The sequence below is a fragment of the Sturnira hondurensis genome, unplaced genomic scaffold, assembly GCF_014824575.4.
Source record: "Sturnira hondurensis isolate 20B ecotype Veracruz unplaced genomic scaffold, ASM1482457v3 Scaffold0018399, whole genome shotgun sequence".
NCBI lineage: Eukaryota > Metazoa > Chordata > Mammalia > Chiroptera > Phyllostomidae > Sturnira > Sturnira hondurensis.
Genome location: NW_028091030.1, coordinates 530,889 through 819,246, shown reverse-complemented (window position 1 = coordinate 819,246; position 288,358 = coordinate 530,889). Strand labels below are relative to the sequence as shown.

Below are 288,358 nucleotides of genomic sequence, written 5' to 3'. Positions count from 1 at the left end.
TTAATGTAAAATCTGATGCAGATTCATTGCTCTACTTGCTCAGTCATTTGAATGTGACAGCTACACAGAACACATGCTCACTCAACAGTGTCTACCGCCCCCACTGACTAGTACAGTGAAGTCATCACTGTTCACACATGCACAGTCCAGTTCTCTCTCCTTGGCTGCCAGGTTACATTGATGTTGTGCAAACTGTTCTCGTTATATTAACAATGGCCGGACTTTTTCCAGACAGACCTTGTATCCCTTTCTGCCAGAAAAGTGGTTAGCAAACTACTGCCCAAGGGTCCAATCCAGCCCGTCACCTCTTTTTGTAAAGTTTGTTTTATCAGAACACAGTCAGTCACGTTTGTTCAAGTGTCTGTGTATCACCTGAGGCCGCTTTGGTACAACAACACAGGATGAATGGCTATGACACTGACCACGGGGCCTCAAGGCCTGGAGTGGTTACTGACTGGCTCTGGACCGACAAGGTTTGCCAAGTCCTGCTGAGAACATCGGCTTTCCTTATGCCTGTTTTCTCACTTGCTACAGCAGACATTCAACACTAAGTCTTCCCACCCTCCACCCTTGCATCACTTCTTGTAAACGCCTTCAACCGGCTCATGGTGACAGGTGCCTCAGACTTTCGCCATGGTAGCCATGGCTAGATCCTTGGTGCTCAAGCTTTGAAGCCCACTGGAATCACGTGGAGGGCTTTTCAGAGCGGAGATGGCGAGGCCTCGTGGCCAGGCTCCAACTCAGGGTGTCTGGGTGGGGCCTGAGACCTGCCAGTTCTGTCTGAAAAGAAGTAAAAATTCTGGATAAGACCTAACAAATTCCTTTTTAAAGTGCCCCCCCAAAAAGTCAAGATCGCTAGATGGTTTGGATACCTTACCAACTCTTGACAACTGCTGGACCAAGTGAGCATCAGTTCAGCCACAAGTGAGCTACGGACCTTCCCCGGGGCTGGGGATGCCCTGACAGACAGCAGGTTGAAGTGGGTCAGCCCAGAGCAGAGGGACGACTTGGCAAGAAAGCGTGGCGTGATCGCCACGTAGTGGGTCCCAGTGCCCCAGCCCTACCGGACTGTCCTTGACAGACCCACCCGGCCTTTCTGCTCTTCAGTTTCTCCTTGTTGCAGCGGGGAGGACGTGACAGGGGGTGACGTGAGGCTATATGGGAGGACATGCCAAAGTGATAGGGCAGGTGGGACTGCCCCATAGCACTGTCTGTCTCACCTGGTCAGCACCCATCCTGCCTTCCCTGGGGGTTGACACACAGAAGCGAGACCCAAGCAGCCTGTGGTCAAAGGTTCCCTGCCTTGTGATGTTCTCCAGCTTCAGTGGGTGCTGGTGCAAAGGGCAGATGCCTGGGCTGCACTAAAGGTTCTGACTCAGGGGGCCTGTGACTGGGCCCAGGAGCCTGCCCTGTAGAACTGCCCACAGCACACAGCGCACTGGGCGGGCTGTGCTCAGGGCCTTGCCTTGGGCTGGCTCCATCGCTGCATTGCTCTGCCCCAGATACCTGCTCAGCTCTCACCCTCACCTCCTTCAAGTCTTTGCTCAAATCACCCCCTGCGGAAGGCCTACCATTACCTCCCACGTAATTCCCCAGGCTGCTTCACCCTCTGCTCTGAGTCTCCCTCTCCTCTCTTCTACCTTCCATTTTTTATAGCACCTTCCCCTTTGAAAGCACTGCAACTTGACTTGTTTATTATGTGCACAGTTTATTTTCAGTTCCCCTTCTATACGGCATGAGAGAAAGGGTCTTAGAGCATTTTGATTACTACCGTTTCTCACATGCAAAGAACCATGTTGGCTATTGGGGAGCTCAGTGTTTATGAACGACCGAGTGAATGCATGAATGAAAAGGCAAATGAACAAAAAAAAACCAAGCAAATTATTTCATAATGCAATTATCTAAGGTTTGGCTGCCCTTCTGGATCACAGGCTTCTCAGGTTCTGCCATCGTTCCAAGGCCCAGAGGGGCTTCTTGGTCAGCGTTCGTTGATCACTGTTAGTAACTAACCAATGAGCGACTGAAAACGGGGCTGAAGGAATCGATCCGTTGTAGGCCCAGGCTGTAGCAGTGAAGGTTTGCCCAGAGGGACACCTCATTCCCCCCACCTCCTGCAGTTCCCGAAGCTTCCCTCAGCTGGAAGCTCTCTTAACTAGGGCACCTTTCCCAGCGCAGCGGCTGTCACATGGATTGGCCGAGAGGGGTCGCTAAATCCTAATTTTCCTTCAGAAAACTCAGGGCGGCTACTCCTGAGGACTCAGGGAAGCGGGGGAGGGAACAGTAAGGGAAGGCCTGGGAAAGCCTGGGGAGGCCTGGGAAGGCCCGGCCCCTCTTCTAGAGTTGCTAGTGCCTCTTTTGCAAGCACCCGCCTCCAATGAAGGACTGGGCACCTGGCCGGGCTCAGGAGATACATCTTGTAACAACTCACCTCAACCACTGGACTCTTGGGGCCTCCTAGCATCTGGGTCTTACGCACAGGACCTTGGGCACTGCCGCACAACTAGAAAACACCAGTGGAAGGATTAGATTCCAGATGCGGCCAACGCTATCGTTCCCTCCTGCACTCCCCTTCCAACCCAGCTCCTTTTGGCTTCCCTGTTCCAAGGGCAAAGCTAGACTCCAAGTCCAGCGTCTGCCTTGCCTAATTTTCATGGCCTTGGGTTCTCTTTGCAGTGGGGAAAGCCCAAAGGGAGGCGGAGTTCCTCCCCAGGGCGCTGGCCCAGCAGCCCTCTGCTCTCACCGTCCCCAGTTTGCATCACCCTCATTCCCTTGATTTCTGCTCCCTGGGTTTCTAAGTAGCCACTTGCCAACAGGCAAATTCACTTAGGTGGGAGGAGCCTGGCAGGCACAGATGTGAGGGCAGGGGGTGGGGAAGATGCAGCAAATGGTGCCCTGACCCCTCTCAGTAGAGAGAGTGGTGAAACTGGGGTTCGGAGGGGCCTACTTGAGACGACCCCCGCTGGTGCATGTCATGTGACCAGGGCCCAGAATCTGTAATGGTGGGGCTTTCTCTGGTGATATGGGTCCTGAGTCCCACACACTGGGTCTCCCAACAATCCAGTGAGAGAAGGGTCCTTGGCCCCATTTTTCAGATGAGAAACCTGGGCCCAGCAAGATGTCCTCAACTTTGTCTGTATTCATGGTGCTTTCATTGGCCTAACTGCAGGCATGACTGAATCAGGGCCTTGTGGGTTCATTCCCCAGATTCCCGGGGCCCAGAAAGAATAGCTTTACAATCCTGGTAAGTCTGGCCTGGTCTGCTGCTTGTATGGGGGGACCTGCAGTGCCAGGATGCTGGGGTTCAGTGACTCTGGCCCACTGGACTCATCTTCCTCTAGCTGACGACCTCATCGGTTGGTGGCCCCCTGGTTACCCTCCAAGGAACAGTCTTCTGCTAACCAGTTCCCCTGCAGGTCGTGTTGTTCAAAGGGACTGCAGGTGGTCCCTCCTCCACGAAGCCTGTGTCATACTCCAGCCCCTCAGAGCTCGACACTCCTTCCAGGTCCTCAGCAGCTGGCTGCCAGTCTACGTGCTCTCTGACCTCAGCCCGCACACCCACCTGGATCGTGGAGCACTTGCAGGGAGAGCACCCCTCTTTGCTTGGACCTGCCTTTAGCCCTGAGGGGATGAGCATACAGTAGGTGTCAAGTAAGTGCTTTTTGTTTATTTGCTAACTTCTGACATGGGAGGACAGGTGACAGAAAAGGGACAGCGTATTAAATGAATGGAGCCGTATACGTGGAGCTGCCACACTGGTTAAGGGACTGAGACCGAGAGAGAAGCCTCTATGGACAGGGTAAGGAGGCAGAGACACACCGGAAGGGGAGGGGCAGCCCCCGTGCACCTCGGGCACAGAGTTCCGGGCGCAGCACCCGCGGGCCAAGGCCTCAGGTGGGAGCATGTGTTTGCGTGTCTGAGGAAACGCTCTCCTACGGTTTGAGGAACCTTGAGAAGGGCTTTGGCTTTCCCTCTGAGCATGATGGGAGGGCAGTACGGATCTTCCAGAGCCGGTATGTGAGTGACTGGCTGCCTTGTGGGGCTGCCCGGGGTTCCCAACCAGTCCCGACACCTCGGGCTATGGAAGGGATGTTCCTGGCTTGGATTCACTTGTTCTCATTGCTACAAAAGATCCCTGTTGCCCCCAGAAAGCCCAAAAGTCTTCATCTGAGGTTTGTGGCTCCCCAGGACGACATTCTCAACCAGGGAAACTTCCCTCCGAACCAACACCAAGCTCCACCCGTGCCCCATGACCCAGGGGATGAACGTCACTCCTTACCAGCCACTCAGTGTCTTTGAGTGCCCATGGGTGGACCTTTCATCCCACCCCAAATCCTACCTGCCTCCAGGTTTCATGCAAAAGGGACCAGAAGGTCCACAGCTTTCATCAGACTTCCCCAGAGACCCAGGACCATATTCTAAGGCAAAGTGGGTCTGCCGGGGAAAGCTCGATTAAAGCCCATGACCCAGTGAGCTTGCTGCCGCCTTCGCCCTCCTATTCTGCCCCGCCCCACTCCAGCCAGTGCCTTGGCTCTGGCTCCTCCGTCTCTGTCCTCTGCTTAGATTCATTCTGGTGGCAGCATCTCTCTTCCTTCCAGCACTCAGTACGCTGCCAGCATTCAATACACCTCCAAATACGAACAGGCAGTTCTCCCTGCCAGAACTGTGGCTCAGTTAAGCCAGTCTCTTCCGGGCTCTGTTTGCTTTTCCCAAGGTCTTCCTGATTCTTTTATCACCGAGGAGTTTGTTCCAACCACCCTGCCCGCCGCATACTCAGGACTCAGCATCCTGCTTAGAAGACAAAGAAAGTATTTTGTTTCATTTCCACGGGCACAACCTCTGCTTGTCACCCATACTTCAAAGCCTAGGGAACCCCTTCGAGAGCCCTGGTCCTGGGATAAGGACCAAGTGACCTTGGCCTGGGTGTGCTGGGGGAGAACAGGCAGGAGTCGGTGACAGTGGGGTCACCGGGTGGCCTGGCTCCCCGCAGGACGGCGATATCTGGCGTTGGCAGGCCCTAAGCCCCTCAGCCCCCATCTGGACCTGATTGCTGTGATCCCCTGAGATGTCCCTTTTTGGGCATGGGGTATGGGGGGGTGGGCTGTGCTCTGTGTGAAATTGTCATCACGAATCTGGGGTTCAAGTTCTAGGCCCATCTCAGCACTTACAACTGTGTGGCTGTAGTGATAGTGTCTGGGATCAATTTCTCATCCGTGAAGAGACATGAGAGAGCAGGGGGTTGAGAGGATTATACGAAATAACGAATATAAATTTGAGTCTCTCATTCCAAATTCTGTCCAGCCACCCACCACACCATTCCTTCACATCATCAGGACACTCATTCTCTCAGTCCATTTTATGGAGCCCCACTGTGCGCTCACTAGTCTCCCCAGCTGGCAGCCATTTCAGGGAGTATTCTGCAGGGTGCTGACCCTTCTCGCCCGCACCCAGGGGACCTAGATGATGGAACTGAGAGTTTCTACTGTGCTTTTTTCTTCCAGTCACACCACATTGCAACTTCCTCTCCACCGGGAAATCTCCCCACAGGAAGTCTCCTTGTCCCCAAAGAGTCCTGCTCTGACTCACAGACTCCTGTTGACCTGGGTCTTCCCTGCAATCCAGACTCTGCCAAGTTGGCCTCCCACCTCCCTTCTTCCAGGAGCTCTTGGGCAGGGACAGGGCCCGCGTGTCCTCCGACCTCAGAGTCCGAGGGGCTCCTTTCACCCCCGAGCCATCCCGAGAAGGGTGAAAGTCCACCAGGGCCCAGCCTCCGTTCGTCAGGCACATGTACTCAGTCCTCTAGACACTGCGCTGACTACTTAGCAACAGTATCACTTTGCCCCCACGGCCCCGCGGCAGCCCGTGACCCTGTGGCCAGGATGAATGCCCTGTGTGGCCTCCTTCCGTGCTGGCTCTGGGCTTGGCCAGGTGAGCTGAGGTGCTTGGGCTCCAGCCTTGCCCCGTTAGAAGGCCTGCCCGTAGAAGCCGACCCCTGTGCTGTAATGCGGCTCAGGCTAGACTGTGAAGTGCTGGAGGGACAGTGTGGGGAAGGAGAGGCGTCTAGCACATTCCAGCCCCTCTGGAGTAGGCAACTGATTTCGGCCACATGAGAGACCTCGGCAATAACACGCAAACCCAAGCAACTGCCCGCCTGAGCCCCATGGACCCACGGACTGGTGAGAAACAAGCAAATCATCCATTCTACAGATGCTGGACCTGGCCCAGTGAGTGAGCAAGAGTGGAGGCTGTGAATCTCACCAGCGTGGGGAGCTCAGTGGACTGCCAGGCCCTGTGCCCTGGCCCCACCCCTGCATTCTCCCTGAGCTACGTCCTGCTTCCCCGGGCTGCTCCTAGGAGACCCCCAACCCCTCCGCCCGCCTCCTTGGGCTCCGGGGCCCCCACGGGCCTCGCGGAGCCTTTCCGGAACACGCGGCAGTGCAAGACCCTTCCTGCCTCCTTCCCCTCTCCTCCCTTCTCTGCCGGCGCCTCCTCCTGCCCGTCCCGCTGCCCTTCACAGGTCTTCCCTCAAAGATCAGGTTGCCTTTGGAATCCCACTTTGGAGTGTGCTTGTCACAGGCCTGAACTGACCCAGCGAGAAAGCTGAGGTCCAAACCCAGGGGGCCTCTGCCTGACAGGGGCCCCCTTTGTTTCTCTCTGACCCCTTTACCCTCAAGAAAGACAGGCACTTTCAAGGTGGCTGCCATCTAGTCCTCAAGGCTTGAAGGCCACAGTGAAGGGCAACACACGACAAGTCAACGATGGGCAGGAACGTCCACAGCCCCGCATGCCGCAGCTTCCTCCACATGCCTGTGGGAGGAAGGCACCTGGCCCTTGAGGGACCGACAGGACCCAGGAGCCGCCAGAGACAGACTGGGCCGGGGAAGGGATGACGTGCTGACATTTACTTGCTTCTCTTCCCCAAGTCCTTTCCACACAGTCTCGTGCTGAATCCTCCCAGAGGCCCACTCGGCTGGTGTTACGATCCCCACTTTATAACTGAGGACACAAGGGTTGGAGAAGGGAAGGCACTTGCCTCGAGTCACATAGCTGCCCTGCGGCCTGGCGGATACGGAAAGCCAGGTGGAGGCTGAGCCGTCAGGCGCTTCTCGAACCCTGGGTGCAATTCCCTGCTCTTCCGCCTGTTCAAGAAGACTGTGGGCAGGTTTCTTAACCTCTCTGATTCTCACTGTCCCCATGCATAAAACCAGGGCACTAAGTGCACTTCTTCCCAGGAACGTGTTAGCTCTGCCGCCCACCCCACCCTGCCCCCAGCCCAGCCCGTTTTCCATTACACCACACTGTTTCCATCCTGCTGTGGACACAGACAAGGTAAGGAGTTCTTAAAAACCCAAACCCCACGCTGATCACAACTGCACACGAGCCAAAGTCCAGGCCTGATTCATAATCTGGAGTTGCTTTTATTCCCATAAAAACCCAGCCCGTCAACAACTGAAACCCTTATAAATTAGCTAGGGACACAGTAAAATTGAAGGCTCTAAGCCAGGATCCAAAAAAAAAAAAAATCCCCTGGATTCTTTCCCCATGAGGAGAGGTTTTCCACAGGGACACAGTCCCGTGCTCTGGCTCGGGCACCGTGCTGCTTTCTCCTTGAGAAAGCTCCTGGGATAAAAATAGCTGAGCAGAAGGCAGCCCCTTCTGGGGCTTGGGGAAGAGAAGGGGCGTGACGGAGGGGAGGGGACCTGGGCTCCCAGATGCCTGTGTCCTTAAGAAACAGGAGGGGGAGTGGGGCTCTGTCATTTGGGGCCTGAGCAGGAGGTAGATGGTGTGATGTCCTGGCAAAGAGGAGGAAGACATGGTCAGGTCAGAACTTCTGACCCCAGATTCACTGAGCCAGAGAATCCTGAGAAAAATACTGCCTGGGAAACAAGAAAAGGAAGCAGTGGGGACTAGACTTGGGTGATCACTTTGCCACCAAATAAGAAAGACTAGAAGGAGTCCCTTCATGTATTAAAAACAAAGCAGAGCATCCCTAGCCGGCTTGGCTCAGATGGTCGGGCATCCCAGTGCAAAGCAATAGGTCGCCAGTCAGGGTATACGCCTGGGTTGTGGAGATGCTTTCTGGTTGGGGCGCATGCAAGAGGCAACTGGTCGATGTTTCTCTTTCACGTCAACTTTTCTCTCCCTCTCTTTCTCCCTCCCGCCCCCCTCTCTCTAAATAAATAAATAAAATCTATTTTAAAAGCAAAACAAAACACAAAAACAAAATCCAAGCCCAGGGGACCATGGTTTGAGTGTCCGAAATAAACCCAGGCCAATGAAGGCACTTCCCAGAGGCCCATGTTCTACAGAAGTTGTCCCCTTGCCCTTTCAGCCCCTGCCTCAGGGACCCCAGTTCAGAGTCTGTCCTTCCCCTTCCTAAGTGACCCCAGGCCAGCCCAAGACCCAGTGCTCCTTCAGAGGGTCACCTCACTGAGCACAGTCAGGCAAGCACACCGGCAGAACCAGGGGACTCTAAGCGGCTTTGTGTCATGGACTCTTGGACACTACAGTGGACCTTCACAATTGTCCAGTTCCTGGCGTAGGCCACATTGTGTGTAAGAAGCATCTGAACTCCAGAGAAGGCCAGCGGCTTGTCCAAGTCTCACAGCAAGTCTCCTGAGTCCCGATCCAGCACCGCCACCCCTCTCAGCTGCCAGTGGTCCCACCTGCCAGAATGCCGCTCCTCCAACAACAGTGGTTCGGTTCCTCCTGACTATTCCTGCTGAATGATTCTTGTTCCTGTTTTACGGATGAGAACACCGAGGCTGAGTCACTCAGGCCAGGCTGCACAGCTCTGGGAGTTGGGGGACAAAACAAGGCAAATCAAAACAAAACAGAATTCACTAAAATTTTTTTTATATATATATTTTATTTAACTCTTGTTCAAGTACAGTTTTCTTTCTTGTATTCCCAGCCCTGCCCCCCTAGTGCTCCCCACCTCCCTCCCATCTCTGCCCCCGACCTTAGTTATTGTCCATGTGTCCTTTATACTTGTTCATGTGAGTCCTTCCCCTTTTTCCCTGTGATTCTCTCCCCTCTCCCCTCTGGACCCAGAATTCACTAAAATTGACTTGAGAAGAGGTAGATAATCTGAGCAGACCTAGATAAGTAAAGAGATACCAACTCCCACTCACAAAGATGGCTGGAATATAAAAAGCAGAGAAAAACAGGTGTCGACAAGGATGTGGAGAAATCTAATCCTCCCATGTTGCTGGTTAGATTATAAAAGTGTGGAGTGACTTTGGAAAACAATTTGGCAGTTTCTTAAAAAGTTAAATTTAGGGCTAACATATGACCCAACAATTTCACTACTAGATATGTACCCAAGAGAACCTAAAACAGATGTGAAGACAAAAATTTATACACAAATGTTCATAGCCATATTCCTCATAATAAGCAAAAAGTGGAAATAACCCAGTTCATCAACTGATGAACGGAGAAATAAAATGTGGTGTGCCCACAAAACGGAATATTATCCGACAATAAAAAGGAATGAAGTACTGATACATGCTACAATATGCATAAATCTCGAAAACACTTCACTAAGTGAACAACACCAGTGACAAAAGACTGCATATTACGTGATTTCATTTCTGTGAAATGCTCAAAATCACCAAACTCATAGAGACAGAAAGTAGACCCGTGGTTGCCGAGGCTGGGGGGGCTGGGAATGGACAGTGACCCGTTAGTGGGTGAGAGTTTCTCGTTGGAGTGACGAAATGTTCTGAAGTTAGAGGAGGGACACACTGATGGTTGCACAAGCTGGTGAATATACTTAAAGCCATTGAACTGGATACTTTTTAAGAGTGAATTTAAAGATCTGTGATTATATCTTAATTAAGCGGTCTTATTTAACTCGAGCAGTTCTTCTTCTTCTTTTTATTTTTATTCTGGCCCCAAGCCTAGAAACCCTTCTAGAATGGGTCGCAAGGGCCCGAGGTTGCTGATGCCCCACTGAGCCTTTGCCCCTCTCCTCTGGCTGCATGTGCTGAGGGAAGAGTGAGCAGAGCCTGGGTTGAGTCCAAGGCTGTGGGAGGAGCTTCTGTCCTGCCAGTCCATAGGTTCCTGAGTCAAGAGGGCAGCCCTGGTGGGGCCGGGGCAAAAGTCAGGACCTGCGGCTCAGCCCTGCGGCTGCAGAGCTGGACTGAGCAGGATGAAGCTAGGACTTGCTGTTGCAGACCCCGCTGCTGTGGGTTCACACCCCAGTCTGGCTGAGCTGAAGTGCTGACACTCCCTGGAGAGCTTAACCTCTCCCAGGCACCTGCATCTTCGGTCTCCTTAGCCAGGCTCGGGGTGGGCAGTGCCCAGGATGGCCCAGGGCCCAGCCACCGGGAGGTCGCTGCCCCCAGTGGTTCGGAGGCAGACGCAGGGAGTGGCCCAGCCTCCCTGCTCTCCGGCTCCCTTGCTCCAGCATTCTTCACAAAACATTTTTCAAAAACAGTTCTCCCAGAAGATCCACCTAAAAGTTTATGGCAAAATCCTGGCTATTTGGCAGTAGCTCACCCTGCCCCTCCTGTCCCCTCCCCAGCACCCTGAGGCTTCCGGGAACCACTCCACCCATCCTCTCTCTCTCTCTCTGTCCCCCAAGTCCGTCATGATAACACATATCATCTGTCAGCCCAGGGACAGGCATGTTACATGATCTGCATTCCTCTCCTCCGTCCCCGCCGAGCAGAACGGACAGCAGGCCTGCTGTCAAGGAGGAAACCGAGGCCTGGAGAGGTCGTCACTTGCTTCGGATCCCACAAAGTAACAAGCCCCCACTGCACTCCTTATGCCAACACCTGGAGCCTTATTCTGGGAATGAGCAGAGCCGATGCCCCAAGGCTGGGAGAACAGTACCCCCTTAAGGCCAGGGGGCAAATGGGCAGCCCAGGGGCTATGGTTCCCTGCTCTGCGGCCCTGACAGACACCCCTCCCAGAGTCTTCTCCAGGGCTTTCTCAGAAGGCCGTGGAGGTTGTACACAGGGAGTGCTGGTCACACAGACCACAGTGTGAGTGCTCAGTGCACACCACGCACAGCTGTGTGTGTGAGCTTTGACTTTCCACCAAGTTGCACGGGACACGCTGCTCCCTTTCCCTAAAGCAGTGAATTCTGCCCATCTTGCAAGGCCTGGCTCAAATTCTGTCCCATCCAAGAAGCCTTCCTGGACCAGCCTAGATCATCTTGCTCTCTTTCCCCCTGGTCCCCTAGAGAGAGGCACATTGGGTATTGGGTAGTTGCCTCTCTGTGTGTGCAAATCACTGCATCCTGGACGAGCTCCAGGAGGCAGAAGCTGCCTTTGAAGTTGCTTGTTTCTCCCACCTCACCTGATGAGACGCCAAGGCTCTATAAATACGTGTGCACTGGCAGGTGTCCAGATTCTCAGGGATGAGGCAGAAACTCCAGAAGCAAATCAGAGATCTTCAGCTCTGCAGATCTCCGGGAACCCTGAGGCTCAGAGAGGGGCTGGTCTGCCTGCAGCCACGGCTCAGGCAGAGCCCTGACTCCCTTCCCAGTGCTCTTTCCACTAAGCGCCCTGGGGCGTGGCTCTCGGCCCTACCTGTTCCCTAGGAATGCTGCAGCGGGTTTATCTGTGAGCCCCCATTCTTGTCTCCTTGATCTCTATGAAAGTCCCAAATCATGGAGCCCTGCATTTTTTAGGATTGGAAATGACCTTCAAGGCCTGGTCTAACCACCCTTCAGTTCTTCAGGGCCACCCAACTTTTGCCCACAGCTGGCCTCCTCACCTGGATAGCTACTATCCTTTTCTGGTTCTAGTAAATCAATCATTTGTGTGTGAACAAGGTATAGGCGCCTGATTTTCCCCAGAAAACTTCAGGCCACAGGAGCTAAGAGAGGATTTAGGATCCTTTCCAACCCTGTTCTGCACTAAGCGTCTCCAGAACGTCCTGTTCGTCCATGCCTCCTCTCCTAGCTCAGCTAGGACAGAAGCAGCTACTCCCCAAGGGACCTCGGTTGCTGGAATCCAACCACCTTCCAAGCCTGCCCCCGGTGACTAAGCTGTCCAGAAGTGCTGCAGCAGCCACGACTCGGCTACCCAGGGTTTTTCCACTCCACAAACACCGCAGAAACTTCCCTACCCTGGCCTGCCTGAGGCACAGTGGGCCAAAATCAAGCCAGCTATATCAAGGCCCCCTTTTCCTGGGAGCTTCCGGTCTGGCTTTATCAAGGCACAGAAGAGAAAGGCCCCATCAGCGCCCTGGAGGTCTTCGTTGGTTGGAAGGAGTATTTGGGGATGTTCAGGCCATACAGGGAAAACAACCCAGTAGGCTAGACCGAGGCCCCCTTTGGGAAGCCCGAACACATTTTTTATTGGAGGGAGAGTTGGAGCTCCTACAATGTGATCAAAAGGCAGTAAAGGAAAAAAAGACACAAATATGATTAGGTACTTACTACATGCTAGTATTTTTACTTCTTAGGTTTCATTTAATCCTCACATGTAATTTAAAATTAGTGTAACTGATATAATTAGTGTGACCCATTTTACAGATATAAAAACTGAGGCTCAGAAAGGTTAAGCACTTGCCTAAATACTTAACACAGATCTGCCTCTTGCCATACCCCAGCCTCTTTCTAGCATGCCACCCTGATGGGAATTTCAAGCTTCAGCCTTGAAAATGAACCCAGTCTCATGCCTGTTGCATGAACTGGTATGAATGAGGACTGGGCTTCCAAACAGAAGTGAAAGACCATTGGTCTGGCTCTAAGGAGGCCGTGGATCTGGGCTCTGCCCCAGACTCAAGGAGGGGAGTTGCTTCTTGTCTCAGAACTGCACCTTCTCCACCTCTTCAGTGAGAAATGGAGGATCTGGAGGCCTTTCGGGTGGCTTTCAGGTCCCCAGGCTCATGACCCCCGTCAGAGGGACCCAATTCCCACTGCAGGAGTGTGGTGGGAGGCAGTGCAGCAGCAAGGCGAGAGCAGAGGCCCTGGAGTCGCACTGATCTGCATAAGTCCTGTGTGGCTTTGGCAATGTACTTAATTAACCTTCCAAGCCTCAGTTTCCCATCTGTAAAATGGGGCTAATGTTGTTACCAACATTAGAGTGTGTGTTGGAGGCACTGATATAATGTACGCACTGTAGACGGTGTGAGCTGCAGGCCTAGCAAAGGACCTGGGGTGCAGTAAGCACTCACTAAGTGCGTTTGGGAAAGGAGCCATTAGTGAGCCACCAGGCAGTTACCGAGCACCTATCAATCACATAGCCAGCTTGGCGAGAGCATCTATCCAGAGCAGTCCCTGCCTGCCTGTAACTATGGCACCAACAGTGCCACTGGCTCCTGGGTGGAGGGCGCTGAGACCCAAGAGGTGCCATGGCTTGCCTGTGATTCCTCGGGGTTGGAGCAGGAGCCCAAGTTGAGGTAGTGCGCTGGAGGCTCAGGCCCCCACCCTTTCCTCCCTCCCAGGTGTCTCTCCATGGGGCCCCCCACTGTACCACAGGGGGGTCCTTCTACCCCCTCCCACCCCAGAGGCCACCCAAAGGTGGAATCCAGGCTTTCAGAGTGAGACTCTGCCAGGAGCTGCTCTGTGGCCACCAGCCTCCAATATGACCCCAGTGATTCCACCTCCTGGTACTCACACCCTTGTACAGTCCCCTCCCACACTGCACTGTGTGACCAAGAGAACACTGCGGAAGTGAGAGCATGCCACTCCTGAGATTAGGGTACAAAACACCGTGGCTTCTGTCTTGAGTTCTCTCTCTCTCTCTCCCTCCCTCTCTGCTCATCTCCCTGGGAAAAGCTGCCTGACACATCATAAGGACATTCAGGCAGATTGCAGTCCGCATGGTGGGAAATGGAGTCTCTGGCCATGTGTCACTGAGGAATAGAGGCCTGCCAGGGACCACAGCGTGAGCCCACAAACAGACCCTCACCCAGTCTGCCCTCCTGTAATGGCAGCCCCTGCCCCCAGCCTGACGGAAACCTCCTGACAAACCCTGAACCAGACCACCAACTAAGCCGCTCCTGAAACCTTGACCTTCAGACACTGTGAGATAATAAATGTTTGTTGTCTTAAGATGCTGTTTGGGGATATTTTCTCTCACAGCAGTAGATACTTGATACTGTCCCCTCCCCAACCAGCACCCCTGGGGTCAGAGAAAAAAGGGTGCTTCTCCGCTGTCTACCCCGGCAAGGCAGTGTGCTTTCCTGGGCCTCGGCTTCCTCCACAGTAAACGCGGTGGTAGAGGGGCCTTCCTCTGGGGTTAATACGGAGACCGATGGAGGTGAGCTCAGATTGGGGGGGGTCAATTTACAGGGAATTCACAGGACAGGAATTTGCCACCATCAAGGGTACGTCTTTAAATATTTTTGACAGGTATTACTACATTGCCCTGCAAAGAGTTGACCAAATTTATATTCCCAAGAAAAGTATGTAACAGCCCGTTTCTCCACACCTGGCCAGCGCCAGGTCTGGTTGGAAGGCTGAGCATGGCGAGGGTATAAAGGGGGCACTATGTGAGGGGCCAAACAGCAGCCCCAGCGACCACAGCACTCCCCTTCCTGGGCAAATTCACCCACGGGCGAGAGTGCCAGGCATCGCCCAGGAGGAGAGAGAGCGCAGGCTGACCCCTCAGGGCATCAGCACCCACAGGGACCATGCCACACTGGCGCTCAGTGCACAGATGGTTAGCAGGTTTCTGCTTAGTAAGAGATTCCAGAGCTCTTGGTTGACTATATTTGTATTTTAATAGATAATCAGAACCCTCACTGTCTTCCCCACAGAATACACTTTTAACCTCCCAACCACACACACACACACACACACGGAGGCCCAGGGTTTATACTCCACCACCCTCACGTGAGCTCCAAACCGGCCAGTGTGTCCTTCCAAATGGACAGTCTTGAAATATTTCTTTAGCATTTGCTTGGTGGACAAAGAGAAAAACTGATTTCACGAGTATAAAAATGATCTCTTTTTGATGTTTAAAACTTCTTTATTCATTTATTCAGTCTCTCAACAATATTTACTGAGCATTAACCACAGCTGAGGATGTGGAGAGAGAGAGGGCAAGTGTCAGGATAGAGCTCGCGTACATGGATGTGCTTACACATATTGGTCAAAATAGGTTTCAAACTCCTGCCCAGCTTCGTGCTGAGTGCAGGGGACAGGATAATGAGCAAAGGCAGATGTAGTCCCTGTGCTCACTGACGTTCCCTCAAAGCGGGGAAGGCAGCCATTACTTAAATAAGCTCACTAATAAATCCCCAGTTAGGGCCGTGGTAAATGCTAGAAAGAAGTGGCAGTGTCCTAGCCAGTGCCGGGCAGCTGAGACCTGATGGAGGGGGGTTGGGGGGGGGGTCAGGCGGGGAAGGTCAGGGTAGATGTACCAGTGGAGTAGGTGTCAAGGTGACAGCAGATGGACTGAGGAGGTAGCAGGGAGACAGGCAGACATGAACAGATCTAAGAGATACTTTGGAAGTAAAATCAGTGGGCAAGGAGAGGGAGGTATGGGGGCTCTTGGGTTACAGGTCCTGAATGCAGCACATTTTAACTTCTTTGGACTTTTATTTCCCAGCTTTCCCATCACGCAATTTGCCTAACTCGAGTCACCCTCGCCACCTAAGGATAGAGGTAACGGACATGGATAGGTTTACAAGTTCCTGTTAAAAGCACAGTGCAAACTCTCCAATCCCGGCTTCTGAGTGCTTCCTCACTCAGTCATCTGTGCTCTCGTTCCTTTTGCGACCTTCCAGGGTTCTCCTGCTGTGTGCCAGACCAGCAACTTCTCAGGAGGCACAGGGAAAGCTTTGAGTTTGGATAACAAAGTCAATCAGTTGCTCCAGGAGTGTGCAACCCAAGGCCCACGGGCTGCATGCAGCTCAGGATGGCTATGAATGCAAAATCGTCACTTTACTTAAAACACTATGAGATATTTTTGTGATTATGTGTCGCAATGTATTTAATGTGTGGCCCAAGACAGCTCTCCTTCCAGTGTGGCCCAGAAACGCCAAAAGGTCGGACGCCCCTGCAGCTACCAGCACCTACCTTGGGGGACTCGGTTTCAGAGCCCTGCCAGCCTGGGATTCAGGCCACGATCGGCCACAGCTCTGGGACCTGCTGGCCAGTTGTACGTGGACATATCAGAACCACTCAGCAGAGGGAGCTCGAGAGAGAAGGGGGCTTTTCTCTCCCTTCCCCACATTATTGCTTAGACATGAGAGGGGATGGTTTCAATTTTGCAGTCATACAATAAGCCCCCTCTGGCAAGCTGAATTAAACCTGATGTTTGAACCTGATGACTTACCTCTGCTAAGGAACTGTGTGACCCTGGGCTGGGCACAACTTGAACCTGACGTTTCCTTATTTCAGGGACATTCGTCTCTGCAGCCCCAGTACCTGCATGTATGAAGTGTTCGGTAAATACTTGTTGAATGAACAAACTATAGATGTCTTGCTGTCGTTCATTTCTCTATCATCCCCTTACTCTAGTTCTTCCATCACCAGACTGGTTGGGAGCAGACAGCTCCACTCTCCCATCAAGCATCGCTTAATAAAGAAAGAAGACCTCTGGGACCAGGAAGGTGGAGGAAGGAGACAATGGAGGCTGGCGAGAGTGACTTGCCCCTCTGGAGTGACAAGGGTGCCTCTGTGAGCGGTCAGAGCCCCTTGATTCCCCAGGGCCCAGTTTGTCCACATTCTCACGGCCTGGGCGTCTGAATGGGCCTTCCACTTGACATGTGCATTTCAAAGGCTGCATTTTTTCAATCCCCCAAAGACTTACGATCAAGTCAATGGTTCATCTTACAATTGATGGAGATGTACAGCAGATTCATTTTAAAAACACTATCCCATCGCTCTGTGTCGGGACCCCAGGACACAGTTGAGACCCCTTCGCGTGCAAGCATGGCTCCTGCAGTGCTGACCGGTCCCCCTGATGCTGCTCTCTGCCCCGACAGTCACTGAGAGGGCAGCTGCACCGTGGCCAGAGCGTGAACTGAGCCCTGCACTCCAGCCATCCAGCCCTGGACCACGCTGCCTATGGCTGTGGGTCGCCCCTTAGCTTTCTACAATCTGGTCACAGGCCAGGAAGGAAGTGTCCCATTCCTGTGGTGGTCAGGGTCCCCACCACCACCCGAAAGCAGTCGTTGATCATCTGCTTGTGGCCTGGGGCGAGTGGCAGCCCTCGGAGGAGGGGGAGGATGGAGACCCGGCATCCTGGGCTGTGACAAGTACTTGGGAGATGCCCTTTGGGCACTGAAGTATCAGCACATCCAGGCTGACAGAGACAATGAGATAGAAGCCCGGAAACTGGGCTGGAGGATCAGCAGCCACGTCTGCCTCCGGGCCTGACCAGCGTGTACAGATGGGTGAATGCCAACTCACACCAGAACCTTCCTCCTCCGTGCAAGTGCCTGACCCACTTGAGGGAGAGTTGACCCCTGTGCACCATTTCTGGGGGTCAAGGTGGATCTCACCAGGTGGATCTCACCACACCACCCAAGAGATAATGAGCATGCACACAACACCTTCTGCCTGCCAGCTCTGGGCTCAGCCATTCCATCCTTCTATAGCCTCATTTAATCCCCACCACACACCAGCAAGACATGCTCATCCCCATTTCACACAGGATGAGCCTAAAGCTCAGAGAGGGTGAGTGCCCAGCCCAGGGTCACACAGCTCTGTAGCAGAGGTAAGTCTCAAGAGCTACCTTTCCCCTTATACAAAAGTGCCTTCTCAGGCTGAATCCAAGACCTTGGCCCTATGAGACACAGGGACTTGGTTTGTGAAACCAGCTTCATTCTGAGACAGAAAAGAGGACCTAGGTGGCCCGCGTCCGCGCAGCTGCCTGGAATCTATCTCTGGGGGGGGATCTTGAGGCCCCCACTTTAGCCCAGACATTCCCCAGAAGCAGCGGCTCCAAATTCCACATCCACAAGGGACATCTGGGAAATCGCGGGTCGGGGCCTCTTTCCCTGTCCAGGCTCTGGCGCGTCTGGCCAGAAGGGGGGCCTGGAGCCGGGGCTGCTTCTCTTGAATGGATTTCAAATAAAACTCAGCCCCCAGAGAGTCAACCATCTGAGGAAGAAGGAGCCTGTGACATTCCTGGGGTGGCCCCAGGCAGATCTGGCAGAACCCAGAGCAGGCCTGGGGCAGTCAGCCCCGCAGCTCCCTGCCTCAGGGGGCTGCCAGGTGGCACCAGCACCGATTCTGGCCTTGTATGGGCAAAACCATCGCGCCAAGCCTGGCTTTGCAGGCAGCTTTCTCTCTATTTTAGGCCCCGGGAGGCCGTCTTGGTCTCTGCCCTCAGCTCTCACTGGCTCACACATTAGCCAAGCCTGCCAGGACCCTTCATACAACCTGGGGGGGCGTGGGTGGGTTAGCTTGAGTGCCCAGCCTCAGGGAGGAGGGGATCACTAAAAATAATAACAACAATAATGGCAACAGCTATTATTTCTGCCAGGCACCATGCTAAGAGTTTTCCATGCATTGTCTCTTTAAGACCTTACAGAGGTCCGTGACATCATTATTCCCTCTCTTCCAAGCACCTTCCAGCAGTTAGGTAACTCACCCAAGGTCACGGAGTAAGCTGGGGACTGCACAGCCAGGCACATTGGCCCTCAGATGAGCAGCGTTCAGCAGGCACTCAGAGCTGGCAGGGGCCTCTGCCTGCCTCCGGTGTAGGCCCAACATCCAAGCCAGTCCCTCCACTCGACAAGGGAGCCCAAGTTTCCTGTGTTGCTCTCTGCTGGCAGGCCCAGGCCCAGATCACTCAGACTCCAAGGCTGCAGTTCTGCCCCTTGCCCTGAGCACACTGCCTCTAAGGGTCTAGCAAGGTTCTGGCTTTGCACAGTCCACCCCTCATGAGCCTGGTTCAGTTCTAGAATCCGAGAAAGACAGTCTGTACAGAGAAAGGCCTGGAAGCCCTGTGAGCAGCTGGGGTAGTGGGGTAGGGGGCCTACAGACCAGACTTTCCCTGCACTTTGCCATTTGGGCAGATTTCTTGTACTGTGTGTGGATCTTCCCAGATAGATCTGGGTCCAAATCCAGCTTCCGTCACTCAGCAGCTGCTTGACCCCAGGCAAAATCCGCAACCCTCTGAGCTTTGGTTTCTCCACGTGCCAAATGGGGTCATTGGATCTACCATCCCTTCCTGTTGTTGAGAAATTAGACAGACAGTGACCCAGAGATCTGCCTGGAAGTGGTGGGGGTGGAGGGGTTCTGGGTACGTGCTAAAACTGGAAATGTTCTGGGAAACCAGGGTCATTGTCACCCTGTGAGATCCAGTATGCAAAGCACGGAGCCCAGAGCCTGGCTGGAGCACGCTCACTGCACAAAAACTGTCTGTGTGAACGGCCCCTCCTCAGCTGCAGCTCCCACCACCAGCCCTGCCCTGGTGCTGGGGNGGTCATTGGATCTACCATCCCTTCCTGTTGTTGAGAAATTAGACAGACAGTGACCCAGAGATCTGCCTGGAAGTGGTGGGGGTGGAGGGGTTCTGGGTACGTGCTAAAACTGGAAATGTTCTGGGAAACCAGGGTCATTGTCACCCTGTGAGATCCAGTATGCAAAGCACGGAGCCCAGAGCCTGGCTGGAGCACGCTCACTGCACAAAAACTGTCTGCGTGAATGGCCCCTCCTCAGCTGCAGCTCCCACCACCAGCCCTGCCCTGGTGCTGGGGCTTTGCCATGGAGCCCCCAAGCCCAGGAGCAGAACAAAGCCTGGTGCTGCCCCCAAGGGCCCCCTCCTCAAAGTAAAGCCCCTTTGTCCTCAGCACCCACCCCTCCCCCACCAGAGTCAGGCTAGGTGCCAGCAGTAATTACAGAACCACTTATTCTCAGAAGCCTGCACGTGCAGCCCCCATCAGCAGTAATTAGGCAGCTAAAGGGGGTTTGAAAGCCCATCAGCCAATGCGAGGAGGGGGTGCTGAATGGGACAATCAGCCTCACCCAGCAGGGGGCTGGGGAGTGGGACAGGGAAAGACTGAAACAGCTCCCCACCCCCCTACAGCTGCCTCTACAATAAGGGGTGGGGGCACTTGCTAGGAACAGAGAGGCACAGACTGGCCCAGGGAGAGCTGGTGGAAGCAGGAAAGGGTCTCTGAAGATAGGTTCACCCTCCTCGCCACAGTGTGCCCCATAAATCAGACCTCCTGCAAGTGTCCCCACGTCCTTCATCAGGGGCCCGCCCTTTCCCGGTTGGGAAGCTGGATCACTACAGGCAAAAGAACTCCCCTAAAGTAATGCACCTCCAATTGTAAAGTGATTGCAGATCACCAGGGTTCTTACTGAAATGGCTCGGGGTGGGGGTGGGGGTGGGGGGCCAGGGAGGAGCCTGAAATTCTGTATTTCCAACCACCTCCCAGGTGCTGCCAATGTCCTCATCTTGGACCACACTTTGAGGACAGAGGTTCCAATGCATCTCTGGGGACAGACGTGGGCAGAAAGAAGGGGAGGAACCGGCTTCGTGACATTGGGCAAGCCCCTTCAGTTCTCAGAGCCTGATCATTCTCATGCAGAGAAGAGGGGACATCGTGCCTTCATCACAGGCTGTGCTGAGAGTGGCATGGGACATTTGTGAACACACCCTAGAAAGCTGCAGAGTGGCTTTTATGGAGAAGAACTGGACCTCAGTTTGGCTCGGCCTGGCCCAGGAAGCCCCAGATGGGGAGAGGGATCAGACTGAGCTCAAATAGTTGAACTGGTGAAACTGTGCCTCTCGCTTTCTGAGCTTCAGGTCTGTGGGTGGTTTGGAGTCCCTAAAGGGAGCACAGGGTGGGCAGACACTAAGAAGAAGAGCTTGGTCCAGGACAACCTGATGTGTGCCCCTTCCTCAGGGCTCCAGATGCCCGAAGCACCTTCCTCCCTTTCAAATGACTCACTCCAGAAAAAACTTGGCCTCAGTTTTCCCCTCCCACCTGTGGGATCGGTCCCACCCCTGGTCCTCAGGACCAATCAGAACTAGAGGGAGCAAGCCTCTAGTCGGTCTTTGTTCAAGTTCCTTATGCCTGGTTCCTGGGACATTACCCTGGCTGCTCCAAGGACAGGGGCCTGATGTTGCTCAGCCTGCTGCAACCCCTCCAAAGAATCCTCAACTTGCTTTCTCTAGCAGGCAGCCCCTGACAGCGGCCTGCTGCCCAGAGAGTGAAGGCCTTGGGTAGGGCTCTTCCCGGGCGAGGAGCCCACCCTCTCCTGGTAATGAGTGCTCCACAGCAGAACCCAGGCCCACAGTCAAAGGGCAGCAGTCAGCTTCAGAGTTCCCAGGCACCTCCTGGGGGCCTCTACAGGACAAGAACCTGAAGGAGAGGCGAAAATTCAGAAGGGAGACTCTACAAAGACAAATCTATCAACAATTAAATCTTTTTTTTTTTGGAGGGCAGTAATCTTTTAATCTATTTGGATATACACCTTTTTGAGTAAACATAAGATCACTGTGTGCACTGATCTAAAAAGAAAAAAAATAGTTGCCAGGCTCAGAAAAATCAAATATAACCAATAATGTAAATTAAATCAAAACAGCTCAATGATTCTTCACTGGCATCATGGTAAAATCATTCACTTGCACTGAGATTTATGAGTGAAGTGGATTTAAACATTATCTCTCCCAACAATATCTGCCTTTTTAAAAAAATATATTTTATTGATTATACCATTACAGTTGTTCTATTCCCCCCCTTCTTTCCCCTCCACCCGCACACTCCCTCCCCCACCCTTCTCCCCCCTTAGTTTATAACCACGTGTCTCAAGTTCTTTAGGTTCTATATTTCCCCCACTATTCTCACTCTCCCCCCTATCTATTTTCTACCTACCATCTATGCTATTTTCTGTGCCTTCTCCCCCCTTCTCCTCCTCCCACCCCCCTGTTTCTAACCCTCCATGTGTTCTTCATTTCTATGGTTCCACTCCTGATCTAGCTGTCCTCTTGGTTTGCTTTTGTTTTAGGTGTGGTTGTTAATAACTGTGAGTTTGCTGTCCTTTCACTGTTCATATTTTTCATCTTCTTTTTCTTATATAAGTCCCTTTAGCATTTCATATAATAAGGGCTTGGTGATGATGAACTCCTTGAACTTGACCTTATCTGAGAAGCACTTTATCTGTCCTTCCATTCTAAATGAAAGTTTTGCTGGATAAAGCAATCTTGGCTGTAGGTCTTTGGATTTCATGACTTGGAATACTTCTTTCCAGCCCCTTCTTGCCTGTAAGGTCTCTTTTGAGAAATCCGCTGACAGTCTGATGGGTACTCCTTTGTAGGTGACTGTCCCCTTATCCCTTGCTGCTTCTAGGATTCTCTCCTTCATTTTAGTCTTGGCTAATGTAATTATGATGTGCCTTGGTGTGTTCCTCCTTGGGTCCAACTTCTTTGGCACTCTCTGAGCTTCCTGGATTTCCTGGAAGTCTATTTCCTTTGCCAGACTGGGGAAGTTCTCCTTTATTATTTGTTCAAATACATTTTCCACTCGTGGCTGTTTCCTTCCCACTTCTGGTACCCCTATAATCCAGATGTTGGAACGTTTAAAGATGTCCTGGAGGTTCCTAAGCCTCTCCTCATTTTTTTGAATTCTCATTTCTTCATTCCTTTCTGGTCGTTTGTTTCGTTCTTCCTTGTGGTCCATTCCATTGATTTGAGTCCCAGTTTCCTTTCCATCACTATTGGTTTCCTGGACATCTCCCTTCATTTCAATTAGTTCAGCCTTCATATGTTTCTCTAATTTGTGACTGTACTCTACCACTTCTGTGAGCATCCTAATAAATAGTGTTTTAAATTGGGCTTCTGAGAGCCTGGCAATCTCTTGGTCGCTTAGAGTTATTGGCTCTGGGACTTTGAGTTCCTCTTGCGCCATCTTTTGGGCTGTTCATGCCTGTTAAGTAGCAGGAACGCAGCCCTAGGTTTTCACCAGAGCAGGGCAACTCAGTCGCTGGGTTGTGACGTCGTATGTGGGGGCGGGGTCAAAGAGGGACAATGGCTTCTCTCCAGCGCCAGCCGCCACCGCCGCCGCGACCCCCACCAGCACCGCAGCCACCACCGTCACTAGGGCCACGCGCCCCGCTCCTCGGCACGCGGGTGTGCCACCGCTGTCAGCCCTCCACCACTGGGTTTGCCCCCTGGGGCCTGTGTGGTCCGTCTCACTGCGCGCGAATGTGCGACCTTGGTCAGTCTGTTCCGCACCCCGACTAGGCCCGGGCTGCCTGCGCTCCTAGATCTGCCCTGGCTGACCCAGCTCCGCTGCTGGCTCCACCTCTTACCATCCTCGTTGAACGGTTCGTAGCTGTCGGACTTCCATATAATTCGGTTTTCTGGCCTCTGGATGTGTGGTAGTTCACCAAAACTTTTGTTGTATCCAAACTTGGTTGTGGGAGAAGGCACAGTGTTTCCACCTATGCCTCCATCTTGGCGGAAGTCTCAACAATTAAATCTTAAAAACAAACTATCACACACCAACAGCTGGCCTCAGTGAGCCCCAGGCTCGCTCTAGCAGCCGCCAGCCTAGATTCACAGCTGGGCTTTACCTGGGAATCTCCAAGCCCAGAGCAAGTAGCAGCCACCCCACATTGCTCTGTAACTCAGGCAGGGTGGCCTCAGGCAAAACAAAGGTGGGGAATGATCCTGGCCTGCACCACATGGGAAACCCCAGGCCAGTGCACTCAGTGGACAGATACAGACCACATTGGAGCACAGCCATTCTGCCCCTGCACAGCTGATCCTCCGCAGAAGGTGAAGGTTGGTGGTAGATGGTCACAGCCAGTCCTTGCAGCTGACTGGCCTGGGCAAATCCCTCCCATTGACCTGCCAACAGCAACCAAGGCTCAACTACAAGAGGAGGGAGTACGCAGCCCGCACAAAAAGTGCACCTTGAGTACCCGGCTTGGGTGGTAGTGGAGACTGTGCCTCAGGACCCTACAGGACACCAACTACATTAGCCCACATCACCAACACATGGAGTCAAAGCAGCTCTACCTAATACATAGAAACAAACAGAGGGAAGCTGCCAAAACGAGGAGACAAAGAAACATGGCCCAAATGAGAGAACAGATCAAAACTCCAGAAAAAGAGCAAAATGAAATGGAGATAAGCAATCCATCAGATGCAGAGTTCAAAATACCGGTTATAAGGATGCTCAAGGAACTTAGTCACAACTTCAGCAGCATAAAAATGGTCCAGTCAGAAACAAAGGGTTCACTAATTGAAATAATGAACAATTAACAGGGAAACCACAGTAGAGTGGATGAAGCCGAGAATCAGATCAAGGATTTGGAACATAGGGAAACAAAAACCAACCAATCAGAACTGCAAGAAGAAAAAAGAACTAAAAAAATAAAAAAGGAGGATAGTGTAAGCAGCCTGTGGGACAACTTCAAGGGGCCAACATTCACATCATAGGGGTGCCAGAAGGAGAAGAGAAAGAGTTAGAAATTGGAAATTTATCTAAAAAAAAAACAAGGAAAGAAAACTTCCCTAATTGGGGGAAGGAAATAGATATGCAAGTCCAGGAAGCACAGAGCATCCCAAACAAGACGGATGCACAGAGGCCCACCCCAAGACTCATCATAACTAAAGCGCCAAAGGTTAAAGATAATCTTAAAAGCAGCAAGAGAAAAGAAGTTAGTTACCTACAGGGGAGTTCTCATAACTGTCAGCTAATTTCTCAAAAGAAATTTAGTAGGCTAGAAGGGATTGACAACACATACTCAAGGTCGTAAAAAGCCAGGACCTACAGCCAAGATTGCTCTACCCAGCAAAGATATCATCATTTACCATCGAAGGGCAGATAAGGAGCTTCCTGGACAGGAAAAGGCTAACAGACTTCATCGTCACCAAACCACTATTATATGAAAAGTTAAAGGGCCTTATTTAAGAAAAAGAAGAAGATCAAAACTTTGAATAATAAAATGGCAAGAAAGGCAAACCTATCAACAGTTGAATCTAAAAAACAAACTGAGCCAACAAGAAGAACAGAGACAGAATCGTGCATATGGAGAGGGTTTTGATGGTTGCCAGAGGGACTGGGATGGGGGGAGTGGGTGAAGAGGTGAGGGGGTTCAGAAGTAAGTGTAAAGAGGCAGTTATAGAATAGCCATGGGGATGCAAAGTACAGCACAGGAAATGGAGTAGCCAAAGAACTTACACACATGACCTGTGGACACGAACAACAGTGGAGCGATTGCCTGAAGTGGCGGGGGGTGGGGGGGGGGGACAAGGGTGGTGGTGGCAGTGCCTGGTGGAGGTGGGGCAAAGGGGAAGAAATGAGGACAACTGTAATGGCATCATCAATACAATGTACTTCAAAAGAATAAAAATCATATAAATCTCAAAAAAAAAGAAAACGGGTTTCTACTAATGACTTACTTTTCTGCAAAATGTAGTAACCTGTTACATTTAGAAATGTGTATTAGGAAGGAATTCGGATGAGCCTGAAGGTCCTTCCCGTGTATACTCACCAACGGTAAACAAGCAAACACAGCAGCCTGCGTGCCTTGCTGGGGACTCGGATCCCCACCCCCACTCCCAGTGGGGTCACCGTCACAGAGCCCCACGGGACCCCCGCAGCCCTGAGCAAGGCTGCACAGCCACTCCACCAGCTGCCTCGCCAGGGGCTTCTGCGTGTAATCTCGTAACCCCCAGAACAAGAGTCCCTACTGGGTAAGGTGACCATCCCCATTTACCAGTGAGGACTCCAAAACTCAGAGAGGTTTAACATCTTGTGTGGCATCACACAGCATTCAGACCCATAGAAGGCAGATTCCAGAACCGCCCTTCTCTGGACGTCCATTACAGCCCGGACTGCCCCTCCCATCCAGGCCGAGGGAAGGGGTAGTAGCCCTTGGAGAGTGACTGCCTGACCATAGCCTCCAGGGTCACTGGGGTTCCCAAGGCCCAGTCTCCTGGGGAGGCGATTGGCTCCAGGGACACCTTCTGCCCTCCTGCACTGGGACTAGTTAGAAACAGCAGCCAGAGGAAATATGTTTGCTCAACTGCCAGAGAGACCCTCACGTCATAAGCTTTTCCTGCATACCATCTGAGGGTGCAACTTCTTCCTAAGAGTGGGTCATTTTGGGGGTCCTGTGCATTCTGCTGGGGTGCAGCCAGACCGGCTGGGGGCAGGTGGAGGGAGGCTGGGGAGGAGTCTCAGGGGATGAGTCCTCCAAGGGCAGGCTCAAACAGAGCCCAGAGCAGTGCGTGGGGGCTCAGTCCTACTGCCTCTCCTGCCCCCACCAAAAACACGCCCCACGGGGCCTGGGCCCACAGAACACAGGGGGAGGAGGGCCTGCGTCACCTGGCCTGGGAACGTGGACAAAGAATCGGACAAGGCTTTCCTCCTTGCCTGCAGATAAAGAAAACCCATAAAACAAAGGCTATAATTGCAAACCCATTTCCTCCACCTTGATTGCCTGCCAGGCAGGACCCTCCCTGAGTGAGCTATTAATCCTGGGAACAAGCCATTCTGGCTCTGAGAGGACCTGTCCCCAGGGTGCAGTGGGGTGACATGCTGGGGGAAGAGGGAGTCCGGGGCCCTTCAGCCTTGTGGGGGCAGGAGAAGGAGCCTGTGGGGAAGCAGGGCCTGGCTCCTTCTTACACGCTCATGCACCTGCACACACAAAAGCTCACCCCTTTTCCTGCCCCTGCACCCCCATTTCAGCCAGCATTCTCAGGCAGAGCCTCCTTGTCTATAACAACCCCCTGCCCACTCGTTCATGTTTATAATTCAGCTCTGAAGGTAGGCGGGCAGGGTCCCTCTGACATCTCCTTGAGTGAACGCGAGAAAGCATGAAGGAATCTCCATTTAACAGATGGACAGACTGAGGCTAGACTGTCACCCACAGTCACTGGCATGGGAGGTACAGACTCCTGTTCCTTTTTCACACTTTCTTAGCCCCAAGTCTCATAATGTTTCCAAATTTTAATACCTGGAATATTTCTCCACTTTTTTTAGAACCTTGGATGCCTATTGTTGTTGTCTGTTAGCAAAAGACTGAACAGAAACAGCCAGAAAGAACCCATGGGGACACTTGGGAACAGCCGCCACCCAGAGCTGGGCAGTTTGCTCTACTCCGGAAGGCAAGCACAATTCTTGGTGGTGATTTCATCTCGCTTACAGATAACGAGCGTTATTCACCAATTTTTCTGCTGGCAAATGGTTTCAGGTTCTCACATAGCTTAGTATTATGTGTCTGTTTATGTGCCTGCACTGCCCTCCCCCCCAGGGCTGGGAGCTCCTTGACAGCAGGGACTGTACCTTCTGCCACCACTGTGAATTCCCCACTCCCCACACCCGCCTGGGGCAGGGCCTGGCACAGAACAGGCGCTCAGTGTTCGAATAAGAATAACAAAGGCCACCTTATCTCACGGAGGCAGCTTGGTATAAAGTTGTAAGGATGTGCTCAGAACCGCACTGCCCGGGTTTACATCCAGGCCCAATGTCCTTAGCTTCGCTGCCCCTCAGACCCCTCGTCTGTGAAATGGGCTGACAGTATGCACTCCACAGGGTGGCTGTGGCACGCCGACTCTGCCTTGGCGAACATCTGTCTGTGGCAGTAGAGGCAATGTGGAGCACCTGCATTTATTTAGCTCCTACTATGCGCCAGTCCCTGGCTGGATGGTTACACGCCTTGTCTCATTCAGCCACCACAACTCCCTGCTCATTGGGGTCTACAGTCATCCCTTTTCCATAGATGGGGAATTTGAGACTCAAAACCATTTAAAAAAATGCAGAGCCAGGATTTGAACCAAGATGTGCTTACTTCCAAATGCCATGCTTTGACCACCATGCAATGTGGATGGCAATTCAGTGACTGAGAGAGACCATTGAGTGGCGAAGCCGGCACGCATTCCCCACCCTTTCTCCCTTGCCTGTTCCCCCTTAGAAGCTGTAGAAGGGAGACATTCTCCTCCCATGAGGCAAAGCCAGAGGACTGCAGAGAGGCAGCCACCAGCACCACTGAGCCCCCGAACCGAAGCCTTTAGCTGCTGACTTTGGTGTCGTGTGGGACAAACAGAGCCACATTTATTTTAGCGACTGTTCTTTCCATCACGCACAGGTAATCTGTATCTGCAGGTGTTCACACACAGTTCTTGGCTGGATAAAACTTAAACATACCCATCGGTACTTTTTTTAACCTGTAAGTAATACATGTATTCATTTTCATAAGTACAAATCTCCCTGGAGTTGCCAAGTATTGATACAATCATGCTGTATAACAACCACACAATCTTGGTAGTATATAGGAATAATTACTATTCTCACAGATTGACTGAGTTACAGGTGATGGAAGCTAGGCTCAGCCCAGCAACTTTTGATTGTTCCCCAAATGGCACTGAAACAATAGCTAGGGGACGTTTCTTTATGGCACAGAACTACAAGGACAGGGAGGGCAGGATGGGAACAGCAGCATGAGAAAGTTCATGGCCAAACAGGGTGCTGTTGACTTATCAGACCCCAGAGGCTGAATCCTAAGCCAGCACTTGGGGAAAAACAGAGAATTCATCTGATGTGCACAGTAAAATCCCCAGAGGGTCAGAAACTGATCCCTCCCAGGACACCTGCGAGTGGCGGTGGTTGGATGGGGGGTGGCAGGAGGTAGAGGTGAAAAGTTTAGAGAAAAGCATTAGGAGGCCCAGACCCTCTTTTCCATCCCCTGCCATTGGACACACACCCCTTCAACCCTGCCCCTCCTCCCACCCAACCCCACCCTCACAGAAGATGAGAGGGAAGTGGGAGAATCGTTTCTGGGGCAGAGAAGCCCCAACGAAGCTGGTTTTCACAAACCAGTCAGACCACAACAGAGTGAAGCAACAAATGAAAAAGCGAAATGAACACAAATACCCTGGTGCCTGGGTCCCACCGGCAGAGATTCCTGTTTCACTGGTCTGGGGCACTGGGTTTTTTTAAAACTCCCTGTGTGTATAGTGTGATGCTAAGGTTGAGAACCCCTGTCAGGAGCATGGGTCTCCCCCTCTGAGGCCCAAGAGATGGATCCCCATGGCAGAGGCTCCGGACGCACCTCGAACAAAAGCCCATGCTTGACATCTAGTCCAGAACTTTCTGAGGGATGGGACCTGTGCAGCTCCCCTGGATGCCTTAACCTCAGATTCAGACAAAAGCTCATGCCCTTTACTCTCAACCTGGCCCATCACCCCCAACTCAGGGCCGGCACCACTGTCCACTCCTCAGCTGAAACTCCCACCCAGGGATTCCTCCTGGACATGCCTTGCAGACCCTGTCTTCTACACAGCTCCCAGGTCTTTCCACATCCATCCATCTCTGTCTGCCCTAGCCGTGCCTAGCAACCACCCACTATCACCAGGACACAACAGTCTCCTGACGGGCCTCCCCACACCACTTACGGCCTTCCCTCTGGTCCACTGTTCACACCATGGAAGACCATCTCAAAACACCAGATCTAGTCATGGTATTTCTCTGCTAAAACCATCCATGATGCAGACATCTTGGGGCTGTGTAGTGGAGCTTCATCCAGCAAAGCTCCCCACAGCTGTTGAGGATGAGAATAAGTCTACCAAGACATGCTCTGCTTGGGGAGAAAAGGCTGACCAGTCTCAGAGGAGAGAGGCCTTGAGCCTGTTTCTCAATGGGCTTTTATTGGGTTTAGTTTGCATAGGAATACAGGGCATATATGTAAAGCTCATCAATTATTGTCAGGCAATAATGATCAAGGAATAAATACCATTCAAAGAACTATAAGGGCTTATTCTGAGTCAGGGTCAGATAGATAGAATGACACCAAAGAGCCATAAAACTTTGGGAAAGAAACTCATTTTATGCTGGGACCCTTATTATTTAAATTGAGGGCATCTTAGCAAAGCAGGTTTCATAGGATTTTATGCATTCTTTCTTAGGCCTGATGGCCCTCGGGGAACCACCCTTTCCAGCACGGGGTTGCACTCGCCTCCGGCATTGTTTCAGGCATGAATCAGGTAGGGGGTGGGGCATCCAAGAGATTAGAAGACTCGTTGTGAATGAGGACTCAGGCTATGACAAAGCTGAGGGATAAGGGTCCATCACCCCTTTTCCATTGTCCCCCAAATCCTTCCCTGATGGCCCCTTCGTGACTGTGCCTCTCTTAGGTTGCTCTTTCCTTGAGGAACCTTATCCAGCCATCCTCCATCCTCCAGGGGCCAACAGGGTGAAGAAGAAGGGGCAGAGGCTGCACCCCTGCTGGGAGGAGAAGTTTTGTCTCCTTAGTGGCTTATGATCCCAAGATCTTTTTACTCAGCCTTAGCCAAGGGGGCTTACAGCTTCTGAAACCAGGCAGGGCAGTTCCCAGCGGGGCTGCCATGAAAAAGTTCCACAAAAAAGAAGGCTTGAACGGTGGATGTGGGCTGTCTCGCCACTCCAGATGCTGTGTGCCTGAGACTAAGGTTTCAGCAGGACTGGCTCCTTCTAAGGGCTGTGAGTCTGTCTATTCCAAGCCTCTCTGCCAGCTTCTGGGAGCCTCATATGTTCCCTTGTGTGTAGGTGGCTCTCCCTCTGTGTCTATGTCCAAATTGCCACTTTGTATAAGGATACTGAGCCCTATACATGGTGACAGATTAGGGCCCATCCTAACAACATCATCTTAACTTCACCATCTGCAAAGACCCCGTTTCCAAATCAGGTCATGCTCACAAGGACTGTGACTTAACATTTTTAGGGGGAAAGGGACACAGTTCAACCCAACACATGGTTTCCCATCATTTTTAGGGAAAAGACCAAACTCTTCCCAGGGCCATCCTGTTCCCGCAGGATCTGTCCCAGCCGCCTCTCCTGCTTTGTTCTCTGCTTTGCTCTCTGGGCTCCAAACACACTGGCCACCTTCTTCTGAAATACACCGTGTCTCCTTGGGCACAGAACTCTCTGCTTCCTGCCTCCTCATATACCAACTCCTCCTGACCCTCCCTAGCCCAGCCCGGCCCCCCTGCCCTCAGTCCCAGGCCAGGTCACATTCTGTGGGACACACTGCCCTGCCCTTGTCCTCTCTACCTTATTATGACATCCATGTTGCAATGAACTATTTATGCTCTGTCTTCTCTACCAGAATGTAAACTACCTCAAAACAGACACTAAATCAACTCTGCCGACAGCTGTCATCCTAGGGCCTCCTGCGTGTTCTCTGTATGTGTTGACAGTCGACTGCTTGGCAAGAAGAACAGTCACTGGAATGTCCTCCTTCCAGTGACACGGAGGCAGAGCAGGCTTCTTGGTGGCTGTGGACTTGGTCTTGGGTTGGAATCTCAATACCACAACTTAACAGTTGGGTGTCCACTGGGCAGGTCACCCCAGCTTCCTAAGCTCAGGCTCTTCATTGAAAATGGGCCTCATGACCCCATTGCCTCCCCCTAATAGCCAGCACAGTGGCCAGCATGCAGCAGGCTCCGGGGGGGGGGGGGGTCAGTTCCCCTCTGCCCAGAAAGACTAGGGAACTAGGAGGCCAGGGGAGGGGTCCCTGGGCCACTGTGCCCAAGTCACCCCTGTTGGATATGGGAGTTGGACTCAGTGGTCTTGACCGTGACAGACAGTGGCCCCTTTGTTGTACTAAATATTTAGTAACACCCCTTTACCTTCCAAAATGAAATTCTTAGGAACAAGAGACTATCGGCCACTAAAATAAAACACACACACCTGCTCTAACTCTAATGTAAAGGGGACCTGAAGGAAAACAATTTAGACTAGAATCCTGGGCCTTCCAACACTATCTGAGTGATGTTGTTGACAGAGAGACCTGGATCTTCTTGCTGATGCAGGTAAAGAATTACAGATCAGACATGATCGCGGTTCGATTCCCAGCCAGGGCACATGCCTGGGTTGCAGGCCAGTTCCCAGCAGGGGACGCACAAGAGGCAACCATACATTGATATTTCTCTCCCTCTCTCCTTCCCTTCCCCTCTAAAGATAAATAAATAAAATCTTAAAAAAAAAAGAATTACAGATCAGCTAATCTATTGGCCTGTAATCAGTTTGTTAGTGACTCGCTCCCATGGAAGAGAACACCACTAAGTCGAACTGAGGGGTGAAAGGCAAAGTTTCAGGGCAAAGTAGGGCGGCAAAAGTAAGAGTGGCTGAAGACCGGGGTGGCGAGCCCCCTGGGCCTGGGGCTAAGTGGCCAGAGGCCCAGTGGCACAGGAGCCAAGAGCACCCTAAGCCCCCAAGGGAGAGAGCAAGTCCTTTGTTCTCAGGACTTACATAGTTGGTGGGATGGGAGGGGAAAAGTTACATATTGATTGGCAGGTACGTGTGGTGCCAGCTTTCCTGGGGGAACGTGACTACCCAAACTTAGGTATGTGTGGGGATCGGTTAATCTGAATCCTTATCTTGCTCCACACTCCATTTGTTCATCTTGTTGTAAAATAAATACATGACCGGAGGCAGTTAAAGTTGGGGCAGTTACCTAAAGTTATTTATGGGCTCTTTCAGTGAACATTAGGGACTCCTCCATAAAACAGACAGTGACCAGAAGTAGACAATTAACCAAAGTGGTTTTACGGGCTTCTTCTTTGGGCGCCATGGACCCTCTTTCACAGTCCAGGCCCTGGGATAAAAGCACAGTTTCAAAGCTTTCTTTCCCAGACAGTGAAAATGCTACATAGAATTTCAAGGACTTCCCTTGTTTCTTGCTAACACGGTGTTTCTTGTGATGTTGGAACACCCGGCGATATTATCAGACCAGACTCAGGACTGCTGAGTTAGCGTGTGAGACCTGTCTCCTTCCTCCTCTCTGTGTAGGTTTCCTGTTTAATCTACCTAAGTGGGAAAAGGCATTGGCTGGCAACCAGGATGCTAGACGCTGGCCAGTAACAGCAGTGCAGTCTCAGAGTTCTTCCTGCACTGTCTCCTGCCTCAATGTCATGACTACACTGAAGGCCAACGAAGTAGTCAGGGACTGGCAAGCACTGGACAGGTCACCACGAACATCACGGCTGCACACGCAGACCGCCGCACGCGGTTAAATCTGCGGCCCAGACACCCACAGGGCACTGCTGGGAAGAAATGTTTTCTGAAATGAAAACTCCTGGTAACGTTCTGAACAGACCAATGGAGATTGATCTGAACAGTAGTTGCAATCCACAAAAATTAAGTGAATATAAAAATGCACAAAATAGCCCCGGCCAGGTGGCTTAGTTGGTAGGAGCATTGTCCTGTACACCAAAAGGTTGCTGGTTTGATCCCCAGTCAGGGCACATTATCAAGGCTGCAGGTTTGACTCCCAGTCAGGGTACATATGGGAAGCAACCAGTCAATGTTTCTTTCTCGCATCGATGTTGCTCTCTTTCTTTCTCTCTCTCTCCTTTCCTCTCTTTCCAAAATCGGTAAATACATCCTCAGGTGAAGATTTTTAAAAGTGCACAAAATACTTGGTATCTAGATGTCAAACAGAATTATAGTCTAGGTTCAGATTTTTCAAAACTGCTCTTCCCCTACAGTGGTGGTTCTCCAAGCCTGGTCCTCGGACCAGCAGTATCAAGGTCACCCAGGAACTCTTAGAAGCGTGCCTCCTTCTGATGCTGCAGACCCGATAACTCTGAAACTGGGGGGGAACCCAGTGATCTGGGTTTTCAGACCCTGCATTTTCAGGTTTGAGAAGTGCTGCCCTACAAGAGTCTGCAGCTGGGCCTGTCAAGGTCGTATGGGAAGCAGGACAATTTTCCACGTCCCTGAATCTGTAGCTGCCTTGGCCAGTGCACCACTCCCCACCCTCTCCCCTGGCACTGCAGCGCACTCCCAAATGCCCCTACCATGACGCTCCAAACGCCTCCACTGAGGACCACTGGGCCAGGTGGTCAGTGAGGAGCCACCCTGCTCCAGTTTCCTGAGATTCTCGGCCTTGGCATTGGACTGGCTGAGAAGAGGGCAGGCATTGGAGTGGGCAGGAAGCCCAGGAGCCAAGGTGCCAGGTACGTGATGCTGCTCACCCCAGGAGGGCAGGTTTCTGCTCTGGGTGCTGGAAGTATTGGGGGAAAGAGAGGCTGGACCTTTAAAGAGCCTTTCAAACTGCAGCTGAGAGCACTTGGCCATGGAGCTAGGCCCAGTCTCAGTTCACTGGATGGTGCTGGGCCACAGATATTTTTCCTTTAAGCAGCTGTGACCATCAGAGGGGCTGAGCTGCGTCCTGAGTAAGTCCCAGCCCCTGGCTTCCTCAGGACGCAGCCCAGCCCCTCCTGCAGCCTGTCGGGGGTCTGAACTCCTCCAACCGCCAAACCTTGTCCCAGAACCTGAGAGAGCCTCAGGCCCCAAGATGAGTGCTTGACCTAGAGCCACCCTCCAGCCGGCAAGGGGCCTTCTTGAGCTCCCCACCCTCAACCCAACCAATGGTCCATCTCTTAGCTCTGTGTGCCCAACAGACCAGGCGGGGCTGAGCCCATGAATTTTTCAGTCCCTTCAGTCCGACATGGTCTGGCAAGTAGGGGCAGCCAGGCCAGCAGCCTGGTCCTTTTCACTGTGGCCTGGGGGCCTGCCCTATGGTCTCCGTACACACAGGAGCTGGAAAAATGAAGTCAGGATGGTGCCTATATTGGCAGCAATAGCCAGTGTTCACTCAAGTCCCTGCTCTCCCCTTCTTCCAGGCATGTGGCTAGCTCCCCCTCCCACCCCCTTGCTCTCAGATGAGGCCATGTGATGAGGCACGTGAGTAGAAGCAACGCGCACTGAGTCTGAGCCAAGGCTTTTAAGAGCAGCTGTGCCTCCTCCACACTCTCACTTTCTCTTTCTGCCAGTTGGATGCAGATGACAAGGACCTGAACAGTGGACCTGAACAGGGACCTCAAGATGAAAAACGCCAGGACCCCCCAATCCCTGCATGGAGGAAAGCTACATCAGACCAGGAATGATCGTCTCGGGCATACGAGAGTGAGAAGCTAACCTCTACTGCGCTCACTCCATTGTATTACATTTTGTGGCCTACTTGTTACTGCAGCCTAGGCCCGCTAATGCGTTCCATTACACGAGCATGTAGAGTGACACTCAGGTCCTATCTGCTGCAGCTGGCGGTGGGGATGGCACTGGTCAAGGCTCTTCCCTGCCTGCAAAACATGAATCTCTAATATTGATCCCACCAGAGCTATCTCAGCATCCATGCATAACGTTCACCAAATGTTAATACGCCCAGCCAGCACTAGATTCTGGGTCCCCAAAGATAAATGTGCCACATTCCTGCCCAGGGGCTGAGGGGACAGACCTGTGGCCGCAGAGTAATGATGCATCATGGGAATAAAAGGGACGTACCAGGGGGAGGAGCACCTGGCAGAAAGAATCCAGATTTCCGAGGGATTTGTCCTTTCTAGGAGGCCACAAAGACTTTACCTACTAATTGCAAGTTGCTGAGGCTGCCTTGAAAAGAGAAAGCGTTCACTGTCAAGAAAAAAATGTGTGTGTGTTGTGGGGGCGGTGACAAACTCTAAGAAAAACAAGGGCATGAAAGGTTTGAGTTGTTTGGAGAGTGGTGAGCTACCTGGGGAGGCCCGAGTACCTTGGAGACAGTATCACATTAGAAGCAGGGCTGGTAGGGGGTGGGGGAGGTGCCTGCTGGAGCCAGATCGTGGAGAGCCTTGAATGTCTCAAGCCGAGTCCAACATGAACTTCAAAAAGTCACGATAAATGGGCCGACACCACCCTCACCATCCTCACCTGAGAGCTGCTGCTTGGAAAGTGCTGTGCACTCTACAAACAACATCTCACTTAATCTTCATAGCACACCCACAAGGGAAAGCCTCTGTGATCCCATTTTGCAGATGACAAAGATGAGGCTCCCGGGGGTTAGAAACTTGCACAGCACCACACAGTAGCAGGGCCAGGGCTTGAACAAATTACAGTGAAAGTGTCATCCTTTGTTTAGGTCATTTCTGTAGCACATAGTAGGCCCTCCAAGGTTTCTTGAATAACTGAATGAATCTATCTAACTCCAGAAGCCTGTGTCACCAATCAGACTTTTTATTCAGAAACAGGCCCCTGGATTTAGAGGGGTGGAGAACGGAGGTGGCGAGGCTAGCGAGAAGGGCTAGAACACTCCGGGAGAGGCCGGACGAGGACGCGTTGGAGGAGGCGGAGGCGGAGTAGAATTGGAGTGGGCAGACCGTTGACCAATTACACAGTGCGAGCTAACACTGACTGGGCAATCACTGTGTGCCAGACACTGTCTAAAGCACTTCACCAGTATCAGTACAATATCCCTTCCACTCAGGCCCGTGAAACAGGGACTCTCCTTGTCTCTGTTTCACAGACAAGTAAACTAAGGCACAGAGGTAAAAGGTCTCAGATCTAGTAAGTAAGGGGGATGGGATTCAAAGGCAGGCACGGGGGGCAGAGCTCTGTGCAGAGAGGAATAAGGGAGAGAGGAATGTGGGGCCTCTGCTTCCCTACTGACCTAGAGTTCAGATGAGCCAGGCCCCACGCCAGGGGACCGCCTGACCTCCTGGCCAGGCCAGCATTCTGGGTGGCCCGGACTCTGCAGGCCCCCGAGGTGGCTGGGAAGGAAGCTGTGTGTGGGATACAGAGGACTCCACCCAGCGCCGGGCCTCAGCACTGTGCGTGGAGTGAAGATGCTGACAGCCTCCGCGGGCACGGCTGCAGCAGCGGGGCCTGCGCTGGAAGGGCCCCCACACCCTCCATTTCACAGACACATGACCAGCTCGGACTCCAGAGCCCCTCTGGGTGCCTGACCTCCTTCCCTGCCTGCTAGAGCTGTGGTACCTGGGCTAGGAGCCAGAGTGTGGGGGCTCGCAGGTCCAGGCCACATGGAAGGGGGGGCTGGGAGTGAGCGGCAGAGGAAGGACCAGGTCCCGCTCTGAGCCCACCCTTTGAGTAGAGACCCATAGCCACCACATGGCCCCAGACAGGAAAGGAAACAGGAGGCTGCTCAAAATAGATCAGGAGCGTGCAGCTCCCACCATCTGGCCAAGCCGGAGGAAAAGAGGCAGGGGAGGGGAGGGCCGGAGTGGGATGCGCCCGGCTGCCTGCCAGCCCCGAGCCACGCAGATGCCCCTGCCCCCCCAGCACCTCTCCCTGCCGGGCTTTCTGTCTGCCCTCTGTGACTCTAACAGCACCGTGGCATGGCCTGGATTGTTGTCATTTGGAAAAGGAGGGGACTGAGGCTCAGGGAAGTAAAGTGACTCGTCCAGGGCCACACAGCTGGCATGTGGTAGAACTGAGTGGGCCCGAGTCCAGTGCTGAGCCGTCCCACAGCCATGAGGCTGGCCAGCAAGTCCTTCAGGGAACACGGCGGGAGTAGGGGAAGAAACAGAGAGGAAGGAGAAAGAGGAAGGAAAGAGGCAAGAAGGCAAAAAGAAGGAAGAAAAAGAGAGGAACAAGTAAAGGGAGTGTTTCTGTGGGAGAAAAAGGGGGAAGGGGGAGGGAGAAAGGAATTGTTCTGGAACTGGCAGCCCAGTTCTGAACCCTAAAGAAGCCGAGTCTTTTTCCTCATTCTTCCCAGAGCAGCAGGGCACAGGGCATGGCAACCCAGAGCCCCCAGTACATGAGTGGGCTCACCATGGAGGGCTTCCTGGAGGAGGAGAAGCAGGACCCAGGCAATGGAGATGGGGTTGGGGGCTTATGGCTTACACACTCACACACACTATGGCTGAGTCTCTTTCAAGGAAAGATGTAAGTGAAGAGTATCTCAGGCCTGAGTTTCTTCCCAGCTTCGGGGACCCAGAGAGGCTGGAGTTAGGAGAAGTATCTGGCTCCAGGGCCGGCTTCCCAAATAGCTGCCATTTTCTGAAAGAAAAGTCTTCCATGAAGATTTACTGTGTGTCCAGCCCTGTGCCTGTGCCTGTGCCTGGGGACCCTATGATGAACCAGACAGATCCTGGTCTCATGGGACACACCGTCTGGTGTGGGAGACAGACCAGACATGATTGAACACCTGTTGCTGAATGACCCCAAGGAAACCACCAAGCCATGAGAAGGGAGAATGGGGGACCTTCTGAAAGTGGGGGTCAAATGGGGTGCCAAACCCACGGTGAGGCACCCCATCCTCCAGCAAAGGCTTGGCTTCCCTGAGCCTTTTCTGGGGCCCATCATGCAGTAGGGCATCCTAGGGGCCCCTGTATTTCTCAGCAGCCGGGTGGGAGCAGGAGAAGGGCGGGAAGGAGGGTGCGTTGATTCTCCTGAACCACGGCAGTTGCGATTTGGGGACTTCTGGGACAAAACTGCCCCCTGACTTGGGGAAGCCTACGACCATGCCTGGAATTCAACCGCTAGAGTCACATTTTGGGGGTAGTAAGTATTATCTTATCAAAGAAGAACTTTAGAGAGAGCTGAATTAATCTTGCTTGGTTTGAGCTGATCTAGCTTGTTTTGTAAGAGGTGGAGGCAGTTTGCCTTGATTTGACCCTCGCTGCACCACTGTCAGGTTCTGGGTAAGTTATTTAACCTCCATGAACCTCAGTTTTCTTCTCTGTAAAATGGGAATGTGGATATTAATCCCCCCAGGAATGAAGATGAGATAAGGCAATATAAATAAAGCCCTTAGAGTGTATATCATCCAGAAAACACCGAGGAATTGTTAGCTGTTGTTATTATAGCTACGTTATTATTGTCATCATTATTATTAGCCATACAACACTGATTTTGTACTTGGTCCTGAGCTTGCCACTGGAACTATGAAAAGGAATGAAACAGGGACCTTGTGCACCAGAAGTTCACAGTCAAATGCCTAAAGTAGGGGAAAGCCAGTAGGGCGTTGTTCACACCTTAGTATTAGTTTCATAAACTCCTGGGTCCTTAAAGTAGGGGAAAGGACTTTCTAGCAAGAAGACCAAGTCCATAGGAGAAAGGGTGGAACATTCTTGCTTGAGGCAAGAGCCTCAGGGGAATTCATCCATCCTGTTTTGATTCGTTGAGATGGGGTGGGGACACAGATCTGACCCATGGGAAAAAAAAACGGGGAAACCAGTTTCCACGCAGATTCTTCCAGGGTCCTCTGGTCCTTGGCCCAAGGAACTTCCCTTCCAGAGGTGGGGGAAGAAGCATCCTGCCTGAAGTGCATGAAAGGAAAAATCTCCTCTGGCTGCCAAATGCACATCATTGTTCTCGCCACATCCCAGCCTCAGAATCTCCTCCGCTGGGACCTCCGCCCTGCCTTGGCCTTGAACTTCAGAATGCTGGATTATTTTCATTCTGTTCACTTGGGAAGAGCTCTGGGCCTATGTTGGGAAGTCGGGGAGGCTGCCTGCTCCGGGCTCCCCCTCCTCGCCTAGACGGGGCAGTTACAGGTGAGCTCCCTGGCCTGTGAGAAACCTCGGCTCAGAGGGAGACAGAGTGAGCCTGGGAACGTGGGTGGTGGAGTGAGGACGTCTGGGTGGGCCGGTGACCCAGATTTTTGCTCCCTGTCCTGCTTCTCTCCATTCCCAGACACTAGTCAGGGCTGGACACTGACCCCAGGCCAGCAGGAAACCAGCTGTCGTCTCCTGGCCATGTGTGAGTGAGGCCAACACTCAGGCTGAGCTGCGGCTCTGAGTGGAGCATCCTGCAGTGCACAGGGTCCCCCTGGGCCACGCACCCAAGCACTTTCTAATGGAGCGAGGGAGCCGATCCTTCGGCCCCTGCCCACAGCTCTCATCTGACAGAGTGACAACAGCCCCAGAACTTGGCAGAGACCTGACCACAGCTGCACAATCAGTTGGTGACAGAGGTGACACCTGGGCCCAGGTTTTCCGATGCCCGGTTCTCAGGAATACACGTATGCATGAATGGCTGCAATGAGCAAGCAAATGAATGAATGAAAACCCTGATGTGTGTGGCCCTACATCAGTGTTGGGGATCGAGAACCCATGACACAGCTCTGAAAAAGAATCTAGGTGACCAGGACACCAGGGAGAGGGAGCTGCCCTGCCCCCACTGTGCCGGTACGTGGAATGAAGGCATTGCTAGTACTTACTCTCCTGAATCCTGGAACCACACATTCTCTGGCCCCTTCTAAGGAGCTGTTGCCTTCACCTATTCTGCAATGGCGTGGTGAGGGGACACATGTAGTTAACAGAAGCTTACTGGGGCATATCACATGCTGACTGCAGATTTGCACTGCGAATCACCCAGACAAGGTGGGGGAGACCACCAGCCAACAAGCTAATGGAGAAATGCATGATGACCAACTGTGACTCCGGCGTGACAAATGCAAATAGTGTTGGGATGCACTGAGTGGAGAAAAGGGCTGGGTGCGGGTTTATGTTGCCTCTCTGAAGAGGTGGCACTCAGGCTGAGCCCATGGAATGACAAGGAACCAGCCTGATGGCTCCACAGTGGGTGCAGGGGGCGGCCCCAGGTCAGGCCTGTGTGGCTGGCCAGGGCCAGGCCACACAGAGCTTCTCGACCAGGGTGTGTGCGGTGCTTGGATCTTCTTCTGGAAGCACCAGGGAGCCAGGGAAGGCAAGAGGGGTGATGCAATCAGCTGATGCTTTGAGACCAGATATTTTCTTCCGATTAGAGGGTGGAGGAGGGACACTGGTTAGGGAGCTGTGGCAATGGTCAGGATGAGAGACGGTGTCACCTGAATGGTGGAAGAAGCGCACTGTTTGAAGAGAGCATTAGGCGGTGGGTAGCAAAGACAGGGCTTGCTGAAGGAGTCAGGCAGTGGGGGAGAGGGAAAAGTAAGTTTGGCTTCCATGGTTCCGGCTCTAGTAGCCCGATGGAGGCCCTGTGGGGCTGGGGAAGGGGGCTAACATGAAATGCTTGGCTTCCTGAAAGTTAAGTCAGAGATGCCTTTAGACGTCCAAGGGGAGACGTTAAGGAGGCAGCTGGACAAAAAAAACAATGACAATGATCATGAGAACCGCATACGATCTGTGCTTCTCTTCTCCTACTTGCCTGCGCCTCCCCCCAAGGCTGAGCCCTTTAAAAGCAGAGGTTGAGCTTGGTCTTGCTTCCAGTTCTGTTCGCAGTTTTGAGTCCAGTGCTGCGCTGGGGCCTGGTGGGTGGGAAGGTTGGGGAAGGTTTGACAAATATTTGTCAAATAAACCACTGGACAGACAGAGGCTGCCTGGTACGTAGGGGGAGCCCCAGTGACAGACCCTACCTAAGAGAATGGCCCAGGCTGCCTGGCTGGGAAACTCAGCCCTGGGCCTCAGCTCTCCTATCTCTCCCTCGGGTCTCCTTCCCTCCCGTCAGCTTCCTGCCCGGAAACACAGCCCCCGGTGCGTAAATCATTAACAAGAACCACCTCCTACAAGGCAGCTGTACTTGGGTTCTCAAAAACACGTCTTCTGTGATCTGGAATGATCCCTGAGACGACCTTGGGAGGTGGGCAGGAGCAGTGTCTGCCCACTCGCCAGGAAGCAGGGAGGGGACTGGCGTCATCGGGACCTGAATACAGGTCTCCCGTCACCCTGCTCTGACTAGGATTCTCGCAGAGTCTGGGAGCATTCCATTCCCCAAGGACATTGCACTCAGAACAGCAGAGAAGCCCCTACAAAGATGGAGTGTTAACGGTGGTACTGCAGGCCGGTGGCATCTGGCCAATGCAGAATGCGGAGCTGGAAAAGCCCTGTGCACACTGGGCCAAGCAGGAGAGCTCTCCACAGGGCCCCCCGCCCTGCTCTAAGGAGGATTCTGTGCAAAGCCAGGCTTCTCCGCCCTGCTCCGTGTTCCAGGCCCACTGTCTACCCGATGATAGCTCACTAGCTCTGGCGGAGGGGTCTATGCCGGAAGCTGGAAAAAGCTCACTGTGCTGCTCCGGCCAACTCCCTTTCTTTCCCTGGGCCTCAGTTTTCCCAACCAACTAGTGGGTTGTTGGTTGAAATTTGTCAGACCCCTCCGGCCCTGCAGATCTCTGAGTCTTTCTCTGATCCAAAGGTCCCAGAACCCCCAGCTCTGAGCTTCCCTCTGGAGGATCTGAAGGCTGATCTGAAGACCCTTTCCCCACCCCCCACCGGCAAGCCCTCTGGCGGCCACAGGGGGCCCAGCTATTTCCCAGCAACCTCTGCTCAGTCCAGCAGACACCTGCCACCTGCTCTCTGCGTTCCAGTCCTGCGGCCCCAGGCTTGGAGCAGTTTGCCTCTGTTGGGCAAGGCTGTGACAGGAAAGGGACAGGACCTGGCCTCTGCGTGGAAAACCGATTGTGCAACACAGTCTGCGAGGGGAGGCATGTGGCCGACGGGAAAGGCGCCTGAAGGAGCCAGGGCCTTCTTTGAAATGAATGATCTTGGCAAGACCTACGGAGAAATGTCCCTTTGGACACCACTAACTCTGGGTCGCTGCTAATTTATTCAGAGCCTGACTGCAGTGCCGTGTCCGGGCAACAGCCCTGGATACAGTCTTGCTAAGGTCACTGCCAAGTTCGCACGAGTTGCAGGGTCAGTGGATATCCTGGCCTTCGGACTTCTGCACACACAGACCTCTGGTGTGTACTTAAATGTGGTCTAGGCCTGCAGTATATTCATTTGGGAATCGTCTCCCAAGGCAAGCAAATAACGTTGTTTCTAGTAACCAGGCAAAGTCATTTTTGTATCAAGTCTAATAACAAAGTTTGGGACTTGTACTGACAGAGGTAGGCGAAGGAGAAGTTTTAACAGCAAGGCTATACGGAGCATTATATGTGTTAATATATAAAGGATGTATCACTATACAACATACACACATAGTAGGGTTGCTCTGAAGATCACGAGACATCTGCATGGTTGTCTGGAATGAGTGCACCATAACGGCGTGTGTACTGCACACCCGCCATGCACCAAGAACAGCTGGGGAATCAACACGCGTTTTCTCTCGGTCTCACAGCCTCTTTGCAAGGCATATTTTAAAAATTGTTCTTTGATTGCTTTAAGGAAATTCAAGTTTTCGATCTCTTCTTGAATCCATTTTTTGCAATTTATGTCTTCCAAAGAATTCATTTATATCTAAAATTTCAGAGGTCCTGGCACCACGCTGTTCATTGCATTCCCTCCCTCACTTAACGTCTGTAGGGTCTCTAGTTGTGTCCCCCCTTCCATCCCTGAGATGGGGAGTTTGTGTCCTTACCACAGATGAGGAAACTGAGGCTACCGCCCACCTTCAAAGTCACAGACAGAACAAGATGCTGCAGCTCTGCCGGGAAAGGGCTTTGAATGGAGGTGGAGAGAGAAGACCGTGGAGGTGCCCCCGGCAGGGAGAGCGGCTGGGGCAGGGGAGAGCCAGCCTCGCCTCCCTCAGTCTCTTGCCCCACACGATGCAGGCACACCCCTCCCTGTCTGGGCATGCTGCCAGAACACCCCGGGAGCGGCTCGTGAGCAGAGGGTCCCCAGAGCTCAGCTTCTGGGCTGGCCTGCTGGACCTCGGCAGGCACGCTTGGCAGAATAGGAACAAGAAAGATGAATTCCTTCCTGTTTGTAACACCCATGATGGTAGGAAGAAGGAGTTGGCTAGAATGAGGAGGGGGGTATATAATGTGGCGTTGGAAGAAAAGAGGTTTTCTTCCTCGGATGAGCACTGATCAAAAACACCCCTATTTAAAATTAAAAAAAAAACCTGGCTATGGTAACGCAGTCCACCCTTGCCTGCCTGTGCCCCCTGCACCCTGACCTCCGACTTGCAGGAGGCCGTCTGGGGCTTCCCTCTAGCCCCAGGGAAAGCACTTGTCTGGCTGGGGGCAGGTCTGAAGTACCAGGGGGTCAATGCCCTCATAGTAACATCCTCAGCCAGTGATTCAGGGAATGGGTGACAAATGTCCTGCTCGCAGTCCCTCGGGTGGCGGACATGAAGGCATGTGCTACCCAGTCTCCCAGAGGGCTGAGGCCAGCTGCCAGGGGCGACCTGCTCCTTAATCCAAGCTGCTCTGGCTTCCCTCCTGCCCTGCCTCACTCCCCACCCCTTTACTCCTTCCTGGGATCGCACCCCAAATAAACTGCACTCGCTTCCTGTGTCAGGGTTCACTTGGGGGAACCTGAAATAACCACACAGACGACATTCTGGAAAGGAGGCCAGGTACCGGGGCCGGGCTCCAGTCCCGGCCTCACCCCGTCCTAGCCGGGTGACTTAACCTTCCCACCTGTCGAACGGGGATACCAATAACAGCTCCCGTCACAATAATTCGTTGTAAGGTCTGAAGGACACAATTCATGACAGGCAATTTTCACAGTACCTGGTACTTGGTAAGTTCTTAAAACCTACCAGCTATAATCCATAGATGGCCCAAAGCAGAGCCAAATGACACATAGCATCTTGGCTCCGCTGTGTGTCAAACACATAGGAAAGTGGTGTTATCCCTAATATGCAAAGGATGCTGACAAATTATTAAGAAAAAGACTAAACTTCCCAGCAGAACATGCATAATGATTAACTGAATACCGTATTTTTCAGACCATAAGACGCACCTAGGTTTTAGAGGAGGACAATAAGAAAAAAATTTTGAAGCAAAAAAGGTGGTAAAGTATCTAATAACATAAATAACATAATATTTCACTGATGTAAATGTAAACAGAACTCAACAGCAGCATTAGCAACCATTATTCCTCCCAAATTGCGGGGGGTGCATGTTATAGTCTGAAAAATATGGTAAATAAAAGTGCCCAATAAACATATTGATAGATGTTCAACCTGACTTTACTAATAACTAAAGAAATGCTGAGAAAACCATGATAATTCATTCACTCATGCAAACAAGTGTCCAACTGGCAACATTTTTAAGAGATTGATAATGTTCTATGAGGCGAAGGACGTAGCAAACGTGAGCTGCCCCACGACAGCGAGAGCTGCCCCCGTCGCTAGGCAGGGCAGCCCAGCAGTTCTTACCCGGATCTCCTGTTTACAGAGCTCACAGCACCCCCACCCTGTGCAGAGCACTCAGGGAGGAGAACTCAGTGCAGCGTTAGGTAAACAAAAGCTGCCAACACCCCAATGATGGTCGGTCGGGAATTAGCGGATGGATATGTGCTGGGAGGTCTGAGCGGGAGGGCTCCAGGCAGCCATGAAAGAGGAGGAGAGACAGCACGGGTTGAGGAGGTGAGTTATCAGGAGGTGGGAAAAGCAACTGCAACAAGCTCTGTAGACACGGCGACTGTGTTTCTGATTAAATGCTACTGTTCTAATCCTTGCACATTTTTCTAATTGCCCGGATAAATCTGGATATAACAAGGACCAAGAAGTAGCAGTTCTTCTGAGGCTCAGGCCACAGGGGTTAAACTTCGAAACAGGCACACGAGTGTGATCAGAAAAATCTGTGCCAGCCCCGCCTCCCGTTTCTCTCGAGCCTGCAGGACACAGAGCAAGCATCACCGCCTGGCCTCCCAGACGGCGCGGGACAGGCCGTGTAATTCTAGACACCATCCGGTGGGCCGGTCCCTACGACTGTATCATTTTCAGGTGGGAAACCTCACAATACAATACGTGCACCACAAGGTGAGCATATAAAACTATTGATGTCAAGAAAAAACTTGAAGAAGAACAATGTATTAATAGGAGTGGTACAACGGTGACTTGTTTTTTTGTTCTTTCTTATTTAAAATGTTTTCATTTCTCCTATTTTCTGTATGGTAAACATTCCTTTTATAATGGCAAACAAAGCGAGTGAATTTAAACAGAGGCGTGACCAAGTTGGAGTGGCCTCGACTCGTCATGGGGGGTAAAGTGAGACTGTTTTGAGAAATGACCTCTTCACACTAATCTGTAGATCTGAGGACACAGTGGGTGGGTCTGAAGTTTCCTCCAGTGCCTGCAGCTCTTTTCCTGGTGCCCCAAGGCCAGGACTGCCTCAAACCACTAGAACTGTATCCCCCGAAGCTTCTGTGTGTGTCGGGGGGGAGGTTCTGATGAAATGGAAACTATGAGCAAGCAAGCTGACTTTGGCCGGGTATAAACAAACCACCAGCACCTGTCCACGAGAGCGCCTGCCTGCCTGGCCCCTCGCCCAGATTTATGGGAAAATAATTGGGAACATCCCTTCCCAAAATAATAACAACAATAATTACTCCCCAAAGGCTTTCCCCATTAAACCTCAAGTCTCGGTCTCTTCCTTAGGGTTGAAGCTGGGCTGGGAAGATAAAGGAATAAAAGCTCTTACCGGACCAGATCGCGCTGGAGAACAGGAGGTGCACTGAGCCAGCAGCAGAGTAGTCCCCCCTTTCATTGGGAGTAACCCCACCCATCTCCTCCATCAGGAAGTTTCATCGACGGCACATGAGTTTCTGAGGCATCGGATCAATGAGACGTTTCCTCAACCCCTGTGAACTTTGTCTCAAGCAGGGAGAGAAAAACAAGCCGTCCCCCCACCCTGCCCTCAGAAAGATGAGGTGACGGGATGTAAGATGCTTCTCTGCCCAGGTGGAAACCAAACCCACCTGGAGACAGAAGCAGAAGGGACCTTGGCCATGGGGAGGCTAAGAAGGGAGCTCTGAGCCCCTTGTTCTCTCCACCCTGCCAGGATCTCAAAAGAGCCTCTGTTACCCAGGCAACGGTCTGTATGAACTTGGAGTACATTGAGATTTACATCTTCTAGCCATATTTCATGAACACCTCCCAAAACACTAGACAAAATGGTTTAGCTACAGCTTCCTAGAGGCAAGGGAAGGAAGGTGTCTTCTCACCTGGTATCACATGTGTTCGTTATTTATGGAGCATGTCCTACGTGTTAAACCAGACCCGTGTCATTTGTTACTCACACAACCTGAAGAGCAGCATCGTCTCCATCTCACAGATGAGGAAAACGAGGCGTGGAAAGATGCAGTGACTTGCCCAAAGGGAGGTCCAGATTCCAACCCCAGTCAGTCTGCCACCACCACCAGACAGCTGCCCGACTCAGAGGGAGGTGTTTCTGAACACCCCTGCTGGGTTCCTTAGGCACGGTGCTCTGTACACCCATTTCCCATTGCCGCCAGTGGTTCGAAGCAACACCAGCATATTATTTTAGAGTTCAGAGAGAAGTCAGAAATCTGAAACAGGTCTCACGGGACTGAAGCTCACATGTTGGCAGGGCTGCATTTCCTTCTGGGGGCTCGTAGGGGACATCCGTTTTCTTGTGCGCAGCAGACACTAGAGGCCGCCCACACTGCTTGGCTTGTGACCCCTTCCACCACCTTCAACACCAGTAATGGCCACTGTGTTCTTCTCACAAGCCATCTTTTTGGTCTCTTCTGCCTTCCTCTTGCCCATGTCAATACCCTGGGAGTATGATGGGCACAACTAGATAATCCAGGACAATCTCTTTATTTTAAAGCCACTTGATTGGCAACCTTAATTCCTTCTGCAAGATTAATTTCCCCTTGCCTTGTACTGTAATATATTATTTACAGGTTCTGGGGATTAGGATGTGGACACCCATGGCGAGGGATTATTCGGCTGACCACACTCACAGAGACAGCAACTTCATGGAGTCACCAACCCAGGGTCCGGTTTTCACCTTCACGTGGGGTTTGGGAAACTGATTCACCCTGACCAAGATGTCCAAGAGGCTGATGTCTAGGTGGGGACATCCCTGATTTGTCACAGTGGAAACACCCACTCCCGCCCCCGGTCCCGATGGGGTCAGAAAGGCGCAGTATGAGGATTGTCTATCCAATCTTATTTACGGTCACTATTATGAGAGGAATAGAGACTCATGCAAAGTACTCCAACATTACAGGCCGTGTGACTGTAGCGCACTGTTATAAATAAATGACGATCACTATACTGTACAGTGGCCATAGTGCGCTGTCCTGCGTTCCTCAGAACCTGTCTCCTGCTCTCCCCAGGCACACAGCCGCCTGTTTGCCCAGCCTGACCCATAGGCCGGTGTGGCCACGTGGCATGCCCTGGACAATGGGGATGAGCAGAGTGAAGCGTGCCACATCCAGGCCTGGCCCAGGGAACCTCCATCAGGTCCTCCTCCTGAGACAGCCCAGTGGAAAGCCTCACGATGGAGCTGAACTCTGGACCACGGCTCGGAGGAGAGAGGGGCACTGGCTAGGACACCCACCTCTGCTGTGCAAGCCAGGCAGCTCTGGAGTTCATTGCACCGGCCATCGTTACCTTAGACACTAAAGTTTGGTTGAATCTTTCCAAAGGAGTTATACTGGGCAAATATAAACCAAACACCTATAATACAAACACCTCAGCTGCATATTGGTGTAAATGCTGTTTTGTGATGTGTTCTTTTCACTCAGCAGTAGACTGAGGGCATCTTTCAGCACGTGTAGAATTACCTACTCGATTTTTCATCTTTATTGAGGCATAATTGATTGATGTGCAGAGAACTGCATGTATCTAATGTGCACAGCCACTGAGCTGGGACAAACACGAACACCTGGGGAAGGGTGACACCTTGGCGACGCACATCCAACCCTTTCCGGAGTTCCCTGGGCTTATTGTATCGACCCAGTTTTAATAACAGCATCGAATTTCTTTGGTGAGGTTGCCCTGGAATCTACCTGGCCAGTTTCCCACTCATGGGTGTTTCCAATGATTTTAGCTTTTTAGTATTACAACTAACTCTCCGTGGATATTCCTGCACATATATCTTTGTGCAGCCTCACATGGGTTTCTGGAGGCCCTGTTCCCACACAGAGAACCACTGGGGCCAAAGACTCACGTATACACTCATTCTGAATAATTACCATCAAATTACCTTCCCCTAAGTTTGTATTGGTGTCAATTCTAATGAATAGCGAACAGAGGTGCCTGTTTTCCTAAAACCTTGCCAATATTTCATCTCTGCCAACTTGTTAGGTAACATACAGCAACTCGTTTCCCCCCGGAATGCCTGAAGACGCCTTATTTTCAACCGGCAGCTTGTATTTCTGCCTCCAGCACAAAATGTCTTGGTGAGCACAGAATCACAGCTCAGGAAGGGGGTGGTCCCAAAGGACGTCCAGGCCACAGAAACATCCAGACGTCTGTCCCTGGCCCGTCACGGAGCCCACATCCGTGGGCAATGCTACACAGCTGCTTAGAGCATGGCAAAGAATGCCACACCCTCGATTTGGGCTTGTGACCTCAGTTAAGAAATAAACACCTACTGTGTCCCAAGCACTGGGGACACAGAGGAGACCAAGGAGAAGCCGTCCCTTCACTCCCTCCTTGCTGAACAACTGTGACTTCGTTCACACTTCGTGCAGCACTGTGCCGGGTCCTTCCCCGTCCCACCCTGGGGGCACGTCCTCGAGTGGTAGCACAGTCAGGTGACACAGTCCTGGCCAAGAAAACATTCGGCAATATCTAAGAGGAGGCTTCTGAGAAGGTTTTCTTTGGGCCCAAAAGGAAGCACAAGGCTGGAGCCTCCCTGGCTGCTGCAGCCACTTTGGCAGCATGAGGGGAGCCAGGCCAAAGGGCAGGGCGGACAGCCAAGGGAAGGCGGAGAGGGAAGGCGGAGAGGGAAGACGGAGGCTCTCTGGAGCCTGGCTGCCAGCCCCGAGCCAGCGGATTAACCAGCTCCAGACTTCTCTCGATGTGGGACAGTAAATGATCCTTCCTGATCAACCCCCGCATATCGAGTCTGCTGTGTGCCTTGCAGCCGAGAACACACTCTCTTCAGGGGCGTCCAACCCACAGCCCACAGGCTGCATGTGTCCCAGGGTGGCCATGAATGCGGCTCAACACAAAATTGTGAATTTACTTAAAACATTAAGATTGTGTGTGTGTGTGTGTGTGTGTGTGTGTGTGATTCCATGTCACAATGTATTTAATGTGTGGCCCAAGACAACTCTTCTTCCAGTGTGGCCCGAAGACACCAAAAGGTCGGACACCCCTGCTGGCCCTCGGCTGGTGGGGCAAAGATTCAAAAGGCAAATGTAGGCTCTGAAGGATGAACGGGTAAGTGTCAGCCCCGAGGGAGCTGCAGGTAGACAGAGCTGTCGGCATCTGTGCGTGACGCGCTTTCTGACTCAGAAGAAGCTGAACACAGCTGGTGTGAGGAACACTCGGAGAAGAGCGTGGGGATGGGGTGGGGCTGGCGTGAAGGATTTTGTGAACCGTAATAAAGACGGCATTTTATCCTGCGGCTCTTAGGGAGCCACTGAGGTATCTGAAAATGGACGGACGTGGTCATCTTGGCATTAGCTGCCGCTGGGAAGAGGGGTGGAAGGCAGTGGGGCCATTTGCAAAGCTGCTCCCACCCACTTCCTTTTGGGGGAGTCCTTCTCTCACCTTCTGTGCTCAAGTCCCAAGAGCAGGTCTCTGCAACTCTGAAGGGCTGACATTCCCTACTGTGTGCCAGGCTCTGCCAGGGACCTGACCTGCTCTTCCAGACACTCAAAGGTCAACAGAAGCAAACCAAGCGTCCACTGACATGCAGGGGCAAGCATTAAATACACATGCAATGCAACGGTAGTCAGCCTTAAAACGAAAGGAAATTCTGACACGAGCTACAACACGGATGAACCTTGATGACATCATGCGAAGGGAAATCAGCCGGTCACAAAAGGACAAACACTGCATGATCTCACTTACAGGAGCTTCCCAGAGTGGGCACTTCGCAGAGACAGAAAGGAGGCTGGCGGTTTCCAGGGGCTGTGGGGGGAGTGCAAAGTTGTGAGGGGGTCTGGAATGTCAGTCTGGGAAGACGAACAAATGCCGGAGGTAGACGGTGCTAATAAATACACAGCAGTGTGAACATATGTACGTAACGCCACTGAACTGCACCCTTGAAAGGTTAAAATGGTAACTTTCCCGTAATGTATACTTTACCACAGTAAAAAAATTTAAAGCTAATAGGACTAAATCTAGTACTGATGGCTATAGCTAAAAAGACAGCAGAGGAAAAAGGTTTCTAAAGAGAACAATGCCGGCAAGAAAAGGAAGAATGGGCAGCACGTGCAGACTTCGAGAGAGGGCAGAGAGCGAGCTCAAAGCCTGCTGAGACAAGCTGGCTTTGAACGAGAGATGGCGGGCGACCATCAGTCACCTGCAGGTTCGTCAGGGCTGACACACAGGCACCTCAGTGCTGTCCCCGCAACCTCCCACCCAGACACACACCTGCTCCGCCTGACAGTCGCCCGTGGCTTGGGACCGAGTCCCGGGGAGACAACGCCCTTCCCTTTGGGGGTGGCCCAAAGAGAGCGACACAAGGCTCATCAGTGGGGCCAGAGATCACATGTTAAAATAGAAAACAAACAGAGACCAGCCTTGAGAAACGGCCGAGGAGACCAACCGCAGGAGTCACACCAGCAAAGCTTCGTTTTATTTTGTAAGCCTGACTTGATCTGGGTCGTTTCTCACTTAGGCCTCTGGAAACCACAGCCAAACTGGAACTGCTTCTCAAGGTTGGTGCGAGGGACCCGCTGACCCACTCGCCAGCCACTGGGAGGACCCAGGGGCCCTGCTTCCTCACTGTGGAAACTGCTTTCTCAACACACAGCCCGGGGCCAGCGCATGGTTTGGTTTGAGTGCTCCCAGTTTGCAAACTGTTCTTCTGGTGTGTGCACAACAAAGGGTTTTTTTCATTGATCTGTTCTTTTTTTTCCCACTGTGTATGCTATTATAGCCGTTGCCATGCACAGTAAAGTTTCAGTGATTATACCAACGACTCACCGGCCCTACTTTCAGGGCCTCTGGCCGGCGCCAAACGCTGTTTCTGAGATAGAAGGAGTCTGGGATGTGGGGCCTGCCCTGCCTTTCGCTCCCTTTTACAAAATCACTTCTTCCTCTCAATTTTGAGTCATTTCAAACATGTAGAAAATGTTAAAAACAGCTACCTCTATCGCCCACCGCCTGGATTGGGTAGACTCACCACTGTATCAGATTTGCTTCCCCAGGTCTCTTCTTCTCTAGAAGACGGCAGGATAAACACAGCTGAAACCCACCTGAACGCGCCCCTCCTACCTCACCTGAGGCAACCACTCACACACGTGCTCTGCCACGTGCTAGTCTCTCCCTTCCGGTGCACGTGCACATATGCCTGTCAATACACAGCACATTCCGTGATTCCGCGTGTCTAGGTTTCACTCTGAGCACCCATTCCTGGTGGGCCTTAAACACTCGATACAATGCATTCACAATTTATCCATGTTGACACGGAGCTCCAGGTCATCGCCTTTTCACTACTGTTTAGCTTTTTGTTGTACCATCATGATGCTAGAATTGTATTATATAATGAGATCAAACCATGCACTGGCCCTGAGGAACAGTAGGTTTCTCTTATTTTTGTTTGTTTGTTTGCTTGGGTCCATAGTGTGCAATTAATACCCTTGTACACATTTCTTTACGCACCAATGAGAAAGTTCCTCACCTAGAAGGGTAATCATTGGGCCCCAGTGGGATGCACACAGTCACCTTTACTAGGTGTTGCACAACTCTCTCCAGTGTGGCTGTGCCCATTTACACACCCACAGGCAAATGTTATTAGATTTCATCAGCTTTTGCTCAGTTGATGTGGGTGACATTTTACTGTTGTAATTTGGTTTATTTTATCACTCTAATTTGTATGTCCTGATTTCTAGTGAGGCCAAGGCTCTCTTCAGTGCAGTGGCCAGGTAACTGCAGGGCGCCCAGCACACACATACTAGGAACGCAGGACACAGGACTACTTACACAAAAAACGTATTTGTTGTTCACACTTTGTATTTTTATTTGTTAAATTCTGTGTGGTGCCAACTCAAACCCTTGCCTTATTTTTCTCTTGACATTTTTTTCTTATTAATTCTGGACATAAGAGGCCAGTTTATGAGTTGTACTTCCTTCCTATCTGTGGCATTTCTTTTTACTCGATACAGGTTGTCTTTCGTGTGTGTCTGTACAGTTACAAACACATTTTTCCTATGTTTTCTTCTTTTAAAAAGTCTAAAAATCTGTCTGTAATTTATAATCATATGTGGTGTTAGGCAGCAACTTAGTTTTATGTTTGTCCACATAGGTAGCCATTTTTCCCAACAGAACATATTCGATTGTCTGTATTTTCCCCACCGAGCGTAATATTCTCTGTGTATCCTATATTCCCTTACTTACGTGGCTCTACTTCCAGGTTCCCAAGTCCATCCCACAGGTCTGTCTGCCCCTGTACCCCAAACACAATGCTTAATTATAATCGCTTCAGAAAATGCTAGTATCTTAGAGGATTTCTCCATTTTTCACCCAACGTGTCTCCTCTTCTAGGCTACTTGTTCTTCAATATTAATTCTTCCTCAATCTGACAGGAGATACCTTTTTCTAGGGAAACACAAAGTAAAGCAGAGATCTATTGAGAGAGAGGAAGAAATACTGCCTGGGCAGCACAGAAGCCCCTTCCGTGTCAGAGTGTGGGGATGACCCTGAAGGGGTCTGACTGCAGAGTGGTCAGACACCAGGCTCGGGAACTAGACCACAGGTTTTGATTCCCGGCTCTGTCCCTTTCTGACCTTGAACTTAACTCATTTATGGCCCATCTTCCATCTCTTAAAGTGGGGATGTAAAACAGAATCTACCTCATAGGGTCATCATGGTGGCCAAACAAGTGGAAATGTATAAACAGCTTTACCTAGTATCAGGTAACAGGTAAGCACAGCATTAATGGGGTTAAGAGCTTAGGTTGTAGTGTCGCAATAGTTCTGCCCACACCATTCAGTCATTAAGAAAACAAAACAAATTCTTTTGTGAAATATGACAGAGAAGAGGACGGAAAGCAAAGGTGTAGGTACACCCTATACTCAGTAACTGTAAACCAGCCCCTGCACGAGGAGGATCCCACCAGGAAAGCTGACCGAGGTGGCAAGCCAGCGCCCTGCTCACCCCTGCCGATCGCTGGGCCCGCCCCAGCCCCCACCCGGAGCAAGCACCGAGTGACTCCGACTCTGACAGAAATGTTGCCCCTCCTTCATGACTCTCTTTATCTCTGTTCATGTTCTGTGCTTTAAATCCTCCTGTGTCCAACAGTAACTTAAGTACACTTACTACTTACTTTATATTTACGTGGGATAATTTTTTCATTCTTTTACTTTCAATGTGTCTTTATATTTTAGATTCCTCTCCTGTAAACAGCATATAGTTTGATTTTAAAAATCTAGTTTGACATCTTTATTTTTTAACCAATTGGTCTATTCATTGTTAATAAATTCACCAAGGTATTTGGGTTTAAATCCAACACCGTATTTTGTGCTTTCTATTTAGCAGGTGGCTGCTAAGTATTTTTTAATTTTTCCTTCCTGTTTGCCTTCGGATGAACTGGACAATGGTCTTTATCATTCCATTTTCGGTCCCCACTCAGGCATTACGCGCTCCGCATGCTGTGAGCAGTTGCCCCAGGAGACGCGGTGCGCACCCAACGCTCACCAGAGCCCAGCGCAACCACACCGGATCCTCTTTTGGGACCACTCGAGAACCGCAGAGCACTTTGCCTCCATTTCTTCAACCTCCCGCCTCATTGTGGGGTTCCCGGAGTGCACAAGGCGTTGTGACGACTGTCCTAAGTGGCCACCGGGCACCTGACTCACTTCTTTACCGTGTCTCCTTCCATTCCTTGTTGCATCTCTAACCTTCCAGCCAAGGTCAGCTGCCTTCTGCCTGAAATTCCTTTAGAAATTCTTTTACTACAAAGTCTTTTTTTCCTGAAAAAAAAATCTTTTTTTAAGCTTTGTTCTTTTAACACTTTTTATTATGAAAGACTTAGGCATAAGCAAAGAAAAGAAACCAGATACTGAGCTCCACTCACCTGTCACAAGTTTTTGGGTTACCAACCCGGGACAACCCTGTTTTCCTGGCCTCCCCAGCCACACCCCTCACCCTAAGTTACTTAGCAGCAAAATCATACCTGCAAGTATTTTTATATGCATATCTTAAAAGAAGGGGACTCTCTTTTAAACACTACCATATCATCCACCAAAAAATATCACTGATGAATGTTAACTAAACTTACTGTGGTAAGCATCTTGCAATATGTACGTGTATCAAGTTATGTTCTACGCCTTAAACTAACAATTATATCTCAATAAAATCAGAGAAGAAAACAGTTGGGAAAAAATATCAGCAATACTTTTATTATAATATATCTTATTAGTGTTCACATTCCCTCAATTGTCCTACTAATTTTTGTTCTTACAGTTTATCTGAACTGGGATGTAAATGAATTCTTTACATTGTTATTGTTTTTTTTATCATTTAAGTTTCTGCTGTCCCACAGATTTTCTCTCCACGTTTTTTCTTTCTTGCATTTTGTTGTTATTGTTAACAAAGAAACGTCTGGATTTTGCTAATTATATCTCTTTACTGTCAATTAACATATTCTCCTGTTCTCTGTATTTCCTTTAAATTCATAATTGGATTTGGAGATTTAATCAGATTCAAGTTCAGTTATTTGGCAAGACTACTTCGTAGGTCTGGTAGCACTCCTCCATCAGGGTCATCCGATGTCTGGTTGTTTCTCTCTGGGGTTGTAAACAGGCTGATAATTAATGTCTAGATCCACAAATTCATTAGAGGTTGGAAAACAACGACATTCTAATGCTAATAGTCTTCTGAGAAGAGAAACTTCCCCCATCGGTCGTTTGGTAATCCTGAAGTACTGTTTATACAGGAGAAGCAGAATAATGAATTCTTTCCCCATGTTTAGCATTTCCAAAATGAGTTATTCCCTTGGTATCTCCCAAAGGTGATTAATGAGGTTTTTATATCATCACAGATTTATACAATTAAATACACTGAACGTGTTTCAGTCTATCATACTTATTATCTTTGCTGATGCTTCCATTGTTCCACCTGTGGCCAACGACAGCTTATTCAAGCTGGCTGCTGAGTCCTTCCCACGGACCATGGCAGTGTTGAACAGCTCCTTGCCTCTCTAGTGAGAAAGGATAACCCGAGGTCACCCTCTACATTTCTCCGAAGATCCCTGGAAACTTTCAGTGGCAAGTGCTGTGTAAAGGCCACGGTGTGGACACCAGAAGAGCTTGCTTCTGGACCTTTCGGTGGACAGAACCAGGAGCTTTGTTCTTATTTTTAAGATGAAATATATGACAAGAGGAAAACGTTTGGAACTGGAGCTAATCCTGACAATTCAAATACAGGAGTATAGGGTTCTCATTTGATTTCAGTAAACTCTCTCACACCAAAAATCGTGGTTCTTAATGATGTTAAGGTATTTATGCCCCTACACGGGGCCAAGACTGGGGGGGGGGGTGCCAGTGTGCATGTGCACATTTAAGGAGGTGTACTCTCAGGGCGCAGCAGGTGCACGGCCCCTCCTTAAATTCTCTGCCCAAGGGTGTCACTCACCTCCCCCACAGTTCTGACCTGGATCCCACCCTACACACTCAACAGTCTTAGAATAACAATACCAGCACCAGCACCGACAATACAACTATCAGAAACAGTCCAAGGTCACGGTGGTGGTGGTCTGGCAGCTCTGTATTTCTTGTCTGTGTTCTAGTAAGGGTGTGCAAGAAGTTAATACGCTTTAAATACTTGGAATAACTCTTTTTATATTGCTATGACACCAATTTGATACACAGTTGGGCGCATTTGGCTTATTTTACTTTTAATTTTAGAAATTATTTCTTAAATGTAATTGTTTTATAGTTATATAAGAAATTTACATGATTCCAAAGTCAAATCTACAAAATAAGGTTATTCAAAGGTGACTAACTTCCTTTTGTATCTCTATTCTCTCCCACTGTGTCCCTATATGTAATTTTTACAAATATACCCACGACTTTGCTTTTTTGTGATACAAACAAACACAGGTGTGTGCCCCATGATTGCTGGTAAAAGGTAGATATTGTGTGTACTTTTCATACATAATTTGCCTTAGACACTGTTCCGGAGCATGCTTGTGTATTCCTGTTTCACCGTCCTTTGTGTTCATTCAACCAGCCTCCTGTCAAAGCATTTGGGTTGTTTCCGGGTTTTTTTTTTAATTTTTTTTATTACAAATAGTACTGCAATGACTAAGCTAGCACTTTTGTCCTTTTTTTCATATTTTTGTTTTGCTCAAAGGATATTGCTTCAATGATCTTGAAGGATATTTTCACTGGGGGTATAATCTAGGTTGGTGTTTATTTCCTCTCATCAGATTGAAGAGGTTGTCAAAACATCCTCTGGTATTATTACTGCCAACAAGTCAACCCTCCATGTAACTGCGGCTCACTTGGAGAGAATCTATCTTTCCTCCTCGGCCACTTTTAATGAGCTTTTCTCTTTTACAATGGTTTCTTGTAGTTTCACCATGGTATGTCCAGCAGAGACTTCTTTTTATCTTGCTTGAGATTACTTAGACTTTTTTGGATCTGTAGATTGGTACCTTCCATCATTTCTGAAAAAATCCCCAGCTGTTCTCTCTCCAAATATTGTCTCCTACTCTTTCTCATTTTCCTGTCCTCGTGGGACCCAAATGCATATGATAGATCTTCTAACTGTACCTTTACATCCCTTGCGACTACGTCTACATCTTCATCTTTTCTTGTTGAATTATGAATTTCTTCTTCTGGTTTATCTTGAGTTCACAAATGCCCTATGCATCTAATCTACAAGTAAACTATTCATTGAGTTATTGAATTTTAGTTATTCTATTTTTTCCTTTCTCAAAATTCTATTTGGTTCTTTTTCAAATAGCCTTGAATACTGTTTATAGTTTCTTATTTACTGTAGATAGTCTCAACCTGACATTTCATTTCTTTAAACGCAGTAAGCATCAGTATTTTATTCTCTGGGTCCAATGATTTTAACATCTCAAGTCTTGGAGGGGTCTGATTATGTTGGTTCTCACTCATGGTTTCCTATTTCCCTATGCACTTGGTTACCTTGACATGCCAAACGTTGTCTGTGAAAGATTAGTTGTGGGAATAATTTAAAACCAGTATGATAGTTCTTTTCCTCAAAAAAGATTTCCTTTACTTCTACTGTGCACCTTGATGTACCAATGGTGTGAAACTACCTTAAGTGAGTTCAAGGCTTGAAATTCCTTGGGCTACCACGTGACGCCAACTTAAGCTGCACGTCTGCCCAAGGGCTGGTTCACTTCCTGTGCACACTTACCCTAGAGTTATAGATATTCGAGATTCCAACATAGAGGGGAAGAGTTATCAGTTTTGTAATTGGTTCTGCAAGATTTTGGTTCTGCAAGATTACCAAATAACCTCCTGGCAAGGGTGATTTTGGTGCTGGGCTTTCTTCTTCAAGTTTTCCCCTGGATTTTGGCCCAACATTGCTAACTATCTTGCCTATCTTGTTGACTCTTTGATACTTCTAACAAAATATTTCACCCAACCTTTTAAGTTGACACCAGCAGGAGGATGTGTCCAAATAATCTAGCTTGCCATTGAGAGAAACAGAGGCTAGCTGAGTTCTCGTGAATTTTAGCAGTAGGTGTCTAGAAGTCAAGGAACACCAAGGATTGCTGGAGATCCCCAGAAGGTAGGAGAGAGGCATGGGACAGGTTCTCTGTCGGAGCCCCCAGGAGGAACCAGCCCTGCCAGGGCCTGGATTTACGGAAGCTGGGGGATACTAAGACAGTGGCTACCACAAGAAGTCAGACCATCAATGTGATCCTGGCTCTGATTCCAAAAGTGTGTATTCTGAGACTGAAGCTTCCTCCAATCTTTGCCTTTGGAATCTCGCAATGGCCACTCCTCAGCGCAGGATGGAACACCTACCGTTTGCCAGGACAAGACTTTCTGAGACAAAGGGACAAAAATTTCTGCCTTTACAGATCATTCACTTTAGAGAATATCAGTTCAATAATTTGGTACTTGGACTCCTTTCAAATTGCCCATGTTATAATGGTCTTATCTATCCATAGAGGAAAAATAATATAAACAGTTCTGGGGTGGTGAGTTGCATTTACTCAATGAAGAAATACAATGAGAGAGAGTGTATTATCCTTCAGACCTCATTCTTTAAATGAGGGTTCCAAAACAGCTCCCTCAACACTCACTGAAGCCACCTAAATGCTCCTCCACCGTGTCCCTTTCAACTGATGTTTTTCTTTTCTGTCCTGAGAGCTCCCTTTTTACCAGCTGCAATCAAACTGCCCTATCTTAGCCCACCATAGACAGAGCTTGAGGGCAGACCAACGTAATTTTTTAGACTATTAACAACATGGAGATAGTATTTAATGAAGCACTATTACCTTGCGAACTTTTACTACATATTACTGGGGTTTCTTCCAGCATATATATCAAAACTGACCAAAGAACAAGGCTTCTGAATCTTTTCAAAAACCTTCCATGATATATATGCATACGGAATCTGTAAAACAGAACACTGACACTGTAAAACTACCACTTGAAATCATTTTGTGTGCAGAGCATACACCACACTGCTTGGCTGCCTGGGATGAACGGTGTCAGACTATCTCACAGATATGTCTCCTCGACTGTATTTTCACTACTGAGTGTGTCTTACACTGTGTGGTCTTTTCTCTAAGACCTCGGATCTCTTAAGTCCAGTGTACACCAATGTCACTTTGGTTGGACACGTGCTTATAAAAGATAAAAACTCTTCTTAGAGGTTGTGATTTAGCATTATTGAGGTAGGGTCCCAGTGTCCGCATCTAACCAGCTTCCAAGGGGATTCTGATGCAGAGAAGCCTGCCCCCGGGTGTCACCCCGCGGTCCTGGCTCACTGCTTGGGTTACGTGCCACCTTTCCCCTTTAACTGATACTCCTTCCTTCCTCGGCCCTGCTGGTAAACCGGAGACAGAAACTCCCATCTCACGCCTGTCAGTGACAGCCGGTCACCTGTGCCCCAGCGTGTATCTCCTAATCTGCTGGGCTTTGCCCTGTCACCTGGTCCGGTGGGTCCAGACTCCCTGGGAGGCATGAGACTGCTGTGGTCACAGACAGGACTGCACAGTCAAGCTCAACTGTCAGTTTGAACTGGATTAGGAGGCCTCTCCTGGTGTTGGCGGGAATCACCAGACACACTTCCACCATGTTAAATCCAGGATCAAGTATTAAGACTATCAATAACTTGATTCTACTGAGCATTAGTTACTACCCAGAGTCCCTCTGTATGGGTCTCCAGAAGCCCAGAGCTATCTCCATGAGGCTGGGAATCTGAACAGTGATGTGAAGAGCAGGGGGCACACGGGTCACAAAAATAGAATGAGCCCAGGGTCTAGCTCTGCTCTTTGCCTGGAACAGGATTTTGGAAATAGGCCCTTTCCTTCTCTGAACCATCAAAACTACCCTCATTCTTTACAACTCAGGACACTCTTACAGGACTCTGAGGACAAGCCAATGAAAGAGCGGATGAGAGAGTAAAGGGCTATAGTCATTCAAATAGTCAACAAGTGTTTATTAAATACCTACTATGTGTAGGTTGGCCCAGGAGATACAATGGCAACAAAAGCAAACATGATATCATAGTCCATCGGGGCACACAGCCTTGAACTGAATAATCAAATGAGTAACCGTGAAACCACACCAGTGATCATTGCTAAGAAGTGGACCTAGGTCAATGATCAAAGTCACAGACAAGTGGGCAGGGAGCTGTGAAGGGGCGCCGGTGAGGGCCGTGACGCAGAGCTACTGGCAGAGCGAGGGGCTGCCTGGAGGAGATGGTGGCAGGACTGGCAGCCCGGAGGCTGGGGGGTGAGTCCAGAAGAGGGCAGTTCAGGTCAATAGCTGCCCCCTGGGAGGCTGGTGCGGAGGACAGTTCCAATGTCTGGATGTGCACATGTTGCGCTTTGCCATCTGCATGACGTCCCTCGTGCTGGTCCCCCCCGGACGGCTTTCCACCCTCGATCCACCAAAGTCCTTTTTGTCGTACACTCATCAGTGTGTGTGCCTCACTCTGATGACTTGTGTAAGGTGACTACCCGGCACTGCAGTCAGAATGCAGGCTCTGGGGACCGCCTGGGTGGCCTGGGCGAGATCTCTCAGCACCAGACTCCTCTCCTGTGAAATGAGGAAAGAACACGACCTACCTCCCAGGACCCGCCTAATGGATTAGTACATGCCGAAGTGGTAGAACAGTACCTGGTGTGTAGTGAGTGGGGAACAAATATTAGCTATTAATATTACCCGTGTTCTGAACACTTTAAACATAATTGCTCATTTACTGCTTGCAAAATGCTATTACAGTTACTATTATTACTGATGCTTTATAGATAAGTGTTCTATAATTCATTTAAAAATGTATTAAGTACTGTGCTAGAATCTAGGGTGAACAATGAGCAAAAGAAACACAGGCCCTGCTGTCAGATGCAGGGAGAATAGTTAGAAGGCCACCAGGCTCCCACTGACCAAGTTGGGGACAATTTGAGCCTCATATAAATAATGATAGTAACAATCATAAGGTGTTGAATGAAACAGGAATTCATGACTCCATACTGATATAAAAAATGAATGCACAAATAAGTAAATGGGAAGATTTTTTATTATGTTAGAATGCCAACTAATGAATGTCGAGAAATGATGGAGTTTTTAGAAAATCACCAATTGGCCCTGGCTGATGTAGCTCAGTGGATTGAGCACGGACCTGCAAACCAGAGGATCGTGGTTCAATTCTCAGTCAGGGTACATGCCTGGGTTGCAGGCCAGTTCCCAGCAGAGGACTCACAAGAGGCAATCATACATTGATATTCTCTCCCTCTCTCCTTCCCTTCCCCTCTAAAGATAGATAAATAAATAAAATCTTTTTAAAAAATCACCAACTGGCAAATATCAATCACAGTAGTAACTAATTCAGACAAAAATTGTCAAAGGGTACAACAACAGGGGAGCAGATGACAGCTGGTGGGGGATGGGAGGGGGTGTTTAAGTTGTAGAGGAATTGAGTGAAAAGGAAAAAGGACTCATGGACATGGACAACAGTGTGGTGATTGCTGGGGGTAGGAATAGAAGGGGATTAAATGGTAATGGAAAAAAGTACAATAAAAATTAAATTTAGCCCTGGCTGGTGTGGCTCAGTGGACTGAGCGCTGGCCTGTGAATGGGAAGGTCACCAGTTCAATCCCTGGTCAGGGCACATGCCAAGACGGCCCGGTCCCTGGCTGGGGGCATGTGAGGGGCAGCCAATCAATGTACCTCTCACACACTGATGTTTCTCTTCCTCTCTTTCTCCCTCCCTTCCCCTCTCTCTAAAAAATAAATTGAAAAGATTAAAGTTAAAATTTGGTGAGAAATGAGATACTTACATACTCTGAAAATACTTATTAATTCCAAGGAGGAAAATCATATCTTTATAGTAGAAAAACCTGGCAGACACCACCTCAACCAAGGGACTAAAATTGCCGCCGTCAGTGATGGGACAAACGGAGGCAGGTGCTCCTGATCTGATGCCCCGAGAAGGACACCGCAGCGCCGCTGCAGTATTCCTGCCCAAAATGCAAAACGTGAATTTAACTGCGAAGAAACAGCAGGCAAACTCAAATTCAGGAACATTCTACAAAGTAACTGGTTTGTGCTCTTCAAAGACACTGAGACCGTGCAGGACCAAGGCAGACTGAGGGACTGTTCTGGATTCGAAAGCTGCCGACTAAGTGCAGTATGGGATGCTGGGTAGGAGACTGGACCAGAAAAAATATATATATCTATAAAGGACATCACTTATATATGTCCTTGATGGAAAAACATGAATGTCTATAGGTTACACCATAGTATTCTGTTTCTTTTAATTTCCTGGATTTGATAACTGCACTGTGGATATGAAAGACAGTGTTCTTGTTTTTTGGAAATGTGCTCTGAAGTGTGCTGAGGAGTAAAGGAGCTTCGTGTTTGCGAGTATCTCTCAGATGGCCCAGGCAACAACAGTAATGAGTAAGCGGTGTGTGTGTGTGTGTGTGTGTATGGACAGAGAGATAAATCAACAGAGAAAAATGATAAAGCAAATGATGTAAAATGTCAACTCTTACAGGATCTGGGTTAAGCACATACAGAAGCTCTTTGTACTATTTTGCACTTTTTTTCCTAAAGCTGAAATTGAAAATTACAAGCTAGCCAAAAAAATCGAGAGAAACTCAGACCCTCCCCACCTTGCCTGTTTGGAGGGGGGGAAGGGAGGGGAGAGAGAGCCCTGCTATCCAATCTGTATTGATCTGTAAACACACCCCGCCCCGCTGTCTGCGTTCCTCTGTACAGGGAGCTGCTTCCGGCTGCTGGAAAAGGTGCTGACAGTGAGAAACGTTACTTCTGGCCCTTTTCCAGTGCAGGAGGAAACAGTGAAAGCTCTGGAAGGCTGAGGAGCTGGTCCCCGAGGACCGGCGCCGGGAAGCAGAGGAGTGGGCAGGAGATGGCATTCTAGGGGCGTCTGTGGGCTCCGCTGAGCTCCTTAGGGACCAGGGATTCACTGCCTCAGGGCCCTCTCCCACTGCAAAGACAGGGGAAGGAGGGGCTGAAAGGCACTGGGAAGGAGGGAAAGGGAAAACCAACACCTGCTGCAGCCAAACACTGTGCCTGGTGGTTTACACATATTACCTCACTGATCTTCAAAGGGTTTTGAGATAACCTCTATAATCATTCCCATTATAGAGATGAGGACATAGAGGCTTGGAGGGGTAAGGACAGAGATTCTGTTTGGGGCAGCACAGTGAGGCAGATATGCTAACTGACTTTTATGCTTAAAGCAACTTTAAAAGTTGGTTAAAATTAGAATGTGTTAGAAATTAGTCAATGATGTGGCAAGAAAGTATGGGACACCCAGAAGCGCCAAAATAAGAGAAATCAGGAATCCAGGGAGGTGGGCTGGGCAGCAGGCTGACTTTCACCTGGAGGGGATTGCAAAATTGTGCGAACCTTAACTTTGGTTCTCATGGGCGGTGAGAGATGAGAACACAGGAGGAGTCGACCCCCAGAGCCTGTCCCACGGGGAAAGTTAATGGGAAACACAGCCCTGCACAAAGCTGCATCCCCAGTGCCCCTCCCCCTCCAATCAGGTTACCTGGAAACCAGGAGCAAAACCCATCACTCACCACCCCCCCTAAAACATACAAACAAATCGTAGCGCTGAGTTGGGGGGAAAGTGTTCTCCCTGAGGACCCATAACCCCAAATGGTTGTCAGTGGGTTTTGAATTCGCATTCCTGGTCGAGTTAAAACATCTCAGGCTGAAGTTTTAAAGTATTCCCTTGGCGATTTCGTTAGGCACGTAGAAGCAGGAAGCCGCAAATTCCCTCTTTTTCTCCTGGATGGTCAAACAAGGCAGACTCCATCCTACAAGCCACAGACTCAAAAACACAGAGAGGCTGGCAAAAGCAAAGATCTCACAGAAAAGCCATGAAGTTAGTGAAGTGCAGGAAGGATGGCTTGGTGGGGGCTGGGGAAGATGGGAAGGGCAAGCCAGCCCCGGAACCAACCAACGCTCTCCAGCAAAAACGCTGCCTTTAGCTGAGGGCTCACACTGAAAGCAGAGTTTCTCCGTGCTGGCATTACTGACATTTTGGACGCATGACTCTTTGTTGTAGGGGCTGATGCACTGTAGGACGTTCAGGAGCAGCCCTGGGTTCTACCCACTGGCAACCAGTAGCATGAAGCCCCATTCCAAACCGTAGCAACCGAAAATGTCACTGGGCATCGCTACATAGCCTCCAAGGATAGAACTGCCCCAGTTGTGAACCCCCAGCAATAAACGGTAAATTTAGGGGGGCTGCAGTTCTGAGAAGCACAGAGGGAAGGTGGAGAGGCCTCAGGTGGGTGGTGGGCGGTGGGGTGAGGCGATGGATGTGCAGAGGAAACAGTGCAATAATCCAGGGGTAGCACACCTCGGAAGGAGCCAGCTAAATTACATGATAGCGTAATAATAGGTACTGCCTAATCAAGTAGGGAGCGAAGGGTTCCATATAATGTGATGAAGGTAGACCCTGGAGAAAAGAAAAAGCAGCCCTCATACACAAGAGTTTTAATTGCCCTGGTGAGAACTTCCAGTGCAATGTTGAAGGACAGCGACAAAGCAGGCCTCCCACCTTGCTTCCGCTCCGTGGCAAAGCCCTTTCCCCAAGGGGATGATGTTGGCCCTGGGTTTTCCATCAATGTCCTTTATCATGTTGAAGGAGTTCCCTTTTACTCCCAGCGGCCGAGTCCTATGGTGAAAAAAGTGTAGGTTTTGTGGAACTTGCATTTCTGGGAGGGGTCTCAGTGGGTCCCAGTACAGAATCCTCTTACTGTGCTGCTGGGTTCAGCTCGCTCACATTTTGAGGATTTTTGCATCTATGATCCTCGGGGATATCCGTTCTCTTTTCTCGTGGTGTCGCTGGCTGGCTTTGGTGTTGGGGTACTACTGGCCTTTACTGAATGAGTTAAGAAGTATTCCCTCCTCTTTTAATTTTTTGGAAGATTTTGAGAAGTATCGGCATACGTTCTTTAAATATTTAGTAAAAGTCATCAGAGAAGCCATCTGGTCCCAGGCTCTTCTTCACTGGGAGGTTTTTGATCACCGATTCAATCTTCTTTACTTGCTATCGGCCCGTATTTAATTAATTTTTAAAAACAATTTTCAGAGTTAGCCTCAAAATAAAATCCAACTCTTCACTGTGTGCAAGAGACATACCTAATAAAAACTTGAGATAAAAAAACAAGCAAAGACTTACCAAGCAAATTCGTTTTTAAAGACTGACACTGACTAGCTGTAACGATCAATCCTGGGCATGTGTGCAGCCACATTCACCAGGAAAGTCAGAGGACCAACAGGAGAGTCTCTCTCCAGGCAGGTCTCAGGGACGGAAAAGCGAGCCCAGTGCATAAGGTACGGTTCCCCTACTGAGCCCAGTGCATAAGGTACGGTTCCCCTACTGCGGAGCAACCAGATCTACACTGTGGTACCCAAGGAGGAGACAACTCTCTCCTTCCTGTAACAGCTCTGCTCACTGCACAGTTCAGAGTCCCAAGTTCCCTCCAAGTTGCAGCTTCACCCCCCACAAAGACCACCTCATCATTATCTGCTGGGAAGAAGCCCATGTACCGCCATGTCCAGGTTGCCCCTGGGGGGGGGGGGAGGGGGACTGTGGAGCTGGCCCACCCCTCCTCTCAGGTCTGGCTCCAGGAGAAGCAATATTACTTGCACTCACCCTGTGGGGGAGAAAACCCGGCACTGGATAAACCTGATGCAAGGAGTGGGGTGGGCTGGAGCTAGTCTGGCTTCCTGCCTAGGAAAATGGATAGAACAGATCTTAGGGACTCACTACCAATCTATGCCACAGCCCACCTCTCTGGCCACTAAATATGTGGGTGCACTCACAAGGAGGACACACTCACCTCCTCTCTGTGGGGGTGGATGGACGCACCGAAGTCCATCCAGTTACCACACCACGATCTCTGAGTGATGCCCAGACCTCTCCACCTGGTTCAGGGGCAGGTCCTGTGGCCACATGACTTGTAAGCTAAAAGACAATTTGTCTCACCCACTGACCAGTAGACAACGGTGAGACAGAGAGATGGAGACCACAATAAACATGCCCGGTCCAAAGGGAGACTACGGCCACACACAGCAGTCCGAGCAGGAAGTGAGGACCCCACCTGGCTGTGCAGGTCCTGGCTGCTTCCTCAGGAAGACCCTCCCTTGTCTACTGTCCTCAGCTGAAGTGGGCGTCGCCAAGCATCTTCCTTGGGGGCTATTTGGGGACTGTTATGATTTCTTTGGAAAAACAGGTCCTTGAAATATTCATCAGGGATCAAAATCTATTTGCTTACAGTCATCTCATGAACCAGTGCTACGTCCTCGCAGAATTCTCACACCTGCATCTTGTCTACCTTTGCACTCTGGCCACACCTCTCCCTGACCTGAATGGCAGTGATCTGAGACTGAGTGAAATAACAGGTTTTAAGAGAGAAGCCACGCCCTGAGTCTGATCCTTGCCTGGGGGCTGGCTTCCTGGTCTGCTTGTTTTGCCTGATGGACAGTCTTTGAGAAAGGCTCTGAGTCACCTCCCTCTGACGTCCTGTGTTTGGGTGACAGAAGCAGCCAGTTGTTTCAGACTTGTGAAGCCCCTACCTTCCTCAACTCCCTTACATCTCTGCTCAAAACCTAGCTAACACTTGCAGAGGACACCTCTTGTCTTCAAATATCACTGAAACTAACAAGGAACAGCCACTGCTCACTAAACCTTTAGCTCCTCCCAACTTCTCTTTGAGAAGTGCCTTAGGAGGCACAAGATGGGCCTTTCAGGCTGTAGAAGGAGACGATGTCACCTGTTACCTGGCCCAGAGTCCCCACATGTCCAGCCTACAGTAAGAGAGTTCCTGCCGCCGGCCCACTGGGTTTCAGCCATGGCCGTGCCCCAGTCCCGTTGGGGTAAAGAAGGCCAACTGTGTGGTGTGTGTATATCCCACCAGGCTTCTTTAAGGCCTTCAGCGCTGTCCCTCTCAGTGCAGGGGGTGGGGGGGGGGGGCTCAGCAGGGGCAGGCTCAGCAGGCCTGGGCCTCTCGCACAGAATACCCATTGGTGGTCCAAAGGAGACTCTGTGTGCCCAGCAGCTTCTTGGGGGTTGCACTCCACAGCAGACCAGAGCACAGCTAATCACAAAACCTCAGGACACACGTAATGGCCAATCAGATGGGTCTTATGGGGCGTGGATCTGAGGGTAGCAATTTACAGGGTCTGGCCCCTCCTCACACAGTCTGGAAAATGGGGGCAGAAGGAAGCTCTGTCAGAACCCTCCCAAGGAGATCAGAGGGAAGGTCAGAGGCTACCTAAAGGCCAGCAGGCCAGTCCAGAAGGGGCGCGAGCTGGGCCATGGGCGCTGCCACATTGGCTGGGCTCCCAAGTCTGCGGGAGGGTGGCACTCAGGCGGTTATTTTGGGTTTGGAAGGAATTGTTCAGTACAGAACAGCCCAGCCCATAGTTTCTGGGACTGTCCCCAAGGCTGGGAACGAGGGGTGGGGTGAAGGCGCTGCTGTCTTGGAGAAGGCTCTGCCTTCCTCTGTGCCGCCATCTCCCCATCTGCACGGGAGGAGCTGGACGCCTGGTCTCTGTGGACGCGGCCTCTCTGCACAGCCCTCGAGGCCAGGATCCTAAGGCTCTAAGGTGTCTAAGGTCTCCCAGGCCTTATATAAACTTCAGAACATAGAGACAAGGAAAGCCATGGGGCGGGGTGGGGGGAGGGGGGAGGGGGAATGATTTGTTCAAGTCCATACACAATGGGGGAGCAGAGCCAGGCTAGAATCTGGCATGTCCCGGTTCCTGCTAAGATTTCTTACAATACCACTCTGCGCCCCTTCCCCACTGCTGGGGCACATCTGGGTGGGAGCCTCAGGTCCCCACCCCAGTTGTGAGAAAACCTGCTCTGGGTCAGGTGGGCAGACAAGGTGTCCCCACTCTGCTGCAGGCAGGGAGAAAGGACTCTGGTAGGTAGGCTGCTACGAAGAAACCCAGCAGGAATGCAGTATGTTAAAGGAGACGGGAGTCCACACCCCACAGCCATCCACGGGCAGCACAATGTCATCAGATCCCCAGGCACTGCCACCATGCTTGGTCAATGGCGGTCCACAGGTACGTGCCTGGCCAGTCTTTGGGAAGAGCAAGAGCCACCTGCCACGGTGTCAAGGCCTCGGCCCAGCATGCACACTTGCCTGCTCATTCCTTTGCGGAGGGCCATGGTACATCGCTGTGCTCACACAGAGGAGACAGAAATCAGCCTGACCCTGTGCCCGGGAAGATGCGGAAGACGGGTATCAGTGGACCACTCGCAGACTCCACTGTGGGCTCCTCGGCTGGCTACCAGATAGATACCTGAGTCACCGTCCCTCCTGTAACAGAACACACTCTGCCCCTCTGCAGGAACTCGGTCCCATACTCCATTTAGTTACACTTCCAGATCAAAGTGCAGTGTATCTGGGGGAAAGGAAGCACGTCCCAGTGACATATAAACTGCAGGAGAAGTCATCTGTCCGCCCCCCCCCAGCACCACCACCCCGGCTGCACCCCCACGCGATGCTGGACAGGGTGGGAAAAGCACAGTAACCCTGCCACGCACCAGGGGAAGAAGGGACACACTCGGAAGTCCCTGGGGCACCGCAACAGGCCAGTCGCGCCGGCCGCAGGGGCACAGGCTTGCTCTGGCAGAGGAACACGAGTGTTCCGTGGTGCGCTGACCCAACCCACCTGGGTCTGGAAGGTTCTCCTCCCCCCTCCCCCGCCACCTCTGTGACCACATCTGAGGCAGGTGTTCAAGGCCCGGCCTCGCCGGGGGCTGCCTCGGGGCTCAGACAACCTGGTCACCAGCCAATGCCTACTTTCCTCCGCAGTTTCTGGTCTAGGTGCTTCTAGCTAGTTCCAGGTGCCAGTAACCACACCTCAGATGTTTTCCCCGCAGAGTTCTGAAGCCTTTCTATTCTGTTTCCTCTTCTGGTCCAGCCCTCTCTCTTTAATTTTGGCTACCCCGGGGCAGGGGGAACCTAAAGCAGTGGACCTGAGGGGAGGCCAACCCCCTCATAACCTGGCTCCGGGCTGCACTGGGTTCTGTGCTGGGCTTCCCTGGGGGACCGTGAGGGAGGCCCTGACCCTCCACAGCTACTCTCCTTCTGTGCAGCTCACAAAGCGGGTGGCTTTCACCTCTGGGAGGCCCCACATTTCTGATACTCTCTACTCCTTTCCACCTCTCCCGTCTTTCTTGTACTAATTCGCTAAAAGCCAATGGGTGTACATCGCAGCTACCAAGAGCAGCTGCATGTACACTAATATTCAGCTCTTTCCAGCCACTTCTTCCAGAGCTATGGCCTGGGTCAACATGTGACCAGCCTTTCCGAAGTGTCCTGAGATGGTTTTATTAAATTCTGTTCCAAGGAGTAACGAAGACCTCCAACTTCCCAGCCTGCAGTCCCTGTACCCTCCGGATCGGGAGCGAAGCCGTTAAGTCAATGGCTCATGCCGCAGGGGTTTTTTAGGATGCACCCCACAGCCAGCACTAATTTTTGTTTATTTACAGCAACGAAAGACTGCTATAGTAAAGATAACCAGTAACAGTTTTGTGGCTCGAAGAAGATGGAAGTGTGCTTCTCTCACATGTCAAAACTATCCCTGGGGCTTGTTTCAGACTGGCAGGCTGTTCAGTTCCACAAGGTCATTCAGGAAGGAGCCTGGGGTCCTTCCATCTGGTTTCTCCGCCATCGCCTAAGCCGGTGGCCTTGTCAGCTTGATCACTGCCGGATGGCCGCACATCTATGTCCCCACCTGTGGGAAGGGGAAATAGAGCGGCTGCACCTAAGGCCAAGGCCTGGGAGAAACGTGCTCTTCTTCCCAATGGACGCCATGGGCAGAAACTTAATCATGTCGATAGAGCTAGGTACGACAGCATCTGGGGAAAGTCAGTGTCAGTGAGCAATTAGCAGTCCCTGCCTCGGGCCTTGCAGCTGAATGGGCAGGCGGTTGCTACCGTCATACGGCCTCGACCATAGTCCTAGAGGATAGCTGTTCACTCAGGGGACCCATGATCTCACCCCCCACACAGGCTGTGACGTGCTAGTTCCCCACCCAGAGCAGGGACAGTAGACCAGCAGGACACGTATTTGTTGGGTACCTTTGCTATGCCCCCATGGTCCTATCTAAGACGATACCCACTGTCCGTCCCCTGTGTCAGTGGGGGCCCAAGGGAGCCTGCTGGGAGACAGAAGAGTGTGCCAGCCAGCGTTCTCCAAGAAGCAAATGCCACATGGATTAAGCGTGCTGGGATTACAGTAGGGGACACACCTGTGTGAAACGAAACAGAGAGGGAGCCAGCAGGCTGCAGTGCCAGAGACTCTATCCAGAGACAGGGAGAAGTGTCTGCAGTCTGCCCTGTAGTCCAAGGAAGCTTCAGCAAAGCCACTGGGAGATCCTTGAGCCAAAGTCCCCGAACAAGAAATCTTGTATCTCCCAGGACAGCTTGACCTTAGTTTCCCAGCTGTGCAGAGTCAGGGCAGGAAACAGCCCGTGGGGGCCAGGCATGGGATGGAGTTCTAAACCAGAGGTGCTCTGCTCTGGTCAGTTACCCCGCCCCCTACCCCCCCACACACAACAGGAGGTCTTTCAGGATCCCTGTCACAGGGGTTACAGTGAGAGGTTGGAGTTCACATCCAAGAAAGAACACAGGCTTTGAAATGAAAAAAAAAATACTGGTTGCAACCCAGCTCACCACTGACCAGCTGTGTGGCATTGGGCAAGAAATTTAACCCCTCTGATCCTCAGTTTTCTCACCTGTACGACACCTGGGAAAGGTTATCAGGATGAAAGTAAAATACTCACAGGAGGCACTCACTCAGCGGTGGTCTTTCCCCGCTTCCGATGTTGCCAAAGCCCAGTGGACCTAGAGGGTCCCCGAATGTGCTCCCTGAGGGAGGAGCGCCAGCCCACAGCTGACCCCATTTCCTTGAATCACAGACCACCCTCCCCTCTCCACCCCACACCAAGCGGGCCCAGAACTGGCACACAGTAGGCCTCGGAGGTCGCGCTGGCTTTCAAAATAGTCCAAGAAACACCCTGAAAAATATCTCCCCATGGGCCAAAGAGAAATGTCCAGAAGAGGCTGCCAGCCAAAGCTGGGATAGCCACTTGTTACCTCCTATGGGATCGAGCTTATTTGGAAACTGGTCACCCGGGCCAGGACCATGGGCTGAAGCCCAGGCAGGGAAGGGCAGGAAGGAGGCCATCTCCTTGGACGAGCCCGTAAATCCCAGTGTCTGTAAATCCAGGCAGCCGGGCAGGCTCCTGCCCACCCCAGGCACGTGCTGGCTCTGCAGCTCCTGGAGAGGGCCACTCTGAGAGTCTCTCTCCTTCAAAGCCCATTCTCCAGAGCACTTTACATCTCGCCTCCCCTCCCTCCCACTCTCCAGGGGCCCCCTTCTCTCTCTCTCCAAAGGTAGCCCTTATTTCTGCCCATCTCTTGACATTTTCTGGCTCCTGACTCTCTCTTTGTTTCCCCATCTCTCCATGTCTCCATGTTTCTTTGTGTCCCCGAGGGTCTCAGTTCTCCCCCATCTTTCTGGTTCTCACGCTCTCTTGCTCCCTCAGCCCATGCCTCTTTCTTTCCTCCTCTTCCACCATTTGGCCTCCCAGCACAGCTCAGCCCAGCCACCTCCTTGGATCTGTGTGCTGCCTTGGAATGCCTTCCAGCCACGGGGAGGGGCTGAGCCCCAGCAGTTCCATAAGGACCTCAGAGAAGCCCCCTCCTGCCTCCCCTTCTTCCTCTTCTGTGCAGAGCAGAGATGCTCAGAGCAGAGGGCACCCCAGACCAGCCTGCTGCCTCTAATGCTGGCGCATCTCAACTTTCACCTCCCTCACCCAGGCCCTGTCGGCCCATGCCAAATTTCTCTTCCAAACTTCTTTCTATACCCAACCCTGAGAGCTAACTGCCAGCTAGAGGCAAAACTAAGAAACTGGGACAAATCAGACACCACTTTTATATCAAAGAGTGGGGAATTAGCTTGATTAAATGTGGAACATCTATTCAGCGAAATAATGTAAAGACAAACCAAGAAGTAAGCAAGATGGGCATCCGCCTTCCTCACTGGCCCCTTGCTCGTTGGAACCCAACACACACTTCAGAAGCACTGGCTCATGGCAAGCAGGGCCTGCCTGATGGGGTGTGGTCCCACACCCACCCCCAGATATTGGCCAGGGTGACCCCAGGAGGCCTGCAGCGAGGGGAGGGGCCGAAGGTGGATGGGAGAAGGCGGCTCTCCCGCAGGAAGAAGGGGGCCGTGGTGCCCAGAGAGGAGACACCCAAGCCAGGGTCTCAGGCCCACAGCGTGTGACCTCCACCAGGAAGGTTGGGGGCATCCGCTCTCGAAGAGTAGAAACAGGAGCTACTTACTGCTAAAGATGAAAGCTAAGATGGGCGGGGAGCAGGTTGAGTTGAGGGAAGAGAATGGGGTGAGGGAATTCAGAGTCCGGTGAACCTTCCTCCCACCTCCCAGCCTTGGCAGCTGCAGACACTGGAATCAAAGCAGCGCCACAGCTGCCTCACCAGGCGAAGGCATTTGCAAGTAAGGGCCCTTGGTCAGCCGCAGCACAATGGGGCTGACTGTCACTAGGGGGCCCGCAATGACCAGCGTGCTCCCTGGAGCTCGGACTGCGCCCAACACCCAGTCCCAGAGACCCTGCGCCTGTCCTCCTCGCTCTGGGCCAGGGAGGACATTCTCTCAGGCCCTGTGTGTTTTTGTATTTCTTTAAGACCTGACAGCTTTATTCAGCAATTCATGGATCTGGCAGCATCCTATCTAGGAAATAGAAAGGTGCTTCTATTTTTGTTTCTTCGTTTCTTTCCTCTGCTCTCTAGAATCCTGAAAGGGGGGAGGAGTGGGGCCACAAGAGGTGCGATGTTAAGATGAAAGTCCGTTCAGATCCCCTCCTGGACTGAGCTGAGCACCAGCCCCCACCACCAGAGGGCGCGCGAGCACGGAAACAGGGCGACCTGAGGGGAGGAGACGGAAAAGCACTCAAGCTCTCCACGTCTCTTCGAACTACTCGGCCCGGCAGGGTGGGACAGCGCCGAAGTAAGCCTGGAGGGGTGCGATGATAGGGCCACCAAGTCGGGGTCACTACCCGCTGCCAAGTGACGCGTTACACTCCAACGCTGAGGGTCTAGCGCGGAGACAGGCAGCGCTGGAAAGACAGGCTCCTTGCGATGCCGGGGGCACAGGAGGCAGAGCCGGGAGAGCTTCCCCGCGATCCCTACACGACTCTCCCTGCGACCTTTCCTTCCGTGACGGCTAGATTGCCTTCTCATCGTACACAAAAGGGCTGGGGAGACTTGGTGGTACCCAAGCCTCTTCAGGCCCCGACCTAAGACATGCCCCACCCTCCTCGCGAACCCCCGAGGACGGCGAAGTGAAGGGCTGCACAGAGGGACCAAAAAACTGAAAACAACCGCCATTTGCGCCTAGGGCGCAGGGTCTCCAGCACTCCCCGGGATCAGCGCACGACACGGAGGGCACAAACTCTTGCCTAGCTCCGGCGGCTAGATATCCCCACCCGAGTCTCCCCGCTGCTGGCTCGGGCATCTCCCCACCTAGGAAAGGGTGCGGAGTGGGTAGAGGGCTGTGACTCTGACCCCAGCCTCCCTGAGAGGTCAACTGCACCGAGTCGGACTCTCCATCCTCACAGTGCCGGCCTGCGGCTTCAACTCCATCCCGGACACTGGCGATGGGAACAGACCAGGGAGGCAGGGGCGCTCTGGGCTGGGTGTGGATCCACTTGGGGAGGCTGGCAATGGACTCGGGCACTGGGGACACGACCTCGTTCCAGGGTCTGAATTACCTCCACTTGGGGATCCCCTTACTCCCATTCCAGCCCCATCCTTCCCCACCTCCCCCAGTCTGAGGCAGGGCCCCGAAGGTTCAAGAACTCAAGAGCCTGGAAAAATGCACTGTGCAAATATACTGACTTTATTCGTCTCCATTCAGGAGCCTCACAGACATATTCAGGTAAAAAGATCGTTAAATAAACGCCGTCAGCCACCGCAATGCAAAAATAAATATCAATCCTCCGGCCACAGCAGCAGCAACCGCTGCGCCCCAAATCCCGTCCGCCGCGCCTAACAATTATAAAAGTGTTCAGCGAGAGTATGTTGGCGTGAGTGTGAACCAGTGTGTGCTGTGGGGCACGGTGGTGGAGCGGTGTGCAGTATCGGAGCTGCAAACCCTGGGACGAGGGCGCGGAGCGGCTCTCCAGGAAGCCCCGGCAACGTGGGCTACTCCACGCGGGCACATCACCCCGCACACACTCACAGCAGAGTTCGTACTGGGCAGAGTTAAAAAATAAACATTTACAAGGGCAAAGAAAGTGGCCCCCTTCCTGGCGTCCCTGGCCTCAGGGCGAGCGCAGCGCGGGGAGCGCCGACCAGTTCGTAGCCTGGCGGGAGTCCAGGGGTGGAAGGGACCGCCGTGCGGGTCCTGGAGGTCCCCGCGCGCTGGCCCCGCCGAGGTGCGCACGCGGAGACGTGCGAGCCCCCGCTGCCGGCGGCGCTCACAGGGCCGAGTCGGAGTCGCTGGAGTCCAGGCTGTTCCTCAGTTTGCTGCTGCTGAGCTGCTCCCTCTGCAGCGACAGGCTCTGCGTGCTGCGGCGCAGGCACTCGAGGCTCTGCAGGAACGACTTCCTGGCCTTCTCCTCCTCCAAGGGAGACACCCCCTCCTCCTCCACCTCCTGGATCTCGTCGAAGGTCACCGGCTGCGTCTTGAAGCGGGACTGGCGCGGCCGCCGGAGCCGGCCCTTGCCCTTGGTCAGCTTGGCGGGCCGCACGGGCTGCGGGAACTCATCGGCCAGGCACACGAAGTGCGGCATCACCGCTTGGTAGCTGGAGCAGATGCCCATCAGCTCGCCGGGCTTGGCGGCCGCCATGGCGCTGCCGGCGTCTTCGGGGCCCGGCGGCGGGGCGGCGGGGCTGTCCGGGGACGGCCGCTGCGCCGGGCCCCCCCGGGGGGCAGCAGCCTGGGGCTCGCCGGGTGGGGGATCCAAATCTGCTGTGGGGCGGCGGCGGCCCTCGCGGGCCCGGGTCGGGGCTCCTCGGGGTCGTGGACGGAAGGCCGGTCTGGGAGGCGCGGGGCTCCCGGGTCGCTACTTCGCTGTGATCCCAGGCGCTCGCCTCTGCCGCCGCCGCCGTCTGCCCCGCGGCGACCGGCCCGCCGCTTATATAGCCGGCTGCTACCCACACACGGCTGAGAGCTCGGATGACAGCGAATGCCTTTTAAAGCGTGCGCGCCCCGCGCCCTTCCGCCTGACGTCGCCCTGCCACTCTGGGGAAGTAACGGCCCTTTCCCTGCGCCGCCGCCACCACCCCCGCTCCGGAAGGCAGGCCCCGCCCACGGGGGTTGGAGAGCGCTCGAAGCCCCGGGAGCTGGCGGCTCAGTCTGGGCGGCCGGGGAGCAGGGGTCTTAAGATGTGACTGTCCGTTGCGGGCTCCCCAAGTCTGTAGGGGCCGTGGTGGCCCGGGACGGGACGCAGGTCCCCCTGCCAGTCCCTGGTCTCCGATGCGCACGCTCAGGGCGCTGGTTATTGTGCCTCGGGCTCTGCACCGGGCTCCGGTGGCGGTGGCAGCTCCTAGCCGTCCTTGCATCCTTGCAGCGGGGAGAGCCAGGGTACCCGGCTCCCCAGAACCGAGTGGGGGCGGGGGGTGGTTGGGTTTCTTCCCCGCATCCTTGTCAAACCCCACCCCCATACACACACAGAGGCAAGCTCGAATACAAACACAGCAGATGATTCCATTTTGGTTCTCCTCTTCCCTGTGCATCTTCTTTACGTTCGTCTCCTCACTACCCCACCCTAATGTCCCTCGGACACCCCGTTTATGCTCGGAGTGACACTTGGATGTGCCACTAACAACAGCAACAGTAACAACTACCACCATTTGGAGAGTTGTACTCCGACCCGGCCAGTGAGCTTTCTGTTACATCTATTATCCTATTTAATCCTTCCATCAGCCCTGAGAGGTAACCGGTATTCTCCAAACTCCACGTGCAACAGAATGGAGGCATGGGGTAGGGCGCAGAGCTGCTGGGCACCATGGGGCCAGCTCCAGAGGCCGTACTCCATAGTCCCCTGCTCAGGATCGACGCCCACCAGTGTCCCTGGGCTCCTCGGGGGCAGGCCTTCTGCCTGGCGTCCCAACTCCCAAGTGGAAACTGTGAGCACCGCCCTGCAGTGTCAAGGGCCTGGGGCACCACACAGAGCAATGCCCCCTGCAGGCTCCCCACAGGGGCCACAGGGGAAGGAGGGAATCAAGGAGAGTTGACTTCTATTCCTTCCATAGCCATTCAGGGAAGATTCATTGAGAATTTCCTGTGTTCCAGCCCAGAAATGTCCCTGCCCTCGTGGAAGTTACATTCTGGGGCCGGGGTTGGGGGGAGCACAGACGACAAACAAGAAAGGAGGAGGTTGGTTCGCTGGGGGTGAAGTGATGGGTGTGCAGACGGAGCAATGCATGTGTGATTCCCTGGCGAGCAGGCGGGCGGGGGGGGGGGGGGGGCCGGGGGCGGGGACGGGCAGGAAAGGAAAGGTTTCTTACTGTGTGTGACACTTCAGGTGACCCCTGAAGGAAGATCCTACAGAGCATGTGCCATACATGCTCTGAATTACTTTTCATGCATTAACTCATAACCGCTCTCTGTAATCCTCCCAGCAACCCTGGGTAACGGCCACTTTTAGCATCGCCATTTACGGAGAGAACAGGGCACAGAGAAGCTCTTGGGAGCAACTTGCCCCAAGGTCACACAGCTAGTAACCCGGAGCGCTGAGGTTCAAACCCCTGCACCGTGGCTCCTCACCCTCTTCTTACCCACTACACGGAAGTCCTTTTGCCCTGTGAGGGACGAAGAAGGACCCGGCGTGTGCCCAAGTGAGAGCAGGGTGGCAGAGGGAGGTTCTGAGCCAGGAAGGAGCTTGGCTTCTCCAGGGAAGTCGAGAAGGCTCGTGTGGCTAAAGCGGAGGGAGAGAGGCCTTGCCGCCCCGTTGAGGAGACAGCATTTGATTCTAAGGGCAATGGTGGTGAGTGAGGCCTTGGAGTTTAGAGCAGGGGAGCCGCACGCCCAGTTTAGGTTTCACAAGCTCACTCTGGCTGCCCTGTGGAGAGCAGACTGGAGACGGCCCAGGAGGAGGGCGGAGTCCACCGAGAAGGTCGTTCGGTGACCCCCATTACAAGACACTGGAAGCCTGGATCAGGGTAAAGACAACGGAGGTGTAGGGAAAGGGTCAAATTCGAGGTTCACCCGAAGATGGAATTGGAAGGGTGTGTGACGGATGAGATTGGGGGTGTGGAGACGGATGAGATTGGGGGTGTGGAGAATCAAGGCTGACTTCCACGTATTCTGCTTTGGAGGTGTTAGCTGGCAGTGCACTGATTGAAGGGGAAGGCGTGGGGAGGGGAGGGCCATTGTGGAGTCTGCAGGCGGTCCATCAAAACCCACTGCCCCCCGGGGCGAGGCTTGACATGCTCCTATCAGAACCAGAATACGTGAGGGAGAAATGAATCTCTATGATGTTAAGGCCACTGAATTTTGGGGTTCCTTTTAACGGCAGTGCAGAAATACAGTCACGCACCATGTTTCTTCCTGTGCAAACGTCACGGAGTGCGCTTACGCAAACCCAGCTGGCTCTGCCCACTGCGTACTCGGGCTGCTGCCGCTCGGCTGCACGTCTGCACGTCTGCGCAGCTCGTCACCCGTCACCGTCCAAAACAACAGGAGGTCAAATCAAGCACGAGAGAAAATGGTGCAATCAAGAGATGCGGTAACCACAAGATGTATGAGGCTCCTGGTGGCATAACACGGCACACTGCTTTACAGTGAACTGTTTTTGTAAGTGAAAGAGTATACCAAAATAATGATAAAAAGTATACTGGGCCCTGGCTGGTGTGGCTCAGTGGATTGAGCGCGGGCCTACAAACCAGATGGTCGCGGTTGGATTCCCAGTCAGGGCACATGCCTGGGCTGCAGGCGGGTCTCAGCAGGGGACTCATGAGAGGCAACCACACATTGATATTTCTCTCCCTCTCTCCTTCCCTTCCCCTCTAAAGATAAATAAAATCTTTTTAAAAAGTATAGTGGACGAAGTAAATAAATAAACCAGTAACACGTCACTTGTTATCATTATCAAGTATTATGGCCTGTCCATGGGTGTCTGTGCTGTGCTTTTATGCCACTGGCAGTGAGTGGATTTGTCCACACCAGCAGCACCACACACACGAGGACTGGGTTGTGCTATGTCATTACGGTGGCCACAACGTCACTAGGCCATTGGAATTTTCCAGCTCCATTATCATTTTACGGGACCGCTGTTGTATCGCGGTAGTTTGTTGACCGGAGCATTGTTGTGTGGTGCGGGACAGCCCTCGGGTACAGAACTCAGTACTGGGAAGGGGAAGCTGCCTTGTACGACAACCCCAGTTTATGTGGCATTGGTTTAGGTGGCGAGTTGTACGGAAACGCACACTGCGGGTGGAAGGCTGGCGACACTTGTCACACTGCGAGCAAGCATTTGTAAACACGTTACCTGTGAAAATCTGGAACCCAGACCACGCGCTCGCTGAGCCCACAATTCCACAAACACAGCTGGAAGAGCCAAAGCATTTGCATGTGTTGGCCGCTCAATGAGGCTTTTAGTAAGATATTACGAGAAAGAGATTGGCTCGTTTGCAAGAGGAGATGGGCAGAAAAAGAGTCCAGGAAACTGATGTCCTCCAGGTTGGAAAACCAGCTGTTTTTGTCCAAAGAGCAGGAGACCAGGCTGTCATGGCTCAGAGCCTTTCTCACAGCCCGTCCATTAGGCCAAACGCAAAGCCAAACAAATGGACCGAATTAAGTGGGTTGTCTTGTCATTCACCTGAATATTTTTAAACTGCTCTAATTTCAGGTCTCTCTATGTGGACTTAGCATCGTCCTAACCAAGAGAAGTGTGTATATCCAAGTAGAGAGGTGGAGCGGGACACTAGAACTCAGGGGAGAGGTGATGGATGGGGGTGGCAGCTCGGGGGTCACTGGGGTGCAGCCCACCCACCGGACAGAGAAGAGCTGGAACCAGCCGACACTGGACGGAGGACCAGGATTCAGCCAAGGACTCAGCCTGCCAAAAACTCAGAGAACCAACATCCAACAGGGGAGCAAGTCATAATCCAGGAGAAGGATGTTCCTAGGAGGAGGGAGATGATCAGAAGGGGAGTCCGGAGATGGGTCCTGGTGTGGCTGCACCTGCGTGCACCGTGTGGCCTGGGACAAGCCACCCCCCTCTGCATCACTGAGGTTTCAGCTCCAATGCCACTTCCTCCGGGCAGCCTTCCCTGGCCGTGCTATTTCAGGTTGCCCTCAGTCACCCTGTCCCCCTTTCCTTCCCAGCACACGTACCACAATCTAAAAGGCCTTCTTACTTTGTTCCCATCGATGTGGTCTGGCTTCCCCACTGGATTGCCAGTATCAGGCTCTGTCTTTCCCTGGCAGCCAGGCCCGGGGTGGCAGCCAGCAGGAGCTCACGGCTCCTGCGGAGTGTTCACCTCCGCCCTGCTCCCTGACCCTGCTCCCACAGTTCCAGGGGCCACCAGAGCTTCCTTTCCAACACATCCAGCTCCTCTGGACCCCAAACTCCCAGGCTGGGGGCTGGAGTACCCTAGGCCACTCCTGTCACCTTCCCTGCCTGGATACCCGGTCCCACTGCTGACCCCTCCCCCACAGGATGTCTCATAGGCAGCCCCAGCAGGCAGCCTTTCACACCGTTTGTGCCCTCTGGAAGGAGTCAGCCGCGTTGGGTTAGGAGAACGCGGACCCAGATTCTAGCCCTGCTCTGCTGCAGGCTGCGACTCTGGGCAGGCCACGCCGTGGGAGATTCAGTCTCTGTGACTCGGGGCGAAGGCGTGCCCCTGGGAGTCCGTGATGGCTGTGAGGAGAGCGCCTCGCACGGTGCCTGGCACATCTTTAGCATGAAGTGTGTGTTCCTTTTGTTGTCGTTGTCTCCTACCCAGACCTATCCAGTGCCCTATGTGGTGGAGAGGATGTCAGGGAAAGGTGCCAAGAAGCTCCTGCTGCAATGGGTGTTTGGGGGGTTGGGCGGCTCACCCTCCCTCCTCACTCACAATGTATGAGAGGAAGCCAGGTGGAGCGCGGTCTCCAGGCATGGAGCTTCAGGGGCTCCACTGGGGTGGATACTGCCAGTGCCTGCAGGTGCTGCTGGGGCTTTAGAGGACAGCAGCCGCTTTCAATAGACCCCGCCCCCCACAACACACAGCTACCCTGCCCCGAAGGCTGGAGGATCAAGTCCTTCCCCTCTGTAGGGTTCATGGGGCAAGGGAGTCCGTGAGAACCACACACGTGAGCAGGGATGGGCAGGTCTTGGGGGGTGGGCATCGCGGCCTACCCAGGCATTGGGCCTGGTTCCTGTTTACCTCTGGCCCTGACGAGTCCGCAGGGGAATGTGGGCTTTTCCAGGACAGGCTCACTGGCCTCTCTCGGCCATCCTGGGGTGGGGGTGGGGCTGTTAAAGGGGATGCAGGACAGCCTTTCTTCTCAGCGGGCCTGTATCCCTGGGACTAGAGAGGAGGGACACAGAAACATCACCTGTTGAACACCTACCACGTGTCTGCACTGTGCCAATGATGCGTGGCACGTGCCTCACCTATAGTCGCCCTCACGGCATCCTCTGAGGCGGAGCCTAGTTCCATCCCTACCTTAGACATGTGGACTCAGCGGGCTCTGTGGCTGACCAGGGTCCCCTCAGGGCCAGGTGCTGACGCTGGCGCTCGCAGGCAGGTCTGCCTGAGTCGGAAACCAGAGCTCAGCACTTGCACCACCCATGTCGCTGTCCTCGGAAGTGACGGGAACAGCACTGGACTGGACCGAAGTCAGACACGCAGGCCCCATCACCCCCATACTCTGTGGCCTTGGCCCACTTGCTGCCCATCCCTTAGCCTCAGTTTCCCCATCTGTGAGGTAAGGAGGCTAGGCTCTGATTTACCGGGAGCCTCTCCAGCTCCAGTGTTCTAGAATCCTCAGGAGGATGCGGGGATGAGAGGACCCATTCATAGGAAGCAGACACTTCCTCTTGGGCCTGAGAACGGCAAGCAGCCTGGGCTGAGCTGCAGGGGAGGCTCGCCTCCACGGAGGGGCCGCCGGGGGAGCGGATGGGGCAGGGGGACGGCAGCAGACCAGGAGGGGCTTGCGCCTCTGCCTCCCCCGCCGTTCCCACCCACACTTTGGCTTTCGGGCAGAGCCACGTTTTAAAAAAAGCAACTCCACTTCTTCAGCTATTAGCAGGGCTTCGTTTCCAAGGGAGCCCGCAGTGCCCGGGCTGGGTCAGGCGGCAGCAAGGATGCCCCATCCATCACAGCGTGCAGAGGGGCAGGGAGCCGCAGAGGCCACAGAGCCAGGTGGGAAGCAGCAGCCAGGCGGCTCCGCTCACCAGTGCTCTCCTGCTTCCTGGGGGGGGGGGGGGGGGGGGGGCGAGGGTTAGGAAACCAGAGGGCGAGGCCCCTTCCTGTGGCTGCTCTGCCACCCTGGCACAGACCTACTGCTGGCTGGACGCCTTGGTCAGCTGGCTGTCCCTGCGCACTTGCTCGGAAGTCTCTCCAGAGGGCAGCCCAGGCCTCCAGGTGCCGACGAGGTGGAGATGTTCTGATGTTGGGGTCCGAGTCAACCTGCACTTTGGGTGGGTGTGGCCCAGCCGCCCACCTCCAGGTGTGTGGGGTGGCGTGAGCATGTGAATGGGACAGGAGGGCTGGGGGACGTTCAGCAACCAACAGTGCCCACAGCGGGCAAGCGACAGGGCCTTTCCGGGTGTCCTGCCTCCTGGCCCAGGCTCACCTGCTGGAGCCGGCTCCCCCACTCGGTGGGCCCTCCACACAAAGCCAGTGACTTCAGCATCCTACCAACTGCTTCTGCCTCACTCAGAATTAGCACTTTGTCTGGTACGGCTGTGAGCAAAAGTGTTTTGATAATTTTGCTGGAGGGTTGCCATGACAATCTCCAGCAAGCTCCGAGAGGGGGTGTCAGTGTGTGCACAGGAGGGAGAGAGACAGAGGGGAAGAGTCTGAGGGCCTCAGAGAGGGGGAGACAGAGGAAGAGAGAGGACCAGGGAGAACCCCAGTGAGAGCCCCAAATGGGACCCGCAGCCTCCATGGGCCCCGCCCTGATGGCCCCGTTCCTGCTGTGATGAGCTCACGGTCTAATCAGGGCCTCACTGTGGGCCGTGTAATGGGACACCAGCTGCTGGTCACAGGGCTGCCCCCCCCCCCCCGACTCCCAGGATGCGGGGCACCAGGCTGGAGCGGCAGTGGGGAGATTCAAGGCCCCAAGGGAGCCAGAGCCCAGGGAAACCTCCTAAGAACCATGCCCCTCCTGTGGGCCCGGCTACACTGACGGGGATGATGGCACCTCCCAGCCAAGGCCTGCGTCCCGGTGCAGCTCTGGCAGGTCTGTGGCTCGGTCCATCCTGCACGCTTTCTCACAGGCCCGAGGGCCCCTCCCCTGGGATGCCGGTCTGAGAATCATGCAGGGTTAAGGACACGATCCTGCACAGCCCGTGGCCCTACAGCTCAGCAACGTGCTTTTCCCTCGGTGACTTCAGCAAAGCTGGAGTATCTCTGCTGTCTGTTGAGATGTGGACAGAAAGGCCCAGAGAGGGGAGGGAACTAGATCAAGGTCACACAGCCAGCAGCCCGGCAGGGGGCAGAGTAAGGATGGATCCCAGTCCTGGACGCTACCCCAGTCACTGTCCTCAGGGAGGCCCTATGGGAGTCCATCTGGCACTACCCGGTGTGGACAGACAGGGACACTGAGGCCCAGAGACATGCCCTGGCCAGTACACGTAAAGCCAGAACCTGCAGCCTCGGACCCTGAGATGTTTCACTGCCACTACAGACCATGAGCCAGCTCCATGTGTCCCATAAACAAGCCCCAGGGACTTACTTATGTCCCAATGTAAAGCGTCAGCCTCTGCCTTGGAAGAAGAGGCTCCTGGTTATTGGCAGGACAGAGCGGAGGGCGGCTGGAGCTGGCCAGGAACACAAGGGCAAGGTCAGAGGCTTGTCCAGTTCCAGGTCCAGAGGCAGCCTGGCAGAAGGCTGCCCGGCCTGTGCTACTGGAGCTGTGTGGCCTTGGGCAAGTCACTGTGGCTGTCAAAGCCCCAGTTTCCATAGCGATGGGAAACCAGTGTGAAGAGGAGCCTCGGAGAAACTTCGTTCCAAGTTCTGGGAAGCAGCTGCCCCTGAACAGCAGTCCCCGACAACCGAAGAGCCCTCAAGCCTGTCTCCAGCTTGGTTCAGATCTACGTTTCACCTGTACGCCCCCGCGGTGGGGGAGGGAGAACCAGAAAGTGCTGTGGGCTCTGAAGACAGATGCAAAGACGACTTTCACGCAGCCTTGGCAATGGGCAACAACGTGAACATGAACAAACGGCATCCCTGCTCGAATCCCCTGGTTCTGGTGTTTGCTACAAAGTTCTCCTCACTGCCCTGTGATTGTGGAAGCATTGTGCCTGCCCTGTCCTGCTCTCGGGTGGTAGTTATAAGGACCAAACCAGATGGTTTATAAGAATATTCTGAAGCAAAACCCTGTAAGAGGGTGAATTTTTAACTGGATTCCGAGAACTTAGAGTTGAACGATGCCATGTCCTATAACACGTTCTGAGCCTCGCCACAAGACAGGGCGTCCCATCAGCTTTGGAAATAGCCATGGGCCCATTTGGGGGGCCCAGAGAGTCCCTTCTCCCCGAGATCTGTCTCTCTTCCTTCTCAGACGTGGCCTCAGGCTGCCCAGCAGACACCAGGGACCTGCTGTGGCTGAGTCTCTTTGCCCATTTTGGACACGTTGGGGGTGGGGGTATTCCCAGGGCCCCCAACTTAAGGCACCTCTCTGATGTTGCCTTGCCCATCAATACCCGGCATTTCCCCAGCTATTCCCTTACAGGGACCACAGTGGGATGGGATTTAACGGAGAATGAGTTTATTTGGAGCACCTAAGTCACGCCGGTCACTGACACTCGGCACTTTGTACCTATCATCAGTCACACCCATAAGTTTACCCTGAGTCAGGCATTGTTATCGTCGAGCTGTAGTTGAGGCACTAGGCTCAGAGATGTTAGGGAACTTTCCCAACACCACACAGCCAGGCAGAGATGGAGCTGGGATTTGATCCAAAGCTCATCGGTCGCCAAAGCTCTTCTCCTCCACCAGCAGCTCCTTTGGTGGTGAGCCCTGGAGCTGCCCGGCGACAGGGGCCAGGGTTCAGTGGGAGGATGGACAGGGCACAGAGTCTGGACTTCTGACTGGGAGCCAGGCTCCACTTCCCGACAACTTTTCTAGACAGAACCTGGGTGTCCCGGCCCACACAACGGTCAGGGCGTGGTGGGACGGGGGAGTGTGGATGACATCCAAACCCCTGCCTCTTCCCGAGGCGGTGGCAGGAGACGCCCCAGCCCTCCAACGGCGGCAGGCAGTCACACCTGAGCTGGACTGGGGCAGGAGCGGCCTGAGCAGCAGCCGGCCACACCGCCAGCCAGGAGTCCCCAGCGTCTGAGACTGAAGATCACCGCTTGCAGATACAAAGCACAGAACCACGGAGGCTCAGCTGATGGGGGTCGTGAGGCCGGAGGAAACGGAGCAGAACTGCCGGCTGCCAGAGCAGGAAGGAAGCTTCCAGATGAGCTGGGGCAGTGTTTCCAGACCAAGGGGTGTGGCTTATTAGTGGGCAGCTCAACTGGTGGGCAGACCGGGACTGGCATTTTTAAATGATGTACAACACAACCGAAAATATCAGAGTAAACACAGGGGATAAAGTGTTGTTTCACGAAGCTTTAGTTTTAGTTAAATTATGTATGCAAACTTTTTCCTTTATTTATTTATTTATTTATTTTTTTACTTTGGGTTGTGGTCAATAAAGCTACAAAACACATTAAGTTGGTTTGATCCCTGAATTTGGAAGATGGAGAAACTGGGGCCAAGGTCAGGGAAAGGCTCTGCTCAGGGGCCACGGGCAGGGTGAGAACCCAGACGGTTCTCTGATGCTGGGACCCGACTTGCGTTGGCACCCCAGGCCGCCTTCCGGCCCGATTTCTTACTCGTCTTTCCACCTGAGCCACCGTCAGCCTTGCCATCTCTTTTGCTGTGCCCAGGCTAGAACAGGAAGAGCCCAGTGCTTCATGGTGGGCGCAGCAAGATGGGGGTGTGGTGAGAACACTCTCAGGTCCTCCTTCCTCTTGGCCCTTCCTCCTCTGGCTCTTTCCCTGCCTCCTTTCCGCGCCCCCGCCCCTCTGTGGGAACCCCCCTCATTGGTCCCTTCCACACTCCCTCCCGTCTGCCTCCTCAACGGCCCTGTGCAGTCGCTGCCTCCCACTCTCTCTCGCCCAGGCTGGGCCCTCTGCCCCCAAGGCCTTGTCCTGGACCCATTGACACACAAGTCACTCCATCTCCACGGCAGTGAGACCTGCCCAAAGTCCCTGGTGAGCACCCCCGCCCCCCGGTGGGAGGACTTCTTCACAACTACGCACTGTTTGATAACAGCAGCTCCAGTACTCAGACAGACGGACATGGTCACAGTTCTTACAACAACTCTGGTTTTTTTCAGGCTGAGAGATTTACCAAAGGCCTCCGGGCGTGAGTGGAGGAGCCGGCGCTAGACCCTGGCCTGTACGGCACCAACATTCACACCTCAGCCCCACCGGCCGGCCTGACCCCCGGCAGCCTTTCCACCGAGTGTCTGGGTTGGGGGGTNGTGGGAGGACTTCTTCACAACTACGCACTGTTTGATAACAGCAGCTCCAGTACTCAGACAGACGGACATGGTCACAGTTCTTACAACAACTCTGGTTTTTTTCAGGCTGAGAGATTTACCAAAGGCCTCCGGGCGTGAGTGGAGGAGTCGGCGCTAGACCCTGGCCTGTACGGCACCAACATTCACACCTCAGCCCCACCGGCCGGCCTGACCCCCGGCAGCCTTTCCGCCGAGTGTCTGGGTTGGGGGGTGGGGACGACAGTACAGGACTGGCAAGCATCTCCTACGTTAGGTTGCAGTAAGGAGAGGGACACTCCTACCGTAGGAGGGAAGAATGTAACAAAGACAGCACCCACCCTGCTCCCAACCCTCCCCACTCTTCCCAGAGAGGGGGCTGACTTCTCCGATGACGACTGGGAGAAGGAACTGGGTGGTGCGGTCCCCCTCCTGCCCACTTCCAGATCTGCCCGCCTGTGGACAGTGTGGTCGCTGCCCAGCTCCCAAGTCCCCCACCTGGGGGGGCACTGGGGAAGGGCCGTTGTCCACCTGCTGGAGCGGCCCTGCTCCCCACTGGCAGGCTCGGTGGGTTGTGGCGATGCTCCTGGCAGCCGGCAGGGCCGGCCGTGCCATTTCCCTGAACAGGGGGCCCACAGCCTGCATGTGGTGAGCAAGGATCAAAAAGCCTGACTGTGGTCATGGATAGGAGCCAAGGTCCCTCGTCCACCTTTGCCAGTAATAACACTGATATTTTGACCTCGCAGCTGAGTCCGGTGTTTGTTTTTCTTTTGCTTCAGCACTTGTGGGAAGGAGGGGTGTCACCAGCCCCAGGAAACCCAGGCCACGTGCACAGGTATCTCTGCTTGGGCTCCTGGCGTGGTCCCCACAGGTCTTCTCGCCTCCGCTCCCATCCACTCCCTCCCTCCTAATAAGTGTATTTCCCTAAAAGTCACCCTCTGGGTTCTCAGTGGCCCCCCACCACCAGAGCCCTCTGCCTGAGATGTCTCTAGGGCCTGACCTGGACCCAACTTCCTCTCTTACCATCTCTCCTCCAGCTCAACACCCCTACACAAGCCCTGGACACAAGCCACCTAGGGCCCCTACTGTTCATAAGCCTTCGTGATGTCACTATGCAAGGTCCTCCTCCCTATTCTCCAAGGGCCTCCTCCCCCATGCAGCCTTCCATGACTACCCTCCCTAAATTCCATCATACGTTCCTCCAACTCCTGTAGCATTCATTGTCTGGACCCCTCATTTCACACTCACTTTGTCACTGAGGTTTTTCAAGTGTGTGTCTTGTTTTCTTAACAACCGACACAACCTATAACAACAGTGCTAATGCTGGCGAAGATGTACTGGATGCTTGCTTACTCTGTGCGGGGCACGGGAGGGACAGCTTCTCCTTCTAGGAGGGGAGCTCTGCAGAATACTGAGGGCGGGGCCTGCCACCTCACCGGTGCTCAAAGCACAGCATGAGATTTTCAGATGCGCTCGAACACTTGGTAGGAGAAAAAGTTGGCACAACCTTGCTGGAGAGCCATTTACATTACAAATTCAAGGCCTTAAATAATACGCGTCGCCTTCTGAATCTGGGCCAGGACCCCACTTTTAGAAACATGCTTTAAGGAACAGTAACAGAGGCTCAGAGGCTCAGGTACAGGACGGCACAGAGGTGCAGGGCTGTGCTTCGGTTTGTTCAGCTGCAAGACAGGGATAACGGCGGTACCTAGTCCACGGGCCGCTGTGAGGATTAACAAACCGTGAGTTAATACATATAAAGCACTTAACACAATACCTGGCACCATATACAGACTCTATAAAAAGGTTACTTCTTTTTTAAAAAAGATACTTATTTATCTATTTATTTTTAGAGAGAGGAGAAGGGAGGGAGAAAGAGAGGAGAGAAACATCAGTGCTGAGAAACATCGGTCAGTTGCGCCCTGCATTCGACTGGACCTGGGACCAATCCTGAAACCCAGGCCTGTGCCCTGAATGGAACCAACTGAACTGGTGACCCCTTGCTTTGCGGAATGACACCCAACCGACTGCGCCATGATGGCAGGACTGTTACTTCTTTTCACTATTTAAACTGAGGTCTGCATGAGGCCAAATCCTGGGCTCTGAGCTGTAACACCGTCCTGCCTCCCACCATCCACTCTTGCAATTTCCAAAACCAACAGAACGGTCACTAATAACAAAAACAACACCAACATCAACATGGTGGAAAAATCCAGCACAGGGGCCCCAGCTGGTTACACATGCAGCGGTACACGGCCACTCCAAACCGTGTTACGGCACAATAATTAACGGCACCAGTGTACAAAGCACGCAGAAAAGGGCCACAAGAGGATGAGCACAGGGTCAAGGTCCTTCCTTTCAAGTAGGCAGATGTTTAGAAAGAAATTCCCTTTAAAAGGTAGAGACTTGTCATCTCTGGGTGGTAAAGTTACAAATGACTTTGTTTTCTTTTCATCTTCCTTTTTAGCTTCTTGTGAAGGACACACAACTAACTCCTTTTGTGGCTGGGAATAAAAACACATCTTGAGAAAGAAAAATAGAAGCCACACCAGTTTACTTCCGCCTGTAAACACGGGGATCGTGTCTTCCCTTCCAACATCCCCTGCGGCATCTGACACACCATCCGTGGACACAAAAGCCCTGGTCTCGAACCGAACTCTAGCCTGGCAGTCTTGTTTCACCTTCCAAGTCAAGGCGTTCTGTACAGAATTTCAAAACGGCCTGCAAGGACAAGAAAACAATGTGACCGGCAGGACGCATGTCAGCCTGGTTGGTGACCCGCTTGCCCGGAGACATCAGGAACTGACCCCAGGGGAGAGGAGGCGGCGTCAGGCCAGGATGGTGCATTAGGAGACCAATTACCTGGGGAGCATGTGGCAGGGCTGCCGAGAGAGAGCTGAGCCTTGCCGTGAGACCACTTCGGCATCTGGGGGCCTCCTCAGCTTGTTTCAGAGACCTTCCCAGGAGACGCTTAAGTGCAGCTGGATCTTAACATGATCAGCCTCACTCAGGACAATTCTCATTTTGCCCANAGGTCCTTCCTTTCAAGTAGGCAGATGTTTGGAAAGAAATTCCCTTTAAAAGGTAGAGACTTGTCATCTCTGGGTGGTAAAGTTACAAATGACTTTGTTTTCTTTTCATCTTGCTTTTTAGCTTCTTGTGAAGGACACACAACTAACTCCTTTTGTGGCTGGGAATAAAAACACATCTTGAGAAAGAAAAATAGAAGCCACACCAGTTTACTTCCGCCTGTAAACACGGGGATCGTGTCTTCCCTTCCAACATCCCCTGCGGCATCTGACACACCATTCGTGGACACAAAAGCCCTGGTCTCGAACCGAACTCTGGCCTGGCAGTCTTGTTTCACCTTCCAGGTCGAGGCGTTCTGTACAGAATTTCAAAATGGCCTGCAAGGACAAGAAAACAATGTGACCGGCAGGATGCATGTCAGCCTGGTTGGTGACCCGCTTGCCCGGAGACATCAGGAACTGACCCCAGGGGAGAGGAGGCGGCGTCAGGCCAGGATGGTGCATTAGGAGACCAATTACCTGGGGAGCATGTGGCAGGGCTGCCGAGAGAGAGCTGAGCCTTGCCGTGAGACCACTTCGGCATCTGGGGGCCTCCTCAGCTTGTTTCAGAGACCTTCCCAGGAGACGCTTAAGTGCAGCTGGATCTTAACATGATCAGCCTCACTCAGGACAATTCTCATTTTGCCCAAAGCCTCTGGGCCTACGCTTGCTCAGCGCCACAGAGACACGGGCACCAGGGGAGCCTGCCAAGGGCAGGGTCACAGGTCCATCGGTCAGCCGTAGAGGGATCACCGCCCAGCACGAGCATTAGAGTTGGGGGTAGCAGGGCACATGGAATGGGGCATATTACTAAGCACATTACCGCCAGGCACATTACAGTCACGCTCTTGACCCTCATAAGACCTCAGAGAGGTGGCTGCTTCTGTGTCCACTTCACAGCTGAGAAGACTGAGGCTTGGGGGATGACTGACCGGTCTGGGTGGCTCAGCGAGGAAGGGCAGAGTTGGAGTGGAGCCCAGGTCTGCCTGACTCCAGCTGAGGATCTCTCTCCACATGGCCTCTGGCATTAATTCTGACAGACTCGGAAGCTGGGCAAGGGCGGGGGTGTCATAGCTGCTCCCTAATTTCACCCCTGCAGGCAGCACTGTGACTCTAAGAGAGGCCTGTCCCTCCACGCCCGCCCCCGTGGCAAAGGTAAACCTGGGCCAGGCCTGCGTGAAGCTGCCCGAGTTGTCCAGCTAACTCCCCTCATTGGCCAGTGCAGAGCCCAGCCTGCACTGTTTGGGCAGGAGGCTGCCGAGCTGGTGGAAAGACGGTCAACACCACTCCACTGTGACCTTCCCAGGCCGTCTATGCCCATGTTTCCCCTGGTCGCCAGGTTCTGCTTTTAGCTGGGGACCCCGGAGGAGGTCACAGACCCTCGGCGGGGTGGGAAGCACACGGGCTAGCACCTCATCTGGGTCTTCACACCCTGGGTGGTCCCCAGGTGAGGCCTTGACTCCCCGGCCTCAGCTTTCTCATCTGTCAAATATTGCAGGTAGTCCCTAACCTACGCCCTGACAGGACTTTGGGGCAACAAAGGGCAAGGCACGTCCTCTCTGGCCCACCCCTCCCAGCACAGGGAAGCCTGGGGGAGCAGGAGGCCCTGGGAGGTGAGGAGCCCATTCAGACCCCACCTGATTTTCGCCTCCAGGCTGGCTGTCTTCCTTTCTCCCTCACTCTGGGTGAATAGAAGCTGAAGCCTAAAGTGTATGTGTGGTGGGGGAGGGGGTGGAGATGTTGGGAAGAAATGGGTGGCTAATCCCTCGATACGTTTTTGGAGGAAACATTCCAGAAAAGTTTAACCAATGAGTTTGAAAGTTTAAACCTGGGGCTCCCCTCCTCTCCCTGACTTTCCTGCCTGGGTGGTCCCTGCAGCCTCAATACCCCTGGGTCAGAGTTTGGGAACCCCCCCGTGACCTCCTTCATCCACCCATCCCACCAAGATTCTTTAGAAAGGGAAGATACAGCCCCACCCCTCAGAGTCACTTTTGGGGGTGTGCAGGTTCCCATCTTAGGTGGTCTCGCCCATGCCAACCCTATAAGCACCAATAGGGAGGGCAGCGGCTCCGACTCAGCCATCGGAGGGCCACAGAGAGGCCTGGGGAGTGCCTTCCCGCTTCAGCCTCTTGGGAGGACAGGACAGGCAGCGCTGCTGTCTCCACCATGAACTGCGGCAGGAACGGCTTTGGCCAGATCCAGCAGTGAGGCACCTGGATCGTCACAGGCTCTGCGTGGCAGGTGCCTGTCTCCACGTGCTCACCCACTCTTCCCGCAGGGGGTGGATAATGGCAACCAACTCACGTGGCCCTGGGCCCTCTAGATCTGGTGCCAGCCCACCTACTCCTCCAGCCTTTCTCTCCATGGAGAGAAGCTTCCAGGCTCCCAGGCAAGGACCGGAAGTCTCTACCATTGCTTCCCACCAAAGGAAACACAGTCCTTCCAGCCCCACAGGACTCCAGCTCCTGCTGCCCCCGCTGCCTGGGGCCAGGGCTAGAGGAGGCCCAGAGACCACAGACTGCCCGCTGACAGGTCACCGCGCAGGGCTCTTCCAGCTCTCCTGGGACACCTGATCTCAGGATCCAACCAATCCTCTAGGACTCTCGGCATCATCGTCTGTTAAAGGTTTTAACACAACACAACCCTAACCCTCACAGGGCCACTAAAGGTTTTCAGCTTTCCTTCCCTCTCAGAAACTTAGAACTTGCATCCAGAGTTAAAAGCTAGCTGGGCCAGAGGCCGGGATCCTGCCTGAGTGGGCCCACGTTCCTGGAGGCCACATGAGAACAGGGACTTTCCCCGGAGAGGTGGCTGCTTCATCCAGGGAGTGTGATGTCACATTGCCATGGGGGATGACAGCACAGAAATAAGTATAATGACAATGCTGTCACACATACTTTGCTCAGCTCCCAGTTTGCTCATTTGACAAAATAATCTTTTAGGTAATGCTGGCTGCAAAGGTACTGCCTAATTTACCCTGATTTCCTACACTGCTCTTGGGTGCAGGCTCTGTGCCCAGCTTCAATGCTTAAAAGCAGCCCAGCCCAGTGCCTGTAATTCAGCACGGCAGTGGAAGGCACCAGCTGGAAAAGCACCATTAGTCCGTGTGCCACCCTGATAAATAAACACCATGCTGCCTCCCTGTTGAGCCCCAGACACAGAAGCATCTGATCTGGGACTGGATTCCAGCAGCACAAAACTGACAGGGGCCTCATGTGGGGGCTCCTTCCAGGGAGAAAAGGGGGAGGAGGGAAGAGGACCACTGCAGACTGGGTCCCTCTGAGCAGAGCGGGTGGGTGGAAACATGTATAAGGAAAGACTTAAACAAACAGAATGCATCACTATGGAAACATTCGGCTCTTTCAAAGGCATTGTGAAGAAAAATGATCAGGAATTCAGATTCAATACAAGTGTTTATGACCAGAAAAGGCAAAGTGGGTCTCTGATACTCTGCCTCCAGGTAGAAGCTGCCAGAACTCAAGGGAGAAACACGCCCACTGGGCAGGGCCCTTGGTTAATCAGGGCTGGCTCTGAGCCCTCCCACTGGGGCATTCTGCCCGTCACAGCACCCACTTAACTCTTGGGGTTGCCATGACACAGTTCAACAGAAGGCGCCACTCACGGGCCAGATCCGGGCAGACCTGCCACGCACCAGGACGGGGTCAGCCACGGAGGCAGCAGGGGGAGAGCGCCGACAGGAAATGGCGGGTCTGTGAGCTGCGGCCCAAACTTGCCAGGAGCCGCCAATGCCACCTGGGTGAGTAGTCCAGCAGACAGTGTGGGCCCTGATCCCCGTACGGGGATGCACTCTGGCAGCAGGTGCAACTGTTCTGACCCACGCCCCAGGCACGTGCCTGTGTACGGCCTGAGCCACTGTCTTGGGCTGTTTGCCGACTGGTGCTGTGCAGTGTTGTGAAGAAGCCCGATGTGGAGTGTGCACACCATTCAGTCCCCAAATGTACTCACAGGTAAGAACAAAGGGAGGAAGGGACCACTTATCGAGCTCGGAAAGTTTCTTAGATGTGGGCAAGAAGCACTCGAGTCACTTCCCAGGAAGGTTGAGATAAGAACTTGTCTACATTGCCAGAAACTAGATTCTGTCCCTGCCTACCCTGCCCACCCCCCGCCCAGCCAATGTGAGCTTCCCAGGCAATACGACCAATCTGGCAGCACGGTTTCCGACTGGGAGATGCTAAATCGGACAGGAGAGATGAGGTGAGATGCCTGCACCGATGCACTGGGAAGCCGGGGAGCAGACGGGGCGGCTGGGCCGTCAGCTCCGCCGGCAGGCACTGGGAGTGTGGCAGGCTCCCCGGCTTGGCAAGAGCAAGCCCTGAGGCTCAGGGTCCCAGGGAGGCTGAGTGGACCACTCTGCCTACATTCAGGCAAAAAGCAGCTTAGGGTTCAGCCTGCCATTTGAGTTCTGGCATCTTTAAGTCCTGTCAAGTTTCTGAAGCTTTTGGAAACTCAGCTGCCTGGCCCCTACAAGGGCAATGGCACCTTTCTGCAAGGCTGTGGAGATCAGGGACTAGGTACAGAAAGCTCCGAGGACACCGTGTGGCAGGTTATTAAGGCTAAAAGAAAGAACAGCTAAAAAATGAAACTTTTTTTTCTCAAGCTACAGCCATCATATTTGCTTCCTCTGCTTCATGGGTCAGAGCGTGAAAACAGCTCCCTCTCACTCCCAGCTGAGGCCCACCACGGAAGAGACCGGCGGCAGGTTGGTCTGGCGGTCAGTCCCGAGCGCGGCCGCCCCTCGCCGGGGCCTGCAGTTCCCGTCTAGCCCTAGCCCCTGGGCTCTCACTCTGGCCACTACCTACTCCTCTTTTCAGAAGGGACGTTATTTAGTGGTGGGGAAATGGCAGTCCTGGCACTTGACAGCAAGGAACAAAACTCCAGACTGCGCTCTCGGGTGAAGGAGCCCAGGTGGCGGCCCCAGCTGTCTGCTGTCGAGCAGGAATGTGCTTCCCTGACAGACAGGCCAGATGAGCGAGGGGATGGGTCTGCAGCTGACGCGGGGGAGGTCAGGACCCTGCATTAGGGGGGCTGCTGGGAGGCCTGGCGCCACCTGCCAGTTCTCTCCTGTCTGGGAATGGAAGAGGAATTTCCCGGCACCGTGGATCCAACTCATAACCAAAACTGGCTGTGCCACGCTGGCCAGGTTTTGTGGGTTTTAATAGAAAAGCTGGGAAGGACATAGAGGTTTTATTTTTCCGGTGATTTGTACCTCCCTCACAGGAAGTCCTGGTATGATGCTCATACTTTATAAACCTTTTAGGGTTTCTCAGAGAAAGGCAATGTACACACGCAACATTTAAAAAAAGGACAAAGGAAAGGTGGAGGGACTCCAACGTGAGAAGCCAGCTTGTTGGAGAGCCTGTCAGAGAACAGAGCCTGGCCAGGCACGGCGTTACGTCTGAGTCCTGGGGAAGGGCCTGCCTAGTCTTTGGCACTTGGCCATGATCATGGGATCATCAATCTTGTGGCACAGAATGGAAACAAGATCAAAAGCAAGAGGGCTCTGTAAGTTTCCCCCATGGGCAGCGAGGGAAACTCTAACTTCTTGCCCTATTTTCATCCACTTTCTTTCCCTCCAGTTTTCCGTATCTCGGGCTGGAATTCATCTGGCCCAGTGCCCCGAAGTCAAGAGGTCAAGACAACACGTGCTCTGCTGATGCAACAAGGGGCAGCCACTCTGTTCTGTTTTGGGAACCTCAGTGACACCACAGACTCTACCCCGAGTCTCGGGAACTTGTGTCTGGGAGAACACTGAGTCAGAAGCAAGCCTCAGTCACAGGGCTGCTGCCATCGAAGGGAGGAGAACTATTAGGTAACTGGGGCTGTCCCCTGAGGAGTTGCTCTGGCTTCGATCTGGCTTCGATGTGGCTTCGGCTGAGATGACTCTAGCAATTCTCCAGGGGAAACGAATTTACGTGGAACAGCTGTCACTAGCAGGGCATTTGCTGCTCTGAGTCTAAATTTCTCATGAGATCAGTCAAGTATTCCTCTCTTTGAGGGGACCGTTTTCTCCTGTATTACAAGTAGGTCCAGGTGGTGGCTTGGAGATACCCAGCCTGGAGAACACGACCCTCTGTCTTTATTCCCAGGCCTGCAACCTGACTGAGCGTCCTGCGAAGGCTGACCGGCAAGGACAGAGTTAAACATGGTGTTCCCAGAATCTGCAGCCTTCCGTTACAATAGCACGTGAGCCAGAACGTTACAGAGCCCAGGCCGCCCGCAGCAGAGCTCTGTGAAACTGCCTCTGTTTGGGTTTCAGCAGCTGTCTGCCTACGAAGGCTCCGGAGTCCCTGACGCATATTTACATCTCCTCTTCACTGAAGTCACGAGGAACAAACACGTGTGGATTTATACCAGGGGCAAAGGCAATTCATTTTTCTTCAAACAAAGCAGGGGACAGCAGGGGAAAAACTGCTTATGGACAGAGTCATCTGTGAGCACAGCCACAGCAATTTTCCTAAACAAAATATGTGATTCCAAGATGTGATTAGGGATTTCTGTTTCCCCAGTAAACATATTATGACCATGACCTGCTGGCTGGCACTGAACAGGGCGGTAATGTGGGTAGTCACTTCCGCCCTCATCTTCCAAACAGCAGGCCAGGGAGCAGCTGGACCGGCCTCTCGAAGTTTCCCCACGGTGCACAGCCTGCGCGGTCTCCGCACGGCTTCTCTCTCAAAGGCTTCACATCACCAGTGCGCCCCTCCCGGGTCTGCGTAGACTGTCCGGAAGGTCAAGTTTATCCTCGGCTCTCTGGAGTGGTACTCTTTGGGCACCCGATGCTAGGTGGAAATAGAAATAACTCTGACATAAATACACACACATTTTTATTTCAAAACTATTTGAAGCTTATTTATCGGTACACAAACATATTTCCATCTCACCCTCACTCAGATGAGCAGCAGTAAGATCTCTGGGGTCATGGAGAAAGGTCTTCTCCTCCGAAACAAACCCCACCCCACTCCCACCACGAGATGCCAACAAAGGACATTTGGGTTCTGCTCTTGTGCTAAGTGTCCTCACGTTAATTTGTACACCTTAAAAATGACCTGCCTTGCCCTGGCCGGCATGGCTCAGTTGGTTGGAGCTTTGTCCCGTAACCAAAGGTTGTGGGTTTGACTCTAGGTCAGGGCACCTCCCTAGGTTGCGGGTTTGATTCCCGACCCCTGGTCTGGGTGCAAACAGGAGGCAACCAATTGGTGCTTCCCTCTCACACTCACATTTCTCACTCTCCCTTCCTCTCTCTCTAAAAGCAATAAAAATGTCCTTTTTCACCAGCGAGGATTAAAATAAAACCGAATGGCCTTTAACACGGCCTGATCTAAGCCACAGAGCCATGCAGCTCAATACTCCAGCCACTAGTGCTCAGAGGCTACTGGGTTTGGACTCAGTCCAAACTACTGGCCACTGGGTATTGAATCCAGGGTATTGAGCCTCAGTCCAGGCTACTGGGTTTGGACTCAGTCCCTCAGCAAATGGGCCACATTCAAGAAGACCCACAGCCACGTGTGTCCAGTGGCCGCTGCGTTGGGCTGCACAGACATCGGACACCTCCGTCACTGCGGAGTGTCCCCTGGGACACTGCTGCTGTGGAGGCTCAGTCTGACTGCCAGTGGTATCGAGTCCTTGGCAACAATGTCGCTTCGCTGCCTCTTGCTCCTTATACAAGCAACTTGCTTTGCACCATGTTTACTACAGAAATGAATTATCGACAGTCAGTGGGGAAGCTGCCTCCACATGAGTGCGAATCCACATTACCTGCACGTTCTCACCTGCCAGTCAGCTTGTGTAGCTCCTTCCATGATTAACAGGGTCCCGTGATCCAAGGGTATCTTCACTCGCTCCACATACGTGTAGTCCCCATTCTCTTCCTAGAAAACAGCATTTGCTGCATTGAAGTGTGCAGTCGCCACGCAACAGAACGTGACTCTGGCCAGAAAAACAGACACCTCTCCTCGGCCGGACCGCAGGGTCACTGCCTGCCTCTGTCACTTGGCAGCCCTTTGGCCTCAGGCCAATTATTTCACCTCTCTGTACCTCAGTTCCTTCCTCTGTAAGACAGGGGTGATGGCCGCGCCGGCCACACAGGGCTGTTGTGGGCCAAACTGATACAGGATGTGGCGATCGCTTGGACACTGGCACCAAGTACGTCGCTGTAAGTGCTGTTATTATGTCGCATCCAAAATGCAAAAAAGCCCATTCTCGCCCATGAAGAATAAAATTCACTTATACAAGAACTCTTTACATCTGCTTTATGCTGTACTCCGTGCCTGACATAGCACGGGAAAACGGGCTTTCAGACCGGACCTGGAACGATGATTTCTGACGGCCAGTCACAATGTATGCTGATTCACTCATCGGTGCCTAGGTTCACACTAGTCACAGCTCTTCCTAAAGTCCTTCGGTGCTTTGGAGACACATTCCTGTTCTAAACTCCTAACAGTCAACAGTAGATTCACCCAGAGAAGGGAGCTCTGACTCAACCAGAACAGGGCTGCAAACGAGACTTGCTGTTTGAGTCTTGGAAAAGGGATCGCAGTGCCTGAACACTTCGGACACGAACGCCGGGTACTGGGCACCGCCCCCTTCTCCCAGGGAGCTCCAGGTCATGTCATGTCCAGCACCGCAACGAAGCTCCACCGCACAGCCTGCAAAGCAGCCAACAGGTGGGGTTGCTCCCCCTGCACGGCTGACAGGGGCCTCAAGCAACTTCCTCGCTCACAGCAACAAAGAGCATGTCGAGAGCGAGACTGGGACAGCACCGAGCTTCCTGATTTCCTCACCTCTATTCTGGGCAGATCTGTCCATTCACATGCTTTACTTAGTTACATCTGGGTGAGCGCAGAATTTATTTCATTGCAATACTGTGTTTATGTTTATTATTGTAGGGGTGCTTATGAGAACATAACTGTTTACAATGACTTCCCCCAGGAAAATGAAAATCAAAACAATAATGAACTTGCATAAACAGTCTAAGGTCCAGGCCCCAACCCTTGGCAGTGGCTTTGTAAGCAAACTCCTAATTTTTACAGGCAGGAGATAAGAAACAATATTTGAAATAACTTTGTTTCAGTGACTGGTTTTAATCGGGTCTTCCACCTTTCTCTTCCAGTAGTAGGAAAAAATCAAAAGCATTCCCCTCTGACCCTTCCCCCAACCAAAGAGCAGTGGGAGGGGACCCTGTCCTCCTCAGGAAAGCTCCCTCTAAGGAAAGCGGATGACTGTCCTTTGGGACAAGTGCTCCAGGCAGAGCAGATGTGCGTGAGACTGCAGGGAAGACATCAGAAGGGGGTGCACTCCCCACGCGAGTGGGGCCCGAGGCTCCGTGACTGAGGCTGCGTGAAGCCGGTCAGCAGATCGAGGCGCACACAGTGGATGCAGAGCTGCTGCTGCCCACATCCCCAGGGAGTGGGACGGGGTCTTAATCTCTCAAGCACAGACACCAGGCCAGGAAAGGGAAATGGAGCAGAGCAGGAAGGCACTTAACCACACGAAGATAATCCGGAGACGAAGATCTCACAGAACAGCAAAACCAGTGTTGGGGAGAAGGGGGTGCTAAGGCTGGTGGCAGAGAAAAAGTGAGCACTATAATTCAACCTGGAAACATGAAGCAGGAACAGACCTGGCGAGTGAGAGAGACGTCCAAACACAAGAGGGAAATATCGGCACTGATGGAAAGAGGTCAGCACAAGAGCTCTCCCATTTCACTGAATGCTCCCAAGATGTGCGTTTTTCAAATGAGAGAAAGCCCCAGGTTGGGTTACATAAATTATGTCCCGTGTAACCATCAGTTGGACCGGACAGTAGAAGAGTGTGAGCCTTCACTGGGGAGGGAGCGACTCTAATCCAGTCCCCAAAGCAGACAGCAAAGCACAGCAGCCCTACTGCAAAAGCTGACCCCATTGCTTTGGGCTTGTTACGTGCTCCTCCGACACACTGGGCTTGGAAACTGCACTCCTGATCTGCAGGAGATGGAAGAGAGGGTAGGATTCTACCAAGGGGGCACAGAGCTCACACACGCCTTCTTCTCCTGAGGCCACAGAGGCAACAGACTGCAGCGCCGCCGCTGAACCTCACCATGACCCATGGAGACTTTTCCAGCTCAGGAGCAGATACAGTGCCGGGGGGTGGGGGGTGGGGGGCTCCCGTGGCTGTGCGTGCAGGCTCCAGCCGGTACACGGACAGCAGCGGTGGAAGCTCTGGTCAGAGTGTTAGAGAGGTGCGTCCACGGTCAGTAGCAAGACTGAGTCACCAGGACACGTCCTGTAACCCTTGGGATTCACTCGGGTCTTTCTTTGAAACAAAACATGTCCCTGTAAAACCCAAGGCTTACAATAAAATGTTCCATCCCTGATCCCTTTATCGTTGCTGTACTTGGTTTTCCACGCACTTGAAACCTCACAAGTAAGTGAAAAAAGGAAAAATGTGCCGATCCTCGCTCTCCCTCCCTCCCAACCACAGCCAGCTCCCTTGAGAGCTTAACCCCGCTTCCCACCGCCTGGCGGGGCTTCCCGAGGTCCCCAACTCGCACACCCACCTCACCGAGGCAGAAGCCTTTTCGCTTCCTTTAGAAAAATGCTGTTTAGGGAAAACTGTCTGGGTGTACATATTTTATTTTAAAATTTGTATTTATTGAGTTTAGATGGAGAGAAGGGGAGGGGGGAGAGAGAGAAATATTGATTTGTTGTTCCATTTATCTGTGCACTCACTGGTTGACTCTTACACGTGCCCTGAAACAAGGATGGAGCCTACGACCTTGGCGTATCGGGGTGATGCTCTAACCAGCTGAGGAAGTGGCCAGGGCCTCTGGGTGGATTTACTGTCTCATTACTGACCACCCACAGACAGGAAATCTAAACATTCTTCTTCTCATTGGAAAGATAACTCCACATTTGATGAGATCTGTGTAGATTTTTCACATAACTACTCCTTCCTTGTCCTTAAAAGTGTCTTAGAAATTACTCATCCATGCCTGAAAATCATCACTGGCATAGTTTTTCTTTCTCCTATAACATTAACATAATTTTATTAAAATATAGAATGCACTTGTAATTACTCGGTCAGTGCCTGCCTTCCTACTTACTGATGAAATGCATGACGGGAGGACTATGCTGTCTTGCCCTTTCAAAACATGCTCAGTGCCAGTTTTCACACACATCAAGAAATATGTGCCAAACGGCTGAGGGAAAGCACCAAGAAAATACAAAAATCACCTTTAATCCTATCACTCAGAGTTCATACAGCACATACAGGGATAGTCTATATACACAACTGTGCACTCGACATTCTAACACTGTATCGGGAGCACTTCTCTATGTCTTAAACACACAGTATTTTGAAAATATGGCTGCATGGACTCCTTTCTCTGACCACACCCTTCTTCACCCTCACAGCCATCTTCTGACCACCTGTCCACGGCAGGCGCAGCGCTGGTAGTAAGGGTACAGCAGGGATGCCCGTGTCCGGAGACTAAATGCTCACGGGCAGGCACTATTTAAAAAAAAGAAACTGCTACTGCATGTAGAGCTTGGACGAAATATTCCCGAGTCTCTTTCTAGGATAAGGCACTTTGAGTGACACCACCAGACTGCCTTTTTAAGAAGGTTGCAGCAACCGACAAAAAATCGCATCACGAAAAATCACAGCAGCTATCACCCGGCCACTTCGCCCACACCAAACACAATCAACGGCGCTGGAGAAGAGAGTCGGGGAGAAGCGCAACTCGTTCCCCAACAGCAAACTCGTTCCACTCTTCGGCAAACTCCCACAGGCCTGTTCACTGTTCGCGTTTCTCCTGTTGTGATCTCTCTGCTCACGTTTTTGCTTTGTCCATTGTTCTACGAAACGTTAACGTTTTTCTTATTGATCTGTAGCCGCAAAGAGTGAGATATTTGCCTCTGTCTGCCATTCTTTCTCATTTTCTATTTGCCTCTGTGTTCATGACAACAACTATTTTCTCATTTGCTATGCGCCCTCCGTGTTTTTGACATGTAACCTAGAGTGGCCCCAATTTTTTAGAGTCAACTCTGCTGACCTTTCTTTGGCTTTCCTCTGCAGTTTTTTTAATCCTCACCTGAGGACATGCTTACTGATTTGGGAGGAAAGGGAGAGGAAGGGGCAGAGAGAGGGGAAGGAGGGAGGGAGAGGGTGGGGGAGAGAGAGGGAGGGGGAGAGGGAAACACAGACTGCCTGCCTGTCCTGACTGGGATCGGAAGCAACATGCTGGTGTACAGGACAATGCCCAGCCAACGCCCCTGAGCCACCCAGCCAAGGCTCTCCTCCACAATTTTTATGCCGAGAAAGTCTATTCCCACCCTGAGGAAAGTTAAATATACAACTGCGTTTCCTTTCAGTTAAAAAGAAAGGAATTTACATGTTTTAGATTTAATTCTCCAATCCACCTTGAGTTGTTTCTCTCCCCTGCCCGCCCCCCCCACCTCGGCCAGACTTCCGGGTACTTACACCAAGGAACTGGCTGGACTTTTTGAACAGGATCAACCATGGTGCGTGTTGCTCAGGTGCCAGGCTTGTTAGGTACTATTATTAACGTTCCTGCTAATCCTGTAAGGGACGTGATATTACATTGTCCATCCTTCTTAAGCCAAGGGAGCTGGAAGGAAAGCACGTTTCTAAGGCAAAAGGCTGACACGAAGCAGGCAGGGCTAGAACTTGAACTTGTATTTGCCTAGCTCTAAAGTCTATACAATTTCCACTCTCCTGTGCTCTCCAAAGTGATCTCTATTCCTTCTGAAATCCTGTAATGTTTCCTGTCCTAATTATAAGGTATCCTGACTGTCCCATGAGAGTCAGAAATACCAACAAGGAGCATAAGTGAGGAGTGTGGGCGAGTGACCCCAGCGGGCAGCGGGGACCACAGAGGGTCAGAGTGCCAGGGCTGTGTACGGGGGCAGCGGGCTGCTCTGCACTCTGGCTCCCAGCGCCCCCAGAGTAGCTCCATCTGGGTTTTCCAGGGAAGCTGATAAGTGGAATTTTTATGTTAAATGTCCTGAGGTTTTGGCAAATAATTCAGTTTCTTTAAAACTACTGGATAGTATACACACAAGTCTGAAGACCAGATTCAGCCCCAGAGCTCCCAGCTGCGCTGCTGATGGACCCAACACACAACTCCCCTTTCACACCCATGTTTCGTCATCCTTTGTATTGACGCCCTGCCGGGTCTCTAAGCTCCGAAGCCAGGCCCGTCACCTGCTGGGCTTCTGTGAGTCTCCCTTGGCCATTCCACATGGCAGTGCCCGATAGGGAGCTTGGGACACACAGGCTTCTTCATCTTCAACAATCACATTCTTAACCTCAGTGACCCCAAGTCAACCAGAAAAGGCCGTTGAAAGAAAAATATGCTTCTGAATGAGTGACCTCCATCACCAAGGAGACATCTGGTTTTCCACGTCACCTCTGATCCCACAGGTAAGTTCCTTATCTAAAAATGTTCCATCTTTTTACTAGAAGGATGCTTATAAAAACAAAAAACAAATGAGCAAAGTAGGAGCCTGCTACTCATTTCCCGAGCTCACAGGAAGCTCCTGACATGTGGTTGCTATTATTAATTTCTGCACTGGAGGCCCCAAGGAAGCTACCATGGGCCCTTGAAACCTGGAAGGACTTAAGTTAACGAGCAGGTGGAGAGCATATCTAAGGAGCAAAGAGGTAATTCAGCAGAATGGTGCAATCACACAGGGAACAACGAGAGACCCAAGTACGCTGAGCAAAGATCATGGGACAATTCGACAGTCTGGCTGAAGGAGTTTACTTTTACCTGTTGGTTCAGGAGGAGCAGATAACGATGTCTGAGTTGGAAAACAAATCGATGGCAGCAGAGAGCTCAATCCTGGCTCTCTGCTTCTCTTTCCCTACTCCCTTGCCCCGAATGACAGCACTTTACACATTGTCTACACTACTGGTTTCAGTTCATTCGACAAACGCTTTCTGAGCCGTGTCGGGCAGGCACAGGATTTAACACTGCCTCGGCCTCCTCTTCTGTACAACGGGGGCAAGTAACAGCAGTATGAACTTCATGAGACTATGGGAGGATCACATGCAAAGAACTTCAAACAGAGCCAGGCACAGAGTCAACACGACACACCTGTCATCGGTCATTATCACTCCTTTACTGTTGTTATTCTGACAACGCCCAAATGACTTCTCCGGCACAGGCCGGTCACCTGACCTCTAGACTTAGCCAATGGCCCACTTTACATCTGAAAGTCTCAAGCATCTCAAACTTACCATGGAGAAGGAACTCTTGATTCTCCCTAGGAATTCTCCTTAAGGCCAAAACCAAATGCAAAAATACCCACTCCTCCTCCATCTGACAGAGTAGCACCTCCATCCACCCACTGATCAGCCAGAAACCTGGAAGTCAGTCCCGACCCTACCCTCACAATCACCATCTCAATCACTGTCGGCAAGTTCTGCCGGTTCTTCCCCAAAACCAGACATCAGATTCCCGCACTCGCTCAACTCCACTGCCCCCTTCCTAGTGCGAACCGGCCATCTCCCACTGAGAACTGGCACCACGTTTTACCCAGTCTCCTGCTCTTGCCTCTCCCCAAACTGGTCTTCACACTGCAGCCAGACTGACCTTTTACAACGGAAACCAGGCCGTGTCTCCACCTCGCTTATTTGCACTGCACTCAGAGTGAAACCCCAACTCAGAGCTCAGGATCATTACTGCTCTCTGTTCATGTGACAATTGTCCAGCTCCTGTGACCCCCGTGAGGGCAGGGCCCACATTTGTCGTGCTCACTGCTCCAGCTCCAGAGTCAGGCAAGGGTACCCCATACATGGTAGATGCTCAATTAGTACTTGGGGGGGAAGGAGAAGAGAGAGAGAGAAGATGAACCACTCTGAAAACACCTGGCATAAAGATGGTCACTCTGAGAGGGGTGAGTTCTTCAGACAGTCCGAGAATTAAGAAAATTTTGGAAATGAAACACTTAACATTGGAGAGGAATAAAGAACTGAAAATAAGTCCTGTTTTTAACCTGACCAAGAGAACAGTGAGATCATGAACAAAAATGGACTTTTCAGCAGGTGGAACTACACTTTTTCTCAGAGAACAATAATGTGATTTTAGGATTTCAAGTTAGAAGTTACAAGGGCTGTTATAACTGAACATGTCTCATGAACACGCAGAAAGTGATGACTGGGACTTGAGATAAAAGTCAAAGCTGGAGGTCAGAGATTCAGAACTCACCCCATCAAAGAAGGAATGGTCAGAGCCAGAAGAACAAATGAGACCGTACTCACTTACTCACCCTCAAACACACACTCACACACAAACACACACACTGCTAAATGCTGGGGACATAATCATAAAGCACAAATGGACTGTGGCCAATGGCCGTTACAATCCATTGCCAGTTTATAATCTCCTAAAAGACAGTATAGTCAAAGATAACAAAATCAAAGATCATCTTGAACATATTCAAGGGACTGAAGACAAAAGAAAAAAACTTCAAAGGTGGCAAGAAGTATGGTAAGAAAAATAGGAGAATAACAAAGTTAACGTAGTCTTTCGGAAGCCAAAGGGAGACAGAAAAGGCAGCCAATAGAAGGCTGAGTTTCCAGCAGAGAGTGACGGGTACTGCTGGCTAACGCTACAAGGGGGAAGAGCATGACGGCGGAGGAAAGGCCCGGGTGCTCGCTCTCTGGGCCCACACCACCGGCATGCGAGCAGAGCGGGCCGACGCAGCTAGAGAGCAGGTGTCTCAAGAGCGAGCTGAGTTGTGAGGAAAGGGAAATTTCAGATCCAGAACACTTATCCCAGAATCTGTGTTTCAGGAACAAGAAATAAAGGCAGATGTTACTTGTCTGCATGGTCAAGAAATGGGTTTCCTTGAGGTGGTAACAGATACAATAAGGAATTCCCTTGCTCTGTGGTCCAAGAATCAGATACACATGCAGCTGCTTGAGAATTACGGTCAAAGCTTTTTTTTGTAGCCTGGATACTTCGAAACCTAAATGTTAGCCTGTGCCCCACCTAATGAACCTAGTGACGGCCACCTGTCCCTTTACCTGCCCTAGCTGCCGACTTAGGACTCTGCCAACAACGTCCTCCCTTTTGAGGGTCCTCCTTCAGTCTTTCCCCGCCACATTGTGGGCTTGCCTTGCCTCTGAGCACCTGGCTGGCTTCTAGACTGCTTGGAGGTTCGTCTGAGCTTGCAGTGATATTTGGACCACAAGGTGGTTTCTATAGTGCAAACACAAGAGCACAGCTGGACTTCCTGTCCACAGTAATAACACATTTTAAAAATCTGATATAAACAAACATATTAGTTATGGAAATTACGGACAGACGGCAGAGCTAGGACCCTACAAAGTCATCTCCACGGTTGTTCTGCTGACTCGACCACACTCTAACTGATATCATCAACATCGATCTGAAATACATGACTTTAAAAACAGAAGCAGCTGTTTCTGAAACAAGATCTGCTACAGCACAAGGCTGGCTGAAAAAGCGGAGATTTGAAATCATTGAGGTTATCTGTTTAAAATGGTTTTAAACTCACTTACCAAAAAAACTCTTTGGGTTTTTATTAAACCCGTTCCTGATGTTGGGCACTGATCTGGCACAGAAGGTTCTGGTAGGTGAGTGAGAACCCTAGGCACAGGGGCCTAGGCGAGTGCAGTCAGTCAACCTACACGGGCACACCCGGGGCCGGCTGTTGCATTCACCAACCGCGAGAACAAATGTCGGAGACTTTCAGGGTTCCAAAGATGTTACTGTATTGGCCAAGTTTAACCTGCGCAGGGGCGAACTCTCCAAAGTGTCCGGAGACACGGTACCCGCAAGGGCTGCAAATGAGAGTCGCGCCAAACGCTTACAGGCTTAGGGTTTTAAGGAGGCGCGCAAGCAAGCTGGATACAGAAGCAGATGTGGCAGTTAGCGGTTGGCTCAGGGGCACAATAGGGTTACTGATTATTGGTGAGTTAACTCGTGCACCGGCTCGTGCTCCTTTATTTGGTCAGTCGAGCTCGTGCACAGGGGCAAAATTTCCCTCCCTAGTGACTGTCCAGGTGGCTATCTGCCTGACTAACCTTTGCTCTTAAACCACATCCTGGAACACACCCTGCTCTTCGGGCGTGTCCCGGAGCCTCTTTGCGTTAGTTAGTAAAACACCTTTTGCTTCCTTACAGCTATGTTCTGGCTAGTTCCCCTTGTCCTCAACACCGGCCTCGCTCACAGAGGAGGCCTGGAGGCCGGCGCCCGGCTTCCGAGGCAGCAGCTCTCTCCGCAGGCATCTGAAATCAGCACTCACTCAGACAAGGCTAGAGCGAGGACTCCCATCTCTCCTTCCGGACTGGCCACCCTAAAGCCAAAGGCAGTTCAGTGCGACACACCTGCTGACATGTTTGCTGGGGGCAGGACAGGAGCGAGAAATTCCTAAATTCAAGCAGAAGCTTTACACTCACTGTCAGAGTCATTTCAGCTCCACTAAACGAGCATTTGAAATCAGAAGAGTTTGCGTGAGGAAGATTCCATTACAACTTTTCCAAGGAACACGACTTAAACTATTCTCTCAAAAGAGTCTTGACCTAAGATGGTAGCACTGAAAACAAATGCTCTCCCCCGTCTCAGGGTTGATAAGAACACACCCCACCACTCAGACATCTGGCTGACCCCAGTCACCGGCACAGGGCACACCCCTCCAGTCACCTCCTGGCAGCAGAGTCACCACCTCAGCCCAAACCGAGGACAGAGCCTGATCGCACACAGCCCCTCCCCCCCTCCCTTTCCTGTACTTTCACTGTGTCTTCTGAAATTCTCACTCAGGGACAAGCAAATGCACCCAAATCCTCTCAGCCTCACGTGCTCTGAAGGGTCCCTCTACACATCCTCGTCCTAATTAAAACCTAGTTATTCCCAGAAGATTCCAAATTCCCTGAGACTTTTCCAAGGGACACACTCCATAACCCTTTCAGACTCTGCTCCTCTGAGCTCCACCTCTGCTCTCCATCTCTGCCTTGCTCCCAGGTGTACACAAGGTGTAACAACCTCCTAACCATCTATTGGCTTCTCCTCTTGCTCCTTTCTAGTCCAGGCTCCACACAGCAGCAAGGAACCTGGTAAAAAGGTCAATGAGAGCATGTCACTCTTCTGTTTACTAGACACCAATGGCTTTCTGATGTGCTTAAAACCCACTCCTTCCTGAGGTTCCCGAACGTCTGCACATCCTGGCTCTGACCCACGCCCCCCACCGCATCACCCGGGACTCTCCTCGCTTGCCGGCTTTGCCCCAGGGTGGGGCACCCTTCTTCTCCAAACGCACCGAGCTCCTGCCTACATCAGCTAAGCAGTCAACCACCATGAAAATGTGACTTATGAAAGATATGACAATCACCAGAAGGTCTAGGATTAGTTCTTATGAGTTCAGCAAAGGGTAGGAAAAACCCTACCCTTAAGACAAGGTCTAAAAAACTCAAGCTTGTAAGCAGACCCGTACCCAATCACGACAAACGTGACAACGGACGTGGGAAAAGGCTGCTCTCCGAAGATTGAAAGTACTATTACAGACAGCACAAAGCCGGAGGGCTCTCTGCCAAAATTCATTTCACCCAGCAGTAGTCAGAGCATGGGTCCCAGCCTGAGTAAGGCCCCAAGAAAGCAAATGATGATTCCAACCGCCAACAGACGTCAAGTCGGAAGAGAACTCAAGTCCCACCAGGACTATCCACTTAAACACGCACACACTCACTTGCTCACTCCCTCACGCACACTTTCCAAACCATTTACAAATGACCCTAAAGACAGGAGCTCAAAACCCATCACCATTCCTGAGCCACAGGCCACTTCTCTCCCCCCAGGTCTCCCGCCCCTCCCCCAGTGAATGCCACTGCACAGGCCGAGGGGATCCTGGGATCGAGCTGTACCGCCATTCATTTCCTTTTTCAATTTCCACATCTAAAGTCACCAGGGCACCTACCACTTACAACAGCTTAGAAACTCACTGATTACTGCAACCACTTTCACTGTGCCTTTCCTGGGAAACTTCCCTGTTACTCTCATCCAGTAGCTACCAATTATCATCCCCAATTACAAAAGGGGAATAAGGATAAATGAGGCAGAGGAGTGCTTTTTACCAGTGACAGAAACAGGAGACAAAACTTGATTTCCTCAATTTCATTCTGGTATGTTTTAAAACAACGATGGTTATCCATGATTTCCTTCAAGCATTTCTTGTCACTTCCCAGGACTGATGCTGCGGCGGCCTAGGCGGAGGCTGTCCCTACTCCACGAAGTGCTGCCCACGGTTTACTCAGTTTTCACACTCCAGCTAGCCAGTATTACGTTACTTTGGATTCCAATATCCTCATCTCTTCTCAAGTGCTGGAAAAACGATCAAACGGACCTTTTTATACTCTGCCCTTCCCGGGAGTGTACATAGAAGCAATCAGCCAGGGAGGCACCGGGAAATCCGATTCTCTGGGCGCTCTGGAGCCTCTACCACCACAAGTGGTCCACCACCACCTCTCCTGGCGACAAGAACAGGGCTCACATCCTCCAGAAGGTGCTAGAGGGAGGGGCGCTTAGAGAAATGCCTAACTCACCTCAACTCAATCACCTGAGGTAGGCAGAAGCCCCTGGTCTTTTCGGAATCCCAATATTAAGGACAGATCTACCCATGAGCCACATGCTGGAAAAACAAGGCCTCTGGCATCTGAATCTCGTGCATCCCAAACTTCCTGCTGTTACCTAATACCCCCCCAACTCAGCCATCACGGTTTCCAGGGTAACCGACAGAGAAATAGCAGCCTGCCAAATGGCTTTTGTAGTTCCCCTTCCAGCTTGTTTTTCAGGATGGAATTAAAGCTAGCTGGAAAAAGAACGGGACTAATCTTTACAACAGGGACACAATGCAGCCTGAAATGTACAACCGCATTTGGGACGTAGAAGGAGCGTAGAAAAGCTCTAACAAACTCGGCTTGGCAGAATTTCCAAAACATGTCAGCTGAGGTAGATATAGTTGGTAAGCTTTACTTCTGTCTTAAGACGGTATAGCCTGACATTGGCCAGGGGATGGATACAGTGCTATTTACTGGGACTTTAGCCAAATTAACAAAAGAGGGGGTGGCCCTAGTGGAAGAGCAAGATCAGGCCGGTTTATTATGCCCCTGCCACCCCCCCACCCTGTGCACTTTATTATCATTAAAGGAAACAGTAACTCACTCTAAAATCAAAACGAATGAGCAGGAGTTGACAGGCTTGGGCTCCAGGACAATGAGGAGGGGCTGCATCTCCGAGGACTGAGATGTTTAACCCTAGGGATGATGCATGCACGAAGCTGGCTCAGCCGTCTGCATGAGTCAGAGGGGCCCTGAGGCCCAGGGAACAAAGATCTCCTTACCATCTCAGCACAGGGAGAAACTGTTAGGGATGCAACGTCTGTGGAACTGGGGCGGCTTTCAGCTCAGCAGCTACAGAGAGCTGCTTAAGGTGCCAGACCAAAACAAACAGCTGCTGCAGGGTGGAGGAGTCTGAATACGGAAAAGAAAGAGAGACTCTTTCTCTTTGAGTGTCCCCAAACAGGTGCTTTTCTGTCTCACAGTGCATATACGAATGGAGTGCAGGAAATCTCATGATTCCCCAACGTCCGTTTCAGATAGGAAACTGACTCAAGTCGAACAGATATTAGCTCCTCCTCCGGCAGGTTAAAACTATCTGGATGTTCAGAGAGACTCCCCGTGACGACCTCCAGCACACTCCAAGTGTCTTGAAGAGAGACAGAAAAATCACAATCCACAGTGGCACACTGAGACAGGTGCCTAGGAGTCACAGAAGGGCAGACTCCTACAAATCTCACACAGAGACTAGCCAAATTTATGCCTGTTGACTTATGTTTTACTTTGGGTTGTACGGATTGTGAGTCATGCTCTCAAGGCTATCACCGGGGCTCAGAATTAGGAGTCGACAAAGACTTGCAGTGACCACTTCCTTCCACCCCTGGAGAGAAAGATCATCACAGTAAGATGGTGCTGATGCACTCCAGACGCATTTCCCAGGCTGTCAACCCAAGGAAAGACTCCTGCGTTTCCTGTTTAGCTGGACTTGCCGAGCCCCAGACTTCCATCTGTTAAAGAAACTGGAAGGACTCTTTCCAAAGGTTTAAACTTGGGTCGGCTTTACCCAAGAATGGGACTTATCGGTTCTGGGGGAAAAACCATTTTTAAACTGTGTTCACTTACGCATGATTATAATTCAAATATATTAGCATTCAATTTCCCCATCTTAAACAAAGCCAGAATTGAAGGAATACATAATTGCAACAAATTCGATCACAGCTAAGACTACGTGGGAAGCCCAAACTTACTAGAGCCAATACCCTGAGGTACTGACATGTTTGTATTTCTTCCCCAATCCGTTTCCTCAGCCAACATTGTTTCAAGATGTCAGACAAATTTTCTTCCTCATCAGATCTGTATTTACCGAGTCAGCTACTGTAGTTCCAGGGAAGGCTCCCTCGCTGCTGGCAGACAGTCATGGGGCCTTCACCACCGTCTGTGCTTCACCGCCTGCGCTCTCACGGAGTTCATCACAATGGACTCCAAGAAGCCCCGAGAAGGCAAAGCTGCAGTGTGAGCAGTCGCCCTCCTAGACAAAGATTCTGTTCCAGTGGTTGCCCTGAGAAACGATGCTATGTGATAGTTACACCCTCCACATACTCTCCGTCCTCGTGTTAACCTACAACATGACTGAGTACATTACCAACAGACAGCTCTCGATCACCATGAACGGTTCATATCAGTAAAGGAAGACCTTCAGCTTCCTGGAGGTGAAAGGAATGGAGGTGTTCTGGGCACCAGAACACCGCTCATGCTTAACACCAGTTAGAAACTGCCTGTAAGTACAATTAATTGTCCAGAAAGTATTCTTTGAAAATTCTTAAATTTCAATCTATAAATAGGCCAAAAAAGTTTTTAAAAAGGGGATGGCAGTAAATGTACATGGGTAAAGAAACGGTAAATGAGTACTTAAACACTTGGCAACAAAGAAAATAACTGCGAAGAGCCAGAGACGACGGTTACAGTACAGACTACACTGGACATACTACAGCTTTCCCGCCAGTGCGGAGGACAGGAGGATGCCCCCAGGACGAAGGCACAGCACGAGCGGGCGCTACGTCAAGAGGAGGCGGCAGACTCCATCCCACTCGCTGCTGCAGCCCCAGCTCCCAGGACCACACCTGGAGCACAGCGGCTGTTCGACACGCCTGGCTTGAGAAGAGGGTCTGGATTTAAGAACGAGATGAGGTGTACCTCTGATGTTCATATAACAGGGGTCTTACTAAGGGCAGGAGGAAGTCTTCCCACGTGGGAACGGGGGGTTTAACTGACAGGAAGCCTATGCATAAGCAGACCTAAAAGGGATACGGCAAAGGCTGGGCAGTCCACTTCCCGAGGAGTGGTGTTCCCTGGCGCGTGGGCAGGCCGTCTGCCAAGGACACTTGAGGGCCACTCCAAGGGCACAGGGGCAGGTTCGCGCAATAGCTCACTGACCACTGACAATCCCCTGCTCACACCGATCAACGTTTCAGTGTAAACAAAGCAAAGAAAACCTAAATTATGGGAAATTATACCAACAAAAGGTACTTAATGGCATAAATGCTGTAGAACATATTATGCTTCAAAATACTCTGCTTGGAAACCTAAATACACGTCAGAAAAACAGCTCAGTCCACTAAATTCAGTCTCAGAGAAGTATATTTGATGAAGGACAGACATGAGCATGGCCTAATAATAATTATGAGGTCAGATTCGAGTCCTGTACAAGAAATAGCCTTGCAGGCCTTCCGCACTGGCTGGGTCTGGCATAATTTTATAAAATGAATGATCGGGAACCTTGGTTAGAAAAAGACACACACTCTGGAAACAAGATAATTTGCAGGAAATTTGCTCTTTTCTTAGAGTTCCTACTATCTTTCTATCCACCTTAGTCATAAGGCTCTGTACTTTTTGATTTAAAAAATTACCAGCCCTGGATCGCTCAAATGTCATGCACAAAGGAGCTGGGTTGGAAGAGTGAAGGTATTAGAGTCACTTTAGTCACGGCTTCTCTGCCTGAACTGGGACAGACCACCACCTTTGAATATCTGGCTTGGAGTTCCTCCGGACGAAGTACGGAGTCACTGGAATTTCAGGAGAAGGCTAAGAAGAACATCAGGACGCACGTGACACTCCCGCACAGCACCGCGGCGGCAGAACACGGAACTTACGATCGGGCCTCTCCAGGAGCATCTCCCCTGAGCTTCCTTCCTTTCCCTTCTTGCCCCCGCCAGCCTGGGCCATCCCTTCGTAAGTCCTCCTTTAGAGCACTTTTCATAATTATAATTGTTTGAGTAATTAGTAATATCTGTCTCCCCCCATCTCCATGTGGACAGGGATGGTGTCTGTCCTTTCCACCGATGACAATGAGCCCCAGCACCTGGCACCTGGCGGGCAACATCTGTTAGGTAAATGAATGAATGGCCACTTTGGGGTAAGCAATCGGTTCAAAACGTTTCATCAACAAATCACATACTCCTATCCTCTAAATCTGAAAATAAGAGCTCTACTTTTTACACAGAATAACAGGAAGGAGGAAGAACATAAAAAAATTTTAAAAGGATACTCACTGGTGGGGGCTTCTTTCTCATCTCGAAAGTGCGTGTGGCACCAAGACTGAGCGAAGCAATGACGGGGCACCTCCCCAGCGAGGGCTCGTCGTCGCTGTGCCAGTCCACACTGTCCTTCTCGTTCCGGTAGAGATTGCAGAGCAAGGAGTTGAAGGTGTGGCCGGTGTTGTCTTCAATTCGGCTCTTCAGGGTGCGCAGCACAGGGAGCCACTGCAATCGACGGGCCGAGAGAAGGAGCAGAAGGTGGCGTCCACATGGAAAAACAGCAAGAAAGGGCAGAATCAGTCCCACCGTAAACAGGGGTGGGGAGTAAGCAAACCCCCTGGAATGCGGTAAACGGCAGGCGAGAAGGGCAGCTCACCCACCCGTTGTTTCCACTGGGAAGCAAGGTGATCTCTGCGATTTTATTGAAGTGATAAATTCAGTATAACAACGCCATGAAGACCAGGTCTATCTACCCATCTCATCCTTTCCATGTTAAATGCACGACCCTCAGAAAGGAGCAGCTGCCAATACACTCAGGGCGGTCACTTCGCTGCGTCAGCAAGGTGGCGAGTGGAGCAGTGAGGCGGTCTGCCGCCACCGCTGAGGGGCTGCCAGGGAGCTGGCCGACACAGGCTCAGGCTGAGGAGTGAGACAACCTTCTTGCTGGGTGGCCTCCTGTTCGTTCTATTCCTATTTTATTGGGAATGGCAAAACTGCTTTTGTAAAAAAGATACTTAATGTTTCCAGAGCGGCGAGCTTCCTAAAAGCAGAACCTGACGGGGGAGCAGTCGCCCTTCCCACAGAACGGAGTCACGGCACGGCCTCGAGGAGCGGGTGGCCTGTGCAGCACGGGAGCTGTAGGCAGATCACGGCCCTGCCCCCTGCGTTCCGAGTTCCCTATGGAGTTTACACTTCAGACACCACCGTCTGCACTACAACCCCTGACCCTGGAGCCACACGCAGCACAGCCGTGTTGGTTCTGGTTAGAATTCTACGTCGGCCCCCCAGAAAGCTCAAGTGCCCCCCAAGTGCTTTCCAGAGCCTCCTTTAGGGCGGTGGTTCTCAAATCTGCACTGTCCAAACCCATGAGGGCCAGCCGAACTTCTCCTTGTACGGGTTACAGCTGTGGCATTCACCATATTAAAACTAAAGCCTAAAAAAAAGTAAGCTATTGGTTCATTCATTTTAAAAAGAACAAACCCATTACACGTTAGTGAAATATTATTTTATAAAAACAACTATATTTTCTAATACAAAAACCTGGTGAGAACAGCGCTGCTTTGCAAATCTCGTTGGTGCCTGGCTTAATTAAGTACAGTTGGCTGTCATATCTTCTTCTGCACGCAATCTGTTACAGCATTTGTTTTGTGGAAGTAAATGAAGAAAAGTGCCTTCACACAGATATGTAACCAGAAAAGAGAGGAGGCACTTTTATAGCCTTTTCAAATTACAGATATTAATTATAGATATTCTTTGATATTACACCAAAACTCAACAAGTACTGATTTCTTTTTTCAGATTTTATTTCTTCATTTTTAGAGAGCAGGGAAGAGAGGGAAAAAAAGAGAGGGAGAGAAACATTGATGTGTGAGAGATACATCCATTGGCTGCCTCTCACGTGCCCCCAAATGGGGACCCGGCCTGCAACTAGCTTCCTAGTCAGGTGTGTGCCCTGACCAGGAATCGAACCAGCAACCTTTCAGTTCGTACGCCCGCACTTAGTCCACTGAGCCACACCAGCCAGGGCTGCAAGTAGTAATTTCTTAAAGATCAGTTGCAAAGTGGAACCTGAAACTGTATGAACAAACTGCTCATTCTCTGTTATGTTTACATCCACTGGTCCACCTTGCACTTGGAATAGCTCTTTAGCCCTGTTCGATTCTGTAACATCATGCACTGGTCATCTGGGAAATACTGGTTCCCTGTGTGTGCAGGTCTTCTAACTGTGGACACATTTCACACACAGTATCAAAACAACCATATCCATTAATATTACCATGGACCTCACCACAAAGGGCAAAGCACTGGGAAGAGGTCAGGCTCAAGGTGGCAGTTACGAGTTTTCCGACAATTCTAATTTTTACCTGAAAACTCAACCTCTATCGTTAGCTATAAATCCTGTTTATTGTTTTTCTTGAAGTGACACTCACTTCATTCATTTGTGAGAATGTTTGCTGAGTGCTCAAGTATAAACACATCTGCCAGTTGTTCCTCCCCCAAAACAAAAAGGCCCCCGAGGAGGCAGCCCAGCCAGCTTGCAGCATACACAGCCACACAGCGTTTCTCTCGACAACCTTCACATGTGGCTTGTAGCAGGAATGCTTCCCACGTGCTTTCCACTTCCTCACACTGTTACATACTCAAAGGGTCGAGATTTAATAAGGCTAATGTTTACTGCTTCGTTGAGGGATGTTCTTAAAGGGAGCCAGCATGTTTTAAAAAAAACTGGAAGTGCACAAATGTGAAGAATACAATGGTTTCCAGTAGAGCTTGACGACGATGCCTGATTCAAACTAAGTTTTACGGACCACACTTTTTTATCCACCATCAGTGCAAATTCAACACAGAAAAAATGTCATCCAGTCTTACTACAGCAAGTTTGACCGTGTGGCCTTCCAAAAAGAATTCTGTGGCCCACTCCAGGGTCCACAGATTGTGCTTTAAGAACTGATACATCAGAGAACCCCTTCCAAGTCCATGTTCTAGGGCTGCAGTCAAGCAGTGAACGCTCCGCAGAGGAACGCACGACACCATCAGTAAGCACATCCCACGGCTGCGGCCGGGAAACGCTGCCCGGGAAGCACACGCAGCAGTCACTCAGCTTTGCTGGGTGAGGGGAACCGTGGTGCAAGCTGGGGTCCCTTGTTATGGGTATTAATCAGCATTACATTCTAACCGAGGATTTAAAACAATGAATGGCAATGAGAACAAACAATAACTTAGGTTAGTAAAACAGAAATACTATTAAACTAACCCAATGTTCAAGAGAATACATTTCAAAGTGAAATTCCGTAATGATGTTAGCGAGCTGTATTTCCTATCTATGGTTTTAAGCTCAACTTCGTGGGGATAAAGATATGATGCCGGAGCTACACTCAGCAAGAAAAACAGAAGGCAGAGGAGGAGGGAGGCTTTACTGCAGTGTGACAGACACTGAGTGGCACCCCGGACTCCAGCGTAAGGACTGAGCGCTGTGATAGCATCCCGTCCACGTCAGGTTCTAAGTGGCTGTATATTTTTTCTCAGTTATTTCTGGTGATGAAGTAAGGAGAAAGGGGGGAAGAGGATAACGAACTAGAGGATTAATTTAGACTCTCCAACCAATCTCTATATACAGATCCCTCAGAACTGAACGTCTAAATTAAAATTCAGCACCACCCCACTGTTCAGTGAAGACATTCTATCCTTAAAAGACATTTGAGGAGAAGAGTCTGAGAAAATATGAATCACAGAAGTAAAAGGGCCCATTCAGTGGCTTTCAAACAGTGTTCTGTGGAGCCCAGGGCAGCCCAGGGGGCCACTGGGGTTACCGCAGGAGGAGAGGCCAAGCTGGTGGGCCTCCCAGCCAGGCACGGCACTCTCACTTCTCATGTACTGGGTTCATCTTATATTTAATTTGAACGAAGACTAAAGGAAGTTTAATAACCTGTGAATGAATCTGTTCCTGTGCTATGGGATGTTGAGCTTGAGACAATAATTTTAAAATTAAACAAGCATCCTCAACACACACATATATACATGAGTTCCCCTTAAAAAATTCTGGGACATGTCTTTTGATTTTGTTCAAGGTGGTACATAAAGAAACTAAACTGATTAGCAATGAAGACAAAGTTATGAGCTAGTCAAATTCAAATTAAAAATTCTAATGTGACAACCTTAATATCCAACAAAAGAGGCTTCCTTGAATAAGTCACAGTACACACCGATTATGGAATACCATGTAGCCATTAAGTATGATGCTGTAAAGGAATACTCAATGGCACTGAAACATGTTAGTGATATAGTTACCTGAAATGTAGTGCACAATGAGGTAAAGACAGTATATTCAACAAACGATGTCCCAGATACATGCAAAAAATTAAACTAGACCAACTTCTTACATCATAAACAAGAACAAACTCAAAGTGGATTAAAGACTTAAATGTGAAACTTGAAACCATAAAACTCCTGGAAGAAAACATAGGCAGTAAAATCTCGACATTTCTGTTAGCAATATTTTTTCTGATATATCTCCAAGGGCAAGGAAAACAAGAGAAAAAGTAAAGAATGGGACTACATCAAGCTAAAAAGCTCTTGCAGAACAAAGGAAACCACTAACAAAATGAAAAGACAACCTATTGAACAGAGGAAGGTACTAACCAATGATGCATCTGATGAGGGGTTAACACCCAAAATTTATAAAGAACTCACATAACTCAACACCAAAACATACAGATTATATATATGTTACAGATTTTATTATATATATATTTATCTATATTTATTATATATACATTATATATATATTTATTTTATATATATTATGTTTTTTATATATTTTACTTTATATATATATATATATATATTAAACTTTATAAAGACTGGAACAAAAACATCAGGTGAAAGAATTATCCAACATTTTAGTATTCTTCATGCTTATGTATAGTTTCTAAATTTTCAGTAATAAACACATATTACTTACATTATAATAAAAGGGTTGTCATTAAAAGGAATTCCCTTTAAGAGTTGTCAAAATGACCTTGGCTGGTGTGGCTCAGTGGATTGAGCGCTGGCCTGCAAACCAAAGGGTCGCCAGTTCGATTCCTGGTCAGAGCACATGCCTTGGTTGTGGCCAGGTCCCCTGTAGGGGGCATGTGAGAGGCAACCACACATTGATGTTTCTCTCCCTCTCTTTCTCCCTCCCTACTCTCTCTAAAAATAAATAAATAAAATCTCTAAAAAAAAAAAAAGAATATGGGAGGGGCTGTGCAGGATGGAGTGGAATAAAGGGGGGAAATGGGAGAACTGTAATAGCATAATCCATAAAGTATATTAAAAATGAATTGAAAAAAAGAGTTGTCAAACTGTTCTCCAAGCATAAAAGACCACTCCACTTAGCAGATCTTACGTGCTTTATGTTTATTACAAAGCCATGGTTCTCAACCAGGGGCAGCTGTGCTCACTTCAGCAGATGTCTGGCAATGTCCAGAGTGGTTTTTGCTGTCACAGCTCGGTGACAGGTGTTTGGGGCAGGTAGTGGGTAAAAGTCAGATTAACCGCCAAGCTTCCTGCAACGCACAGGACAACCCCAACAACAAAGAACTATCCAGCCCCAGATCACAGATACTAAGGCTGAAAAATCCTACTCTAAGATCAACTAGAATGAATGAGAAAGAACTTCTCCACAGCCTGTCTAATCCTCAACTTGTCTATGACCGTCAACAAAACAGTATACTACTTCTGACAGAAACATGGCCAGCAGTCCACGCTGGACTGACCTAATTCAATTCTCTTCACGTCTCCAAACCAACCTCAGACCTGAAGGTCTCAGCACTTCCCCGGATCACGTTCTAAATGCAGGCCCAGAGACCAAAGCACCGGAATACCTTCTTCTATGAGAAAGCCACGCACCCCTGGTCAACGTTTCGTCTGTGACCATTTCAGGAAAGTGGCAGTTCGTGATTATAAGTTACCAGAAGGTCCGAAATATGTCACGTCACACTTCTGTGTATCCCGATGCAGCAGGCAAAACTCCATTTTCTTCAAAGTCTTTTTCCATAATGCATAATATTATTTGCCAAAGGCAAGGTTCCAGGGACTAAACAGGGAGCTATTTCTTGGATCTTAACTCCATCCTCTGGACAAGTTTAATATATATACTAGAATCTCTTTGTTTACTGTCATGGAAATTTTTAAAAATAAAAGCAGCAGCAGAAACAAGCCAAAGCAACGATAAGCTGGAAGTCTAAGAAGTACAGCCACAGAAGAAACACGAAATCGACAAGAAAAACACCAACTATGTCCCACAAATCGCAAAAGAGCCTGAAAAATGAAAAGAGACATTCTGACCTCACTGGGCAGTCTTAGGACGTCGGCCCACAGTAAATGTGAACCAGGGGAGACGCAGAAGGGTTACTGCCAGGAATGCTGGGAGGCGGGAGAAGAAATGGTTCGTTTCCCTGCAGTCCTGGAGTCTGGTTCCAGGTCACTTTAGCTCCAGTTTCTCTCATCTTTGGATCAAAAGCACAGCAATGGCAGTGAGCACAAGGACTCCGTGTGTGAGCCCCAAGGGTTTTCTGAAGCGGGAAAGACCATGCAGCCCAGCACAGCATTTTATTATTATTTACGGGACTCAACACTTACGGTTTATAGTCTCTAACACCTTATGATACAACAACAATGTTCCAACATACGTGCGGATTGGGCTCCATAGTGACTCTGGAGTAAGTGTAGGGAAGCTCGCCATACCACGCTGTAAGTCTTGGCTGCTGGTAAGTTACATCTAAGAGAGAAAATACAGGGCCTTTGAAATGGTTTAGTGCTATTTGCCATGTACCTAGCGAGTGCCAACCACTCTGCCTCACGTTGTGCGGAAGGCTGTGAGAAACACAAAGGACGGGCAAGGACAGGCCTGACCCAAGGCTCCACCTTCCTTAGAGGACAAGGGATTCAAGGTGAGATTAAAGAAGAACACCACAAGGAGGTACACTGGCATGAACAGAATGAGCAAAGGCTCTGAGGTGAGGAGGTGTGACTTCCTTGGGCCAGTTACAACATCGACAAGGGTGAAGGAGCCAACCAGAGACAAGGAGGGTCTAAAAAGCAGGACACAGAGCCCAGAGCCTCGCAGGCAGGAGTCTGGAGCCCCACATCCATACAAGAAGCAACACACGCCGTCTGCCGGGAGTCACTGCTGTGTGTGGCTTCGATTCTGCGGCCCAGACAGAGTGCTGCCGACCACAGCGGGAAGCTGCCTGCAGTCGGAAGCTTCGCGTGTCCAGTTCACTGAGGGAGGGAGCTACCCGTAGACCTGCTAGTGCCCCCACAACTGGCATCAACTGCCAACAACAATAAGAACAATAAAAACAGCTAACATTCACTGATGGCTTACTGTGTACAGGGCATTCTGCCAAGTACTGCTTATCACACATTACTTCACTTAATTATCACAACAACCATATAAGGTGGGTATTCTTATGAGCTCCATTTTACAGATCAGAAAACCAAGGACCAGCAAAGTAATGTAATTTGCTTAAAATTAACAATTAATTTGAATAAAAGTTAGCAATCGAAGCTAAGTCTGTCCCCAAAAGCCCCGCTACATAAACTGCTGGGAGTTAGGAGAGAAAACTGACTCTTATTCTGATGTCTGAGTCACATATGAAGCCAGTATACTTGCCTCTTTCTTTACAGAAAATTTAAATTCACTCAACGTGCCAGAAAGGAATTGTGTGCTAGAGCACAGACTCCCCCTAGTGTCCACCTCCGGTACAACAGGTACTGTTCTTTGGGGGACGGACGACCACAGGGGAGCAGGTTGAAGATGAGGTTGTCTTTACACGCTCACCAAAGTAGACGATAAAGCCACAGGAGGCTGGACTCTTCCAGTGAAACTAATAGAGACTAAAAAGCCAGTAGGAAGGATTGCGAAAAAATATGTGCCAAATGAGAAACAAAGCCCTGGAAGTTTCGATGAAGGAAGAGGAAAGCCGGCACCACCTGAAGCAGCAAAGGCAGAGCGCAGGCACAAGGGCAGGTGAGTGTGGCGCCCGGGTTGGGCCAACCCAAACGCCCTCTGCTTCTCTGGGCTCCTGCCCCATCCTCCTGCCCCGTTCTCTCTGAGCACCGTCTGCCATCTCTTCTGTCCCCTCTGGCTAATCGCTACCCATCCTGGGGGTCTCGGGCAGGCTGTGGTGAAAAGCAGCAACGGTGCAAGGCACACCCCAAGCAGGGAGCCCAGGCAGCAGCGACCACTGTGATCTCCGGGACCGACTTACTCTCTCGGATGCCGGTCCTCTGTTTCCAGGGAACATCTTGACAAAGCTGTTCCAGTACCCAGTCGGCTTCTTTTAAGTCAACAAAGCCAGGATACAAACGTACCCTTGAAGCAGAAAGAACTCTTATTAACTAAAGAACACAGAAAAGATGGGCGTCAGGCGCTATCAGAAGAGCCAATCAACCTGGCACGGCCGCCTCCTGTGGGCACACGGAACCACCTTGCCACCCTCCACAGCAGGCAGAGCCCAGTCGCACCCAGGTCATGATGTTCCAGACGGAAAACAAACTCCTTCCGTGTTAATGCCAATAAAACAGGCATGAAGGATAAAGGGATTCCTGAGCGCTCTTACAGACATGGGTGAAGTGTTGCGCCAGCTCTGCTGAGCGGGGAACCTTGGGCTGGTTACTTAACCGCTGAGTGTCATCTGCAACAAAGTCGATACCCACCTCACACGGTCACTGGGCAAAGTAAAATAACTAATAAAATGCCTGGCCCTGTTATTTTAACAACTGATAGTCTCCCGAGACTTTGCCAATTGTAGGGGAAGCAATCATTTATAATCGTATTATAATTAAAATATACAAACAAAGTTCTTTCTCTCACTGAATGTGCACTTAGTTCAGCAATGCCAGGTCAGTTCCAAATCATTTTAGAGAGCCTTCCCTGGGTACATGCTCCTCAACTTTACTCTCTGATGATGCACTGGCTGTTTTGAAAGAGCCAAAGCTCACCTAAGCCATACCTGGTTCACCACAAGATGTGACCAAAACAATGCAGCTGTCTCCTTGTGTCACAGTGAAACTTGCTTTAAGGGGCGGGGTTCCCAAGGGGTTATGACAACAGCAGTGCCCCTGGGCTAACTGCAGAGATACCTTCTAAGCAATTCACTAGAATATGTCAGTGCTGAAATACTTGTTTTAAATGCCTCATTATTTTATAGTGACAATTAGTATACTCATGCATTAAGGTGATGTTTTCAAAAATTTTTAAAACAATTAATGTCACTTACCTAGATACGCCTGTGGGTGACAGGCTGATTTCATATACACCCTCTTTGCTAAAGGAACAAAGAACACAGACTCGTTAGTATCAAACAGGGCAACTCAACCCGCCGAGGGGAAGGGCTATCCTCTGGGACTCCCAAAGCCCTGGCTCGCCAGAGTCACTAAACAATGAGGGTGCCCTACGTGGCAGGCTTCTTCCACCGTTGAGAGCAGGGGCGAGGGGCAGCACATCATTAATGGTGTCGGGAACAGAACCCTGACAGGATCAGACCACAGAGAAGACTGTAATGAAATAAATTCTGATCCCACCCCTCTCTATATCATCCACAGTTTGGGCTGAAGCCCAGCAATCTAGCACACAAAAGGGTGCCAAATAGAGCCCCCACTTTGGAGACTCGGGAATAGGGAGGCATGTAACAGGCAGCAGGGGCTCTGAGTGTCTGTTGCTTTCGGATCCACGTCTAATGAGCTGCACCTCTGGTTAAAGTCTGTCCAAGGCTCCCGCCCACTTTCCAGCATTGCACTGCAGGTCCCTGTGATCTGGCCCCGCCTCCTGACGGCTCCCGCCAACTCACCATCCTCCGGCAACAATCACTGCCTGGGGTCTCAAGGACACCACCAGGTTCAAATCCCGAGCTTTTCTCCATGCCAGGATACCTGCCCACCATCCAGCACTCCAAACCAGCCCACCCCAGCTCTGGTTCAGTGGAAAATTCTAATTCATCCTTCAAAATCTCAGCTCAGCATCAACTTCCTGACCTTTAATCCACCCCAGTGGTAACAACTCATCCTCGGTGCTACCGTAAGACCTTACATATGAATCTGCTGGTCCATGATACACAGGCTGGCAATTTACCTGATTACATATGTATTTCACTTACAAGACTGTGGGCTACTGAGCGGCAAGAAACGGGCTATTATTCTGTTTCCTAGTACCTAGCACGTAGTAGTTGAGCAATAAAGCTAGGTGAATTTAATCAAATGTGTAAAAGTACAAAACTCTTGCAGCTGCGCAGTGTGCTGAGGTCCATGCAAGAGAGCGACCCCGACTGGATTAGTGTCTCTATCAAGACACCCGTGTCAGATCCTCCTCAGAAAGGTGAGTTGTGCAGGATAATATACAGGAACGGTGTTCACACTCACTCTGCCATGTGAGTCAGTAGGTCGTGATCTCTGTGCTAGCTCCTAGGTAGATGTGTGAGCCCCTCTGAGCCAAAAGGTAGGCAGAACTTCCTAAGTGTGTTGCCTATGAAGTTTCCCAGAACGTGAATACAATGTTTCACTGTGCTTTTGGGCTACACTTAGAAGCTGGCTCACTTCAAATGGGAGCCATACTTCTGGCTAGTAAAAAAAATCTAGCATAGCTAACTTTAGATAACCAAAATTAACAAATCCTAGGGTCAAGTAGGAATGAGTTCTGTCATTTTGCTCCTGACTGGCAAACTCACAATTGCCCATTTTTTCCCAGAATGTCCTGCCAGTACCTTATAACGGGTCTCATGGTTTTGTTTATTCTCTTTATCACCAACGGAAACAACGTCACATTGGTATTTGTAAAACCACCAAGGCCGTCAGCGCTCCTAGAGTGGGCCTGCGGTGACCGGGCGCTCCAGACCCTCAGTATTACGGACCAGGAGCCTGAAGGGCAGAGGGGTGGCAACAAACTACCCAGAACGGGGTACACAGCTAACTGGTGGCAGGGCCACAACGACACATCCTTTCTGAAAGTATGATGACATCTGTGTTAGTTTCCAATATCTCTAAGATGCACAATTCGATCGTTAACAGCCAAACAGCTTCACAGTCTGCTCATGGGTGATAACATGAGCCTGGCGCTACACTGCCAACACAAAGAGATGCTTTCCACTGACAACTCATGTACATCAGATAGAAACTGAAACGCAGGGTCGTCAAAGCATCTTTCAACAAGTTTGAAAAACCAAACATTTTAGACACAGATTAATGTAAGAGGAATGTTTGCTATCGTTTACTTGCTCTGGAACAGTTGTGTGGTTTTAAGAAACAGACTGTAAGGTCATCTAGATTTCCAGCAGCTGTCATCCACATTGCTGGTGACACAGCCTAAAGCCTTCTCTGAGAGCCATGTTTCAGTGACGCAGGAGAAAGCCCCTCAGTCCTAACCTAGGAGGTGGTTCAGCCAATTGTCTGCAGATACGTCAGTGAGACGGGGTCCGGGAATCCACACCCGTGTCCGCAGTTTCACATCAGATGTCTTGCTGCATTTTCCACCCCACTGGTACATTCAGAAAGGGTTCTCAAAAGACTAAGTTTAAAGACATCTGAGATAAGAATATCCCAGCCCCAAATTAAGAAATGAGTGGAGCTGTTATCTCTTCTAGATGGAAGAACCAGGGTGGGGGAAAGACCCTGGCCCTCCATTTCAGTGTGGGCACCGGTCACGGGAAGGCAGAAAGGTACCTACTCGATCACACGCGGCTCCGGGGCTCTGCGCACCACCTGCGGGGAAACAGGCAGCTCTGACTCCGGCTCCTCAGCCTCAGGGAGGCCGCCTCGCAGGATGGCCAAAACCTCTCATTTCCGGGCAAAATACATAAGGTCTCAAACTATCCTTTTTTTAATTCCAAACTCTTACTATCCCACCAGAAACCCTTGTTTCTGCTCTTCTTAGAACTACTTTATAGTTTCTCATGAGCCTTAAAAGATGATGTGATTGAAATTAATCCATTTTCCTTACAACTGGCAGCTCTGGAAAAACTTTTCCAGGAGCATTTTAAAAATAGAAGATATTCTACGAAGGGATTTGGATCATTATTTATAAAATCATGACTATAGCACAGCAATGTTCAACTGATGTGCCACAGAAATTTTTTAAACATGCAATACCTATTTAGTCAACGCTGACTTCCTTTCCCTTAGATTGTCAAATAAAAAAATGACAACAGCCAACATAATAATAGCCTGTCTTGAACCATAAACATATAGGTCATATAAAAGAATTGCATCTTATTGGCCACATCGCATAATAAGGTTGCATCTGATTGGTTAATTTTTGGTTCCAGAAATCCTTGGATACATATAGGTACTGGATTCTTTAAAAAGAATATAGGTACTGGATTCTTTAAAAAGTATATAGGTACTGGATTCTTTAAAAAGTCACTTTGAAGCAAAAAGGGTAGTAGGTAAGTACTATTATCCTTTTTTGTAAATCAATGAAAATTATACCTTTTTTGTCAGATTGACAAAAAGTATATTTTTTGGTGTGTTGCAGAATTTTAGTAGTTTATGTGTGCCATGAGATGAAAAAAATAACTATTATAGAATGATGGCTGATTTTTAACTCTTTTTTACACTTTGTTAAAAAGAGCGAATCTTTACTGTTTCTGACATTTACCCCCCATGAAAAAAAGCCTCCTAATCATGTTCTATCTTCTGTGCCAAAACTAAAAATAAAATGTATTTATATACGCCTACCTACAATTTGGGGACAGACTACAGAGAATCCTCAGACGTACTTAGAAATTGAACCTCTACATTTCATTATTATTCTAGTCCTTTAACTTTCTTTTCATTAGTGAATTTATTCAGTCACTACGCGTATCCTATGTGAATATAACTTTTATAAATAAATCCTTGTTACTGTTGAAGGATAAACAAGAATTTACCTGCTGGGGTTCTCTGAACACAAACTGCTTGTCTGACAGATGACGCTCCTTGTTTATCCAGGTCTGACCAGGCCTCTGGTGGAGACGGCTCTCGGCAGTGGTCACTGAAGCAAGAGAGAGGCTCAAACCGGGGGAAACTGCTCTCACCACCCTCTGCCGAGCAAGGACCAATGAAATCCACTCAGGTACAACCTCCAGGACATCTACAAATTAACTGGCAAGGTCTTCCGAAGACCTCAGCCCACACCTGGGGGTGGGGGTGTCTGAGTGTAGTGACTGTACATCAGGCATACTCAAGCTCAACTCTTAGCTCCCCGGCAACAAATCCACAAAATACACCAGCCACATTTTAAGTAATTCCTGACCATCGAAATGGAAGTCCATTATAAATCAAAGGGATGTAAGGAAAAGAGGGTGATGATTGTCCACATGCACAGGACTCCCACAGGTTCTTGCCTGGCTGAGCAATGGCCTGGCTCTTAGCAGAGCCGGCCCAGGCTCCCTGCACCCGGGCTCGCCGTCTTTTGTCCTCCATGTTGACCAGGAGGGCTTCTGCTCTCAGCTTTCAGAAGATTTCATGCCTCACATGAACCACACAAATGGTTATCTGTTTTTAAAAAAAAGATGCTTTTAGTTGGGGTTGTGAGAACTTGCACTACCAAGGGGTAATTATAATCCTTTCAGGCATAGAGACTGCTCAATAGCAACCAGAACTTCTATATAAAATCACCATCTGTCATCACATCTCAATTAAGAGGCCTACTAAGCACTTAGGGTTGCTGGCTTTAAGGTTTGCCTTTTGCAATCTTATTATAGTGCTTTCACTACATTCACAAAATAGTGCATGTTAAGAAATTCTAAAACCAGGATTATGAACCACATGACTCTTATTAGTCCCCAAGAGCAGAACATAAGGAAACTAACACTGCACCTACACAGAAAGTGAGAAATAGACTAAGGCTCAGTTTCTAAGATTTCCATATCCCATTACCACGGGCTGCATCAGACTTCCCTGGCATCTTAACAACATCCATGGCCTGTCTCAGAAGATCTGACACAGGATGGACACAGCATCACAGGAGATGGTAATTGACAGATGTGTGTGAGGACCACAAGGTTAAGTGCCTCACCCCAAGTCACGTGTAAAATCGACAGCAGATATATTAACATTCAAATTTTAAGTTATAGTCTTCCGCTAATTGAAAAATCCACTCCATAACGGTAATGTAACACTAATTTGACTTTTTATTGATAAAATTTTAGTTCACAGCAAATACAGGAGCACACAGAGCTACAAAAACAAACAAGCCAGGGAGGTTTAGGCCATGTATTTTGAAAGTATAATCTACTTCTTTTTATTTTTTTAAGATTTTATTTCTAGAGAGGTAAGGAGAACAAGAGGGAGAGAACCATCAACGTGTGGTGGCCTCTTGCGTGTCCCCACTGGGAACCTGGCCTGAAACCCAGGCATGTGCCCTAGACCAGAAATTAAACCAGAGACCCTTCCTTTCCTAGGCCAGCACTCAATTCACTGAGCCACATCAGCCAGGGCTTTAAGAGTCTACCTGAGAAAGTTTCTCAAAGGTAACAAGCTTATTTTATGGCTTGTTAAGCCTCCCACCCCTGGTAATTGATTTCTGATCTGTGGGTTTAACAAATTCCCCAGGTAGTAAGTATGAAATTCTTCTTATTTAATAAGTGGGGAGATTAAAGAGAGGCCACCACCTGCCCCCAAAGAGTTAATGGCTACCCTGATGGGTGTAGCTCAGTTGGTTAAGCATGTAGGCAAAGCCAAGGGTTGCTGGTTGGATTCCCAGTCCAGGCACATGCTTGGGTTGGAGATTCCACCCCTTGTCGGGGGGCATATGAGAGGCAACCGACTGATGTCTCTCTCCCTCTAAAAATAAATAAATAAATAGATAATCTTCAAGAGTTAATGGCAGAATCAAAGGCCAACTCTGCAGTACCACAACACGTATAGAGAAAGTCCTCCTTCGACATTTTCTCTAAATTGAGGCCTTAGAAGCTTAACACGACAATCAGCTATAGTTCTTGCTCTGTTCACAGGTCAGCGATATATGTCCTGGGCGGTTGTTGAAAATACAGATTCCAGAGCCCCATCCCAGACCTACCGAATTCCTGGAGCTCCAAAAGTCTGTGAACTAACCCCACCCTCCACCCCGGAATTTTTTAGCCAGATAAAGCTTGAGAACCCCGCAGCAGGACAAAGAGCAAGGGCTCTGTCGTTAGCCAAAACTGGCTTTGAATCCAGATCTGTCACTTCCCAGCGGCATGATCTGCGGCAAATGACTTCACCTGTTTGGGCCTCAGTTTTCGCCTCTGTAAACAGGAAACCAATCTCTCTCTCTCACGGTTGAACTGGATTAAACGAGCGTGACAGGTGAAAGAGGCTGGTCCTCAACAAGGAAGGGCTAACCACTTTCCCTATTTCAGACCCTTCCAAGAGGCTCAGGATGAGGTTCCGGAGGTCACGTGAGGAGGGACCGCAGAGGCAGTTCCCACGCCACTGGCCCCAAGCACCCACCGGTAAACCGGAAGGCCGCACCTGCCCGCGGATCTGGGCGCGCAGGTTCACAAGCGTATGCCCCGGTAAGTAAACTCCAGGCCCGCACCCGCTCCGCTACCAGCGGTCCGGGGAGCCTTAAGAGTGCAGCACAGACTCCAGCAACTCCCAATCTTAGACCCCGGGGGAAGGCACTTCCTCTTACGTCATGCGCCGCCACGGCAGCCGCTTCCGGCTCCGTCTCCTGGCGTCCGGGCAGCTCCGCGTTCCCGCTCTCGGAGGACCGCGTCGCTGAAGGTGACGAAGGGAGGGCCGGTTGGAGAGGAGCACAGGGTGTGGGTCCCCGCGAGCAGCCGGGATATGTTGAAGATGGGAATGAAGATGTCCTTCTTAGGCGAAGGTCCTTTGGACTCCACCCTCCTACCCCTACCAACTGGCGACTTCCCAGCATCCTTTCCCGCCCTATTGGAAGAGGGAGGGATTTGGGGAACCAGGTGCTAAGCAAAAGGATTTGAATTTTACCCTGAAAGTTATGGAGAGTCTAAGGTGTACCTCATCTGCGGTCCCATTGCAGGCCGTGCATACCTCCATCGGTAGTACTTACAACAGGACTTGGGTCCACGCCTTATTCTTCATGGTTCTCCAGTGAGTGCTAAGCAAATTTCCCTTGAGCGAACCGACCTAAATTTCAGTCCAGACACTAGCATTCACTGTGTGTATAATCTAGGGCAAGCATTCCGCTTCTATATTAAATGGGCATAGCTCCTGTTGGGAGGATGAAAGGAAATAGTGTATTTAAATAATTTAGCATGATGTCTAGTACACAGATAGAAACTCAGATGTTAAGAGTGCCTTGGCCTCATCTGAGTTCTTGAGAAACATCTTTAAAGTGGCCATGTATCTTCCAGGGTGAAAATAGCAGAAAGAGCACCGAATTAACTATTTTGTGCAAATTACTCTTTATGATTACCAAGGCATAGTCACTGTAAAGTCTTTAAAAGAAGCCTCATATAATTAATATACACAGCTTACTTGCAGGAAGCTCATTGAACTCCATCAATGTGCCTTTTTTTGCTAATAGCAAATCTAATTTTCACATCACCAATTATTCTTTGCTATATACCTTGTGACCTTGAAGGAAAAATGACTTATCCTGCAACTGAAAGGAGAGAACAGTTGTAAGTCCGGACTACAACTTTTATACCCCCACCTCCATCAACTCCTATATAATTTGTCAGTGTCTGCTTCTGGCTCAGGAATCTTGGCTGTATCTTCCAAAGGATGTAATTTATTTCTTTTTCAGTGGTTATGGTTTTGGAACAAGAACAAATTAAGTCCAGATTGAGGAGCCCCTAGAAGTGTTTGCCAAATAAAAACTTTTCAAAACTCAGTTCATAGCTTGCTTGCATCCAAAATCAGTACATCTTTGACGGAATCACCTGCATTGTTAGCAAGTGCCCCAGGTGATTCTGATACATAGAACATTTGAGAACCTTTTGGACACATGCAGGGTGACAAATTGTTCTAGTGTGTCTGGGATGGAGGGGTTTCCCGGGACACAGGACTTTATAAGTGCTAAAGCCGGGGCAATCCTGGGCAAACTGTTGATCATCTTAGATACACGTGAGTATGTATTATTAGAAAGATAATTTGATGCAGCTTGGCATCCTGGGTTTCCTCATTTCTATTTGGAGGCCTTGCTTTGATCGTGGGGGTGGGGGTGTGGAGACCATGAAGAGAGAATGAGGGTGAAGTGCACTGCCAATTATTACTCACGGATTCTCAGTTCCAAACCCATCCTTCACTACCCTGCTCACAGTACTGGAACTTTCTTTTTCCATTTAGCCTGGTGTTAAGTTTCATCAGTAGAGGGTGCCAGAGGGACATTAGAAAAAGAAAGGGCTCTACTGATACCCTGGTGCACCTCTCAGCTTGGTCTTCAGCCGTGGTGGGCAGCATTGCTATGGGCTGGATTGCTGTTAGTAGAATTTACAACCTCGTTAAGTTTCTCTTGTGAAGTTAAGGCATTCATTGCAAAGGAACGAGATACCAAAACTTGAAACAGGGATATCTGCTTGGGCCCAGATGAAAGGGACAACCTTGAACCTAAGCCACCCTGAAACTCCCTTGGCAGTGGAAGTAGCTTGTCCTCCTACGTCTGAGGAGACTAGTTGAACTTTGCTTGAAAATCCTGTGAAACCCTCACCTGGAGCAGACAACTTGACGAACACAGCATAGGGCTGCGCTTCCTAACAGGTGAGAATGCGTCCCGATTCGTGCCTTCCTTTGTGTTCCACCTTGACCTAGAGGTAGATCAACGTAGAGGTTCTTCGAAATGGCTGCTCCCTCTACTATTTATATATTTTTAGAGGTTTCCCTTTCCCCTGTAGGCAATTGTTATGGTTAATAATTCTTTGTTTTATTCCTGTTCAAATTACTTTATGGTTTGTCTACTCGAGTCCTGTTATAGCATGATCATGATACCGGGGATTGAGAGCAATGGACAGTAAGTGACTGGCCCCACGGTTGGCCTTAGACTGTGAGTAATTGGTTTGCCTCTGCTTTGGACCCTTTGCGTTAGTACTCCTCTCCTTTCTCCACCTGAGAGCGCCCTCCTAAAGTCCCTGCAGGTTTTGCTGGTTCAGTTGCCTAGTCCCTCCTCTGAAATCAGTGTTTCTCAGCATGTAGTTGGAAAACCATTGCATCAGAGTCACTAGGGGAATGCTTATAAGAACTTGCCCTGGCTCCTGGCTGGTGTAGCTCAGTGGATTGAGTGCGGGCCTGTGAACCAGACGATCGTGGTTCAATTCCCAGTCAGGGCACATGCCTGGGTTGCAGGCCAGTTCCCGGCAGGGGACTCACGAGAGGCAATCACACACTGATACTACTCTCCTTCCCTTCCCCTCTAAAGATAAATAAATAAAATATTTTTTAAAAAAAGAACTTGCCCTGGCTGATGTGGCTCAGTGGATTGAGTGCTGGCTTGTGGACTGAATGGTCACCGGTTCAATTCCCAGTCAAGCACACTGCCTGGGTTGCAGGCCGGGTCCCCAGTTGGGGGCCTATGAGAGGCGACTGATCGATGTACCTCTTGCACATCAATGTTTCTCTCCCTCCCTTTCTCCCTCCCTTGACCTCTCTGTAAAAATAAATAAATAAAATCTTTTTTTAAATCCTGAGGATTCCAGGCCTCCTATCAAGACTCAGAGTTAGCAAGTCTGCGGCAGGGCCCTGCATTTTGCATTTTAACAGTGCCTGGTTTGATTTTCACAGGAATCTTCAAGGGTTCTCTCTGCCTTTTCCAGCTGCCTGCTTTCTCCAGGTGATCACTTTTCCAATCAACAGTTATTTCATCCCCTGGATGGCAAAACAGGTCAGTGTTTGAACGTGGATAGCTCTTAGAACTCATTTCGGGTGAGTCACACACTGCGGCCTATTTTCAGTTGTCTATTTTCACTCCAGACTCTTGCCCGACGTTCCCTGTTTCGATCACGTGCCACTTGGGGGGCGCCTGCTGCTGAATTCCTGAGACGAGCCAATCCAAGGAAAATAATGGCACATCATGCTAATAGCTCTCAGCGAAGGTGTTGCAGAGAGAAATTCCCAGCGTATGTCTCACTGCCCAAGGCTTAGCGGTTCCCAGCTTGAGGAAGGAGGGTGGGACGGGAACCTGCCAACTCTACAGTGTGTTCCTGGGGAGGCTTTCAAGTCCTGCCAACTTTAAACAACCCTGATGGAGAGAGGATGCTTCCCCAGACTCCAGACAGGAACGCCTCCTGTTCGATGCCCAGCACGACTGCCGATGCTGCCAGAGACAAACCCTTCCAGGAACCACAGTGTAAACTATGCAAAGTACAGTTAAGACAGGGCTATGCCTGAAACGACATAGGGAGCCACCTTCTGGGACCTCAGAGCTGGATTTTTTTTCAGTGACTTCAAAAGGGAAGGGTTGCTAGCAAACTAGTACAGTATGGAATAAGGAAATTCTCTGTACTATCCAGTTTTCCTGTAAACCTAAAATGAGCATTAAATGTACAGTCTTTTAATTAAAGAAAGACAATTAGCCCTGGCCCGTATGGCTTGCTTGATTGGAGCATCATCCCATCACCAAAAAGGTATGGGTTTGATCCCCGGTCCCAGTGCCTACAGTCCCCTGGCTGGGTGTGTATGGGAGGCAACCAATCATTTCTCACATTGTTTCTCTCTCTCCCTTTCCCTCTTTCTAAAAGCAATGAAAAAACATGTCCTCAAGTGAGGATTTAAAAAAAGACAATAAAAAATATCCAAACTAAAGCATAGAGAGAAAAAAAGGTGTAACACTCAGTGGAGGCTTCTGGCAGTACAGCTGAATAACACAATCAAATTCTGGCTATAAATTAGTACAACCACACAGAGTGGCCACAGAGACCCTATGGATGCTGGTTTGAAGCGGTGTGTATGGCTCCTCTGTTCTCTTCAGTAATTTAAAATTTTCCCTTTGTTCTATCATGTATCTGTTAGCTTACACCATACTGAACCCCTCCCTAGGAGAAATGTAAAACAAGTAACTACCCAAAATCCTGCAAAATGTGTCAGTTACTACTCTATACAATTTACTGCAAGACTGGAGTCACAAAAAATAAGTGATATTTCCAAGGGCAAGAAAACAAACCAAAAGGGGAAAAAAATGTAAGAAACAAATCAGAGCTATAAGCAGTTGGCAGTAAGAAAACAAGAAATTAGCGGTTGCTCCTTGGGGACAGAGCAGACCTGTGCTAGGAGCAGGAGAGTAACTCTTGAGATGATTTGAAGATGAGAGAACTAAGCAGTGAGTGTGCACGGCTGGGGGAGCTCCCAGGCTGCCGCCCACGGCAGCAAAGCATTTGTGTCTGAGGAAGGACGCCCCTACGTAGCCCTCAGGGCTCTTCTCCAGGTTACAGCCCACCCAATAGGATTTCAAGATAAAGCAGAGAAGACAACAAAGCACTTTGAGTGAGAGTCAGGAGACATACAAACAGTAGATTTAGACTCCTAAGAATTTCAAGTATAAGAACCTACCAGATACAGACTATAAAATGCCAATGTGTGAAGTATTTCCATAAAATTTTAAAACTGTATGAAAAGTGAGCAAAGCATTATGAAACTACTGAGAAACAAGACCAACTAGAACTTTTAAAAAGAAAAAATAGAAATAGCAGTAATTAGCATTAATAGCAGATAAAATATGAAGAATTATAGAACTGGAATATATATGCAAACAAATTACGCAGTATGCAGCTCAGGGAGATGAGAGATGGGAAATGGGAGAAAGTTTATGAGACACAATGAAGATACGGCATTTATAACTAGAGACTGGAAGACAATGGGAATTTTTCAGAAAAGACTACAGATATTAATTCTTAGATACAGGAAGCACAATATAAAACCAAATGTGATACATTTTTAAGCTTCCATAGATAAATGCACTGTCATGATACTGAGGAACGCCAAGCCAAAGAAAAGATAAATGTGGCCAGAGATCCATCACCTATGAAAGAATGTCATATTGACACTAACTTCTGAACAACAATGGAAGCCAGAAGTCAGTGGAATGGTGAGGTATTTCATTAACCCTAAGGGGCCATCTATTCTAAAGCACACCTTTACTCATTCAATAGAGCCCCAACAAAGAAAAAAGTGGTCCTAGTTAAATTATGACATCAACCAGAAGGAAGATCTGAGATGCAAAACAGATGTGCAAACAAATTGATAAATGTGTAATTTATCTAATACCAACATGTTTGTATAAAATGATGATGAAAGCATCTAATTTATAGGGTTTGAAAACAAATTAAAATCCTAGTCCACAAAACCATAAATCAGGAAAGGGTTGGCCAGAATTACAATGTTCTAAAGCTTAAAGAAGGGTCTGTGGTCCCAGATAACTTTGTATCGAGTATGAAGTGAAAAGGTTCAGGAGTAAAACAGGAAGAACACAGTGGAAACTTTGAAACTAATACGGGGCAGCAATGGGATAAAAAAAGTCAAGAAGGGAGGAAAAAAGCATAAAAGACAGTAACAAATACCGCTAAATACAGAGATCTTCATGTTTTGGAACTGTAATAAATGTAATTGCAATAAACCTGCCTATAAAAGACAGAGGTTGCCAAATAAAAACAAACTCAAGTTTATTTGGCTTACTAGAAACAAAGCTAGAATATAAACACACAGAAAAGTAGAAGACAAAAGGATTTAAAAATACTAAGATACTAACAAAATAAAGCCCAGGTAGCTATAGCCCTGCTTTATTAACCCCAAAAGATCATTAGCAATAAGAATGTCAGATTTCAACCCAGAAAAGCATTAGCAAATAAGGATGTCATTACATGACAGGAGTTCAGCTCAGCAAGCTGTAAGAATTCTTAACTTAATTTACCTAACAAGATAGCATGAAAATGTATAAAGCAAAAATTGTACAAAAACAAGGAAAATGGACGAATCCATCATTACAAGTGAGAGAATTCAAAACATCTCACACTGATAGATCAGGCAGACAAAAAGAAGTTAGTAAATATATGGAATTATATGGAATATAATTCACAAGCTTGACTAAATGGATATATATCAAATATAACAAATATTCTCCTAGTGAGTAGTAATGAAAAGTTTACATGTGTGCTATTTTCCTAAGGCCACTGTAACATTACTACAAACTAAGAGGCATCAATCAAGACTATTCTCTCACAGGTCGGAGGTCAGGAGTCCAAAATCAGTTTCTACATCCCAATCAAGTTGCTGGCAGGGCCCCACATCCTCCGGCACCTCTAGGGGGAGGGGTCCCTTCCTTGCCTTTCCCTGGTGGCTGGTGGCATCCCTTAGCTTGTGGCTGCACCGTTCCCATCTCTGACTCCCTGGTCGCATGGCCTTAGACTCCTGGGTGCAGTATTTCTCTGCTTCTCCTATTAAGGATGCCCGTGATCACACTTAGGGCCCGTCTGGATAATCTAGGAAAACCCCAAGATCCCTAAATTAATCACGTCTGCAAACACCCTTTTTAAAATATAAGGTAACCTTTACAAGGTACAGGGATAAGGACCCGATGTCTTTGGGGGCCATTATTCAGCCTTCGGCAATTATCTATGGAAATATAGACCTGGCTGGCGTGGCTCAGTGCACTGAGCACCAGCCTACAAACCAAAGGGTCACCAGTTCCATTCCCAGTCAGGGCACATGTCTAGGATGTGGGCCAGGTCCCCAGTTGGGGGTACTCGAGAGGCAACCACACATTGATGTTTCTCTCCCTCTCTACCCATTGCCTTAAAAATAAATAAAATCTTTTTTTAAAAGGAAATATGTATTTGCTTATATATAAAAAAATGTATATCAGGAAATATATATATATTTACTTTACACCAAGCTGGATCCGGAGCACTTTAACAATATTGACTCCAGCCCACAACACTCTCTGAGGTGGGTGCCGTTAGTATTTCTGTTTTTCAGGTGGCAAAAGCAGAGGCAAAAACTAACTTGCCCGAGCTGTATCATACTCATGTTTTCTGACCAGAATGCAGTTACTTAGAAATGGTAACAAAATATTTTTTTAAACTTTTTATTTAGAAATAATTTAAGATGTACAGGACATTTGCAAAAACAGGATAAAGAATTTTCGTATACCCTTCACTTAGATTCTTCAAATATTAATATTTTGCTATATTTGCTTGATCATTTTCTGTTCACATAATTTTTTCCAACCCTTTGAGATCAGGTTGCATAGACAATGCCTCATTACCCCTAAATACTGTACTATGCATTTCCTAAAAATCGAGGTCTTTTCTTAAGTAACCACAGTACAATAATCAAACTCTGGAAATTAACATTGATATGATGCTATTATCGAATATATAGTTCTTACTCAATTTCACCAATTGTCTCGAGTGTCCTTTATAGCAAAAAAAAAAAAAAAAAGTTTCCCCTCCACTAGAATATAATCCAAATCATGTGCTACATTTTTCAGATTTCTTTAATCTGAAATGTTTGACAAGTACAGGCTGGTTATTTGGTACTGCCCCTCAATTTAGGTTTTTCTGATATTTCTTCTCGATTAGATTCAGGTTATGCATTTGTGGCCGAATCCACATACATGATGTATCTTCAGTCCATCATATCACAATGTACATAAGGTAAAATTCATACTAATGGTTACATGAGTGCAAGTTTTTTTAAAGAAAATACATTTATAAAAACTTAAATTTGTGCCTTTAAAAACTTAAGACTGTGCTTTTAAAAAACATTTCTAAATAACCCATAGATCAAGGAAATCATAATGTAAATTTTTAAATATTAGCCCTGAGAAATAGTGAGTACATGTACATTTTTGCACAGACACATATAAATTGTGGAATGTAGCAAAAGATAATTTAAAAAAACTTAAAACCTTAGATGTTACTCTAATTAAACATGAGTTTAATGAGTTTAAACATGAGTTACATGTCCCATTTATGAAGAAGAAAAATAGCAGGCCCTGGCCGGGTAGCCTAGTTGGTTGGAGCATCATCTCATACACCAAAAGGTTGTAGGTTTGACTCCCAGTCAGGTGTGTTCAGGAGGCGACAGATCTCTCTCTCTCAAAATCAATAAACATATTCTTGGGTGAGGCTTAAAAAAAGAAGAAAAATAATAGGAGGCTTCTGGTCAAGATGGAGGGGTAGAGAGACATGCCTTGCCCCCATGCACAACCAAAGCAAAAATACACTAGACTACAAAACAAATATCACCCAGAATCAGCAGAAATCCAGCTGTATGGAAATCTGACAACCACAGATTTAAAGAAGGCGTATTCATCCAGACAGTTAGGAGTGGAGACTCAGATACTAGCAAAGAGACACAGAGAGATGGAAAGGTAGGGAGAAATGCAGAGTGGCTCAGAGAGGAGCAGAGATAAAGAATGGGTGGTCCCACACCCAAATGTGGTAGGTAAAAATTGGATACCTTGGGATACCTTGGGAGTGAGGGGTCCAGCCCCAGACCAGACCACCCAGCCCAGGGCTCCCACACCATGAAGGTAAGTCCCCATAACTTCTGGCTGTAAAAACCACTGTGGGTTGAGCCAGCAAAAGTGGCAGGAGTCTCAGGACACTCCTCTTAAAGGACCCGCAAAGGACTTTGGACTTATGCAGACTCATTCCCTCTAGGCTTTAGCACAGGGCAACAGCTGGAAGGGCACCAGTGGCATGCAGGGAGTAAGTGAAGTGAGTGGCATCGGGGCAAATGCCAGGAGACAGCTTCCTCCTGGGAAAAACTCCAGAGGCCAGACAGTGGCAAGGTCCCCTCTCTGAGCACCCCTCCCCACAGAAGCACAAAACGGTGACATGAGTTATCCCACCCTGGCTTTACCCCATCCAACTTACAGGTACTCTTTTTCTACAATAGGTCACACTACTAAGACAGGGAGTCAAAGCAGCTCTACCTAATACAGAGAAACAAACACAGGGAGGCTGCCAAACAAGAAACAAAGAAATGTGGCCCAAATGAAAGAACAGAGGAAAACTCCAGAAAAAGAACTAAATGAAATGTAGATAAGCAACCTATCAGATGCTGGATTCAAAACACTGGTTATAAGGATGCTGAAGAACTCATTGGGTACTTCAACAGCATAAAAAAAGACCTAGGCAGAAATAAAGGGTACATTAAGTGAAATAAAGAAAAATCTACAGGGAACTAACAGTAGAGGGGATGAAGCTGAGAATCAAATCAATGATTTGGAACATAAGGAAGAAAAATAAACAGTCAATCAGAACAGCAAGAAGAATTAAAAAAAAACAAGGATAGGCTAAGGTGCCTCTGGGACAACTTCAGATGTACCAACATCCAAATCATAGGGGTGTTGGAAGGAAAACAGAGAGAAAGAGATTGAAACCTTATTTGAAAAAATAAAAGAAAAATTCCCTAATTTGATGAAAGAAATACACATACAAGTCCAGGAAGTACAGAGAGTCCCAAACAATATGGAAGCAAAAAAGCCCACACCAAGACACATCGTAATTAAAAAGCCAAAGGTTAAAGATAAAAAGAGAAGCTTAACAGCAGCAAGAGAAAAGCAGAGGGTTACCTACAAAGGAGTTCCCATAAGACTGTTGGCTGATTTATCAAAAGAAACCTTGCAGGCAAGAAGGGACTGGCGAGAAATATTCAAAGGGATGAAAAGCAAGGGCCTGCAACCAAGATTACTCTATCCAGCAAAGCTTTCATTTAGAATGGAAGGGCAGATAAAGTGCTTCCCAGACAAGGTAAAGCTAAAGGAGGCCATCATCACATAGCCATTATTATATGAAATGTTAAAGAGAATTATATAAGAAAAAGATCAAAACTATGAACATTAAAATGGCAATAAACTCACAACTATCAACAATTGAATCTAAAAAACAAACTAAGCAAAACAAGCAGAACAGAAACGGAATCAGATACGAAGATCATTTGAAGGGTTATCAGTTGGGAGGGGGAAGAGAGAGAATGATTAAGTACAAATCAGTAGGCACAGAATAGACAGGGATGTGAGGAACACCATGGACATGAACTTGGGGGGAGATTGCTGGAGGGAGTGGAGATACTGGGTGGAGGAGGGCAAAGGGGAAAAATTAGGACAATTCTAATAGCATAATCAATAAAATATATTTTTAAAAAGAAAAATAATAGAACCCCCCAGAAAGCAGAACATAAAAAGAAAAGAGCAGAAAGGACCAATAAAGCCAAAAATTGGTTCTTTAAGAAAACTTCTGACAAATTCTGACAAAATGGTAAGGAAAAGAAAGCAAGAAGACATGAACAATATCAGAGAAAGAAGTCAAGTACACATCTAGCAGTGGTTTAAAAACTAAGAAAATTCCTTTAATTATTTTATGCTAATAAATCTGGAAAGAAATGGGTAAATACTTAGAAAACATTTTCCCCCCAAAATTGACTCAAGAAGAAATAGAAACCTTGAGTGGCCTCATTACCACTAAAACAATCAATAGTTAAAAATCACCCTGGCTGGTGTAGCTCAGTGGATTGAGCACGGGTCTGCGAACCACACGATCGCAGTTCGATTCCCAGTCAGGGCACATGCCTGGGTTGCAGGCCAGTTCCCAGGAGGGAACTCACGAGAGGCAACCATACATTGATATTTCTCTCCTTCTCTCCTTCCCTTCCCCTCTAAAAGATAAATAAAATCTTTAAAAAAAGAAAAAGTTAAAAATCTTTGCATGAATACTTTCAAGGTTTTTATAAACTTTCAAGGAAAAAATTGTTCCAATCTTTTATAGATTCTTCCAGAGAATAGTAAAATAGGCAATACTTCCTGGCTCATTTAATGAAATTATAATCTTGCTATGAAAACCCAACTTCCTAAATATAGATGTAAAATTTCCAAAATAAATACGAGCAAACTGAATTCAGCAGTGCATAAAAATTATAAAATATGACCAAGACTGTGAAGGTGATTTAATACTAGAAAGTCATGACTAAACTAAGGTCATGAAGTCTTCAGGAAATCCATCACCTAACATACTACTTCACAGTGTATATACTCGTAGCTGTTCTTAGAACACGCTGGTTATGCCTCCTCCTTGGGCTCTTCACACAGGCTGGTCTGCCTGAAATGCCCTTTCTCCAGGTAGCTTGAAAGGCCCACCAAGACTGTTCAGAGGCCACCCCTCACTAAAGCCTGCTCTGAAGTCCTTATGGGCAATCACAAGCCTCCTACCTACCCTGACACACCGATTCCCCATCCTCCTAACCCTGTTTCACACGGCACTTCATACTACATGACGGTTGTTCCTTTTGCTTATTATCTATTTCCCTCCCTTGCTCCCTCCCCATCCTCCCAACTCAATTGTAAGCAGTATCTGGGTGAGAATTTCTGTCTGCTGTGTCCACTGCAGTTTCTGCAGCACCCAGAAGAGTCAGTGGCACGTGGTGGGCACTCCATTGGCACACCCAACAGTTTGTCCAGAACCTTTGTAATGAGGAAGACCAGCTTGCTTATATCCCTTAAGGATTACCTTGTGTAGGACCGAGTTTGCTTATTTTTCAATGACACATACACCAAGAGAGTGGAGAAAGCTGTAATATGCCATTCACCACATTACAAGTTTTCATCTGATACGTTTGTGTTCATGCTAGACACGTGTTCCGTTTTTAGATGTCTTCATACAAATCTCAATAGAAAGATCTACATTTTCACAAGGGAATTCAAAGCCTGACCATGCATATAGGTTTTGCATCATGAGATGAATGGCACAAACATACCAATCTAAAAACATGAGGATGTCACAAAGTAGTGTGTCCTTAACATTTTTAAAAATTAACTGTTTCCAACGGATTCAATAAAAAAGCTTTGATAATTTGACACTGGTAAACTACAGAGATAAATAGCAGAATCCAGGAGCACCTAAATCTCAGGTAGTAGGTCTTTTATGTTAGTAGATCGAGGATCTTAGAGTACTACTTTAGCCCGTTTTATTCTCATAAGGTATTATCACAGTAAAACTTTTCACATTGAATCGGCACCATTTGTACTGGTATTGGCACTGATGTTCCCTCCATATCAGGTTCAGTTCTATTGTATTTCGGTGCCATAAATATCAACTGAGAAATCAGAATCATCTCTTTAGGGCAGGACCACAGTGGAGGAAATGGAGACCAATAACACCACCTTTAGCATCTATTTCTTTATTCCCAGTGTAAGTGGGACTGACACAGTGACAAATGGGAGCGGCACACGTCATTGTATGTGCAGGCTGATTCCCCCCATGTCCCCCACGCTATTTCCCTGAAACAGGAATGAACGACCAGTAAGTTAAAATCTGCTTTCTGTGTTGTGAGATGAGCTGATTCTACACGAATAATCGGTACTACCTTCTACTCTATGCTTTTTGGGCTCCAACCTGATCTAGCACATTTCAGGCAATCAAGTCGATACAGAATTAGGTCTAAAAAATGACGTTTTACTATGTGGAAGGTTTGGAGAACATGCATTGCTCTAGTACAGTTTTTCTGTCATGTGCCTGGAAACACGGACTTGCATTTCATCATCTTCAACACTGAGTGCCAGACAGAGGGGGGTATTTGCTGAGTTGAAGCAGTCAGAGCCATAACTCAGAAGTTCTGAGACTGTGAAGGGGTTTCCTAGCCAGCATATAACTTTTCTAACAGGGATATGAGGAAAATTCTTTTGTAAACTTGTAAGCCAATCCCTGCCCCTCTCTGCCAACTTCCCACCAGTACCCACAATCATCAACCAACCACCCACCCAACCACCCACCCAGTGTGTGAAAGAGGAAATGTTGCCCAGGCGACTGTGGTTTCAACAAAACGAGAGCGAAAAGGCCATGTTTTTCATAAAGCTAAATTTATTCCGTTTAAAAGACTAGGCCTTATTCTGAGATTACGTTCTTCCTACTGTCTGTATGCCAAATTGTCTTTTATATAACGTTGGTAAATTTGGTTTCCTGTTTTTGTTTTATGTCCTTAGCTGACAAAATTTAAAGCTAGAAACACTTAAATACCCCAATTAAGATTTTTTTTTTCTAATTTACTGGTGCTTAAAACTCAGCGCCTTAGGGCCAGAGCTTAGGGAAAGACCCACCTTCTGGGTGGCACATTTCACAACACAGATTACTGCCTGGCAGTTTCCCCAAATGGGGATGCGGCAGAGCAAAAGTAGGACTTAATGTGTATTAAACCAGTGTGAAAACGGCCTGAAGTTCAAGCACCAAAGATTTTCAGTCAACACCATGATTATATCATCTCTCATTAAAACGAACTAATCAATTCTCTACAGGCTACCAACTTAAAAGTGTGATGCCATTTCTCTTATGTCATTGTTCTGGGAATAGCCTCTTGTCACATAGGCGAGCAGTGTGACCGCAGCGTGGAAACTAAAGCGGCAGGTCCACGCAGGCCCCTCTCCTGGCTCAGGGTTTCAGGGGCACTCCAGGCGGCCGCCAGGTTCAGTGTACATTTTGGCCCGTTTACCTTTATAAATCACACCATATAGTGTTCAGTAACTGCATACATTCAAACTGAGAACAAATATGTATTAGACAGAAGCATATTTTCATCAGCTTCCTGTGTAAGAAAACCTCCAAATTTCATGAATTATTTTTATGTCATTAACTACTTTGGGAAAAAGAAAAGTTCCGTACACACGTACAAACTGGGACTGGCCTTTAGAAAAGCTTACAAAGAACTATGCAAATTGCTGTATGTCCTCCCAGAAGTGAATCTGTTCATCTCTAGTCTCCCAGTCTCTCGTTAAAAACAAGAATGAGTAGCTGGCCATGACTTTTAAAAGAACGTTTCAGAGAAGACAGCAGAATCACCACTGGCATTCTGGGCCGGATGGAACTGTGGGGACGCGCACCACGCTATCACCCTCCGATTTACTGTAATCGTGGTTTTTCCTAGTAAGTTGTTCTTGTTAATATTACTGCTGTATCCCATTGATATGAGCACTGACATTACACTACAGAATAACTGATCGCAGCAAGCAGAATACATGTATCAGGAACTTGTGCTTTCTTCCCAAATTGGACCGCACTCAGCCTTATCGGGAACTATTATAATGACAACGAGGATTTGGAGCTGGGGGCGGGCACCTGCGGGGCTGGGCATGGGCTGGAGTGCACGGCCAGGGCACCTGACGCAGTGGCCGGTGCCTACTTCTTCTTGTCTTTCTTCAGACGTTGAGCCCGCAGGGACTTGTTAAAATTCATGGTCATTTTAAAATGTAACCAAGAAGGCAGGAGTGAGATGATTGAGATCTAGGAAAAGAAACGGAGAGATATGTAATTACAGCCTACAATTGGAGCTAAATTAAAATACACAATCTTTTTATGTAATAGAAAATAAATAAAAAACAATAATATTTTTATTTATAGGCAGAATTTTAGAGTTCTTGGGTATTTGAAATAAAACACAGTAAGTCTAGACTATATATATGTTAATATATCATGTACTATTTTGTGACACGATGGGGGAAAGAACCCACAAAACCCAAGTGCCGGTTTGGGACATAGAACGCCACCTACTATGAGAGAATGGATCGGGTATCCGTTGGTTCGGGACTTCAAACCCACAGTTTTCAGCGCCAACTTCACGTACGTCTCTGGAGAGGGTGTTTGCAAAGTTGTCTTTCGGATTTTAGCCAATTTTGTAGCCACAAAGAACGGCAGGACACTCTAGAAAGGTAACACCCCCCGAGAAAAAACATGCCATTGGTTAGGAAGGCCACACACTCGGGACTCGCTGTCATGCTCGCCTGCTCTGCGTGGCAGAGACATTATGAGGGACAATAAAGTCCGAGTCTTGAGAGAGAGAGAGGAGCAGCCATCACGGCCGGCTGCTCAGAACATGTGTTGGTGAAAAACAAATGACAATAAATCAATTTATCAACCAAACAGAATTGGAGACTGAAGAAAGTTTTAAAAAGAAGCAGGCCGCCTTTTTGAACATTTAAAAGAAGGGATTACAGAAGTCTAGGGAGCAGAGCTTGCTCTTTCTAATCTGACCGAACATTTGCAGATTCACAAGGAAGAGATTTTTGACGTGTTCACCCCCCTACAGAAGTCATACGACATTTTCCTGTAATACATAGTCAGTTACGCTTCTTTCAGCTTGGTTCCTTCTCCCAGAAACATTTCACTCTCAGCGTCTGGCCTACCTCCCCTTTTCTTCCTTAGCTTCTGAGTTCATTTGTGTTTTATTTATTTGGGTAACACTAATCAATTTAACTTTTACTGGGGTACCACTGATTAATAACATCATACAAATTTCAGGTGTACGACTGATTCTGAGTTATAGAAACTTTTCTATTAATAAGATAGGACCACCTCCCTTTTCTGCTTTTTTTTCTTGGTGGGGGAGACCGCAGGACAATAGAGAAGCAGCTTGAACAACTGAAAGACACTCGCCACGACCAGAGAGGGTGACAGATCTGAACGCTGCCTTTTAGAGGGACTTAACTGGTGCTAGTTGTTTATTGCTTATGCTAACAACACTCTGGATGTGCGTCAACGGAGAATACAAGGGAAGGCTATGATGACGAGCCCTGGGCCACGATACAAGAGATTCCTTTAGTTTGAAACACCTTGAGCAGGGCTGTTTCCCAAAGAGTGAACACACTCTGTTCATCTCACGTGGGTAGAAGGAAAGGGCGTCGATGACAATGATGTCCCCAGGAAAGAAGGTCTGCTCTGACACTTGGCGGTCAAAATGAAACACGCCCTCGCTAGAAGTAGAAGTAAAATCGAGGTGTGGTCCACACCATGGCTTTCCTTCCTGTTGAGACGGGGAAGGAATGTTCACGTGATTCCTTTCATGTTTTGTTTCTTCGGTTTGTGTTCTCCCACCCCCAGTGACGAGTGGAATTTATCTCTGGATGACAAGGATGATTTAACGTACAAAAATTAACATGATGCATCAACAGAATAAAAAGTAACACATCCTGCTCCTCATCTGATGCAAAATAAAAAGAAAAAAGAGAGAAAAGAAAAACACCTCTGACAAAATTTGACATCCAACTTTTGGTTTTGGAGAATTTGTTTATTGCAATTATCACTGTTCACTTATCCCTCACTGGGCAAAAATCATTTGTCAAATAGGTCTTTAGTTTTAAAATCATGTTGCTGCAAGGATATAATACATGAGAGCACGAAGCAAGAAGGGATCTGCGAGTACCACACACTATGAAGTGCACAGTTGAGTGAGGCGCTCACTACGAGAGAGACGTTTATTCATCAAGCTGAGGAGCAAACAAAGCAAAATAGAGTATATCCATGTACTCCGTCTCAAATAAGGAAGAACATAGGCAAACCACGTCACATTGTTATGCTTCAGGTTTCCTGGTTACAAAAAGAGTGAAGATTTAAAAACTGTTGGCACGTATAGACTACAAGCCTGTAAAGTTTTGAGCTTCCCTTGCCCTGGCCAGTGTGGCTCAGCTGGTTGGGCATCACCCCACAAACTGAAAGGTTGCAGGTTCAATTCCTGGTCAGGGCACATGCCCAGGTTGTGGATTTGGGCCTGGGTTGAGGCATGTACAGGAGGTAACCAACTGAAGTTTCTTTCTCACATCAGTGTTTCTCTCCCTCTCTTTCTCCTTCCCTTCCCCTAGCTTGAAAATCAATAAGCATGTCCTCGGGTGAGGATTAAAAAACAGTTTTGAGCTCCTCAAGATGAAGATGATCTCATAACTCCCAATTATTTAATTACATTATAATACCTCTCTTTATATGTCTGTATCTGGCATAAATCGGACTATTTTGATCTTGAAGACTCAAGTCGCACTTCCTGGCTGACCCACTTGATGGCGCCACAAGTTAACTGCTCACGCAGCTAAACAGGCCACCTGTGTAGAGAACCTCAGGGCTGCAGAGGGGGAGCCGAGAGATGGGCACCCAGGACTTCCAAGTCACATTTTCCCAACTAAGACATATAAATTCTACTCTGGAAAGGGTATTCATTTATTTCCACACTGGTTTAAAATCAAAGCAGTTAGCACAGCCGAGTGGAAGATGGAAAGGATTCAGAGATGAAATAACTTTTGAGCTGAGTCTACAGTGAAGTGGAGGAGTTTGCCAGGTAAACAAATACGGGAGGAACATTTTCGGAGCTGGGAAGAGCAAGAGCAAAGGAAAGCGTGACGTTCTCGGGGAGCCGTAAGTAGTTCAGTATGGTTCATACATCAGATGTGTGTGAAGCCGTGGCAGGAGGAAGGCTAAGCAGAACAATCCCGAGCTGGCTAGAATGCGAGCTCTGTGAAAACATGGTCTTATTCGCCACCAGGTTGCCAATGCTTTGAACGGTGCCTCCAACACAGTAGAAGCACAAAGAGCTACTGAATGAACTGGCAACAGAAAACTTATGGGCTGGCATTGGGGTCCCTTTCCACCGTGGCAGTCCAGAAAATTATTTATACCAGGAAGCTGACAGTGTAATATGAGTTTAACCCCAAATTTTAGATATTCCCAAGCTTAAGCAAGATCACCTACCTAAATGAAGACAGACTTATAGATCTAGCTCCTTGACGAGAATTTAGAAAGGAACATTTCAAATTATGTAAAAGTAAATACCTCATGTGTCAAAATGTCCTCTAGGTACATCCTTAAACAGTTAAACAAAAGCTCAACAAGCAAGAATTAATCCGTCTTTCATTCTTACTCAGGGAAACATTATACTGACCAGGTCAAGAAGATGCTTATACTGTTATAGGAAGTATTTCAGGAAGAGAACATTCTGGAAACTGCTTAAGGGCAACAGTTTGCCATCATAAGTACCAACAACTTGAAACCACCTGGACCGCGGCAGCTGCAGATGTGGGCGAGTGTCCTGGTCTTCGAATCTATAATCCCCAAATGGCAACAATTCACTAAGCCACAAAGCAAAGCTGATGTTTTGTCCTTGCTCGGCCTGTGTTTAAAAAATGCCTGGAGACGACTCGGTATCTTTTCCCCCTCACCCACTGGACCAGCTTGTTTAGGTGTCTGGTCTGCACAAAACAACTCGGGGGCCTCGACGCACAGCAGAGGCTTCCCCAACTGACCTCATGGAGCGGTGGAGGGATGGGTGCCTGTGCCGCCCGGAGGGTATCCGAGAACCCAGCACCGGGCCTTGTAATCGTGAAACTTCACAGGGCAGAGCTCCTTCCATGCAGCCACCCGTGTACTAAACATGCCTTCTTGCATTTCAAAATGGCCAGAACAACTCACAACCATGCTCTGGAAAACACTGATCTGGAGGACACCAGGCTCATCTGTTTGTGCAACACGGAATTCTAGACATGTCTTTATCCGCCTTCTGTGAGCATTAAATCACACATTCTCAAGGCAGAGGCTGCAGCCTTTATGAGGCAGCTGAGGAAACTTTTTGTCCTTAAATCTGTGTGCTCATTTTCCATGTCAGGATCTGTTCAATTAAAAGGAGTGGGAAGGAGCACTATACCCTTCAAAAATACCGATGTCCTAAAAGACAAAGGCTTGGGCATATCCCAGGTCAAAGGGAACTGAAGAGGCAGGACAACTACACGACAGCTGTTCCTAGACTGACTTCTTTACAGAATGAGATGCCATAAAAAATACTGTGGGGATTGCAGACTGGAATAAAGAGGGCAAAGCAGGGCCCTGGCTGGTGTGGCTCAGTGGATTGAGCGCGGGCCTGCGAACCATACGATCGCAGTTTGATTCCCAGTCAGGGCACATGCCTGGATTGCAGGCTAGTTCCCAGCAAGGGACGCACGATAGGCAACCATACATTGATATTTCTCTCCTTCTCTCCTTCCCTTCCCCTCTAAAGATAAGTAAATAAAAATAAAAAAATTAAAAAAAAGAGGACAAAGCAGGCAAAAATGTTGTGCCGATTGTACCTCTAAAGTTGGTAACTGCATTGTGATTATATAAGAGACTCTCCTCATTCTTTAGAAATAGCCACTAAAGTATTGAGAGGTAGAGAACCAGGATGGATGCAAGTCACCAACAATGACGAAATAAACAGAATGAAATGTTAACAGTGACTGACTCTGAGTAAAAGGTATTCGAGTAGTCTGCACTATTCTTATTCTTGCAATTTTTCTGAAGACTTGACGTTATTTCCAAATAAAAAGGTTTTAAAAGAGAAGAAGGCATAAGAAAGTTGTACAGATTAAGTTCAAGAAGTCGTGTTTCGGGGTGCCGTCCTTGTGTTAGCGGTTTCTTACACGCTCGGCATGAATAACTGGTCGGCACAGGGCGCCGCCCCCAGCCGGTCAGGCTGCTTCTGGCTTTGCTGGACAATGAGAACAGACAGTTCTCGCCAGCAGAGCGCACCTCTGATGAGGTGCACCGCAAGGCACTTCTCAGTCCTCTATCCAAAAGTCAGGCCCGAGTCACCTCCATGGCCTTGATATCACTTGGCATCACTACTGTTTGTTTGCATTTCCAGAAAATGCCTGTATGATGGCAAATCTGAATTCAGAAAGAAAATTTCAAGTGCTCTTACAAAATCATAGGACAGAAGCTGAGGGAAAGATAGGGAGAGAAAAAACAAAGGAAAAATATTCATAAGGAATTAAATGTAAAACTACCTAGAATTTGAAAACATACTGTCTGCCTCTCCCAAAAGAGCAGTCTGAGGTACACGCAGGTAGACTAAAAAAGGTTGCTTTCCTTCCGAAGGTTGGAAGAAACTGAAATTTGACAATGTACGTAGCATTAGCCTGGGAGCCCTCTAGATAGAGAGGTTGAAAATTCAAGCCCAGAGGCATATGGGAGCAGAAGAAGCTCAAAGGGCCTTCAAAACAGTCACCCGTGCACTGCAAAGCATGGCTGTGCATACTCAGAGTCCTCGGTGACGGTGACGACAGGCAAAAGGCAGGTCTCTGCTGAGCCCCGAATTAGCAACACAGAGACAAGATAAAAAGCCCAGTTCTCACGCCTGCACTGAAGTAGGAGAGGAGGGTGGGCCAGAGAGTATCAGGCAGGGGTACTCAGTAAGAAATTCGAAAGCGGAGCGTGCTGGGTGGTGAGGTAAGATTTCCCAGGGCAGGTGAAGGGTGGCCTGAGCCTGGAAAGATGGAGCGGGCCACAGATCTAGGTGTGAATGGGCAGGGAGCAGATGTGGGGGAGAGCTGGGGAGAGGGTGCGCCAGCAGAGAAGCCAGTCCCTGGCACGGCAGAGGACAGGGCGTGTAACGGACACCAGAGAGCCCACTCTGGCTGAACACGGGCCGGGATGATGGCGTGGCAAGGGAGGCCGTGGCCTGTGAAGTTTTAGTCCAATCCTACACATGCTGGGCAGCCCCTGGGAGACTACGAAGGGCAGCGTCATCGGAGTTGTACTTGAAGGAGATCACCCTGACAGGAGCACGTGGGATGCAGTGGACAGGGAGGGGAGCTGGGAAAGACTCCGAGTCCAAAACCTGTGCAGCCCTAAACACCACGGCCGAAAACCAGCCACCCTGAACTCCGAGCCTCACATACACAAACCAGCTATTTTTGTCCCTCTGGTCAGAACCAACACGAGACTTCAGCGTTCTGGTCTGTCCACGCACAAAAACGACAACTGTACTTTCCCTCACCACCATGTGAATGTTCATATTTTCATCAACTTCATTCTAAGTTTAAGCCTTGAATGAATTCATGTGAAGGAAGGCAATGATTACATAATTCATAACTCATTATCAGGGAAAAATAAAAATAACCAAAGTACAATATTTTGGAAAACAAATGCTAATGTGTTTTTGTAGTAGTTCCTAGTTGCATCACATTAATAGGCAGCAAATCAGGAGAAAAGATCTTTGAGGAAAGCAAGGCGTGGGAAAGAGAAGGGAGGAGATAGTTTTGTACATTCACAGAATTTTAGAAGTCATTCATCTGTGTCCCCAAAGCCTAATACCCCCTTTCATCATTGGGATAGTCGTAGCTTCTGGTCACACTGCTTCAGCATTCCTGCCTAGCCTCAGAGGGTGTTGAAAATTACTAAATTAATAGCTTGATTACAATGATTTCATCAGGATGAGAACACAGCACAATATTGCCTGGCCTTGATGTCTTGCTTCTCGTGAATGCTTTACTGGTGTCCACGTTAGCAAAATAGAACACGTGACATATAGCAGATTCGAGACACCACCACTGAAGTGACTGGTGTCAAGGAAGGGAGAAAAAGGTAGGACGGTCGTTTAGTATGAAATTCCTAATTTTTAAAAACCCTGTTTTTCCCAATGTACCCTCTATGGACGGGATGCTGCAAGTCAGAATAACACCAAGCGGCTACGATATCTTGGGGTCCACTGGGCAAGACTTCAGGTGGGGGGGCTCCAGGACACAGGCTCTGTGCTGACCCCGGAAGATGAGAAGACCCTGAGCTCACTACTCTGACGGCCAGCCCTCTCGCTGTGGGTGATTTAGCGCCAGCACCTACTCATAAAATGAAAAGGTTTACAAGCTACATCTAGATAACACTTAGGCCCCTCTTGAAGGTTTGAAGATACAAGGGAAGAAATGGAACCAAGCAGCCGAGCCCCTTCCGGTTCCACAACTGCCTGAGCACAGGGGGATCCAATAAGAGCCCACTGCCATCCTAAGGGCCCAGGGCAAGTGATGCCTGGTTCAGAACAAAGGCTCCGGTGCTAAATGGACTCGGACTTGCGGGTTGGGTCAACACAGGCAAGTGGCTTAACCTCCCTAAATCCCAGTTTTCATAACTTTAAGGAAGACGATGCTCTTAGATTGTTATGAGATGCGATGGGATATAAATGAAGTGTGTAGTGCTGTGCCTGAAAGGTATCCCCTGAGATACCGTTGTCATTATGATGGTTGACCACTGGGGGCTTCAGGTACAAAAAGCAGCGCCACAGGCCCACAGTAATGAAAGCCAGAGTGAACACTGGGTGGATGAAGCGCTGGGGGCAGGTCACGGGCAGGAACAGACAAAGGACACGAAAGTCAAGTGCTCCCAAAACTTTGCTAAAACTGTGCCTGAGCAGAGAAATGCCACGAGCTGTTATTTCTGAACAAGAGCTAATTTGAGATAGACACCCTGAAAACTCTTCAATTTGCATCCTCGTATATGTTATATGTTCACAGCATTATATCCATTAGCTACATGACGAAATCAAAGCTCTCTATAAAAATTAAGTCAAACATTCACCAACGGCTTAAATGTACAAGCTAAAACTATAAAACTCTTGAAAGAAAACACAGTTATAAAGCTTCCTGACACTCGTGGTGGCAGTTATTTCTTGGATATGACACCAAAAATACAAGTGACAAAGGGAAAAAATAAATCAGACCACATCCAAATTAAAACTGTTGCAGATCAAAGGGCACTAGGCAGAGTGGAAAGGCAACCCGCAGCGCAGGCGGGAGTATCCAGTAAACTAGCCAGCAAAGGGTTAATATCCAGGATATATAAAGGGTTCCTACAATTTGACAATAAAAAGCAAACAACCCAATATAAAAATGGGCAAAGGAGTGGAATAAACATCTCTCCAGAGATGATACACAAATGGTCAACAGGCACTTGGAACGGCGCTCAACATCACTCATAATTAGGGATATGCACACCAAATCCACAAAGAGATACTGCCTCATATCCATTAGCATGGCTATTACTTAAAAATTACAACAGCAACAACAGGAACTAAGTGATGCCCAGGATGTGAACAAGCCCTGGACCACTAGTGCATTGCTAGTGGGAACGGGCACTGGGGCAGCTACCATGGAAACCAGTAAGGCAATTCCCTCTTTCCCCCGAAAGTAAAATCACCATACGATTCAGTAATTCTGCTTCTAGATACACATACGAAAGAACGGAAAGCAGGGTTTTGAAAAAATAGATGTGCACTCATGTTCACAGCAGCCAAGAGCTGGAAGCAACCTGAACGTCCACCTAGAGATGAAAGGTTAGCGCAGTGTGGCATGTCCGTGTGATGGAATCTTGAAAAGGAAGGGAATTCTGACACGTGAAAGATGACACAGACAGACCGTGAAGCCATTAGGCTAAGTCACAAAAGGACAAACACTGTATGATCCCATGCACACGAAGCACCAGAGTGCCAAGTTCAGAGAGACGGGAAGTGGAATGGGGGTAGTCAGGGGCTGGGGGAGGTGGAAATGGGGAGTTCCTGTTTAACGTGGGCAGGGTCTCAGTTTGGGAAGATGAAGAAAATTCTGGAGTTAAGATGGTGGTGATGGCTGCACAACAGTGTGAATGTACTTAATGCCATGGAACTGAATACTTAAAAATATTTAGGTGGTGTTTTCTGTTATGTACATATCATACACGTTACCACAGTCTTCCAACTACTAAAAATCACTACCACGTCTGCACCATCCTGGTGTTGCTGCTTGCCTTGCTCCAGCAACAGTCGGTTTTGTTCGGCTCTCCACCTTCGCTGGCGGTTATCACAGGACTTTGGGGCAGTCTCGGCCCACCGTACATACCTGACAGCTAGCAGACAGCAATAGTCCAATTCTCTCGAAATGAACTCACAATAATTATGCTTCAACTGTTTACACTACATTCAGTTCTACTCTAGGTATCCTGACTGAAAAATTCCAAGGAATAATTTTTTTAATCTAGACTTAAAGTGCATAAAGAAAAAAGAAACCATAATAGTGTACTAACGTCACAGTCGCTTACTTAGGAATGTCATTTTCTTTTGTTACCAAGATGGCAACAGTTGCTGTGGAAACCACACAAAACCAGGAATACTTTTCTGAAACAAACTCTACTCACCTGCACAAAGATGCCCTTGCTCCTGTATTCCTCGTGGAGGCACTGAGAGAAGAAATCTACAAAGGCCTGGGAGGGGGTGGGAGTGAGAAGAAAACACACACACAATCACATCAATCTGCCTGATTTGTAGCCATGGAAACAAAAAATAACAAACTAACCATTTAACACTGTAGCTTCTAATCATTCTTTTTTATTTCAAATGCAGAAGAGACCTTCAAAAACAAAACCACCTGAAGCCCTCAAGTAATTTTTATCTGCCACCAAATTAGGTATGCTCTTACCAAACATAGTATCCGGATCAAATTTTAGTTTAATTGGAAAAGGCTCTTCTTTGTCTTTTTTCAGAAAATTACTCTCCAAGAAAAATGTTTCATTATACAACAAAGGGTGCATTTCTCCTCCCTACTTGCCATTCAAACAGAAACACGATATAAATTCTGTTCGGCTCTGTTCTATGAAGATTCTGTTGTCAATAAAGAGAAGAAAAGAGCAAGCATCCTCTTGGCCCCAAGGCCAACAGTAGTGGGGATCGACCTGACAGCCCACCTTCTCCTGACAGCGTGACTTTAACTCTGTTTGTGAAACATAATGTACCATTTTCAACTGTGGACGTAGCCTCAGGCTGGAAGTGAAAAGTATCAATAATGAATCTACTAGGGTCCCAATAATTAGTCTTGTGTCCATGGAGCAGAACAGGCAAGCAGTTGGTGCTCACCGATCACTTCGGGAACCCTGGTGTTCACTGGAAACACGCCCGCTGTACGTAGCAGAGTATGGAAAAGCAGGTAGATTACAGGGGTGGGGAGCGGGGCCAAGCTTTGCCAAAAGACAGCAGTCACTGGTGATGTTTTTCCAGGGGACAAAAAGCCAAGTGAAAAAGACGGCAGGCATTTTGCTCTTTTACTTCCCTGACCTATTGCATGTTCTCATTATGTATTATATTTTGCTCGTTTCCCCCTAAAAGCGTATTTAATTTCAGCATCTCAGTGGTGAGTTCCATTTCAGAGATGAATCCTGTGCCTCAACAATGTATATGCAGACGATGCTATTGACCTGCAGGCACTAGGAAATGTATTCTAAATTATTTTTCTAGTAGTAATGTGAGAGGTGAATGGTGATATATAAAATTACATCTTACGGAGTTCTGGAAAATTCTCGTCTCACTCTGGAAATGACAATAACTATCTGTGAATTCTGAATAATGTGGCAAAATACTCACACTCTCACCCAGTCTATCTTGTGCCTACTATGTGCATTTAAGTGCTGACTGACTGCAGTCCTTCTACTCAGCTCTGTGTATTTGAACCAATGCTTTATGAAGGTGACTTCTGACTGAATTAAATCCCCGATCTTAGATTCATTAACATGATGTTCTGATCAGCTGAGCCAGCTTTCTCTGTTAAGTTCAAATGCCAATTTTAACACTTGTAAATGACTGGGAGGAAAAACCCGTCTGTGGGTCTGCGATCTCGGCACCTCGGCACCTCGTTTACCAAGTTTCTACCAGTCAGTCCTCATTGGCTCTGGCTCCCATGAAGCTAGTGCAGGGTATCTTCCTTTTCTTCTCATTCCACCTGAAAACTCCTAAGAATAGAACTTGAAGAAAGTTCTATGCTCGTTTCTGAGATTTGAAATTAATTCTTGTTCTGACAGGATTTACTAAACACTTGTTCACCTTGGATGCAGAGTAGATGGTCAGCAGTGGAATCGGCACCATGCCGCTGGCGGAGGAGATGTTCAGAATCACCCCCTTGGATCTAGGGAGGAAAGGGCAGCATGAACGGCATGAAATCACATACGGGACTGTTCGTACATTACAGATGGAGATACGGATGTGAAACAGAATGACCAGCTGTTTTTCTACCACACACGTCTCCTTGCCTTTCATCAGTATGTGATGTGCTTGGTCAGTGAATGAGGCATAACTCAATCAACTAAAAATAGCTCTTGCTGGCAGATAGCGCACTTCCCAGTCTTAGTAATCTAGGGCACAGCCAGATCCGATCTGCAGTCTCCTCGAGTCTCCTCCACCCTGTGAGGTCTTCTCTGCCCACAGCACCAAGAATGCTCACTTTTAGAAACATTCTTCCACTCCTTGGGAGCTTTTACTTTGGCATTTCACCCCATACTACCTTGCTGCAGTATTTGATCATTTTGTGTGCGTGTGCATTTTCTCCCGCAACACAACCATGAGCTTCTGGACAAGGTGGCCTTTGTCCTCACTTCTCAAAACACCGAGCGCAGTCCTGAGCTTGTAAGCAGTACTTAGTAAAACCTTCCGGAAGTGAGTGACGGGTAGTTCCTGCCCTCCTACCTCCCCGGGGTTGCAGATACCCAGGTACCACACGGACACCTGCCTCTGACATGTGAGGCTGTGCCTCGTCGAGCCTATTCTTTAGCCGAAAGGCAAAGCTCCCAAGTTTCTACTGCAACTTTGAGAGACTGTTCAAAATTAAAAGTCAGAAAGTTATCAGGAGTTACTAATGCTACAGACAAATGAAAACTGGTTTGAGGGACGCCGTTCTACGGATATGCAAGTCTACATGGGTTGGGTAGAATGTGGAAGCAGGGTTTTAGTAGTTTTAGAATTAACCGGCTCTTCCCCCTCACACCCGTTCTCCTCGGGGCCGGTCCCGTTCCTCAGCGACAGCAGCCTGCCTCACCGCCTCCTGTCCCCCAGGGTCAGGCTCCTTTGCTTAATCCATCTCCTCATTTTTCTTCATCTGAATTTACTTTCCCCAAAGCCTATTTTTTCAATATTGAAAAAGGGGACTATATAAACCTTTTTATGCAAAATAATAAGAGGAACATGATTAAATGGCATCAAAGTTATTCCAGACATAAATCTGAATAGAAATAATCCCCGAAGGTCGCCCAGTCCATCTGGCAGCCTCTAGGCAAGACGCCACCTCAGCCATCAGGCAGGAAGTCTGCACCCTCAGCCTGATGTGTCCCGGGAAACAAGTTGTCCTTTTGTTTTTTTACCGGAAATCCTTATTTGTAACACACACTTTCCTAAACAGTAAAATCCATTAACATTTTGGTCCCAGAAATTAAATTCTCAAATATAAAAATGTTATAGTAGGGTTTTGAAGTTGGAATGTAGTCAGTGTATTAATTACACCATTTTTATATTTTAAAAAATTCAATATTATTTTGTTAGTTTCAGTATTAGTTTCAGGTGTACAGCATCGTGGTGAGACAGTCATATACTTTGTAAAGTGTTCCTCCTGACAGTTGCAATCACCCACTCACACCATACATAGTTATTATAATGTTATTGCCTATATTTTCTGCTGGTATCTCTCATGGAGAAAGAAAAGCCTTCCCTTTTTAAATTGTAAGGTAAGAGTGTAACAGTTTCTATCAGGAGTTAGAAGCTGATCATTTTTAGCAATGAATATGTAGTAAATTCATTTTATCTATATTTGTGAGAAATCCGTATAATGAAAGTGAACAAAAACTACTGGAGATGCTTAATTAACATTAATTTGTGATGTTTAAAATATCTTTATCTATTAAAGGTATTGCAAATACTACAAAATCAGATTGTGATGATGGCTAGGACCCACCAAACTGTACACTTTCTAAATGAGTGGATTTTATGTGAAATGAATCTCAATAATCTATAAAAAATAGAAAAATATATTTATGATATATTGGAATGTGCCACCTTTAAGCTCAGAGCAGATACCATTGAACTGGAAACTATGAGAGCAATTAGTTCTCACCAAAATGGACTCCTAAAAGTTCATTCACCAAAGCAACGATTTTCATACTGGAAAATTCACTTAAAGATGACAAAAATTTCTTTCCTGCTTTCAAATATAACAGACCAACAATCAAATGTGTCATAATTGCACAGTTATGCTTCTTTAACTGTTTACTCCTTGAGTCCACTGATGTTTTTGCTTCTCAAATATTCTACCCTAATTAAAATTCCTAGGAGGTAGAGTTAGTTTGAATCAGTGATAAGTCAGAATTTGAGGGTACTTTCTTCAAAACAAAGTACTCGCCCTCTAAAATAGATTAAAACAAGCCTAAGACCAATGAAGTACGAGGTGAGAATGCACGAGACCTGAGTAAGTGAAAGGCAGGCATTTCCAACCGAACTAAACTGGCAGCAGAGAAAACAAAAACCCCTCCTGCAAAAACCCTGTGCGACCGAAAAGCACACGGATTTGTTTGCCTAGCAAAGCCTTCCCCACACACCCACACACAAGACAGCACAGAATTCTCTCTTTCTCTCCAAGGGTGATCACAGTCACCTCAGTTTTGTCTGAATCATAAACGACACACCGGTATCGCTGCCTTAACCCTTGTACTGTATACGGACAGGGTCTGGGCTTTATGCAGGGATGCGGATGAACGTTCCGGAGTGCGAGGCCCAAAGGACACATCTCTAAAATCAACTACTTTGTCAAGCTCTAATCCTCTATCTCAGCAGAGTTAGTGACGTCAAACCCGTTTCCATGGCACAGCCAGACTCACGACAACTCTGTTATATCAAGCAGAAGGACAAAACAGGCTGCGCTTAATTGCACACAGAAACAAACATAAAACCAAACCCTGGCTAATCTCTCATTTTCCGGGGACTTGGGGAACAATTCTGAGATTGGAAGGTACATTAAGAATATTTGCTGAAGTTCCATACTGAAGACTCGCATTGCTTCAGCACATTTCCAGTTTGTTACGACAAATAATCCAAATAAACGAGTCAAGTGATCTTTTCTGTGATACAACATTCTCAAGTCATCACGCTTCTTACTTGCGAACAGCCGCATGACGGTGTCTCAGCGGTGCACATTTCCTGAGAATGCACTAGAACTAAAATCCGCAGAAACAAAGCAGGAAACACAATTGCTGCTAAGGACGCCCCTTTTCACAGGATCGTGTTCTCTTCAATGACTAGCCCTTCTCACTAGGGAATGCTCAACTCACACAAGCCTATAAAACTCAACACTGTGTGTTTACAGCTTCCTATGGTTAGAATTCCCTCAGGACAGAAATTCACGTTCACAACACTCTCCTTCATCGTCAACTGGATAAAAAAATAATAATGGCAAGCCTTCATTCTCCTGTGCACGCCCGACTATCCCGTCAGACTGCGGGAGTAACCTTGTCCATAGCTCCAGAGAATTATCGCCATAGAGGAGGTGACAGGTCTCCTCTGAAGCAAGTCACCGATTTCTGGCGTCCTCATCACAGCCTCACACTGCAGGTGAGGAGAGGTGGGCAGACGTACATGCTGCCGTGAGGAGACGGAACACAGGGTCAACCCTCGTGTGGGTGCCACGCTGGATGCCAGTCATGGGTGATTGTGTGAATAAGACTGTCACAAGTGTTCACATTATCATGTCTTAGCAGGGAGTGCAAAAGTGCGCTCTCGGAGGGTCATTACTTTTTAAGCTTTAACATAATACTGAAGTTGGTACAGACAGTTCTCCAACAGATTCTCAAGAAGACTGAGAAACACGTCAAAACAGTTCTATGGTCAGGGAGATAATTAGCACCAGCAATCCAAGTACATTACACAAACATTGCTTTCTTGAAGAAAGTTTGCAAACAGTTACCACATGAGAAGGAACTGCCTGCCCTAAAACAGCATAACATGTCATAATTCCACCTTAAGCAATACAGTACGAGAGAGCTATTTTTAGCTTTTCCATGGTTGTTATGGCAACCACCTCCCGGCTCCAGCTGTACACAATGTTTATAATTCCAGGGAAGTGGAAAAAGCAAGTTTCCTCTAAAATGTAATTATGCACTTTCTACCTCTATGGTAATAACACCTTAGTTTGATTGCAGACACTTGTTTAGTGATGGTCAGTTGGCCCTCGGCTACAGTTCCCGAGGGTTTGGAAAATCTCACACATCAGAGATAGAATCAGTGAAAGAGGAAACACACAACAGCAAAGGATCTTTATACCGGACTCCACTTTTTTTTTAAAGGTTTTATTTATTTGTTTTCAGAGAGAGGGTAAGGGAGGGAGAGAAACATCAATGCGTGGCTGCCCCTCATGCGTCCCCCACCGGGGACCTGGCCTGCAACCCGGGAATCAAACCAGCAACCCTTTGGTTCACAGCCCATGCTCAATCCACTGTGCCACACCAGCCAGGGCCGGACTCCACTTTTACTAAATGGAGATACGAATCCTGGGGAAACCAAGCATAGGAAATGTGCCATTTGGGGACAGTGTAAAGGACAGGCAATAATTAATCATTTATAATGCATAGCGGTCTGTTAAACTGGAGTTTTTCTGTCCTCTTGGGCACACAACTAACATTTCTGCCCCCCGTTCAGTTAGCTGTAGCCTCTCTCTCAGTTCTGGACGGTGGAATGTGGGCAGAAGTGATGATGTACATACATCCCTCCTGGGCCTGGCCCATGAATACGCCCATAAAGTCACCCTTACTCTCCCACCTCACCTGCCAGCTGCGTCCAGAGGACTCAGCAGGGAACTGCAAGGCCCAGCAACGGGGACTAGATGGAAGGAGCGTGAGAGCCCGAAAAGCTGGGCAGAGAAGAGCCCGACCCCGGACTCCCTGGCTGTGATGCCGGGGGAAGCAGCCATCACGGCCCCTGGGCTCCGGGAGTGGTCCGTCCGAGTTAGCCTACCTGGACCAGCATGACTAGAAACCACTTTAATTCAAAGTGGATATAGCTGTTCCTTCGCCCAACCAAAAGAACTGACTCCTAAAATCCACTTGCACCTCTCATTCGTTGTTAACAAGTGCCACAACCCCCGCCCCCAGGCCCACGTCAGTTTTGGTCCAGCCTGCGGTGGCTCTCTGCCAGGTCATCTCTCAACCTCAGTTTAAAATGAACTTGAGTTCTTAAAGGCAAAGGTCCCACGGATCTCCTGTGTACGTTTTATCGTCTCCATGATAAAACGTACACAGCGAATGCCTGTCAAGTGGATGGATCCCTTTCTTTGCATTCTTTGTTTTTATCTAGTGCTCCAGTTACAACTCTGATCCTAGCTACCAGGTCTACGGAGATGGGAGTGACGTTCCTTGTACCCAGAGCATTTACTAATCATGTGGCTTCATGGCCCTCATCCAGTCTGGAGCACTGAAATTCTATGACTCTTTGAACCTAATCATACTTTTGTAGATCATACTTTATGATCTATAAAAGATGTCATAACCACTATCTCTTTTGACTTAGTTTCCTTTTTACCAACACACTTAGAAACTCTTTTTACAATATCTCTGTGACTTACAAGTATTTCTTTTTTAATGGATGGACTTCCTGTTCTGAATTGATACCATGTCACTTGCAGTTGTCAAAGCGGGATTAGGCCGATGGCCCAAACTTCATCTCTCCTGAGTTCTGTTCTGTCTGCCCCAGTTCTCAGCAGTTTTCTAGGGTTCGGGTCTGGTTTGATCACCGCCGCTTCTACCATCAGGGGGACAGGCTCCCATGGCCAACCAACAACAAGCAGTACGAAGATGTTAAAGGGGAATCTGTACTGAAACCAAGATATTAAAACATACAAAACCACATATAAAATGAAATTACAAGCAAAGAGCCTTGGTAAGAAGCAGTTTCTCAACCAGTCTCTGTAGAAGCCAAACAAAATGGACTCCTAACCATAGTTTCCTCCTCTGCACCATGATGGGAGGCCATCAGAGTTAAATGCGCTAACGCATACCGTGTTCTCAGTATAACACCTGGCACCTAGTAGGTACTCAATAAACATTAGCTGTAGCCCCTCCCTGAGGCTGGTCATAGAGGTGCCATCACAAAAGTAGGGTCCTGGGTTTTCCCTTCTCAGAGCTGTGATTCCTTTGGTGTCGTCCAAGCTCAAAGCTACTTTGCAGAGCAGGGATGACTGTGAAGCCCTAAATTGAGTGAATGATCCGATAGCTCAAGACGCAAGCCCAACTCTTTCCAGCAGGCTTTCTTTGAAGGTCTAGCTGCCATTCAGGCTTTTCCAAGGGGAGAACAGAGTGTAATTACAATTCTATACTTCATGCTATTTCAACTGTGAAAGCGCAACGGCATGTGTCTCCATAAAAAATGAAGGCACCCGGGGCAGCCCAGTGGAACCCACCATAAAGCGAAGAATGAGGCCAGTGGACACAGTCTTTTCCTCCAAGGGTGGGTTTGACAACTTAGAAGCACGTTACGGCCCCAGTTCCTCACACACCCACGCTCCCAGTAAGAACTGGAAAACCAGAGGACGGGGCCTTACGTCATGGGACTCCACTGGCTTGGGCCCTGAGAGCACACGGCTTTGAGGAGGTGTTCCCGGGGCTATCCCAGGAACCCTATCCGCCCCCTCAGAACAGCAGGCAACTGAGTTGGTGGTGGTGACTCAGGCAGACTTTTTACCCAGATCTAAAGGAACCCCCGCAACTCTGCAGAGGGAAATGAAAAGGGAATCGGGTGGAAACAGCCCCCACCACTGGGTGACTCACACTTCACCCTGTGACTCACCGGGCACCTTACTCTGTCACTCAGACATGGGGGACAGGGTCATTAGCCACTTCAGCGAATTTCTCAGGGAAAGGGTTCTCCCTGTAAATAATCACGAGTTCTGTTTCCCCAGTGTGTGTGTGTGTGTGTGTGTGTGTGTGTGTGTGTGTGTGTGTGTGTGTGTGAGAGCTCGTGACTCACCTTTCGACCATGCCGGGCAGCACCAATTGTGTCATCTGCAAAAGAGAAAAACAAAACGTCTGTGACAGCTGAGGATGACAGATAAACAGGGAGGAGAAGCCACCCCCACAAACAAGATGGGAATCACAAAACACCACCTCCATAGGCAGCGGGCTATTTTACACAGTGTGCATGACTTGTCCGTGCCGAGACAAGGGAGCAGATGAAATGACTGGAGAGGACACTGGGAATACTTTCAGTCAACTTGGCTAAAATTATTCTCGCCTGCTATGTAATACTGGCACCAAGATCTCCAAATAATTAGGGATTTCCAGAGACATCTAAGGATCCCAATATGCGTTCTCAGGAAAGGACATAGGTTATCCTGAGAAATACCATGCCTACAAGATTACTTAAGCTTTCTAGTCTCAGGAGTGCCCATGGTCTTTTCCTATCATGGTAGCCTTTAGAAGAAGGCCATAGAGTGGCAAGTTGGCAAATATTAAGGATATCTTCACATTCACTTCTCTTGCTGCTGTAGGCAGTAGTGAGTGAAACTCACCCTTAGAGTAAGTTAGGGTTAATCTGTGATCTCAAGTGACCAATAATGAAAAAACAATACTTGCGTCATTAGAGGACTTCACAACTGTTGTCTCCATACATGTAAGATGATGGCAGAGACTACTTGTAAACTCTGTTTTAAGATATGATTAACTAAGAAAAGTTACCATATCCACTGGCTTAGTCAAGACCACATCATAAAGTACGGGGGTTAAAACATGAATTCTTGACTCCTGGATATCATCGAGTCCATAAGAAACAAAGGCTGTTTCGTCACAGAAAAGTTTGCATGCATGCTAACTATAGGAATTTTAAGCTTTCTATTTTGAATAGGTCTTAATTAAAATAGCATTCTAAGAAGAAGAGAATTTGACATTTCCAGTTTTTCCTGGAAATGTCACCCCCTACCAATAGGCTGTATTTAATTTAATTTTTTTTTAATTGAGGTAACATTAGTTAATAACATTATATTATGTGCTTCAGGTGTAAAACATTATAATTTGAAATTTGTATACAGTAAAGCATGCGTACCACCAAAAGTCTAGTTTCTTTTTTTATTTTTTAAAGATTTTTATCTATTTATTTTTACAGAGAGGGGAAGGAAGCAAAAAAGAAAGGGAGAGAAATACCAATGTGTGGTTACCTCTCACATGCCCCCTCCTGGGGACCTGGCCTGCAACCCAGGCATGTGCTCTGACTGGGAATCAAACCAGTGACCTTTTGATTCACAGGCCAGCGTTCAATCCACTGAGCCACACCAGCTGGGACAAAAGTCTAGTTTCTATCTGTCACAATATATTTGACTCCCTTTACCCATCTCGCCTTCGCCCTATCCTCTCTTCTCTTTTGGTTAACTATCAATTGTCTGTATCTATGAGTTTGTTTTTGTTTTTTTTCTTTTTGTTTTATACTCTACAGATGGGTGAAATCATATAGTTTTTGTCCTTTTCCATCTGACTTATTTCACTTATCACAATAACCTTAAGATGTGTCCATGTTGTGGCAAATGCAGTATTTCATCTTTTACAGTCACTATTATAAAAAAGACAAGACACAGCAAGGGCCAGTGAGCATGGGGAGAAGGGGGAAATCTCCTCCACGGCTGGTGGGGTTTTAAATTGGTGCGGCGATTATGGAAAACAGTATGAAAGCTCCTCAAAACATTAAGCACACGGTTACCATAGGATCGAGCAAGTCCTCTTCTTTGTATTTACCCAAAGAATATGAAAACACTGGTCAAAAAGATGCATGCACTCCTATGTCCGTTGCAGTGTGATGTACAATAGCCAAGATATGGAAACAACCTAAGTGTCCCCCGACTGGGGGGTAGAGAAGATGCGGTGTATACATACACAACAGAAACACCTTAAAGAAGATGCATCCAGACTTGGCCCAGGTAAAATCTGCGATGCGGCACTCTGAACCCAGTCATGAACCTTGAAACTGTTGCATATACTTTTCTAGTAAAAACATGCGTTCAAACCGATACCGTGTCATAAAAGAGAGATGGACACAGGACCAACTTCAAAACAGTCAAAGAAGTATCTTCAAAGCCTAGGGGAATTATTTCAACAGAAGTATGTGGATCTGGTCATTTTTTTCTGGCCCAGATGAAAAAGAAGAGACCGTAACGGGGTCTATTCTCAAGTGTGAAGCACTCTGCATCTCCATCCTTCTTACAGGCAAATCTGCATTTTTCATATTAATCTCACCTTCAGAGAACAATGGGACAGAGACTGCCAACTGTCTTCCAACATGCATTCTTTCCATCATACATAATGATGGAACTTTTGGTTGGCTGCTGTGTGGCCTCTTTCTCAACCTCCTTGCCCCTGATGAAACCATACTCTCTCCCTGCTGTCTCAGATCATGTGGTCCTACGACTGCACACCACCTAACAGATGTGAACATAGGTAGTCCACACAACTTCTTGGTCATGCCATTAAAGAAGACAAAAATGTGCGCCCTCCTCTCCACCTAGTCCTGCTCTTCGTGGCTAGAACGTGGGTGTGATGGGAGGAGCTACAACAGCCAAGAAGAAAGCCACGCACTGGGCCAGGGCAATGAGATGGAAAGAGGCAGGATCCCCAGTGATTACTATACCAAACCTTGATTACCTACACAGCTTTGATCTGAGAAGTAAATTTCTATTTTAAACCATTCCTAGATGTCTGTAACAGCAGCCAAACCAATATTCTAATGTAACTTACCATTTACATTACCAATATTAATATTTTAATGCTTAATCCCCAAAATGAAGTCAATCAAATTATGCTGATAGCCCAAATGTCCTCACTATTTTATAGTTTTTAAAACACAATTCTGTCTCTTCTCTTCCCTAGGTTTGCTTGGCCCAATTTGGAAAGTGCCCACTGGGCCTCAGAGTAAACTATGTGGAACCAAGTCGAAGAAAAGGCTGGTTTCAGAGTTTATCCTTGCGACAGAGTCACCTCTTGTCTTTTCAGATCAAATAACAGTTATCCAAATTAAGTAATAACCCATAAAGGCTTCCTAAGATTTGTCTTTTACAGGAGCGTAGGAATTGCTCAACAGATAGCTATTGACTGTTTGAGGCTAACGCGGTATTCAGCCAGGCCAAAGTTCCACCCCTGGCCCTTCCACTTACTGGCAGTGTGACCTTGAGCTCGTTCCCGAGTCTCCTCTGCAGAGTCCTTATGCATTAAATGAAGAAGGTGTCTATATTACAGGCTATCCTTTTCTCAATCTCAAATAAGGCAGCATAAATAAAGAACCTAGCAGAGAGCCCATCACAGAGCAAGGCCCTGAAAGGGAAGCAGTACCCACTACTGCCAGCGTGCACCAGTCTTTTAGGGCACGGCACCAGTGAGCATCCGGGCCTCCTGTAAGCATGTGGTGCCCTGCACAGGTTAGAGCCAAAAATAGTGACACATTCTGAGGTCATCCAGCTGAACTCCGCACAGAGAAGTTTCTGGACAGTTCCGTCCACTGATATTTAAACATATCTCAGCTGGGATCTCCTTGGGGTAATAGCATTTTTCTGAAGTGGGATTTCGGTGATGATCATACAACTCCACAAATTTACTAAAAATCATTCAACTGCACATCTAAAATAAATGATTTTTTTGGTACACACGTCATCTCTCAATAAAGCTGTTTGTGACAAAAAATCTAAGAATTAAAGAACTGGATTCACAAAATTCATTTGACATTACTCTATCACACACAGAAGATAAAACGAGCTCTAAAAATGCTCAATGCATATCAGCTTCTGGCCTGGCCGAATATGAAGCAATAAAGAGGAATCTCCTGTCCAGGGGAGGCCATGCTGTACTTGAACCCGAGCTCGGCGATGAGAACTCACTCACTACCTGGCACGAGAACAGATTATTGTAAAAATAAATCACAACGTGACCATGCTATGAGTGGTGCCATCGAGGTAGGGACAGAAGGCACCAGAGGGCTCTGGAGGACTATTACATCCGGGGAATCAGGGAGAGCCTCACAGATTACACTAAAAAATAAATAGGTGTTCGCTAGGCAGGAAAAACAATTCTAATCGAAGGAATAAAATGCAAAAATGCAAACAGCTACAAGAAACAATGCATGCTATGGAACTGATGCATTTTAAAAACTTTGGGTTGAGTGGATGAAGTAAAAAAGATTTAAAAGTACGTGCACCCTAAAAATGTCACACGATTTGCATGTCGCCCTACAACATGGACAGCCTCCAGGCCGGTGTGATCAGGGAGGGGCGCACCAGGCACGTTAGCAGGTGTGGAGTATTTTATTGCAAGGACAGATCAGATGCATTCTTAGCAGTATCTAAAAACATTTTTTATTTCACATGTTTCTTCAGGGGACCACAATGCTTGGCTGGTAATGTATCATAAAGAGGTCCCTAAGCATTTTGTGAAGGGACATCATTATTCAGTTCCCCAAAGTCCTGAGATCACCAGAAACAGAAAGAAGATGGACAAGACTGATAACAAAAACCTCTCACCCAGGGCCAGGGGTGTCTGTAGGTGTGTGTGGGTGTGTAAAATGAGAAAATGAGATGCTATGTGCCACGCAGCTAAGTGGAGTCCACGAGCGTGGCCGCTGACGTTCCGCTCCCTGCACGAGGGGAGGGGAGGGGAAGGGAGCGGGTTCGGAGGCAGCAGCCAGTCTGCAGAACTACAGTTACGTGTGATGATGGATTCTTTCATTCTGACCAGGGGTCTCAGTACTGTAAGAATGTTTAGTAAGTGGTTGTGCAGAGTTTTAAAGTTCAATTCAGGTTTTTTCCCAAGACATCAGTTTACACATTTAGACACAGTCCAGTAAAAAACATTACTTTAACCTGGGATACTGAGGCAATACGAATGCATACACTGGAAGCTGTATTTTTCTTCACACTGTGTGCATGTCATACATTAAATGTCTCCTTTCTGAATGGCGAAAATTGCCCAGACAATATGAGATCCCACAGATATAATCTTACTCACAAAATGACATCAACAGCATGCTAAACATTAAATATATTCTTGATGGTCTTCAATGTCTGGACATGTTCAAAATATATTTCCCCCCACTTTTATTAGATATAATTGACATACAACTTTGTATTCATTTAAATGTACAAGTTAATGATCTGAAATATATAAATAGAAATGATCATTTCAGTAAGTTCGGTTAACATAAAAACTGTGGTATGGTTCGGGTTTTTGCATGTCACTCTTGCACAGGGCCAAGCTAATCTCTGTATCACTTCAATTTGAGTACCTGCTGCCGGAGCGAACACCAAACTATATTCTTCATATGTGTGAATTAAAACACAAGACGTTTTAATATCTTAGCACAAAGAAAGGAGCAGTGTTTTCAATGCCTGAATATCAAAGGGCCAGAAATACTTAATGAATGCTCAGTGATCAAATGATCCATCAAGTCCTCTCATGAAAAAGTTAGATTATTTTGTGCTATTTATTGGCTTATCTTTTGAAATTCTGACTCTAAATTATTTCTCCTTGCCAAAAATGGAAGATCTTCCCCCCCCACCAATCTTTCAAATAACAACATTGACAAGTCTGAGAAAAGTTAACCTGAAATCTGTGTGCTTTTGTAAAATGAATGCCTCACCTACACTTAAATGATCTTGCCTTCTAATCAGATCATAAATCATAAATTCAATCTCAAGGCTGCTTTGTTTGGGTATGTGTATACAAGTAGTTCTTAGCACTCTATGCATAAACTGAGGCTTCACTGTGTCCACATAGGACATTTTAACTAAGCTATCAGTAATCTCATTCCACCTTATATGTATTAATAGTTAGCCCGATGTATTTAAATCACATACCAAGCACCTCCGTGAAACCTCACTACTCACCAGAGCCCTGCCTCATGACGCACTAGCTGTGTCTGGGGTTCACTCAATGTGCCGGTTGTAGGCCACCTGCAGGTGACAACTGCTGTACTGGGACATGTTTGGTTCCGCTCAAGAGTCTGCTAAAACAAGGCTGCCGTAACTTGCAAGTTTAATGGTTAAGAATACTTAAAAAGTAGTAGTAAACATGATTTCTGTACTTGTTTCCAAAAGTATACAGCAAATGATTTTTATTTAATTCTTTCCCGAAAAGTAGGTAAAGTTGCGGCAGTATATCTGTAATAATGACAGCTCCAAATCCTCGCATATATTTTTAGTGACAGTGTCATTCAGCCTCAGCACAGAAACAACGTCCTACGAGCCTGAAATCCGAAGAGGAAAGAAAGGCCAGTGCACGTCACATCACAGCGGGGCTCTGCTCCACTTTGTATGCAGGGAGGCCGAGGGCCGCACAAACACCCCTGTGTTCTGATGTGTGTAATGTGCTCCTGGGTATAGAGCACACCCATGTATCTGTGTGCGTTATACACGGGGTTATCATACCCTTGGTATCTAATCATTATACCCATGTATAATGCACATCCTTATTTTTCCCTCAAAAATTTGGGCAAAAAGTGTGCATTATAGATGGTAAGATACAGTACAAAGGTAAAGGGAAATTTTTATCAATGGCAGCTCAATTTAGAATTCCTTTGGGAAACACTACATACTCACTTTCAGGAGTGAAATATTTATGAGTATTTATTGCCACAGCTGTGTATATTCTGGATAGGAAATAAACAGGAGGCTCATTCTGCTCATATGAACGCAAAACAAGTATTATTAGATCATTTAGGTGAGATATCTAACTCAAAAATATACTGGCTAGCTGAGAAAATCCCTGAAAATGTTGTATTAAAATGTAACAAACATCTAAGTATTCCTAAATATTGCTCATATTTTTGGTAATTACTTGCATTGTTTTGTAATTAGAAAAGCACCCACAATTAATGTTATTTCTCAAAGAAATTAACATGAATAATTTTTTACTCTTTACTTCTCTGGCAACATAATTAGAGATTGCAGAAGGAACTTTATACTCAAAAGCCAACTAGGCTACTTTTAGTTTAGTATGAAACTGATAACACAAGCAAATCACACAAATTATGCAAATTATTTTACAAGCAATCAATTATTGTACCATGCAACCTCTGGTATTTGGGCATCTTGGGGAGAGAATAGTACAAAGACACTATTTCATAATCTTAAAAAGACAACTAAAAACCCAATTAAGATTAAAATTCAAGGTGATTTAGTAAAAGAAGAAAACAAATACTGTCACCTGTATTGCCATCCTATGTGGATAGGGAATAAAGCATAACGACTTGCCCCAGAGCCTCGGAAAAGCCCCAGGAATGCAGGCTACTCGTACAAAAATCAGGACACCACAAACGGCCACTCTGTCCCCTGCCCTGCCCTGCCCTCCGCCCCAGAGTAACCTGCTTGCAGTGAACAGGGTCTGAAGTCAAGCAACTGCAAGATGAATCCACACAAATGAGAAGGAAATAGATGCAAATGTCTTAAACAAGGTTTCAGTGGGAATCACTAACAATAATTTTAAAAATCACGGCATAATAGTGAAAAGAATGACACCGAGGAGCAGCGCTGTTACACCACGCCCACTCGGGAGAAACGACATGGTAACTGCATTGGAAGTCCTACTGGAACGAATGACACAGCACACGTTTCCTTGGGCGAACTGCATAATGTGAGCTCTCTGCATTATCAAGAATACAACTTAATTAGAAATTCTTACAATTTTACCTATAGGGCTAACTGAATAGTTACTGTGCAGGGCATGAAAGCTTAATTAGATGAAGTTTATAGAATGCGGGGAGTGCCATCTGACTTTCCTCTTATTAATGTTTAAGTCTTCACAGAAGCTAAGTGTCCTCCGTGCCATTCCCATGCCCCACCCCTTGTGTTACTTAACCTGATACTCAACCCTACGCCATAAAAAACAAACATTTTGTAATAAATTTTGGTTTGATATATGCTAAAATGATTTAACAAAAGAAAAAGAACTTTCCAAAACAGAGGGCTGCATGTATACTAATAACAGTAAATCCAAAGCCATAACTCATAAACTCTAAAACTAAAATATAAAGAACACATATACCACCGCAGATTGTTTTTTCAAAATAGCATACTATAACATGCTAAGAGTTTCCATTACTTAAATCTTCCCAGAAGAAGCTGACTTCTTAAAAAGTAACAGATCTTAGAAGGAGGGAAAAAATCCCTAAAGTTCTCAAAGAGAATTTTACATTTTTGCCCACACCTAAGAAATTTTTCCTATACTAGCTTCACTCTGAGCTAAAAAGAACCTTAGAACCAATCAACAACTACTCCGTTCTTTTCTTTAAAAATGAAAACCGTTGAAAGAACAGCTCTCATTCAACTCAGCGCACCCAACCAACACTTTGTGTTTCTGTGTGGAGCAGCTCGTTACTATGAGATCGGAAGGGCTAATGTACCCAACAATTCAGAAATGTTTACAAGCCTGAGAGCCGCTTTCAAATGGATTAAGACTCTTAGACATTACCTTGGAATGTCTTCATCTAGAAAAGCCCCAGGTGGGGTTCAGTGGTGAAGGCCTTACTCTCCTTCCTCGGGTTGTTAACTTGAATTCTTGGGGCAGTGTGGGGGGTAAATTCCTAGCATAATCCCTAAATTAGATACAATTAAGACTGCTGAACAGAGATTATTCTCAGAGATTTCCTAATCAATAAAGGGCTCCCCCTACTGGTCCTGCATCACACGCCAGGGGCAAATCCATGTAAGAAAAAGGAAACAACCACTTCACCGGTGCTTTTTGTCCACCTGTCCACCCACCCAAATATTTATCATCCACAGACAGGGCAGAGCATTGCCTACTTATGGTTGAGTAACATACACTGAGTACGCGGTGGTACCAGAAGGGCAAAGTTAGGTTTTCAAAAGCGTGCAAAGGGTCTCCTACTCCAAGTGATTTGATTTCAGATAATGATAAGGATGGAAGAGATTTGTTTAGTCAAAGCCATTCTAATTCCTCAACATCTCTAAGTGACTTTTCAGTTTGAGTAGACTGAATATTTGTAGTTGCCCGAACGAGGGAATGCAAACTCAAATGCCTAAAGGGCTGCACAGATAACATACCCCAGTACAACAGATCACACAATAGGGACTAGTGGGGACTGTGGCAATCTGAAGATTGTAAGCCTAACTATTTAGCATATTCAGCTGCTACTCAGCTAATTGTTGTCACTCAGCAGTTCAGCTCTGTGTTGCCTGATTTTCCAACAGAAGCTAAAAGTTTATGAGTGAAATGTCTGTTTTGAAAACACTGCTTGAGCTTACTGAACTATGTTGGTAGGGCACATTCAACCCACAGACTATTGGTTTGCAATTTCTTACCCAGAATCAGGAAAGGAACTTACCTTCTGCCCACTCCCCTCTGGCAGATTCAAAGATTAGGAAATTCTTACATTTTACTTCCGTGTAAATACCAACAACTGGTCTAAGTTCAGCCTTCTAGAGCCGGACTGACATAAGCGTGATCCTGATTCCCAAAGAACAAGAATTTTCACTTTTTTAATTTGTCCATTTTTTAAAATTCAAACAGCATTTACTGTATACCCGCCATACGTGAGGCCTGGGGCTAGGAAATGGCAAGAGACTAAAGGACATGGTACCAGCCACTGCATGATTTATAATCTGTAGAGACACTAAGCTAAAGATGAAAAGCTGAGTGAAGGAAAGACTCGAAGTATGCACTGAAACTGCCCAAGGGCCCTAATCTTGTCCCCAGGGATCTGGAAGGTTCCCTACCCCAGCGCCACCTCGAAGCACACAATACTCTAATTGAGAACTGAAGGCTGAGTAGAATTAGTAAAGTGGGGGATGAGGGAGCCTCCTTCCTCGGAGAGAAACCAGCCTGAGGGAGCATTAGGTTCAGAAGGAAGGAAGGAAGGTGCTTTGACCTGAGCACAGAGATAGAGGGAGAGACCTGGAGTGAGACTGGGGAGGGCCACAGGGCCACATCAGGAGGGTCCTTCCCTGTGGGCGGGGGTAAAGACTCTGGCCTTGAGGAAGAGGAGAAGTCACCGAAGGCCTTTAACAGGGTGTGGACGACCTGAGGTAAAATCACTTTGGCTGGAGTACAGGGACCAGAGGGAGACAAGGTGGATGAGAAAGACCAATCGGGCTATTCTAAGTAGTTCCAACCGAGAAATTTCGAGGCTTGGAAATTGGAAAGTATCACCGGGTATGAAATGAAGTGAATTGATCTACAAAATAATTAGGAGGTAGCATGACTGGCCTTGGCCAGCTGTGAGTGTGAGTGTGTGAGTGTGAGTGTGTGTGTGGCAGGCCTCCTTTCTTCACACGAAACACCTCCGGTTCTTTCAACCATTCCTAACAAGACAGAGTCTCAAGTCCCCACTTTGGTTGAATATCTGATGAAGGAAGAAATAAATTATGTTCCCCTGCTGAGGACTCTCCCTCCCCATCCCCAAATAAAGCAAACCAAACTCAGTGGCACAAACTCTAAGTGGACGTTGCTAATACATTTCACCGTAGGCCACACCCACACCCACTTCCTTCTTTAGTGTAAGGAAGGTAAGAAAGACGGTGGGAACATTCCCTGCATTTGTCAGAATGGAAATTTCCTGAGGGATTCGGACACAGGCGGGGCCTCTCCCTACATTCCACCTTATTCCCCAAGCCCAGGAGTAGCTTCTGGGCCCAGGACCATGGGAAGGAGTGGTCTCCCCGCCCCTAAGGAGCTGCAGGCAAGTGCAGGTAATATTATCTGGGCAGCGTCCACCTGAAGAGGAACGAAGAGTCTATGGAGTCTTGAGATCCTAAAACTACCATTTAAAGAAATCAAAAAGCAGGCCAGGGGAAGGAAGGCAGCTCCTCACCTGGCAAATGCTAAGACAAGTGATCTCAAATCAGACACAAAGCAAACAAGAGCCATTTTAGAACTTGTTTGTGGACTGGTGTGAAGCTCAGCGCACTACCTGGTGCAATTGGACTTGAACTTACCTGCCTCTGGGGTTGTGGCACATCTGCCTTCCCCACAACTTCTCTAATAATCAGTAACAGTACGACAATTTCATTTGCAAATTCTCTCAGTATTTTGAGGTCAAAAACCCTCCACTTACAAAACCAGAAGTATTTTAGAAGAGTGGGGTTCTCATCTGGAGGTTTAATTATCTCTGAACTCCACAGTTTCTGCTCTGAAGGTCATTTATCTTAGATTTTAGTCACAGGGCATCTGAAACCACAAGGAAAACACCCTGGCTGGCAGGGCTCTCTTCCAGGTTAAGGCCAGTGGACCTACCGTATGGACACAGGTAGACCTGGCTAGACTGCCCAGCCAGACCCAGAGCAACTATGCTTCTTCCTCTGGGATCCATGACATGGACACGTGGGCCGAAGCCCTTGCAGGACTGGTGGGCCCTGGAACCCATGTGACCAGGTGCAGGGCCTTGTGGCTGGCACAGTGGCCCCATGCATGGCTGGCAGTGGAGGCTGGTAATGGCCCCATGGCCCTGTTGCGAGACGTGGCGGTAGTGGTGTGGTGGGCAGGTGCCATGTGCAGACTCCAGGGAGAAGCCTGAAGCCAGATGGCAAGTGGAAACAAGCTAAGCCATCTGGATGGCCATGCTGTAGCCTGGGGTTCCCCAAAGACCGTATTTTTAAATGGGAGAAGGAACCCCAGGTACTGCCTTGGCTAACCTGGCGGAGGGCGGAGGGGATTCTCTCTGGGTATTCTGGAGGGGATGGGCTCTGAGGCTTGCCATTCTTCCAAACTGTGGGGCTTCTGAATAACAGACTCCTTTCCCTCTTCACCCAACTTCTGCCTCTGGAATTTGCCTATGGGTGGTGGCGGGCAGCGAATCCCACTTTCTCTTCGGTAACAATACTGGTCACCTATATAGAATTTCCACACCACTGCTCTTCTCACCTTGGCATTTACCTGCTCTGCAGGGAACAAAAACAAGACTAAACCCTGAAAGATTTGAAAGCAAAATTGGACAAGCAGGCAACAAGACCTCTAAATACCCCTGAGGTTCCTCATCTCACTCTGTCATGGCTGGTAAAGGGAAAGCCTAGCCAAATGAGTCATTAAGAAGGAAGAGGGAATAAACCTAAATTACTGACTCGCATGAAAAGTGAAACAATCAGATGGAACTGGAGAGCTCAGTGGCCTGGGAGAGGGAGCTAAACCGGACTCTGATTAAACATCGGGTATCTATAGGCAAAAACATTCGCCAGTGTCCTTCTGTCCCTTTCACTACCACTTTGGTGACGACTTGTCATCTCTCTGGTTAGGATATTTCACTTTTACTGTTCTTCTGTTGGACTATGAAAGTTATGTGATATTCACAATCATCTGACCTACCCATATGGGACGGATGCTCATGGACCGAGCAGTAATCTCGGCCCTGAAGGAACGTAAAGCAGGTGGTTTAGCACTTATGGCACAGCCCAGAATTTAGAAGATGCTGGGGCCCTCCCAGAAACATCCCCAAATTCCTGGCATACTTTGCAGCCAGTCAACCCCTACTGCAGTTTGGTAAGGAGATAATACCTTGACTAACACTGATGGTGAGAAGAGGTTCTCTTGCTTCTATAAACCCTCTTGATGCATTTATCTGCCTTTAGGCTGCAGACACCCATGTCCTAGTTCCCCTGATGTCCAGCCACCATGAAATCCTGTAAGATTCTAGAGCCAGACCAATTCTCATCTTCTCTTAAGTTACCAGGGCCCCAAACAACCATCGCTGCCGGAGATGTAGCCCTGGCGCTGGCAACATAACACAGTCAACAAAAGGACAACAGGCGCAATTCATCACGGCAGGGCAAGTGACAGCAGCATGGAAGAGCGGTAAACCGGGGCTCTCCCTCCACAGAGCTTCGGCGAGGCGACGCCCCTTTCTCAGTGCAAAAAAGACACACGCGTAACACACGTATCGCCAAGTCCCTCTGCCACCAGACATGCCTTTCCAAACTGGGGACCAGATCACACCTTATTCCCACCTGAAAGCTGCCTGTGTGTGGCTGTCCACCCTTCCGAGCACAGCGCTCAGGCTCCTGCCCAGCCACGTCTTAACTTCCTCCTCTGGCCGTCAGGCTCACCGCTGCGCACCACGCGCCTCCTGCCGTGAGTCGGACCATTCTGTACCCGAACTACCTGATGGCTACACAGATGGTGCCTACACCAAGCTTGCCTGTAATCCCATAAAAATCGGCTGTCCTCCAGATGTTATCAACTCCACGATGACTAAATCAAGAGATTTAAATTGATTTTCCAATAAAGAGTCTATCACAAAGGTACAGGAATATTCATATTTGTACTAAAGATAAAGAATGATTATCTGGCCTGAGAAGGAGTGTTTTAAATAGCAAATTCCCCAAGTGTTCTGTGAGATTTGCCAAAAAAAGGTTTACATACAGAAATTTTAAGCATATATCTGGTTCTACTCATGATACTTCCCCCCAATCTGATTTACAATATGATACATGTTTAATAGTTTAACATTTATCTCCACTAACTCATCTCATGGGACAGGCACTTATGCCGATGTAAAGAGGGAAAGCAGAAGAGGAAGAATGAAGAGTTGGGAGAAACACTTTACAATCTGTCAAGATATTAGGACTGGTGGCTCATTTTTATTTCATCATTATATTGAACGGACTGAAAGGTGCTCTACGGCGCTGTTCACTCTGAGCGGCTCTAGCCACTTCTGCCCCCTGCGCTCCTCATCTTCACACAGGGATGCCAGGTGACCACCACAGGCACATCTGATCTGCGCTCAGGTGCTGCTTGAAAGACGCAGTGTGTGGACACGGAGCACAGCGGCCGACTGGCTCTCACAGGTCACGATCAGGACCTTGGCCTTTTATCACTAGTATTCTGTGTACTGCCAAGCAAAATGCCTGCTCTGGGCGACAGAGGAGGCCAGTTAAGTTCTGACGAGCAGGAGAAATGCTGACATGAATCGTGTAAAACTTTATATGGTTTATTTGACAGAGGAAGTAAAATTATCAGGAGACTAATTTGACTAATTTGTAGCTGGTATTAATTCTATAAAATTTAAACACCTGAACACATTTTTCATCATTAACTCATTACAGTTATTATAAAACACGTAGGTATATAATTTAAAGACTGGTATTTTTAAGCACTTAGCCAAGTATACTAGAAAAGATTATGAAAACAATAGTATGCTTCAGTCATTTCAAAAGGTAAAACCACACACAAAAATTATAGACTAGAGCCCTGGCTCGTGTAGCTCAGTGGATTGAGCGCAGGCCTGCGAACCACACGATCACAGTTCGATTCCCAGTCAGGACACATGCCTGGGTTGCAGGCCAGTTCCTGGCAGGGGCCAGTTCCCAGGGATGCATGAGAAGCAACCATACATTGGTGTTTCTCTCCCTGTCTCCTTCCCTTCCCCTCTAAAGATAAATAAATAAAATCTTTAAAAAATTATAGACTAGAAATAATAATTCTCCACAAAAATCTTTGCTAAAAATAAAGTTACGGTTGTGTATATTTACTGGAAATCTTTATCAGCTCTTAGGTCAGCTAAATAATAGTCACATTTTTTGAGCCCTTACTAGGATTTGGGCACTATTCTAGTAAGCTTACACACATTACCTTGTTTGATTTCCAAAACAGCTCTGTGAGGGAAAAAGAATTATCGTCCTCATTTACAGGCTGCAGCTCAGAGTGTGTAATCTGCTCGAGGCTGTATAACTAGTAAATAGGGGAGTTATTTAACTGACTTGAAACTTCGTACAGATTACTGAAGGATGATTATGTGTGTATAAATATGCCGAGGGAAACACCTTAAAAACTCTGTAGATATAGTCATACCACCTATGCTTTAAAAGCATCAATTTTGTGGTTTTTGTCTCACTGCAAATCTACTCGCTCCAGGTCTACCTGTTAGTAGTGGGCCTCACTCAAACTGAATCTTACGTGAGAAAAGCCCTTGGTTAGTAACTATGGGAAAGAGAGCAATTGTTTGTTTTATGAACTTACCATTTGTCATGTCAAAATACAATTTGTTTGATGTGCCTTTAAACAGCAAGCTACCAGTGCTATGTGTATGCATACATTAAGCGTGTAGCTTTCCTGTGGTAGAGCTGGCTGACCTGAGTCGACCATATTGAAAAAATCATATAATAACTGAATTAACTAAACACTTTAAAAGCAACACGTATGTGACACAGAAAGAAACACAGCCATACATAAAACCTTTGATAAGGCATAAGATCTCAGGGTCTTTGGACTTGAATCAACTGTGTAAAGCTTATGATCTCTCAGAATATAAAGACACGAGGAGAATTTTTCTTTAAACATTCACAGAAGAGAAAAAGATCATGACTGTGACCTCAAATGAAAATGATCAGTTAAGTTCTTATTTATATTTATCTGGTCAATTCTAATAGTTTTGAATGATACAAGTTATTGAAACTGGATTTAGCTTTCCCACCAGTCTGTTCAAATTTGAAGTGTCTGACATCGCCCACGGAAATTCTGCCTCAGATGTCACCTTGTATGTACAATCAAGGAATGACACATTATTGTAATTGCTGTTAAATACAAGGAGAAGTGGGACCAGATGCTCCTGTTTGCTAGCTAGTCTTCCTCTTAGCATGTATTAGCTGGTGCCGCATGCCCAGGAACTAGAAACCAGAGTAGTCCTAGAACCTGGTGTGGCTCACAAAAACCACTCACCTTACTTTATAGCCCCACACTTCCCATACGATACTTTATCATAATATTCATAACTCATCGACTTACACGTATCACGCGAATACAAAACTGAAACAATTTACGAGTGATGGCTTGCATGTAGATGAAAACTTTGTAAAAAGCAATCTTTGGCCTAAGTTAACTGGTGTAGTCCCTGGGCCTACCACAGTGTTTGCAAGTAATAGAGGCATTTAATAAATTCTCATTTGTTTAAAAGCAGTATTATACAGATGTCTGTTGGGTGTTCAGTTCTTCCTGCTTCCTGAACACATAAGGAGAGGGACCACTTTCATCTGGAATATGCACTCACATCAAAAGAAGAGTTGACTGAAATGAACGAACTGATTATGTCAGTGTTCTTAAAGAGAAAGAACCAAAAAGGATGGTATATTTATAAAGAAGCTGCTTACCTTACAAACAGAAAGAACATTGACAGTTATCAGTTTCTTGATGGTTTGCAAAAAAATATTGATTCTTTTATATAGATTTGATCATGGAAATGACCATGGTATATATTTATATATATATGAATGATCTGGAGATGCACTGAAAATTTCCCCAGATATAGTAGAGACCTTGGGAAATGACAGGAATTGGGATGGAGAGACACATTTTATTATTATACCCTCAGTGTTATAGTTCTTTTCTACCAAAAGCAGCAATTCATGCTAATGTGCAAAATCCAAGGTATATGTACAAGTAAAATTTGACAGCAAAAGACACACTTAATCTAAAATAAATATGAATCCTCATAATTTCTTCTCTGCTGGCACAGGAAAGGAGAAACGACTGAAACTTAGATTTTTAACCATTTTAAAAAATTTTTACATGTTCCTTCTTCCATAATATGTTTTTCTAGTCTTTATTAAAGAATTATGCATGTATCGTGGATATAGCTCTCATTTTTGTAGAGCTAGTTTACTTGAATCAACTAGTATATTGCTGTATACTAACAACTTTATGATTTTTAAATTGGTGTTTAGAATCCAAATACTTAAAATGGGGCTGTTGTGATATAATAAAAATAAGAATAAAACCAGAGCTATTATTGATCCTGGTACTATACAAATGAGGTAATAACCATTTTCTCATTCAATCCTCCTACCACCCCCACGAAGTCTACTTCATGGGCGAGGGAATGGAAACGGAATACAGTTGAGATCACCCTCAGAGTGACTCGGGTGGCGGGCAGTAGTGCCAGGGTGTGAAGTGCAGGGCTCCAGGGCTCCTTTTGACTCCAGGGCTCCCAGTCTGAGCCGTGAGACCACACCGCTCCCACAGCAGCTGAATGCGTTCCTTTTGTTACCGTAATGTACAAAGAATCGCTTACCTTGTCCAAGTCAGGAATTTCCAGGAAGTACTCCGGATACTCATATGACACCCCCACATTGTTCACTGAAATGAGACACACTCGTTAGTCCGCTCATGTATATATTTTACAGATTTCTTCTGAAATGCTGGGATTAAAGATTTCAACAGTAAAATTACACAAACAACGCCATACAAGACTTCAGGGCTGGAGTGCGCTTTCCCACACCTTTCCACCCAGAAGCTGCCCATGTGAGTGGAGTGCAAACGCCTCCTTGGCCATGAGCCTTTTTGCACCTACCACCCAGACAACGGAACTTGTATTCCCCTTCCAATTTCCGCGGCCCCTTGAGTGTGTCTATTCTGCCTCTGTGGTGCTTATTTGTAGATATTGCTTAATCCACCTCTAGATCTTAAATTTTCATAGCACAGTAGAAAGGGCAGAGAGTTCTGTAGTATCGCAGAATGGAAACCCAAATTCTACTTATAACCACTTCAGAACACGTGTGGCTTGGGAAAGTCACATACGACAGACATGCGTAAGTTTCTTCACTTCTAAAACGAGAGCTCACTTAATCATCCAACAAAGCCAGAAATGAAAGTCCGTTTCTAGCATCATGGAGCATACAATCAAATAGGCAGAGAAAGGCACTAAACAAAAAGAATGGAAACCATTATTTTATTACAAAGTCCAGGGTGCCATGGAAGCCGATGCCTGGAGAGTCTGGGAAGTGAGAGAAGACTTCTCTGTGGTGGGCGAGAGACTGGGTCAGACTCAATGTCTCCAGTAAACCATCCTTCCCTACCGGCCCCTACGGCCTTGAAAGTCCAAGTCGTGTTTTCCCGGGTTCCTACTCCTTAGTCACCAACCTACGACTGGGGCTCTCAGATCATCGAGAAGCTGTGAATGAACAGAGTAATATAACTGGTTAAAACTCAAATATCCTATGGTTTCCTCAGCTTTGTAAAGACAAAGACCAACCCAGACTAAGGAATATTTGTAGGAATCATATAAATAAAGTATCTTTGAGTTTATTTTAACCAAATCAATAATGAAATGGATTCTCTCTCCCTGTATTTAATCATCACAACAGCTACATTGTCTCCCTTTGGAATTGAGGAAACCGAAGTTCACAGCAGTTAAATAACTCACCCAAGGTCACAGAGAAGGAATTCACACTCAGGAAATTTGACTTCAGAGGCTGGGCTCTTAACTGTTACGTCAAAGCCACCATCTGCCCTCACCCAGTGTTCAGTTCAGAAAAAAATACCAGTAATAATTGGATAACAAACAGAAATCTGATAGCGATGTTTAATAAAACTGTGAAGTATTAGAAAAGAAAGTTTTCAGTAGCAAAAAGATAATGAAATTATGATCAGTCTGCTAAAGCTTCTAAGGAATCGTGCCAGATAAACCCGATAGTAGTAACAGTAACTCTTTCAATAGACTAACAAAATTAGTAGTTCAAAGGAACTCAATAAGGGTTCTATATTTAGCAGTAAGCCAGTCACTTGAGGCTGAGTCTCAAGATGTTACTTGCACAGTCCGGTCAGGATGGCCTGAGCAAGACCACTGAAACCTGTCTGAGAATCTGTAAGCAAAGGATAACGGCCAAGCAAACTGTATTTAATTAGGACTCATGCCCATCTGAAGAGAAATACTATCTAAACATAATTAATAACAGCAGGTCCAAATCCATTTTTATTTTATTGAATAGGTTCTCTGCCCATCAGGTGTTCTATGAATCAATTCTATAAAAGATCTGTTAACAACTAAGCCAAAAGTAGTTGAAGGTGAGGCTTCATATTCACTTGCCTTTGATTTAACCATCTTCAGAATTATAAAGGATGAAAAACTGATTTACAGCGTGACTGAGAGAAACAGTAACACCCAAAATATCTGTTAAAATGCTACACATAAACAAAATATTCTTCTCCTAAAAAAAGTATGTATTTATTTATTTTTAGACAGAGGGGAAAGGAGGGAGAAAAAGGGAGAGAAACATCAATGTGTGGTTGCCTCTCATGCTCCTCCTACTGGGGACCTGGCCCACAACCCAGGCATGTGCCCTGGCTGGGAATCGAACTGGCAACCCTTTGGTTCACAGGCCTGCACTCAATCCACTGAGCCATACCAGCCAGGGCTAAACAAAATATTCTTTACAAAGTCAATTTAAGATAATAGAATCCTTCAAGAAAGGTTTTGCCAAATTATAATATTAGTCAGGATATTTAAAAAATTTCCATCACAAAGAGCAAATTCCATCTCCAATCCCTTTCCTGTAACTAGAAAACTTTTTATCTTCAGATTCCCTTGTAGCCCATGGAAAAATTAATGATCTATTTCAAAATACTGAAAAAAAAAAAAACCCCAACCTTGAGTAGTATAATTACAAATCTCTTAAAACCCAGATTTGGGATTTTTAAAAAATCTGCGAACTTTGCAAGCACTATAGTTGACTTCTCAATCTTTGCAACATGTACCACAAGTACAAAGTCCAGCTAAGGAAGCCCACAACTACCTGAATAACTAACAGGCAGGAAGGGTTACCCTGGGTAAGGACGCATCAATGATAGAAAGTCTTCCGATCTGTCTCTGCTAATTGAGCAAAGGAAAGCTATCAAAGCTATCTACTCACACAGTGAAAATACAAGAACACCATCTAACACAGCTCTAAAAGAAAACCTGGTCGACACGGAGAACTTCTGCCCAAATAAATTAACATTATCATGTATAAGGACTACACTTTCATAGCAACAGCAACACACACACACACACAGAAAAATGTTAAAGCTGGAACAGATCTTTCAGAATATTGAGCCCAATTTTATGAGAGGAAATACCTGCCAATGTCACACTGGCAAATGTCCTATAGCGGTGATTTTCTACCGGTGTGCCACAAGAATTTTTAAAACATGCAATGCTTGTCTGTTTAGTCAGGGGCACTGACCTCTTTTCCTTTAGATTGTCCAAAAAAAAAAAAAAAGTCCTAACAGTTAACACAAAAATAGCCATCCAGGGTGAATGAATAAAAATCATACCTATTTTTTGTCAGATTGGCAAAAAATATATTTTTTGATGTGGCACAGAATTTTAGCAATTAGTTTATGTGTGCCATGAAACGAAGAAGCTTGAAAATCGCTGTCCTGTAGTAGGGAGTAGGGCTCCTCAACCTCTTCATGCTGTATTAGTCCCACTTTCTGCTGGTGGAATACACACCATCCATTCTCCCCACAATGAGTGACCACTTCAGAGGGCTACGGTTTAAGAGTATATGGGAAAGACAACTGTTGCTCTCAAATAGTTATTTCCCACAAACTGCACAATAGTGCATGCAAATCTTTTGGAAAAGGCAAACCCACTGCAACTTTATTTTGAAACATTAGGTGGCAGCAATAACCAAAGAGCAGGAAGAAAGCTTTCAGGGAACTGGAAAAGGAAGAAAACAGGTTTGGGGTAGGAGTTAAGAATGAAAATATTTCCATTGTAACTTAATCTCATTAAGAATGGGTGCATGCAATGCCATCTTTATATATTATAGGGTTCGTAATAGGACTCACCAAACCAAACAGTGTCACAAGTGATTCCTACGTTATTCAGATAGTTGAAACCCGTTCTAAATGGAAGCATTTTAAATTGGCATCAAATGGCTGTTCATAGAGAGGTTTTCTTTCTTTTTTTTTTTTTGAATTCTACAATTAAGGCACCAGAGACAGATTTAAAATTTTTGCAGTGACCCACAAAACACTTTTACTGGTGGAACACACAAAGTCTTTCAGAAAACAAAGGATGTCTGTACGACCTCAGGATTCTGACCACTACCCTAGTAATCATCACAGGGCGGTGAACAAATACAAAATCTGTCCCATCAGTTTCTCATTGGAGTTCTAAGACTGAGAAGAGCTCAGCAGAAGAGATGAGACAGACAGAGAACAGAGGTGAAGAGAGACCAAGAACAAGGACAAGGTAAGTGGAAAGAGGAGGTGGGAGCAGGCAAAGGCACAGTCCTAACGGTGCTGATTCTCCCGGAAAACTGCCGGCAACGGGCTGGGCAGTGCTCTCCACACCCCCCGCCCAAACTTTTGAAAACCCTAACAGATAAGCATGGTATTATCAAGACTCAGGAAATCCACAGAGTAATTCTGAATGTGAGAGAAACACTCTAATGACGTGTTAGTACAGTTTAAAAATCACTTCCACATCTTATACCTAAAAAGAAAAAGAAGAACATACACAAGGTTTCTGTTTCTCCTAAATTCATTTACTGCTGCCTCTGACCTACTGGACTTTTAGAATTCTTTATCAAAACCAGCTGCTATAGAGATAATGACGCCATTAGAAAGTTATTAGATTTTTGGTAACTGTGTGGGCATGAGTGAGAAGCAAGCAACAATAAAGACTAGAAAATAACAATCCATTTTTATTTTCAAACACAATAATAGATACGAGCAACCACACACACATCACTTACAACCTGCTGCTTTTTCCAAATTAATGGGAGACATAGAAATTAAGGTAATTTAAGAACTACATTGCCTAATGGTTGGGCTTCCCAATATAGATCAAATAATACAAAGTATTCTCTATTTCCTTGTCATCATATCAGAGTGGAAAATGTTAAGTCTACATTCCAGGCACATTTGTAGTTTTATACATTAATCCAGTTCTGGCACTCAAATTAAAGGCCAGGGAAATGGAAAACCTATTAGTGTTCATTAATAACAATGGATTAGAAAAATGCTCCCACTTCACTGTATTTCAAAATAAACCAAATTTTTAAAGTGTAGGACGCGGTAACAGTGCATGCACCATAAGTGTGTGTGGGGGGGGAACCTCCCCGTCTTGAGCTTTTTCACTGAAAGGGAGCGGGTCTCGGAGTCCAAAAGACCCGGCTTTAGCCCTTGCTCTACTACTACCAGCTCCTAACAGGAGGGAAACGATTTCACCCCCATAACCCATTTCCTCACCGCCCACGTACAGCTACACAGGACTAAACATTCAAGAATTAAACAATAATATGCTTTGACTCAGTCCAGAGACACATGAGTGTGTTAATAAAGAGAGGAGGAGGTGTTACTCTTGCGTGGTCATTCGGTCAGCACGTGTTACCGAGCTCCCATTTGGTACCCGACGCTGCTCTGGGTACGCAGATGCAGCAGACAGCCATGGTCCCTGCTTTGACGATAACATGGCCAGCAGCCAGGTGGGAAGGTCCTTCTACAAGAGAGCTCCGGGCCACAGTTCGTCGGAATAACTGTTCACACTGATTAAACGGATCCCAACGGCCTCGCTACCCTCTTTATTTCACTCGAGGAGATGTATTTCCAGTCCACAGAGAGTGTGGAAAGTGATGCAAAGAAAATTCCTTTTTTGCCTTATTTAACATATTGCGGTAGCTAGCACATGTTCATACTCTGACAGATGATATTTGGAACACTGTGTAAAACATTTTGCAAACTTCACAGTTTTCATACACTGTGAGTAGCAATTTCTAAATAAAAGAGAGTTTACAGGGCTTTAAATTTGCAGTGCCTTTAATCAGAAATTGAAAAGTTGGGCCTGAATCAGAAGCAACACAACAGAATGTTTCAGTCCCGCCGTCTAATTATAAAGAGCCATGTGAGCCTCATGGCAAAACTAGGCAAGATTTGCCATTCGTAAACTTAGAAGAGGGGACGAGGAAAGAAGGATGACAGTGAGGCTGGCAGTTCAACCTTAGCTAACGGGTGAAAGAAACACTTATCGATTTCATGAATTGCGGTTCTATTTACATTTCTGAAATCACAGCTAATTACCCAGTTTTTAGTTAAAGGTTCTGCTCTAATTAATACCATTAGTGGGTTTCTAGTAAAAGGAAATACATTTGAATTCTAAGTCTTACTCTCCCTTTAGATATCCAACCCCATTCAACACATCTAATGGAACTATACTTATAGTCTGATAACGTTGCTGATGACTCTCCTAGTGTTTAAAAAAAAAGTCCCCGTGCTGCTGCTGCTCGCCACAACTGGCCCCACCAGGCTGCTGCCTCGTTCAGCACAAAGGAGGGCATTCACGCCAGGGGTCCGAGCGTCTACGTGTATCTCCCACTTGGATTTCTCAGAGCCCTCTCAAGGGCAACAGATCCCAAAGTGAAAAACCGTCACTTTTCTCTAAAGAATTTGCTCCTGGATCCAGGGTTTCCTGTTGCCGGGAAATAGCATCCAGTTGCTCAAGCCAGAACCTGGAAGTTGCTTAATTACTAACTGTGTCATCCTGGACAATGCATTTAAATTCTGTAAAAGAGGCACAGCAATACCAATTAGCCACCTCACTGGATTGCTGAGGAATAAATGAGATTCATTAGAATGGCGCCTGGCATGTTTTTTAAAATGTTTAAGGAATGTTGGTGATAATAATTCAAAGTTAACCACTATTACTGTTATTCTTCACTCTGGTCAGACAAGACCTCTGATGAAAACCTTCATCAGAAACTGGTCCTGTTTCTGTTTGCTAAACATCTCTCTAATCAATCCACTTCCATCCATTCCCACTATTGCAATCCTAATATAACCCATCATCACATTACGTTTCATTGCCGACAGACTTACTGGTCTCTTTCTATCAGTCCTTGCCCTCTTCACCTTGGGAGTCAGAATAATCTCTCTAAAATTCTAGTATGATGCCAATTTACTGTTTAAAAGTCTACAATGTCTCCAATGTCCTCCCAGTAAAGTCCAGGTGTTAATAAACCTGGTTTTCTAAGCCCTTTTGAGATGGGGCGCTGCTTCATCTCCACACTCCAGCCACTTCCTCTGTGCAATCCCTGCGCTAGATTTACAAATCTCCTATCTGGGCTTCTGAACAGACTGTTTCTCTACCTAAAAACACTTCCCACAGCTCTTTCACCAGACTAGTTCAGCCTTCCTGTCTCAGCTTCAATATCACTCTCTCAGAGAGAACACCTCTAACACACTTATCTTTCCCAGTAACACACTCTTTCACGACCAGCAACAGGTTCCCAGTTACTTGTTCAATGGCTGTCTTCCATGAAAGCAGAAACAGTATCAGTTTTATTTACTGTTATATTGCTGTAATTATCCTTGTTGATATTCTGGCTTCTCTTCGAATAGGATAAATCTTTCACCTTTTACTTGTCAAATGTATCAGCATCCTATTGATTAAGTCAATCAATCAATCAACAAATAGCAACCAGGAGATGCTGTATTAATAATTCGTCTGGTCTTTGTCCCAGATTCCTAGGCTGCAGGCTGAAACCTTTGGAATTTCCAGGGTATAGGAGGGTCTTTGTTATTCATGGTGGGCCTGTGGGCCATACCTGAGTTTATCTCACCGAGATGATTCAGAATGGGGTGGGGCACCAGACAGACCAACTGTGTAAGGAGGGTGGGGGCTGTGAGCCAGCCCAGCCTCTGGAAAAGAGAGGGGGGTGGGCTGCACACCGAGTTCAATCACTCGAGAAAGGATTCATGCCCACATCACAGGGCCCCAGTCAAACGGGCACTGAAGCTCAGAGGGGTGTCTGGTGGGTGAACCCGTGCGTGTGTGGGGCGTGTGACGGGTCCCGACACACCAGGAGGGCACACAAGCTCTATGCTTGAACCTTCTCAGATCCTGCCCCACGTGTCTCTGCACTGGACTGGCCTTGATTTGCATCCTTCACACTACATCTGTTTTTCTAAGCTCCGTCAAAACTTCCGGCAAACAGCAACTCTGTAGTGAGTTTGTCAGAAGTGCAGGTGGCCTGGGGAGCCCCAAACTTGCAGCTGAAGTTAGAGCAGCTTGGTCAGGGGCTGTGCCCCTGACCTGACAGTGTCTACACCAACTCTGGGTGGTTAGGGACAGAATTTCATTACATTATAGGAGGAAAGTTTTAGAAGTGCCCTAACCCCCTAGAAAGCACAAAAATCAGATCCCGCTATAATAGAGATACTGTACCGTTTCAGGAAGCTATCATCCTGGCATACTTCTACAATCCCTTTGTGACTTGGCCAATAACAGCCTCTGCCCTTTCATGGGTCTGAACCGTTTTGTACCTGGGCTACTGGAAGGAAAATAAAAGTGGGTGGGTGGAGAAGATTACTCCAAAAGTACAAAGTTTATCTTTGGGGCTCTCTTAACTAACTTTTTTTTGGCCCTTCTATTCTGCCTCCCCCTCAGCACTTCCCCTGAGCACCCACCACTACAGTAAACCTGTGTTCTTCTATTTCAAAATGATTTCTCCATGTCTTTCACTAACTAAAATAGTCTCTTCCTCAGGCTGACTGATCCAGCAAGCAGACAGGTAATAAACTGATGTACTTAATCTCAATAAGATATAAATGAAGATGTCACTAGTTCTTTCAGAGCTACTGACATTTCAAAAGAAAGCAATTTAAAACCAAAATTCTAATTAGCCAAGTTCCTGAGAATGGCAAGAAGATAATCTGAAGCTTTACACACTGCTAAACCTTCTGAGGAAGAAGCAACACCTACTTGTAACTTCCTTCACCAACGGAGCCTGGGAAGCTGCGTGACTTGCTGGTTCGCTCGCGTCCTTCCTTCCCTGGAGCCCTAGGAACTCAACCAGGCCCCTGCAGCCCCGAGGCCCCCTCTCCTAGACAGACACCTGCTTCTTCTCCCGTTGACGCTTCGGGACTGAACCATAGGAAGCTGTCTCTGGTTCCCACCCAATTCATTACCTGGGAGTTTGCCATTTGGAAGCTAACCAGGCCTTTTCCTCAAGAAGCTGATAATACTCTTGGGTCTTTTGTGAAGAAACTTTAAAAACTTAATACAAATCGAAATACAATGCTTTCTTTTCTTTTGTGATCAGCTCCCTTGCCCCACCCTGGCTCCTACAGAAACCTGCTGTTTTGTTTGACCCCTGTGAAGGCCCTTCTCGTTGCTGGATGGGATGCGGCCTGATGCCTGAGTCACTGAACAGGGCCAGTTAGAACTTCAACTTCACTTGCTTAAGTTTTGTTTTTTTAACAGTAACAAACAGGTCTGAACACACTAAGCCAGCAAGGCATCCCAGGTCACACTCTCTGGACCAGCCGACACTTGTTTCTGCCACTTGTAAACCATGATAACACGGCGAGAGAAGGCCTGGGTGGCCTTGGGCACGGAAATGCTCGGTCTAGGTCGGGATGCGTTAAAGGTTTGAATAAAGCTACGGTTGATTTTTTTTTTAGGTGAATCACAAACTAAGTTACTATATTTTCCCAGGAGGATCCTTTTATTTTTAATTCTAGAACAAAGAATGTTACTTTTTAAAAGTTAAAAAGTCACAGCAGGGGAATTTGATAAAAGTGCTATCTGTGGCCTGTTTCAATCCGAGGCTGCTCCTTCGGCCTCAGTCAACTGTGCCTCCTGTGACGCATCCGGCAAAGTCCCCCAAACCCATGTGGAGCGCCCAGGACAGTCTCTTGAGGAATCCAGTTCGCCTCATAGTCGGCACACTCTGTTAGGGAGCTGCTGGCTTATTCGAAGCAATACTGATGTCATTTTGTCTGAAGAGCTAAAATTTTTAAGCTTTCTCCACGCTGTGCTTCTTGGCATTTGCCTGAGAGAAGACAGCAGATGCTTACTTATTTTACATAACAGAGTTAAGAATCCAACTTCTCAACCTCAGGCATTTAGAGTCTGATCAAGTCGTGGTGACCTTTCAGTGGAAATTCACACAATTCGTGGCTGTTTTCTTTCCACTTGTCTTATCAAAAACTTAATGTTTTTCTCATGACAAAGGGCTTTAGCATTCTCCTTGGTAGTTCACAAAATATTAATTTTCTTGATTAATCACTGACTATACTTTGGTGGTTAATGCTATTTAAACAAATGGAATGCACCATGGTGATTTATTTTTCTCTTTACTATTACTGGTCTTGTTAATATTTGGTAGAAAAAAGATGCCTTCCTGTGACTTAATAAGGATTGCCAGATCTCCCCAGAAATCAACCCATACATTTGTTATTTTATACAGGGGGAGGCTGACATTAAGCAGATGAGGTAGGAAAACAAGATTATTTTCCTCTTACCACACGGGGGGGGGGGGGTATGTGTGACTTGGATGTGGGTGGGAGAGGGAAGGGAAGGTAAAGGGGCCACAGACCCAGGTCATCACAGGAATGAGAGAATAGAAACATCAGACCCCCCATCCTACTTGGGGGGGGGTACTTCTATGCCCACACTAGAGAAAGAACTCTGAGTTAGATTGAATTACGACTTAGCAATAAGATAAAATTAGCTCATAATGATGTTTTAGTAATATCCTCAAAAATCTTGACAAACTAAAATTATGATGCAATATAAGAATAAGGTATCTGCTAACACCTGTCAATAATAATTATACAAAACTTATAATTAAGGTGACAGGTATAGTAGAATAGGAAGAAAACTAAACAGATAGCCGGTTAATAAGATAATGTATATGAGAGTGCTGCTATAAATTTTAAAGGATTATATACCATATTTTTCAGACTATAAGGCACACCTTCCCCAACAAATTTGGGAGGAATAATGGTTGTTAATGCTCCTGTTGCGTTCTGTTTACATTGACACTGGTAAAATATGGTATTTATGTTATTAAATATTTTACCATTTTGTGCTTCAAATTTTTTTCATATTTTCCTCCTCTAAAACCTAGGTGTGTCTTATGATCCAAAAAATACAGTAAATATTCAATATTACCTGGAATTATTTTTATTTTAATCTGTAACCAACTAGAAATTAAAGTTGTATGTACATATGTATCTCAATAAGTATTCAATCAGAACTATTTAATTATGGTATAACTTTAAAATGTTATCTTTCATATTCGAACATTATACTGCATAAAATCAGGTGTTGTTTGCTCATCGTTGTATCTTCAGTTCATTAATAAACGAATGAATGATGGGGGCATAACCTGCTAACTCCCAGGATGCAATTTACTAAGGAGGAGGACGACAAAAACAGTGGCCACATTAGCATGCGTGGCCCAGGGAAACATCAATTCCTGTGTCTAACAGATGCCACTGTTTACATGTTGACGCAAGTCCTAGCCTTCCAGGAGTGGGGGCCACATGCTTGGCCACCCTGTGCCCTGTGCGCCCACCCGTACCAGACCCTACTGTGCCTAGACTCGTGCTGTCCACTTTCTGTAAACCGAGTGGGGAAGGAGTCCTGCAGTCCTATGGCACCAGATGCCCGGTAGTTTCCATCTTCAGTGGCATCCTTCCTAAGCACCTAGAGTTTCAAAATGACCTAGTAAAAAGCAGCTAAAATATATGGAAAGCTAAAAACAACTGTTTTTAACTAAACTACTTCTGAAAGAAAGCTTTCTTCTCCAAATCACAAGCTGAAGGTAAGTCTCCTGTCATCAGGGCTCCTCATTCCTGCCTCTGCTGAAGCCAGCCTTCCTTCTGCTTGGAAGGGGCCAGCATGGGCCACGGCAGTGTCTGTCCTAGCTCGTAAGTTATAGCTGCTGCTGATTTGGAAGTTCTAAAGGGTCGAGAATTGACAGACATTAGTGGTGCTGCAGGTATTCTAGACCTAGGTGAGGGTCTAAGAGGAACTCTGAAAGACTCCAGGCGATATTGTAAGTATTAAAAGAACATGGCAAAAACGGCTTCATTCATATTGTGCTGCTGGCTCTCCTGGAAGTCGGAGAGTCACAGTGTGGGTGGGTGGGGCATGGCCATGTGTGACACTGACCAGGCAGGAGCTGAAAAAAGACGCATGTCTAAGCCAGGGTTAATCTCAGGTCCAAGGGTACTTATGCAGGGCTATACGTGTTTAACTTGTTTTTAAATTGCCTTTTCAAAAAATTATATAAAGGATTATCCTTTTATAGTATGAGTAAAAGAGGTGAATCTTAAAATAAAGAAATGTTAGAAAACATATTTTAAAGCTTTCCTCTTTGTTTTTCCTCCGTTTACAGCTCAATAAAGAAAATAGTGGCGATCACCAGGTTCATTCCAATTTAGGCAGTGAGATAAAGAGGTTGAGTGAAGGAAAGTTTCTCTGAACTACACACCCTGTTTCTTCCTAGAAATGTCCCATAGGATGTTGGATAGCTTTTCAAAGTCCTTTTCCTTACTTTAATATCTAGTGAATCTTTTTCATAACAAGATACAATACTTCCATATCTAAGAAAATCACTGGTTTTTGGTGATCAAGAGCAAGGTAGCTGAGGTGTAACAAAAGGGAGTAATAGACTTAGATTAAAAAAGGAACCAGAGGGCTGAACACCAGTTGTATCTTTCAGTCTTTATGTGACCTTAGGCGAGTCCCTAAATTCTCTAAGCCATGCCTTCAGCTGGGGTGGTATCTTCCCCAAAGGTATAAAAAATTGGTTTGGGGGTAGGGAGCATGACAGCTTATTCTTTCAATGCACAAAGCACAGATATACATACCTAAATGTCATATACAGTGTATCTGTGGTATTAAAATTTCATGGAAAAAGATTAGGGGAAAAACAAGTCTTAAAAGGCTCCTATGGCAGCAGGGAGGGGGGGGGTTGGGGGGGATGTGACAAGCAACAAAGACTGAGAACTACTTTTCCAGGTCTTCATTTCTCACCTGTAAAATGGGTCAGCACCCTCCACCTTAAAGAGTTATTATGCTACAACTAGAAACATATACAGAGAACGAGAGGCTGGAAAGAAGGTAGGCAGGGAAAACAACCAAAAGCAGAATAGCCATTAAAATATAATGAAAAACACAAAGATTCGAGTATAATAGATGAATATCATCTAGTAATCAATTATATTAATAAGACAATATTCGTCTCACTAGCCATTTTACCAATGGAACACCAAACCTCTGAAAAGAAAACGTACAATCATAGTAAAAGCCAAACAATAATGCAAGAAGAATCTATAAATGTGGCAAAGATACGAACCTAAAACGCCAACATTAAGACCCGCCAAGCTTGCTTTAATTTTATCATAAATATCTTCGGATGCAAAGTCAACAGCAATGGTCCTTGTTTCCACTTTGAATTTCTCTTCTGGGGGAAAAAAACACAAGTGAAGAGAGAGGAAGAAAATTAATAAATGGCAATGAAGCATTCGATGGCATTATCCATTCAAACTCTTTTTACCCCCAATTTGATATAAAGTTTAGAACAGGATGGCTGCGGCACTTGTGAGGCCACCTGAGAGAGGACGCACAAACAACACAATGGTTCCGCAACAGACACTCCGGTGTTGTCACGAAGCTGGCCCTCAGTCAGTTCTCCTTCCCAAAACCAATAACGACTACCTCTCAGATCCTCAGGGACAAATGATAAAACATGATTCATAGCATAATATTATATACTCTTTATATATCACTGTTTTGTGATTTTAACCACAATCCAATACTTCATAATCTCAGGAATGTGCCTTTATGTTGTGAAATATTTTGAAGTGTGAAATATGAAAGCAAAACTCCATCTTATTAAAATAGAAACAAAATCAATATGATCGTATTGGAAATTAGGAGCTTGATCAATAGTTAATAGTCACCACTTTTAAAAATCCGCACAAAACTAATAGAGCTACAAAGGGACACAGGAAAGACTTCAGGGTTCTACTTTGCACAAGACCATTCAGGTCCAAACAGAGCTCCTGGAAATGGCACGTGAATGAGACCCCGAAGAGATACAACTCATCTGGGGCAACGATAAGGTCTATGCCTGCCCTCACTGGTAAGTGCCTTTGAGAAGGTGGCATGGACTGTGAGGCCGCCCAGACATGGGTACCAATTTCATTTCCACACTTATTTGCCAAATGCATTTGAGCAAGTCACATTACCCTCTTTGAGCCTGTCACATCTCCATCCCCTTGTGAAAATGAGGGTGATACTACCCAGCCTGGTGTGAGGCCCAAGGGTCCTCCACAGGCACACGGGAGGCCACCCGCAAGTGTCCGTCTCCCCTGTCTTCTCCTGACCCCACTCACATCACTCAGTGAAGGTCAGTGGGCTATGAATGCTTGCATTTAGAACTTGATGAGAATTCAAAAGTATTAATTTGAAAACCCAGCTTCCAAAAATAAAGTTTCCCCCATTTGCAGCCAGCGGTGGCTCATCACAGGGTCTGCAGTGTTAATCCACAAAGGAGGTTCCACTCTTGGTCAGAAAGGGTTTATATTTAACACTAAGGATCCGGTTCACGAGAGGTGTGGTGCTTGGTTAGACTGAATGAAAGGTATTGACCGTAGGCAGGAACCAGTGAATAAACTAGAGAGGACACTACCTGGCACGGAAAACGCCTTGTCCGGGGTGAAAGGTATATACTTCCTCTTCCAATGAAAGCAAGCTACTGTCCGTGTCCGTGTGACTGAGAGCCAGACAGACACAGAGCTGCCACTTCACAGCAGCCGGTCCCACCTGTCTTGCTACAAACGATTCGCAGAATTCACCACAAGGAAGTAAAGAACCCTGCCTTGTTAGAGCCACACATTCGTAAGAGAAAAAAATCAAGAGGCTGAGGGGTAGCTTTTACTAAATGTAAAATTTTATTCAAGAATAAAATAAGGCAAATTTATCGCTTTATTTTGAGAAATGCAAGGTATGTTGCCACGCTGCACCAGATCTTGATATTTAGGAGAATTTCTCTCTAGTAATAAAAGCCACTTCACAAGCCCTGATTCAAATATTTTTTAAAGATTTTTATTTATTTATCTTTGGAAGGAAAGGGAAGGGGAGGAGGAGAGAAATATCAATGTGTGGTTGCCTCTCATGCATCCCCCGCTGGGCACTGGCCTGTTACCCAAGCATGTGCCCTGACTGGGAATCGAACCGTGATTGTGTGGTTCGCAGGCCCGCGCTCAATCCACTGAGCTACACCAGCCAGGGCCAAATTTATTCTTTTAAACCTCACAGGATTTGGTGAACACTTACATTAGAGTCTGGTATTGATATGCTGCTAAAAAAAACCCAGAGACCCTTTGGAAAGAATGTTATTTAATAAGAACCCTCAAACAAGCTCTGTCTTTGTGTTCACATTAGAATATCATGCAAGTTTTTCAGGATAAATAAAACTTGAACTTCACCTGAATTACTATGAATCATGTTCTAGTTCAGCTAACACTGTCGTTTTTCTCTTACCATCACTGCCTCTACCGTGGGCTCTCTCTTTTTTAACGTAGGTCAGATGGCGTGCCTCCCCTCCACACAAACCCCCAGCTGTTCCATCTCACTTGCAGCCCGAGCCAGAAGCCTTGGGCAGCAACTCGACGTCTTTCTGAACTCGTGTCCACCTGCTCACTCCCTCAGAGGCTCCCCGGCTCTAGGCACAGAGGCCCCTAGCAGTTCTTTGAGCACAGAAGGTTCTCCAAACTCACTCAAAGCTTCTGCTCACCCCGTTCCCTCGGCTTGGAATGCCCTTCCTTGCACCCCTCATCTCTGTTGGATCTTTACGCGAACGTTACCTTCTCAGAGAAGCCTTCCCTGGCCACCCTTTAAGGAGTGCCAAGGATACAAGTGTGTAGGATAAAGATACATACACAAGTGAATTTGGAGGTTGCAATGGGAAGAAACGAGCCATTCGTGTCCCTTTACGAAAACTCTGGTTGCCCCAGCTACTGGAGTGACACCAGCCTTCGGGGTGTGCCTCGGGTCCAGAGTCCCCTGAAACAAGATCACCCCTGTGCCAGGACACCCAGACCCAGCGACTGACAGAGCGGGGGTACAGAGCCTTCGGACAGCTTATACCCACCGCATTCCGATTCCACAATTATAGCCTGTTCATTATACTACTTTTCTATTCTTTCGTAACGCCCCAGTTTTAGTTCTTCTGGCTTTAAGAGAAGTTAATATTTCTGGCAATACAAATCTCCACCATTATTACTGTTTTTCAAAAGTTTATTGGTTATCTATACTTGGATAGTCTTAATTTTTATTGGGGCTACATGAAACATTTCAATTAAATTTTTGAAGAATGAAAATGTAGCATTCCCTCCAGGCTCTCCATTTATTCAATGTCTCACAGTCATAATCTCATGGTTATAAATTCTTAAAGAAATTAGCCCTGGCTGGTATAGCTCAGTGGATTGAGCATGGGACTGTGAAGCAAAGGGTCGCCCGGTTCGGTTCCCAGTCAGGGCACATGCCTGGGTTGCAGGCCAGGTCCCCAGTAGGAAACACATGAGAGGCAACCACACATTGATGTTTCTCTCCCACTCTTTCTCCTTCCCTTCCCCTCTCTCTAAAAATAAATAAATAAATAAAATATTTTTAAAAAGAAATATATTTAAAAAAAAAAAATTCTTAAAGAAATTAAAGAACTAAAGAATTCCTTGTTAGAATACCATACACCATTTCACAAAGATATTCAGTGCTGCTGATTTTTCCTACTGATTTAAACCATCCGGTATTTGGAATTAGATGGGCTGGTGTCCTGCTACGTATAGTTGTGGCAAAATGCAATTATGCCCTCCTCCCATTTTTCTGGTCGAAATGGTTCTGAGATGGTCTTGGCCTGCTGCTCTCAGTCTAGTGACTAAAACCAAAAATTCAGAAGCAAAAAAAAAACAAAAACCTTGAAAAATTGACATAAGCTGTTCAAAGCAGTCAACTCACCAGAAATGGAGGCAGAAAACCAGCCAGGGCCTGGCTTAGATAGTAGGGAATGAAGCTAAGAAATAGCTAGGTGGGTGATACTGTTTTTCCCCTTTTCATCGGCTGTCCCACCAAAAACCATATAGTCACGATTGTGGGACTAGAGAGAACAAACAGCATGCGTAACCAGAGACGCACAACAACAAATGTCCGCACTGCCCAGCCAGTCCACCGCCTGTGAGCGAGCGTGGGTGGGCCACGCCTGCAGCCTGGCTGCTGGTTTTCTCCGAGAGGACCCTGAACTGGCTCCAGGTCAAGTCTGGAAGGGACAGGGAAGGGACTTACTACTTAACTGTAAGTAGTTGCAAGGTGCTGACAAAAACACTTCTCAATATTAAAACTAAGAAGTTGTAAGGTCCAAACCTTAAAAAAGTCAAGAACATATTCCAAATGGCCTTATGTTTAATGTGCGTCTGGTCTGGCCATCATTATTTTCATTTCGTTCAACAAATTGATGTATCTTAAATCTCTTTCTCTAAGAATATACTTACGGGTCTTAGAAAGACTTTCTGCATTTCCCCTCTTGGGTGTTTGGGGATATTAGCTCTAAGAATGCTAGAAAGAAGGTCTAATCTATATAAACTCATGTACTATTTATAATTTTTCTATTAATAAAAGCCAACAATAATATATTAATTCATTTGTCCCTACATCCGCTCCGAAGAAACCATCCATTCCCACCCCTAAATTTTAGGTACTATCCATTATGAACGTTTGTTGTATGTACCCTTCCTCATCTTTTCCATATCATAACTTCCATCATTTAAGATTCAAATGATGCACCACCTGTGTGGACTGACTTTCCACGATTCCCATTTTCTCCAGGGTTAAGCTGTGGATACCTCCCCTCTTGGCTGTGTTCCTGGAGACCGAGCCTCCACATGGTACGCATTTAGTGTGCTATTAAACACTTACCAGACTACATTATTTAATGAGCCTCTCTTCCCTATCATTCTACGTTATCTCTGTCTTCCCGGCACCAGCACCAGGTTGGCATGTTGTATGGGCCACTCAAATGTTTGCTTACTGAGTAAACACATCCAGGCCAACACGGCCAATTTACTAAGATCATCTTCCCGATACTTCTTGAACTCTTCCCTATAAAAATAAAACTACGTGCTGGTAAGAGACAGAGATGTAACATAACAGAAGGTACTTACTATAAGCATTTTAAGGCATTCAGATAAATTGGGAAACAACTCAGTTCTTCCATCTGTCCTACGTGGACACAATCAGTCTCATAAAAATAGAGACATTTCAGAATTTTCAGAAACCTCAGAAACCATATGGGAGTTTAACTTGGGGGCATGGACACGGCGGTTGAAGACATGTCAGTCATGGACCCCTCTCCCTTTACCCAGTCCTGAAAAAGATAAGTAGGGAGAAAGCAGAGACTCCTGGAGAAACAGAACTCTATCCAATGCCTACCAATTTCTTCTTCTTAAACCTAAATTCATTAAAACCAATGTATAACTATTAAATGTATTGCATGTTTTTAAAGCTCCCCCTATTTCATATAAAATATTTTACAATATTCAGAGATGTGAAAAGTACAAGTCTTCTGTACTTTCGCTAATTTTAAGGAGAAAGCAAACAACGGAAAATTCTCTCCACTTCCCTCTTTTTCTTATTTTCGTTATTTCACCCAAGCCTCACCTCACTCCACTCCCTACCCCTTGGGGGGAGGCATCCCCTATAGAGAATGCCCCCCTATGTAGGTCTGGAATAAAGGGGACTATGCCCTAGAAGGGAATAATTTATCTGACTCCATTTTTAAAGGTGACTCCATTCCCTGACTTTTTAAAGGTCATTTAATTATATCATATTTTGCTGTGTATAATGACCCCTTTTTGAGGGCAAAATAAGCATGCGCATTGTATATCAGTAGTACCTGAAATACCTTGCATCTGTTCTTGTGTTTTGTAATTATGTTACATAAAATTTTTTGTACCATATTATGTTAAAAAATAAATGCTAAAATTCTTTTATAATACAAAAGATAAGTATCTAAATATTAATTAATTAATTAATTAAAAATTAAAAGGAAACCTTTTTTCCCTGAAAGTTTGGGCCAAAAACATGGGTACGCATTATACACGGTAAAATACTGTAATTGTCAGAGATGTTAAACAAATAATGGTCCATTTCTTCTCTACATTGACCTTGAAAATACAACCATGATAATTTTAATCTCATGAAGACAGCAATGTTCAGTCAAATCATAAATTTATCATAGTATCATCAGGATTCCATCCCACACCAAGTATTTCTTTAATTTAAGCCACAGTTGTTATGTTTTATTCATTAAAACCTATTCAACTAAAACAACCATCTGTAATAAATAAAATAAAAACCGTACTCCATGTCAACTTGTTCTATTGGTGTGAATAGGACCCATTTGTTTTTTTCAAAAGCCCTGAATTCTACCCTTGGCTCAGGTACTGTAAACCCTTGGACAAGCCATCTTTGAAGAATTTTCAAATGAGGATGTATATTTTCTACACTTGGGGGAGAAAAAGGCCTGCCATTTGAAATATCTACGTTTTATTTTTGAGGTGAGAATAATGCAAAAATATTCCTAACCTCACTACAGTCAAGATTCCCAGATGCTGCTGCTAATACCACGGAAGCAGAGTGTTCTGGACTGAATGCCCGTGTGTCCCTAAAACGGCAATGTGGAAGGCCTACCCCTGAATGTGATGGCTCTTGGAGGTGGAGCCTTGAAGCTAATGGGGTTTAGATCAGTTCATGAGGGTGAGGCCCTCAGGACGCAATCAGAGTCCTCACAGTAAGAGGAGGATAAAGAGCTCTCTCTCCCCATGCACATGCACCAAGGAAAGGCCCTGTGAGCGCACAGCGAGAAGGCAGCCACCTGCAAGCCAGAAAGTGGGCCCTCGCCAGAACCTGAACCTGCCAGGACCTTGATCTGGGATTCTCCAGCCTCCAGAACTGTGAGAAATAAATGCCTGCTGTTTAAGATACCCACACTATGACTTTGTTATCACAGCTCGAGTCGACCAAGACACAAAGTTTGTTTGATAAAGCATGGCATGCACTTAGAAGCCCTGGACTTGGGTACCAGCTCAGTCACTTGTTGGCTGAGGGCCCTTCACTCAAGTCTTTTAACCTTCAGGAATTCTATTACCACAAGAACAACACCCTCCCTATACAGCTCTTGTGAGGATTACATGTCACAGCACAGGAGAATGTATTTTAAGAAACTACAGACTCTTCTACAGATATTTCCTTACATCTGCCAATGTCTACAAAGATGGCTGTATAACACATAGTTGTTTATTCTCGAATAACACAGACATTATCTGTATCACTGAATCTTTTCCCTTTGCATCAGATGAACATCCTTTTCCAAGTTGACCAGGCATATCCAGCTCTACTTTAAAAAGTAATTTGTTTATTACTGTCTCATCCATGGACTCAATGGTCATGATATACTATTTTTAGCTATAGCTTTAGTGTCCAAGTATTTCTTTGACTCAATTTGCTTGTGATTAACCTTTGAATTATGTTTTATCTACTCCAAAAAGCACATTTTTATTCACTTTTTAGCTCTGAAATCGGGATGCCTTCTAATTAATGGCATGCCAGTCCCACTGGCAATTTTTATTTCTTAATACTGATAAGCTGCATCACTGTTTCACGACCAGTGGTGTCTCAGATTTGCTGGAAGAAGCACAGAGCGCTGCTGACATCCACCCTTCTCTTTAATGACACAAAATGAACTGAGGACAGCTCCCAAATGCAAGATTCTCTGGTGCTTATAATATTTCACCACTGCCACCAGTCAAGAAGGCAGAGTATCTCCCATCCTAAACTCAGGCCCTCAAACCCCTAGCGTACACTCATTCATTTATTCGGAGGCACAGGCATTGGCAACCGGGCAAAGCACCCCGCTCCCTAAATTCTCAGCTCTATGAGGGCAGGTCCATGTCTGGTTTTTTCTTTATCACTACACACTCAGAGCTCACACTGCCAGGAACACCATGGGAGCTCGATGACTAAGTTCCAACTGAAGGAGTTCAAGAAGTACACTCCAAGGGGTGCCCGCATGTCAGACTTTACCCTGAGGATAATAGCAGATACTCTCAGTAGGTCATATTTAGGTGAAGGAGTTCAGTGTGAGCCCAACTGTTACTTTATTAAATATGAACAAAGCATGCAAAGAGACAGTAGTTCATGCTTGCAGAGTGGGATTTTAAACAGGAGGTGACATTTGCATTGAGTCCTTAAGTAGGAATCGGCCATGCAGAGTAGGGGGAGGAGGAGGCACAGGCAGAAAGTGGGGAGAAGGATCAGCATGTGATAAGAGTCCCTGGGGATACAGTACGTGGTACACAGAGAGAAATAGAAAAAAGTCTGGAAAGGAAACCAGTAGAGGTTTGTGCACCAAAATAAGGAGCAGGGCCAGCTACATAACTGTGGGGTCCTAACAAAAAAGGAGGTCCCCTGTTCAAAAATTATTAAGCATGACAAGCCCTGGCCAGAAAGCTCAGTTGGTTACCGCATTATCCCTATATGCAAAGGTTGCAGCTTTGTTCCCTGGGTAGGGAACATACAAGAAGCAACCAATGAATGCAAAAATAACTGGAACAACAAATCAATGTTTCTCTCTCTCTCTTTCACATACACACATACACACACACACAATCAATCAATGGAAAAATAAAAATAAAATAAAGAATTTCAAGATGGCAACAGCAGAGCATTAAACCAAGTCTGGCCCTTCTAAGCACAGAGTCCTACGTGAATGAACAGGGCACGTGGCTGTGTAACAAGTTGACATTTCATCCTATGTGTTATGAATACACAGCAGGGGCTTTAGGCAGGAGGTGACACGATCACAACTTGTTTTCTTAGGAAAGAAATGCTAGTGGCAGGGTAGAGCGCACATGGCCTGTTACAAAAAGTGATGGTGGCCGGGGGAGCACACAGCGGTGGCCCGAGTCCCACGAGAGAGAGGGACACAGAGGCAGCAGTGGAAGGGGGAGGCAGGCCGGCTCAGAGGGACACCTGAGTCTCCCCCACTGATTAGACACACGGCTTTAGGGAGAGAGAGGACACAATGGGTTCATCCATTTGCTTTACAAATCTGGTTAATAAACCATCATATGTTAGAAATAAAGCAGTCTTCACAGTTCCACATATAAGGCAATATTCCTCTAATTATGGCCTAGCCTATTTTCTATCATACAAAATGTTTCTCTGTTATTTTAGTAAAGCAAGTATTTTTTTTTCTTGAGGTAGCTTACTTCTTCTCTTTGTTGGCTTGAAAAATGAAATGACTACCTTGGGCCAGAGTTGACTGATTTTCCATGCAGAATAACTGTGAACTAAAAATCAAACTGGAAAACAAAAGAGATATTTTTGTAACCCTCTATAAGATTCCTCGCTTCTCCTTTCAAAGAGAAAGATAGCTAAAATTAATTAGAAGTCAAATATCACATAGTACATTTCTTCTAAATATGCTGATTAAGCTCCTTTCTTTTTTTCAGGTAACCTCTTTTAATTTTAACCTGTCATTTTGTTCTTACAAGACTCTGTTCTGGTTTTGTGAGATCTCGCCAGTGGGAAAAAATATTCTCTTCAAGCTTTGAGTTTCTCACTTTAGTATTTAGAAAAGAGAAGCTTAACAGTTTGAGAAACAAAAAATTAGGAACTTTTGAAAAATTTACTCTAAAATTTAAAACATCAGCTACTGAAATGAGTCTTACAGCAAATAACACTTTGAAGATCAATGTAGTTCCATGCAAAAAACACCCCCTTTCACTTAAACTGTGAAAAGTACACAGTTTTTACATATTGAAACAAAATAAAAGCAAAAATGCTTGTTTAGAGTCTCCTCTTCCTGCACTTTTAGAACAAAGGATAAGAACTTGGCACAAACATCCCCGTTGAGGATGTCCTGAAGAACCCAGAGGTACCACGTGAAAGGTACAGGGAAGGTTAAGGTTCTACAAACTAAAGAGGATCCATCACTACTCCAGTCCCCGATTACTGAGCATCAGTTAGATGCCAAGAACTCGGCCAAATGACATTACATCATTTAATCCACATAAGTGCTTCCTGGTATACTGCTGAAACTTACAAATGCTTCTGCTCGTAAATTTCCGTTTTCAACATTTGAAAGGCCATCGTTTATTTGAGTTTTTGCCATTCTGAAATCATCTCAAGCAAAGAAAAGTTGCAAATACTGTACAAGTAACTTTTTCCCTGAACCGTGTCAGATTCACTTGCTAACAAGAGTCCATAAATATTCCAGGGTAGTGGTTCTCAAAGTGTGGGCCATGACCCCGAGGGTCCGTGAGAGTCAAAACAAAAACAAAAACAAAAACACCATGAAGACCTTATTTGCCTGCTTCAGAGTATTGACTGTGCAACAATGGCACCGTGCCAGGGCCATGACACCAAAGCAGCCACACGTAACTACACCGGAGTCCCTGTATTCTGCACTTACTTGCAGTAAAAAAAAAAAAAAAAAAAAAATCAATCAGTCTTGTTTAAGAACGTCCCTTGATGAGACAGTAAAATCAGTAATTTTATGAAACCTCAACCTTAAGTACACATCTTTGTAATGTCCTGTGTAACAAAGGGGAACTGCGCGCGAAGCACTTTTCCTGTGCACCCAATAGAATGGCTGTCTGGAGGAGAACATCTGCGCAGGTGAGTCGGGGGCTGAATTAGACTCTTCTCAGGCAGCGCCATTCTACCTGAAAGAACGACCGACAGAAAAAACTGTGACTGGTCAGATCTGGCAGACATTTTCTAAGAAATGAGGGAAGTGAACCTGCCACTTCAAGAAAGACAAGCAGCAATATTTCTTGTCCATGACAGAAGTTGAACTTTTAAGTGAAGATCAGAATTTTGGAAAAAACTTTTATCTACCATCAAGAGCTTGAGGAAAAAAAAAAAAAAGACTTCCTACTTAAAAATGCTAACATCTAACGGGCTTATTGTTATTATCTTCAAAAGAATTAAATATTTATTTTTAATTACTCAGACTGAGTTTCCAATACAATAAACATTGATAGCTGTAACCCACATACACAAAAGCTCTCTGGGGCCCTTAATAAATTTTAAAAGTATAAAAGGTTCCGAACACTAAGAAGTTTAAGAATGTTACCTTAGCATATATTTCCTACAAAGACAGTCTCCTAAATAACATAACCATCAAAATCAAGAAATTGACGCGGATTCATTCCTGCCTCTGATCCTCAGAGCCTGCTGCAATCTGACCAAGTGTCCCAACACTGTCTTCCGCAGCAAAAGTATCCAAATCAGCATCGCCAGCCATGTGATTCTTAGGCAAGACGGACTGTATGCCATGTCTGGTTAGCGTCTTTCAATCTGGAACAGTTTTTCAGATTTTTCTTGACCTTGATGATGTTGACACCTTAAAGATTACTGACCAACTACTTTGTAGAATGTCCTCATGATTAGACTCAGGTTATGCCTCCTACAGAAATGAACTGGCGCTTCTTATTGCATCCTTTCAAACGTCCTGTTACTGATGACGATAACTTTGATTCTTATTAAGGTGGTGTCTTCCAGGCTCTTCCACTGTGAAGTTACTATTTTTGCCTTTGTGATTAAGAAGTATTTTTGGAAGGCATCTGTGCTCACCATTATACCAGCACTGCACGTTTAACAAATATTTTAGCATTTTGTGGGGAGATCTTTTGAGACAACATAAAATCCCACTCCTCATCAAAATTCTACTTATTATGCATTTATTTATCATTATTAGTATGTGCTCACAGTTTCCTATTTTATTTAACAGATTATAATTTGTTTTTATGCTTTGAATTTTAATACTGAATTTGTCCAGATTTGGTTCATGGTACAGAGTCCCTTTCAAGCTGACTTCTGTGTCTTTTTAACATGCCCCTACTTTTTTTTTTACTGCTTTCTTGCATTCTGACATGACATATTCTAAGCTCATCTTCTAGTCTCCCTGTCCTGGCCCTGAAATGAGCCATTTCTCCAAGGAGCCCTGGATCCTTCCTTAGAAAACAGAATCTAGAAGCTGAGACCTGGGTGCTAAGCTTGCTCATTGTGACTGGGTGTTGCTGCTCCCAGGAGAGACCATGGGCGTCAGCAACCAACTTCTGCCATGTCACAGGCACAGCACAGGCACCTGCGGGGCTGTGTCCCACAGAGGAGCCAGGTGCCAGCTCAGAGCCACTGTCTGGGCGGCTTTGACAGAGGAGCAAAGATGCAGTAGGTGGGCCCTGGGGTTCTCTTCCAGAACTTGGACCATTGTACATCATCTTTGAAATTAAACACACAAGTGTGCTTGATACATATTGCATAATAAAGGCTGATAAATCAAGCCTTAGTTTAAGAAGGGATAACTTTACTTGCAGTCTTCACTTGGTAGATAAAAGTCTAAATAAACATTTGACCTTTTTAGGGGCAGAACAAGCTCTTGGTTAGTTGTTGAGTTTCATGTTAAAGATATATAAGCCATGCCACTCTCTGCTCAAAGAATTTCCAGAACGTGTACCAAATAGATATTGAAAAGTGGGCCCCATTTGCTCACAAAAACAATAGCTGAAATAAGACTGACATTAGATCATAATGTCAATACACATTGGTTTGGTCAAAGCAGCTATTACAGTAGTCCCCGAACTCCCCAAAATTGCAGGCAAAATATTCTTTGTATACAAATCCTCACTTAATGTCATCCATCGGTTCTGAGACTTTAAGTGGAATGATGCATAATGAAACCATTCTTATTGCAGGCTAACTGATACAAAGGAGAGTGAAGTTGCGGCCCTGGGCAGGTAGCTCAGTTGGTTAGAGCTTCATCCCAATGCGCTCTAACCATTGGGTGGAACTGTGAGTTCCGTCCCCAGGCAGGGCACACACAAGAAGCAGCAACCAATGAATGCATCAATAAGTGGAACAGGAAATCTCTCTCTCTCTCTCTTTCTCTCTCTCTCTCTCTCCTCCTCCTCCTCCTCCTTCCTCCCTCTCTCCAAAATCAATAAAAAATTTAAAAATTTAAATGAAAGAGTGAAGCTCCTCTGGTGTCCCCTCAACGTTACAATGGTAAATGAAACAGTGTTACCTGAGGTCCTGCTGTGTACACATATTTTTATTAGGTTAAGTTTTTTTTATCATTCAGAATCACAAAAAGATCCATGACCCTCAAAAGAGGAACTAATTTTGGTTTAACTGCTCCCCAGAAATACCCACTGTGAATGGTGTAGGCTGTGATCTCACAGACGCTTTTGGATGCCCATCTACATCTGTTACAGACACAGAGCTGACTCACGAGTTTACTATCTGTGGGGTGTGGGATGTTCTTTAAAGAAAAAGGAACCAGACTTTTTCTAAATATGCTATGCTGCAACTTGCTTTTTTTTTTTTTTCAGTAAAGATGGCCTTCCATGTCAGCACAAATAGACATTTTAAATTACATAAAATAGCGGGGCCGTAATTTATTTAATCAGTCATTCAAAACATAGTATGAGCAGGCACAGATCAAAGGAAGAGCTCATTGTATTGGAGAAGGGGAGTGCATCTTAGCACGTCAGAAAGAAACAGAACGTCAATGAATTCAGAGGAACTTGCACAGGACATCAAACATTATTTTTGAAAAAAACTAAGTAAGGCTGGGGAAACCACAGCACGTTTATATTTGTTTCCACCAAAGCAAACGCTGTCTAGAAGAACTATGGACACAAGCAAGGTTGTCCCCCTGCTTCCAGTACGCCTCCCCGTGCCAAAGACATTATAATGGAAAAGAAAAACACACACAAATAAAGTATATAAAATAAATCATAACCCACATGTAGTCCAGGGAAGCCCATCTCGGGGCAAGGCCTGAGGAAGAGTCTGGGAAAGGCTGTACCACAGGCAACAAAGGCGTGAGCTAATAAAGAACAGAATCTGAGGAACGTACTAAAGAGCCATGCTGAGCCAAAGCACTCAAGAGCATTTGTGGACCCTGGGCACCTATTTTACCCCCCAAATTATGGTCCAAACAGAGGCTAAATCATGGGACTTCAGTCTTAATCATTCACTCCACGTTTTGGAAGGAAGCACTGGTCAGGAAGGGGTAGAGGCTTACACACCCGCTGCCCGATGTGGAAGCTGGTCCACAGCACAGAGCGATCTAGCTCTCACTATCCACCGTGAGAGCCGGGCCCTGTCTCTAACCAGAGAGAAGGATGGACTAGGGAGTTACTGACAAACACATCATACAGTTTCTCATTCTTCCCCACTTTAAACAATGCTGTTATCTGAGTTTTTCTGTAGGATAAATTTCTAGAAGTATAATAGTCAGATCAAAGGGTACATATGTTTATAGACCAGATGGAGGAGAAAAGAGAATCATTTCAGAGTTTTGTATGATTGAATTAATTAGTTGGCTAATTTCAGAAAACAAGTTACACTTTTGCCATTTTCAAAGAAAGGCTCCCATTGGTTGCCTGGCTCCCAGAGCCACCAGAACTATGAAGAGCTGGGCTGCAAGCAGCAGACACACAGAGAAACGAAGTGTTGGTCAGAAGAGGGGAACGCTGCAGAGACCTGGACAGGGGCGCAAAACGAGAGCCACTGGGCAGGTCTTGGAGCTGTCTGTCCACGCCCAGGCAGGGGGAGACTGCCCAGAGGCACCCAGAGCTTGTCTCCTGGCAAGGGTGCTCCTGCCATGGAAACGGAGATGCCAGTCTCTCTTCACTTGATGCCCTTAGACATGCAAACTCTCTGAGCAAGAGATGGCATGCTCGTGAAGGAAGCCTCTGTGTTTATGCTGACTTCCTCTGCACATCTGCCTTTGGGGAGTAGTCACACTGTGAGTATAAGTTATACACTAAGTATACTGATAAGCAGCCACCACAGCCATACTGCCTTTCAAAAATAAAAACATAAACCAAACCTGGGCATTCGGTTTTATTTATCAGACTATTAAGCGTGGTTTCATGCAAGTTTCCCCTTGAAAGGCCTATTCACCTAGTATCCTGACAAAGGTAGGTTTTAGGACCTACAAATTCATACGCCAGTCCCTAAGTCCTGGCCATTTCTCCAGGAGTCCGCTTTGGAACCTACCCCCGGGGAACTGAAGCTTTCTGTCTTAGAGGCATGGGGCTGTCTGTGCTCCCCGCCCCCCCCCAGATCAGTGGTCTCTGGCAGCAATCGCTAATGCATTGCAGGCGCCCAGCCCCTCGGCCGTGGCAGGCTGCCTACAGGCGGGGCTCCACTCTGGGTACTGGGGTTGCATACGTCACTCTTAGAATTTAGAACTTTGTTGTTCTACTTCTGACTTAAATACCTCCCTCATTTCAGAGAGGTGGTAAATCACAAGAGTAACTTTTGAGTGCCAGGCACTATGCTAAGTGTTTTACGAGAATTACCTCATTTAACTCTCACAACCATCCTAGCACACAGTAGAAGTGTCTGCATTTTTAGATGAGGAAATGGAAGTAAAATCGCTTGTCTAAAACCCTGTTAGAGACCAGGATGGAAGCCAGGTACCCAGCGCTTGGGAAGGCCTCCTGCTGCCAGCCACGCTAACCTCTTAACCGTGTCAGATGCAGCTTCCCGAGCAATTGAGGCTGGCAGCTTTACAGAAACAAAGAAAAGTTTCAGTAGTTGTCATTACTCTTGTTCTGCTGAATATTGTCATGGCTTTAACCTATCAATTTACTTCTGAAACTCAGTGGATGAATGAGTATCTGGAAACATGGCCCTGAACACTGAGACTGACGAATCTTTTGTTAAGAAAATTAATTCAAATCTGGATAGTCTCATGGTGGTAAAAAGCTTATCTTCCAAAGTCTTTATGAGGCAGCTGCTGCTGTGGACATTCATGCGCTCATTCAAAAGTATTTACTGAGCTCTTATGTGTGCTGGGATACTAGCTGTGACCCAAACCAAGCTGCTTACCTTGGAGCTTAGAATATATTGGGGGGAAACAGGAAGGAAACAGGTGAAAACATAACGTGTCAGATTTGGTAATAAATGCCATCAAGAAAAAAAATAAGGCAAGGAGAGGAATAGAGAGTGAGAGAACAACTGTTTAAAAATGAGAATATTTTTTTGAAGCTACGAAACTACCTATTTCTGATTTGTTAAATTGGCACAATATTCGGCTTAAATTCCTATGTCAAATCCTAGTGGGCAATAAACTTGCACTGTTGCAGGTAATGAATGGATCCAATTACACAACTAATTGAATGTTGAATCCTTAAAAAGCGAATCCTTACTTACTTTTTTCTATACCTTTCAATTATTTCTAAGCAAAAAAAAAAAAAGAGAGAGAGACTGCTTGAAGGTTCTTCAATTGATAAATGTCACACAATTTAATATGAAATATAAAACACAATGTGTCTATCATTAATAAATTCCATATCTCTACATGTATTTTTGGTCAGATTTTTTAAAAAGTCTAATAGGTAGTTTTGAGGAAACCAGTTCACAAATCCTAATGGTAATAAACCCATCCAATATCTTGGTAGTCCCTGAACTGGTCTATGTCTTACTTTTATCCTCCCTTAAATAGGGAAGATAAAAGTGCCAATCTCAGAGAACTGTTCAATGATTCAGTGAGCTAATTTCTACAAAGCTCTCAGAAGAGTCTGCAGAATACATTTAATCCCTACAAAAAATAATGGCTTGGTAAAAATAAATAAATGGAAATAGCGGCCCTCAATGTTGCTTAGCCCCAATTAGGGCTACGTTGGGATAAAGTCATAAAGATTGACATAAGATATCTTGGTTTGCTTTATACATTCTTTTTTAAAAAATATTTTATTTACTTATTTTTAGAGTGAGGGGAAGGGAAGAAGAAAGAGTGGGAGAGAAATATCAATGTGTGGTTGCCTCTCATGTGGCCCCTACCAGGGACCTGGCCTACAACTCAGGTATGTGCCCTGACTGGGAATCGAACCAGCGACCCTTTGCTTCATAGGCCCATGCTCAATCTACTGAGCTACACCAGCCAGGGCTCCTTTATAAATTCTCTTAAAACTAGAAAAGGTAGCACCTTAGGCTTGCACGGTCACACAGTTAAGAACTAGCTGGAGCTGACACCTCTATGTGGGGCAAGAGCTCCTGGGCTCGCCAGGCCTCACCACTCCCTCTTGCCTCACCCTGGCTCACTGGATCCATTTCCGTGCATGAATGCTCTCTATGAGCAGATGCATTTCTGATCTGGGATCTCAACTGATCCCTTTCGGCCTGTGCCCAGTGTGTAATATAAAAACAGAAAAAACATGGCTATAGTGAAAAATATTTTTGAAAACATTCAACACTAAACTTAAAAATATAAAAGAATGAGAAGCAAAATATATACTTTCCATGCCATTTTTTACAAGTCTAAGGAGGATAAGCTAAGGAGATGTCAAATGCAGATATCGAGAAAAACATTTTGCCAGCAGACAACAAAATGTGAGATTTAAATTTATTCCTTCTAAGAACATGAAAAACGTACACTGACTGCAATGTGGATTTGGGGTGATAATGACATATCAACAGAAGTTCATTAATTGTAGCAAACATACCACCTGATGTGGAATTTGGGTAATAGGAGAGGATGCGTACATATGGGAAGTCTCTGTATCTTCCACTCAGTTTTGCTGTGAACATAACACTGCTTTAAAAAATAAAGTCTGTTTCAGTCTCATAAAAAAAAAGTCTGTTTTAAAAAGTACAAGACACGTTTTAAATCTAGTAAGGTAACACCTTCTCCATAAAATATTCGTTAGTTGTTGAAAACATCTTCAAATGGTTTGGAAGTATTTTCTTTCCCTCTAAACCATTCATAAGAATCTGACAACTTAAAACACATTCACAAAAAAAGATGAGAAACAGCTTACATTCCCATGATGCTCTGTTCTCCTCAAGAAAAAGTAACCATTTCAATGGGCTAATTCTCCATTCATACAGGATCACAAGCTAGTACACAGGATATTTTTCTTGCTTCTAAAAATATATTAATATTAATATACCTAAAAGTCTGTGTAGTCGTACTTGATTTTCTTCATCTACCACAAGTAGCTGCATTGTATAAAACTCCCAGAGGTGATTTGCTATGTAAAATGATGATTTAAGTAACATTAAGCCTTCCTTGCAGAGGAAGTGCCAGGAGAAATTCAATTAATAACATTTTAGCATTGTGTGTGAAAGAGTGATAGAAAGAAGACGTAGCCAAAAAAGACGAAAAATATTTTAATTCATGATCTGTTTAAGATGGTGCATGCTAACACATGAATATACCTATCTGTTCTACATGTTCTCAAGAATAAACTTTTAAGACGAACCAAAGGTGGAGACTGGGGGTTTATGTCTGCTTGTTTTTCATTTAATCTAGTAATTTGCAGCATATTTAGTCTCCATGATCCTTAACGTGATCCTTAAAATGTCCACTAAATATCGCCACCACTTGGAGCCACGCCAAATGAAGGCAAACTGCCAGGTGAACCAACTTCTAAAATCTTTGTAGTCTGGAAAAATGTTAAAGCAGTTAAGTGAAAAGGTTAGATGTTCAGCTTTCAAAATAGGTTCAGTTTTTCTTGTTTAGGTTTTCAAAACTCATAAAGAATACCAAAAGTTAAGACATAAAAATAGCTACTCTGCACTTATTAAATATTTTTGTGTTTCTCTTTCCTGTGCAGTGCAGACCGGATGAGGTGTAGGTGCTGATTCCGAGTCTGCTACTGTATTTGCAACATGATCTTGAGAGAAGTACTTGATATCCCTATACCAAAGACCCTGAAAGAAACAGTGATGTCTTGTGTATGATGACGAGCGTATCAGTGTGTCTCAAGAATGAGTTCACTCGTAGACACAGATCCCACGGGAGTGCATGCACACGTCCTCCAAAAGACACGCACGGGACTGTTCACAGAAACATGGCTGGTAACAACCAAAACTGCAAACAACTCAATGGTCGCACATTCATAAAAGGATGACAGCGAAGATACTGAAGCTCCATGGGAAAATAGAGATGAAGCTCACAAACAAAGTTAAATCAAAATTCAAAGGAATACATATGGTGTGTATAAAGTCCACAGGAGTCTCAATTAAGTGATAATATTAGAAATTAAGACAAGGGTTACTTCTAGGGATGAAAGGAGTAATAACTGGGAGGGAGCCTATGATTCCAACTTCGTGAGTATTCTATGGTGCTCCTCCATTTACACTGTGTTTCATGTTAGCATTCAGAAGTGTGCTTCTGTTATGAGACAAAAGCAAAATTAATGAAGAACATGCTATAAAAGTATAAGCATACCACACTAGAAGAAATGTATTTCACTGATGACAAGGCGTATCCAGGTGATAGTATGTTCTATGCTCCTTGTGAATGAAATAGAGTTTCTCTCTGGATGTGCTGCTTAGAAAGACTGTAAAGGCTAACAGGGGGTGCAAGCTCCACTGTCCTCAGGGACTGTGCACATTCCACTCAAGTGAGTGAAGAGAGCCTAATAAAAGTCTACACGTGTGCGCTGTGTGTGTGCGGAGGGTCCCGTCATCCCAGACAGGGCAGGCCATCTAAAGGGCATCTGGCTCACCACTCTGGCTGACTGCCGTCCTACAGGAAGGGTGGGCCCAGAGTTAATAGATCATTTAGATTTTCAAAAAGAAGACGAATTAAGATTTATATGACTGACATGGGCTGGTTTTTAAAACAAAGAGTGGGACACACAAAACTTGTCTAAAAGGTACTTGTTTGAGAGCAAAGAAGAGAAGATCACTATGGCAACAAGTCCCTAAGGAACCAGGAAGAGATCTGGGATCAAGATACCAGCAAAAGGGTGGCTTTTAGAGATGACAGTTCTTCCTCTAAGGAGGATAAGAGCAGGAATACAGTGACATGTGTTGAGTAAAACAGGTCCTTTGTTAGAAGGAAAACAGTGAGAAATGGCACAAAGGTGTGGGGAGATCCCCACAGCAGTGGTTTTCAAACTTCGTTGCAGTGAGTCCTTGAATCAAGAAAAGGCAAAGCTCAATGCACAAAACCCATCAAAGCCGGGACCGCACTGCAGCGTTGGGAGAGCTGGAGTCCCACCCACAGAACGGCCCCTTCCGTGGCTGGCGGTCCAACGTCCAGCCACACAAACCGGTACTAAAAAACACACACAAAGGATGAATGAAGGCTTTCTAGAATTGGGCAGTAACAGCAGCATCCTCCATGCTATTCAGATATGGGAGTACAAAACACGGATTCTAAGCAATTCAAGATCAGAAAACAAGGCACGCATCCAAGGCACTTGGGGATTCTGGATTAATAGCATAAAGGGTGAGTTGAGGGAGGTGGCTAATTAGAATTATAACCTAGGAACAGAAAGAAAATGAGACCTGCAGTTAGCTAGACTATAACTAAAGATTAGCTCCACTGTGTGATCTTGGGTGACCTCGCCAGGTTGTCCTCATAATGGTTCAAAGGATCAACTCACACTGGATCATTACATAAGTATGCTCATTTCATTAGTTATTCAGGAAACATCTCAGATATGACTGAAAGACTATTTGTTTTTAATCGAAGCCTGTTTTAATAACAATACACAGTTTGACTTAATATTGTTAGGGCTGTACTAATTCAAAGTCATCCTTAAATACACAGTTAACATAGCTGTGTCCTAAAAAAACAAAGACAAACAAATACATCTATTTTATTTTTTTAATATTTTATTTATTTATTTTTTGAGAGAGGAGAAAGGAGGGAGAAAGACAGGCAGGGAAACATCAATGTGTGAGAGATGCATCGATGGGTTGCCCCTTGCGTGCCCCTAAGCGAGGACCTGGCCCACAAGCCAGGCCTGAGCCCTGACCAGGAATTGAACCAATGACCCTTCAATTTGCAGGCTGGTGCTTAATCCACTGAGCCATACCAGCCAGGGTAGAAATACAGCTATTTTAATGAAAGTGCTCACAGGTCCTTTTTAATGATCCAATGATAATAACTGTATTAGGCAACCACATTGAAACACTGTCATGATGCAAGTTTAGTTTAGTTTGTTTTCTAGTTCACTTGATGTTGTATTATTCCAACATTACACTTTTGAGAAGTACCTCCAAAGTTACCACTCAGGTACCTAACCATAATGTTTAAAGTATTAATGTTTAACGTCTAGTTAAGAGTGCGGAGGTAATGGACCACCCAGTTTGAGAAGCTGAAGGTCTGAACTCTGCACAGGCCTGTCATTAGGCATGACCTGGTTTCTGAGACTTGGTTCCCATACTTACTACTCACTGCACACTTTAGGGCAGACCAGCACTAACGTGAGGGCTTTGGTCCATCAGTAGTTTCTAAACACGATGCCCTTTAAAATCACGTGGAGAATGTTTGCCAAACTACCTGTGCCTATACATGATTCTACGTATTCCACAAAAGTGAATACATTTACATTTGTGGCTTAGAAGTTTTACCAGTTATTGAAGAATGATTACATTTTAGATATTAAACATCTCTATAGCATTAAAGAAGCACAATAAAAGCTGATTCTATAGCAACACTTTTTCTATTACTAGTCTACCCTGTTGTCATTAAATATTAATTCTATTTGGTTTTTTTAGCAGCAAAGGAATAAAGTAATTCAAAATTCATGACATTCACTGCCAGTTTTAATCTCATCTTCTCTTTGATTCTAGTATTAAAATACTGTACTAAGTCATTTAAATTAGTTGATGTGTAGTTATTTTAAAGATCAGCATAAAACAAATTATGCACTTAAAAAGTAATAGTATAATGGCATCACCAAGCAATGAATAATTGACAAGAAAATATATCACTTCACTTGATGGGAAAGTCAAATTAAAGTGACCCTTTTCCATAAAACTTTCAAAGTACTTCCTCTCTAAAATAAAAAAGGAAGAAATCCCTGTATAAAACTGCTAAGCTTAATAAATGTTTCAGAGAATATGCCTTTCTACAGATTCTCTGAAATCTGAAGGCTGCACTCCAAATTACAATTACCCACTTCGAACAAGGAACAATTTACTAGTGGGAGGAGAGACACTAATTATCTACTTAAATGGGACTCATTTTCAGAACACCTTGGTCCCATACTTTCCCAACCAAAAAAAAGGTTTTTTACACAACAGTCACTGAATTACCGATAATCCGATTGGAAAAAACCTCTTGCTGTTTTAAAGGAATCCTACAAACACAAGGAAATGTTTTAATCAGGAGGGACGGCTGGCGTCTGGCCACGGCGCAGTGCACGCCCACGCGCCTCGTGCCAGCTGTGCAACAGTGGCGTTTGAGCAGCTGCCTTAATTGGAATCGCAGACCCACACACGCTCATTTGGCTGGGCCAACTAATTAGTAGGTATGCTACATTTCTAACGAAATATCCACCCATATTACAGATGTTGTTCTCTATTACGGTAAATGATTGGTAACAAACAGTAATGAAGCTGAAATAAGCTATACTCTGTGAAATTTAATTGAATAGCTTTACAACAGAAGCCCGCTTGCGACAAAATAGGAACCTAAATTTCAAAAGTATCTTTCTGTACAAGATTAAGAATAATACGAGGTTTCAAGATGGCTCTTCAGGCACCAAAAGAATACTTGTTAAGTAGGCACACCCCCTTAAACCATGCCAGGCCCTGTGCAAACATTTGCAAAAGGACCGAGTCCTCTTCTCTTTAAAGTCTAATGTGGGAAATCCGTAATAGTAAAAAAAAAAAAGGGTGAGGGGAGTCCAGCTTCCAGCCACGATGGTGTAACAGATCAGAATTATTCTATCATCTTAAACTAGAAAAACCAGACAAAATATATGAAACATGGTTCAAAGACCACGGACAATAGACAATTCAGGAGAGCAATACCTAAAGGTAAACAAATGAGGTGAGCCCTCTGGTTGTCCTAGCTTACTGCCCTGAGATTCTTGCTAAGCCAGGATGAAGGGCAACTCAAGTAGAGACGAGCATTCATTCAACCCTGAGTTGAGAAAACAGACTTGAGCATTTGAGGAAGACAGAGCCCCTATCATTAACCAGCAAAGTATGTGAGGTCTGTCTGGAAAAAGTCCAGCCATTATTAATGTAATGAGAATGGTTGGCATAGCATTGCTCTAACCCGGCAGCCAGGGAGAGTGAACCGCAATGTGCATGCGTGAATAAAGACAACTTCATTATACTAGTTAGTGGGGGCAGTAGATGCCATTGAGTGAGTATGTTTACTGTGTGGCTGTTGCACACAAAATAACTGAGCTAGTAGAGCAACGAATCTGCATCAAACTTTGCATTAAGTTTGAACATTCCCTTGTGGGAACTACTGGGACGACTCAGATGGCCCCAGCTACGGGCAACTGCTGACTGGCAGCTCCATCACAACAACGCACCTGCTCATGCATCACATCGTGCAGAGTTTTTTGGTGCAACATCAAATCACCCAGGTGACTCAGCCCCCTACAACCCAGATGTAGCACCCTGTGACTTCTGGCTTTTCCCCCAAATAAAATCACCCTTTAAAGGAAACAGATTTAAGACCATCAGTGAGATTCAGGGGAATATGCTAAGGCAACTGATGGAGAACTGTGTGAGGTCCCAAGGTATCTACTTTGAAGGGGACTGAGACATCATTTACCTACGTACAATGTTTCTTGCATCTCGTGTCTTCTTCAATCAATAAATGTCTGTTTTTCACATTACATGTCTGGATACCTTCTGGACAGACCACATCTCTCTCTATATATATACAGAGAGAGAGAGAGGGAGAACAACGCGGAGGGAAAGGCAGACAAAGAGACAGAGGTTGAGAAAAAGAGCATGCTATATTCTTTTTTTTTTAATTTTTTTTATTTATTTATCTTTAGAGGGGAAGGAGAGAGGGAGAGAAACATCAATGTATGGCTGCCTTTTGTGCATCCCCTGCTGGGAGTTGGCCTGCAGGGAACCGGCCTGCAACCCAGGCATGTGCCCTGACTGGGAATCGAACCACGATCGTCTGGTTCGCAGGCCCACGCTCAATCCACTGAGCTACGCCAGCCAGGGTGAGCATGCTATATTCTTCATGTTCAAGAAAGTAGAGGGTAAATATTTTAAGAAGAGATAAGGAAAACATAAAAATGACCTAAATATATACATGGAGAGGAAAAAATACAAAGTCTAGATAAAACACACATACACACACAAACAGGATTAAACACTACAGGAATAAAGGTTAATGAATGTGAAGGCAAAGCCATAACACAGACAGAAAAAAAGAGAACACAACATCAGTGAGTTGAGAGACAACTTTGTTGTGTTTAATATACATATAAATGGAGTCTTAAAAAAAGGTGGGTGATAGAAAAAATATTTGATAAACTAATAGCCACAGGTTCTGAAATACAATGAATATATAAAGTTAAGCTCAACAAACTCCAAGTAGGAGAAATATGAAGAAAACTACACAAAGGGGGAAAATAGTCAAATTACTTAAAACCAGCGAAAGATAAAAATCTTAAAAGTAACCTGGAGAAAAAAGAAACATTATGCACAGTGGTTAAAAAAAAAGAAAAGAATTACAGCAGACTTCTTGTCAGAAATGCTGCAACCCAGAAGGCAATGAAGCAAAGTAGTTAAAATACTGAAAGAAAAAAAAATACAGTGTCAAGATAAAATTTTATATCCAGAGAAAATACATTTTAAAAATAAAGGTTCCTACCCCACACACCCCACCCCAGACTCTGGCCAGGCAGCTCAGTTGACTAGAGTTTTGTCCTGATACGCCAAGGTTGAGGGTTTGATCCCAGGTCAGGCACACACAGACATCAACCAGTGAATGTATAAATTAAAGGCACAACAAATTAATGTTTCTCTCTCTTTCTCCCTTCCTTTTCTCTCCCTCAAAATCAATAAATAAAGATAAATTCTAAAATTAATGTTTTTTTCAGACATACAAATCAATAATTCATCCCCAGCAGACTAGCACTACTAGAAGATTTTAAAAATTCGTACAGACAGCCCTGGCTGGTGTGGCTTAGTGGATTGAGTGCCAGCCTTCGAATCAAGGGGCCGCCTGTTCGATTCCCAGTCAGGGCACATGCCTGGGTTGTGGGACAGATCTCCAATAGGGGGTGTGTGAAAGACAACTACACATTGACGTTTCTCTCCCTCCTTTCCCCTCTCTCTAAAAAGAAATAAAAAAATAAAATCTATAAAAATAAAAAAAGTCTTACAGACAGAAAAAAAAGATTCCTGATTGAAATCTTTATCTACACAAAGCAATGAAGAGTATCAGAAATGGTATGTGTATAAATATAAAAGTTTTTTAGAAATAAATTTAATTTTCTTTAAAATAAAGTTGACTAAAGCAAAAATAATGGTATGTAACTAGTTCATGACAAACACAGAAATAAAGCATATGGTGAATGAACATACAGTGTTATCAGGTTTGGATGCTATACATGAAGTAGGACACTATGTGAGTATTTGAAGTAGTACAGATGTGACAAGTTAAAAAGGTACACTGCAAGAATATAAAGCAGTGACTAAAAACAAAAAAATAAGATGCACGGCCAATAATAAGCTTAGGAAGGAAAGAATGTGGAATAATTTGTTAAACATGCTATTAGCCCAAAAGAAGGCGGGGCGGGGGGGGTGGAGAAGGAGACAGTTCTAAAACTCAATACCGAATATATATTAAATAACCTAATTAAAAATGGGCAAAGGACCTGAATAGACACTTCTCTAAAGAAGACATACAGATGGCCAAGAAACATACGAGAAGATGTCGAATGTCACTAATTACCAGAGAAATGCAAATTAAAACCAGGGGAGATGTCACCTTGCACGTATCAGAATGACTATCATCAACAAACCTACAAACAACAAGTGCTGGTGAGGACCCGGAGAAAAGGGAACTCTCGTGCACTATTGGTGGGAATGCAGACTGGCACAGGCAGTGTGAAAAGCAGTTCAAAGTTACCTCAAAAAATTAAAAATGGAACTCCCTTATGAACCAGGGATTTCAGTTCTGGGCATATATCCAAAGAAACCAAAACACTGATTTGAAAGAATATATGCACCCCTATGTTCACTGCAGCGTTATTTACAATAGCCAACATCTGGAAGTAGCCCAGTGTTCACCAGTAGATGAGTAGATTTTTTTAAAAAAGGTACACCCACACAATGGAATACTACTCAGCCGTAAAAAGGAATTCGTACCTTTTGCAACAACATGGAGGTACCTAAAGAGCATTATTCTAAGTGAAATAAGCAAATCAGAGAAAGAAAGTACTATATGATTTCACTTACATGCGGAATCTAATGAATAAAACAAAATAGAAACACTCATAGACACAGAGAACAGACTGACAGTTCTCAGGGGGGAGGGGTATTGGGGGGCAGAGGGAAAGGGAGGTGGTAGGAGGCCAAAGAGGGTAAAGGGGTTAAATGGTAATGAAAGGAGACTTGACTTGGGGTGGCAAACACACAATACAGTATATAGATGATGTATTATAGAGCCATTAAACAATGTCACCCCAATAAATTCAATAACAAATTTGAAAATGCACCAATATAAACTTTGGAGATATTTTAATATTTAGTACATAGAGAACTATACGAGATCCAAGTTGTACAGAAACCAATTAAGGTAAATCTTTGGGCTAACTAGATCTGGTTTGATCATTTTAATTTAAAATAAGTATATGTCTCCTTTCTGTATAAAAATATAATGCTACTGTTACATTTCATTCTTTGAACTTTAAAATTTTCTACATAGGTTTTTACCAGTTAGATATATTATTACTGCTTCCCAAAACTATTTAAACTTTTAAAAATTAATATCTTTAGCCTGGCTGGTGTAGCTCAGTGGATTGAGCACGGGCTGTGAACCAAAGGATTGCTGGTTCGATTCCCAGTCAGGGCACATGCCTGGGTTGCAGGCCAGGTCCCTAATAGGGGGCGTTCGAGAGGCAACCACACATTGATGTTTCTCTCCCTCTCTTTCTCCTTCCCTTCTGCTCTCTCTAAAAAAATAAATAAGTAAAATCTTTTTTAAAAGTTGATACCTTTATACAAGGACTGGCTCTTCTACACTTCAGAAAAACCTGCAAATCATTTCATCTTTTTTACTCTTCCTGTCCAGTGTATCAACTTTCAAACATCATCTCTGGCAAACTTGCTATCAGTAATGACTGCATTGCTCTGCAATGTCAATGTGAATAGAACTTCTACGATTCTTAATTGACTTAAGATACTGTACTAATGTCAGAGTGAGTTAAATAATGAGGAATCTTTGGTTACCTGAACAATTTCTAAAAACGAAATTCCTAAAGAAAACTCCACTTAGGGCGGCAAACTCAATTTGGTATGTATATTATCTTACAACGTAGTAAAAGAAAACAAATTTAATATATTTTGAGCTACAGGTAAAAGTGTTAACATCATCTTGTGTGTGTGTGTACATATAACATAAAATGCTAGAATCAACAAAAAGCTTGTGAATTACACAGCTTGAGACCCGTCACTCAGGAGAACACTGCTCTTTGACAATGGAGTCTTAACGAGGGAGCTCTAAGCAGTCGCTGTGTGCCTTCAGCGTCCAGCGGGCGGCAGCGCTCCCTCACCTCCCCCGACCACTCTCGCTTCCTAACAGCCTGTTAACTTTTTGAGCTTTTGTGTTGACTTTTGTTATGCCCTTGAGTCACTTTTAATAAAAGTTTCTTGTTTCTCAAAAGCTTGATTTCCTAGTAATTATCGTTTTGTATAGCTATGCTTTATTTTAATTACTGTCACTCTAAATCAAGACTGTAATCATTTCTCATCTTGGGTCTGACTTAGCCTTATTTTCCTGTCATCTCGAAATCACCTGGAAACTCTTTATAATACAGCCTTCACAAATTTGGGCCCCAAATCAAGAATAATAAAATTGTTAAGATACCATTTATACCCCAACGGTCTCTGGTATTTTCAAAATAGCCACTAGGTAGCACTATTGAGCAAGGAGGGTATTAGGAAGAACTAGGTTGGTAGTGTATTCTCCATATTTTTAATTAGCTCAACTCTCTTATGAGATCTGACCTGATATAAAAAAAAAGCCAAAGTGTAACTACTAGTGAATATGGTTCAACACCTGCACACTCTTCAGGGTCAGTAGAAACATATTCCTGATTCCTGATTTCATGAGCAAAGACGGACACAACGCTGTGAACAAAATGATTTCCAAGATTATGTTTCTAAATATAAACTACTCTTGTTAATGGATGGCCATTTTAAAATACTCTCTAGAAATCCCTGAGGATTTATCAATGCCTTTAATGTCCATCATAAGGCTCATGCCCTCAAGATAATCACTGACTAAATCATTAATTAGCTCTATATTATATCCCAACGGGGGACTCCATTTTGACAGTTAATTATTGTAATAAATTAACCAGAGACCATCAGCCTTGTTAACAGGTGGTTTCTACTTTTCCTTCAAGCTTGCCAAAAGGCCTCAGTCATAAATCAGAAAACGGAGTCTTTAGGAAGAAACATCCAGAGAATAACAGCCGGAGTGGAGGCCTGTATCAGCGCTACCACCGATGCTGCGGAGAACCAGCTCCCGCGTTGGGCTTCCTTCCCAGCGTGACCCAACACTGCCATCGACAGTGGGACCGTCAGACAGCCACCCCAGGAGACGGACTGAATTTCCAGGACTCTTTATTCGAAAATCAGACACTGCAACAGCATACTGCTGACAGAAGATCGGGCAGAGCAAGAATTCATTGCGCAAGACTAAATGGGACCAATGAGGAAAATTTAATAGAGGTTTTGAGAAAACATCGTTTCTTTCTCCTTAATTTTTTATGAACCCTCTTTGTGTCTGACTATATTTGAACAAATTAAAACAATGGACGCTTCCAATGGTATGTCATTCCTACTGATGCATCTGAATTCAGGAAAAATATTCTTGGGGGAACATTAATACAGCGGATAAACTATGGCAGATTGTATTTTTCAAATCCGGATTTTATTTTCAAAAAAATATCTCCTTTCCCACACATTCTCCATGGTGCCCAGTCACTCCCCCATCAAGAAGTGGAGTCTTTCCCCTCCCCTTGAATCTGGGCAGGCTCAGGACTGCTCGGGCCGACAGAATGGGGCGAAAGCAACATTGCATGGATTCTGAGAGTCAGTCAGCAAAACCAATCAGCTTCTGCCTGCTCCTCTTGGAACGTTCACTCTGAGGGAAGACAGTTACCATCTGGGAAGTCCCACTGCCCTGTGATGGCCATGCTGGAGAGGCCACGTGGGGACAGTCTAGTCACCAAACAGCTCCAGCTTCCCAGTCACTCCTGCCCTTGCACCAGCCTGAGGGAGAAGCCGTATCAGGGTCTTCCAGACCAGACCAGACCATCCACCAGCTGAGTGTCAGCTGAGTGGTCTCGGTAATGCCGTGAGGAGCAAAGGAGTCATCCCCAGGTCCCGGCAAAATTTCTGAGCAGAATTTATGAGCATCTAAAATCGCTGTTATTTTATACTGATAAATTTGGGGTAGTTTATTATGCAGCAAAAGTAATTGCAACCTAAACTAGTAAATCATAAAGTAAATTTAAAGGCAGTAATTGTGTAGAAAATAGAACACACTGATTGGCCCTTTCTGCAAAACTAATCAGAACAATGGTCAAATATTATACACTGTGTCTTTACCAAGTTCTTTTACTTTATATGGTAATGTAATTATTTGCATATGCTGAATAAGAATCTATCCTTCTCTCTACCAGGATATAATTAGAGATAACAAATTTGTAACCATGACCACGCCAGACATGTCGTCTCATTTAACGGTAAATCTCATTAATTAAGCATGACAAACCCACTAGGAAGAAACAAGGACTACACTGCATTTTGTGGGCACTGCTTCAAAAGTCTCCCTGGAAACTCTGCTGGTACCTCAATGGCTTGTGGAGACTCACTTTTATAGGTAGCAAAAAAATGTCACTTCCTGGAAAGCCTGGAACATTGACAAATCTGGGCATCTTGTAGTAAAAGGATACCCTATAGTCACAAGTACCACAGGCAATGCTGGTACAGGAAGTGGTTTCTGGTCCTTCACCTTGGGCGATGTGAACTCTACAGGCAATGAAAACACTTCTGGCGCTGTAGAAGTGATATCAAAGTATAGATGACTAGGGCCACCTGAGATCTAACATCACCTGGTTCTGGACTTATTAAACATGAAATAAAAAGGTCTTTATGTGTCCACTAATGCCTCACTGTCCTAATGCAAATGAAACAGGCTAAACATAACAAAAGCATTATATTAACGATACTTCATTGGAAAAGTGTGTACAAACTTATTTGGTCAAATCCACATTGTAACTGCACAGATCTGAGCATAGGTAAAAAGTGAAACCTTCTCTTACCCTATTCCTCTGGTGACTACAGATCAGTAAACTTTGCATTTTAAGAGAGAAAGTCACAGAATTACAAGGCCATGCTAAAGCTTTACACTTGAGTTGAGTTACAGAAAAGAGAAACATCATGTTTGGGGGTTTTTAAAAATAAAGAACAAATGTGTGTGTTTTTTTAAAATGGAAGTTGTTCGAACTGTATGCAGTCAGATTTACCACATAATAATACAACTGTAAATATCACCATCTCTATAAATATTCTTCAAATCAGTAAGTTCTTCTGAAAGTCAGTCTCCTTTACCTGGTGCGTTATTGCAAGTACAAACTCAGCTCCGAGTGCAAATCAAAATTGACAGAAAACTTAACATATCGATAATCTTGGCTAACAATAATGATGAAATAAGCTTATTAGTAGGTATGATGACTTTCAGCTTGTCTTAATTCAACAGGTGATAGGTACCTGTACGAAGAACCATAATTTCATCAAAGCAGTCAATCCTGGAAAAGCACTTACCCACTGCTGGCAAAACATTTAGTTCCCTACTAAGTTGTCTATAACCCCTTTAATTATTTCCTGAAGAACCTTGACTGATGAGTAGGCTGTCCCCTGTACTCACAAGAAATTGCTCCTACGGGTACAGAATCCCCAAGTCTGCGTAAAGACAGTGGAGAATCAGAAGGGGAGAGGAGCAAGAAGTCCCCTATTTTCTTCAGGGAGCACATGGTTTCCTTTTCAATCTCCTCCTTTCCTCTTTCGGTAAGATACGGAAGGAGGAATGAGTTTAACCCACTGGAGTGAGTTAAGTTGCTGGACCCCAGGAGACAAGGTGGGGTTAGTTAAACCAACTCGCTAGGCCTGTCACCTGACTGAACTCCGACTGGTACAGAAAACGGGATCCCCAAGACAGACTTCAGAGGACTTTTGTATTGCTTTGACTGGGTCCATGATGCAGTAGCATCACCATTAATCAAACGAGCGCTGGTTGCTGGTTATATGAATTATCTACTGAAAAAGTCAGTGTCTTAAGCAATGGCGGCTACATTGGTTTTGGCAGAAACCAGCACACGGAGTGTGGTATATGGCAGAGCTTCTTCTCCACGCACGGGAGCACCTACCAAAAGACAACAGTAAGCTAGAGACTTTAACTTTCAGCTCATCTGATCTGATCATATTTATGATCAGAGAAACAGAGAGTTTCTATGGCAGCCCTAATAAAAACTTTCATGTCTAATAGTGAGAGGGCTCACCTCGCTACCATCAGATTTAACTGCGCCCATTGCAGAAGTGCCAGGCCAGTTGAATTCCACAGACTCACTGTGTTTCAAGTAGGAAAGTGAAAGTGCAGAATGAGAGAGAGTGAGATCCGCAGACTTAGGGCAGGGATGTCTGGGGGAATGCAGCTGAAGCCAAGAATCCCAAACCCCCAAGCTACTCTGAGCCTCCTTGCCAGTGGCAATAGAAATAGCCTGCCCTCCTGTGCCTGAAGGGATTGGCTGTCCTGCCTTTAAGCCCTGTAACCTCACCATAACTCCAAGAGTGGCTTTCTTGCAAGACAGTTCCGCTTCTTCTCAAGACCCAAGTGGAGCATCCCTTACTGCCACCCATCACAGGGTTGTATCACAGCATCCTCCAGGAAAAAATGAAAGGCCGAGCCACAAAGATAATAAGTAACTTACACACAAAAATAATTGCAAAATTTTGCTCTTTCATATTGGTAGAAACCTAGGGCATCTGTGTGAGAATGGATTCTGAGTATCAGACCAAGGAAAAAAGAATATTACATCAGATTGGGCCGTTTTTCAAATGAGTCACTTACAGAGATTGAAGATTTAATAGTTAGCTTGTCTATGAGTTAACTTGGTTGGCTGACTAACACTTGGACTTGGTAAGAGCCTATATTTAATAGATCTGAGAGGTCAGAACCTGCCTTGCATAATGTAGAGGCAGGGATCCAAGAGCTGAAGGAACAGGACTGTCAGAGTGGACTTGTCACCTGTAACTTGCACGCACAACCCCTCCACCACTATACTTCAGGGGGCACAGGGGACAGTCCCTCCACCAGGGCTCCAGCTTCGAAACTAGAGTACAATTAGATGGGCTAGATGCGTTAGCCTGGCCCTTCAACATCCCGCCACTCATAAAATTCGTGATGTTGTTACAGAATAAGAACCTCTCCATTTTTTCTCCCTAGCTTCTTCGTCTCCTTCAGGATACCCACTACAAATGGCAATTACTTATTTGTCTGCTGTGCTTTTTTTTGTTTTTGGACCTATTTCTTCTGTCTGTCTCCGCCACTGGCCACGATTCCCCATAGGGTGAAGACTGCATCGATCTCATTCAGCTCTGCACCCTGGCTGCCCAGCACGGCACCTGGTACACAGGCGTTCCATAGAGATGCGCTGAAAGCGTAAACAGAGTTAGTCTGTCTTTGTCAACATCAAATTCTGGTACTTTCTTCTCCTGGAGGAGATACGTTCAGGGAACCATCACCCTCCCAAAGAGATGGTTTGCACCTGAGTTGAAAACTTGAACGAGTTTATAAATCTCTGTGTACGTCCGCAGCTTACAGCAAATGACCTGGTCTGCTGATGTCACCTCTTCTGTTAAATTTCCATTATTCACAGAAAAAAAATTTTCCAAAACTTTCAATAAGGAAAAGGAATTTTTCCTTACAATAAAGGTCAATCCAGTGTTTTCACCGTCCGCTCCATCATGAAGATGCTTGAACAGAACCCTGTCCCACTCCAGGGTCACATTTCTGTCCACACCCACGAGTCACTTCCCACCACAAGCTAACCAAATTCTCAAATATTCTTATAGTGTATCTTTTGACTCGCTGGGCAATTTTTATACAGCTGGAGCCCTTGTTGAAGGAGTGGTGTGAGGCAGCTTTTCTGGCTTCTGGATCAAGCAGATGGCGAACTCATTCATCATAGCATTTCAAAACAACGTTTTATTTAACAAAAAGCTTCTATTTTCTGCATGTGAACCTTTACTTTTGGCAACTAGTAGATGCTTTCACTAACAGACAATTTTACATGTGCGTACACACAGCACATTTCATCACTGTGAGATTCACACGCACGACTAAAAGTACTCAAGAAAGAAACAGCACTAAGACCCAGGTGGTATGCTCGGTTCAGCTCCCGCCGAACTAACTGCACTGCTCGCTCATTAGGGTCAAAGCTTAATTCAAATTCACGCCTCGGCAGAACTGCAAAATACTGTTGTCTCGGATCTTCAGGGCAGCATTTACATAGTCAACCCTGAAAGTTAAAATCCTTAAATGCCAGCGATTTCCTGTATATCTATATACCACATGCTCACCTTTGTAAAGATCTGTGCTCTCAGCAGGGTTAAAAATAATTTAGCAAACTTATTATTAGGAATCTATAAAGATCAGTTTCACACAAAAACTAAGTGCATCTACATATAATTTGTCCAGTAGGATGAGCTATGCTCTGGAAAAAAAATAACAAAAACATTCTCTACCTCACAAGGTAAGGAATATCTGCTACCTCACGAGGATGCTCAAAGATCAAGGGCAATATTAAATGGGATGGAATAAATAATAAAGCATTATATAAATGTTAGTGGTAGGTGGTAATGTTAATAAAGATACAGTACATTGTACGCCTTAAACTTAGAGAACTTGATAGTCAATTACGTCTCAGTAAATGTGGGGGGGAAATAAGCACCAAATACAGTAGAAATCCCCTCTTCTCCAAGAATCGGGGGGGTTTGTTAGTTGGCTACTTAAACTGATAAGAACAGATACTACACTTGATCTTAGCCAAAAGGCCGAGAAGTGATTATTAGTTGGCTACTTAGAGAAATCAGTTAAAGCAAGGAATCCTACAAAACGATAAATACATATTAAAAGCACTTTATTTTAATTTAAACTATGTACAGAGCTGGAGAGCCTTATGCTAAGTGAAACAAGCCAGGCGGTGAAACACAAGTACCATACGATCTCACCTATAAGTGGAACCTAATCAACAAAACAAATAGGCAAACAAACTATAACCAGAGACACTGAAACTAGGAACAATCTGACAGTAACCAGAGGGGAGGAAGGAGGGGGAAATAGAGGGCAAGGGGGGAGGGTTTTCAGGAACAACTATAAAGGAGGCGTGGACAAAATGGGGTGGGGGAGGCATGGCGGGGGGAGGGAGGTTGGAAGCAGGGGAGGGAGATGGGGATGGCTGGGGTTGTAGGGGATGCAGACAACTGTACCTGAACAACAATAAGAGTAAACAAATAAATAAACCATGCATAAGTACAATCCACTGGTCCTCTGGGGGGGGGCGGGGGGAGGTGGCCCAGGCCTTCTTGTGAGTTTGGATCCGCAGACAGGGACCCCAGTCTCTCGCATGAACCACGCTCACGATGGATCAGCTACTATATGGCAGCTCCAGTTGTTTGGAAATGCAGCAAAAACTTCAACACAAATGAAATAACCAGAGAGCAAATTTCTTCTCACTTTTTATAATTTTTTCCAATATCTTACACTTGTCTTGTTAGCCCCTAATTCCACAGCCAATTTCCAAAAGAACTGACTTTTCTTACTCTTGGTCAGAGCATTCAACTTCGTTTTTATAGAAATAACTCCCCTTTTTACACCAAGATGCATCAGTTTACAGAATAGGTGAGTTGGAGAACAAACCCAACGGACTCTTACTGAGAAAGTACTTTGACTTGCAGGTGTCCAAGCGCATAGGCATCACTGTGACAAGCCTGCCAGCCACAGTCCCCGTCCTGGGAACGTCAGCCAAGGGCATGGACAGCACTGGTGTATCCACGGGGTTGTGATTTAGACGTCAGTTCAAAAGGTCTTTGCCACAATATAATTCTGGTCTCAGGCACAGCTAACCATGAAGAAAGTTCAAAACAGTTTCCCTGTGGCGTGTCTATCTGCTCCTTTGTATTTTCCTCAATCACAGGACGCATACTTTGGAGATGAGAAAGTCAAAGAGTGAAAAAACACAAGAATACTAAAATGAAGCAACAGGAAATGTGTAAGTAGAACAAACATGATAAAATAATCAGAGAATTTGACTGCAAACAAATGAGCCAGTAAAACACATTTTAAGCAAATTGCAATAGCCCTCTATTCACCTGAAAAAGCTGATGATCCACGTTTACAAGAGCTTGTTAACGGAATAAAAGAGAAGCCTCATCCTCTAATCATGAGGGGAGGGGATGGCGTGGTGGGAACTTACTTATTTCATTGGACACCTGCTGCAACTTGTCCTGCGACCTGCTGATAAGGACAATCTTCATCCCGTGCTTCGCTAACTGAAACAGGAAAAGAGACACCAGACAACGGAATCACACCCGGGCACTTCATTTGGAAACAGTAATTACACATATTCCCATGTTAAGCAAACCTGACCATATGATAATCCAATAAAAAATAAAATAAAATAAACCCAAGTGTAATGAATGGGCAAAATGAAGACTTTACAAGAGGATTCCACAAATGGTTAACTTTATCAATCAAGCTAGTATATAGATGTCAAAGGGTTTTAGAAGAAATAAATGGTTACTTTTCATTTTGTGTCCACCTAGACTGTTTGAGTTTATCAAACCATAATTATCTATTACTTCTACAATTTAAAATAAACTTTAGTTTTTATTCAGATTGTCTGCATAAAGACTGGAGGAAAAGCAAAGAAAACCATAGTCAAGATGTTAGCAACTCCTAAAAACAGGGTCAATCTTAAACTTTTTACTAAGCATTATACTTTATGCACAACAAAGGCCAACCAAGAGAGTTAACTGGACAAACTAATAATTTCCCAAGGAGCCCCTCCTGTGTACTTAGCTGGCCCTGTCTAAGCGCTGCACAGAATGAGTAAGATTGACAGGAGTGTGATTTCTACTCCAGAGACACATAAATTTAGGGGCAAAGAAAAAACACTGATCTATACACAAGCTTTTAGTGAACTATTCCAGACAGTATATAAATGAGCAATAAACTGGCTGCTATGAACTATTAGCAGTTTACTAAACTAATATTCCAGTCTTAAATCCTAAAGTTGGTTTTTATTAAGTAAAAAGTGGTATTGCAAATGAGAAGATATAAAACTTTTATTTATTTACGTTTTAGAGAGAGGGGAAGGGAGGGAGAAAGAGAGGGAGAGAAGGGAACACCTATGTGTGAGAGACACAGTTGCCTCTTGCACACCCCGCCCCGGGGATCTGGCCTGCAACCCAGGCATGTGCCCAACCCAGAGAGGACCAGCAGCCTGTCCCTTTTCAGGATGACGTACAACATGCTGAGCCACACAGTCAGGGCTACAACACTTTCTTTTAAATAAAAATAACAAAGGTTGGTAATAATTTGTTAAATTACTCTGCTGTAAAACCACTAAAGAACCCGTAAGTCCAAACTGATAGGTTTTTGGTCTGTTTCTTTTTTTTAATTAACAGGGGAGGAAGGACAAAGAAGAGCTTTTATTTTAAAAAAAAACAGCATCTAATAAATGGTGAAGGAAAGATATCATTAGAGAATCACCATTTTAAAAACACCATGGTAATAACTAATTTAGGAAAAAAATTATCAATGGGTGTTAGAACCACTGGATGAAAAATTTTTCATAAATGGTATATTCACAGCCCTAAAGAACCACCCCACATAGTCCTTACTACTTACAAAGGGAAAAGGCCCCTTTATAATGGAGAATTACGGTGAGTAGCATTGTCATAAACCATTTATCTTAATATAGTCAACCATGAACAAGAGGACTCCTTGTGCCTTCTGATAAGATAAAGTCAGGATACAAAAGCCCCTGTTTAACCGGAATCTACTCATGAGGAAGTAATCAGACAAATCCAAACGGAGAAACCGTTCACGAAACAACGGGCCTGGATTTTTCCAAAACGCCACTGTTGTGCACACACACACACAGAGACTAAGGGACTCTTCCAGTCAAGAGACAAGTCACCTAAACGCAATATATTAATTAACCTCTAACTGGATGTGGAATCACATCCAAAAGAGCTATGAGAAAGGTTTTGGGGACAATTGGGAAATCTGCATATGGGCTGTATGCTACATAAATAATATTGTATCGAGTTAAACTTTCTATGTATGATCACTGTACAAGGGCGAACGTTCTAGGTCTTAGAAGATTCAGACTGAAATATTTAGGGCTGGATTGTCATGGTGTCTATAACTTACAAACAGTCTGGCCAAATGATCATTACAATAAAGTTAAATGTGGCAAGTGCTAATAACTGGCGAATCCTGGTGGAGGGGATATGGGTGTTCATTATATTCTTCTTGCAACTTTTCTATAGTTTCGATATCTAACACAAAAAACTGGGAAAACAAAGGAGGATTTTTTTTTAAAGAAACGTTTGGGAATGACAAATGAGAGATTCGGCAGATCTTCAGCACAACTGGGCAATCTCACAGGCGGAGGGTGCCTTCGCGGAACTGGAAGGCAGGGAGCGCGCCGGGAGAGCGCCGCCAAGGTTCCTTCTTTGTGTGCTGGTCTCCAGACTATTACGGTTTCCTGCGCTCTCATCACAGTACCAACACCTTGAACCCTTTGCCTGCGTCTGCCAACACCTTCCCGTCAGTCACAGTCCTTGTGAAAGTGATACCTTGAAATGATGGCCTGGAAATATAACCTCTAGGATAACTGAGTTCTGCCCAATACATGCAAAAGAAGAAAATGAGACTGCCTTCTTACATGATATACTCCACACACAGCATACACACTGCACACTCAAAATGGGTTAAAGACTCTAATGTAAGGGCCCCCAAAATAAAACTCTTAGAAGAAAACATAGGCAGTAAACTCTGACAATTCTCTTAGTAATATTTTTTCTGATCTATCTACTCAGGCAAGGAAAACATAGGAAAAGATAAACAAATGGGAGTATATCAAACCAAAAAGTTTTTATGTCAACAAAAGGACAACATACTGAATGAAAGAAGATATTTGTCCGTGATACGTCTGATGAAAGGTTAATACCCAAAATTTATAAAGAGCTCATATCACTAACACAAAAAAATCCAATTAAAAATGGGCAGAGAACATGAATAGATACTTCTCCAAAGAGGACACAGAAATGGATAATAGACATGAAAAGATGCTCAACATCACTAATCACCAGAGAGATGCAATTTAATACCACAATGAGATATTACCTCACACCTGGCAGGATGGCCATCATCCTCGTATCAATAAACAAGGACCCTAGTGCACTGTTGGTGGAAATGCAAATTGGTGCAGCCACTGTGGAAAGCAGTACGGAGTTTCCTCAAACAAAACAGAACTACCATATGATCCAGCAAGTCCATTTCTGGGTATATATCTGAAGAAATCCAAAACACTAATTCAAAAGATATAGGTTCACCTATGTTCACTACAGTGTAATATTTACAACAGTCAAGAATGGAAGCAATCCAAGTGCCCATCAATAGACCAGTGGATAAAGAAGATGAGTTAATATTAATATATACAATGAAATAGTACTCAGGCATAAAAAAAAGATTGAAATCTTACCATTTGCAACAACGTGGATGGATCTAGAGGGTATTACGCTAAGTATAATAAGTCTGACAGAGAACAACAAATAACACATAATTTTACTTATTGCGGAACCCAAAAAACAAAATACATGAACAAACAAAACAGAAACACACTCTTAGACACAGAGAACAAACTGAAGGTTGCCAGGTGGGAGGAGGGCTAAGGGGCTGTGTGAAAAAGGTGAAGGGATTAAGAAATATAAATGGGTAGTTACGAAATAGTCACAGGGATGTAAAGTACAGCAAAGGGAATATAGTCAATAATATTTTATTAATGATGTATGGTGTCAGTGGGTATTGGAATTATCAGAAGAATAACTTCATAAATTATATGATTATATACCTGAAACTAATATAAAATAATTTTAAATGTCAACTGTAATTGAAAAATAAAATTAACAATTAGAAACCAAAGACTGTTCATACTTACACAAAATAAAATTATACTACAATTTTACAATTCTAGCTTACCAGAGTAGAAAGTTTCACCCATTTTGCATTAAAGAAAGGTCTTGAAAATGACCTACCTCTTGGGCATATGATTTTCCAATTCCATCGGTTCCACCTGTGACAACTGAGAAAAAGAGAGAAAGTAAGTTTAAGAATTAAAATGAAGAACTGATCACACACAGGAGCCAACAATTAGACAAACAAGGACCTGCATAATATTTGGATGCAAACTTGAACCACCTGAAGAAACGCCAGTGCTGCAAATTTAAAGCTGAAAACCCAGCACAGTGGCTAAAACTGAAAAGGACGGCAGCACCGAGCGCTGCGGAGGAGAAGGGCAGCTGGGACTCTCACACGCTGCTGGTGGTGCTGCATCTCCAACGTGCAATCATTCCGGAAAAACTGTATGGCATTATGTCCGGAATTAAACATACGTCCACCCTATGACCTAGTAATTCCCAAGATGTAAGAATGGCCATGGTAGCTTTATTCATGCATAGTAGGTAAACATGCCCGAATATTAAGCTACAGGAGAATAAGTATTGATAAACTGAAATATATTCATACAATAGAATATTAAATAGCAATAAAAAAGAACAAAGTTGCTGCTATATGCAAATCATGAACAAATCTCTCAGACATTATGTTGAATGAAAAAAGCCTGACATAATAGTTTACAAGTTGTTATGATTCCATTTATGAAGGTAAAAAACAACAAAAGCCAAAAAAAGGGCAAAACTAACCTGTGATGACAGAACTCAGAACATTGGCTACCTTTGGGGAAGGGGGCAGAGGACAGAGAAAGGGATTAAAGGGAAACTTCAGGGTACAGGAAATATTCTCTGTCCTGATGTGCATGTGTGTACAAACATTCATTGAAACTGTATATACTTAAATACACACTTATGGTATCGTTACACTTCAATAAATTAACTTTTAAAAGTTACAGGTAGTTTTAAAACTGAGTAACATCTATTCCTCCTCTGGAAAAGCACATTCCTCTCAAAAGCTCAGAACACGCAGGCAGCGGACACATTCGATCACTCTAACGGCTCAGGCTACACCCCGGCATCTCATCTCTGAAACACGGAATCACATCTGTTACAAATTCGGAGCACGGCTGTCTGCTCCGAAAGATCAGAGAGGCTCCCAAACCCCTCTACGAGTTTCTCCAAACTACTTACAGATTATGGAAAACAAGTCATGATGTAAGGTAGGATTTTCTTGTATTTGTCCTGAAACTGCTCTCTATCCATCGACCTACCTACCTGTATCTATTCAGCTATTTAATCTCCATCCCTCTCTCTCCCTCACCTCTCCTTTTCCTCCCTCGCTCTGTGCCCTCCTTATCTGCAAAGATACTGGATCATATGTTAATACTTTCCCAGCCTGGCATTTGCTGACTGCATTCCCCTCATGTCATTTAACAAGTGTATCAGTCCCCTAGTGGTTGGCTATAGATGCTGGATCAAATTCAGGTTTGATTTTTGATAAGAACCCTTTATAAGTAATTGCATATTTCTTAATTGCATATTTACTAACCAGGAAACATATTTCCAGTTATCTTTCTTTTGCTTTATTAACAGTCATTGATGGCATATTATTTCATTAGAAATTGCAAAATGGTGGTGTTTAATATTTAAATTCTATCATTCCATCCTCACTTATTAGCTGGAATTTTTCCATAGAGAAATGACTGGTTATTAGTTATCCATACCAGAAATACAGAGTTTACGCGGGAACGCAAGACAAATGTTTGGGGTTTTTCTCCTTTGTTTACCAGTTTTCAAAATAAATTGGTTCCCTACCACCTTCTGAAGGTGGTAACCCATGTGTTTTTATCATTGTGGTTTTCTTTATAAGAAACATTATTAATTTATGGATTGAAACATTTATGTTAGAGCCCATATAAAATTAAGCTTTAAATGAAAGTTCCTCCAACCTCATGAGCAATTCAGTTGCCTATCTCTGTAACTTTTCATCTCCTGGGTATTTTGTAGGAGCCGAGTAGTCTATGAAAACCTAAATACACTACATTCCTGTTACTGATTCACTAATGTTTCACACATGGAAGATACACATTTTCTAATGTTCCCAATTTTCTCCTCCTTCTATCTGTGGTAACCTTTTTGCTCTCTGCAAGACCCCCAGAATCCCCCCTCTCCCCTTCCTTCAAAGCCTGTCCAATCTCCACCAACCCCACTCTCCCAGACCCCTTGAAACAAACGAAAGCCTTTCTCTCCTCTAAACTCCCACAGCTCTTTCCATGCACTTCTCTGCCGGCACCTCCAACTCTCTACTCGGAGTTGTATTTCCTTACGTGTATCTTAGTTCTTACCCCAGGCTTCCTGTCATGTGACGGGAAGAAGGTAGGGGCTCAGGAGGCATCTGCTGAGTGCATGACTGACGCTCAGCACTTAGTTGTACAGAGACTAAACCCACAGCGCCCAGACTGCTTCTCTGGAAACCTGGTGTCTCCAAGTTCCTCACACTCCAGGTACAGTTACTGCCACTCTCCTAACCCAGCCGCCACTCATCTCTCTGTTTACAGAGCCTTTGGTGCCTAGATTATTTTGTTCATTCTCTACAACTGGGGAGCAAGCAAATCCCGTATGAGTAGAGCAGGGAATTGATGGCAATATCAGATTTCTCAGATTAGGGCCTGAAAAGTCCCTTAATAAGAAAATGCTCAAGAATTAAACTACAATAAAGTCACTCCATATAACGACGTATCCAAAATTTTTGGCTAGAATATACATGTTTCAAAAGAATACAGATGACTCTAGTGTGTGTCTGTCTGTGTTCTCGAAGTCACTCAGCAGGTAGTATGTTTGCAAAAATATACAAATATAACCAAGTCACCTGCTAAACTTCAGGCAATTATAGAAGTATATTAGGACATGTGGAATGAGGACAAGGACTGTCCAGCTTTTGCTTTTCAAACTATATTCTTTGTTTAAAGCTATATACCTGCCAACAACAGTAGCAGAGATAGCTTGTTTTTGTACAGAAAAATCCTGTGAGTTCAGTAATTTTTCGTTTTTATAATACACTAGTGTAATTCTATTAAGATGATACTGTATTGTCTGGGGAGTCGACTTTCCATTATTAACTTTAGGAATCTGCCCAAAACAGGCCACTTTCAATCAAGAGTCCTCTGGGGTTGCTCCTGGAGTGCCGGGGAAAGACAGGAAAGAGTTCGCTAATGTTTATTCCTGTCAACCACGTGCACGTACTGCCTTTCCAAAAAGGAAGTCTTTTCCTTCTTCTGAAGAACTCTTCGCCTATTCCAGTTTCCTTAAATCAGTGTTTCCCGAGTCACTTAATATTTCTTAAAAACTGATTTTTTAATAAAATTGAATAGACAATGATTATTTGATTACTATTCACTTAATTATTTGATTAGTATAAAAGGCCACCCATTTCAATTAATACAAGTAGTCTTACTGTAACATATGTGTGCGTGTAACCATTAGATTTTGAAAACTTCCATCGGTGCAGGACCTAAGGTCATCTCCTGGTTTGTCTTTCGGAAACACTAATGTAATCACAATCACCCCGATATACCTACCTCCTCGCAATGGAAACCTACGGGAACAAAGACCGGCTCCCAAACCATCCAAATTAGAAGTAGTGCCTGTTGATTTCTTAAAATGAAAAAAGGAAGCACTCACAGCTGCACTGACAGAAGACGAAATGTGCAAACCCAACCCAAGGGACAACCTCCGTGTATTATATGCACAACCAAGCCAGAGCCCACTGTCTTCCCAAGCAGCCAAACTTCCCTCCCTTCTTCGCGGCAATCGGGGCCTGGAATTGACTCTACTTTCCAACCTCCCCAGCAGCTGGGGAAGGCCATGTGACTAAATTCTAGAACTAATACGCAAGCAGTCTTGTGAGGGACTTTGAGAAAGGCTGCTTAAAGCAAGCAGTCACAGAGGTAGAGGCCCTTCTTCACTCTCCGTCTAGCCAACGCAAAAGCAGCGGCTGCAGCTGCCATGGCCTTGAGCAATGAAATAACCTGGACGGTAGAAGCCATGGGCTCAGATGAAGGCTCACAGGAACCAAGGTTCCTGACGACTCCATGGAATTACCATGGCAGTTTTTAAAAACGAATCATTTTGGTTTTTACTGCTTACCACGGAGAATCAGACGTACATAAAAATTCTAGTCTTCTTCAAAATAGGTGAAAAACTTGTGCATGGTTAAAGTCACTATAATAATAGACCCAGAAAAGCAAGAGAAAGTTGCCAGTAAATTATTAAAACACAATACTTAGTATTCATCATAAGAATAGTTGTTCAAGGCATTTCACTGATATTATCCAGTTAATTATCACAGCAGCTTATCACCCCAATCTAAACTGTCATCCTAACACACAAGAACTTGTGCAGCGAACCTTTCAGGCCCTCCTCACTCAATCCATGCTATACAGTTCAGAATCACCCTTCTGAAACACCATTTTTATGATCTCAGTCTCCTGTCAAGAAGTGACAATGCTTCCCTATTGCCAATTATATAAAACTTAAAGCTTCCCGCCATCCAATTCTCCCCCTTGCCAGCACCTGGGGCTACCATCATTCATCTCCCGAAAAAGCTGGTGCAACCACCTTCTAACTCATTCCCTTGCCTCCATTCATACTCCTCTCCAACTCATTCTCCACGCTGCAGCCACAGCCATCCCTCCAAAGGGAAAATCTGGCATCACTCTCTGCCTAAAACCAGTCCATGGCTCCCCACTGCCCTTATTCTTTACAAGGCCTTCCACGAGCTGACCCTAACTCCCATCAGCCTCCTACCACCGCTCACTGCCCTGGTCATGCTGACCTTTTTCCAGTTCCTCTGAGCGAATACGCTCTCTTTACAAATGCTGTTCCCTCCACTCCCAACTTCACACTTCACTCCAGCCAGTGTCTCCCTCCCATTCTTGAGGTCTTCAGTTAAGTATCTCCTCTCCCAGTAAGCCTTTCTTAACCTCTAGACGAATAGGACCTCAACACTCAATAGAACAGTACACTGTCCCCAATGTACTTTGTACTCCCTCTTAATTGCTATCATATAGGTTTCCATAAAGGTCTGAGTCACCACTGCTGACCTTTAAAAAAAAGCAGTTATTTTTACCAGCAAAGATGGGCTTATTCAAGAATAGTAGAGAATTGCAATTTGGGACAACCATACTACAGCAAAAACTTCAGGCAAGTCCAGCAAACACAGGAGAGGAGAGTTATTTCATAGAGAAAAAGGAAGAAGCTGGTGGGGTGTTGAATGAAAGTCTGTGAGGGAAAGAGAGTTCAGGGTGGCGATGGCTTCTCCTTGCAAGGGTTCCCATTGGCTGGGCTTTGTGCTAGGCAAGAAGAAAATCTTCCATGCACTGGAGTAACAGAGATACATCTTGTTGAAAATACAAGGTACATCTACTCTCTTTGGGTCTGTAATTATCCATTCTTCCTGTTGGGGTGTGTGATTGAGGTAGCATAGCAGGGCCTGACAACTCCCCCTTCAAGGGGCCCCTCCTTTCAAGGCCCCCTTCAAGGTCCCCTCACTCCATTTAAAATAAGGTTTCCTTTATTCATTTGCACACCACAGTGCCTGGCAAAAGCAGATGATCAATGAGGTTTTGCTGGATGATTAAATGAGTGAATGAATAAAAGGGGATTGTGAATGGAAAACTACCCTCTCACGACACTACCCATTGCTTTACCCACTTTTTCAAAAAGAAATAATGCCCAATCACCCACTGCACAAACCCAATATGCTCTTCAACCCCTTTCACCGTCAAAAATCGATGATCTAAAATAAAATTTCCAAAAATTTAACAGAAAAGTTTCACTGTGTGATAAACCTTTAGATATACATTGTCCAAGGATACTGAGGCTATTCTTGAAAAGAGAAGATCTCGGATGTTAAAGAAAACTACCTCACTCATAACGTTCCAGGGTGGATGTGAAGTTAACAAACCCAGCACAGCACTCGGGGGAGGGAGATGAACCGCCTTGGTTTAGTAAAGCATGGCGGATTGCCAACGTAGTAGCAACAGCTTCCGGTTCTCACCAAGATTTGCTTCTTCTGTGAACGCTTCAATATGTTCTCAGATTTCATTTTGCTATGAAGTAAGTAGATAAGGTAGTTTTCAATAATACACAGGAAAAAAAGCTCCAGGTATCGCCCATAACCAATAGCCTCAGGTATTACCCACAATCCTATGGGTTGTGGGAGAACATATAATAGCCAGGGGCAGAATTGAGATTGAGGAGAAAAGAAGGGGGAAGAGGAAATTAAAAAAGGCCTGTGGCTTCACATATAAATATAACACCAGAACCCAAATTTGCAAGCCTTTGAGAAGATGGAAACTGACAACTAGAAAGAATACCCCAACTTGGCATCCAACGCGTCTGTCTAACTCGTTACGGATTATATAAAACACTGGCAACTGACCAGGCCCAAGATTCCAGATTTTATATAGTCAACAAAAATACATTAGTTTGTGTAGGTTAAAAATATTCTACTCTTTTTGTCCTCACTTTGCTAGGAACAGATATTTTTAGTAAGTACCAAATCAACCTTATCAAAATCAAACATCAAAAATAGACTAGAGAAACACTGGAAGCAAACACGTTATTTTTAGCTCTTCTGTCTACCCACCAAACTCTGACTGCAGAGCCCATGCATAAGCGCTTAGTTATTCCGGGCAGGTTCCTTCTCCTGACCCTCCCCCACCCCCCCTGAACACCTGAATGCAGAAAACACTGGATTGATTAAAGATTAATACTGCCGCAAACCGTGACAGCTGCCTTTCCTCTGAGTGCTTCTGGGGGTGGGGAGAACAGAAAATGACAGAGAGCTTGCATCAGTATTCCACTGGGGATCTATTACACGGAAAGAAAATTGCTATTTCAATTCCTTTTTGTTACTAAAAATAGCAGTCTCGATTGATTCAAGCAAACAGGGAACAGGGCTTCGCAGTGCTGAATTTAGAAACCACTGAAGTCCCAAAGAGCAAATGCTAGCGTGGTCTAACCCACACCAGCTCACATCTAACAGAGAACAAAGAGAAGCACGCAGGCTGCAAGGTAATAAAACAGCAACACATCCCTGCATCCTTGTAACAGGTAATCGGTGAAAGTGATGCAAAGTAAGAAAAGACTACTATCACTTGTTCTTCTAATCATATGTTAATGAAAATAATTTTAGAGGAAAATAAAGACCAGGCATAAACCCAGGTACTGTGGGCATTTTCCACAACCTCATGGTATGGGAAAGCTACACATTTTTTTTCAGGCACAGTATGTGCCTGATAGAGAGAAAATGCCCAGCATACAAATATGCTGACCCATGAGAGAGGCCCTTCTCCCACGCAGGCCTCTCAGGTTCTCTAATCATCAGCCCTCTGGGCCTTCCTTCCTCTTCTCCTGACCCAACCAAACACTGCAGGTAGTTACAGTATGCCGCTTAAAAAACTAACAAAAAACAAAAACAACAAAAAGCGAGACATAACAACATTCCAAAACCACCTATAGGTTCAGAACAGAAAAAAGGAGGAAGTTATGAAAAGCAGGATCTGCCGAAGACAGCTAATCCTCTGGACTGGCTTCCCGCAAGGACTTGTAATTCCTTCTAATGGCACTAAGCCCCCAAAATATCTTCTGCCTGCTTTTTTCACTTTACTCGGTTAACTGAAAACCTTGCTAGAGGAGTCATTTCACTTAGTAGCACATCCTCTCTGAGAATGCAAACCCCTGCCGAAGAATTACAAAGCAGTCAACCCTGGGCCACAGTGTGATGTAGTGGAATCAAACTGCTACACGGCTTTGGGGGAACACCGAGGGGTACGTGTGACCTGGAAGGGGCTTCGTGAGAGAAGGAATTCTGCCCGGGAGCAAGGAAAGTACTGCTCCTGGATCACAGGCCTGGTAAAACCATCATGGAAAGACGTTAGGCTTTTGCTATTTTAGTACAAAGAGACTATATGAAGTGGCTAAGCACATGGGCCCTAAAATGAGACCTGCAAGGTTCAAGTCCAGGTTCAAATGCCAACTGTGCCATCATGGAGCCAGTTAACCTTGTCTGTCCCTGCTTCTTCATTTCTAAAGTGAAAACAACACTATCTGTCCCACAGAGTCAATGTAAAGATTCCATTAAAAAGTGTTCATAATAGTCCTCACCACACAGGATTGTTTAAGAATGGGACAATGTATATAATGTATTTAGCATGGGACTTGGCACATAGTAAATGCTCAATAAATGTTAGCAATAGACAAGGAGCACTAAAAAGTGGAAGGGGAATAGAAAGGAAAAATGTTAAAGCAATCAAGATTAGATATGACACCAAAACTACAAGCAATAAAAAAATAAGTTGGACTTCATCAAAACTATTTTTTTGGTACATCCAAGGACAATATCAAGAAAGTGAAAAGAAAACCCAAAGAATGGGAGAAAATATTTGAAAATCATATGATAAAGGTCCAGTATCCAGAATGTACAACGAACTCCTACAACTCAACAACAAAAAGACAACCCAAGGCTAAAATGGGCAAAGGACTTGCATAGATATTCATCTAAAGAAGTTACACAAAAGGACATAACCCACCATCTTCTCAGCCTGCCAGCATCTGAATAAAGTGCCCATGAAGATTCTAAAAGGAACAAACAAAAAAAGAAGCTCTACAAATGGCCAACAGGCACGTGACAAAACGGTCAGCACCTTTAAGAAAATGAAAATCAAAACTACAATAACAAAACAGTTTGGCAATAATTTTTTTTTAAATGCTAGTAAAAATGTGAATAAATTGGAATTCTTGCGCATTGCTGGTGGGAATTTAAATGGTGCGGCTGCTGAGGAAAACAGTTTAGTGGTTCCCCCAAAAGACACACAAAGACCTAATAATTCTATACGCACAGAAGGACTGAGAACAGGTGTTCAGCCAGAAACCTGCACGGGAGTGTCTGCAGCAGCGCTAGGCTCGAGCCAGAAGGTGGGAACAACCCAAATGCCATCAACAGCTGAACAGGTTCTCCTGGATGTGGTGTAGCCACACAATGGAACGTCATCAGCCATAAAAAGGAATGACGGACGGACACACGTTACATAGGGGAAGAACATTGTGTATGAATACTACGCTAAGAGAAAGCCATATGCAAAAGATCACGGGCTGTATGATTCCATTTACAGGAAACATCTAGAACACGTCAATCAACGTAGAAAGATTGATGGGTGCCGGGGCTAGGAAATGAGGCTTGAGGAGGGACTGCTTAGTGGGTATGGCGTTTCCTTTTGAGGTGATAAAAAAGGTCTTAGAGCTAGACAGAAGTGATCACTGTAAACCATTGCGAATGTACTGAATTGTACAATTTGAAATGATTAATTGGGCCCCAGCTGGTGTGGCTCAGTGGACTGAATGCCCGCCTGTGAACCAAAGGGTTGCTGTTTCGATTCCCAGTCGGGACACATGCCTGGGTTGTGGGCCAGGTCTCCGTTGGGGAGCGTGCAAGAGGCAACCACAAATTGATGTTTCTCTCCCTTTCTTTCTCCTCCTGCCCTCTGTCTAAAAATAAATAAATAGAAATCTTTTAAAAAATTAAAATAAAATGATTGTTAATTTCATGTAGAGAATTTTACCTCCATTTTTTTAATCTCTTTAAAAAGCAGTTAGTAAATATTAGTTTTTTACCAAAAGCTAGATCAAAAAAGGAAAAGAAATTTCCATTTCTCTTGCTGTGTCATCCCTTAAATTCAGGAAGTAAAATTCCAATCAATAACATCATTCAATTTACACAACAGAACATGGAGGAACCTAAGTTTGGACTGTTCCTATGAGTAGAACAGCAGTTTTACACGTATCTAAATTTACTGCATACCTAATGTGTGCCAAACACAGTAGTAAACATGCTGTTTTAATTTTCCCAACACTGTATTAGGTGTAATTAGTAACTGCCCCAGTAACTACATGAGTGACAGGTACACACAATAAGATCTTGTTACAGCCTCCAGGACTGGCTGGGGAAGCTGGACCCTTCCAGAGTGCAGGGAATTGTGGGACCAAAGATTTACACGAAGGAAGAACATAGACTCGACCCTTCTTCCCCTCGCCAGCCCTGCTGGGGGCTGGCGCACTCCTGGACCAGCAGGCCCTGGAAACCACGTGGTCTGGCAGCAGCCCTGGGCCCTGGGGCCCCAGCGTGGGAAGCGGCAGCGAGGCTGGGCGAGCTACATCCTACAGCTGCAGCTGAGAGATGACTGAGGCTGAACTGCAACTGGGAACAAGCTAAGCCGCTTGGATGGTCACACTGAAGCCACCAGCATTTCCCAAAGGACGGTATTTTAAATGGGAGAAAGAACTCCAAAAGCGCAGCCTTGACTAATCTGGCAAAGGGTGGTGGAGCTTTTCTTTGGATGTTTTCGAGGGGGATGAGTTCTGAGGCAGAGGCATGCCATTCTTTCGAAATCGTGTAATTTATGAACAAAAGACTCCTTTCCTCTTCCACCAAACCTCTGTCCCTGGAGTTTTGCCTAGAGGGTGACAGCAGGCAGCAGACCCCACATCGCTGTTCGGTAACAAAACCACCTTGTAGAGGTTAAGAGACTTGCCAATGGTCACATCACTTAAAATCTAATCACTAGAACTTGAACTCACTACACAACAGAACACTAACTTATAAACTCGGAACTCTCTGTAACAGTCACGTTTAGCAATAACGCACGGTGCATATACATACCACAAGGAGTTCATTGCTCATTAATCCAATAATGCAGAATCCAACTTTATTTTTCATTATTATTTAACCAGCCTCTTAACCCCAACCAGTCTGTCTGGTGTTACACAAATATAACACGCCAGGAAGCTGCTCTACGTGTACCCAAGTCACTCATATTGAGAATGACATTTGTTTTTTACTCCCCAACCCCATCAGCCACCTTTCAATAACCTGAACTTCTAAGCTTTACAGACCACAACAGTTGTTAAGTCTGGCTTAGTCTGTAGCCTCTAGCATGTAAACAGCCCTCTATAAGTAGAGGCTAAAATAATGGACACAAGTTCAAAACAACTGGAAGCAAAAAAAAAAAAAAAGAAGCAAAGTTCCCTGACTTGTTATCTAGTTCTTAATCAGAATGCTTAATTAGATTCTAAAATATGGCAAAGAAAAAGAGTTAAAGGAAGAGTTAGGANCTGGTGTTACACAAATATAACACGCCAGGAAGCTGCTCTACGTGTACCCAAGTCACTCATATTGAGAATGACATTTGTTTTTTACTCCCCAACCCCATCAGCCACCTTTCAATAACCTGAACTTCTAAGCTTTACAGACCACAACAGTTGTTAAGTCTGGCTTAGTCTGTGGCCTCTAGCATGTAAACAGCCCTCTATAAGTAGAGGCTAAAATAATGGACACAAGTTCAAAACAACTGGAAGCAAAAAAAAAAAAAAAAAAGAAGCAAAGTTCCCTGACTTGTTATCTAGTTCTTAATCAGAATGCTTAATTAGACTCTAAAATATGGCAAAGAAAAAGAGTTAAAGGAAGAGTTAGGACAGTCTTATCTCTAATATGCAATGTAATTGCGTATTTTCTTCTTAATGTGGAGTAGTTAACATTCAAATGAGACTCGTCCAGCCTATGCACTGTTTTATGTTCAACATAAACCATAACGTTGCCTCTACTCTGATGTAAGAAACTCACATCTCGTAAATGCCTATAGGTTTAAAGTTACTTCAGTAAGTCCAAACTGGAACAGTCCTATAGCTCAAAATAAGAAACATCAGCTTTTGACCAACCTTAGGATTGCACGCATTTAACTGGTAGAGGAATATCTATTCCCTTAGCTTATTAGCAGCCTGCACACGCACTAATAGGACAATAGTGCCTACTACATGAGTGCCCTTGAAATATATAACTCGAGCCTCGAAAAAATGAGAGTTGTGCTGGCAGCTAATTGCTAGTTCCAACAATTAATTTCTTTTGAATGGTCCAAATTTATAAACACCAAGGTAGATATATAGGCAGGGTCTGGTGCAGGTTATTTGGCTTGTTTCAATCTAAATCATCCAGTTGAAGCTTTTATCAATAATCTTCAGATAAGTGGTGGGTAAATTCCTCCCAAACAAAGAGACCTTGGGTATCAGCCACTCCAAAAAGCCCCTCCCTACTGAGAAGCTGTTCTGCTTTTAAGCCACTGTTTTCGGGCAGTAACACTACAATAAAGTCTTATTTTGACCCAGAGTTTCCTAGCAAATAATTTCTTTTCCTTCAAAGATTAAACACTTCCCTAAAGGTCCAAATGTTCAAGCTTCAGCCAGAGGCCTCACTACATTGCTAGGTACTTTCCTCCTAGGAGAAGTCAAGTTCATCTACTTGTCATGCCTCAGACAGGCCTGTTAAGATCTTCAAAATAGCTTCTCCAAAAGATAATTTCATAAACAATTAAGATATATATTAAAGACTGCCAAGTATCAAGAACTAATGTTGGCCCTGGCTGGTGTAGCTCAATGGATTGAGCGAGGGCCTGCAAACCACACGATCGAGGTTCGATTCCCAGTCAGGGCACCTGCCTGGGTTGCAGGCCAGTTTCCGGCAGGGGACTCACAAGAGGCAACCATACATTGATGTTTCTCTCCTTCTCTCCTTCCTTTCCTCTCTAAAGATAAATAAATAAAATCTTTAAAAAAAAAAAGAACTAATGTAAGGAAAGAACAAAGAATGCTAATCTATTCTCTCTAGTTTGGGGTTTTTTTTTCTCTCTCCTTAACTTATCCCTGAAGAGCCAGAACCACGGAAACACAATCCCCTCCTGCCAGACGGCATCTGGCTGGATCCTCTTTCAACTTTTTAGGAAAACCCAAGACTGCCAATGAAATTATGCTAAACAACTCAACAAATATCACACTTTTCAAAATGAACATTCAATGAGATCCACTTCCAACTGGATCTTTTTCATGATGCTCCCCATAATCCAGCACCATCCTTCTCAGTTGCGAAGATTAGAGTCCACATAAGAGTGGTGAGTTGACTAGCAGTCAGGAAGCCTACGTTCTAGCCCCGGTTCTGCTAATGAACCTGGACCAGTAATGAACATTTCTGAGCCTGACTTTCAGCATTTTCTTACAGATTTTTTTATCCTCACCCCAGGACAAGCTTATTGATTTTTATAGAGAAGGGGAGGGGGACGGGAGAGAGAGGGGAGAGAAACATCAGTGGGCAAGGGAAACATTGATGGGTTGCCCTCTGGTACATGCCACGGCCAGGGACTAAACCTGCAACCCAGGAATGCGTGTTAGCTATGTGTTCTGACCCGGAATCGAACTTGCGCTGTTTCAGTTTACAGGATGACGCTCCAACCAACTGAGCCACACCAGCCAGGGCTTTTCAGCATCTTGTTTTTTAAAAATTTTATTTATTTATTTTTAGAGGGGAAGGGAGAGAGAAAGAGAGGGAGACATCACGTGCGAGAAAAACACTGCCCAGTTCCCTCTCACACACACCCCGACTGGGGACTGAACCCACAACACAGCCATGTGCCCTGACCGGGAATCAAACTGGTGACCTCCTGCCTTGCAGAACAATGCCTAACCAACCAGTCAGAGGGGCTGCTCAGCCTTTTTAAGTGTGGTCACATACTAAAGGTATGGCTCAGACTCTATGATTCCATGACTATGATGAATATAAAGTCATAGCAATGACTCCTCTCTCATCTTTAATTTCTAAAAACACACACACATCCACATGTTCAGAAACAGTATTAAGGGTAGGCTTTAGCTCAAGCGGTTACTTCATCACGGCAGACACTACAAACAGTATTAAGTGGAGTCAGAACTGTGATTTAAAATAACAAACCAACAGCTAGCTCATCTTTAAAAGTTCAAGACAAAGAGCATGAGTAACTGAATCAAAAAAAAATCTTTTATATTCAACTTTTCTTCCACAGCCAAGAAAGGTAGAAAACTTGCAGCTCGCTTTTATAACTTTTACGTCACCTGTGAATCACTGTCGGGGAAGTGGTAACGAGTGGTGGAATCATTTTCTGCTGTCATTGAGGCCTGCCTTACTCAAGTTCACAGATAAGCCACCGTCCCAGTGGGAGTGGTCAGGTAGCCAGTGCACCTGCCTGGGAGCACCATGGAATCAAAGGAAGCACATTCCCCCTTCAGGAAACTACCGCTTATACATAGAAATTTTAACAAAAGGCTGTTCTAAAATGCATCCTTAGGTATTTTTCAGTGGTCTTCCTTATTTACTTATAATGTTTTTTATTCTGCAAAGGTACTATAAACACTCACTGGTCTCTAGAGAAAGTTTCCACAACTTTTTCAAAAGTAAATTATTTAACAAAGTCTCACTTATATGAACTAGAGCTGAAAGAGAACAAGACTAAGGTCTCTGATGCCTAAAGTAAAAGTTGTGTTATTTACTGACCTACTCTCCTACCCTGCAGGTGTGCTGGAAGGACTAATACTATCTGCTATTTAACATTTTCAAAACACCTTCAATTCCTCACAAGATTAGGATTCCTTACTGCTAAACTTCAAATTCCAGTTCTCTACTAGATTCTATCAGATGTACAAGAGTCCTTGTTTGTCTGCTTTTTTAATTGTCACTGACCCTTAAGACGCAAGGACATCTGAGCCAATTCTTCAAGTGTTCCACCTTTCCATGCCATCGCTGGCCTTAACGTAATGCTCTAGTGCTGCCTTTTTAGATTTTCAGAATGAACATGACCTTTAAGATGCTAGTATATTGAAGCACCGTCTGCAATAGCAAAACTAAAACCCTTCAACAATAGGGACCACTAAAGAAATCATAATATATAACTGAAGAATACATATATAGTAATGAATAGTATGTCCATGTATAATCTGTACTCTACATTATAAAAGATATCTATGTTATATTTCATAGCATATCAATGCAATGGAGACATGATGCAGCTATCAAAAATGATAGCTCCAGCCCTGACTGGTGTGGCTGTTTGCTGGGCATCATTCCGCTGGTCTGAGCAGTGAGGACACATGCCTGGGTTTCCAGTTCCATCCTCAGTTGGAGTGTATGCAGGAGGCAACTAATTTGTGTTTCTTGTATCGATGATTCTCTCTCTCTCTTTCTCCCTCCCTTCCCCTCTCTGTAAAAATACATTTAAAAAATGATAGCACCAAAGAAAAGCTATTGGCAGTGAAAGGTGTCTATGATATACTGCTGAGTAAAGACAAATTAGAGCAAAGCTGTTGTAGAGCAAAAGTGAATACGTTGGCTTTTTTTCTTTTAACTTTTTAAATTTTTTTTTCATTTTTTTAAATTCCCAACCATCCTTTAGTGAAGCATAAGTTTTTTTATTGTTATGCTATTACAGTTGTGCCAATTTTCTCCCCTTTGCCCCCCTCCATCCAGCTCACCCTGTGCTCCCTCAGCCAGTCCCCACGCTGTTGCCCGTGTCCGTGGGTCACTCACACCTGTCCTCTGACTGGTCCCTTCCCATCTCTCCACCATTACCCCCTCCTCACTCCCCTGTGGCTGTTGTTAGTCGCTCCATGTTTCCATGCCTCTGGTTCTATTTTGCTCCTTACTTTATTTTGTTCATCAGATTCCTCTTACAGGTGAGATTGTATGGTATTTGTCTTTCATCAACTGGCTCATTTCGCTTAGCAAAATATTCTCCAGTTCCATCCATGCTGTTACAAAATGTAGTAGCTCCTTTTTCCTTTCTGCTGCGTAGTATTCCATTGTGTAAACGTACCACAGTTTTTGATCCACTCATTTACTGATGGGCACGTAGGCTGTTTCCAGCACTTGGCTACTGTAAATAGTTCTGCTATGAATATGGTGGGGGCATACGTTCTTTTGAATTGGTGTTTCAAGATTCTTAGGGTGGAATATTTCAATATTCTCAGCAGTGGAATCACTGGGTCAAACGGCAGTTCCATTTCTAATTTTTAAGGAGTTTCCACAGTGTTTTCCACAGTGGCTGCACCCACCTGCATTCCCACCAACGGGGCAAAAGGGACTGTTCTTGTTTTAACAATGTTGGTTTCTTCTGAAAACTGTTAGTTGGAATGTGTAATGACCGTTATATAATGATGAGTGTAAAGAAGCCCATCAAAATCTTTAAGGCAATTCATTGCCAGATGCAACAGTACAAATAACAAATACAGTTGCCACCTTTTGTATAAAAATGTCCATGTATATATGTATGTGCATGTTTGGGTATGTACTGGAAAAAGCATAAAGTCTAGAAGGTTTTACATAGACCACGTTGGTGGTAGAGGACTGTCAGCAACCTTAAAACTAGGAAATGCAGCTTTGTACTTAGCTGAACTTGTTTTCATTTTTCTATGATTTCATGCTTTTTAATATAATTTTTATAACTTAAAATTCAAATAAACGCATATTCTGTAAGTGCTAACACACAGGATTTTACTCTAATTCCCCATCTGGTCATTGCCACAGTGAAGCGGTCTGCGTAACTCAGTTAGCATGTAAACCCCGAGACAGAAAGGCACTTAATGAACTCAGGCCTTTTAGAAATGAAACAAAATAAAGAACTGCCCACCACACACTTACTACTTCAGTCCTCCTCTCCCCGCCTGATGCCAAAAGAGGCATACTGCCGAAAATAGAGAAACAGAACTGTCAAAAGTCAAAAAGAACAAAAGGGTGCAGAAAGAGGGATTATCACGGGTTTCTATTGCTCCAGCATCATACCAAGTACTTGGAGAAAGAGGGCTGTATAACTCGGCCTTAAGAGTCAGTGGTCTTTGCTCAACTCTGTATCAACAAAGTGCCTTATGAACATGAGTTACCCCTGTAGCATTCTAAAGTTTCAAAGGGACTCCACGTTCCAATAAACTTCCCTCTGAACAAGGTCTTCCCTGGAGCCTTCTGCTCAGCTTTATTTCAGTACAACCAGGCTACACTGGGGATACTATATAGCATATGAATAACTAAGGAAATAGCCCTGACTGGTGTGGCTCAGTGGATTGAGTGCCAACCTGTGAACCAAAGGGTTGCTGGTTTGACTCCCAGTCAGGGCACACCCCTGGGTTACAGGCCAGGTCCCCAGTCGGGGGCACGTGAGAGGCAACCACACACTGATGTTTCCCTATCTCTTTCTCTCTCCTTTCCCCCCTGTCTAAAAATAAATAAAGAAAATCTTAAAGATAAATAAGGGAATATCTACTGAAATAATGAGGACTGCTGTAACATTTTACATTAAATTTGTTGCCTGATGGAATCTACTTATTCCTTCCGGCAAGGGCTGCTCAATCTAGCAGGGACCCACGAGGCCACCCTCGGCTTCGGCGGGCCTCTTGGCCTTCAACAGGCCACAGCCCTCTCCATCCCGTTACCTGACCGCCAACTGTCCCTGTCAGTGAGAATGAGCATGCCACTGCGTATGACGGAGCCCTCCATATGAAGTATATTTTAACTAAGTGCACCCTTCAACAATAACTGTGGTCTCACATTTACATACTGTATAAATAAAATCTGTTCTCTGAGTAATTAGGTAAAGCAAACTCCCTCAGTCAACCTAATAGAAGCTTTAAGAATATTTTTAGAATGCCAACTTCCCCCTACACACATTAGCTAGTTTTATAAAAGTGCATTTTCTTACACCAGGTTTTCTTTTCCTTTTTTAAAGATTTTTATTTATTTATTTATCTTTAGAGGGGAAGGAGAAAGGGAGAGAAACATCGATGTATGGTTGCCTTTTGTGCGTCCCCTGCTGGGAGTTGGCCTGCAGGGAACCAGCCTGCAACCCAGGCATGTGCCCTAACTGGGAATCGAACTGCGATCCTCTGGTTCACAGGCCCGAGCTCAATCCACTGAGCTACGCCAGCCAGGGCACACCAGGTTTTCTAAAGAGTGGACTCCACCTGTACTCTGACAGACTGGCAGCTTCTAACTAGGGACAGAGTATGTGCTAAAAATCATGTGGAAATTTTCATAGGCAATGTCTTAAGAGTTGTTCTACAAGCGCTATTCAGATATTCCCTCCATATGCTTAATCTTGGACACTCGGTCCATTAGAAAGCCAGCGTTGAAGCTGGGAAATTCCTCTTTTGTTTGATTCGCAAGAAACAAACAGAGACACTGTTGGGATTCTAAAGGTACCTGTTGAGCAAGGTATAGGCTTGGGGCTCCATGATCTCTGAAACGTGACATCGCATCTGATGGGAAGGCTCAGGTGCAGAAACCAGGGGTAACCGTTTATGTGAGCCCAACCGTGTCCTCAATTTCCCCTTTGTTCCTTCGCTCAGGCCTTAGGGATCCAACCTACCTGCACCCCAGGAGCATTACTCTCACCGACTCTATCTGCTGGACGATGGAATATGCACTCCCTCTCTGGTTGTTTCTTTTCTTTGTTGTCCTTAAAGACAAGTACCCTGGTTCAATTAACTACCTCAGTTCAGTCACCTATAAAACAGCAATAGTAACGGTACTTAACTCAGAGAGTAAGGTACAAGCATGGTATCAAATACTTACAAAAGTTCCTGGCACGTAACTAGCATCATACAAGCATCAGCCATTATGTTTTATTATTATTGTTTAAAACACTGTTTAGAACTATATATTAGTACCATTATTGTTATTTCTTTTACATATCTGACCACGAATTATTATATAAAGTGAGAATAACCATAACATGGGAGATTTTNTGTTTCTTTTCTTTGTTGTCCTTAAAGACAAGTACCCTGGTTCAATTAACTACCTCAGTTCAGTCACCTATAAAACAGCAATAGTAACGGTACTTAACTCAGAGAGTAAGGTACAAGCATGGTATCAAATACTTACAAAAGTTCCTGGCACGTAACTAGCATCATACAAGCATCAGCCATTATGTTTTATTATTATTGTTTAAAACAGTTTAGAACTATATATTAGTACCATTATTGTTATTTCTTTTACGTATCTGACCACGAATTATTATATAAAGTGAGAATAACCATAGCATGGGAGATTTTTTAGATTTAGAAATCTACCACTCAAGGTCCCCGGCTACTTGAGAACAGAGCACTGCCGCTGAGTCGCTGGGGGGGGCACCGCCCCCTCCTTCCGCCTGTTCCCCTGGCGCGCCCTTCACTCCCTAAAACTCCGTGGTTCTCTCATAGCCTCATTCCAATAGGCCTTACCTTATGAACTTTTTCTGAGACCCCCTTCCACTCTCGATAACTGACATTTTTATTTTGTTTACTTCACCTCTCTCCCCAACTAGAGCGTAGATTTTATAAGGTTAAGGATTGTTCCATTTCATTTATGGATGAATCCAGGTAACTAGAATAGCACCAGGCACATAGAGTTTCCATAAATAATTACTGAATGATGACTATTCAATCTGGCTTACCCCAGATTTCTCTTTTTGTTAAGATTTTTATATACTTATTTTTAGAGAGAGGGGAAGGGAGGGTGAAAGAAAGGGAAAGAAATACCAACGTGTGAGAGAAACATCCACCGGTGGCCCCTCGCACACCCCCAGTCAGGGACCTGCCAGCAACCAAGACATGTGTCCTGACTGGGAGTCCAACTGGTGGCCCCTTGGTTGGCAAGGGATGTCTGACCCGCTGAGCCACACCAGTCAGGGATCCCCAGATCTCTTGTGAGATGAGCAAATCCCCACCTGTTTGGGCCACCACAGTCAGGGGCACTGTTACTTACAGCTGAATACGTTCCTGACCATGAGATTACACAGTACTGGTAGAATATTTGGCATTATTATTATCATTGTTATTTCTGTTCATATAAATTAGCTAGCATTTATTATGGGCTTATTATTACGTTCGAAGCCAAATGCTCCACATTTTTGTCAGATTGCTAAACAAGCATCATCTTTCTTAACCTTCACAGTAACTTCTGAGATATATACTAATTTTATAGATGAAAAAACTGTGGCTTGGAGAAGCTAAACAACTTGCCCAAGGTAGCACAACTACGAAATGGTAAGCACAAGTTGTAAAACGAAGTTTCTGGTTCCTCTGCCTATACTCTTACCTGGTGTACCAGGGGTCCCCAACCCCTGGGTCACGTACTGACACTGGTCCGTGGCCTGTTCGGAACCAGGTGCACAGCAGATGAGCAGGAGGCAAGCTTCACCTGTACTGACAGCCATTCCCCAGTGCTCACCTGAGGTCTGAGCTCCACCTCCTGCCAGACCAGCGGAGGATTAGATTCTCACAGGAGCACGGTCCCTACCGTGATCCCTACCCTACCCCACACTGCTTACGACAATCTCATGTCTGATGGTCTGAGGTGCAGCTGAGGCGTGATGTTAGCACCGGGGGGCTGCAGACACAGATGTCATTAGCAGAGGGGACTGACTGCACAGAGACTACGATAAACCAGTTGCTTGTGGACCCACATCAAAAGCCCATCGGTGAGGGGCAAGTGACAATTAGCTGCATCTGGTGGCAGGCTTTAAGTCAGAATGCGACACTTACTTTTAGTCTGAGCAGCCGGCCCATTATTTTATTTGCCACTTCCATCCCCACCTCCTTCCCACACTGAGCACTTGTCTCAGGCACAGTTTGGGTAAGTCTACACGCTAGACCTAGTGTGTGCTTATAGTGAGTTGTATAATTATTTCTTTATACATTACAATGTAATAATAATAGAAATAAAGTGTACGATAAATGTAATGTGCTTGAATCATCCCCAAGCCACCCTACCCCCATTCATGGAAAACCTGTCTTCCACAAAACGGATCTCTGGTGCCCAAAAGGCAGGGGACTGCTACAGTGTACTGCACTACCATGTCTGTGAAATACCCGTATGTAAGTGTTCTCTCCTGAAAATATGTACCAATAAGCTGTGCAAGTCAGGAATCCTGTTTTCCACGCTGTGGTATCCACCAACGCTATTAATGTGTTGAGCCCTTAAGTACCTACTCAGTAAACATTTACTGGAGAGATGGACAAGTGAATACCAATCCTACCTTGGAAACCTTCAGTTTTATAAAAATGAAACATGAGTACACATTGTTAAAAAAATTAATTTACTCTGAGTTTCCCCTTGCTTTCTTTTAATTGCAGGGATTCTCCTCCTGTTGTGGTTGTATCTGCCACTCAAGCACCTAGAATAAATTAAAAAAAGAGTCTCATAAAAATTAAATGATTGGTGTTGTATGTATTTAGAGATAATGATGGATTTATTTTCAACACAAATTGGTAGGTTTTCTGCCACATGGGGTAACCCCTAGTCTTAGGCAGCTTTCACTCATGCAAAAAATGTCAGTCTTTAGTTGGGTAAGATGAGGAATGAAACACACACACACAGTGCATACAAACAAAAACATACAATATTTGAAGAAGGCAGCCAAAAACTGAATGGACACAGAAAGAGAGCATCCTGAGCATATGTTTCTCTTTTCCTTGCCTTCCGCTCATAACAGTTTCCCATGAAAGACAAGCAGAGACGCAGAAGCAGCTGCAGATAGGTGAATGAACTGTGTGATACTGACAATCTGTGAATTAAAGTATCTAATACATGAAATAAAAACATTCTCCTCTTCCAAACAGCTGCATGAAGAAATCAAAAGGGAAAGAAAAGAGTTGGAGGGAAAGTGAGACAAAGAATAAAACCTGGTCCGTGCCACACATTTATAAAACTGATGGCCTGTCAGCAAGACACTGATGAATATTTCTGCAGGATAAAAATGGCAACCGAGAGTCTAAAAATAAACCGCTGTGCCGCAGACCTGTCTGGTTCAGCCACACCACTGGAATACAAACACACTCACTCACTAGCACATTCTGACTCAAGGTTTCACAAAGACAGGAAAAAAATGCTTTGTTGGTGAGGGAAGGCATTTTACATGGTTTTAAATCAGTTACGTTCTCTATATAACATACATCTGAATGTAAGTTTAAATGACTTTCCTTTACCAAAAAAGATAAATGGTAATAGTAACAAACCATTAACTCACCTTATATAAAAGATTACTTTCTCCCAGCCCAATTATAGAACAATAGAGTGCCATTTTGACCACTTTGTGATGATACCCTAAAATCGCAATTTAAAAATAAAATTATAAATTACTTCGAAGCCATGCTGACTTTCATGGCGGACCTCGTCAATTACCTCCAAAGGACTCTGGGGAGGAGGTGTCAAACCTATGACCTCATTCTGCATCTAAACCCTACAATAAGAAGTCGTTAGCTAAACTGCGAAAGGGGATGTTCTGTCCTTCACAAGCAGCACTTCAATGCACCAAATCCACTCACCTTGCTCAATCCTGCCTTAGGTAGCTACGATTCTCCTCTTAGCTGAATGGTGATTTCAACTCTGGAAGCTTTGCCTACAACATTCGGAGTACTGTCAAGCCACCATTTTTAACAGCAGAGATGAATTAACTCTCCATAACAATAAAATGTGAATAATAAATTACACTTGGTCCATTCTGACTACACCCATTTGGAATAAACAGGGGGGAAAAAAAGATGAACACTTCAGAGACCAATGACGTTTTCACAACACAGTACAACACACCCTGCCAAATTCTTGAGGGTACTCAGCTGTGTCGATCACGTCACAGCAAATAAATAACTACACATTACCAAAATACATTCTCCAATACACGTCCATAAACTCTCTTCACTGCAGCTGGGGTCTAAATAATGGCAAAGTTTCTTAATGAGAAAAAAGACATAAAAGCCATAAGATATAACATAATTTCATTTTTAAGAGTTTTATTATCATTGACCTCATTTTCACAGTGGGCATCACAAACTTAATTATAGTCCAAACAAAACCCTGAACCCCCACTTCATGCTTGCCCCTCTCTCCGAATTGCCCATGGGGCCATCCATTCATTCAGCTGATCAAGCCGAAGCCTGGAAGCCAGCTTCGCTTCCTCTCTTTCCCACATACCCAATCCATCCCCAAGCCTGTCTACTGTCTCCCTCGGATACATTCCATTCCACTTCTCACCCCCTACAGCACCACACCCTAGTTCTGGCTTCAGCATTCTTATCTCCCCTGGAAGACTGCAAGGCTCCCCAGTGCCCTTCCTACTTCCCACCTCGGCCACTACAGTCTACTTACCACACAGCAGCCGGAGTAATCTCCACAAAAGTAAATGACATCACACCACACTTCTTTAATTCCTCCCATGACTTCCCCTTACTCAAATTTCCCCATTTGAATAAATTGCAAAGTTCTTTCCGTGTCCTATGAAACCTTTCATGATCTCATCCATGCCCACCTCTTCTATGACCGTTCTCCCCTCTTACACTCTTCGCCTCGTCACACAGCTCAGCCAAAGGCCTTGGCTTTGCTCAAAAACCCAAACCCAGTCCCACCCATGGGTCTTTTTACTTGCTTTCCCCTCCACCTAGAAAGTTCTCACCCCAGAGCTTCAAAAGCTCGGCTTCCTCCTCATCACTAGGGTCTCCACTCAACATCTCGGGTTCAGAGGGCTCGCTCTGCCCACCCCATCTGGCAGATCCCCGCCCCTCCACCACTCACACACCAGTTACTTTTTTTTTAATTGTTGACACTACCAGTTGCTTTCTATCCTCCTTGTCCTTGTTTTATTGCATCAGAGCACTTATCACTACCTGCAATTGTATTATTTATGGGTCTAGGTGATTACTGTCCCTCTTTCCCTACTTGAATATAGGCTCTATGTCTGTCTTACACATCACTGTATCCCCTAAACCATACAATGTATAAATCAATCATTTATAGCATCAGAGTACAAACTCAAATGCCTATAGAAGCCAGACAGGTAACATTAAGTAAGTAACGCAGGCAATTTCCACCTCGTGTGAAAACGCAGACCCAGTAGAGTGGCTTACTATTTTTCATGAGACCAGATATATAACCTTCTGGATGAAATCTTCCAATTGTTTAATGTCAGCGACTTGTGCTTTTTTTAATTAAAACTCTGTATGAGACAAATAAACTGTGTCAGAGCCAGATATATACATAGGTCACCATTTGTTAACTCATCTATCTACCATAAATCTTCTAAATTTAGACTTACTGGGTGTGACAGGTTGTTCCAAAGATGCCCACGACGGCCCCCGCCCCACACCCCACTCCTTCCTGCCCTCTTACGACGCGCACTTGCCGCTCCTCCCAGCGAGAGAGGAAATCTACTTTCCCTCCCTCGGGATAGATGGCTTGCTTTGCCCAGCTGGCTATCTTCCGACCTAGACCTTAGGAGGCCTGGCAGCCATGTAAGGAAGTCACTGAAGAATGACAGGGCGTGTGGAGGAGACCCGAGAACCCAGACGACCGAGGGCACCTTAGATCCTCCGGTCCGATCCATACAGTGACGGCAGCACGAGGCCCCAGACGTGTAAGCACACCTGGACCCCTCCTGCTGTCATCGTGGACTCCGCGCGGCACAGAGGGGAGCCACGCCAGCCAGTCCCGCCCAAATTCCTGGTCCACAAGTTTGTGGGGAACGAAATGTCTGTTATTTCTCCAAATAAGAGGCCCTTGTATTTTCTGGTGACTTGTTTCTCAACAATAGATAAGAGACAAATACTGACACCTAAAAATAAGGTGTAAAAAAATGCGAAAACATGCAGTACTGGTTTTTGGACCAAGAGGCAGGCAGAGAGGCTGGAAAAGTGGCAAGTAAATTAATCATTAGCAAAGGCCAGGAGAGCCATGAGAAACTTGCTATTAAAGGCAGGAAAAAGAGCAAGACCTTATATACTAGTAAAATGTTTGGTAAGAATATTGCCTGCAATAATGTGAAAAATAGTGTATTTATCTAGCAAACTGTTGGATCTGGCTAACAATATTTTTGGGTAGAATATTAAAAGTACCAACTGGCTTCTTTTAACTGCACATGATAAAGTACAGGAAGAAAGAAATAAAGTAAAGGAGGGCCTGTTTCATTTTCAAGCAGAATTTAAGGATAAAGAGGGCACAGGACAGTCTCTCCAATTGGCAAAAGATGCTCAAATTAAGAAACGGCCTCAGAGTAAATATCAAATGAAGAGTTTGTCCATAAATTTTTTTGTTGAGACCTCAGACAAGTGTCTTGAAAAGGAATTACAGATGTGGCATTTGGGACATAGCACTGACCCTCCCAAAAATTCATAGAAAACCTTGAAAGTGTTTAAAGAAATTGTAGTGCTCAATTTCTTTGGGCACTACACTAAAAAAAGACAGAAACAGTTCAAAATGGAAAAAAAAAACCCACAGTGTCTGGGAATCCTAACTTCATACAGACTGGCAGGTTGACAAACCTACACATCTGCAAACACAACAGACTTCTTATGAGAAAGAAAAGCAGCCGAGGAAAAAGCCAAGACTGCAGGATGGGGCTAAGTCTCCGAAAACGACGTCCGTCCTGGGGAACAACTCCCAAGGACCAGAACTGGGCACCAATCAAGGAACACTCTCAATATGTAGACAAGAACTGGTGTCATGTACCAGCTGCATTTCAAAATTGTCAAGGACCAGTGATGGCTATGCCCTTCTTACTCTTCCTGTTTGAATGAGAATGTCTATGGTGGTCTTCCTGTCCCTGTCCTACCACTGCTGGGTGAGGGCAGGGTAGGCGACAGGGGTCTCGACAGCTCGTCTCCTGAGTTCACAGACCACTGGATCATAAGCTGCCCCGCAGTAGATGTGCCTCGGAAACTTCAGGTGCGTCCTAACTTTGATAACATCCTGGACTTCAAGCGGGTCTGTGCCATAATGGGATAAAACTCTGGGAGAAGGGTAAGTGTATTTTGCACGCGGAGAAGACGTGCACTGTTATGCTCAGAGAGCTGACTGTGGTAGATCATTTCCCAAAATGGTTGCAACCATACCGCCCCATTTTATGCCACTTTGCTATCGGCATTTGCCATTCTTCCACCAACAGGTAAAATCCTTTCACTTCTGCTTGATTCTGCCACAAAATGTGACAAAAGTGACACTGTCTGACTTCCAGGTCAAGGCTTTAAGATACCTTGCAACTTCCATTTTTACCTTCTTGGAACAATCTCAGTGGCATCTAAGGAAGCTCGGCCCAGTGGAGTGATCAGAGGCCATCTGGAGAGGCCGCACGGGGGAGAACCGAGGCTCCCTCTTGCCCCAGGGGAGACGCCCCAGCCAACACCATGTGGAATAGAGCAATGCTGTCTCCACTGAACCGTGCTCCAATTCCAGATCCACAAATCACGAATAATAATATGGCTGGCTATTTCCTTAAGCCACTGAGTTTGGGCATATTTTGTTATATAGCAATAGGTAACTGAACCATTTGGGAAAAGGTCAGTCTAAATGACAAAAATGTGTGAAATTTTCAATTAAAAAAAACCCACATTTTTAATACTTGTAAACATTCACAATGATTTTTAGGATAATAACCTAGGATTCATATTGTCATTCACCAAACATTTCCTGAGCACGTAACATGTGCCAGGCACTGCTCTAGGCCCAAAGAAAACATCGGTGAATGAAAGCCCTATTCTATAGGATAGTGAGGTATACACGGAGAGGCTTTTAGGAATTTGCTTTAAGAAACAAACCGGTTTCTAACTAATACATCAACATTGTAACTTAGTGTTTGCCAAGTACTGTAACTAAATCTAGTTTTACCTCTCTCCTTGAAATTGTTACTTCAATGCTTTATCACTGCATCAGGAGCTATTTTTAGCTCAGCCCTTCTTCAGACTGAGCCAGAAGAAAAAACAAGGTCAAGATAATATAAGACCAAATTTTGTGCACCTGAATTTTCAGGTGTCTTCAGTGTACCGAGTTTATTCCGACTGAGAACATCAGCGCTGCCACACCTTTGCTCCGGCTGCCTCCCCTGCCTGCGGTGCCCTTCCCCCACCTTCTTCACCTGGTGGACCACTGACTCCCCCATCAACCGCCACACTCCGCGCGCTTCTCCTGCGTTTCCACTGCATCCTTTGCACACACACGGCATTAGACTGGGTATACCATATTATAACTTCTTATTTGTTTAATTGCCCCCACTAGATTGTTAGTTCTTCCCGGAAGGAACTGTTCTTCCATTTCTAACATAGGAATCTGCAGATAATAGTAAATGAACAGTAAATGTCGGCTGAATGAATGAACCTCAAAACTCTGATTAAATCATGGTTCCCTCACCTGTAAAATGGAGGTAATGATCCAAGAAAATGAAATTGCAACTGCCTGGGAAACTATAAAGCATTATTCAAACTTTTTATCATTATTTACCAGATCGGAACACAATACTGAAGTTTTACTCTCAAGGTAGGAAGACTTGTTACATTTAAGGGCATTCAGAAAAACATACCCACTCCCAAATATAGTTCCTACACAGGTACATGGAGTTCTGGTTTGCTGTTTCTTTCGTGTTTTAACTTGGCATTGTTTTATAGTCACCTGTCATAGCCTGTGTATCTGTATTTTATCTCAAAAACATGAAAGGAAACCTTCAATGCTTGAGATACACCCAAAGGGCAAACATAATCTAATCCTGGGTTTTAGAACTCCAGAACTAAACAGACTCTAAGCCTTACCAACTTACCTTTCAGGACACTTTTCCCCTTATTTTCACATACATGTGGTTGTTTGAAAACAAGATGTTTACCTGTGATACAGCAACTCAGAAAAGACCAGAAAAATGTGGAGGACTGAATGGGTGAGCATACACGCCATCAGAGTCAAAATTCAATCCCTGATCCATCCACCACCTCGCAGAGGCTCTTGAAATCTGTGCTGAACAACACGGTCGTCACTGGCCGTATGTGGTTGTTAATTCATTTTTAAATTAAAATTAGATACAACTTAAAAGTTCCTCAATCGCACTAGCCACCTTGTAAGTACTCAATAGCCATGTGTAGCTGGCAGCAACCAAACTAAACAGAACAGATACAGAACGTTTCCATCACCACGGGAAGTTTTATTGGAGAACACTGCCTTGAATGAAATGGTTCATATCGAATTACTAGAGAACTGTCTCCAATATGGCTCTCTGCCTGCAGAAGTGAAAACCGTGTGATATTTCAGGAGATATGTTAAATAGTGGGGTAGTCAGGGAAAAAAGAAATACATCATTTTTTCATGGGTTGCAAAGGTTTATATTAAAATTCATTTTTGGAAGAGACTAATATTCTAATGAGTGACAATTCATTTTGTTTAACAAACTTTTCTTCTTGCAACAAACTTTTTTCTTAATGTACATCTTCAGAGTCATCACCTTCCAAGTTGGGGTGAAGAAGCAATTCTCTAAAAGCCTTCTCATCTTAAGACTAATCATCTTCTTCAAATCATCAAGCTATAGTTTTAGACTGCTTTATCTGCTAAAATATAGAGAGCACAGTTATTTGGGACTCTGATAGCTAAATGTTAATTCTATAAAATGTAACTTTAGAATACAGTTTTTACAGTTTTATCACTAGAATGGTTCTTTCTAATGATATAATAAATATCTCTGCAAACTTATCTGAATTTAAAAAATGAAAAATTTATCCTGTTTTAAGATTTATATTTTATGTTCATGAAACAGGTTCTTTTCTTTTGAAATATTAAACAAACTTTCAAAAGTGGGATCCAAAGGTGGTTTATAGAAATTACACAAATTCCATGGAATATTCAAAGAATTTCAAAGTACAATGGTAAATTACCTGTTCACCATTTGAAAAAAAATCCTAAGTATTAGGAGGTAAAATACATATTTATGTTCAAATACTAGATTAAAACCCAAAGGAAACATCATTGTAATAAAAATCATCACTATAAAATTATAGGAAGGATTTGGTACTCATCAGCACCCTCTGGAGTCAGTTATTACAGTCCACAATAAACCAGATCTTAAAACACAGTAATTCATTATTTAAAATAAAAGTAACAAAAGTTAAGAATTTTTAAGAAATTTTAATTATTCATATTATAATTTTCCCACAAAATTTTCAAAATTTCCCTCTAACAGTCCACATTTGCTTTTTTCCCACTGAGTTCAGTCCGGCAGTGTCTCTAGAAGGTATCTATGTTTTACAAAAGATGGATTCAAGTGAAAAACACTACGCCTTTTAAAGTTTACTATGCAAAGATCTTTGCTTAGTAACCTGTGTTTTTAAGTCACTTATTTTAAGAATTACTCTAATTGTAAAAAAGTTTAATATATACTTCACTAAAATAAGATATAAAAAGAAGCTTATATTTCTCAAATATGGCGCAAATTGCAAGTGGCAATTCACTGTAAGGACAGTTGAGCTGGGTTTTTCTAAGAGTCAAGAAAAAAGAAGCCTGTGCAGCTCACGTCTCAGATACCGCCCACTAAATTCTTTCAGTGAAACTTATCTCCAAATTTCCGCCTACACAAAATGTACTGCAAATCTCCTTTTATGTTTCCCCTTCTACTGGGTAATCCACTTCGCCCTCCCAGGAAGGGCAGAGACAAGCAGGACGTGCACAGCATCTCGCATCAGAATTCAGCACCCTGGACCCCTGGCTCCATTCCCCCGCCCAGAGCTGTGCCTGCACCAGCCCATGTCCCGCACATGCGCCACTGCAATGCTCTCAGGGGCTCAGGCGCAGGCAGTCACCATTCCCACAGATGAAACTCCCGTGTTCACCTAGAGACCTCAGTCAAGCCAGCAGTCACGGCACAAGACAGCAGCCCTTTCTATTCAGAAAAAAGGGAAGAAGTGGTCAACTCAATTTTCTGAGTGCTTTAAATATACATAGGTGTAGCAGCAAAATGTTTCTTGTTTACATCCACTAAATTAACTTGGGGCTTTATTTCGTCTCTGCAAAAATTAAAAATGATACAGTCATCATCTGAGTTCACTCTAGGGGAAAAAATCCAATTACGCCCTACTCTCCTCTTACTAGATTTGCCTAATGTTTCATAACTGAATACATCGTTAAAAGGGGGACGAAACGCAGCACAGTACTGCATCAACTACTTTGTTAAAGGCGATTAAGTCAAAGTGCTAATAATGCCTCTTTGGGTGTCCAATAAGCTCATGAAGAGGAGGACTTATGCTTAGCATTCCTGCTTATGAGGGGTGAAAACAAGCTCTTTCTTTTATATAGAAAATAATTACGCAGCTCGGATCTTACCAGGACATGTTACATCTCTCTGCCACTTATCACCTGGGCTATTGCACTGCCCTGGTTTTTCTCCACTGGAGGGCACAGTTGGCTAAAAGAAAAGCTGGTGAGGCCTAATTTGGTCTGTTCCATCGTTCCAAAAAAGGATGGATGAGAAAGGAGGTGAAGCTTCCATCAGAAAGGATGTTTCAGTATCATTTCTCAATCTCCCTTGATCTGTTCTCCTTGAAAACCATTACAAAAGATAAACACTAATTGGCGAAGACAAAGATTAAACACAAAAAAACACAAAAAACTTGTCCTAAACACCACTATCTGTAAAAAATAAATAAAAGATGAGGTGGAAAGCAAAGAATGGGTTCTTTTTTAACGGTGGAAATGACCCACTTCATGGTACATAATAATCTAAAGTGTACATGCAGACAGACATTCCCCTTTACCACAGTCCCCACAAGGCATTTCCACAAGAATGTGGTGTTGAATTACTCAGTTCTTGGGCAATGACATAAATCATGCTCAGCAGAAACAATTTATTTTTATTTTCTATTTTTTGCATTATCATTTCAGAGATAAGCCAACAGGGGATGCCATTCAGCAATTCATTCACAGCCGCCTTTTCTTTATAAACCCAATCAATCCTACAGGCACAGGGCAACATGTTTCCGGTATGTTCAGAAAAAAGATTAGTTAAAAAAAGGAAAAAGATTAGTAAAGAGACACATAAAGCACTTCTAGATAAAGTCAATAAATGTAGCATTCAGGGGAGCTTGTAAAACAGTAGTCTGTTGTTTGAAAACTTCCTTTTGAATAAAACTCTTAGGTTTCAACTTACCAGTAAGCTTTCTCAGCTTTTATTTTATTTTATTTTATTTTTAAATGAGGAGAGGCTTAGGAACCTCCAGGATGTTTTTTTTTTTTTAAGATTTTATTTATTTATTTATCTTTAGAGGGGAAGGAGAGAGGGAGAGAAACATCAATGTATGGTTGCCTTTTGTGCATCCCCTGCTGGGAGTTGGCCTGCAGGGAACTGGACTACAACCCAGGCATGTGCCCTGACTGGGAATCGAACTGCGATCCTCTGGTTCGCAGGCCCGCGCTCAATCCACTGAGCTACACCAGCCAGGGCTTCTCAGCTTTTATTGTATGGAAAGTAATGTGATGAAGGACACCTCTCTATGGCTATTACCCAGGGCATCATGTTTTATTTGGTCAACTGACAAAATATTATAACAGTTTTTTGTTACACATGGATCAAGTTAATTTTTTTCAAGTAGCCAATGGGGCAAAATAACTTGGGTGAGATTATGTCCTCAAAAAGATCACTTAAACATGTACATTTAAACAGATTGTTCATGTTATTTTTTGAAAGATTTTATTTGTTTATTTTTAGAGAGAGGGGAAGGGAGGGAGAAAGACAGGGAGAGAAACAGCAATGTGTGGTTGTCTCCCACCCAGCCCCCACTGGGGACCTGGCCTGCAACCCAGGCATGTGCCCTGGTTGGGAACGGAACTGGTGACTCCTTGGTTCACAGCCTGCATTCAATCCACTGAGCCACAGCAGCCAGGGCTGTTCATGTTATTTTAAACTGATTCACCACAGAAACCCAGAAGTAGTCCCAGTAGGGTCTTCTACATGTTCAGTGGCAGCCGGAGCATCCGCTGCAGTCCTAAGAGATGAAATGATTCCACTTGCCAGATAACACAACTGGTTGCTCCCTGTCGTTTTTCCTATTGACTTAAATCACGGCTATCCGTAAGAAGGGTATTCTAGGTAGATGGGTACGTTGGAGCAAAGTTTGTGCTGCAGATGCACAAGGAACAGCAAGGAGGCCACTGATGGTTTGAGCGGAGAGAGGAAATTCCATTCAGGTCTGAGTTCAAGTGTCACCTAATGAGAAAATCTTGCCTAACCACTCTATGTAAAGTAGCAGGAATACAACTTCCTTTCCCTCTTTGTTACTCTCTATCATCTACCTTGCTTTATTTTCCTTCGTACTACATTTCGCCATAGGACTTACCAAATATCTGCTTAGTGTCCCTCCTTCCCTACTAAAATGAACCTCCACGAGGGCCGAGTTGGTCCAGTTTGTTCACTGCTCTACCCCGAGCAATAACAAAGTATCTGGCACACGAAAGGTAATGTTTGTTGAATCAATTAAATGGAAGGAAAATTATGGGAGTATGAGAGAGCAGGCTGACACCTCTGCGTGGTGGGGTGGGGTGGGGGGTGGGGACTGAACGAAGAGGAAAAAGAGCTCAGGGACTANATGAGAAAATCTTGCCTAACCACTCTATGTAAAGTAGCAGGAATACAACTTCCTTTCCCTCTTTGTTACTCTCTATCATCTACCTTGCTTTATTTTCCTTCGTACTACATTTCGCCATAGGACTTACCAAATATCTGCTTAGTGTCCCTCCTTCCCTACTAAATGAACCTCCACGAGGGCCGAGTTGGTCCAGTTTGTTCACTGCTCTACCCCCAGCAATAACAAAGTATCTGGCCCACGAAAGGTAATGTTTGTTGCATCAATTAAATGGAAGGAAAATTATGGGAGTATGAGAGAGCAGAATGACACCTCTGCGTGGTGGGGTGGGGTGGGGGGTGGGGACTGAACGACGAGGAAAAAGAGCTCAGGGACTACAGTGTGGGGATTGGGCAGGAGGGTATGGGGGAAATTGGTAATGGGACAAATGCAATAAAAAATGATTCTTTCTCTTAAAGAAATTGTGGTTAATCTAGGCTAATCAAGGTAGTGATTGGTAATCCTCGAAATTAAGGCATGAAAGAAGAAAGAAAGAGTAAACGATACAACCTCCCTGACGACACTACACATTCTCCTTGATCTATCCAACATGTATCAGACGCCTGATGTGAGGTACAAATGCCAAATAAGCGGCAGAAACGCCAGTGGTACAAAAATCTAACAAAAAAAGAAAGAAAAAGAGGCACAAAAATTCCAAATTTAAACCCGTTCATCACAGTTGTCCTATTCTTCTTGCCCTTGCCTTTGACCCATTATCCAAGAATCCGATTCTTTCACTAAATCAGCAGAAATACTTTACTTTAAATAATACCTGTTTCCTCAATACAGGAATAGTTATCTTTCCAAAACCAAAGAGTGTTCCATCCGTAAAAGAGGAAGGCAGGAAAAGAATGCACACAAATCGCACATACAAAGTGTACACGCACACCCCTTCACTCAGAGTGCAAAATGTGACTGAGTTACCGACCTCTCTTACTAGGAGGGAGACTCCCACGGAAAGAATCACTGCTGTCCTCGAGGCCCAGCAGCAGTGCGTGGTCACTCAAGTCTCCACAGACCTGAGAAGCTCGATTCTTACTGCACCACGGTCCTTCCAGCCTTCCATTATTGCTGTTGAAGACACACAGTCTCTGTCTTTTTAGAACAATATTTCTACACACATCAGGCTCACCTGGCACTCAGAGCAAACTCAGCACTGCGCGGGCCACATCCCCACCCGTGACACAGGGAGTCCGTGTCCCTGAGCTGCACGTGTCCTTACTCCAGCTTTTCCGGGACGCAGAGGCACATGTCCACTCCATCCCAACGTTGAAAATATAGGAATTTAAAAAACACTGAATCTCTAACCTTACACTTGTCTTCCCAAACCAGGAATATCCAAAATGGGTTTCATAATCTTTACACTTACTAATACATGACTGTGTGGCCATGGCAGAGCTAAGCACACACCTCCAGGGTAAGGAACCCGACTGACTTCTTACTGACTTTGCAACCGACTTAGCACTACGCACTAAGGAGAGGAACAGGCCCATTCATACATACACTCACCCCACCCTAATTCTTCACACACAGTCGTAAATTCTTTTTAAATTCAGTTGAACCACATGGGGCCAAGATCCCCCAGATTACCAGATAATCCCTAAAAGTAAATAGCTACTTAGACTAGGCTGAAGTGGATTGTCCTAAGAAATGCATTTTGTTAATCAAAAACCCAATATTCCTGAATAATCTGGCAACAATTCCCAAAGAATATTACCAATAAAACAATTCTCACACACCTAATTGCTTTGGCTTCATAAACTGTAGACCTGGTCACTAAAATGACTTAATGGCCTGATATGGACAAGAACGCAATGACCAGCATCAATAGGAATGAGACTACATAGTCAGACTTGCAGTCATACCCCATCCCGGATTTGGCCTCCTTTCGTCCGTTGCAGTATTCAAATCAACAGCAATACAGTAAGTGGACCCTAATCCACAGCCCTTTATATCAATTATAAAATTGTATTCAAAACAAGAAAAATATTACTTCTTTTCCATGGAATCTGTAGGCTGGGAAGCTTTCAGCTGTAAATAACAAATAGTTTTAAGAAAAATGGAATTCATTATCTCAAAATAACAGAAACTGCAGAGTGGGTGAATTCAGTAGCTCAGAGACAGCATCAAAGACCCGGGTGCTTTCCAACTTTCTGCACTGCAATCCTGGTGTGTGGGCCCTTTGCTCAGTCTGTTCTCTCGGTCCCAGGGATGGCTGCTGGCAACACATCTTCACATAACAATGCACTTCCTTTGGCTCCTTTTTAAGGGGAAGAAAAGCCTTCTCAGAAACCCTCCCTCCAGCAGATCATCTCACATCTCATTGGTGAGAACCGACATATGCCCAGTCCTAAACCAACTCTAATAAGGGGCTAGTTGCGCTTACACTACTCAAGATTTGGCCACTGGCGCTGAAGAGGGAGCTCACCTCCCCTGAAGTGCACCGTTATCTAAGACCTGTGCAACGTTGCATTCTGTCAGCCAGCAACCAACCGGCCACATCTGCCACATCTTCCCCAGATGTTGTACTTACCCTGTGAATCCATCTCCCCATTCAGTAGATCAGAATTAAATTATGAAGAGGAAGAGATTAATTTATACATTTAATACAAACATATGCCTAAACGATCCATTCACTAGTCATCTGTAGTTATAAAAAAAGGCTAAAATACTTGGAATTAGGTCAACCCACCCTAAGAAGTGGCAAAACCTCTATGTCCACTGAAAAATTGTAACACGCATCAATTTATGCCTCAATTACGATATTTCTTTATCTCTAGAAATTACCTCCTTCTCTACCTTTCCCTTGATCTTATTTTGCTGCTGTGTTTAAAGAAAATGAAACAAGGGTAAATACTGTGACGGGAACCCCAGCTAAGCCAGTGGTGCCCTGTCCACTCCCACTGTGGCCAGACCATCGGACAGCACATTCCAACTGCATCTCTTGGCTCAAGGATTTTCTCTGGTCCCTGGAGCCAGCCAGCAAGACCCAAGAACAGAGTGGACAGAAAGGCTATCAGATACTGTTCCTCCCCGACAGCCCTCAACCAGTAACTAATGGCTGTTGGTGTATAAATTCCAAGCATCCTGAGACCCCGCAGGTGAAATAACTCCAGAACCTGAATTCTACAGAGCCCCACAGCTGTGCGGTGGGACTGAACTCCAACGGGCCACAGTGCTTGATAATGGCCCCTTACTGGCTGGGTTCCCTTCCCCATCTCCCTCCCTACGTCTCCCTCCCCTGTGTCGAGCTTGAAACTCTTCCAATCATAGCACAGTGGAAATGACACTTCGCTACCACTAATTTCACGAGATCTGTACTATCATACCTAACCATAGCTTCTGTGCATGTTAAAAATAAAGTTGAAACTTAATTCAGAAACCCACCCTACATTAACGAAGTTGTAAAAAAAACAAAAAGAGCTGTTTTAGAAACAGGCTACACTTGACATATTAGAGAATCACATCAAAAGAGACTTAGGTGTTGATGACGACAAAGTTGCCACAGATCCCAAAATAAGCCTCTGAAGCAATTTGAACCTCACACAAAGGATCTGATCAACTCATAGGGCAATTCTATTTCTAGGCTTCTAACTGAGCATGGCAGGGGGAAAGGCCCAATGTCTTGCGTATAACTCTCTGTACTGTCTACGGTGCTTCCAAAGACTATTCAGGGACTCTTACAGCCCTGAAGACAGACAAAGTGAGTATTTTTAGACATATTTGACAGATCAAATAAACAAAAGGGCTGCCCACAGATTCCACAGATAATGAATGTCAGAGGTGGGAAGGTGGGGAGTATGAACTCAGGTCTTCTGATAGTCCACTACACTTCCTGCTTCTCTGCCTGAAAAGGAAGTGGCAAACATTCACCAAACTAAGCACAAAGTGCTACAAAGGCTATACTCACACCATTCAAAATAATGTTCCCCCTTTCCTGAAATAGTACACACCAAGGCTCCAAACTTTTCTGCAGACCACACAATACAGCATACAATTTATGTCTACTGTAAATGATGGCTGAACCAAAGGCCTCTGGTAAGAAACTTAGACCGTTAGGCTCAGCCTGGTGCTAGTCAATGGTAAGATTGCCCGACATCCGCACAGAACCTGTCACAAATCGACCTCAGTATTTCCCTCCCCAAGCCTGCTCCTTCTCTTTGTGTGTTTCCCACTTCAGCGACCAGGGCCGGCACCTACCCGGACCTCACAGTCCTTGACTATGTGACTCCATCACTCCCACAACCTCCTTATGATGAGGACCTAGGACTTCCACCTCCTATCTCTCTCGCCTGACTGCCTCGCTTGGTCCTACCCCGTTACCTCACCTAGGCCACCGTCACTGCCTGGCTGCCCACCGCCACAGGTCTCCTGGGTTGCTCCCTCCACACCCACTCCCCAAATGCCAGAGTAAACTGTCCAAACTACAATCTTTATCACGACATCCACCACTTAAAAATCTTCCCATGACTTTGCACCGCCCTTAGAACAAGCAAAACTTTCACCAGAGCCTCAAAGTCCTTTGTGGCTGGGCCTCTGCCCCCTTCTCCGCCTGCTCTTACCTCTGTTCTCGTTCCCCCAAGGACTTAGTCCAAAGTTCCTGACTGTTCTCACTTGCCTCAAGGCCTTGACTGAAAATGTTCCCTCCTGCCCTCCAAGACCCCTTGCCTACCCATCTCTAATTCATCGAAGCAGCTTGCAGAGTGGTTAACAGGAGTTCCAGTTCCAGATGTTCCTCCATTTACTAGTATGCGAATTTGGGCAAATCGCCTTCATTCAGCAAAACGGGGATATCAATAGGACCTCCCCTATTGGATTATGTGAGGAGTAAATGAATTTATTCAGGTAATTAGAAAAGTATCTGGTACTTGGTAACCATTTTAATGAACACTGTATCATATTACCAGTATGAACATCATCATCTTCTTGCATTCAGTTCTTTTTTCCCACACCTTGGATTAAATGTTACTTCTTTCAGATAACCTACTCTAAGCCCCTGGACTAAGTTAGTACCCCCACAGCTGGTGCCTATTTCACATTTTGGAGCTGCTTATGTAATGACCTGTGTCCTCTGCTGGATCAAGGGAGGAAGAGACCATGGCTTTCTCACTCAGCACCACATTCACACACTCAGCACTGTATTGGGAACACAGCACATCCTAAATATTTCCTGCTGAATGCAGGAATGACCCAACTCACTGTTTAATCACTACAAAGACCATTGAGATGGCCAACTAAAATCTAAATTCCTCCCTAGCTGGTGTGGCTCAGTGGATTGAGCACTGGCCTGTGGACCAAAGAGTCACCAGTTCGATTCCCAGTCAGGGCACATGCCTGGGTTGCAGGCCTGGTCCCTGGTAGGGGACACGTGAGAGGCAACCACACACTGATGTTTCCCTCCCTCTCTTTCTCCCTCCCTTTCCCTCTCTCTAAAAGTAAGCAAATAAAACCTTTTTAAAAAAATCCAAATTCCCTCTGGTTAAACTTAAGCCCATGTCCTTCTTCCTCATCATTTGGAGGACTTGGAAAAAACTTAAGAAAAAAACTAATTAGAACATCCTCTTTTCAGTCTCTTGGCCCTTTAAGAATCCTTGTCAGTAAGTATCACATTAATTTTACAGTAAAGATTTTTTAATCTATCTGTAAACAAAACAGACTTAAAACTTTCTTCTCTCAGAGTGTAAAAACCAATGAACTCGAGTCTTAGCTATGCTTCTATGGCCATAGTTAAACCCAAAGCCAGTTAAAACTCCTGCTCTCTACCACACCATTCTTATCCACTCCCCCACCCCCATGCCCAGTCTCCAGTTAGTAAAGCCTGGGAGATGCTGGAAGTGGCACTTGGGGTTCTCGGTGCATAGAAACATGGTCAAGTTCAAGTTTTCGTCCATCCCCCCCCCCGCCAATCTATTTCAAATGCACAAACACAGAATCAGCCTAAAATGGAATGTCTATGTCACTGACAACGTTATAAGTAAATACTTAATACAGATATCATTGGAAGTTTTTATACTATTATAAACCAAGCTCTGGTGCAGAGAATAGATATTCAGCTGAAAAGCCTGCAATGTGGAGCCCACTGACTTCTCCTTCAGCCAGCCTGTCGGTAGTGAGGTGTTTCCCAGAATGCATTGTATTAACAGTTACCTTATGTGTTAAAAATACGCTTTCTCGTGTTCTTTTATTAGCAACTTTAACTTAATAGGTCTGTAGTGAAGCCCTAGACTTATATTTTTAACAAGCACGCCCAGTTGATTCTTATGATCCATCTGAGTTCGGATATTGCCAAGACGCAATTAGACCTTTCACTTTCAGACAACATTTGAGGAACTCTCCAATTTATAAGCTCTTGTCCAAGTATTCCAAGCTGCCCCCAAATCATCCTTACTGGATACGTTGGCAGAAAATTGGAAAGAACATGGAGCCCAAAGCTGGGAAACCTAGATTCCATTTCTTCGGCCATTTCCTAGCCGTGTAACTTTATTCCAGTCACTGGTCCTGGTTTGTTATGTGGAAATAACAAAATCAACCCTAACCTGCTTCGTCAGGTTGTTGCAACGATCCTTTGAGGATACTTGCAAAACCACTTTCTCAATTAAGCTGTCATCGTTCCAGTAAAATTTCATTAATTCAGTCTGCTCTAATTCAGAACGTGTGAACATTATTGTCTAACCTGCTGTGGGGTGGTTTTTTTTCACACTATCTAGAAAGAGATCATCACCGCCTTGCACGTGACAGGCAATGATGGGTATCAGAACACACAGATAAGCAGCAGTTTCCTGTTCCACAGCAAATTAGACTGAATGGGCAGGATCCGGGAAGCTTGTTTACTGTATTAGCTGTGTATGTGCCCAAGACTGGAGTTTCGGCTATTGTTACAGCCCGTGTGGCAAAATTTCTACTGGAAATTAACTTGGTGGTGGGTCGTTACTGACAGTCATTACAGTAAAACCAATCTGGAGAACGAGTTTTCTACACACCAGGAATGTGAAGGGAACGTTAAAGCTGGCAACTAAGCTACTAAAAAATACTGTCCTTTCCTGGCCTCCTGAAGAAGCGTACACTAGTACACTAAAAAAATATAGTATCTCCTTGGTAATTCAGTGTCATTAACATAATCAGTAGTGTGGGGTACAGACAAGGCTGAAACTACCAGTAAGAGACATGGAATAACCCACTCACTCGCAGCACTACCTTCAGTGTAAGGGTTCCCATCTTATGCCATGTAGGAACGTACCAGCGGCATAATGGTACCCTCAGGGGCTACAGAGGTACGTGTCATTCTTCAAGATTTCGGGCCCTTGTACAAAGAGGGCTGCTTTTGCCCCATACTAGTTGCAGGAATGTGTCTAGTTGCAGGAATGATGAAGTCTAGTTTTGCCAGCAGCCCCATTGTTGCCACAGATCAGCTTTCCGCTTTGAATTCACCCCCGATGAACCTCTCCTACTCTGCTGTCAGAGCGTCCTGCTCATCACTCCCAATGCACTGCTTTTAAACCCTCCACCACAGATGCATCCACCATCCCCTGCCTTTTGCCAGTGGCCTGTGTTGTCTAGCCACTCTAACAGGATGCATGACCTTGGGCAAGTCATCACCTCCTCCAGCACACTTCCCCAACAGGTCACCTGAGGAGGTCCCCAACAGCCCTCCCAGTTTTGTTTGCCTATCATTATTCTCTTCTGCTTCCTAATCACTTGTAGATGTCCTCATTTCTCACAAAGTGGGTGACTAAACTTTTGTAAAGATTGTCAACACATATTCATTTTTGTCCATGAAGCAATTAAACTATATACTCATTGCTCTATGGTTAACTCTCTAGCACTTGTTAAATATATACATTTACCTTTCAGTGCCTTTGCTACCAAAGAGACCTTCCAGGGGCTCTGGGTCAATGCCTCCAACAATTCAGAAAAGTCTAAAGGTTCTAAAAGGCTTGGGTTCATTTAATCAGGCCTTCTAAATCAAAAAACTACATTTTGATCAACATATCCTAGAATTAAATTTTCTACTAATTCATCGCAGCCTTACCAATTAATTAGCAAGGTTTTACTGAAACTTTAAATTGGAAAAGTCTTTTTTACAAAATGAAAATCTATCTGCAACACTTTTGTAACGATCTGGAGATGAATAATTAATATAGTATCAAAACTCTATTAATATTGAAATGTGGCGGAGTACTTGGTTTCCTGTAACAATTTCCTAAACCTCAGGTGGGAAAAGGTTAGCCTTTCACCAGTGCTACTCAAGGACATCTTTTTTATCTCATGGCATTTCACACGTTCAAACCTGTTATCCCAGCACTGGTGTAGTTATTTTGTAATCAGTCTTTATCTAACCAGCCTTAGTTTCATTCCAATCTAGCTTTTTCGGTGTTTCATTTGAAGTTTTCAAACAATGAGGAAAAAGGTGTACAGATTACTTTGCCACACAAAACCAAAGCAAAACATCCCACTCCCAAGTGAATCTCAAGGAGAAAAATATTCATACACTAAGTATTATTTATTGTGCACTCTCAAGAGGCTTGCTGTTTAGAACAAAGAGGTTAATACAGGCATACACATGTACGCATATGCATTGTGACACACACACGGAGCAAGGACTAAAATAGTAAAGTGTGGAAAAGCCCACAAGAAAGAACAAAACAAGTACTATCAAAGTTCCAAGAGTGCATGATCGCTTGCTTCCATCTGTACAGCTGCAAGGACAAATTCAAAAGCTGGACTCTGGGAGTTGGTAGAACTTCACAAACAGAGAGCGAGGAATAGTGTGCGTTGCAAGATAACGCACCCCAGGCAGAGTGAAATAAACGGTCAACAAGCACTGGAACTCCTGATTGTCTCTGCACAAGCAAAAACATGTGGAACTGGAAAGAAGTGGGAAAGTTACAGGCAGGTCTGGGACACAAAAAGTCATTCAGCAACAATGCACCCAGAGAAGGATGCATAAAGGGCCACATTAAGAAATAAGACCAGCAATAAGCACAAGAACATGATCAAAGGGGCCAAGGAGCTTGATACTTGCAGACATGAGGAAACTCTGGAGTTTCTGTGTAAAGTGTAAGAGGTAATTTAATCGCAGATTTCTTTTTTCAGAAGACGAGGCCTGCACTGGAGTGTGGATTTGGTAGGGCAGTGCTTTATCAGGCTGACTTAGAGAAAGATGTGGATGGGCGAGAGACTGCGATGATAGATTCAGTAAGCTATGGCAACATCCTGTCTAGATACGGAGAGAAAAGCAAGATTCTAACACAGAGCAAACTGGCCAGTTGCTGAATTTGGCACACGGGCGTAATTTATTTGGCTCAAAGAGCAAACTTGAGAAATGTGCATCAACCTTAAAAAATTAAGAAACTTTCCACACTGGGGCCCAGGTTACGGAAGGGCAAAAACTAGGAAAGGGGTGGCCATACTGAGTCAGCCACAACTGATCAGGCCGGTGGTGTTTAGACATGCATCTACACCCGACCCAGACGTCCTGATGCAGAGGCTGGGTGGCAAAAATAAGAAAGTCCGAAACCAGGTGGGGAGAATAGAAAAGATGAGTTTCAGACACGCTAGGATTGAGATCTTGAGTAACCATCCAAAAGGGAACGGACAATAAGTTAATAAAAATTTTGAGAAAAAGCTTGGGAAAGAGAAGATGGATATACATAGAAATAAGAACCATCACCAGAAATAAAAGTGATAGCAAATATAACAACAATGTTATCTGACAGCATTTATGTACCATTTACTACTTTAAATGCCACATGCTGAGAACAGTATCGGGCATCTCACACCCACGAACTTGTTTAATGATTTCTTTAAGCCTATCATTATCCCAATCTGACAGGTGAGAAAACCGAGGGACACCGAAGTTAAGGTGACGTTGCTTGTAACTGGCAGACTTGGGACTCAAGAGCAAGGAGTCTAGTTCCATCGTCTGCACTGTGAGGATTTCCTCCTGAGGTCATGGTCTGTATTTTGTTTTTAGACTAAATAATTTCACTTTTAGAGGTGGGGAGACTGCTCATACTTCTTAAATTTATAACCAATAACTTAAGAGAATGTAGAAAGAGAAGATAATTCCCCCCCCAATACATTATCCCTTAATCTCCGAAACACTGGAATACCTCACTCAACAGGTATTTTCATTCATTCAACAACTAAGTGTTCCCACTACGTGCAGGCACTGTTCTGGGTGCTTCTGATCATGAACAACAACAACAAACCAGATCTTTGTCTTCATGAGCTTCCATTCCAATGGGGAGACAAATGAGAAACAGCATAAATGAGCGAGGTGTACATGCAGTATGGGAGACAGTGACAAGTGCTTGACAAAAGGACAAGCAGAACAAGGGAATGGAGATCAGAAGTGGGGTGCCGGAGTGAGGGTTGTGAGTTTGAAGGTAGTAGGTATCAGTGAGAAGGTGATATGGGAGCAAAGACTGGAATAAAAAGAGTGAACCACATGGTTATGTGGGGGAAGAACATTCAGGGAGAGAGAGAATAACCAAAAGCCCCAAGGCGGCCCATGCCAAGGATGTTCAAGGAAGTGAGTTCAAGCAAGAAGGGAGCACGCTAGGGGAGTGAGAGAAGGAAGTGGGCAGAGCTGAGGCGAGAGGTTAAAGAAGGCAGCAGGCAGGCGGCTGAAAGCCTTGTGGACCACAGGAAGAATTCTGGATTTTAATCTCAACAGAACAAGAAGCCATCAGAGGGATCGGGCAGAGCCTCACGTGTTCTGACTTGAGCTTTTCAAGGATCGCTCTGGCTACTGCGTCAGAATCGATGGGGGGCGGGGCAGGGGGGCATGGTGGAATCAGAGAACAGGAGGCCTTTGTCATTTAGAGACAAGAGATTTCAGTGGCTTACCCCAGAGTCACAGAAGGGACTGGATTCTGGATATTTTCAAGTAAGAATCAAAGACCACACGAAGGTTTTTATAAACGTAATAGAAAAGCTGCATGTAACCAAATTTTCCTAAGTCCATAAAATCTTAGGTTCACCAGGGGGAACCATATTTCAAGGAACCACCTAGTAAATCTTCTCACAAAGCAAGGAATTGTCCTGCAGTAAGAGTAATCGCCTCCTACCTGATCTATTCACAACTTCAGGTTTACAGCAGTGTGTCTGCTGAGTAAGCACCGTTATTTCTTGGTTCCAGCCATCCCTTTTCATCAAATACGAGTAATCTGTACCAATAAAAGATGTTCTCCAGTAAGTTACTTGCTATCCATAAAAAACACTGAGGACTACACTAGAACCTCATTTGCATCTCATTTCATTGTCATAATCATCCTGAAAAGAATAAGCTCCATTTACTAGCCCAAGGGAGTTGTAACGATCTCTGCCCAAGGTCAAACTGGCAACTGGCAAAGCTCTCACCCTTGCTACGCCGACTCCAAAGCAGGCCTTTCGTTAGCACAACAGTTCCCTGACGCAATACTCTTGAGAGGCAGAAACTTAAAAATTAAACCCCCCTCCCTTCCCCCGACTGACTAGATCATTTAAATAGGAATAACTTCACTTAATGGTGGTAAAGATAACTCTTCGGAAACTAGATCTTCTCCTGGAATTGGCAGTAGAGAGAGGACAAAAGCTTTGTTCCACTAGACAAAGTCCATAGACAAGACAAAGCATTCCCTCCGACTGGGATTCGCGGCAGCCTTCTCAACTCTCACACCAGGGACCTTTAGGAAGCAATCGCCCAGTTTCAGGGTTCATTCAACTACCCTTTCACCCAGTCCCTGATAAGACCAGAACTCCCCACGCCACAGTGGTTAGATTTTTCCCTCCAGGGGGAAATGGTCTCTGAAAGATGATATGATCAGGCAGTGCACAAAAATGGCTCCCTTACTACAAAGTAAGTATAAATGCATTTTTTTTAAAGGCAATTTTAACTGAGATTATCTGAATGACTTGCAATGGTCTGTCTGTGTGGCAAGGCAACAACTTCAGGAGGATCACAAAAGCAATGAATTTGGCTTAAAGTTGCAACTTGACATCACCCTTCTGCTTAAAATCCCCTCAATTGTCTCCCATGTTCTTAGAATGCACTAAACAGCCCTGCTCGCTGGCGCCCCCTCCCCCACCCCATCGAGCACCGGGCCCCTCCCTTCTGGGCCCTAGTCACTGCCTGGTTTATGAGGCCTCAGGAGCCTAGCACATGCTGTTCCCTCCACTCCCTCGGCTCCTCCTACTTACCTCCAGCCGTACAACCAACCACGGCTTCTTTCCACCACTTAACACAGCACAGTTTGTCCATTTGACTGGTCTGCCATCCTGCTGATTCTATTTTAAGGTCCATGGTCAGCACTCAACAGCACTTTTGGTGGTGGATGGACAAATGAATAGTGTTACATCACACTCGCCACCAAGCACAGTGTAAAGGCTTTTCACACCCTGCCTCCCAGACTGAAGTTCAATCCACCCCAGAAGACAAAAATACAAACTGCTGTTTTTATTTTCACCCAAGGTGAGAAGAGAAATGAAATAAAGGATCTGCTATGCTGTAGACTGAATTCATTTGCTCTATACAAAATGTACATGTTAAACTCTTCACCCGCACGTGATGGATTTAGAAGGTGAGGCCTCTGGCAGGTGATTAGGTCATTAGGGTGAAACCCAAATGAATGGGATTAGTGCCTTTATAAAAGAGACACCAGAGAGTTCTCTGTCCCCTTCTGTCATGTGAGGACACAGAGAGAAGACAGCTGTCTATAAACCAAGAAGTAGTTCCTCACCAGACACTAAATGTGCCAGGGCTTCCCAGCCTCCAGAACTACAAGAAATAAATGTTTGTTGCCTAGGCCATCAAGTCTATAGCATTTTTGTTACAGCAGCCCAAACAAATTAACATACACTGTTAACATTTTTTTGCCCTTGCTAGTGTAGCTCAGTTGGTTGGAGTGTCATATCATATACCAAAAGGCTGCAGGTTCAATTCCTGGTCAGGGCACATTCCTAGGTTGCAGTCAGGGCATGTACGGGAAGCAACCAGTCAACGTTCTTCTCTCTCACACTGATGTTTCTCTCTCTCTCTCTCTCTCTCAAAAAAAAAAAAAAAAAGAATAGAAAAAGAAAAAGAAAAATAATTTAACTTATATATAAATGGCATTTAATGGCACTGGAACTGAACTATTCAAATCCACTCACCCAGGAATTTTGAACTTATAAACCTCATTATCTACATCTTTCAAGAATTTTTTCCCGAAACCAAAAGAAACATATTATTTTCAATTCCACCAGCCAAAACAAACAAAAAATTAGTTTTGAAACCCAACACTCTCTGTCGCAGCAGCAATGATAATCTGTTTTCCGAAGACACAGTCACCCAGCTGCTTATTTTTCCTTACTAAGTCTTGTCAATTAGCTCAAGTTACTAGTGTGTAATGCTACTAAGACTAATAAGGCTAATAATAATATATAGCTTTATCATTTATAATACATTATATATACATATATATATGATAAATATATTATTGACCTTGAGAAAGAAGGTACAAGAAGAGCTCCTGGTGGCTAACTGGGCTCAAACTTACAAACAGAGCAGCCTCATTCAAGCTGCACTTTAAAGAGAAGGCTACACTAAACTGCCTGACACCTGAACTGAAATGCCTGCCTGCACTGTTTCTGCCATGGGAGCAGACCCTCTTAAAGGAGTTCCTATATCTTATTTCAACCAATAGGAGTGAGACTTTCCCAGTCCAATCAGAGCTGCGCAGCTATGCCACTATTAGCATTTCCACCAACCAATCAGAGCAACTCCACTTCAACCAATCAGGACAGTGCTTTCCGGGCCAATCAAACTGTGAAGATTTAGAGGCCCCATTTGCATAAGGATGGACCAATCAGGAACCAATTGTGGGGATTTCTCTCTTTGTAAGTCAGCTAGATCACCTCTGGCTTATGGAGCATACGTTTTCTTCCCTCCGAAGACTGAAGATTGCATTTGTTCCCAACTGAAGACAACTCACCCCAGCAGAGAGGAGCAGACAGGAGTAGAGCTGTCTAGCAGAAGAGTGGTCTCACCAGGGCTGTCTCCCTACAGGGCCACGTCACAGCCGTGCTGCTCCCATACTTGAGCTGTTTGCCCTCAATAGTTTCCTTCCCCACTGCAGCCCAAATAGGGCTTTCCGTTGGCATTGAGTTGGTACCAACGATGATTGGTTGACAATATAAATCTATAAAGTAATAAACTATTAAGCATTTATGTGGCAGGCACTGTACTGTTTCACAACAATCCTATGAAACAGGCACCCATGTTACACCCATCTTGCAGAGGAGGAAAGTGAGACTTAGAGATGTTTACTACCTGACTCAATATTAAACAGCTAGTAAGTAGAGGAGCTAGAACACAAGCCTAGGTTTGAGTATCCAAGTCCTCAGGTTGGACCTCTAAATAGAAGACTTAATATTACACAGAAAAGGAAAACAGAAATGGGTCTGGGGGCAAGAGACAAAGGGAATGGGGGGGGCTGTATGCGGGAGACACACTAGTTCAGAGTACAGAGGCTGGATTTCCAATTCCCGGACACCTCCGTCTTCGGTTTTGCCTCCAAGTGAGATGAAGACACGTGTTGGGTCTGATTCCACAGCTGTATCTGCTGTTTCTTGCCACGTTCTGACACTAGTGCTTGAAGGCTGCCCTGCTGACTCCAATCCGGAGAGCTGGTTTCATTTAGGCCCATGGACTCTCTTTTCAGAAAGAAAGTACAGAATGATAAATACCTTTCAGAATTATGACTAAGTCCATTTGTTTTTCTGCCCTCCTTCACCCATCTGGCTTTTTGGGGAAAAAATTTAAAAACACAAAGCACAGCACTACCGTGATCAATAACGGCTCACCAGCAAGAACAGGTCCACTAGGTGTTCCTGAATGTCAACACGGAATGCCATACGTTTACCAAGCTGGACCTCCAGAGAGTCACTAAATCCACTTGAGAATGCCAGAGATAAACAGAAAACAACATTCAAGGTCAGGTCCAGCCATAATGATGACAGTCAAACCTTTGCTTTCCTGAGCACCTGAGTACCATCCCAATGTTTTCTCAGGCGGCAACAAGATTCACGGTTGCAAAGCTGAAGAAAACTCTGACCTACTTGATTCTAGATCATGTTAGCTATTTTGCAGTGCTTCCAGGAACACCAAGTATGTGCAAAGTTGAAAGTGTGCCTTCAATCAAAGAGCAGTCAAGTTCCTAGGATGTAAAGAAATCCACCAAGTACCATGAAATAAATCTGTAAGCTAATCACCAGCACACCAGCTAATCATCCTCACTAGCATGAGGATGTTGCAGAACGGACAACTTGGTTTCAAATACTGGTTCTGTAACTCACTAGCCACGAAACTGCAGACAAGGGATATCATTAACCTAAGTTTCCATTTCCTCCTCTGGACACTGAGGATAATGCAGCATAGCTCAAAGGGACAGCAAAGATAATCCGTGTGTTCGAGCCTCATCTGGAGCACCAGTACACTCAATGATGAAACACCGAAAACTTTACCTTTAATAAGATCAGGAACAAGGCGAGTAGGCCCACTCTCACCACTGTTACTCGATTTAATACTGGTCCTATCCAGAGTAATCAAGCAAAAGAAAGAAATAAAATGCATCCAAGTTGGAATGAAGAAGGAAAATTGTCACTTTTTGTACATGACACGATTCTTTAAATAGAAAACCCTAAACACTCCACCAAAAAACTATTAGAAACAATAAATGCAGTAAAGTTGCAGAATACAAAAATCAATGTATAAAATCTATTGTGTTCCTATATGCTAACAATGAAATCTCAGGAAAAGAAATTTTAAAAAAAGCATTTCCTTTTGCAATTATAACAAAAATAAAACACCTAGAAATGAAGTTAAATAACAAAGGATATAAAGGACCTATACACTGAAAACTATGAGACATTATCAAAGAAACTAAAGAAGACTCTAAGAAATGGAAAACTATTCCATGTTCATGCATTAGAAGAATCAACATAGTTAAATGGCCATATTACCCAAAACAAGATACAGATTTAATTCAATCCACATTAAAATAGCCATGGCATTTTTTTTTAAAAAAGAACAACAAAAAGTCATCAGATTTGTATGGAACCTCAAAAGACCCCAAATATTTAAATCAATCCAGAGAAAAAAGAGCTAAGCCAGAGGCATCACATTCTCTGGCTTCCAATTATACTACAAAGCAACAAAAATGAAAACAGCATGGTACTGGAAGAAAAACAGACACACAGACCAATGGAACAGCATTGAGAGTCCAGAAAATAAACCCACTTGTACATGGGCAAATAATTTTTGACAAAAGAGCCTAAAACATAAAATGGAGAAAAGAAAACCTCTTCAATAAATGGTGCTGAGCAAATTGGGAAGCTACATGCAAAATATTTATAAGACTGCTATTTGGGGACATGTATAAAGGACTCATGGACAAAGACAACAGGGGTGGGAGGAGGATTAAATGTAAGAGGTGGGAGGTGAGTGGGGCAGGGGAGAGAAATGGGGAAAAATGGGGGCAACTGTAATTGAACAATAGTAAAATTTTTTTTAAAGAACTGCTATTTGTCACCAAACACAAAAATTAACAGAAAACAGATTAAAGACCTAAATATTAAAACTTGAAACAATAAAATACATAGAAAAAATAGGTATTAGACTTATGAACCTTGGTCTCAGAGAAAATTTTATGAATTTGACCTCAAAGGCAAGGGAAATAAAAGCAAAAAATAAACAACAGGACTGTAAGAAACCAAAAAGCTTCTGCACAGCAAAAGAATCATCAACCAGAAAAAAAAGCAACCAACAGAATGAGAGATGTTTGCAAACAACACCTCCAATACAATGTTAATGTACAAATACATAAGGAACTCAGACAACTCAACAACATTAAAACAATCCCATTCAAAAATGGGCAGAGGACCTGAACAGACACTTCTCCCAAGAAGACATTCAAACGACCACCAGATTTATGAAAAGATGATCAACTTCACTAATTAGTAGGAAAATGCAAACGAAAACCACAATGAGATACCACCTCAAACCTGTCAGAATGGCTATTACCAAGAAGACAAGAAATAACAAGTGTTGGAGAGTTTGTGGCGAAAAAGGAACCCTTATATACTACTGTTGGGAATGTAAATTGGTACAGTCACTATGGAAAACAGTATGAATGTTTCTCAAAAAACTAAAAATAGAGTTACCATACGAACTAGCAATCCCTCTTCTGGGTATCTACCTGAAAATTTTGAAAACAGCCATAAAGATATATGTACTCCTGTGTTCTTTGCAGCATTACTCACGGTGGCCAAGATATGGAAACCACCCGAGCGTTCTTCGATGGACAACTGGATAAAGGAAAAGCGTGGCACATAGGCACGATGGACTACTACTCAGCCACAAGACAGGATGAAATAGTGCCATTGCAACAACGTGAATGGACCTTGAGGATATCATGCTAAGTGAAATAAGTCAGATGGAAAAAGTCAAGACCTATATGATTTCACTCATATGTGGGATATAAAACGGAAAGCAACAAACACACAAACAAGACAAATAAAACAAAAATTCATAGACACAGACAGCAGCATGGTGGTCACCAGAAGTAAGGGAGAAGGTAAAGGAGGGGAAGGGGAATCAAATACATGGTGACAAAAGGAGACTCGACTTCGGGTGGGGAACACACAAGCAATATAGAGATGATGTACCACAGAACACAGTGGTACACGTAAAACTTATTGTAACGCGGTATTAACCAGTTATTCCAATAAACTTAATACAAAATGTTTAAAGAATCTACATCAAATGCCTAGAACACTTCGAGCATCCAATAAATGGTAGTTACTAATATTTTTCATTGTGCCAATTTAAATAATTACCATGTCATACATAACACCTTGAATCATGTGATACCTCAAGGCCTAGTTAAAGAAAGGAACCTACCACCCACCGTGCCTGGTTACTCGAGTAGCCTTCCAACATTTGAGATAACAATCCTGTGCAGTTACCCAATGTAGAAAAATTACATAGCACATACGATTTTAAGAATTCTTCCATTGTTAGGACTTAGCTAAGCACAGCCAGTTTTGATGAATGGCAGTCTTACAGGAGAACCCCATTAGCCCACGCCCCTGTTAGGTCCCCAGTGTCCCTGAATTGGGAGCACCTGGGAATACTACAGGAGTAAATGAGTTCCATCAGCATCAGAACTGCGAAATCTCAGGGATCTGCTAATGCAGATGGACAGAGGACAGAACGCACAAGTGAGGGCCCTTTGCAAAATCTAAACTCCCTCCACAGAATGTAACATTATTCAGCAACAAAAATATAAACGAAGCACTGAAACCTGCCACAATATGGATGAACCTTGAAAAAGAAACAGTCACAAAAGGGCAAATATTGTATGATTCCATTTATATAAAATATCCAGAACAGGTAAATGTATATAGAAAGTAAATTAGTGATTGACTAGAACCCAAAGGTACTGGGGTCAGGGAGCGACAGCTAATGTGTACAGGGTTTCTTTTGAGGAGGAGGAAAATGTTCCAAAACTAAATTGTAATGAAGACTGCACAACCCTGTGAATACGATATAATCTTGAACTGCAATGCACACTTTAAATGGTTAAAGTGTATGGTATGTATGTGAATTCTACCTCAATAAAGCTATCTTAGAAATCTAACTCAGTCACTGATTAGTGGAGCCTTCATCTTTCCAGCCTGTAGAACTGTCCTCTCTGTTAAAAACGAAAAAGAGCTCTGAGTGCCCGTCTTGGGTTTAAAGCTACAAAATACCTGGACTTTGGAAGTATGCTTACCCTGCCCGTGCACCTATCACCTCCACTTTATTTCAATAATCAACCATTTTAGATGAACTCCAGTGATTGCAAAATATTTATGCAAGGAGACACAAATGCAAAATTTATCTATGCTCAAACTAAATCCTGCAGGTAACATTCTTTATCACCCCGCAGCAATGACCAGTCTCTATGTAGTACAAATGGACCACCTTCCTTAGCCACCTGCTTTGGATACCTGCTGCGGTGACTTTCAAATACCTGAAGCTCCCCTTTCACAGGATCTCTTTGTTCTAAGAAATACGGGAAGAACGGCATCACAATGACAGGCAAGAGTCTTCCTTACTAAGTCGGCTAACCCCGTCTGCTAACCCCGTCTGCTAGGGACCTAATGAAATCCGCGTTATTCATCCGAGTGGGACTGTTCCTGGAGCAAAGTAGCGAAGACATGATCGCCCTCTTGTTTAGGAGATGAAGAAGATACACGAAGAGGATCGGCCCCGTGATGGATGATGATCTTAAAAACCTGACTAAAGAATCGGTAGTCTGGAATGTTTGACTGATCGCAAGTCAAACCTGTATTTCAGGGTTTCCACAAGCATTTGTTTTTAAGTTTAGAAGAGCTTATATCTGATTAATGTGCCAGTTACTGTGGGAAAAAACAAAAAGAAAAAAATGTGGACCTACAGCTCCTGCCTCTCATTCCAAAAATCTGAGGAGAAGTTAAAGATAGTCACGTGAAGAGACTTAAGAATAACAAAAATAAAAAATACACTATCAAATCAACACATATTACTAGGTAATACTTAAAATATTTTTCATTGGTTATGGAGAGAAAGATGTTAAGTGAACATTAGTACTACAAAGTAGGCAATGCCTCGCTAATACTGCCTGCTACTTGCTTTTACTCAAAAAAAGGTGCACAGGTCTCAGTAAGCAATTCTATAGGGAAGAAGACTTACTAAGACTCTTTATATGTAAAAACTAGGCCCTGGTTGGTGTGGCCCAGGGAATTAAGCACCAGCCTGAGAATCAAAAGGTCACAGGTTCAATTCCTGGTCAGGGTACATGCCTAGATTGCGGTCAGGTCCCCAGCTGGGGGCATTCAGGAGGCAACTGATAGATGTTTCTCTCACACACTGATGTTTCTCTCCCTTTCTTTCTCCCTCCCTTTCCCTCTTTCTAAAAGTAAATAAATAAAATCTTTTTGAAAAAAGAAAAACGTTTAAAAATAAAATAAAATTAAATTAAAATTAAAATTAAATAACTCTAAACTCCTAATTTTGGTTGAACAAAGTATCTACCTATTTTTAATTACAATTTAACCCTGTTTATTCAAGTGTCATCTCTGCTGGTGTGTTTTTCAAACTATTAAATTCACCCTTCCAACAGATACAAAGAACCAGTTTGAGATGAACTACCCTTAACATGCTTTGTTTCCCAGAGTCCTTGAATTTGGACAGATAGAGAAAGTATTTTAAGATTTAGGCCACCACATGTAAGTAATGTTACAAATAACTTGATCATTTCTTCTCCTTAAGTCCTCAAAAAAGAGAGATTTTCCAACCATCCAGGGTAAACTCAGCAATATTTCACTTTTTGATACTATGATCCTCTCTGCTATATTCCAGTGTTCTAGTTCAAATTTTACTTCTAAATATTTTAAATATTTCCCTTAATTTGTCAAAAATCCTTCCTCTGGGACCAAATATTTTCAATACAAATATCACTTACGAAATGACAATGATGCATCTCTTGACTTTTACTATGGACTGATATAGATGACTTAATTAGTCCATTTGATGACTTATTAGCCAATCAACTCTAGATATTTTTAAAAAGCTACTAACATTAGTCTATGTTTACAAATTACAAAACACCATCGGATTGCTGAAACAGTGGAGTCTGGTATAAGTGTTTCAAAAGTCCACAATCAGATTTCCCAAACCTCACAACCAGTAACTTGGGCAAGCCAATTGTGAACTTACAATACTGACTAAATGAAGTTGTGCACTTCACTGCTTTTTCAAGACTATTAAAAAATAGCAAGCGATTTTTAAAAGTGAGTAGTGTAATGTTCATTGCTGCTTCACAGAGTAGACAGACCTCTTCTTACATACCCATTCCTACTTGAGATGTTTTCATCATGTCCCTATCCCAAAAGTCTATTTAAATGTTTTCGAATAAATAAAGAATATGGAGTCACATTATTTGTGCATCTTACTTGAGCCTAGTCTGAAAAATATCCTAAACACCTCAGAACTCAGGGGAAAGAGAAAAAAAAAAAGCTTGAAGTGAATATTCAATTATAAAATGGCAGAATAAGTAATAACATCAGAGAACGACCACAGCATATCACCTGGCTAAATGAATAAATAAATAAATAAATAAATAAAATCTAAAGGAAACAAAAAATAAAGGAAAGGAAAGAAAAAAGCAAGCGCGAAACTTGCCCGCAGGTAATTTTTTCAACTTCTCCAATCCGACTTTTCTCTTCCATTTTTAAAATCCTCTGCCTGGATGGAACTGTTTAGCTAACTTTTTGTGGGAATACTTTTTCCTCCAAGTGTCTATCTGCAAAAAGTATTTCTGATTTCTAAGGAACAGTTAGCGTTTTGCAGAAGCAATACATCTTACTACTTTTTAGACTCCAGAACAGTTTTAGCGAGGATTTTTTAAATGTAAATTACATGAAATTGGCCAAATCCAAGAAACTGGTTCGTTCCAAGGTGCAGAAAGACTTCGTAAATTCCATGTCCTCTTCCTCCAGCCCCCAACCCCGCAAAGTCAACAGAATCCTTCTGCAACCTTAACATTGGGCCAATGTTCAAATCTAACGAAAAACTTTAACTTTAAAACATTCAGAAGGGGTGAACCAAGGTGGGTAGAGTGTAACTGAAAAGACGGCAAGGAGACTGACTCTGGGCCCTGAACCGGGAATGTCTTAAATGACTTAAGTCCAAAGTTTAGGTTTCTTCCTTCTTCTACGAAGTGGCACATTAGAGTCGCCGCGTTACGCCAGGAATGTATTTAGCCCTTCGAAACTCTACAAGTCTAGGCTCGCCGCCGAAGGCTCAGGGGCCTGGCGGATACGCGAAAAGCAGGAGTTTCAGGGAAGAGAAGAGGGAAGCTGGGGAAGGCCAAAGCTGGGCCCGGAACTTGTCAGCGCGGACCTGGCAAGGCCGCAAGCCGCGCGAGCCGCTGCAGGAGCGAGGCAGCTGGCGGCGCTGGTCTGACTCACCTGCCCATTCACCGAGCCCCGGTCCGACCCCAGGCTCGTGACTCAAACCCCAGACCTGAAGGGCCGAGAAGAGCGAGTACGCGACGCGCAGGGCCACGTAGGCCACAGTGCTCGCGCCCACCCAGTACAGGAAGCCGGCGGCAGGGAGAGCGCTGTCCATGGCTTTCAACCAGGCCTCACTACCCTCGTGAATGAGAAAAAAAGTAATGAATGAATCCTAGAAGACGCTTCGGCTGTGACGGAGAGGACTGCTCATAGGCGCTGCTCCGTTACTATTTTGCGCAAAACCCGCCCACAGAGCCACAGACGTGCCACCATTGGTGGTCTTTTGTTTTCTCTGCGCGTAGTGCGTCAGTCATTGGCTAACTGCAGTTTCACTGCCACGCCCATAATCCCCTCCCTCACTCGCAGCAGGCCGAGAGTCCGCTCTAGGAAGGCTGATCACCTGCCAATCAAGACTCAGCCCAGCCTAAACGTCACCAGGCCACCCCTATCTCTACAGGAAGCGACACGGCTCACCCCACCAAATAACCAAGGTCTTTCATTGGCTGCAGCGGTCCTCGCGATTGCGAGGACTGCACTCCTATAGGCCAATCAGACCCAGCCTGGTTTGAGCTCGGGTTCGGAGAAGGAAAGGGTTCAGAAAGGCCGACCAGTGAATGGGAAGATTGTAGTAAGAAGTAGGCGTGGAGCGACGGTTTTATATTCACCTCTTTATTAAGTACTTTGACACTGTTAAATGTGCTGTTATTGTCCCCATAAACTTGTCCAGATAAAGTCTTGCGTCTTCTGTTTCTATGCCTTCCCCACATTACCCCTTTGCTCCGGTGACACTCACTTATTGAGGGCCTACTAAATGCCATTTACCCCCTCCCGCGCTGAGCATTAAACAGCATAGTTTCCAAAGTCTTGAAGTTCAAAGCAAATGGCTTCATGGAGACAAATAACTAATACACTGTGACATAGAGCTGTGAGAGGAATGAAAAATACAGGAACACAGATTGATGAATGCCGTGTTTTAACTGGGCCATTTAAAGGATGACAGAGACTTTTTTCTTTTACTTTCTTTCTTTCTTTATTTATTTATTTATTTATTTTTTGCTGCTACTGTTGTTCTTGTTGGAAGGAAGTGAGTTGTGAGGGGGCACAAAAGTGTACAGTCCAAGAAGAAGTATGAGAACTACCTCGGCAAGGTTCCAGAGGAGAAATTGTGTGATGCCATAACACGTTTCACAATTATCCTCTAATCTTCTCATCAAGACTTGTTGCTCCCTGTACTGGTATGGATTTGTTAGAGCTGTCAGTGATGTGGGTTGTGAAAGAATCACAAAGAGAAGAAAGTACAGAGAGTAAAAGTTTTATTTTTACTTTCTCAAGGGAGGGACAGGGCTAGGTGCGGAGAAAAGCATGCGTGTGTATATCCACCTGCCTACTCAACATCTCCACTAGATGTAAAATAGAAGTAAACATCTCAAACTTGACATGTTGAAAAGAGAACTCCGTCACTACCACCCAGATCCTCTCTCCTTCCCATCTCCATTAAAGGCACCACTATTTGCCCACTTTATAAGATCTAAAACCTAGCAATCAAGCTTGACTCTTGTCTTTCCATTACAATCCCATGTCCAATTCTTCACAAGTCTTTTTCACTCTACTTCTAAATTATATCTTAACTGACCACTCCTGCCCACACCTGTGGCTACTAACCAACTCCAAATCACAAGCGTTTCTTGCCTAGAGTATGGCAATAGCCTCCTAACTGGTCTCCTTGATGTCTGGCTTTTAGGGTTTGTTTTTCATGAAGGAACTGGATTTATTTACTTTATTTTAAAGTGAATACTATTTCTCCCATTCACATGCCTTAAGGACTTTATATCACATGAAGAACAAAGTCCTGTTTACCTGCTCTGACCTCTCCAGCGGCACCGCCCAGCCCACGCCATCCTGTGCTCACCTGATTCCAGCCATGCTTCTTGCAGTTCCTCCCATAAGTCAAATTTATTCCATGCTCAAAGCAGTTCCACTTCCTGTCCCTCTCCTCTGAATCCCTTTCCCTGTATTCCCAAGATACACCCCTCTGTATTACTTAGGGCTTGGCTCACCCTCCACCTGAGAGCAGTTCTCTCCGATTGCCCTACACAAACGGCCCCAAAGAGCCTCCACTCCTTTGCCCTGTTGCTACTTATCCTCTTCCCTTAATTTGTTTTTCTCATAACACTGAAAGCTTTTGAATTGTGTTTTTAGTTTTTGTCCATCTTCCCCAAAGAATGTAAGTTTCTGAGAACAATGACTTCTCCTTGTTCACCACTGTATCTTCATGTAAGATGCACACCAAAGAGTGCCTGAAACTTACTAGGTGTGCAATAAATACCCTTTGAATGAATGAACGGTGAAAGAATAAATGAAAATAGCCCTATGGGAGAGACAAACATCCAATGAATTATATGATAGAATAATTATAAAGAAGAAAATAACAGGGCTTAAGGAAAGAGGATAAAGGGAGAACCTAAGGTAGGCGAGGTGAGAAGGCTACACGGAAGGGCCTTTCTGAGAAGCAGCGTGTGAGCTGGAACCAAGAATAAGTAGGAATTAATCTGGCAGAGACTCGGGTGGGATAATGGAGAGGAGGGAGCAACAAATACTCGTTGACACTTTTGTTGTGGTTTTGAAAAACACATACATGTACCTCTAACAACGACCACATCCTTGGACATAAAATTTAAAAGGCGTAAAAATAATTGTTGGTTTTTAATTTTTTAATAAATAAGGACAGCCACCCCAGAAATGGACTTTCAATGGATGTTAGAATTCATGTTGAATATGTTGTTTTAATGAAAGAAATCTTAAAGACTGAAACCACCTTATTTTGGTATCCATTATTTTTTCCATAAAGTTTGGGCACTACCCATGCATGCAATTAACATGAATAATCTTGATTAAAAGTGCATTATTTTATTCTGATCACCTCACACTTCTTTTAGCAATAACTTTTCTGTGACTTAAAGAAAAAAAATAGTGACTTCATAGAGCAAAGTGGTATGAGCCAGAGTTAAGCTTTATGGGTTCAGATGGTTACCTGTTTTCGGAACTGAGCAATCCTTTGTCTCTGGCTAAATTTTATGAATCACTAAAAATTCTAATGCATACAAGAACCTATAATGATGCCCTATCCCTAATTAGCAATATCCAGTGCTAAAATTTAACATATAGACCAAGGCTCCTAGAAACTGACAGAGCCATACTAAACAAACACATGAAACCAATAATAGTCTTCCAAAGAGAAAGCAATACCCCAAAAGTTTTTCTTTTGATGTCAGATAAATCTGGGACCAAATCCTGATTCTACCTCTTATTAACTGTATGGTTTTGTTGTGATTTAGCTACTAGATATTCAAATTCTACATTTCTAAAATGGGCATTAGTACTTAAGCATTTGGCAATGGGTGGCAAACATTATGTTCAATGAGGTAGGAACTACTCTTATCCCCATTTTAAAGATGAGGAAACTGAGGCTTAAACCATTAGACAGTAGGTGGCAGAATTGGGATTTCAACTAAAAAGGTGCGGCTCTGAAATCGTGTTTCAAGAACTGGCTCCAAGAAGGCAACATAAAAATGGCTAAGGGAGAGAAGAGTTTCTAGAAATATTTGTTACACAAATAACATACTCAGACACAACTACATTGGATTTCAGTCTCATTTATTTAAAAGGCAGTTCAGAGCAGTCTTTAATATCGAAAAATGTGAATGAACAATATTGTATCACATTAGTATACACATGTTCCTGTTTAACTTTAAATTCACTTGCAACATTTCTGTAAATTGACTTTCAGATCAGATTTTCATGATGAAAACAGGAGTTATTTATCCAATGTAATGAAAGAAAATTTCAAAGTTAGGGAATTTCACAGAAGTGAGAAATTTTTAAGAATATCGGTACAACAGAGCCGAATCCTTCATTCGACTGTACAATAAAACTTAGGTATTTTTAACAGTCCAGTCTTCTCTCTCATGTTCATTTAAACACAACTCAAAATATCACACCTGAGCTCTTCTTTAAGTTCGGTTGAGAAGGCGTTCAATCCTGACTTAAATAAAAATAATAATAATGCCTTGAGAAACAAATGAATTTAAAAGGAACAATTTTTTGGCATTAGAAATTGTGTAGTTTCTAAAAGTTGATATTTAATTTCTTGAACAAGCATTATTACCATAGAAGTGAACATTAACATTTACTATGCTTCAGTACTGCATTATCATTTTCAATGTGACGTCACGTACATTATCCCACTTGAACATCACAACAGGGCCCCCAGTTGTCCAACACAGAAACTTTAAGATGAACTTCATGCTTAAGAATCACTCTGGGACAGGAGGCCTGGCTGTATAACCAAGGCATCTGCACTAAAAATCCAAGGCTCTCTTTACTCTATCGCAGGGGTGTCAGACTCATTTTCATCGGGGACCATATCAGCCTCACAGTTGCCTTTAAAGGGCAGAATGTAGAGCCCCTTGCCCCTAGTTAAGGAGCAATTACATTTATTATACGGTCCTAAAATTATTTCGGCACTTTGAAGGCAACCACAAGGCTGATGTATGTGGCCCCCCGTGAGAATGAGTTTGACACCCTTGCTCTAGCACCTACTTTATAAGAAGTTGAACTCACATTCTATAGCCTGTCCTGTAAACATGTAAAACTAAAACCAGTCATTTTGAAACAAC

General features: G+C 45.9%; 3 protein-coding genes, 1 long non-coding RNA gene, 1 other non-coding gene and 1 pseudogene across 10 annotated transcripts; 1 reads left to right on the top strand and 5 right to left on the bottom strand.

Moving 5' to 3' along the window:
* Nucleotides 1-73,972: 73,972 nt before the first annotated feature.
* Nucleotides 73,973-75,271, bottom strand: CUNH11orf96 (chromosome unknown C11orf96 homolog). Its single transcript, XM_037069061.1, has one exon. It carries the CDS (start codon nucleotides 74,943-74,945, stop codon nucleotides 74,574-74,576), a length of 372 nt encoding a protein of 123 aa, XP_036924956.1. The 5' UTR covers nucleotides 74,946-75,271; the 3' UTR covers nucleotides 73,973-74,573.
* Nucleotides 75,272-89,027: 13,756 nt separating this feature from the next.
* Nucleotides 89,028-127,812, bottom strand: ALKBH3 (alkB homolog 3, alpha-ketoglutarate dependent dioxygenase). 4 transcript variants are annotated; one of them, XM_037069057.1, is made up of 11 exons: nucleotides 127,448-127,812; nucleotides 125,588-125,738; nucleotides 125,132-125,235; nucleotides 123,931-123,965; nucleotides 121,493-121,540; nucleotides 120,482-120,585; nucleotides 118,898-118,986; nucleotides 112,521-112,730; nucleotides 96,663-96,761; nucleotides 89,353-95,672; nucleotides 89,028-89,211 (listed from the first exon to the last, which is right to left on the bottom strand). In XM_037069057.1, the coding sequence occupies exons 2-10, from the start codon at nucleotides 125,664-125,666 to the stop codon at nucleotides 95,580-95,582; spliced, it is 861 nt and encodes a 286-aa protein (XP_036924952.1). In that variant the 5' UTR covers nucleotides 125,667-125,738; nucleotides 127,448-127,812; the 3' UTR covers nucleotides 89,028-89,211; nucleotides 89,353-95,579. The 4 variants fall into 4 exon arrangements, with proteins under 4 accessions (XP_036924952.1, XP_036924953.1, XP_036924954.1 ...); XM_037069058.1 differs by having other exon boundaries at nucleotides 127,677-127,812; XM_037069059.1 differs by having other exon boundaries at nucleotides 127,698-127,812.
* A 68-nt stretch (nucleotides 127,813-127,880) lies between these two features.
* LOC119002979 (uncharacterized) lies at nucleotides 127,881-131,720 on the top strand. 3 transcript variants are annotated; one of them, XR_005069851.1, is made up of 4 exons: nucleotides 127,881-127,952; nucleotides 129,741-129,911; nucleotides 130,929-131,028; nucleotides 131,118-131,720. It is a non-coding gene; the product is annotated as an uncharacterized LOC119002979 (long non-coding RNA). The 3 variants fall into 3 exon arrangements; XR_005069853.1 differs by lacking the exon at nucleotides 130,929-131,028 and having other exon boundaries at nucleotides 129,741-130,194; XR_005069852.1 differs by lacking the exons at nucleotides 129,741-129,911; nucleotides 130,929-131,028.
* A 9,263-nt stretch (nucleotides 131,721-140,983) lies between these two features.
* On the bottom strand, nucleotides 140,984-283,902 carry HSD17B12 (hydroxysteroid 17-beta dehydrogenase 12). The gene is made up of 11 exons (XM_037069046.1): nucleotides 283,638-283,902; nucleotides 229,419-229,465; nucleotides 225,566-225,641; nucleotides 190,339-190,446; nucleotides 177,495-177,559; nucleotides 176,575-176,619; nucleotides 160,488-160,522; nucleotides 153,537-153,618; nucleotides 151,862-151,927; nucleotides 142,682-142,831; nucleotides 140,984-142,414 (listed from the first exon to the last, which is right to left on the bottom strand). The coding sequence occupies exons 1-11, from the start codon at nucleotides 283,795-283,797 to the stop codon at nucleotides 142,310-142,312; spliced, it is 939 nt and encodes a 312-aa protein (XP_036924941.1). The 5' UTR covers nucleotides 283,798-283,902; the 3' UTR covers nucleotides 140,984-142,309.
* On the bottom strand, nucleotides 165,689-165,787 carry LOC119002995 (uncharacterized; annotated as a pseudogene).
* Nucleotides 223,962-224,156, bottom strand: LOC119002994 (U2 spliceosomal RNA). The gene has a single exon (XR_005069861.1). It is a non-coding gene; the product is annotated as a U2 spliceosomal RNA (small nuclear RNA).
* Nucleotides 283,903-288,358: the final 4,456 nt, after the last annotated feature.

What these genes read in the sequence shown, in the direction of transcription:
- CUNH11orf96 (XM_037069061.1), bottom strand. Translation starts at nt 74,945, where the DNA reads ATGGCGGCCGCCAAGCCCGGCGAGCTGATGGGCATCTGCTCCAGCTAC.
- ALKBH3 (XM_037069057.1), bottom strand. Translation starts at nt 125,666, where the DNA reads ATGGAGGACAAAAGACGGCGAGCCCGGGTGCAGGGAGCCTGGGCCGGC. An exon ending in TGTTCAGAGAACCCCAGCAG is followed by an intron (nt 123,966 to 125,131) that starts GTAAATTCTTGT and finishes GTTTCCCCGCAG; the next exon opens with GTGGTGCGCAGAGCCCCGGA. An exon ending in CTACACAAGCTGACTGGCAG is followed by an intron (nt 95,673 to 96,662) that starts GTGAGAACGTGC and finishes ATTTCCACCTAG; the next exon opens with CATCGGGTGCCCAAAGAGTA.
- HSD17B12 (XM_037069046.1), bottom strand. Translation starts at nt 283,797, where the DNA reads ATGGACAGCGCTCTCCCTGCCGCCGGCTTCCTGTACTGGGTGGGCGCG. An exon ending in ATGTTCTTTCTGTTTGTAAG is followed by an intron (nt 160,523 to 176,574) that starts GTAAGCAGCTTC and finishes TCTCTTTTGCAG; the next exon opens with ATGACACAATTGGTGCTGCC. An exon ending in CCATCTACTCTGCATCCAAG is followed by an intron (nt 151,928 to 153,536) that starts GTGAACAAGTGT and finishes ACCCCCTCCCAG; the next exon opens with GCCTTTGTAGATTTCTTCTC.